A 288,358-nucleotide genomic window follows, 5' to 3' on the forward strand; every position below is an offset into this window, starting at 1 on the left:
TGAACACTGTAATGAGGTGACACACATATATGGTGATGATATCCAATGCATAATGGGTGTGACATGTGTGACACAACCACATCAGTCATGTCAGTGTCATGATGCTTTGCAAAGATAACTGTGCAGATGCAGTAGATGTCATAGAAATGTATGTGCAGCAGTATCTCTGTACATCTCTGAAACTGTGACCTGTCACCATCATTATGTTTTACAGATAATGCCCCGTATATGCCTCCCAGCATACACCCACCAGGAGGATGATGTCCTCATCCCACAGCTCCATGACAACTATGATTTGTTGTTCAGCCATGTGCCACAGCATGCCCAGCAGCGGGATGACCTGTGGCAGGATCTACGCAGGAGGGTGAATGATGTGGGTGGCCATAACCGCACCTACCAGCAGGTGCGCAGACACTGCATGGACCTGATACGACATGCAAAACAGCGTGCCACTGCAATCGCCAGGGAACAAGGTGGAACAGGTGGTGGGCCAGCAACTCAGCCCCCACTCACACACACCGAGGAGCTACTGGCCAGTCTGGGGACACCCAGGGAACAGCATCCAGAAACACTAGCTGCCATCGTGGAGGTGGGGGTCTCCCAACCAATGAGCCTGGAGTTGCCTGGTAAGTCAGTACTGCACATATGGCTATTATATCCCATGTAGTTGCATGTGTCACTGTACATTATGTAAAGTAACAACATATTCCAGGTATGTGGATACACATGCTGCATACTACAGTATGCTATGTTGTGTATGCACACATGTGCATACTATATGCTATTACACAGGTGAATGTGTTCACATGCACAGTGCAACCTGTGGCTGTCATACATTCATGGATAATGTTCATACTGGTGTGTCACCCCTATACAGGTACCTCTGGCGTGCCGCACAGACATGGGTTCATTGCAGGTGAGACTGTCATCAGTATCAGGCATGTTACAGTGTAGATCTATTTGCCATGTGGCCAGTTAACACTTGCACACCTGATGTTTGTTCCAGTCATGATATGGAGGTTGCACCGCCCTTCATTCACACACGCCACCCATGTGCAATATATACAATCGTAATGATACACAGATGTGATACCACAGTACTTGACATTGTGACATGTGTGGTCAGCTGTGCATACAACGGTGGAGGTGTTCTACAATGGAGGCATATGTAGTATGCATTGGAACAACATGTGTGTTACGCACACAGTACCACACAGTGAGCTGTGATATGGGCAGCCCACAAGTGTCACCATTGTGTCATATGCCCCTGCATTGGGTGCACACATTGTGATGTGCCACCTGACATGTCCCAGACATCTAGTGTTCTGTCTGCAATATTGTCACACTATCGCATGACCTATACCCCACATACCAAACATACAACCCGTTGTCTGCATAGCCCTGTGGATTGTGACATATCTGACATGTATGGGTGTATGTCATATGGGACAACACAGACATATGGAGAAGATGCCCATCACACACAATTGGCCAACACATGTGCACACATGGCCATGGGGGATGGCCAGAGACATGTAGCCACACAGTACTTGGGATGTGTATACACCCTGTTGCACATTGTCCACACATGGTCCAATAATAGCCTTAGTTGACCGATTATACAGTTGATGTGGTACACTGGACAACCTAAATGCCTGTGCACAGCTACTGGAGGTGTCACTGAAGTCTACCCTATACGATCTGTCGAACATCATGACTGTGTTGCAGTTATGGCTATGCAATGTGTACATATTATGCATTCTACAGCAACATACATGCCTCATGTTGCCATGCAATTCATGTTGCCATGCAATGGCACAGTGTCTGTACTTCACACTGTATAGCAATGTAGATGGCTCACACTACCCTCCCATGCTCATGCACATTTTCTAAACATGCATTCTATCTGCATGGCATACACACAACACTGCAATGTGAAGCCCATTATGATGCTGTACATGTGTCAGGACACCATTGTGTCAAACATGTATGCATGTTAATGCACATGTCAGCAGATTACATGTCAAGGTCACGTCAGCCATGTGTACTGTTATCCTGTTCTGAGCCACAAGGTGTATCACGGGGATGCATGCATACTACCATGATTGTGTGAACTGCATGGCTACTGATATGACACCTGCTTGCTGTAGTGTGCACCCCAGGGAGGTATGCTTACTAACACTATTAATGTCTGAGCTGCATGCCCTCTGCTGTATCGCAGGCATGCTGCATGCCATCTGACAAATCACATGCATGATGTGTCTGTGTGTGTCTGTGTGTGTCTGTGTCTGTGTGTGTCTGTGTGTGTCTGTGTCTATTGTACTTTCCAGTATTTCTTTGCATTCACAGGTGATGTATGTGCGTTACCCTCCTGCAGTCCATCTGATGTTAGTGTCCCCACAGATAATACTGGTGATGAACATATGCATGAGGTACAGGCAGGGTTGTCAGGGGCTGAATCTGTGCCAATGGTTACCATTCCAGCTATGTCCCCCTCTTCCCTGCACACAGTTCTGCTGCCAACACATACCGCATCACCGGTGGCCATAGAGGAAGGACAGTCAGCATCTGTTGGCGTGGAACAGGAACGTGTGGTGGCTACAGAGGGTGTGTCTACACACCATGGTGTCAGTGTAATGACTGCAGATGTGCCACACAGGCATGTGGCCAGTGCTGCTCGTAGGAGGACCTCTGGCAGACATGCACCTGCAGGACAGAGCGCAGCAGCTGGTATCACCAGACACATATTCCAGACTGTAATGGCGGCACAGGCACGTGCTGAACAGCAGAACAGAGAAGGGCAGAGGCTGCAGAGGGCTGCTATCCATACCCTAAATGACAACATCCGGGCATTGGCAAATGCTCAACAGCAGATTGCTAATGTTCTGGATAGGCGACTAGGTGAAATGGTCGGAATCCTTGACCGAGGCATGGCAATCCACGAGCGGGAGCTGTCTGTGCTGGAACACCTGGTAGGAGTGAGGCATAGGCCACGTGGACGTAGGCCAGCAACACCACCTAGTGTAGGTTGTCGTGAGCATGCCACCTCACATGCCCACTCCCATAGTGCCGGTAGCAGTAGCAGTGCAGCTGGTGCTGCACTGTCAACACCAGGACACAGCAGGCCACGTGGACGTGGCCCTGGATGGTCTCAGCGGGGACACGGTTCCAGCGGACATGTGACGTCGGACAGTAGCCACTCTGTACCTCCACCTGGTAGTGCCCGTGCAACCCCAGGCAGGCACAGGTCACGTGGCCGTGGACGGACACAGTGAGCTGTACAACCTGCGCTGTACAATCTGGGGCTGTCAATAATACCCCGTGTAGGCATCACAAATGGCAGAACTGTGTACACACATACACGCACACAGCAAACACAACTGTAGGGCTCCACAACATCCACATGCATTCTGCACAGACATGTCCAGTCAACTCACCGGCCCTTACACACACACATGATGTTATCCAATGGTGCAGCCTATGCCCCTGACAAACATATCACCCTGTGCATATGATGAAGCCTGTGCCACATCCCTGTCATCCACACCATTGGTGCAGGGTTATGCACAAATATTCTGATGCACAGGGTGAACAGCATAGTGAGAGGTGTATGTGAAACCTGTGTATGCATAGTGAGGGATGTGTATGTTGCAGTGGTTGTGTGTGAATACTGAGAGTTGTGTATGTGACATAGGTTGTGTACTGTCGACATGCACCAGTCATACCATGTAGTGCAGGTGCAGCATGCATTGTGATGTGTTCACGGTATGTGTCTCGGTTACATCTGTAGCACCATGTTGGATGTGATACCCTGGTTCCCTCCTATGGTGTACTTGCATGTGCCTACAGGTAGCAGTGTTTGCAGTCCGCCATGTGTAACTGGATTACACACAGGCACATCTGGCAATATCAGCATGCTACATGTACCCTCAACCTGACTGTTGGACACACCAACATGACACAGATGTCCGCACATATACTGCACCTGACGCATGTGGTCGGTGCCACAGGCTACACTGGACAGAGACGTGACATACATAGCAGGACACATTTCAGGTATGGTGACATGGTGCAGGGGTTGTACACAGCAGCCTGGCCAATGATGATGTGAGGTGTCACTTGGTAGCTGGAGGCCACACTGTGCAGCAGTAGGACCCTGTAACAGTACGGGAACATGGCCGCATTCACGGGGTGTACACCACTATAACGCACACCCCATAGTGTGCAGCTGGCGACCCTTGCCAGTGTGGTCATCACCCTCACAGTACTAGGCACCCACACGACGTGTCACAGTGAAGGGACATGCACAGGTAGCCAGTATGGCTGGGACCTATGGCATCAACAGGGTTGTGCAATGCATCACCATTACGGGTTAGTCACCACGTGGGGCTAGTGATCATTTCCCACCGTATATTAGCATACACCCTCACACCAAGCACCAGACATACATACAGACACACACACACTGTGGTGACCACATGTGTATACAGACAGCCGACGTGTGTGATGCACCACACCGCCCGACATCATGCATCCCACACTGACGTATGTACAGATCTCTACAATGGTGTACAGGGATGTGTAGCAACTGGGACATATTCCCCGCGATATGTGGCATCTCTGGTCACACATTCGGACACTCATGGCAGTGCTGGGAATGATACACCTGCCATATGATGACACGTTTGATAGACATGCTGCAGTATTGATTGCATTCTGTGTACCAATGCTATATCTGGCAGATGTGCTGCTATATGCACACGGGAGGTTGTAGGTGTTACAGGTGCCATGTGACATATAGTTGTTAACACCTGACCGCTGTGTATGCATTATGTCAGCACCGTCACATAACAGTGACATAGCATACTGTTTGCACATGGCATGTTAGGATGGTGCGTGACACATCTGTGAGCCACCCCCTGCACACATACATCTAGACAGGTGGTTCACCACGTTATGTACACACATCCCTCCATACGTGCTGTTTGTATGTCACCGTATACAGGTGTCAATTATGGGTCTGCATTGCGTCTGCATGTCGTAGGTAGGTGCAACTATGTTACGGACATCGGCCACTGCACATGCATGGTTGCTGCATGCACAGTACAGATGTCACATGTGTCTCCTGTTGCCATGGTTGTATGCATTGCTATTGTTGGACATGTGTGTTGACATACATAACACATGGACTGCGGTATGATATCACGGGTGTCACAGGCAACCAGTACAAGGGTATGCGTCCCGGTCAACACTGCTACCCCCTGTAGTGTGAGCATTCAACAGACATGGGCCCGCCTTCCATTCGTGTGTGTAGCATTGATTAGGCCAGTGTTATGCATGTGGTACATCAAAGGCTATGTATGTATGTGTTGTGTGTGCAGTCCAAGCACACATCCACACAATCACATGTATGACATATCCAGACGTGTGTTCATTGGTGTACAGCAACAGTCAGGTGTCACAGCTGTGTAAGGGCCGTGGTATGTGTTGAGCCAACCTGTTCATGTATACTGGTATCATTGCAATGCATAACACCTGTTGGATCCCTGTTGGTACATGTGTACTCTGCACAGCTGGTGTACACCGCTGTACAGCCCAGTGGTCATGTGTCACATGGTGTTGTGGGACTGTACGGCTGTGTAGTGCTGCACCGATGACATGGTGCTGACTTTACAGCTACAGTATACACTGCAGTGTGCACGTGTGTGACCTGCACCTGTGACAGCTGTGATGGCAGCTGTGTGTGTACAGGTCACTGCATGTGTGACCGCCCTGTGCCTGAGGACAGATTTACCTTACTGTGCCCGTCTGCACTGTGCCCTTCTGTGTGTACACTCCATCTGCATGCAGGACGGCCCTTTGCTACTGCTACGTGTGTGAGCATGCCCAGTATGCTGTTGTGTAGATGGACACACAGTACATTCCACACTGCGCCCTTCCGTAATTAGACTCCGTGTGCATGCAAGTTGGCCCTTTGCAACTGCTAAGTGTGTGAGCATGCCCAGTACGCCGTTGTGTAGATGGACACACAGTACATTCCACACTGCGCCCTTCACTGATTAGACTCCGTGTGCATGCAAGATGGCCCTTTGTAACTGCTAAGTGTGTGAGCATGCCCAGTACGCCATTGTGTAGATGGACACACAGTACATTCCACACTGTGCCCTTCCGTGATTAGACTCCGTGTGCATGCAAGATGGCCCTTTGCAACTGCTAAGTGTGTGAGCATGCCCAGTACGCCGTTGTGTAGATGGACACACAGTACATTCCACACTGTGCCCTTCTGTGATTAGACTCTGTGTGCATGCAAGATGGCCCTTTGCAACTGCTAAGTGTGTGAGCATGCCCAGTACGCCGTTGTGTAGATGGACACACAGTACATTCCAGACTGCGCCCTTCCGTGATTAGACTCCGTGTGCATGCAAGATGGCCCTTTGCAACTGGTAAGTGTGTGAGCATGCCCAGTATGCTGTTGTGTAAATGGATACACAGTACATTCCACACTGCGCCCTTCCGTGATTAGACTCCGTGTGCATGCAAGTTGGCCCTTTGCAACTGCTAAGTGTGTGAGCATGCCCAGTACGCCATTGTGTAGATGGACACACAGTACATTCCAAACAGACGTGTGATACTAAGCGTGTGGGCATGGCCATTGACATCCTGTATAGCCATGGTGGTCATCCAGGCAACCGATGTCCATTTTCAATGTCACAATGGATGCCTACATTGAACACACTGGTTGCTGTCTTGAGGGGTGTACTGTCTGTGGTGCATCCCGTATCTATTTAGTGTTGTAGTGCTCCGTAGATATTTAGTTGGCCCGATGACAGCACTGCTGTGTTTGTGTACGTCTACCTTGGGACAGTAAAATGCTTTCGGACTGATCACTCTCTAAACATTCCCTATCGGCATCTTTGCCTTTGCGGATGATGTCACCCACCTAGAAGTATGCCTCTGGGAGTGCTGTGTTTAGTAATCTCTGTAGCGCGTTCTGTAAATGCGTAATGCTATAGTGTGTTAAAGTAGTTAGGTGTATGTTCAACTCCCAGCCCTTCAAAGTGTGTGTGTGTGTGTGTGTGTGTTTCCAGCTGCCTGGGGACACAGTAATGCTTTTAGATGCCTCACAACACATACATTCCCTATCGGCGTCTTTGTCTTTGCGGATGATGTCACCCACATAGAAGTATGCCTCTGGGAGTGCTGTATTCAGTAATCTCGGTAGCGCATTCTGTAAATGCGGAATGCTATAGTGTGTTAAAGTAGTTAGGTGTATGTTCAACTCCCGGCCCTTCCAAGTGTGTGTTTCCAGCTGCTTGGGGACACAGTAATGCTTTTAGATGCCTCACAACACATACATTCCCTATCGGCGTCTTTGCCTTTGCGGATGATGTCACCCACCTAGAAGTATGCCTCTGGGAGTGCTGTGTTCAGTAATCTCGGTAGCGCGTTCTGTAAATGCGTAATGCTATAGTGTGTTAAAGTAGTTGGGTGTATGTTCTACTCCCAGCCCTTCCAAGTGTGTGTGTGTGTTTCCAGCTGCCTGGGGACACAGTAATGCTTTTAGATGCCTCACAACGCATACATTCCCTATCGGCGTCTTTGCCTTTGTGGATGATGTCACCCACCTAGAAGTATGCCCCTGGGAGTGCTGTGTTCAGTAATCTCGGTAGCGCGTTCTGTAAATGCGTCATGCTGTAGTGTGATAGGGTAGTTAGGTGTAAGTTCGATTCCCAGGCCTGTCAGATGTGTGTGTGTGCATGCTCCTGTCAGCCTGGGGACTCAGGTTATGCTTTTAGATGCTTCACAACACAGATGTATCCTGCTGACGTCTTTGTCTTTGCGGATGTTGACACGCACCTAGTAGAATGCCTGTGTGTCTGCTGTGTTTAGTAATCTCGGTAGCGTGTTCTGTAAATGCGTCATGCTGTAGTGTGATAGGGTAGTCATGTGTAGGTTCGATAACCAGCCCTGCCACATGTGTGTGTGTATGTCTGTATCTCTCTCTCTATATATATAATCTATTTTCTGCCCATAACTCTGCTCTTGCATGGACAGCTGACTGTTTCATGTATCGCATATTTGCATAGCTTTCACATACCAAAGGGGTATGTTGCAAATCCCAACATTGTCCATGCAACGTCCGTGTTACGGGCGGTGTTACACGCCCTTACAGGCATTTGCTGTATATCTTGGCAGACATCTATCCTTGCTGTACTCTCACTGTACTCGTACACGCCAGAGGCTTCATGTATCATGGCCTAGTTTTGATGTGTGTATGTCTATTTGTGCTGTGTGCATGGCTGTGGGTATGTCCCACTATCATCATTTGTAAAGGTGACAGCCCTATAGGTTCTTCATGTAGACTGCTGTGTCATTTGACATGTCAGCACATACCTGCGGACAGTACTGCATGTCCTACTGCAGCGCATTTCATACCTTCTGCGTTATCTTGCAGTCGATATTGCTGTTTCCTCACACATGTATCTGTTTCTGTTCATACCACTCCACCTCCTAGAGCAAATTTCTGGACAAGGCCTTATCTGATAGTGGGGCACATAGGGGCAGTATTGACATGTTGCTCTTACAAACGTAGATAGTTGACACAATAATAGGTTTTGCATTAGTATGGCTTTTGTGTCGGATTTGGTGTCTTAATCACATGTTTTTCATTATTTCATGTCTTCAGTTATCATGAAAGTGCCAGAATGTTACTGTTGTTACGTGGAACACACCAAGCATATGAGGCAGAACTCTGCACATTCTGCGTACATCTGTACAGTTGCGGAGTATGTGTCTGATACAAAATATCAACTTTCTGACACCAATACACACACTGTATGGCGGCATCACAGGCCACATGCCATTACATTTATATTGCAGGACACACCCACCCAGACAGTTGTATTCCTCACACAGGCCAACAGCTGCTTATCCACACTAATTGGTCTATCATGTACCGTATGTGTGCGCCGGTATATGTGCTTTCCGTTAGTGGCAGAGCTCACGTACATGTATGGGGGACTGGACATTGTTACGGTGACACTGCATGACACCCTGAGGGACACATTACTTTTGTGTCTATTAACCTTCCACATTGACATTCACAGGGCATACGTTGTCATTCACATTTGTCGGAGTACATGCGTATGACTTGTACATGTTTTCTCATTTGTCCTGATGTCTTTCTTCTCACCTGTCCACCTAGTATCACTAGTTCTGTACATGTATTTTGGACAGGTTACCTTCATACCCCTAACCTGTACACATTATGGGTAAACGCCCTGACGTTTGACCTTTGCCCTTGTTACATTTGTCATAGTGATGTGCCTTTCTGGTAAATTGCTTGCAAGGCATTATGAACTGTGCGGTAGATAATAGTGACTGACATTTCCATTACATGATTATTAACACTCATAACATCCGTATTCATGGCTACGCCAGTATTCACACAACGTTCTGACTTTGTCTGGGGTATATCTAATATAGTCCCTATTTGTATTTCATGTACTATGCCTTAGTGCAGCTGTGTTATTCTGACAGTTTGCCAGTTATGGGTACCATCTTGATCGTACGCATGTCCATCCATGATAATCGCCTACATGACATTGATATAGGGCCCTACATATTGCCAAAATGGTTTCCGCAATATCCAGTGGATGGTTTGCCCCATTATTGAGAATATAGGCGTGTGCTATACCCACATCACTCCCACAGGGCGGGCCTACGAAATCTCTGCCAAACAACACCTAGGCCCATTTCTGCATACCCATGATTCCCATACATGACAACCCTCTACAGTACCCATTACACATGTTTAATGTGTGCGGTACTGAAGTGTGGAGACACTTATATGCACTCCCCACTCTCAGGATATCAGTTCGTACGTCATACATTCTATCGACACATGTATCATCATCCTTGCACCTCATACTGTTGCATGTACAGCTATTTCGTATTTGCTGAGGTCACTTATTTTGCATCAATGTCAGTTGACACTACGTAAGGATCAATTTTTGGAGTCCTGTAATGGACACCTATCTGCATGTTTAAAGTGTAGAACTTGCTGGACTGTCACTTTCTGGCCAGTGGTTTGGAATGCAGCGGTTTATTCACCTTTCGTGCATGTCTGTTTGTCTACCCATATTAGCTATAACGTGGCCTATTTATGTACATATGTCATATCTACGGGACATAAGTCTGTTGTGTATACATATATACATGTACAATCCTCATTTCATAACTTGCTTTAGTTTACGTCTGTGGATTATGTGTATACACATATATCTATATCCATACCATACCTTTCCACTATACAGATTGTCGCAGAGTGTACAGCTGGTTGCACCTTTATCTTTGGTGTGTTTTACATAAACCTGTGTCTATCTGGCAATGTAGTGGCATTTCATTTGAGACTTACGGTGGGGAATTCTGGCAAGCAGTTCAGGTTATGACTGCATACCCATCAGAGAATCCATGCTACTGACACACCCGTTATTCTATCCACTTTCTATGTTTGTTCTGGCACATATCTGGGGTTTGTCCCTATTTGTACCGGTAGTTTGCATGGCTTTGTCCGGTTTCATACTTTACGAGGTCAACAGGTTTGAGCCATGTATAACTAACGTGGGGGAAACAGCATTCATTTACTATGCTGTGACCAGATCACACACGCACAGGCGCACTTGCATTTCCTTATTGTGGGTTACGCGCAGGCGCGCATGCATATCCTTATTGTGGGTTACATATGTTTACTAAGTCTTTGTGCTTACGTGGGCTTTATTACTTGTGACAGTACCAGTAATTATCTGTAATCCGGTTAACGGACGTATGCGAAACACACGTTCACCTTTGCATATTTAACTGTCTGTACAGCACAGACGCATTCATTACACTTTCACATTATATGTGCTGTAGTCGTAGTTCAACCGGGACTGCATTCACGTTGGCCGGATGCTGTAACCACTATACGTTTGGTGTTCTGACTCATTTATATGCATACCCATAGTACATAGCTACATTAACATATGCCTCACCGCTTCACTTACGTCACAGGCATCCATTCTCCTGCTGGGAAAAATGCGGTACTACATGTTACACATTCCCTATTCCCTACTGCTCTGGCCCAAGCTGCATATTTAATCACTGCAGGGATATTCAGAACCCAAAGGCTTATAGTCCTGACACATACAGGTCTTTAATTGTCAGAGTGTTCATGTGGTGATCTGGGTTTAGGCTTGTCCGCCTGGTGAACGGAACTGCCCTGACAATGTTCAAATGTCAGACAAAGCACATGGACAGGGATTGTCCATTTTAAACATTTAATCTGTGTTTACAGACACAGGTGTTTGGGCACCTGTCAGCAGCTTATGATGTTGGCAATACATAATGTGGGTGAGGGTGGTTACAATACATAATCCACGGTGAGTGGTGTTCCCATTCACATTTGACTATTTCCTTTATTCATTCTTACGAGGGTTATTATTTTGCACATGACTTAACTATGAATTAACTATGGGTATGCAGTAGTACAGTCAACATATGTGACGGTTTGTTACAGTATAAATGTATGGACCTCTGTAATACTGGGGACTACCCCACATCCTTCACAACATTTCCTGCTTATGTACATACTATTATTCAGTGAACTTTCGAAGCTTGTGAGAGCAGTAATTACATCTGTCCCTATTTGTCCACCCATCCTTTTAGGCTTTGTCCAGGTTTTGTTGCTGTAATAGGTTGAGAGGTGGTGTCGGTATGTGATTGAGTTGAATATATACTGTCGATAATTCAGTGGGGAGTAGGGTTACCACTTGTTCCTCTTTGTGAGGGGAGGTCCCACTTTGGACAGTTGTGTCCTGCGATGACACCTAAGACATGGCAAATGTCCTGTGATTTTAACACAATGATATATTTCTTATTTTCTTTACTAGTTGCATGATACAGGTATTTTGTATCTGGTACACATAACTATTATTTGGGATATCATAAGCTATTCAAATGCTATGGAATCATACCTCTCAACCTCTTAGAGCAAGAAATCTGGACAAAGCCATAAATAAAAGTGGGACAAAGGCCCAAAAATAGGGACAATTTTTAAATATTGCTCTTACAAACTTAGAAAGTTGATAGAATAACAGGTTTAGCATTTTCATGAACTTTCTGAATTGAATGAAATTTGAAACTCAGATGTCTGTCATTATTTTCTAACTTCAGTCTTTAATAATTTGCCACTACATTGCCAGAAAACTACAATTTTATTAAAAACAGACCGAAAAAATGAGGCAAAAATCTGGACGATCTGCGAAAATCTGTACGGTTGAGAGGTATGAGCTTTTATCTTGGCATACACGTGTAATTCTGTCCTTTGCACTGGCTGGGGGTATGTTTTATCCTGCAAATTCTCACATTTCTACAAGGGATGTCCCACCTTGGCCATCTGAACAGGTGGCAACCCTAGTGGGGTGACCTGCATGGTGGGCAGCTGTTCCATCCTGCGTAGTATGTTTGGCATGTCTGTGTAGAAACTGAACAGTACCGTGACTACACATACATGTTTTGTCCAGATGTGTACAGTAATGGACACTGTGGCGTGTAAACAACTCTGAGGTTTCAACAGGTTACTTATCCCACGCGGGATGTACACACATTTTGCCGAAACATTAACGCGCGGGCATTTGGATTTACGTACCTGTGATGGGATGTTTACAAACGTGGGATACATATTTGCAATCCTGACACTGCCTAGGACGATACTTCCTACTACATATGGGGAACACTCGCTATGTGTAGGTGTACGGATGCGCAAGGCTGGTAGCTGGATTTGGTGGTCATTCGGACATGGGTGCGGGTTATGTGCTATACAGGGGTTGTTGCGTATTGCATTTGCATGCATGGGTTCTGCTTTTGGATATCCCGGTTCCGCATATGGCATCCTATGTGTATGTGACAGTTACGTTCCTGTTCATGTGTATAGCACATTTTAATATACATATGTTTGTGTGTGTTTGGTATACAATTCAGACTGTCAGGTTTCTTTACAGTTGTTATATAGCCACAACTGCCCAGCTGTGTACTATCACTACCACTGTGACCATGCCCATGGGGCTAGACGTGTGTATTGGTGGTGCGCTGACATGATGCGCTTCACTTCCACTGGGTATAACTACTGACAGTGCAGTACATTACGGACACACGATTTTAAATATCATTTGTTCCATGGATGGAAACTCATACTGTGTTGCATGCATTTCTGTTTGGTTCTCCATTTTGTGTGGCCGGGAACTGTCTTGCATGCTTTGCATACGTTTCATTATCCACGGATACTGATAGGTGCGATTACTATTGCAGGCAGGCTATAATATTCAGCAGTTTAGGTTGCTCATCGCCAGCCGACCTTGACACACCTCCGGGCGCAGCTTAGTAACGCCCCATGCACCCGCGCACGTGTCCTATGCACGTGGATGTGGTAGCGGCGCACATTCATTAATATGCATATGGCGCTACTACACCATTTATATGCTGCACGGCTGGTGCAGGCCTTACACCGGCCTTGCGCCGAGCTTCATGAATCCGGGGGCATGTGTTTTTCTGTGATGTCAGAACTGTACTACTGTATTATTTTAAGTATTTCTCTGTGATCTCTGACCTCTTGACTAGCACTGTGTAGTAAAAAGTATTGTCTTGTGTTTTAAAATATTTATTATTAAATATTTTTAAACCTGTTTAACTGTGGCTGTTTTGTGTAGAGATAATTTAAGCTCTAGAGTACACTGCATGTATATAAGGTCCTGTAGCAAGTCACTCTAATAAGCCTTGACTGTTTAGTCACACTTCCCAGTTGGATAATAATATTGCACAGTAATAACTGGGCACCCTTTTAAAGGCCTTTGAGTAGCTGATAAATATTAGTGGGTGGTGGCAGCTGATACTACCGTATAGTCTAGGAAAAAGGGGCACAGCTGGAGAACCTGTGCCAGCCTTTCCCAGGAGTGTCTGTGTGGTTGTATAAACTCTTCTCAGAGTGTGTGTGTGTGTATGTGTGAGAGCTACTTGGGCAGGGACAGGAAGCACTGGTTGGACAGAGAGGGTGCTGGAGGTTTTAGCTTGCCCACCAGGCTGAGATCTGGACCCTGTAGCTGTGCCAATGGGGAGTCTTATTGGGGACCTGGAGAGCAAGAGAGCGACAAACCCTTGACTGACTGTGATCTCTGTGTGCTCTTAAGGGAAATTGCACTTTACTGTGTGCATTTGTTATCATTTCCTCCTATATGAGATGCCCCTCACTGGTGTTAGTGGTGAGGATTGAGTCTCCTTGATATCTGGGCCAGGGTACGGGCATCACATATTAATTGGTGGCAGTGGTGGGATATTCCCATGACATATTAATTGGTTGGCAAATGCTAATTGGCTTGTAGTGTTGTGGGTAGAGTTAATTCCTGTTACTTGTGTACAGTGAGCTTTGAAGGTGTTTTGTACTCTTAATCAGCCTCACAGTGAATACTCAGCATTCATATCACAATTATTTTCTTTTGTTAGCTTAGTTAGTCAGGGTGAGCAGATAGCATGTCAGCAGAAGAGTATGGAAAGCTGACAAGGAGCCAGCTGGCGGAAATGTGCCAGGCTAGGGGACTGGTGCATGGAAACCTGACTAAGGCAGACCTGATTGCAGTCTTGTTTACAGCTGCATCAGAAAACAGCAACCAGGAGGACAATTGGACTGGAAGTGGAGATATAATACCCTCGGAGAATGGACACCTCAACCTTTCTGCAGAGGACTTAAAAATCCATCTGGAGCTAAAGACACTTGAGTTGGAGGCCAAGCGTTTGGAGATAAAAGCCGAGGAAAAGGAGTGGCAGAGGAGGCATGAGAGAGAAATGCTGATTCTTCGCCAGAGTCATGGAGGTAATGGGGAAGGGAGTAACTGGACCCCAGAAGCACAAATGTTCAGTAAATTTCTTCCGCAATTTAAAGAGGGGGATAATTTTGATTGTTTCATTCATGTTTGAGAGGGTATTCAAACAGTATAGTGTTGACCAAAGGCTCTGGGTACGGTTCCTGACCCCCTTACTCCATGGTAAAGCTGTAACTGTTTTGTCAAAAATGTCTGATGTTGCATGTTTTGATTATACTGCTGTTAAAAATTACTTGTTAGAATTATTTAAGCTAACACCTGAAACATATAGGAAAACATTTTGTGAGCATAGACGCAAGGCAGATGAAAGTGTGTGTGAATATGTTGCTGAACTGAGCACTTATTTCCATAGGTGGGTGAATGGATATCAGGTTACCACTTCTGAAGGGCTGGCAGACCTTTTGGTGAGGGAACAAGCCCTTAGCACTTTGCCTGAGGACATGAGGATCTGGTTAGTTGATAGACAACGTGCTACTTCAGATGAGTTGGGGAGACAGGGAGACCTATACCTGGCAAGCAGGGCAGCCCTGCACAAGAATGGGACCCCCAGTACTGCTCATGGGTCTAAAGGAACCCTTGGTGTGTGAGCCTGTAAACCCATCTAAGCCTGTGTGCGTGCCTGTGTAAGCCTGTGTAAGGCTGTCTAAGCCTGTGTGCGTGAATGTAAACCCGCCTAAGCCTGTGTAAGCCTGTGTGCATGCATGTGCACTCGTGTGTGCATGTTTGCACGGTGCTGCCCCCTGTGAAACAGAAAGGGAAAAAGAAGGAAAAGTAGCAATAGGAAGTTAACCAAGGAGAACTAGCAGAGCTGCCAGGTGAAATCATTCAGAATCAGCCAATTACACAGGCAGTACACTAGCCCAGCCCAGCCCAGCACTTAAAACTCTGCAAACAACATTCCCCCATGTTTTTCTCAGAAACACTGCAATGCTGCAGGCTACAAAGAGAAGTGAAAACTTAAAATGCTTAACTGAGACAAAAAATGTTAAGGGCTGCCATTGCTATTATAAGGCAACATGTGCAAGATGCTGAGGGTGGTGCCATTGCAAATGCTGCTGAGCAACCCACAGTGAGGAGACAGAGAAGAGTGTACCAGGGGCTACATGAGCTGGAGATAGTGGAATGCTATAGAGTGGACAGAGACCTCCTGCAGCAAATTGTTGAGCTGTGCAGGCCACGCCTCACACACAGAACCAACAAAGGGGAACCCATCCCAGTGGAAACCAAGGTATGTGTTGGCCTAAGAATAGTAGCAACAGGTACCTTTCAGAGACCAACTGGTGATATGATGGGGATTTCACAGGCATCAGCATCCAGGGTACTACACCAGTTCCTGAATGCCATGTCAGCACATGTCGGTGATCATGTATATTTCCCCAATTCTCATGAGGTATTGGCCAGCAATATGCATCTCTTCCAGCAAATAGTGGAATACCCTGAGGTAGTGAGTGCAATTGACTGCATGCACGTACACATCAAAGCACCAGCCGGTGAGCGGGGTAGGGCCTACATCAACCGCAAGGGCTTCCACTCCATCACTGCCAGGTCATGTGCAATGCCCAGGGCATAATACTGAATATGTGTGCTGGCTGCCCTGGAAGCTACCACAATTCCCATATCTGGCATCTGATGCAGCTGTACCAGACATTTGCCAATGGGGACATCCCTGACGGTCACCTAGTGGGGGATGCTGGATATGCACTGGAGCCGTGGCTGATGACACCCATCAGAAATGCACACACACCTGAACAAGAACTATAATGAGGCACACGCACAAACATGAAATGTAATCGAGCATGTGTTTGGGATGCTCAAGTCATGGTTCCGGTGCCTGGACACATCTGGTGGAGCCTTGCAGTACTCACAAACTACATGTACCCAAATTGTCATGGTATGTGCCATGCTACACAATATGATCCTGCGAAAACAGCTGCAGCAGGAACAGCATGGGGCAGGGCCAAACAGCCCCACACCATTTTCAAGGCCTGCACAGGCACAGCATGACTTGGAGGAGGAACAACCTGAGCCTGCCCCAGTAGGCAGAAGGAGGCGTGCCCAGTATGCCTTAGCCTTGGCAAAGAGGCAACGCATAGCACATACACTGGCTCAGTAGGAGCCCTGGAAATGATACCTCTATCTGACTCGCACATAAAATAAAAGGGATGCCTAACTTGACACCACCTGTTTCCAAACATGTATAGGGAGTGTAGTATGTGCATCCAACATAGGCAGCCCTGCAGCATCACCTGAGGCATGATTGCCATGTTTTAAGCAATATAAAGCAGTGCTATGCAGCTTTTACCAATATTTAGTATATGTAAACATAGTTGCCCGTGCTGACTAGCACAACGTCTGGCAACGTTGAGCAATGTTGGGCAAGGTCGGGCAAAGTTGAGCAAAGTCAGGTAAACATGCTCATATTTGCTTTACTGTTCCTTAAGCAGTCTGGTCTGCCCAGCATGAAAATAAAAAGCAGTGACAGGGCTCAAACCCAGGATACTATGCACTATAGTCACAGTACTGAACCACTAAGTTATGATAACATTGCAGTGGCACAGACACAGCAGGGCAATTGTACACTAATGCAAACACAAAGAAATGCTGTATCATGCCCCTAAAGAGGCATATGGGTAACCTCCCCCACAGGCCTATGCAGACAGAGAACATCAGGCCAGGCGGTATGATGTGAGTTGTGTAGGCTATGAAGTCGCAATCTAATATACGTGACATTGGACGCTAGGATCTGTAGCACAGTAGTCTGCCTCAAGCCAGTATGATAGGCAACAGTACAGACTGAAATGGTGTACCGTACATAACAGTGCAGGCATAGTAAATGTGTATAAGTGTCAAGTGAAACCCTCATCCTGTGTACACCCACAGTAACAATCAGGTGTGCCCCTGGGTAGAAATGTACAAAGAATAGCTGCCCCCCCCCCGTGTAGAAATGTTGATAAGTCTATGCAAAGTGTCTCATGGAAGCCGTGCAGGCACAGCATGATCCCTGTTGATCTATGACACAAAGTGAGCCCTGCTGTAAAAATACAACTTGATTTTCCACACACATATAGTATAAATGTCTATACCGGGCATGATCACACACTCCAACAAATGTAGTGGATTTCATTCAGCATCACACTGAAAGGTCATACTGGGCATGCTCAAACACTTAAAGAAATGAAGCAAATGTCTGGCAACAACATACTGAAAGGTCATACTGGGCATGCTCACACACACAGGGTAAATACGGATGTGATAATAAGGGATCTATGGACAAATGTGGATAGTCATCTCTACTTCCAGAAACACATTTATAAAGTGGTCAGAAAATCATGCTATGTGTTCACACAAACTGCCAAGGTCTGTGCATGTAGGTCAAAGGAGGTTACCACTACTCAGCAGTCATCAGACCCGTCAGAGAGTACCACAACACACTTGCGATGAATCTGACTAGGCACATTCAGCAGCCAGAAAGACCACTGAAGTACCTTAACAAGAGGATTACTGGCCTCAAATAGTTGCCCTATGCAACAAGACTGAATGTAACCCAATCTGTACTCTGTTGCATACTGTCTACTCAGGAGATCTCTGCCCAACAGACATGTCCATGTCATGGTTACACTCAGATCTGTTCTGAGTTACAGTTCAATGGCACTAAATATACAGAGCCAACTGATATTGCCAACATCCTAGCAGATAGGATCAGTGTTAACTTTACCCCCCTCTCACCCATGAAAGAGCACATCTCTATAATGGAAGACTGCAAAGTTGCTGTCATCACGACTGCACAGGTAAAAAACACTCTCCATAGCCAGTATCACAGCAGCCATGGGACCAGATAACCTCCCAGGCTGTGTAGTATCTACTTCCCTGAAGTAAACATTAACATGGAAGGTCTGTGGCTGCTGAAGTTTCCAGAGGACTGCAAACTAGGAGCCATAATTGTAAACACTAATGATGTAGACATCCTACAAAAGGGCCTCACTGAGACAGATGGCTGTTGTCAAAGCCATGGGCTCTAGCTCGATGCCAAAATGTGCATTGTCATCTCCTTTGTTAAAAACTCTGTAGCCAAGAACTGTAACGTAGGTGGTAGTATACTTCACACTGAAAGTATGACAAGAGACCTTGGGTCACAGGAGGACAGTGGACACAACTGTGATAATCACATTCCCACAGTAGTCAAGAAACCCTCCTATGTGGCACACCTCATCACAAAATGTGTCTCATGCAGGATAGAAGAGGACATTGTTCCCCTCTTCTCATCACTCACTAGAACTATAATAGAGTACAACGCCACTTTTGCTATGTACCTCACAAGACAACTACAACAACTGGAAAGCCTGCAGCAATACCTCACAAAGAGCATTAGCTGCCTGAAATACATGCCATACACAGACCATCTCAAAATGCTTCATCCGTACTCCCTTGCATATCGCCTACTCAGAGGTGTTCACTGCCTAACATACAAAGCTATGTCAAACACAGAGCTGTTGGACATGCTCCATGTAAAACTCTCACAATCCCTCTGACCTTCGGACCCAAAACCATGAGTGAAATACAAAAGGAAGGGGTGTACCCATTTACCTTATGGATACCCACACCTTCAGGTTAGTGGCACAGCATGAGGCCTTGGGGACCATGCAAGTGCAACTAACATTAGGCAAAGCTGCTCATCAGATTGTAGCCTACTACAGATCATGTACCTTGTCTCAGGAACCTCACTCAGTATTCCGGAGAACAGTGGAAAATATAAAGGTCCTATCAAACACCATTATATGAGGAGATTACAACTACCCAAACATTGAGTGGGAGAATTACTTGTGTACAACATCCTTTGCCCAATGTTTCCTAGAGTTTAAAAGCTCTAACACCCTGGAACAGCTGGTCACCATGCCCACTAGAGGTGACAACATACTGGACATGATCATCACCAACATGGGGTACCAGTGTTCCACAACAGAAATAAACCCCTCGTTGGTAATATCAGATCATTGCGTAGTCACACTGGACATCCACATCCCACCCCCCCACCCAGTCAATGAAACCACCGTGAAGACATTTTCAAAAGCAAATTGCACACTTCCCAAGACCAAAGTGGAATGTTCAAAGACCTCTTGCTATAGGATAATGGTATACAATCTGCAGAATAATTTACAAGTGCATCCTATGAGCATCTACAGAGATGCATGGAATGGGACATCACAAATAAAACCAAGATGCACTCCTCCAAAAATAAGACAACAATCAGGTGGTTGTTGCCCATAAATAAGCTAGACAACAGAAGGAGGAAATGAACACATGATAGAGCCAACTTCACTAAAGGAAAGGCATCACTGATCATTATTAGGAAGAAACAATGATCGCTCATAAAATAATCCAAGGCCAGTTTCTAAAGACAAATAGCCAAGGAATGTAAGAATAACAACCACAAAGCCTTCGGTAGCTATACCAGACATGTAGGTGTCAACTTCCAAATACGCTGTCAGCTACTGAAAAATGGAAAGAAATACACTGAACCAACTTTCATTGCCCACATCCAGGGGGACAAGTTCAGTGTAAACTCCCCCCATCACCCTCAAAAGGGCCTGTGTCCATCACAGAAGGATGCAGAGCCCCAGATGTCATGGACATGCAGGTAAAGACAGCCCTCTCCAAAGCTAAGAACACAGCATCAATGGGACTGGATGGTGTCCCAGGCTGCGTCTTACACTAGGCCCAAAAGGAACTACACCCTCACCTACATTCACTGTCCAGACTCAAGCGTACCACAGGCTATGTACCCAAAGAATGGCATACACTAACAGTCATCCAGCTCCACAAAGAGGGTGCCACAACAGAACCTGGAAACCATTACCCAATATGTCTACACAGCCTGGTCTACAAAGCTATTGAGCAAATTGTCATGGAACCCATAAACTGAGACATTGGAGACCTCCAGACACTGGACTCTACACAACTTCGCCTTGTTAAAGGCAGATCCTGGCTCCTAAACCTAGTTGACTTATTTCAGTTACCAAGGACATAGATGGAGGTGAAAGTAGTCCACACAGCCCACCTGGACCTCACTAAGGACGTTCTACACCATTCCCCACTCTGTCATCATGGACAAGTGTACCAGCTTGAACATTAACAGCTATGTCACAGGATGGGTGGCCAAGTGGCTCACAGATCAAACACACATGTTCAGAGTTGCGGGTGCCATGTCCGACTCTAAGCCAATCACAAATGGCATCCCACAGGTCTTGGTCCTGGGACCTCACCTGTTCAGTAGATACTGTTCAGAGGTACAGGCAAGCACAGGAGGTGTATGGCTGAACAGGTTTTCAGATGACTGCAAACTGTGGTCCATAACTGACTCTACGGCTGACACAGACATCCTCCAGAAGTGTCTTACAGAGACAGATACCTGGTGTCAAAACAATGCCCTCAAGCTGAATGCCAAAGAATGCATAGTCATCACCTTTGGGTAAAACAAAGTGCACACAAATTACCACATAGGTGGTAATCCAGTATGTATGGAGAAAGTCATTATGGCCCTAGGGGCACAGGTAGATAGTAAACTCCCCTATGATGATCACATGGCCAAAGTGTTTAGACATTCCTTCTATGTAGCCCACCTAATATCACCTAATGTAACCCATTTTGTATAGTCTGATGATGTCACCATCCTACAAATATACCTGTGGAAAGAATAACTCACAGTAATGTGTATAGCGTGTCGTGTAAATGTGTACTGCTGTAATATCATAAAGTAGTTAGGTAGGGATTTGAATCCTGCACTTAACAACTGTGTGTGTTTGTGTGTAATTACCTTGGAAAGGAGCAACCTTTTTGTAGAGTAGTAGAACACCTTACAAGTGGTATACTTATCTTTGTCAAGTCTGATGATGTCACCATCCTACAAATATACCTGTGGAAAAAACACCATCTAGTAATGTGTATAGCGCATTGTGTTGATGTGTGTTCCCCAGTATCATGAAGTAGTTAGGTAGGCGTTTAAATCCTGCACTTGACAACTGTGTGTGTGTTTGTGTGCAATTGCCTTGGAGAGAGCAACCTTTTTGTAGAGTAGTAGAACACCTTACAAGTGGTATACTTATATTTGTCAAGTCTGATGATGTCACCATCCTACAAATATACCTGTGGAAAAAATACATCCCAGTAATGTGTGTAGTGTGTTGTGTTAATGCGTACTCCTCTAGTGTCAGGAAGTAGTTAGGTAAAGGTTTGAATCCTGCACTTGCCAAGTGTTTGTGTGTGGTCTCCTTGGGGAGGAGCAACCATTTTGGAGAGTAGTAAAACACCTTAAAATTGGTATACTAATCTTTGTCAAGTCTGATGATGTCACCATCCTACAAATATACCTGTGGAAAGAAGATCGCCCAGTAATGTGTATAGCGCGTCGTGTTAATATGTATTTCTCTAGTATCATGAAGTAGGTAGGTAGGGGTTTAAATCCTGCACTTGGAGAGTGTGTGTGCTCTATGTGTGTGAAACTGTTGGTCAATGTGTTGTGGGTTTTGCTTTTACTACTTTATGACATATCAGTATGCATTGCACATGTAAGGTAGCTGTGTGGCAAATACATATACGTACATGTTACCTCAATTATTGCATGTGTTGGAACCCTGCTTTCTCCAAGAACACAACTGTCATCTTTGCCAGACTGTGCTGCTGCTTCCCAGGCCTTAGGTCACATCTGTATGCTTGTGACAAGGCCAGCCACTGCAGTCATCCCTGGCCTAGGTCATCCATGTCACACACACTCTTTACGGTTTCTATTGATTTGCGGGAGTGAGGGTTTATGGCCGAGGTATATGTCAGACCTGTTCAAACGCAGCAAAGTCTGTCAATGATGACTATTCATTATAGGTGTACAACAACCTTTGTGGATATGCATGCAGACCCCTTATTGCTTATGTGATCCACCGAGGGATTTCAATATACCTTTGGAAATGTGATTATCAAAGGAGAGATGACATAACACTTGGTTGCATGTACACATCGTTACCTGTTCATCATGTTGGTGGCTACTACCTATGTGGTACTGTGGGGATACTATGTTCCGTAAAGGTGGATGACTATGCTTAGTTTGGCTTATAGCTTTACAGCATGGGTTTGACAACAGGTATCTATCTGTATGATACCCTTGTGGAGGATGTGTGTGTCATCTGAAGAATGCATTATAGGCCACAGTATGCATTACCAGACGTGGACGGACATATCCCTACTGTGATTGCTTGTACCTAAGAGAGCTATATGCCAAACAGGAGTGGTCTCAGTAATGGGTGCAGGTGAATACCATTGGTTACCGGCATAGTATATTACCTGAAGGATCCAAATGTTGCTGTGTGTCCTACATCTGTGTGTCAGTTGTCAAGACATCATCTAACGATTGGTTATGGTCAGGCTGTTGAAGTTATGTATACTACCAGAATGCAAAGCAATGACAGATAGAAACAGTATCACCCACAGCACAGTGTGAAACCATGTCATACACACGTGTAGTCAGGTTCCAAAATGTGTGTAGTACAATGCATACTGGCCACCCATAGAAACTATAGAGTGTTACTGTGTAATACAGGGCATGACACCCTGCCCATGTGTCCACTATGCACGTACTTGCAGACAGTGCACCTCCACCATGTTCACAAATGTACACCTGCAAATCTGTGCTACACACATCCCACACATACTGTCCACTCTCTAACACATGCTGCCAATACTACACACACATCAGCCAAGTGGCACATGGGTGGACAATACACTATTGGAATTAACCCTGGTGTAAACAATACTACATTGACAATCATAGCTTTAATGCATCATGCCTGCTCAGCTACACCTTCAAGCATATCATAACACTCTACTGCTGACAACATGCTAACATTGCTATACTGCTATAAAGTCACCCTGTGCATCAGCACCATGGTAGCCTGTTCCTGCATCAATGTTACAGAAGACAGGACATGGTGCAGGTTTCATCATATGCACAGGGTGTGTTGTTGGTTTGCCAGAGGCCTACAGTGAGCCATCCAGTTGAAATGTATGTGTGTGTGTGTGTGTGTGTGTGTGTGTGTGTGTGTGTGTGTGTGTGTGTGTGTGTGTGTGTGTGTGAGGGGCAAGAGTACTGCTATGGGTCAATGTTGATGTAATGTGTGCGGGTATGTGTTAGCCCTAGGTGTCAGGTTTATGTGTGTATGTGTCTGCATGCACACAGTTCCACCATGTGGCTGCCATATACGGGTATTTGTGGGACAGCTACAGACTGTACTTGCCAGGCTTTACAGATCACCATCTCTGGCCACGGATACGGTACCTGTGCCTGGCAGGGGTGCTACTGACACTATCAGGTACTAAGCCAGACTGGGTACTATCCCCAGAGGTAGATAGATGTACACTGGACCCAGGTCCCTGCTGGGACTGTCCAGAGCCATGTGCACGTGGTCTTCTAGGGCTTTCTATGGACAGCCCACCTCCGACATTTCTGGGGCTGCTACTGGCACTACAGGAGCGGCTGTGACTTGAGGGACATCCGCGGCGACTGCCCGCTGCTGATATTGCTGGCATACATCCACGTTGACGACTCAACCGTCCCGCACTGTCCTGACACATGGACATGACATTCCGGAGGACATCTAATGTCTCTCCCCAACGTCTATCAGTGACCTCAGTATAATTACGGATGGCACCTGCTAGGTCATGGATACTGTCAATTACAGCAGTGTTATGAGCTCTCTGTGCCCTTAGTCCCTGTCTGGTGTACCGTTCCATACGTGCCTGTGCCTCCATGACAGCCTGGAACATGCGTGAGGTTGTAAGACCTGCGGCACATCTGCCAGTGGCATGATGAGCAGCAGTGCTCCGACAAGAACCCCTGGACATCTGCCTATGTGGTACCCTTCCAGACATCTGGGTATGGCTGCTGTGTCAGGATGCATGTGCCATGGATACCACACTGTCCTGGCCAATGCCGGCTGTATGCTGTCCCTCAGCTAAGGGCATTGGTGATGGATGTATTGGCAGTATGAGTGTGTGCATGGATGGGGTGGACACTTGTGTACTGTTGATTGGTGGCCCAACGACAGACCCTGGCAAACATGCCTGTGCCTCAACACACCTATCATTATTATCACTATTTTGCTCAGTGACATCAGTTTCCCTGCTGCAATTAGCCAGCCCAAAGTCAGCACCTGTGAGAGGAAGACAGGAAGCACACTTTACGACCTGTACATGATGTCGGCACACATGCACACAAATACAATCCTCACTAAAACAGACACACACACACACACACACACACACACACACACACACACACACACCACCAGCAATCCAGGACATACTCAATAGCGGGTGATGGTGGGGTACAGTATCACAAGGCAAACAGTTATATCACATGTGTCAGCATGCAGGATGTGTGTGTCTCAACAGAATGCAGTGTGGGTGTAGACAGCCCTTGCTAATAACAGTATACATGGCTTTGATGCATGTGTGTTGTTGTTCAGTGATTGGCCTCACCCTGGAATGCAATGTGTGCATGGACACAACATTGCTGTGCAAGTATTAAAAGCTCTGCAATGCCCTGTGCACCATCACTCACAGGTATACATACCATGGCTGGATGTGTATCTGTGTGTCACATAGATATCCATTTCTGATTAGAGTGTCTGTGCTATGTATACACACAGGATGAGTGGTGCATGTATACTTGATGGAATACCATTGCTCAACATAGCCATTGTACTGTGGTTATGGTGAGTGTAGGACATATTGTGGACATGCCAGTGCCAGCCATGACATGACATGCTACAACACAACTGGAACGTTAAACATCACACATACACAGTGTGTGTCATGTGACCTATACACTCAATAGCATTACAAGACATATATGTGTCACTTTGTACAAATGGTGATTGCTATGCATATTGTGTATAGGTGCATATGTTTGCACACACACAACATTGAGGTGCATAGCAGTTAATGCTATGTGTAGTACTGTGGTCACTGTAACTGGATGGGGTGTAGTACCATGATTCATCATCATGCAGCATCATGTGGTCACTCAAGGCTACTAATGTGTGCCAGACCAGCACATACCATGCTGTACCAGAATTGCAGTATCATGGCTACATTCACCATTTCACAGCCAGTTGTTACATGGGTTTGTAAGGTGCCCAATAGGAGGCATTGCCTAATATGAATGTGTTATGTGTTGAAGAGTGTCATACAGCCACATGAGAGGCATCTACCCCTCAGGTATATTATGTGTGCTGTGTGGATGACATTTGGGATACTGTAGTGTGACCTTACAGCAGGTGTCTGAATACGCCATGTGTAGCATGTTAATGTGTAGTGCGTATGACAAAGTTGTTTATGTTGTGTGCATGTGTGTCGACTCTGCCTATCCAATGTCCACTACAGTATTGCCACAATTCTGTGTATTGTATGTGTTTTAGGCAGCTACCCACATTACTGGGATGTGCATAGTCTCACAGCAAACATGCACAGCATGCATTGTGCATAGGTGTGTTACGTGTACATGGCCTACACCTCACCTATGACATGCACATTTAATTAGCAATATTAAATGTAGAACACACTCACCAGCATGGGTCTGCTGCCTTGCTTTCACACTAGAGGGACCTACAAGGATATGAGACAGTTTGCCAGTGGCAACAACTGTGGCATTGCTACTGTGTGTTTGCAATCTTACAGTAGTACAACGGTTGACAGTCACAGGCCTACAGATTATATTCCTAATTATTAGTACTGCACAACACTAGGCACCACATCTTCTAACTACACAGTACACATCTCGCATAAGCATGCTCTACCAATAGAGGTAACAGTAGTCTACAGCTATGCCATGTTACCTGCACGCTCCGTGTCAACTTGCTGGGTGGCTCCGGCCTCCATGATGATACACGTTACTTGTTGTTGTTGGCCAGGAGTCACCTGGCTCAGGCGCAGCTCCTCCACCCTGGTGAGGAGGGGATGGATGGCTACCCCTCCACCTGTGGCAAGCTTTTGTCTGCAAATATCAGATGCACGCTGCCGGACATGTCTAATTAAATCGCTGCAGTGATGGCGTACCTGCTCATATGTCCGGTTATGCATGCCTATGTCATTTACCCTACGGACAAGATCTTGCCACAGCTCAGTCCGCTCATGCTGGTCCTGGCTGGTTCTGGAGAACAGCAGGGCATAGTGCTGCACCAAGCATGTCGTTATCTGTTCCTCCTCTGCCGGGCTATATGTGGGATTACGATGGTGGGCCATGACCCTGGAAGACAATGAAACAATATGTGTGAGCAAGTCATGTGGCACTCGTAACATTGTAAAGTACAGATATCAATTAACTGCCATATATAGCAACCTATTAGCTGTCAGAGGATACACACTTTTAATACCACATATCAGTTCTCAACCCACAACTGCCTGACAGTGCCTGGCACACTGTATATATCAAACCATGTTTTGCACAGCAACAAAGATAAACCAGTATGTAAGACTATACAACAGTACATGGCACACTGTATGTGACACAATGTACCACCTAGCCACAGGAGGTATATATCAAGCTAATGCATCAAGAAATATGTAATCCATTGCAATATTGTAAAGTCCAGTTACAATATTACCAGTATACCACACTAGTCGTTGATGGCAAACCCCTGCCTAACATATGTGCACATTCGTTAATATAGGTGTCATACTGCTGTACTAGACTATACATGTTGCTAGATACGCAGTTATATTCTGTAACACACACATGACCGAGGCCATGGTACAGGCATACCCACACACACATCAGCCATACATACCAGACACAAAGGTATGGCAACCCAGATGACCTTAACCTGTGTACCATACAGTACTGTGTGTCAGTAGTTACAAAACCTTATGCCTGAGGTATGTAATCTGTGAGGACTACAGGGAACACATGAAACAGTGGTTCCAAGAAATGTGGACATACACCATACTGTGCTGTTTAGGCATACAGCTTCAGGTAGTAATACAGTTCATACAGGAGTTGGATTTACCAGCAGTAACACTCAATAAGCATACATGTACTGCTTTAGCCTACAATGGGGCACCCCAGTTGACAACAAGGGACTACATCAGACCATATGGCATACTGCTTTTTCTGCCTAGCAATTGCATACACATCTTTTGCTGGGATCACAGCTAGGACACATAATACCATGACAGAAACAGTTTCCCACTAAGCTATCGCACATATGCAGAACTCTGACACATTCACCATCACACTCAGTCAACCTCACATAGCAATTATTGCAATAAGTACATGTGGGTGTTTATCGCTTCATTGGTAGGTAATAGGCTATTGGCCCTAGGGTCTATAGAAGTCTAGCCATACGCTACCCTGGCCTTTGACACACAGGTAATTACATTTCATGTGGCCCGGTCAAGCAGAGCCACAGAGGTGATTCCCTGAGTGTATTTCCTATCTCCCATACAATCTTCAGCATTATTTATGATGACTGCTAATTAGGAGCTTTGTTTGCTATGGATAGGTGGTTTGTTCCAGAATATGGGATGTTTCTGAGATAGGAATCTATCCCTCCAGCATGTGCTGTTTATTGTGGTTAAAAGGTTTAGGTCCCTAGAGCATGTAGCTTGTAGGGATTGTGATCTGTTTACATGGAGCATGTCCAACAGCTCTGGGTTTGACATAGCTTAGTATGTTAGGCAGAGGTCACCTCTGGGTAGGCGGTATGCGACACAGTCTAGTTGTGGGTTTGTGAGATGGTCTGCATAGGGTATCTGTTTGAGGCCAGTATTACTCTTTGTGAGGTATGTCTGTGTCCTTTCCAGTTGCTGTAGATGTCTTGTGAGGTACATACTACATGGGGCATTGTACTCTATAATGGGCTTTATGTGTGATGAGTAGAGGGGAACACTGACCTATATTTCCCTGGATGACACACCTTTTGTGATGACATGTGCCACGTAGACAGATGACATGACTAGTGTGGTACTGTGATCATCAGAGCGGAGACTACTGTCCACCTGTGTGCCATGGTCTCTTATCACACCTTCGGTGTTAAGGAGACTACAACCTATGTGGTAGTTAATGGGTACAGAGATTATGCAAGAAGGGATGCCAATGCAATGTCAACATTGAGCTTGAGTCCATGGCTTTGTCACCAGGCATCTGTTGCAGTAAATATGACCTTCTCTCTTACATATATATATATATATATATATATATATATATATATATACAGATATATATATATATATATATATATATATATATATATATATATATATATATATATATATACACACATATACATATAAACATCCATTGGTGTACGATACATATAGGTACATATACAGTCCACATTTCATGGTGCAGGGTGACTAAGGCACGTTTAAGCAGTTGTAAGCGGGTTTGCATGGGTTTGCGCAATGCTTAGCAATACTTAGCTAAGCGCACACATGCGCACACTCACGCAAACCCGCTAACTACTGCTTAAAAGTGCTTACTCCTGCTAATCCCCGCGCTAATTTCTTTGAAAGAAAAGAAATGGGGAGATAGGAAAGTGGTGAAAAAGGGGCACAAAGAGGGAAAGACAGTAGGGAAAACAGCTAGGGATGTGCAGGATGGATGTAGGAAAGGTCCATAGCTGACCATTTCTTTAACAGCAACAACTGTGTATATATTAGAAATGTGAAGGGAATTTTGAAACCTTCCACCCCTGAGAGAGGGGTGAGGACAACAAAGTATGTTGTACTGCCAATTAAATTTCAGTTTATGTGTGCAGCGGGCATGTGTGCAAAATGGGCAGCTATGTAGGGGGCGTAATTCTTTTGTGGGAGCAGATTGCCCTTTTTTTTCAGGTGCGAGTGGAATATGGGGTAGGGGAAGTAGGTATATTTGGGGAGGTAGGTTGGGGAGGTACACAGACAAGACAAACAAGAAGCATACAGGGGCAGAATATGACACATGGTGTGGCTGAACACCATTGACGGGGAAGGATGTTTGGAAATATCAAGCCCATGAGCCCACTGATGGCAACAGTGGAACTGAGATCCCCACCCATGGGCATTCACCACTGCACCTTCACAGCCCAGAGGGTGGCTGTGCTGGCAGCTGCATAGGAGGGACAGGCTCACCCGTGAGTCATGCCACTCTTGCCTCGAGCTGGCATAGAGGATCAGCGACTGAACGCTGGATCTCCCTATGCACCACAGCCCGGACCATTTGGAGGGTGATACGTGGCCCTCCTCCGACCATGTTTGCACGGCGGGATGAGCCCCATCCCCTGCAGTGCTTCCACCCGAAGGTGGCACAGAGCCAATGGAGGAGGAGGTCCCGGGCTGGGCACCGGACCTGCTGCTGCCAGGTGTCATTGCCAGCTGAGGTGGGATAGGTGGGTCCTCTGGGGCCAGCCTTCCCATACGTTCTATGTTTAGGAGGATTTAATGACGATATGGGTTGGTAACAGCCAACAGCATTCCAAATTAGTTGTAACAGCATGCAGTAATATTCCCATTAACCCAACACACCAGAGTTCCAACAGTTGAACAGCAAGCATAACACATGCATATATAGAACAACAGTGGACATTCCAACAGCATGCAAGATTGATTGGTGGCAACAGGCCACCAAGATTGTGGTGTTTGAACAGGGCACATGCATCAAAGTAAATGCAGATATTTATAAAACAATAGGACATATGTCCCAACAAATGTTTTGAGATTAGACATACCCATTGAGGTGTGGAATTGCATTGTTTATGCACATACAGTAGGGTGTAAAAAGATACCTCCATTAACATATTATATGTACTTATAGTTTACACTACATTCCTATTGACTGCAGGTGTATATCCCCTACATGTATTATTACACTAGGCAAAGTGCATTCAGTTGTGAAATGGGTTTGGCTAGTTCCTTATATACCTGACCTGTATCTGACATAAAATCTGTCCAGGATGCAGATGTTACTGCTATGTATTTATATATTTTATTTATATTTATATATCTACATATTTGGATGTGTTCAAGTGACATTATCAGTTATATTTCTACAGCCCCCTACATTTCTAGCAGCACACTGACATTTCTGGGGAACACATTAACAAGTTACTCATGTGCCAGATTTACCTATGCATGCCAGCCATTAACCAACAGTTGAGGACTGTATATATGCTTCACAGCTACTGGCACTCCTTTCATCCACTTTATATGGGCCTGGCCAAGTGTGGGTTGACAGTGCTTAATAAAACAGTACAATTTATATAATGCAAGAGTACAACAACATTTCGAAGTAAGTGACACAAACACACTCCAGGAATTATACCTTTATTAATTACATTACACACTTTTCTAGAGGCGCTCTCATTTATTTGATATTACAGTGCATGCAGAAGACTTATTCAAGACATGTTATACCTTTATTAATGGGTTACAACACTCTTTTTCAGGCTCTCTCACTTATTTTATATACCAGTACATGCAGAGAAATTATTCAGGACTTATTATGCCTTTATTATTGGGCTACAACACTTTTTTTCAGGCTCTCTCACTTATTTTATATAACAAAACATGCAGAATAATTACAAACCTGCCTGGCGGCACAGCCTATCTGTATAGGCTTGCTGATTCGCAGCTCGGACACCTGCAGCTGCGAAGTAAATGAAGGGATATTGAGAGATACCTGTCCATAATATAGACTAAATTAGCAATTCTTACATACTCCATTCCATGGCTACCTACTCAGTAATGGGGCATTTTCATTCCCATGGGTCTCCTGTATCCATTGGTTCAGTTAGTCCTGCTTCCATCTCTTCAGGTCTGCGTAGTGGTGTCTGACCTGCTCACCAGTCCAAGGGACACCTGTGGCACTGGTGAGATCATGTGCTAGACGGTTCCAGGCTTCCACTTTGTACTCAGTGCCTTGGAACTGGCCCTGCAAGAGTCTTGCATCATGATGATGGACAAGGAACCAAACCATCACTTTTGACTCCTCAATGCCCCACTGTTGCGCTCGAAAATGAGAGCCCTTTCCAACATCGGCCATTCTGACTGCAGATGGGAGCTACAACCAGTTATAGCAATTATTCCCACCTATGGAGATTAAATATGCCTAATTTCCCGCACTTATTTGTGATTGGCCGGTTTTGAAAAATCTCAGTTGAGTGCATACCTGCTTAGCACTGAGTAAACTTTGATTAATATGTATGGGTATGTTGACAGTGCATGAACAGCAAAAGCTGTCGTGGCTTAGTGGTTCAGTACTGTGATTATGGTGCACAGTATCCTGGGTTCGAGGCCTGTCATTGCTTTTTATTTTACTATTGGCCTGACCGGCAAGGAGGTTTGGCTGTGTTTAGCCGACTTTGCTCAACTTTGCCCAATGTTGCTCTACGTTGCCCGATGTTGCGCTAGTTAGTGCGGTGCGCAGCTCCGCGCAAACATGTTTTGTTTGCACGATGTCCAGCTATGCGCAAAGCCATTGCGCTAGTTAAAGCAGTGCTTAGCTATGGGCAATTATTCTTAAATGTGCTTAATACTGGTAAACGTTGCTTATCAGTGCTTCACATTGCTTAAGATAGGTTACTTATGCATTCATTAGTATGCATGACCGTTTCACCTTCTTATATATATTTAAAATATCGTTCACTACTACATAGGGCATTTCAATGCATTTTACTAAAATTTAAAAGATAAATGTCAGGAATTATTTTTATGCACAGATTTCCTACAGAAAATGGAAAGAGGAGTGGTGGGATTTGAACTGGGAATGCCTCCTCTTTGTGCGAAGGCTCTATCACTACGCTATTGCTATTTGGCTTAATTTGCATATAACTGGTTTATTATCCTCTTCAATGTCCAAACTGCTTACTGTAGCTAAGAAATGGGCATACTTGCACACACACGCGCAAATACGGGCAGCTATATCGGGAATAATAAAAAAAATTGTTTTGCATTTAATTTCATTTGTACAGGGGTTTTGAATGTGGGGGAGTGTAGTGTTGGAGATATACACATTTGAGCAGACTCGCTCATATCTGGTGACATTTGCAGATTTAGGCACTTGCAGGGGCATGGATATTTGGACTGCTCGGCAGTCTGACACGCCCCCTGCACTCGTGCATGCTCCGTGTTAGCCTTAGAGTCGACTCACTGCGCCCTCATGAATATGCATGGCGTGCTGACATCATACTCTTAGGCTGCCGTTTCCGTGTAAGACTTATTTAGTCTTACACAGAGGATTACTGAATCCCGGCCAAGGTAAGTGCTTTCATGGATCTTACTCCACTTCTTCAGACCAACATAAAGTATGCAGCAACAAGCAAAGTATTTAAATATACAGAAGCCAGTGAACATAAGGCTGTAATTAACTACTTTAAGTTTGCATTAATACATGGATCTAAGATGCACTAAGCCAATGCTCACCTGAAAAAATGTCTAAAGCATAACATATAAAATCAAGTTAAAAAATGACCATACAACATAGTGATGCTATATAAAACCTATAAAAATATATACGTATATAAAAACCTACATATATAAAAATGAGAAATATATAGAAAATACAGAGCACAACCTAGAGCTGTTTACTGAATTTCCTGTTTGCACTTAATTTTAAAATCGTTTTTTTCTCAAAACTTGCATTTTATCTGTCTTTGGCCTAGCACTCTTGTGTGGGGTAATTTACTGCACTGTTATAACTTGTTGATACTTGTGAACCTCTGCCATCTCTGAAAAAAACAAAAAAACAAAACAAATCTTGCTTTTTTCCCACTTTTCTGAGATTTAAAAAAGTTCAGTTACAGGCTTGCTGTTCTTGAACTGTTTGTAAGTTTCTGTGAGGCCATTTTTTGCTTGGGCTAAAGGGAAGTCTCTCTGTTGATCAGTGGCAGTGAAAAACATTGAGCAGCCTGCCTGCCCCTGTGGGAGTGGTTACTGACTTGAAACTGTAGTTTTATTGGCCATTTTGGGTCAATTCCAAAACTCCTTCATCTTCCTCTCCCTCTCTTAAAACCTGGTTGCCTCGTGGTTTTGGCATCTTTTCAGGCTTGTTGGCTGTTGGTGAAGCACCCACCAAGAGGAAAAAACGCTGAGAGAAGAAAGGAGCCACTTTTGAGATTTTAAGTATTTTTCCTCTCTTTATTTGCTAAGTTTTTCTGCATAGCTGCCTATTTTGAGCATTTTCTGGCTTGTTAAACTTGATTTCTGCATTAGTAACTGTATTTAGAGCACAACCTAGAGCTGTTTACTGAATTTCCTGTTTGCACTTATTTTTAAAATCGTTTTTTTCTCAAAACTTGCATTTTATCTGTCTTTGGCCTAGCACTCTTGTGTGGGGTCATTTACTGTACTCTTATAACTTGTTGATACTTGTGAACTTCTGCTATCTCTGAAAAAAACAAAAAAAATCTTGCTTTTTTCCCACTTTTCTGAGATTTAAAAAAGTTCAGTTACAGGCTTGCTGTTCTTGAACTGTTTGTAAGTTTCTCTGAGGCCATTTTTTGCTTGGGCTAAAGGGAAGTCTCTCTGTGATCAATGGCAGTGAAAAACATTGAGCAGCCTGCCTGCCCCTGTGGGCGTGGTTACTGACTTGAAACTGTAGTTTTATTGGCCATTTTGGGTCAATTCCAAAACTCCTTCATCTTCCTCTCTTAAAACCCTCTTTTGCACGGTTTTGCGCATGGCGCAACAGCGGGCAGCGCCGCCTAATTGGGTTTAAACTATTCATGGCTCCAGAAAGTCTGCTCTTCACTTTTTCCCTTAGAACTGATCTATCTCTCAATTTAAACACCATATTCTCATTCTAAGGCCCTTCACTGGTCCAATTAAGTAATCCTACAAGTTAGCACTATTAAACCATAAGCACTACTTACTTTTATACTCTCTACGATTACCCTGTCCTCTATTGGTCCGTCTTAAATTCAGTTTCCCTATATTACTCTAGCATGTCCAAAGGTCAGTCAATGGTTTCCTCTCCAGTCCAGCTGGTGAATCTGGGAAATTGAGGCAATGTTACAACTGTCTCATGTACACGGACAACACTCTCCTCCTCCAAACAGGTTCAAATATATGTGAGAGATGCAACTATTTAGCCAAACTGGAGGCTGAGCTTTCTCATCTCAAAACTGGTGTAAACAGTCAGGAGAAGAAGGTAACCTCACACAACACAATTCTAGTATGACATAGTCCCTCCACATCAGCGAACCAAACACATAAATACACAAAAACATACTCAGAGGCTCTAAATAAAAATCTACCTAAGCAACAGAGACCTCCAAAGCAGACATCCAAGCAAACGCTACCTCAAAACAAAACACGCACAACACATAGCGCACAAAGTCAGTGTGCCAAGCAGCCACAGCCCTTAAGGCTGAATAACACACCTGATACTCTTGTAATAGGTGACTCTATTGTCAGACACACTGACGTCCCGCTCACCAGGCTGAATAAAGAGAAGGTCATGGCGAGCTGCCTGTTGGGTGCTAGGATCTGCCACATAACGCAAGCACTCAGGTCACTCCAAAGCAAATACAAATATGACTCAGTCATTGTACATGCTGGTGTGTTGACCTGAGACGTACCTCCCTGGACTACATGAAAAGAGACATAGAGGAGCTCTCTGATCATGTAGCCCAGGCTGGTATGACCCTGACCTTGAGCAGCATCTTACCCTCACCTAGAATGATGCCACAGTACAAAGACAAAATGATTGATTTTAACAATTGGCTAAAATTTTTGTGTCATTCAAAGGGGATCCAGTGTCTGTCAGCTTGGGATGACATGCTCGACAAGCCACGTTGCTTCGCTAGGGACGGCTTGCACCTGTCACCACTGGGCTTTTGGATATTGGCAAAGGCTCTTGCCACCCCCATAGTGCCTTTTTTAGGCAAGGCTCAAAAGTCAAACCCACCCCCATAGACAGCACAAGGAAGAAGAAATTAATGGTAATGCTGCTAAATGCCATAAGTCTTAACCTCAAGATGCACGCACTCGAAGCTCTCCTCAGTATGGAGAACATCGATATCTGTGCAGTGATAGAAACTTGGTTCAAGGCTCTAGAGAGCATCCCAGCACTACCAGGCTATACCTCATATCATGCTTTTCGGCCCCAAAACCCGGACCGAACCACAAAAGGAGGGGGAGTTTCCATATTTATCAAGGATATCCACATCTCCAGGTTAGTGGCATTGCACGAAGTATCGGAGACCATCCATGTGCAACTAACAGTGGGCAAGGCTGCTTTTCAGTTTATAGCATCCTACAGACCACCCTCTCAAAGTCAGGAATCTCACTCGGCTTTCCTGACAGCATTGGAGAACATGAAGATCTCTCCGAACACTATTATATTGGGCGACTTCAACTACCCAAACATTGACTGGGAGCACTACTCAAGCCCCAGCACCTTAGCCCAAAGGTTCCTGGAAATTATAAACTCAAATGCTATGGAACAACTAGTCACCACTCCCACAAGAGGGGACAACATACTAGACCTGATCATTACCAACATGGGGACTCTATGCTCCACACCAGAAGTATATCCCTCATTGGTAAGATCAGACCATAAATTAATTTCACTGGATGTCCACATCCCGACCCCACCCCAGCCCAGAAAACCACAGTGAAAAACTTCTCAAAAGCGAACTTCTCACTTCTCAAAACCGAAGTGGAATCCTTCAAGGCCCCAGGGCCAGTGGAAACTACGGCCCAAACTGCATAATCCTATATAAACACATTCTACGGACATCTCCAGGAATGCATGGATCATGCTATCCCAAACAAAACCAAGACCAATCATCCAAAGGCAGGCGTCCAGTCTGGTGGACCCCTCCATAAATAAACTTTACAACAGAACGAGGAAGCTACTACATGACAGAGCAAAATCCCTAATAGGGAAGGCATCTCTGATCTGTACTAGCAAAAAATTACGATCCCTTATAAAATCCTCCAAGGCCAGCTTCGAGAGAAAAATTGCACTGGACACCAAAGACAATCATAAGGCTTTTTTCAGTTATGTTAGAAACCTGGGATGCAACTCCCAGACTTATTCTGAGTTGATTCTAAATGACAAAAAATACACTGAACCCACAGACATCGCCAATATCCTGGCAGACAGGTTCAGTGCAAACTTCTCCACCCCCTCCCCCCCAAAAAGAGCAAGTATCTATCCCAGCAGAGGGCTGCCTCCCAAACATCTCTGATGCTCAGGTGAAGGCTGCCCTCTCCAAAGCAAAAAACACTGCTTCCATGGGACCAGATGGCATCCCAGGTTGCGTCCTACATGAACTCCAAGAGGAACTAATCCCTCAAATAAAACAGCTATACAATCTCAGCCTCACTACAGGATATGTGCCCACAGAATGGCGTACAGCAACAGTGGTCCCACTCCACAAAGGTGGAGACTCTACGGACTCTGGAAACTATCGCCCCATAAGCCTGACTAGCTTAGTCTGCAAGGCTATGGAGAGGATCATCATGGAGCTCATAAACAAAGACATTGGGGACCTACAGACACTAGATCCTACCCAGTTCAGCTTTGTCAAGGGCAGATCCTGCCTTTTGAACCTGGTTGACTTCTTCGAAACAGTCACCAAAGCCAAAGATGAAGGGAAGGTAGTCCACACAGCCTATCTGGACCTTGCAAAGGCATTTGACACAATACCTCACTCGGGCATCATAGATAAGCTATCCAGCTTAAATATAAACCCTTATGTCACAAGATGGGTTGCAAACTGGCTCAAAGACATAACCCACAGAGTGAGAGTTGCTGGAGCCATGTCAGACTCGAAACCGGTCACAAGTGGCATCCCACAGGGTTCTGTCCTGGGACCACTCTTGTTCGGTATATACTTTTCCGAGGTACAGGCAAACATGGGAGGACTATGGCTCACTAAGTTCACAGATGACTGCAAACTGGGCGCCATAATCAACTCTCCAGCTGACACAAACATCCTTCAAAAAGGTCTCACAGAGACAGATAACTGGTGCCAGTGCCATGGTTTAAAGCTAAATGCCAAAAAATGTATAGTCATACCCTTTGGCAAAAACAATGTGCCCACAAATTACCACATAGGCGGAAACCCATTAAGTACAGAGAAAGTTATTAGGGACCTGGGGACCCAAGTTGATAGCAATCTCTCCTTTGAAAACCACATTACCAAAGTGGTTAGAAAGACCTTCTACATAGCCCACCTCATCACGAAGGGTTTCACATCTAGATCAAGAGAGGTAATCATGCCCCTTTATTCATTCCTCATCAGGCCCATCATAGAATACAATGCCCCTTTTGGGATGTACCTTACCCGACACCTGCAGCAATTAGAAAGACCCCAAAAGTATCTCACCAAGAGGATCAAGGGTCTCAAACAGATGCCATATGCTGCTCGGTTAAAAAAACTCCAGCTCTACTCAGTTGCATACCGCCTACTTCGAGGCGATCTATGCCTGACATACAAAGCTATGTCAAATCCAGAATTAATGGACATGCTCCACCTCAGTAAATCTAAATCTTTTAGAGACACACGCTCGAGGGACTTGAACCTCAGCACAGAAATAAATAGAACTTGCTGGAGGGACAGGTTCATAACCCAGAGGCTCCCTTCGCTCTGGAATAGAATTCCAGTTCATGTGAGGCAGAGCACCTCACTGAATCTCTTCAAGAAGAATATCGATAGGTGGATGGGGGATCGTAGGTTTGTCCCAGGGATTACTCCCGTGTCACTATTAGACAGAGGCACAGTAAACTAAACCTTAAAAAGGGCACAGTATACTCAAATCAAGGGGTGGCGTAAGCCATACAGAATCGGGCTAGGCTTATAATTGCCTCAGGGCAGATAGCCTAGTATGAACCTATGAACCTATGAACATGAAAAGTTATTAAATATCATGACTAAAAAGAACTTAGTGATGTTTCAGAGCTCTTGCTTTGAGGAAAGGTCTAAGACAGACCCTACTATTTAATCGCGGGAGCTTGTCAGCTTGCAGCTGTAAAATCCATTTCTGTTTTAATGCTTCTGTCTTATTTTTGAGGTCACCACCTCTAATACTAACATGCAAGAGTTCTAAAGCAAAGAGCTTAAACTTATGGTTATGGCCTTCATTCGCCACATGCATTGCCAAAGCATTGGTCTTTTTGGCATTTCTAATATCTCTGAGATGTTCCAAAATCCTGTCTTAGAAGGCTATATTGGTCTTGCCTATGTAGTATGAAAAACATACTGTACAGAAGCAAAGGTATACCAAGCTCTTGGTATGACAATCTGCATAGAAAATGGTATACTTGCAGCCAGGACTGGTGAAGTGGTTACTTCAGGGAGGGAGATACCCTATAGCAGTAAGACTAAAGGTGAGCCACAGCTGCTTGGGTGTACTGATGGTCACTTGGACAGAGTGACTGCAAAGGTAGAGGTGAGTAGGAGTACCCAAGTTGACAGTGAGGCACCACTGTTAGAGGATGCCAGATTTCCTGTTGAAGGAGAGCTGGGAAGGGTTACAAGGAGAGAGTTGAGACAGGCTCAGCTCTCAGACCCTACATTGCAAGGACTGAGGCAGGTAGCCAGGGAGGCACCTGACTCTCAAGGAAAGGTGGAATCTGTGTACTGGGACAAAGGGTTACTATACAAAGAGTGGACCCTGAGGAAGGGCTAGAAGGTGAGAGAGTACAGCAGTTGGTAGTGCCTAGAGCCTATCATCTGGCACTTCTAGCCAAAGCCCATGATATTCCCATTGCAGGTCATATGGGCATAAAACATACAAAGAGGTGTATTATGCAGAACTTCATTGGCCTGGAATTTCCAGAAATGTAACAGGATACTGCAGGTCCTGTGAGCAGTGTCAAAAGGTAGACAAGGCAGGAGACAAGGTTAGAGCTCCTTTGATTCCTTTGCCTGTGATTGAGGAGCCATTTCAGAGGGTATCTATGGATATTTTTGGTCCCCTGAGTGCCCCAAGTTCCACAGGGAAAAAGTTTATCCTAGTGGTAGTGGATTTTGCTACACGATACCCTGAGACAGTGGCTTTGTCCTCCGTTGAGGCAGAGAAGGTGGCAAATGCTTTGTTAGAGATTTTCAGCATTTTAGGTTTCCCAAAAGAAATACTGACTGACAGAGGTGCCAATTCCATGTCAGACTTGCTGGCTTGTCTGTGGAAGTTCTGTGGGTGAAACACATGAAGACCAGCCCCTACCATCCCCAAACTAATGGTCTTACTGAGAGGTTAAACTCTACAATCAAGTCCATGCTACAGGCACTTGCAGATCAGTTTAAGAGGGAGTGGGACAAATATTTGCCCCATCTGTTGTTTGCTTGCAGAGAGGTTCCCCAGGAATCCACAGGTTTTTCACCCTTTGAGTTGCTGTATGGGCATAGGGTGAGGGGACCTTTAGATTTAATTTGAAATGATTGGGAAGGTGAGTAAGAGTCTCACAAGGAGTCTGTTGTGGCATACGTCATAAACCTCAGGACAAGGCTCAGGGAACTCATGGGCTTGGCCCAGAAGAACCTGGCAGAAGCCTAACAACAGAAAAAGGTGTGGTATGACAGGAATGCTCGAGCTAGAGAGTATGCTGTGGGGCAGCAGGTAATGGTTCTCACTCCTGTCATACACAACAAGCTGCAAGCAGCTTGGCAGGTACCCTACAAGGTGATAAGAAAGGTAAGTGATGTTAATTACATGGTGGAACTGCTAGGCAGAAGGCAGGGGCACAAATTTTACCACGTTAACATGATGAAACCTTACCATGATAGGGAGGCCCTTGTGCTGAGCATTTGCAGTGGTTTGCAGGAGGAGTCTGGGGGAGATCTGGGGACTGATCTCCTCAGTGAGGCTCAGGCTGACACCTCCGTGGAAGGGGTAGCAATGTCCCAGCAGCTATCTCCTACCCAGGTTTGAGAAATCCTAGCACTGTTGCAGGAATCTGGGGACATGTTCACTGAGAAACCAGGGTGAAACCACCTGAGGCAGCACCACGGGGATACATGACCCCAAATGCCTATTAGGCAGGCCCTTATAGAATGCCTGAGAGAGTCAAACAGACTATGAGGGAGGAGGTACAGCAGATGTTGGAACTAGGGGTGATTCAAGAGTCCAACAGTCCCTGGGCCTCCCCAGTGGTGCTGGTGCCAAAGAAGGATGGCAGTACCAGGTTCTCTGTGGACTACAGGAAATTAAATAGTCACACCGAATAAGATGTTTACCCCATGCCTAGGACAGATTAGGCCCTAGAGCAGCTGAGTGGAGCTAAGTATCTTACAACCATTGATCTTACCAAGGGTTACTGGCAGGTGCCCTTGACTCCCAGTGCTAGAGAGAAGTCAGCCTTTGTAAATCCTTTTGGCTTGTATGAGTTCACAAAGATGCCCTTTGGGATGAAAATGCCCCAGCAACTTCCAGAAGTGGGTAGATCATATACTAGCAGGAGCAAGAGGGTTTTCCCTTGCTTACCTTGATGATATTGCTGTCTACAGCCATTCCTGGCCAGAGCACCTTCAGCATGTCTGGGAGGTGCTGGGCAGACTACAGAGGGCAGGGTTGACCATTAAGCTGAGCAAATGTCAGGTGGGTATGGCAGAGGTCTCCTACCTAGGACATAGAGTGGGGAGTGGTAAGATAAGGCCAGAACCTGCCAAAGTGGAAGCCATTCAAGTATGGCCTGCACCTGTTACTAAAACGCAGCTGAGGGCATTTGTAGGGACAGGAGGGTACTACAGAAAGTTCGTCCCCAGGTATAGTACCATAGCTGCTCCCCTCACAGATCTGACAAGGAAGAACAGGCCAGATAAAGTTGTGTGGACCCCAGCATGTGAGCAGGCATTCCAGAAGCTTAAAGAAGCTTTGGAGAACCCCCTGTGTTAGCCAGTCCAGATTACAGCAAATAATTTGTTGTGCAGGTGGATGCTTCGAACCATGGGGTGGGGGCTGTACTTAGCCAGATTTCTTCAGAGGGGAAGAGAACCCAGTGGTTTATCTCAGTCGTAGGCTCCAACCCAGGGAGGAATGCTATGCAGCTGTAGAAAAGGAATGTCTAGCCATAGTGTGGGAACTGCAGAAACTTCAGCCTTATCTGTATGGAAGGAAATTCACTATTATGACAGATCACAGCCCCCTAACTTGTTTAAACAGAGCCAGCCAGCAAAATGCCAAGTTGCTAAGATGGAGCCTAGGGTTACAAGCATATGATATGTCAGTACAACACCGCCATGGGATTAGCAATGCCAATGCAGATGGGGTCTCAAGACAGGGAATGGGGTAAGGTATACTCAGATAGACCTAACCTTCTCAAGCAGTGTTTTTCAAGGGTCACTTGAAAAAGTAGCTTGAGTTCTCCGGTGGGGGAGGGGGGATGTGAAGGCTGCCAGCCTAGCCAGATAGAATTTTATAGATAATTCTGTCGTCTGTAAATATTAATGTAAACCACAGGCTTGTTGCCTTAAATTGTAAAAATAGTGTTACATGTGGAACTGGAAAATAATATAACAACAGTGCATTCTGCTGTAAGGAAGCTGAGTCAAGCATTTTATGACTGTCTTTGATCTTTAAAGTTGGCTCCAGCCTGTCTAGGTGAAGGAATTCTTACTATAGTTTTAAGGCCTGAGTTAATGGCCAGAATTTGCATGCATAAATGTCCTTTATGGCTTTGCTTCCTCACCTCATGTGAGCTTAATAAAGAATGTAAATGCAGTTTCTGTTAGCCAGGGAACCCAGGGAAGTGTGAAGAATGATGTAATATGAACCAAGAACGTAATTTTAAAAACAGAGAGAATCATAGGTTCATAGGTTCATACTAGGCTATCTGCCCTGAGGCAATTATAAGCCTAGCCCGATTCTGTATGGCTTACGCCACCCCTTGATTTGAGTATACTGTGCCCTTTAAGGTTTAGTTTACTGTGCCTCTGTCTAATAGTGACACGGGAGTAATCCCTGGGACAGACCTACGATCCCCCATCCACCTATCGAGATTCTTCTTGAAGAGATTCAATGAGGTGCTCTGCCTCACATGAACTGGAATTCTATTCCAGAGCGAAGGGAGCCTCTGGGTTATGAACCTGTCCCTCCAGCAAGTTCTATTTATTTCTGTGCTGAGGTTCAAGTCCCTCGAGCGTGTATCTCTAAGGGATTTAGATTTACTGAGGTGGAGCATGTCCATTAATTCTGGATTTGACATAGCTTTGTATGTCAGGCATAGATCGCCTCGAAGTAGGCGGTATGCAACTGAGTAGAGCTGGAGTTTTTTTAACCGAGCAGCATATGGCATCTGTTTGAGACCCTTGATCCTCTTGGTGAGATACTTTTGGAGTCTTTCTAATTGCTGCAGGTGTCGGGTAAGGTACATCCCAAAAGGGGCATTGTATTCTATGATGGGCCTGATGAGGGAGGAATAAAGGGGCACGATTACCTCTCTTGATCTATATGTGAAACCCTTCGTGATGAGGTGGGCTATGTAGAAAGTCTTTCTAACCACTTTGGCAATGTGGTTTTCAAAGGAGAGATTGCTATCAACTTGGGTCCCCAGGTCCCTAATAACTTTCTCTGTACTTAATGGGTTTCCGCCTATGTGGTAATTTGTGGGCACATTATTTTTGCCAAAGGGTATGACTATACATTTTTTGGCATTTAGCTTTAGACCATGGCGCTGGCACCAGTTATTTGTCTCTGTGAGACCTTTTTGAAGGATGTTTTTGTCAGCTGGAGAGTTGATTATGGCGCCCAGTTTGCAGTCGTCTGCGAATTTGGTGAGCCATAGTCCTCCCATGTTTGCCTGTACCTCGGAAAAGTATATACCGAACAAGAGTGGTCCCAGGACAGAACCCTGTGGGATGCCACTTGTGACCGGTTTCGAGTCTGACATGGCTCCAGCAACTCTCACTCTGTGGGTTATGTCTTTGAGCCAGTTTGCAACCCATCTTGTGACATAAGGGTTTATATTTAAGCTGGATAGCTTATCTATGATGCCCGAGTGGGGTATTGTGTCAAATGCCTTTGCAAGGTCCAGATAGGCTGTGTGGACTACCTTCCCTTCATCTTTGGCTTTGGTGACTGTTTCGAAGAACTCAACCAGGTTCAAAAGGCAGGATCTGCCCTTGACAAAGCTGAACTGGGTAGGATCTAGTGTCTGTAGGTCCCCAATGTCTTTGTTTATGAGCTCCATGATGATCCTCTCCATAGCCTTGCAGACTAAGCTAGTCAGGCTTATGGGGCGATAGTTTCCAGAGTCCGTAGAGTCTCCACCTTTGTGGAGTGGGACCACTGTTGCTGTACGCCATTCTGTGGGCACATATCCTGTAGTGAGGCTGAGATTGTATAGCTGTTTTATTTGAGGGATTAGTTCCTCTTGGAGTTCATGTAGGATGCAACCTGGGATGCCATCTGGTCCCATGGAAGCAGTGTTTTTTGCTTTTGAGAGGGCAGCCTTCACCTGAGCATCAGAGATGTTTGGGAGGCAGCCCTCTGCTGGTATAGATACCTGCTCTTTTGGGGGGGAGGGGGTGGAGAAGTTTACACTGAACCTGTCTGCCAGGATATTGGCGATGTCTGTGGGTTCAGTGTATTTTTTGTCATTTAGAATCAACTCAGAACAAGTCTGGGAGTTGCATCCCAGGTTTCTATCATAACTGAAAAAAGCCTTATGATTGTCTTTGGTGTCCTGTGCAATTTTTCTCTCGAAGCTGGCCTTGGAGGATTTTATGAGGGATCGTAATTTTTTGCTAGTACTGATCAGAGATGCCTTCCCTATTATGGATTTTGCTCTATCATGTAGTAGCTTCCTCCTTCTGCTGTACAGTTTATTTATGGCAGGGGTCCACCAGACTGGACGCCTGCCTTTGGATGATTGGGTCTTGGTTTTGTTTGGGATAGCATGATCCATGCATTCGTGGAGATGTCTGTAGAATGCATTTATATAGGATTCTGCAGTTTAGGCCGTAGTTTCCACTGGCCCTGGGGCCTTGAAGGATTCCACTTCAGTTTTGAGAAGTGAGAAGTTCGCTTTTGAGAATTTTTCACTGTGGTTTTCTGGGCTGGGGGTGGGGTCGGGATGTGGACATCCAGTGAGATTAATTTATGGTCTGATCTTACCAATGAGGGATATACTTCTGGTGTGGAGCATAGAGTCCCCATGTTGGTAATGATCAGGTCTAGTATGTTGTCCCCTCTTGTGGGAGTGGTGACTAGTTGTTCCATAGCATTTGAATTTATAATTTCCAGGAACCTTTGGGCTAAGGTGCTGGGGCTTGATTAGTGCTCCCAGTCAATGTTTGGGTAGTTGAAGTCGCCCAATATAATGGTGTTCGGAGAGATCTTCATGTTCTCCAATGTTTTCAGGAAAGCTGAGTGGGATTCCTGAATTTGAGAGGGTGTTCTGTAGGATGCTATAAACTGAAAAGCAGTCTTGCCCACTGTTAGTTGCACATGGATGGTCTCCGATACTTCATGCAATGCCACTAACCTGGAGGTGTGGATATCCTTGATAAATATGGAAACTCCCCCTCCTTTTGTGGTTCGGTCCGGGTTTTGGGGCCGAAAAGCATGATATGAGGTATAGCCTGGTAGTGCTGGGGTGCTCTCTGGAGCCTTGAACCAGGTTTCTGTCACTGCACAGATATCGATGTTCTCCATACTGAGGAGAGCTTCGAGTGCATGCATCTTGAGGTTAAGACTTCTGGCGTTTAGCAGCATTACCCTTAGTTTCTTGTTCCTTGTGCTGTCTATGGGGGTGGGTTTGACTTTTGAGCCTTGCCTAAAAAGGCACTATGGGGGTGGCAAGAGCCTTTGCCAATATCCGAAAGCCCAGGGGTGACAGGTGCAAGCCGCCCTAGCGAAGCAACGTGGCTTGTCGAGCATGTCATCCCAGGCTGACAGACACTGGATCCCCTTTGAATGACACCAAAATTTTAGCCAATTGTTAAAATCGATCATTTTGTCTTTGTACTGTGGCATCATTCTAGGTGAGGGTAAGATGCTGCTCAAGGTCAGGGTCATACCAGCCTGGGCTACATGATCAGAGAGCTCCTCTATGTCTCTTTTCATGTAGTCCAGGGAGGTACGTCTCAGGTCATTCACACCAGCATGTACAATGACTGAGTCATATTTGTATTTGCTTTGGAGTGACCTGAGTGCTTGCGTTATGTGGCGGATCCTAGCACCCAACAGGCAGCTCACCGTGACCTTCTCTTTATTCAGCCTGGTGAGTGGACGTCAGTGTGTCTGACAATAGAGTTACCTATTACAAGAGTATCAGGTGTGTTATTCAGCCTTAAGGGCTGTGGCTGCTTGGCACACTGACTTTGTGGGCTATGTGTTGTGTGTGTTTTGTTTTGAGGTAGCGTTTGCTTGGATGTCTGCTTTGGAGGTCTCTGTTGCTTAGGTAGATTTTTATTTAGAGCCTCTGAGTATGTTTTTGTGTATTTATGTGTTTGGTTCGCTGATGTGGAGGGACTATGTGATACTGGAATTGTGTTGTGTGAGGTTACCTTCTCCTCCTGACGGGTTACACCAGTTTTGAGATGAGAGAGCTCAGCCTCCAGTTTGGCTAAATAGTTGCATCTCTCACATATATTTGAACCTGTTTGGAGGAGGAGAGGGTTGTCCGTGTACATGAGACAGTTGTAACATTGCCTCAAAATTCCCAGATTCACCAGCTGGACTGGAGAGGAAACCATTGACTGACCTTTGGACATGCTAGAGTAATATAGGGAAACTGAATTTAAGACGGACCAATAGGGGACAGGGTAATCGTAGAGAGTATAAGAGTAAGTAGTGCTTATGGTTTAATAGTGCTAACTTGTAGGATTACTTAATTGGACCAGTGAAGGACCTTAGAATGAGAATATGGTGTTTACATTGAGAGATAGAGCAGTTCTAAGGGAAAAAGTGAAGAGCATACTTTTTGGAGCCAGGAATAGTTTAAACCCAATTAGGCGGCGCTGCCCGATGTTGCGCTATGCACAAAAACGCGCAAAACCACGCAAAAGAGGGTTTTAATAGAGGAAGATGAAGGAGTTTTGGAATTGACCCAAAATGGCCAATAAAACTACAGTTTCAAGTCAGTAACCACTCCCACAGGGGCAGGCAGGCTGCTCAATGTTTTTCACTGCCACTGATCAACAGAGAGACTTCCCTTTAGCCCAAGCAAAAAATGGCCTCACAGAAACTTACAAACAGTTCAAGAACAGCAAGCCTGCAACTGAACTTTTTTAAATCTCAGAAAAGTGGGAAAAAAGCAATATTTTTTTGTTTTTTGTTTTTTCAGAGATAGCAGAGGTTCACAAGTATTAACAAGTTATAACAGTGCAGTAAATGACCCCACACAAGAGTGCTAGGCCAAAGACAGATAAAATGCAAGTTTTGAGAAAAAAACGATTTTAAAAATAAGTGCAAACAGGAAATTCAGTAAACAGCTTTAGGTTGTGCTCTAAATACAGTTACTAATGCAGAAATCAAGTTTAACACGCCAGAAAATGCTCAAAATAGGTGGCTATGCAGAAAAACTTAGCAAATAAACAGATGAAAAATACTTAAAATCTCAAAAGTGGCTCCTTTCTTCTCTCAACGTTTTCTCCTCTTGGTGGGTGCTACACCAACAGCCAGCAAGCCTGAAAAGACGCCAAAACCATGAGGCAACCAGGTTTTAAGAGAAGAAGATGAAGGAGTTTTGGAATTGACCCAAAATGGCCAATAAAACTACAGTTTCAAGTCAGTAACCACTCCCACAGGGTCAGGCAGGCTGCTCAATGTTTTTCACTGCCACTGATCAACAGAGAGACTTCCCTTTAGCCCAAGCAAAAAATGGCCTCACAGAAACTTACAAACAGTTCAAGAACAGCAAGCCTATAACTGAACTTTTTTATATCTCAGGAAAGTGGGAAAAAAGCAAGATTTTTTTTTGTTTTTTTGTTTTTTTCAGAGATAGCAGAGGTTCACAAGAAGTTCAGAGAGCATTAAGCATTTTTTGTCTTGACCATCCAACACCAGCACTGTCTTGCTCTATATGTAAGTTTATCTTAACCTTGTGTTTTCTCTCAGAAATAGCTAGAAACTAGAAATATTAAACTAAGTGTTTTGCTGTGATGTCAGAACTGTACTACTGAATTATTTTAAGTATTTCTCAGTGATCTCTGAACTCTTGACTAGCACTGTGTAGTAAAAAGTATTGTCTTGTGTTTTTAATTATTTATTATTAAATATTTTAAACCCTTTTAACTGTGGCTGCTTTGTGTAGAGATAATTTAAGCTCTAGAGTACATTGCATGTATATAGGGATCCTGTACCAAGTCACTCTAGTAAGCCTTGACTGTTTAGTCACACTTACCAGTTGGATAATAATATTGCACAGTAATAATTGGACACCCTTTTAAGGGCCTTTGAGTAGCTGATAAATATTAGTGGGTGGTGGCAGCTGATACTACCATATAGTCAGGGAAAAAGGGGCACAGTTGGAGAACTTGTGCCAGCCTTCCCCAGGAGTGTCTATGTGGTTGTATAAACTCTTCTCAAAGTGTGTGTGTGCATGTGTGTCAGCTACTTGGGCAGGGACATGAAGCACTGGTTGGACAGAGGGGGTGCTGTAGGTTTTAGCTTGCCCACTAGGCTAAGATCTGGGCCTTATAGCTGTGCCAATGGGGAGTCTTATTGGGGACCTGGAGAGCAAGAAAGCGACCAGCCCCAGACTGACTGTGATCTCTGTGTGCTCTTAAGTGAAATTGTACTTTACTTTGTGTATTTGTTATCCTTTCCTCCTATATGAGACGCCCCTCACTGGTGTTAGTGGTGAGGATTGAAGCTCCCTGATTGGTAGGCCAGGGCACGGGTGTCACAGATGCCTTGAATAGCAACCAGACCAATCAGGAATGTCAAGCACAGACACTCATTGCCCAACCAGAAACAGTCAGGAATCAACACACTCTGTTCCTTCTCTCACCAGGAGCAGCTGTCACCTATGAAGCATCTGTGAGTTGTTAATGCTACATTCATGTCTGTTATATCTGTTAGATGGCCTCAAAGAGGTCACTGAGGGCATGCATGATGACAACACTATCATCCTGTGGAACCAGGGCAAGGTACTTGACACAAATAAACCAAATAAGAAGCCTCCACAGCAAAACAATAAAGCCCCGAACAGCCTGGAATTCTTCTGAAGACTTTATTAAGCACAAAAGTCAACCATAAACTTTCTCAGTACATTTTCATTGAAAACACACCAACAGATGTGGGCTGGCATTAATCTGTAACTTATATATAGTTGACAACAAGAAGAGCAGCTTGCCATAAACACCTATATCACCAAGTGGGTAGATCACTGGATCACATACATGGTATCTAAACATGTTGAAATGTGTGAAGTGACCTATATCTTGAGTCCAGTGATCAGGTTGCTACATAAAGACGTCTGATAGGCTGTTTCCTGTCCATTAAGTCACAGTGGTCAAGATTGGCATACACAGCCTGTGTCCAAGCAACTGTCTGGAGAACTACAGATTGTGCGCAATCAGTGATTACAGCTGTGATATTAGTATAATACAGACAGTATCAAAGATCCAAAGATTACTGCCACAGCCATGACAACACATGAGATGAAACAAAAACATGGGGGGATTTATGTTATGAAAACAAATCCACAACCCAAATCATACCTCTCAACTGTACAGATTTTTGCAGAATGTCCAGATTTCTGCCTCATATTTTTAGTCTGTTCCTAATAAATTTGTGGTTTTCTGGCAAATGATTGAGGGTTGAAGTCACAAAATAATGACATGCAGTTGAGGTTCAGCCTTCTTGCCATTTAGAAAATTAATGCTAATGCAAAACCTGTTATTCTATCAACCTTCTAAGTTTGTGAAAGCAATATTTAAAAAGTGTCCCTATTTTTGGGACTCAGTCCCCTCATTATTTATGGCTTTGTCCAGATTTCTTGCTCTAAGAGGTTGAAAGGTGTGAACCCAATGATAATGTTGACATCAAACCCTTATAAGCAGACCAATGGATACATGACAATATGACATATGTCCTGGGGTAGATGGTATGTGGAACATTCACCAGCATGTGGCAACAGTGATGACTAATCCCTTGTATGTAATACAACTATTGAGTATGTGCAGGACTTCCACACCCAAGGCCATAATACCTCCATAGTTCACATTCTTCATCACACCAATAAGTGCGTACAATGCACCCTTCTTCATGTACAGCCTGCTACAGTGAACCCTGATACATTTTTTTTCTATAGCTAGTTATTCTTTTTGTTGCATAAATATTACTGCCTGATGGTGCAAAACTCTCATCAAGGTGTTACACTAGATGCACGTGTGATACCTGTTCTGGTGATGGACACAGTACATACATAGCTGTTTGACAGCATTGATGGCATGGGTTACATTCTTGACAGTGTGTATTATACTGAAGAGGTAGCAATTTTAAGGATTTATTTAAGAACAGACAGGTTCCCTTTCATGCAAATAAGCAAGGAACTTTTAGATGTGGAGCTTGCTCATGGTGACATATGGTAAAATTAACTGATAATATAACTGTTAGAAACATTAGACATCAGATAAAAGGGAAATATTCTTGTAATTCCAGAGCAATGGTTTATTTGGCCATGTACAATTCATGCTCTAGTTTATATATAGGAAAGACTGAGCGTAAGCTAAAGAATCTATGAGGATGACTGCACTATTAGGAAAAACAATCTGAATAATGCATTGGCCAAACATATTTCTGACAATATGAACCATAAATTTTCTTTTGTGGTAATTGATCAAAGTTACTATTGATGAAAACAAGCCTTGGGGTTTGCAGTTAAAAATAAATGAGCTAAAATGGCAAATCCACATTCAAGCAGATAGTTGGCCTGGCATCAATGATTGCACTTCTATCTCGGCCATATTGAAACTAAAAGCACTTGAAAGAAAAAAGATTTTAAATCAACAAAAATAAGGTTGTCTGACAACTAGCAACAACATAGAGTTGTATACATTAATTTATACATTTCCATACATTTTAAATATACATACATACTCTTTTTGAATATTTGTTGTATTAAATTGTTTTTAATGTAGTTTTGACAGCTTTACATTTATGTGAGGCAACAGCTTTATGTTCAGCTGTACATCATGATGACTGACATTGTTTTTAACCAATAGAAGTAAATGTTATGGTATTTAAAGTGAATGCATGTAGAATAGTTTGTCTGATGAAGTTTGAAACTTGTTCAAACGAAAGCGCTAACTGTTTTTTTGCTACTGGAATCATTAAATACTTGGTGTTTTTATATTTCTCAACTTGTGGTTCCTCTCATTTGAACTTTTGAACTTGTTCCAGAGGTGCTTGGACTTCAGCCTTGTGTGTTTTTGTATCAGTTTGGTGACTTTGTGTTTTATCAGTTATGGCTTCAGGCTGTGAACCGGAGACTGCCGCATCTTCTGCTTCACTTCCCATCCCACCTGGACAGAAAAATGAAGAGACTGAGGAGAGCAGTATAGGAAAATTGACTGCTTTAATTTTGCAACTTACGCATAGAGTTGATTCATTATATAATCGGATCAACAGCATTAAACCTTCAGATACCAATGAACATCTCAACTCACTAGAGGGTGCGGTTGCCTCAACAAATGACTTCCTTTCAACACCTGAATGCTTAGTTGTAGAGAATCAGCTTGTTCAACAGGATTTACCTCGACCTGCATCACAAAATGCTCAACAAGGCTTACTTTGTGGAAACTCAAGGTTGACAAGTGAAAATACTAGAAATAACATCAATGAGAGGCCTTTTCCAATGGGAAGGGATATTCCACAGCTAAGTGACTGGCTAGGGGCTGCATTTTCTTTTTCTTCAAACCAAACACAGGCCCGAGCCTCTGTGGAAGGTAAGATGACAGAGTATGATTCTAAACTTCTAAAATGTAAAATGTTCTATTTGGAAAATGCATACCTCAGAGAATACATTAAACTCAGAATTGTTCCTAAGGGCCTACGTCTATGGAAATTTCCATTAGGGCTCATCAACAATTCACCCATGCACAATGAACTGTTAAACATGTTTGACAAGTTTGGGTTCGAATTTTTGGAAGTGTTAATAAAATATAATGAGAGCTACTCACATTTTAAGTAAAGAGTTAGCAGCTCTGGACATTAGCATAAGAAACAATGTCTCTTTTGAACAGTTCAATTATGTATACCTGAGAATATATAACAGTATAGAGCAACATACAGAGACTTTAAAAATGGGGAAGAGTAGCAAATTAAAAAGAGACATCGGCGAGTATGCTAACGGCTTGGCCTACCCTAAACCCCCCTAGTGCACAACCCAAACGCAAGTTTTTTAACAACAAATTTTGGAATAATTGGGCTAATAACCACAATACTAATAGTGGGAAAGTGCCTAATGATGACAGAGATGAAAATGAAGTTATGGGCAGCTATGAAGAGGAATACCCTGTGCTGAGAAGATCTGAGAGAATCAGAAACAAAGCTGACTCAAGCTAGACCTATGGTACAGGGGGGGGGGGTATCAAGCAGCAGGTTTTCAAGGGGCCAAAGACCAGGAACTGGAGAATGTGAATTATACTAGCACTGATTGCTGCATCATTTTTTCCATGAAGCCCCATGCATGGGGGATATGTCTTTTGGGCAGTCTCTGCCTGTTGAAAATGTATTGAATGATTGTACTATCATAGAAAATGATGAGAAAGATTTTATGGTATACAATTACTCTAAAGTAAATATAGAAACAAATGTAGCTAATCTATTAGCAAAAGCATGACTTTTGTACCTGCTGGATCATTTGCTTTTACAAATAGAATAATAGATTTAAAGTTATACTTTAGAAAATTAAAATTTTCTCTTATAAATCATAGTAAGGTATATGACTCTCATCAAAATTTATGGAATATTAGTTCAACTTATAATCCATGACTCCACTCAAAGTTAGTCTTATATGAAATACTATGTGAACTTGACTAAAAAAAATTTACAAAAGAACAAGAACAAGTCTCACAATTTTAATTTGACAGAGACTGAAATAGAAGCTACGGAGCACTTGCAAGGTAACAACATTAGAGTAATTAAACCAGACAAGGAGGGTGGGGTAGTTATTATGGACATAGACAGTTACAATGAAAGGTTACAACTATTATTAGAGACTGATACATATAGTGAAGTGTCTCTAAATGAATTAAATGGGGCATACAGAAAGATTCATGCACAGTTAACTGATACATTTTTAGAGAGAAGAATTGACATTGATCTGTTTAACTATCTGAACATCATTACCCCACGATTACCAGTATTTCTTTGGGATTCCAAAAATACATAAGAGTATTCAAAATCCCCCTATGAGACCTCTAGTTGATGGAAGAGGCTCCATTACTTCTTCATGTGCTCAGTTCTTGGACCATGAGTTAAAGAAAATAATAGTGAAAGAAATTTATGTACGTAAAGACTCGTGGAGCTTCTTAGAAAAGATAAATAAAACAACTTATCATGTTAGTGACATTTTCATCACCATAGATGTAACTGACCTTTATACAGTCATTCCACAACTAACTGGGATAGAATGGGTAAATGCAATGCTTGTAGAATATAAGGTGCCACACAGTACATTAACTCTTATTTTACAATTGTTAGAGTTGGTGTTAACTAACAATTATGTCTCTTTTAACCATAAGTATTATTTCCAAGAGAAAGGAATAGCCATGGGATCACCGTGTGGTGGAGCCTATGCAAATCTAGTTATGGCATACTGGGAAAGAAAGTTTGTCTTCCAGTCAAGGTTTAACAATTATATTAAACTGTACCAAAGGTTTCAAGATGACATTTGTATTATTTGGAAAGGAACACAGACTGAGTTATGTGAATTTTTCTCATACATCAATGAAACTACTAGTTCTTAAAGTTCACATGGCAGTATGATTCAGTCAGCATTGATTAGATGTGAATTTGATGAAAGATGATGAGGGTGGCAGATATGTGTCTAAAATTAATAGAAAAGCTACATACTCTAACACTTTTTTACATTTCACAAGCTCACACCCATTTCATCAAAAAAAGTCTGTTATGAAAGGCCAATTGGTCAGGGCTGCTCACATGGTCACAACACATGAAGAGTTTTGGAAAGCATGTCAGTTTCTATGTGGTATGTTCCTGAAAAGAGGTTACCCGGCAAAACTAGTGGAAGAACTAAGTATGGAAGTATTTACCAAGAGACTAAATGGTCACTTTCAATCTATTTTAAGCACCATTCTACTTACATCAGATAATGGTGGGTATCAGGGAATATTAAGTACTATAGAATGTACTACTATGGTAGAACTATGTAATGACACTACACAACAACCTCCAGATTTCCAAAAACTCTTAACTATAACTTTTACCAGGATTCTAAGTTTTAAACTTCTATTTTTGAAAAAAAAAACTGGCCAATTCTGTTTGAGGATGCTAACATCAGGAAGCACTTAGGTGTTAAACCAGTTATTGTATACAGAAGAAGTAACAATTTTAAGGATTTATTTAAGAACAGACGGGTTCCCTTTCATGCAAATAAACAAGGAACATTTAGATGTGGAGCTTGCTCATGGTGTCATATATTAAAAGTAACTGATAATATAACTGTTAGAAACATTAGACATCAGATAAAAGGGAAATATTCTTGTAATTCCAGAGCAATGGTTTATTTGGCCATGTGCAATTCATGCTCTAGTTTTTACATAGGAAAGACTGAGCGTAAGCTAAGTTAAAGAATCTATGAGCATGACTGCGCTATTAGGAAAAACAATCTGAATAATGCATTGGCCAAACATATTTCTGACAATGTGAACCATACATTTTATTTTGTGGTAATTGATCAAGTTACTATTGATGAAAACAAGCCTTGGGGTTTGCAGTTAGAAATAAATGTGATAAAATGGCAAATCCGCTTTCAAGCAGATAGTTGGCCTGGCATCAATGATCACACTTCTTTCTCGGCCATATTGAAACTAAAAGCACTTGAAAGAAAAAAGATTTTAAAACAACAAAAATAAGGTTTTCTGACAACTGTCAACAACATAGAGTTTTATACATTAATTTATACATTCCCATACATTTTAAGTATACATACGTACATACTCTTTTTGAATATTTGTTGTATTAAATTGTTTTTAATGTAGTGTTGACAGCTTTAGGTTTATGTGAGGCAACAGCTTTATGTTCAGCTGTACATCATGATGACTGATATTGTTTTTAACCAATAGAAGTAAACATTATGGTATTTAAGGTGAATGCATGTAGAATAGTTTGTCTGATGAAGTTTGAAACTTGTTCAAATGAAAATGCTAACTGTTTTTTTGCTACTGGAATCATTAAATACTTGGTGTTTTTATATTTCTCAACTTGTGGTTCCTCTCATTTGAACTTTTGAACTTGTTCCAGAGGTGCTTGGACTTCAGCCTTGTGTGTTTTTGTAACAGTGTGAATTGTGCTATATATGTGCCATGCACACCAGTGAGCTAACCTGGACTTATAATATCACATACAGATATAGCAGTGACCCTCTTAAGAACTCCAAATGTTACAGTCAGACCAGTGAGCTTGTTTACCACATAGATTGCTGACATGTCATAATAGTTGTATAAGTATATTCATGGAAAGCCATCTATGATCACTAAGAATCACATATGTTATGGCAGAGACATGGGATTACTGTTGGCATTATTCTGATGTTGTCCATGATTGTGCATGCTTCTGTTAACTGCTATCCATGAGCCTGTAACTGTGTCCCACTTGTTGGAGACCCCTGCTGATATTGCTGTCATATTCAGGCAAATCAGTTTGCACAACTTCACAATACTCACCCAACCCTGAATGCATATAACATCCTTGATCAATGTCCTCTCCATTGTTCACACCATGATGCTTATATCACAAAGACATCTTCTCTATTGTTACGTTACCTTTTCTGATAGTCTCATAATATACATTTTCACTGTGCAGTCCATACTGTACCATGTTGATATGCGATTAGTGTTCCTGCTGCAACTGTCTTCCATTTACATAATCTCATCTGCTGTAGATTATGATGTTTCACCTCTCCTCTCTTCCTGTGTTCATTCCTACAGTTAATCTGTGTGTCCCCTGACTGTTTATTTTAAATGCAGTTCATGTACCATTACCGATCATTTACACAACTTTTGTTCGGAATGCCTGAAATGGTATTCCACAATACTCTGCACTGTATACACTGCCCTGTATTGTGTTTGAACCATATACATTGCTATATTATTAACCCTGGTAATCATTGTGGCATTCCACTCAATCCCACAGACCTAGTTTGCCCATAGGTAAACAGGTCTATCTGTCTGCTGATATTCGTGTTGCTTTACATGGTTTTCTGCCTGGCGACACTGCTTACAGCCATGAAACCATGCTTGTTACTTTTAAATGCAGTGAGCAGCATGAAAATATGTAACTAGCACTGCTGCTCACAGCACTAACATGTAAACTCCATGTAGGTTTTGCACAAAACCTACACAGAGTTTATTGAATCCCAGCTAGTGTCAAAACTGACAATTTCTAAATAATTGTTTCATGCTATTGCTTTTTGTTACTCTTACCATAACAAGATTCTTCCAGGCAAAGTTAAAGCCAATTGTGCCAAGGCACTTACTTCTGTGACTTTTTGGAAAGAAGTGGACTCTAGAAATATATTAGAGGCAGCCACTTTGTCACCTATATGCACCTTTTCAAGCACTACAAATTCAATTCACTCTCTAGTAGCAGAGCAGGTTTAGCTGGGGCTATTCTCCAGGGGCTCCATGACTCTGATCCCTTTTCCTCCTCTTTTTCATTCTATGGACTGGTAGTTATCCCATCTAGTTTAGACTGCAGTAACAGTGATCTAATATTGAACATAGTTCACTTGTGTAAGCAAACTTGCCATAACAGTAGATGTTCAAATAGATCCCTGTTGCAGTAGGAACATCCTCTTCCCACCCCCTTCTTTTTATTGTGTTTTATACCAGGATGTAGAGTTATTTCCTTTTAGTTTTCCTTTTCTCCTAGCATGTACCTTGATTGCAGGGCTCTAGCCTTCTTTACTCTGAGGCAAGAAAACTCTTTAGGTTTTGTGTCCTACTACTGACTTTATACCACCCTCCTAGAGCTGTACAGCAATTATCATTTCCCATACATGTCAAACATAGCACCTCACTGGCCTTCTTCAAGAGAAATTTTGATGAGTGGATGGGAAATAGAAAATTCACCCTGGAGATCACTCCAGTGGCTCTATTCGACAGATGCACTGGGAACTAAGGTTGGGTGGCATGATACCAGGGTAATCCTATGGGCTAGGCTTGTAAAGGCTCCAGAGTCATTAGCTTAGTACACACCTATGAACCTATGACATCTGGAAGGTGCCCTAAACCTTTGAAAGCTGGACAGTTGTCCAATCCTTTGCAGGAAATGCCCGATATAGCTTCAGCTATTGTAGCTATTCAAACGTACTGTTATGGTAGGTTTACTTACACAACTGCACTTTCTTTTAATAATTGAATCTCTAATTACTTCCGTCATTCTTTTCTTTCCTTTCTTTCTCCTACATGTTCTCTATCCTCAGGTTGCTGTAAACTTGTTTCCTGAATTCCAAAGTTTTCATCTGTAGTATCACGTTCATCAGGAGATGAGTGATCTCTACAAGGATAAGGTACTTCCTTTCTTGAATGTGTTCTATTTGCACTTTGTCTAATACTGTTTATCTCATTAGGCCAGGCATGAATATATATGACAATGGTTTAGTAAGCTGTGCCATTTGTGCAGGTACAATCAGTCTTAGTATGTATAGATTTACTATCAGAAATAGTGAGCAAATCATCTAACTTTTGACATAAGGGACACAGGTCTCTAACATTATCCTCTGTTAACCTTATATATAAACAGCATTTAGTACATTAATCAGGATATTTATGCTTCAGCAAATTGTTAATGACATCCTCATTTAAAGAATCCATTGTTAATAAAAATTAAATAATTTAAAAATAAACAAATATGATCTTAGTCAGAAATCACAGAATTCAAAACAACTAGAATTTAAGTCAAATTATATGAGAAAATCACACAGACATTAAACAAACCAATATTCAGTTAAGTACATGGAGCTTACCTTATACAAAGGGAAGTATTTCATATAGTTATTCTAACCTACTGTGTGATATGCTTTTTATGTTGAATACACCATAACTTGCGCTCACAATGACCCACAGTCACAGATCAAATTATAACTAGAAAAGCTCGTTGGTTGGTCTACAGTGTGCCTGTCTGTATTCTATAATCTCTTTCTTCCAATGAACTGTAAAGGTCAGAGGAAAAAATAAAATATAAAATAAAATAAAGCTTCTTATAATAATCAGCTAGACAGGGGAGCAGAAAAAAACATGAGATGGTGCAGGATAAGGTAATCACACCTAAAGGCAGACTTGAAGAAGACATAAGGTAAGCATTATATATTTTTTTATTTTTTTCCCTCTTCTCCAAGTCTGTGCCATCTCAGAACTGGTATGTATATGCATATACATACTGCAGTGCAACAAGGCTCCCTGTTTCAATATTTAGATGATTTCACTTTAATCTGCTCAACTCCAAGCATGCCATTAGTATTAACTATTACACAACAGTCCTATTCCTCCATTAAATCTTTTTTGAACCAATCTAATCTGCTCCAGAACTCAAACAAAACAAAAATTCTAAAATACTCCAAAAACGAAAACACCAAACTGTTACAAGAATGCCACAAGCGATGCCTTCCAAATAACACCATTTAATTAAAACTTTAAACGCAAAAATACACCACGTTTTTCATTCTGCTAAATTGCAGAACTTCTTCAGAAACAGTTCAACACACACATAGGCGCTTGTATTTATAATTTCTTAGATGCTCCATAGTGAAATGGCGCCAAAAATAAATCAATTAACCTATTTGTATTATTTAAAGGTATCTTAACCATAAATTTTATTGAACCATAAAATACGATGCTTTGAAGTTAGAAAATTAAACAGTTCTTTCTTTCTAACTTCTCAAATCAGTGACATTATTAGAAGTAATGAAATTTTTCATAAAACCTTCCAAAATCAAGTCGCAGCCACTTAAAATCTTATTTATGAATAACTTATTTAATTGAATCCCAGACATTCTGCCCACAAAATACGCTACATTTTGAAAATACGCTAAATTTAAAAGAAGAGTTCAAATATATGTACACTTATAGCAAAAATTCTATACTTCTCGAACTACGTTAGTCATGAAAAAGATACAACAATATCGGAAAATCTTTCATAAAACCAAATTTAAACATTTATAAACTTTAAATGCACACGCATACGCATATATACGCGCACATAATAGATATAATAAATACAATAAATATATGTGTACACATATAGCACACAATACACATAAAGAACCAAAAGTATTGGTACACATCTAAATATTTAGATGTCAAAATTATATTTGAAATCATGTGCATATACACATAATACATTTCCTAAATTATATTACAAATTGTATATGATATATTATATTAAGTATTCATACATGTTAGATATAAAAATATAAGACATATAATATAATTCAATATAATATAAAATATAAAATACAATATATAAAATAAAAATATCAGATAAATATATCATTATGTGTGTGTGAGTTCATGACTATTACATGTCCACATGTATATGTGTGTACTTACATTATATATACACACATCTGTGTGCGTGGAAAAACACTCAAAAAAACTAAAAAAAAAAACCCCACACACCCACACATACACACACACACACACACACACACACATACAAATTCATGAATAATATATTTAGTTACGCTAAATTCCTAAATAAATTAAATTAAATTAGATTAAAATTGAATAAGTCATAGACAAGTCATCATGAAATGCCTTCAAGTGATCAATTTATGTATATTATATAAATTAAAGCCTAGAATTATTCATTGAAGCCATGAATATGTTTACATTATTGTATGTGTATATATTATATATTATACACATCCATAAAAGGAAGAAAATTCCAAATTTATATTAAAATTATGTTAAAATTTATATTAAAATTGGTATTTGAAATTGTATTAGAAACTTTATCTCATTTGACTTTTTAATTTTAGGAGACACATTATATTACATTTATCATTTAAACCCGGATATACATGTGCATTTAATCTAATCTGCCATAACAGTTCAATCTTTTCAAGCAATAAAGATATAGGTCCACCTCTTTCATCTTGATTCACTTGTTGTATAATTTTAAACTTGAATTTATGGCCAGGGAACATCATTATATGTCTTGCTAATGCATTTTCTTCTTTAGATTGATTAATGCATCTTACATGCTCCAAAACTCTCTCTCTGAATTTCCTATCTGTCTTCCCGACATAAAAACATGGACAGGTCTGACATTGGGCCAAATATACAACCCCTTTTGTTAAACAATTAAATTTTCTTATAATATTAATTTTATATCCATTTACCTCTAGGCTTTTACCTATATCTATTATATGGCAAATTGAACAATTACCACATTGTGTCATTCCTACATTTTTTGTATAGGGATATTTTTGTTTCTGAAACATTTGTTTAAAACATTTGTTTAAAACTGATAGCCCTTCTCCACACTATTTTTGGCTTTGTTAAGAAATCGGGGCCCATAATATTATCTCCATTTAACAAAACCCAATTTTTAAAAATAATCTCTTTTAGCTGCATATAATCAGAGCAAAAATTAAAAATGCATGCCAAACCAAATTCATTACTTAAAACATTCTGCATATTATTTGGTGTTTGATAAAAAGGCACAGGATCATATTCATTTAATCCACTAGTGAATATTTCTGTTTTATCTTTTAAAATTGCAGTATAAAACCCATTCATTCTTTTTGATGACACTTCTGTTATTATTTTTTCTATTAAATCTTCCGGGTATGCTCTGTTCAGGAACATATGTTTTAAAACAATACATTCAGTTTGAAATTTTTGGTCTGTTGTTACCATTCTCGCTGTTCTAACAAATTGACCTTTTAACACTGAACGTTTTTGGTGTAAAGGGTGCGCGCTAGAAAAATGCAAAAACTTATTAGAATATGTTGGTTTTCTATAAATACTAGCTTCATACTGTTGTTTTATATAATTTTTTTGTCGACAGTACATCTAAATAAGAAATAGATGTCATATCAAAATTAGATGTAAAATTTAAAAATTCGGTCGTATCATTCATTTTATCGACCAAAACTGATGCCATTTCTGAACATCCTTCTATTATTAAAAACATATCATCAATAAACCTAACATAAAATTTCTCAACATTTTGAAACATATTATTGGGAAACAAAAATGTGTTTTCCCAAAATGACATTACTAAATTTGCATAACTAGCACCACATGGTGATCCCATTGCCACCCCTTTCATTTGAATATAAAATTGTTTTTCAAAAACTATGAAATTGTATGATAGAATTATATCTAATAGTTCTCGAATTAGAGATATTTCTGATTCAGGGGCATGATGTTGCCGCATTCTTTCTGTAACCCATTCAATACCTTGAGTGTGCGGAATACTAGAATATAACTCTTGTACGTCTACAGTCAAAAAATTATAATTTTCTTTAAATGTGACTGTATTCAATCTTCCTAAAAATGTCCAGGAGTCTTTTACAATCCATTTTTCCAATTGTACATATTTCTTCAATATGGAATCCACAAATTTAGCGCATGCATATGTGGAAGAATTTCTTCCATCTACTATTGGTCTAAATGGAGGGTTTTGTAGATTCTTATGGATCTTGGGCACTCCAAAAATACAGGGTGCCTTGGGTGCTATTATCATCAAATAATTGAACAAATGGGCATCAATTCTGGCCTCAATGAATAATTCATTAATTAAACGTTTAATAAATTGATTAGCTTTATTATATTCATTACATGATGCTAATTCATATATGTCTGTTGACAAAATATCCCTTATATGTTTAAAATAATCTGGCATATCCATAAAAACCAATCCCCCTCCCTTATCTGGATTCATTATGCGTATATTGGCTTTTAACAAACAATCAAGATTTTGTCTTTCATCTCTATTTAAATTATCTATAAATGGACTTTTTTTCTTTTCTAGTTCTCTAAGGTCTATTTCACACATTCTTTCGAAACTAGAAAGTATATTATGAAGGGGTGGGTTATAACAACTTGCGACCCTAAATTCATTATTAGTTCCATCTTGACTTCCAAAAATTGTTTTAAAATTCAATTTTCTAACAAAAAGTTTAAGGTCGCAGATGGTATTTGCCAAATTCATCCTACATGAGGGTACAAATGTTAAACCCTTAGACAGGGTATCGACCAGAGCTTGTGATACCTGAAAGGAGGAAAAAGTACATACAATAAAGTCATTTTGACTATTACTAATCATCTTTAGTCCTTCACATGAACTGATCTCCTCTGTTATCTTCTTCTGTTCTGATATCTTTTCTTGTTGTTCCATTGTCTCCTTTTCGGTGCATTCTGAAAACCCTGATTGTTGTTCCTTTTATTCATTTGTGTGTTATTTCCTGCAATTCCAGGATTATTGTTGTTATTATTGTGACCATCTCTTATACGTTCACTTCGCCTTAATTGAATATTCTCATTTTGGTTTTCCATCTGCTCCGGTAAGTCAACTTCTAGAGTTGAGCCAATAGTTAAATTATTAGCATGTTGCCAATAGTTAAATTATTAGCATGTTGTGTGTGTTGAACTGTTTCTGAAGAAGTTCTGCAATTTAGCGGAACGAAAAACGTGGTGTATTTTTGCGTTTAAAGTTTTAATTAAACGGTGTTATTTGGAAGGCATCGCTTGTGGCATTCTTAAAACAAAAATTCTACCTTTCATCCCAAAACAATACTCTGATCACAGAAAATACCTTTACTATATCATCTGGAAAGAAATACACTAGACTTAAAGTTGTCATACATACTAAATTATTTGTGGTCACCATAGATGATAATCTAAAATTTGACCTACACATCTGAAAGAGTATAAAAACATAAAAACAATGTCTCCTGTACAAAGCATCTCCATATCTCACCTTGCAAGAAAGACTACTGGCTTCTCAGTTCATTACCAACACTGTCCTATACCTTTCCCATCTAACACATTTTTAGGCCTCCCTTTAGAAAAATGGAACAATGCTATAATAAACTGCAACATTTGCAACCCACCTTCCAGTTAAAATCCATCATTGCTTAGCACTCAACCAACTAAACTGGTTGGAATTCCCCAACTTTCAAAAATTCACTCATCTTGAACTTGCCCAAAGTATACTTTATCATCCAAACAATTATCCAACATTAAGGACAGTAATGTTATGGTACTCCCTATCTAGGTCTTGCAAGTCCAAGGACACATGTCTTGCCCAAGTCTGTAGACCAAAAAAATAAGAACAAGATGTGCATGGATGGATGGATAGAGAAACAATAATCAGCTGTGTGGTTAGACAGGATGCAGAATGACTGCAGTAGATTTGTGCCAAGACAGTAAGAGAAGTAGACCTGGAATGGAAAGAATGGGAGTGAGGAAGGTTGTGGGGGGGGGGGTGCACAACCACATTCAAGAGGTATGCAGTAGTGATAAATACAGTGCAAGGACTGAGTCGTTTAGAGAATAAGAAGGTTAGTGAGGAAGGTTGTGGGGGATGGTGTACAATCACATTCAAGAGGTATGCAGTAGTGATAAATACAGTGCAAGGACTGAGTCGTTTAGAGAATAAGAAGGTTAGTGAGGAAGGTTGTGGGGGATGGTGTACAATCACATTCAAGAGGTATGCAGTAGTGATAAATACAGTGCAAGGACTGAGTCATTTAGAGAATAAGAAGGTTAGTGAGGAAGGTTGTGGGGACAGTGTACAGCCACATTCAGGAGGTATGCAGTAGTGATAAATACAGTGCAAGGACTGAGTCGTTTAGAGAATACGAAGGTTAGTGAGGAAGGTTGTGGGGGATGGTGTACAATCACATTCAAGAGGTATGCAGTAGTGATAAATACAGTGCAAGGACTGAGTCGTTTAGAGAATAAGAAGGTTAGTGAGGAAGGTTGTGGGGGATGGTGTAAAACCACATTCAAGAGGTATGCAGTAGTGATAAATACAGTACAAGGACTGAGTCATTTAGAGAATAAGAAGGTTAGTGAGGAAGGTTGTGGGGGATGGTGTACAATCACATTCAAGAGGTATGCAGTAGTGATAAATACAGTGCAAGGACTGAGTCGTTTAGAGAATAAGAAGGTTAGTGAGGAAGGTTGTGGGGGATGGTGTACAGCCACATTCAAGAGGTATGCAGTTGTGATAAATACAGTGTGAGCACTGAGTGGTTTAGGGAATAAGAAGGTTAGTGAGGAAGGTTGTAGGGGACAGTGTACAGCCACATTCAAGAGGTATGCAGTTGTGATAAATACAGTGCAAGGACTGAGTCATTTAGAGAATAAGAAGGTTAGTGAGGAAGGTTGTGGGGGATGGTGTACAACCACATTCAAGAGGTATGCAGTAGTGATAAATACAGTGCAAGGACTGAGTCGTTTAGAGAATAAGAAGGTTAGTGAGGAAGGTTGTGGGGGATGGTGTACAATCACATTCAAGAGGTATGCAGTAGTGATAAATACAGTGCGAGGACTGAGAGGTTTAGAGAATAAGGTTAGCAAGGAAGGTTGTAGGGGATGGTGTACAACCACATTCAAGAGGTATGCAGTAGTGATAAATACAGTGCAAGGACTGAGTCATTTAGAGAATAAGAAGGTTAGTGAGGAAGGTTGTGGGGGAATGGTGTACAACCACATTCAAGAGGTATGCAGTAGTGATAAATACAGTGCAAGGACTGAGTCGTTTAGAGAATAAGAAGGTTAGTGAGGAAGGTTGTGGGGGATGGTGTACAACCACATTCAAGAGGTATGCAGTAGTGATAAATACAGTGCAAGGACTGAGTCGTTTAGAGAATAAGAAGGTTAGTGAGGAAGGTTGTGGGGGATGGTGTACAATCACATTCAAGAGGTATGCAGTAGTAATAAATACAGTGCGAGGACTGAGAGGTTTAGAGAATAGGGTTAGCAAGGAAGGTTGTGAGAGAATGGTGTACAATCACATTTAAGGGTCTATATTACATCATCAGAAAGGCTAAACATTGAACCCCTTTTAATTGACCTGTAAACATCGAAATGCCATTTATGCGAATGGCCACTTCAGCAATTTTTTTCCTAGGGGAAAAGTCACTTGGCCAACTAGAATCAACACACCACTTCAAACATTTCAAAGTGGGGAGAGGCTTCACACCCACACCCCCTAATTAAATATACCAACTCTGACATCACACCACAGTGGGGAAAAGGGTAAATTCATGATGATGGCCAAGCAGTTTTTTTCCTAGGAAAAGAATTGCTGAACTGGCTATTCGCATAAATGGCATTTTGATGTTTACAGATCGATGATAAGGTGTTCTATGTTTAGCCTTATAGATCCCACATTCAAGAGGTATGCAGTAGTGATAAATACAGTGTGAGGAGTCAGTTGTTTAGAAAATAAGAAGGCTAGTGAGGAAGGTTGTGGGGGAATGGTGCATAGCCACATTCAAAAGGTATGCAGTAGTGATAAATGCAGTGCAAGGAATAAGTGGTTTAGACAATAAGAAGGTTAGATGAAAAGTGTAGGAAAAGAATGACAAGAAGAGGGGAAAGAATACATTTAGGTAGATAAAGACAGTAACATGTAGATTTGAAGATATTCATAGCTAAGAACACCACATGGGACTTGTGACAGATGGCAATAAGTATATTGTGGTTCATATTACGTTATCGAAAGATAACATAACCGAATGCTCAAAACGCCGAAACGGCCACATATCAAAGCTTTTATTGTGGGAGGCTGCACCCCCCTACTCCCCCTGCTAAATATATATTCCAACTCCGAGATTGCACTACAGTAAGGAAAGGGCAAAGATCCAAATCTATACTGTACTGCAATATCACAATGCGATCTTTGAAATGCGGCCATTTTGAAGTTTTGAGAGTTCGATTACATTATCTTCGATAAGTTATAGGAACCCGTATATTGGTAGGTGGTAAGAGAGTGGGAAGGAAAACGACTAAAATATTTGGATTAGTTGTAGGATGACTGAAATAAAGGACATTTTTTTGATTTTTGAACAAATGGGAGAGGCTTTTCATCTGAAGAAGGAGGACTGGCTGATGTACAGTGGAGTGGTTAGAAGGATAGTGGGACAAAAGAAAAGGGGAGTAGGAAGGAGAGTTCAAAAAAGGTAGGGAGAAAGCCATTTCAATGAGGCAGAGTAATGAAAGGAAGCATGGGGTGAATAGCGAAAGATTTTGGGGTAGAGAAAGAAAATATTTGTTTTTGTAAATATGAAGAAAAGGTGGACAACGAAGGTGTGATGTATGAGTGATGAGAAATGGAATGAAGCTTGGGATATAGTGAAGGACTTAAAAAGTCTCAGGACAGTAGGAAACCAGCAAATGAAAGGAGGGCAGATATAATGCTTATATGAGGAAAGAAGGCGGGAGAGAACTGTTATTAATGGTGACTTCGTTGAAAAAGGAAATTGTTAAGGCATGGAAGTCAGGGGACCTTAAAACTGATAACAAAGCAGGTGGTAGGAATTGATTAATTGCTGAGTCACAAGATTTAAACAGAAATAGGATGCACTTTAGAAAGGAAAACTACAAAGAGGAGGGAAAGAGAGAAGACAAAAAAAGCAATAGGGGTGAGTTTTAGAATATGAAAGGATGATAGCTATAGAGCAGAGGGGAGTAGACCTTATAATCTGGAGTGGATGGTGTAAGAAATCTTACCTCATTTTTCTGTGGTCACCATTGGTGCAGTAGTCTTATTGTCTCAATATCAAGCAGTATATAGATAGCAGTGAATTCCACTGGATAGTCCACCTTGGACATTTCACATTTTCTTTGGGCCCTTGTATGAACTTAGGAGGAAAACTTCTAGGTCATCCCCATTTTTGGAACATACCCACTGCAGTGAGGATGCCTGGAATTCATAGCCCAAGTGAGACCTATCCACCCAAGCCTTCTTCAAAACCAAATGCTGCAGCTCCCTTTTCTATCTTAACTATGTAGAGTTATAGATCCATGTCACAAATCTATGATGGCTGCATCCCTGCAATACCATCCCATCAGATTACATGTAAAAACACCCAGTACAGTACTACCATGTCAACCAAAGGTTACACCTCTAGCTATCTTATTGAATTATTACTTGCTTGGTGAGCTTTGGTTCCACAATGTGTGCAACTACTTATCAATATACAAATTGAGATTTTTTTTTCCATTGTACTGTTACCTTTTCATTACAAACCATTACAGTCCATATAATGTAATATAACACATTTTTCTCCATTTAAAACATAAGAAAAATTATAAGGCAAAAATACAAACTTATTAATTGCATCTCTAACAGCTCATAATCCCCTACTGTCTAGTGGCATTCAACAAAATCCTAGACCTCAAAATAAATGTGTATCCAGTGGACCTATAAACATTAAATTATCGAAAGCCTCATGTATCATAATTGCTTCCATTAATGCAGAAAAGCATAAACAATAGATCCATACCTCCCAAACTCTAAAAGCAAGAAATCTAGACAAAGCCATAAATAATGGAGGGACAAAGGCACAAAAATAGGGGCACTTTTTTAATATTGCTCTTACAAACTTAGAAAGTCGATAGAATATCATATTTTGCATTAGTATGAGTTTTCTTTTTTTAGTCATATTGTTTTTATTTTCAAATTTTCATAGTATATTGTGTATAATATTTTAAACAACTATATACACTATTTACAGTCAGCCTGACATCAATGATAATATCCGATATTCCCATTTCTGTACAGATGTAACAATATATAGTTACCGGAGTATATCTGTTGTTAGCTGCAGTGTCCATTAATGATACAACTTTTTCCATGAGTTGTTTACCAATGGCCTAGGATAAATCCTTAGTTCTTTAATTTTGATTTCTATCAAAATTGAACTCCTCAGTAGATCAAAAACATATTCCATAGTTGGTGATGTGTTTGAGTTCCATCTTCTAGTTATGCATTTCCTTGAGAGTGCAAGTATTGTCCATAATAAATACATATCTGTTTTGTTCAAATAAGGAACTTCATTTACATTCAACAAGATCAAAGCTTTAGATAAAATAAAAGATTCACTGAATAAGGCCTGTAAAAAATTATTGATTCCAGTCCAGTATGATTTAATTTTAATACAATCATAAAAAATATGATTCCAGTCAACTCTAGATTCCTGTTCACATCTCCAACATATTCCATTTCTAGAAGGACTGATTTTAGTGATTTTATCTGAGGTTAAAAATGCACTATGTAAATATCTCCAATTAAAGATTTTCCAATACTATGTACTAAATGTATGTTTTACTGATAGTAAAATGTTTTGATTTGAATTCTTCAGTTAGATGTAATGAATGACCTTTATATATATATATATATATATATATATATATATATATATATATATATATATATATATATATATATATATATATATACTCTGCCAATAAGATAGTTTAAGTATTGTTTTGTAAGTTATTAGTTCCTTATATAGATTTGAAATACTATTTTTCATGTTATCATCTTTGTATATAGTTTCATATAAGTAATTTATAAATTTTGGTGTATCGTTAAAGGAAGAATTATTAATTAATCTGCATAAATCCTGGGAGTACATTAAGATGCTTTGTAAAGTTAACCAGTGCTGAGATGGGATTTCATAAGTTGCCATTATCATTTGCATGTCTAGAAATTGTAGTTCTTTAATGCATTGCTGCCAACAAAGGAATTTCTTTTGTTCCCAAGAAGTAATTATTTCTCCATATATTTTTGTGAGGATGATGTTTTGTTATGATAAATGGGATTAAAAGATCAAACCAAAGTTTTAAGTTCATATTTGTGTTGATGAATTTCCTAAATGAGTTAAAGTAGTAATTAATCAAATATGATCTGGCAGGCTTTGTTATATTGTAGTGTATATTACTGTTTAGTAATTACCGAGGTTTACTGACTTTATTCAATATTGAATTTTTTTAATGAAGGAGATTAATTTGTTAATATAACAGTATGTAATTCTTTCCAATTGGCAGAATAATTAGGATTTATCCATTCCATAACAGATTTAAATATGGATGCCTTTATATATGATTCAATATCCAGGAAGTTTAGTCTTGCCTTTTCCCATGGTCTAATGAGATGAATTAAGGCCAATCTGTTTCTTTTAGGAAACTAGAGAAAGTTTAATAATCTTGTGTTTATCTCTTTAATAATATGCCTTTCAGGAAACAACTGAACTGCTAATGCTGCATACAAAATCTTAGTAAAACCATTTTTATTAACTGTAATCTATTTTCAAAGGTCAATAATATCTTATTCCATTTTTCAACAGAGGTTTTGATTGTGTTAATGATGTTGTTATAATTTGTTAATATTAACTCATTCAAATCCTTGTACAAGATGATTCCTAAATAATTTAGAGTATATACTTCTTTCCCTATAATACGATTCCATTTCACTTGTATTTCTCTCTTATTGTTTAGAAATAAAAATTTAGATTTTGATCTATTGAAGTGAAGACCTGAAGTTATATAACATTTCTCAGTTAATATATCTAGTTCCTCTAAAGTTTCTTTGGAATTAGATAATATTAGTAATATATCATCGGCAAATAGCATTATGTTGGAGTTATATTGGCCATAAATATCCACCCCTCTTATTTTTGAATTATTATGGATTGAAACTGTAAGAATTTCAATAGCCAATGCAAATAAAATAGATGAGAGGGGACAACCTTGTTTAATACCTTTTGTTATAGAAAGAGATTCTGAAGTGAAAGGTCCTAATTTGACATAAGCTAAATTATTTTTATATATATTCTTTAAGAGGTGGACAAAGGAAGGGGGAAATTCAAATAACATTAGAATTTTAAATAGATATTCTCAACTTAAGGAATCAAAGGCTTTTTCAATGTCTAATCTGAATATCAGTGCTTTTTGAGTTTCCCTGTTTAAATAACCAATAAGAGTGAGTATCCTTTTGATATTGTTGTGAGTATGTCTGTTGTGTATAAACCCAGTTTGATCATTATCTATTATTTCAAATACTAGTATTTTCATTCTCTTTGATAAATATTGACATGAATATCTTATAATCATTATTTAATAATGATATAGGCCTATATAAAGTACATGGATCCAAAGATTTATTTTCTTTTAGAATTGGTGTAATTAATGAATATTTCCAGGAAGGGGGTATTATTGCTTGTGATTGGATTACTAATGATGTTTTATGAAGAAGAGAGATTATAGTTGAGGGAAAGAGTTTATATATGTCTGTAATTATGCCATCTATTCCTGGAGCTTTGTTAGTTTTACTTTCATCTTATTAGTAATTTCTTTATTAAGAAACGGGCCTTTGTAAGTCTAATTTTAGTTCTTCAAGAATTTTTTTATATAGGTAGAAATTGTATCCAAATTTAATTGATCAATATGTAATTTCCCATTTTTTTAAATATTCTATATAATGATGTCTGAATGCTTTAGGAATATCTCCTATCTCTGACACTTTCTTCCCCACCTTTTCATGATAAATATTTTTTAATATTATTAGCTTTGGAATGTATTTTAACTCCTGTAGATAAATTATGTAAATGTTTAGGGGAAGTAGCCAAAGAATTTACTTTTAGTTTTTCTAGTGCTAAATTAGTTCTATGTGTTAAAAATATCATTATATTTCTTATTTAATTCCTCCTTTCCTATTAATTTCTGGAGAGTTTTGATGTTTTTTTCAGTTTTTGCTGACAAAAGTCTAGATTGTAAGTGTTGTAATTTAGAATCCCATTCTCTAACTTTGTTTTTGAACCAGCTGAGTGTTTTTCCAAATATATAGGCTTTTAATGAATCCCATATCATGACTATGTTGACTTATTGTGTATAATTGATATCTAGGGGAAAAAATGAAGTTCTGACAACAACCAATGTTTAAATTCTTTATTTTTTATAATGTGTGATGGAATTCTAGAAGAAAAAGTTAATGGTTTAAACTTACTTTGAAATTTCAAAAATAGAGAGTTATGATCTGAAAAGGGGCAGGGAATTATTGAGACATAAGTGAGTTTTCTGTGTAGATCCTGAACAACAGATATTTTATCTATTCTAGTTTGTGTACCAAATTTATAATTTTGGTGTGAGAACAATAAAGATTTATTTTCTTTCAATTTAAATCTGTTAAATGAAATGATTCAGCCCATTTTTTTTAAATATTTTGCTGTAGAGGATGAACCTAAAGGTCTCTTGTTAGTAGTTTCAGAAGTGTCTAAAATGCAGTTGAAATCCCCTTCCTATTATTAAATTTCCCTTATAATTATTAGTAATGAAGTCTAAGTGCTTTTTGACAGTTCCTACTTCAATACCAGGGAACCAATATAGATTTACCAAGGTCCATATTCTGTTGTTAAATTTAACTATAACAAAATATATAAGACCCATGTTATCTTCATATTTATGAATAACTTCAGGAATAATAATATGCTTTTTCCTTAGAATTGTTACTCCTCTTGTCTTTGACTTATAAAAAGATTGAGCTAAAATCATATATTCATTAGGATTCCATGTATATCGATTATTTGTTTTGAGAAGTGTTTCCTGGAAGAAAACTACTTGTGCTTTGTTAAATTTTAGATATTTCAGTAAATTAGATCTTTTTCTTGGATTATTTAAGCCATTAATATTTAAAGATAGCATTAAATCCATATCAAATTGTTCTTAGAAAATTACTTTTTTATGATTGTTGCTATTAAACAATTTCCTCTGATAACAGTAAAAAATATGTTGATATGTAATTCTTTAAATAGTAACGTCATGCTTATTTCTTTTATGAATATAGATAAGATATAAATTGAGTCAGGCTTAGAAGAAGACAATTTAAATAATAATACAATTAAAATAAGTATAAATTGAACAATATCCAACTCTAAACATGGAATGCAAAGCATTCCTAATCTAACAGATACACATAGATCTGCTAGATTATCCCTCATAGCTTTAGCAATTAGAAACATTGAGCTCCATAAGATAAACTGTTTTATGGACAGTAATTTATAAGAAAGAAATATAACATTCTAAAGAATATAACATACCAGGAAATAATATCTTGTAGAATATAATCAATAATCTTATTTAGTTATATTAATGTCTGATATGTAAATACCTAAGTGGAATTCTCGGTTTGTAAGAAATAAGTTTAGATATAGATTATATTTTAAATTGAGTCAGATTAAATTATCATTATATTTAATTTATTATTAATAATAACTAAATTGTGCTAAAGAATGTATCTATCAATTCTAGCTTTTTTAGGTAATTTTCATAGTTGTATGATGACTAACTTCCTATGATGGCCTTATTAATAGACTTTTAAATATGATCACATCTAATTAACAATTAATGTTCAAATATTGCAGACAAGTGAGACTCATTATAGTCGTGATAGTATTCAAAAACTGATGTAGATAAGTAAAATCATATTAACACATTATTACAAAAAATGTATAATTTATATTACTACACAGTACAACAGTTTCTTAAGTATGTGGTTTAGATGCTTAACAGTCTTCTTCACTTCTTGTTCTTATCCTTCCCATCTCTTTTCCATCTCTTTCTTTCTTTTCATTTTTTCCTTTCTCCTTCCTCTCCCTCCCCTTGCCTCCTCTCCTCTCTTCCTTTCTAGCCTTTGCATGTCAGTTTTATATTAATTTTCTTGATATAGCAACTGCAATAGTTCAAATGTAGTACATCAATTATCAATATAGCATGTAACTAAACATAGAAGTTTCAGAAGACTGCACAGCAAATCTAATACCTAGTAAACCCAACATGTATGTAATACATCACAATAAAATAAACATTTTCCCTTCTCCTTCTCCCTCTTCCCTCTCACTTCTATTTTTTAGATATAAAAAAAATAAAACAATACAGTAATAGACAATGTTCAGAAAGATAGTATCAATATTCCACTTAACTGAAAGGTTGAATAAACTAACTTTCCCTCACTGTTTTAATATTATTAAGATTGTGTGCAGATTCTAAATTTAGTATAGATGAAGGACTTTAATAAATTGCATTAAAATAATAATCACTTTAACTAAACAAAGTTCTTTATTGCCTCATCATATCTGTAAATATGTAATATGTGGTTTATCAATATCTCATGTATATATCTTTTTAAAAACAATGTGTCTTCTCTTTTTTCCAGATACCACAAATTCTTTAAGATAACCTTAGTTACTAATTAAAACTTCAGTTTCTTCCAAAACATATTAACTGACTCTCTTCCATTATATTTCATTGTCTTCATTATAATAAGAACTAGTCATTGACCATCTATGTGGTATAGTGTCATACTTTCTGGTAACACCTTTTACTTGCAAAGAGATGGTTTTGACTAAGCATCAGACAAAACATAAGCATGCATTTTATTTGTCATTTTTTAAGGGTCTGTATGTATCATGCCTTAAATGTGAAATTATTTATTCCCTGCCCATAGGGATTGATCTCTTTAATCCTCTTTGGTACCAATCATTTTATGAAACTAGTGTAAACAATTTCTATGCTTAACCAATACATCTAAGAGTGGCAACAAATTATTTAAAGCAATATGCTAACATACATCTAAAAGTGTTCATATAGTACTGCTGAGATCATAATGTAATGATTGCAAGGGAACCAAAATGTAAAAGTATTTGCTAGTTTTTATTCCCAAAACCATGTAATTTAAGTCACATTTACCTTGCAGTGTTACACTGAATTACAGAGCTTCCTGCCAATTTCTCCAAAGTGTAACAATTCTGCTTTTTAACTACATATTTGTACCTAAAGTTATTTGGATCAAGAATTAGGAATCCATAATATCTGTCTTTACTGTCTGTCTGTAATCCTCAGCAATTTGCCCAAAATCAGTAACTTATGAAATACAAGGCAGATTTTATGACTCAGGATTAGAAACAGTTAAGAAATATACTAGTCCTCTAGTGTTGAGTGTGTATAATTGTCTGCCAGCATTTCACTTTAAAGTATGAGATTAGACAAGAAGAGAAAAAAATCCTTTCCTTTCCCTTCTTCCTCTCTCACCCTAGAGAAAAAAAAAAACATCCAAATAACATACTGAGAAATTAGACTGGATATTTGAGCTCTTTGAGACAACATACAATAGATGTGTTCCTTCTTCCCTTTCTCCTTTTCTCTTCCATTTAGTAATACAATTCTGGCATCTTCAGTTTTATTGTATATTAATAAAGATTATTTCATTTATTGTAAAGTAAACATACTTAATAAAGTCTAGCATAGCAGGAAATAGATATTGTGGGTAAATTCTGCTCTGTTATTCACTGTTTTCACTACCTGTTATATTACTGTGTAAAGTAACTATTTAAGTTTTATAGTAATTTAAACAGATTAGTTAAATTACTAACCTGTTGGTGATATAGCCTTATTGAAAGGCTGTTTATTCTGCATCTTTTCCCACTGTTATTTCCAAGCTTCTATGTTAGATTATATGAATAGGTGTTCTGGATGCAAAGTGTTTAACGAGAAGGAGGTTCAGTTGTCTGGAAGGTAATAACCAGTCTATACAGTGCAAAGTGTTCAACGAGAAGGAGGTTCAATTGTCTGGAAGGTAATAACCAGTCTATACAGTTTAAAATAATGAGATGCAAACAGCTACAAACACAGATAAAATTCCAAACATCACTCCCAAAACTCAGAAATTTACTGGGACAATAGATCTTGTGCAAGCATGTATTTTGTGCAGAACGTAAAGTCTGAAACTGAATTGACCATCACCACCTACCAACTTCAATTCTTAGTAATTAGCCAAAAAAACACATTCCTCATAAAACAGTTTAAAAACACAAAGCAGAAATTCAGTCAGCTGAGAAGCATGTCTCTATATATTAACATTATATGGATCTAAGTTATGTAAACCTAAAAAAAGACTAATTGTCTCATTATCTCTTAAGCTTTCCAATAATATAAGTCAGTGACTCACTGACTAGCAAATCTAAGCATTTCTTAGTGCCTCTTACCAAACTTGCATTCTGTGTACCAACATTTTGCAATCCTCCCATCTTTAAAACATTTGTCGTAGTAAAATTTCTTTTTTTCTTATTTTCTTCCTCTCCCCCGTCCCACTCTCTGCCAGAGCTGTTATTCTTTAACACTGATAACATGCTAATTTAACTTCAATGATGAGAAGACTCTACTTGGCAGTGAATGTAATCTCAAGCAATTAACTCATGCACCATTTATATATACAAAAAATTGGGCTATTAGAAACAGTCTTTCTTTCATTTAATGTGAACCTTTAACCACTTGAACTCACTTCAGGCAGTCTCGCAAAGCCGTTAAGTGTGTCAGCATTGTTTCTCATTACCATGGCAACCCAGGCGATATTCAAGACCTGCAGAAAAATAAGTGAGATAAAACAATCTAGCTTCCTCATGAGACATTGCAGTTACTAAAAGCTTCACATCATACACCTACCAATGCCATCTTTACCTCCTTTTGAATGATGTGGGCAATAGTTAAAGAAAGGAAAAGCTAGAGAAAAATTAACAAAAGCAGTCACTAATAAGGCACAGACAGCTAACTCAAATCCTGTCCAACAAGGCATTAAACATGATGGAGAAACCAGAAACATCCAACAACTTAATAAGACCAAAATGTAACCATATTAATTAAATAAAACATTCAAATAAACCATATAAATAAACCAATCAGTATATTTAAAAATTTTTGTTTGAAAGTGAGACCATATATGTTTTTATACCATAGACGTGTAACATATTAATGGTACAAGGTCTTTATCTACTACCAGAAATTTATATTATCCCAGCTTGTTGTCCTACCTGTATTAATGTAGACTATTCACATGAGTCTTCAGTATTTCAAAAGTCAGATAATAGATGGTCTGATAATTAAATTAAAATAACTCTTTTGTTTAAGAAGTCACATAAAAATATACATTCCCATTTTGAACAGTTACTAGTAACAATTCATATCATAGTAGAAACTTTGAGAGGTTTAGCTGAAACAGCTATTTTAGAATCTGTCTTTTGTATTTTATTTTTAACATCAGTCCAGGAATTTGTTTCTTTTGTTCTTTTCCGGGAAGAAGATAGCCAATCCATATCTTCTGGGATAGAAATCACGTTGATGTTCTTAATAAATGAAGAAGCTTCTTTTAAGTCATTAAAAGTTCTCATTTCATTAGCATAAAAGATTTGTATCTGGGCAGGAAAGAGAAGTTGTGCCTTAATATTATTTTGTTTAAACAGCTTCATTATTGGCCAGCCCTTTTTCCTTTTCTCTATTACTCTGTTAGAATGTTGTGTCTTTCAGCTTTTCCCAGTTAGGGGTCGCCACAGCGGAACTCCAGTCCGTTAATGATTGGCAGTAGATTTTTACGTGCTGGCTTGCCGGGCCTAAAGCACAACCTTCAATGAAGGAATGCCCATTCATGCATGTCGCCACACAGAATACGCTCTAACTGAGAATCGAACGGGCAACTTCTAACTGTGAGGCGACAACGATACTGCAGCACCACCACTACAGCCTCATTGTCAAACCTTATTAGATTCTGATTCTATTGTAGAGGTGATTTCCTGCATGCAGTTTTTAAAACTAATTCTTTGTCCAGATATGCTAAAAAAATTATGACTATTGATCTGGGAGGAGTATTTGTTGATGTAGAAGCAGGTTTCCCTAGAGCTCTATGTACCCTTTTAATACCATAAGAGAAACCTTCTTTTAGGTCTAAGAGATCAGGAATCTGAGATGTCAAAAATGAAATAATGTCCTCACCTTCAGTATTTTCAGGTACTCCAAAGATCCTAATGTTAGTTCTCCTTTCTCTGTTTTCTAGATCATCCACCTTGTTAAGCAGACAAGTATTTTGTTTAAGAAATTATTTCTTTAAGCCTCTCTTCAATGTCATTTAGAGAGGTTTCTGTGTTTATTTTTGTCTGCTGTTGTTGTAGCTGTTCCTTAAAAGCATCAGTCTGCTTTTGACAGTTCTTTTTAAGATTTCCCAAGTTTTCTTTAATGCCATCCATCTTCAAAGACAGTTTTTGTAAGGTAGTTGTCATCAATTGTAGTTCTTTCTTTAAAGCTGTATCAGGGTGAGAATTCCTTGAGTTGCTCATTTCCAAAAGCTGAAAAAATCTCCCAAGTTTTCTGTCAGGAAAATGTTTATAGAAATCCAATAAAATTACTATTTATGTAGTTTAGTTGTTTATCTATATATTTTTGATATTTTTTTGAAAAAAATAATTTTCCTGTTTATTTTAATGCCTTTGGAAAACACCAATAAGTGCCAACGACTGCCAAAAATAATCCACAGTTTATTGTCACAAAGCACGAACACGAACTAAAACGACAAGCAAAGAAAACAGACAGACGAAATATGTAGCAAACAGAGTTAAGCGCTTTCAACCATAGTCACTGAAGACCAGATTATCTCTCATATCTACCAACAAGAAAAAAGAGAATTTGCCATTCTCTGAGCTCTAATTTAAATTTTCTGGAGATATGTTGGCTTCAAGTGAAAGTAGCAATGTTTAGTTTAGAGTAAAGTCACAAATTATCTAATGTTAAATATAACCAAAGTATGGAGTTTGTACATCTTCTCAAATGTAGTTATTAACTCTTTACAAGTGATGTACATTTTTGTTATATATCTTAAACATGGTTAAAAGCAAGTTTTATCATGCATGCAATCATTCTGTAAACAGATGATAATTCCTGAAGATACAATTACTAAAATGCATATTTGATAAACAAAATTGTGTAACAGTGTAACAGCTCTATGAATTTATTTGAAATTAATTTTTTGTACTAATGTTTCTTATATACCTTATGCTTGAAACATCATCAATCTTACTAACAATTGATATTTATATACAAGTATAATACATTCCACTTATTTCTGTTTTTAATACAGTAATAAACCAAGTTTTTTCAGTACAGCTTTCAATGAAGTATACTTTAAGATATGGGTTTTTTGTCTGCTTTTCCCCTTTTCTTCTCTTACCAAGTGTGAGATCATAGCAACTGTTGTTCATTTTTGAGTATATTTTTTACTCAATATGAATTCGTATTATTAAAACATTTATTTGAGTAGTACCATTGTCTAGAAATATTTCTTCAGTGACAAACTTCACCAACTTAAATATTTTATAATTTTACAGTGCTTACATCCATCTGGGGAATACTGTTCTTACTGCAGTTCTTTTGTCTAAGACCTTTTCCTCCTATGGGCTATGTGTGTTGTTAAAAAATTATTATTATAACATCAGTTTTATATTAGAGTGCTTTGACAAAGCATGTATTGTGTTTTCATTAATATCATATGAGTGCTATTCCTGGGTCATTCATAATGTTTGGCTGCTGTTCTGGATTCAGACTACTGAGTGTTAACATGTTCGGTACATATTTCTTGTTTACAGAAGTAGTTTCCAACTTCCCCCCTTAATTAAATGTCCATTAAGATTTGTGTGTTTTGCGAGTCATGAAAGGCTCATTACTATTGTTTCTATATTAAAATTAGATATTTTATGGCCTTGTACTATGCAACTTCCTTCTTATATCATCCTTATTTCCCAATTCACTTGATTATTGATGTAAGCAACGTGTCTCTGTATGTTCTTCACAATGCATGTTTCTGTTATATGATTTCTTTAATTTTCATTTTGTGACATCCAGTATTTGTTGTTGCTTTTTGCTTACAATCAATTCATGTTTAATGCAAGTAATTATTATTTTCTCATCTGGTTTGTTAACTTATGTGTTTAATTACTTTTACGTATAGGGGTTCATGAATTAGTAGGCTTCCTGTACATCTGATTTTATTTAATAGTGATATATACCACCTTAAAAAACCCTACTGTATTGAAAAAGTGAGGCAAAGAAGGGATTGCATGCGTGCGTAAGTACATGTTTCTTGCGCTTGAGTGTAATGGTCTTTACTTTCCTTACAGTGATTTCACATTTGCTTGCTCTTCTTTTATGAAGTTTTCAATATAAGCACAGTGCTATTTTCACTCATGTCCCCATTATGCTGTTTGTTAGTAGTCTCGCATATGCCAGAACAACTGATATCAAAGTGCAGGATATTCATAGCTTGCTCTTCCATCTCCTGACTCACTTTACTCCTTCTGGCAAGCTATGCACTCCGTACCATGCTAACCTGTGATAATATCAGTGGGAGTGTCCCTTCCTTCCCAGCTACAAGTGAGTTACTGTCAGCATAAACATGTGTACACTCCCATTCAAAAGTCATCAAAGCACGGATTTAACAAGCCTCACAATATCTACCATTTAAACATTTTTTTGAGCAGATAAGCCATGGGTCCCTATTGACTCAGGAGTCTAAATAAGAATCCACTGTTACCAAGTAAAACAGTTTCTATAGGGGAACCTTTCTGTAATGCTGTTTTCACTGTATAGTATAAACTTTAAACATACACAGTCACCAAGGGAATGCAGGCACGCAGAAGCGTCTCTCACACATTTTGAGAAAGAGAACTTTACAGTAGCCACTAACTTTCTATAATATGACTAATAATGATTTGTTGTTACTTTTACTATCTGTTCATATAATTGTATTTGGAGGTGGCGTGTACCATCTTAAAAACCCCTTCAAATAGTGAGGAAGTGAGAAAAAGGAAGGGAGAAGTACATGAGTGCATTAATACATATTTCTTATGTTTATCTGCATTAACTTTTATTTCCTCTACCAGCTGGTGTTTTATTTGTTGTCTTGTCTTGATTAGAAAGACATAAACAGGTAGAGTTTTATAACAGAATATGTTTCAGTTTCAGTAGTATCGTGAGTTAAACAGTTTTCTACTTAATAAGATAGTTCAAGTGTTACATAGGTTATTCGTGACTTTCGCCTCTTGTCCCAATATGAGCACTGCACTTCCTGAAATGCTATTTAATCAGCAGTAGAATATTTTGAATGAATTTGTGTGAAGTGCTCTTTTCTTTTTAACTGCTGAGAAAGTAACATTCTTGCAAGCTCGCGAATATTCATAGTAGAAAAGTTGTCAATGTACGGCTTCTCCGAATCTTTCAACGTTTAACTGAACACACTTTTTTTTAAACAGAGAAGCCATTAGTTTTAACCAATTCAAATGCATTTAGTATGCCAATATTCCAAGTAAAGCCACATTCAAGGTAATTCTTACTACATTATAATATTCTGTTTGGTCAGGCATACTGATCAACCATGGTTATTATATAAATGAATGCTCTTTCTCATTTATGTTTTATACATATTATTAGATGCTTTGTATTATAGCAGATAATGCTTTCTGTATGCTGCTTGTCATTAGTTTAATGTTATGTCAATTAACTGACATTTTGCTTAAAGTAGCATGACCTTATTTCATTTAGCATAAATAGAATTGTCTTATATTAAATATTCATTTAAAAGAACCAGTGGAAAGAAAAAAATAAAGAATTCTGTGGTATGTTATAGACAATAAAAATAAATTAAAAAATACATACTTTTTGTTTGCCTAGATATGAAGATTATATCTTAGTTGAATCTTTGAGAGTTTTGAAGGTTTCTGTGGTTTTAAGTTCAGTTCTTAGTTTCTTTTTCCTCAAATCAGTCCAAGTATTTTTTTCAGAAGATCTTTTCAAAGTGGTGGTTGTTGACCAGTCCATTGCTTCTGTAATTGTAATTATATTGTTTTTAATGAATGAAGATGCTTCCTCATAGTTGTTGAAGGTCCTCATGTCATTTGAGTAAAAAATTCTGATTTTTACAGGATAGACAAGTTGGGCTTTTGTTTTGTTTTGTTTGAGAAGTTTCACTAATGGCCAGATTTTTTCCTTAATTCTAATACTCTTGCAGAGTAGTCATTGTCAAATCTTATTTGATTTTGTTTATATGATAAGGGACTTTTTCTCCAACTGATTTTAGAATAAGTTCTTTGTCCATATATGACAAACATTTTACCACAATTGATCTTGGAGGAGTTTTGGGTGAAGAAGGTATAGGTTTTCTAATAGCTCTGTGCACTCTCTCTATACCATTTGATATTCCCTCCTTTAGGTCTAGTAGTTCAGGTAACCAGGAATTTAAGAAAGATATAACATCCTCACCTTCAGATTTTTCTTGGAAACCAAACATTCTTATATTTGTTCTCCTTTCCCTGTTCTCCAGATCATCCATTTTGTTGATTAACCAGTTATTTTGATGTAGTAGAAATTCAGTCTGATTTTCTTTTTCCTTGAGTCTCCCATCAATATCATTCAATGCAGTTTCCATGTCCAGTATTTTAGTTTGCTGTTGCTGCAAACTTTCCCTGAGAACATCAGTTTGTTTTTGAAAGTTTTCTTTGAGGTTTTCTAAATTGTCTGTAAACCTATCCATTCTCAAAGATAGTTCTTGTAGTGTGGATGACATCAGCTGGAATTCCTTCTTCAGTGTAGTTTCAGAGTGAGAATTCTTTGAACTAGCCATTTCCAAATAGTTAAAATAATCTCCAGATTGTTTTGATAGGAAAATCTCTTAAGAGTTTCTTCAAATTTGGTGAGATTGTAGATTGGAAGTTCCTTTATAATGTTATTCTATTTCTATTTGACAAAGTTGATTTTTTCCTGTCTTCTAGTATAATTTTGTGGAGTTCAAAAAAGATGCTGCTATCAGTTGGCCATCTAGCCCCCCCCCCCAATATTTTCTGATAGATATCGTGAGATAACGTTTTGGCAACTCTTCTGTACTCCTCTGTGAAGCAGCTTCCAACTGTGTTTTTCATTTGAAGCTTGGCAGGTTGGCCCATTCTGCAAATCTGCCAAGGGTTACTTCAAAAAATGAAAACCATGATGAAAACAAGAGATCACCTTTGATATATTTTCATGTCAACAAATTATAATTTGTTTCATGGCAAGTTCAGATGAGTCCATAATCAAGTCAGAAAAAAACTATCATTGTTGACAAAAAAGCTGTTCTTTCCAAGTTAATAGCACCTTCCTACCATCTGGGCCACCGCACTATGAAATCATGGTACCATCATCTCCGTGACTCTGATATTGCTAATATGCTTGAAACCCTTGTACAATCCCATCAAAGAATTAATTTCAGATATACTGAAAGCTTTAAACTCCTATCGATCAGTACTTCAGTTATATTTATTATTAACATAGCTTCAGTCAGCACTGACAGTGAGTAACTAAGAGAACTTAAGCATGATCACCATCAGGGGATAAATGACTTTCTGAATTTATAAAATTTGCTACTAGAACCATTTTGTATACTTACAGTCCTTGGGAACTGTCTCCATCAAAAGCTGTGAAATGCCTCACTGATTCTAATTTCTTATCCAGTAGTCATAGTGAGTATCAGCATAATATTGGTACCAATACTGTACTCCGACTCCTGTCTATAGCTGAATTCATTTGATCATACAGGGCAAGGGACAAGGCCAGCTGAGTAGGCCAAATATTTAATGACCTTTCTATGGCTTTTCACTTGGCCAGTCACTCAAACCTTTTACAGACCATACTGTGTTTATCTCTAACACATAAAGCATAATGGTCGTTATCTACTTCCTCATTCCATGTGATACAGGTATACTGCAGGGTTCTGTCCTAGCTCCTTTCATGTTCACAAATGTCATGAATGATAGGGTGAGTCACTGTGGTAACATCAGAGTTGTTTAGTATGTCGATAAATCTGCTATTGCTCTTCCAACTACATTACAGTTATCAAAGATAAACTGCATGCTGATTCTCATACGTTCCAAACCAGCTCATCAGTCTAGGACTACACCTTAGTGTTGATAAAACCAACTCAGCCTCTGCTATTCCTTCCAGTGCTTCTCATGTTCTATGATAATTATGTCAAGATATGAAGCCCAAACTGTGCCCCAGATTACCAAATGACCAGAGTTAAGTTAGTAACTCAGACAATGGAAAATCTGGTAGTGTAACAAAGTAGAATTGACTGGGTGGATGTCAGCCTACTCATTCAAGGGGGTTGGGGATTAGTGATTCCTCTCCATCTATTGCCACCAAGCAAATGAAGTATTGTCTGAGCATCAGAATCAACCCCCTTTTTACCATTTTGTACATATAGCTGGTGTGTTACATTACCAGTGAGTTTCACCTATAGCCAGTGTTCTCATCTCTGGGTAGCTATCCCTGCTGCCTGCCTAGTACCCAAAAGGAATGGACAATACCATTAGCAGTAATGCTCAGTGTGAATGTGTGTGTATGTGTGTGGGGCAGAATTGCAAACACACAGGAGAGGATGGTATGCCATAGCAGTGATGCAGGCACTTATATCAGCAACTGTGTGGTGGGCTTAGGGTCACTTACCAGAAAAGTCTGATACATACTTGAATGATAGGCACTGCACATAGCTTACAGAGGAATGACTAAAGCTAAAATCAGGATTTACTTTGTAAGAAATGAATGAGCCAATTAAGTAGCATGAGAGCTGATAGTAAGCAGACACTGGATATTCCCTCCAAAAACAAACATACTATTAATTACTAGTAGTACATGAGAACTGAGAGTCACTGTTAACTTTCATAGGTAGGTACTAGGTTATCGGCCCATGGGCCTAAGTAAGCCTAGCCAACAATGTTCCCTGGCTTACGCCACCCAAGAACATTATTTTCCTGTGCCACTGTCAAGCAGAGCCACAGAAGTGATCCCCGGGGTGTATTTCCTATTTCCCATCCACTCATCAAGACTTTTCTTGAAGAGTGCTAATGAGGAACTTTGCTTGACATAGATGGGTAGCTTGTTCCAGAGTATGGGAAGTCTCTGGGATAGGAATCTTTCCCTCCAGCATGTCCTGTTTATTGTGGTGACAAGGATTAAGTCCCTAGAGCGTGTAGCTCAGAGAGATTGGGATTTCTTTAAGTGTAGCATGTCCAACAGCTCTGGGTTGACATAGCTTTATATGCTAGGCAGAGATCACCTCAGAGTAGGCGATATGCTATGGAGTAAAGCTGGAGTTTTTTGAGACGGTCAGTGTAGGGCATCTGTTTGAGGCCAGTAAGCCTCTTTGTGAGGTACTTCTGTGGCCTTCCCAACTGCTGCAGATGTCTTGTGAGGTACATTCCAAAAAGGGCTTTGTACTTTATAATGGGTCTAATGAGTGGTGAGTAGAGGGGAACAATGACTTCCTTTTTCCTGGATGAGAACCCTTTTGTGATGAGGTGTGCCACATAGAAAGATTTCCTGACTACTGTGGCGATGTGATTATCAAAGGAGAGACTACTGCCCACCTGTGTCCCAAGGTCTCTTATTATACATTTGGCATTAAATAGACTGCCGCCAACAAAGTTTTTACCAAAGGGGGTGCCAATGCACTTTTTGGCATTGAGCTTGAGGCCATGGCTCTGACACCAAGCATCTGTCTCAGTGAGGCCCTTCTGTAGGATGTCCACATCATTTGGGGACTTGCTATGGCTCCTAGTTTGCAGTCATCTGCAAACTTCATTAGCCAAAGGCCTTCTGTGTTAGCCTGTACTTCAGAGGAGTAGATACCAAACAGGAGAGGTCCCAGGACTGAACCCTGTGGTACTCCACTTGTCACTGGTTTGAAGTCAGATTTGGAGTTTGCAACTTTTACAGTGTGGGTTCTGTCAGTGAGCCAGTTGGCAACCCATCTTGTAACATAGGGATTTATACCTAGTTTAGTGAGTTTAGCTATAATTCCAGAATGGGGAATGGTGTCAAAAGCTTTGGCGAGGTCAAGATAGGCTGTGTGAACCACCTTACCCTAGTCTATGACTTTGCCTCAAAGAAGTTGATCAGGTTCAGGAGTCATGACCTGCTTTTCACAAACCCGAACTGGGTGGGGTTCAGAGTTTGAAAGTTTCCAATGTCTTTGTTTATGAGTTTCATGATGATACGTTCCATGGCCTTACAGACCAGGCTCATCAGGCTAATAGGGTGATAGTTCCCAGGTTCAGTGGTGGCTCCCCCCTTTGTGGAGTGGGATAACAGTTTCTGTGCACCATTTAGTGAGCACAAAGCCTGATGTGAGGCTATGATTGAACATGGTGCTTAGGTGGGGAGCCAGTTCATTCTGAAATTCATGTAAAATGAAGCCTGGGATGTTGTCCGGTCCCATTGATGCTGTGTTTTTGGCTTTAGGGGGTGCAGCTTTTACCTGCGTAGTTGTGATTACAGGGACTCTGCATTCTTCCTGTATGGATATGAGCCCTTTAGGGAGTGAGGGGGTAAAGTTAGCACTGAATCTATCTGCCCAGATGTTGGCAGCATCAGTTGGTTTTGTAATTTTCATGCCACTGTGCTGTAACTCAGAGCAGATCTGGGTGTTGCCATTGAGATTCTTGACATAACTATAGAATGCTTTGTGGTTGTCTCTAGAATCAGTGGCGATTTTGTTTTCATAGCTAGCTTTGAAGGATCTTATAAGGGATCTCAGCTTCTTACTGAGGCTGACCAGGGAGCTCCTCTACTCGTGGGATTTTACTCTCTTTTGCAACAGTTTCTTCCTTCTGTTGTAGAGTTTGTTTATGGCAGGAGACCACCAGATTAGCTTCCTTTTTTTGGAAGATAGAGTCTTGGTTCTGTTTGGGATAGCATGATCCATGCACTCATGTAAGTGCTTATAGAGTGTAGTTGTGTAGGATTCAGCAGTTGTAACTGTATTGTCCATCTGCATGGGTGTCATGAAGTTTGCCACTTCTGTCTTAAGAAGTATGAAGTTGGCTTTGGAGAAATTTTTTACTGTGGTTTCCTTAATGGGGGGGGGTGGGGGTGGGATGTGGATATCTAGGGTGATTAGCTTATGGTCGGGTCTGACCAACGAGGAGTTGACTTCAGGTGTGGAACACCGGTCACTCATGTTGATAATGACTAGGTCTGGGATATTGTTGCCCTTGGTGGTGGTGTGGATATGTTGATCCAGGGTATTGGAATTTATGAATTCCAGGAAGCATTGAGCGAAGGAGTTGGTACATGAGTAGTTTTCCCAGTTAATGGTGGGGTAGTTGAAATCAGCCATTATTAGGGTGCTTAGTTGAACCCTAATAATTTCCAGTACATCAAGAAAAGAAGAGTGGAAATCCTGAGGCATGGTGGGGGATCTGTAGCAAGCTACAATTTGGATTGCAATTTTGCCCAGAGTTAGTTGCACTTGGATAACTTTGGATGCATTATGCTGAGCAACTAGCCTGGAGGTGTGGATATCCTTAATGAATAAACTAGTCTAACTCTCAACCTAAGCACTCAAAAAGCATCCTACAGTCCAGCACTTGCTCAGACCTAATAACAAGCACTAATATACCCTGACACTTGACTGCCCAGCAGGGCAAGGCTCTTTATCCACCCCTCACCAACCAAGCGACTAAGCAGCTCACCCTACTATTCAGGCATGACCAAAGGGCAACTTCAGGTGTACTCTCCAGTCCAGCTGGTGAATCTGGGTATCCTGAGGCAATGTTACAACTGTCTCATGTACACAGACAGCCCTCTCCTCCTACCACAAAACACTAACATATGTGAGAGACACAATTATATAGCCAGACTGGAGGCTAAGGTATCTCCACCCAAGACTGGAACAGACAGTCATGAGGAGATGGTTAACACTTGCACCACACTTCCAGCCTCACATAGACCTACTAAACCAGCACTGGAAAAAATACACATAAATACACAAAATCATACTCAGAGGCTCTAAATAAAAACCTGCAAAAGCATCAGAGATCTCCAAAGCAGACACTCACAAAACTTGCACCTACTGTCACAAACCAGACAACACATAAAACACAAAATCAATGTGCTGCACAATCACAGCCCTTAAGGCGAAATAACATACCTAACACACTAGTAATAGGTGACTCACTAGTCAGGCACACTGATGCCCCACTCACTAGGCTGGACAAGGATAGGTTACTGTTAACTGCCTGTCGGGAACCAGAATCCGTCACATAACACAAGCACTCAGGTCACTCCAGAACAAGTACAAATATGACTCTGTCATTGTTCATGTTGGTGTGAATGACCTGAGCCGTACCTCCCTGGACTACATGAAAAGAGACATGGAAGAGCTCTCTGATCATGTAGCCCAGGCAGGTATGACCCTGACCCTGAGTAACATCCTGCCCTCACCAAGAATGATACCTCAGTATAAAGAAAAAAATGATTAATTTCAACAATTGGCTAAGCTTCTGGTGTCATTCAAAGGGGATCCAGTGTCTGTCAGCCTGGGATGACATGCTCGACAAGCCACGTTGCTTCGCAAGAGACGGCTTGCACCTGTCACCCCTTGGCTTTCGAATACTGGCCAAGGCTCTTACTGTCCCCATAGTGCCTTTTTTAGGCAAGGCTAAAAATTCAAACCCACCTCCGTAAACAGCACAAGTAAAAACTTGAGGGTTATGCCACTCAACGCCAGGAGTTTAAAATCTCAAAATGCATGCGTTCAAAACACTCCTAAGCATGGAGAATGTTGACATCTGTGCAGTAACTGAAACCTGGTTCAAGGCTCCAGAGAGCACTCCAGCACTACTGGGCTACAACTCATACCACACATTTCGGCCACAGAACACAGACCGAAACACAAAAGGAGGGGGTGTATCCATATTCATCAAGGATACCCACACCTCCAGGTTAGTGGCGCAGCATGATACCTCTGAGATCATCCATGTGCAATGAACATTGGGCAAATCTGCAATGCAAATCGTGGCCTGCTACAGATCACCATCCATGACCCAGGACCACCACTCCGCCTTTCTGGAGACACTGGAAAACATGCAGGTCCTACCGAACACCCTGATCTTGGGAGATTTCAATTACCCTACCATTCACTGGGAAAACTACTTGAGTACAAACTCCCAGGCTCAGCGCTTCCTGGAATTTATCAATTGCCTTGGATCAGCTGGTAAACTCTCCTACCAGAGGCTGCAACATATTGGACCTGGTCTTCACCAACATGGGCGACAGGTGCTCCGTACCAGAGGTCAAACCATCACTGGTCAGATCAGACCATAAACTAATCACACTGGATGTCCACAGCCCACCACCACCCCCAACCAAGGAAACCACAGTGAAAAACTTTTCTAAAGCAAACTTCACCTTACTTAAGGTAGAGGTGGTAAGTTTCACAGCCCTCACACTAAAGGATAACACTGCCCAAGATGCAGAATCCTTTACAATTGCACTCTATGAGCACCTACAAGGTTGCATGGATCGTGCCATCCCTAGCAAAACCAAGACTCACTCCCCTATGAGAAGGAAACCAGTCTGGTGGACCCCTGCCATAAACAGGTTATACAACAAAAGGAGGTAGCTAGTTCAGAAAAAAAGCAAATCCCAAGAAGGAAAGACAGCCTTAATCTGTATCAGTAAGAAACTAAGGTCCCTCGTAAAATCATCCAAGGCTAACGTCGAAAGAAAAATAGCCAAGGATTCAAAAGATAACCACAAAGCCTTCTTTAGCTATGTCAAGAATCTAAGTGGCAACTCGCAGATATGCTCTGAGATAGTGCAAAATAGCACAAAATATACTGAACCTACTGATATTACCAACATACTGGCAGATAGATTCAGTGCAAACTTCACCTCCCTCTCACCTTCAAAAGGGCCCACAACAATACCGGAAAAGTGTAGTGTCCCAGAAATGACAGAAGCACAGGTGAAAACAGCCCTTTCAAAAGCCAAAAACACAGCATCAATGGGGCCAGATGGTGTCCCAGGCTGCGTCTTGCACGAACTACAGAACGAACTAACCCCCCACCTAAACACGCTGTTCAACCTCAGCCTCTCCACAGGCTACGTGCCCATAGACTGGTGCACAGCAATGGTAATTCCGCTCCACAAAGGAGGGGCCACAACTGACCCTGGTAACTATCGCCCCATAAGCCTGACTAGCCTGGTCTGCAAGGCTATGGAGCGCATCATCATGGAACTCATTAACAAAGACATTGGGAACCTCCAAACACTTGACCTGACCCAGTTCAGCTTTGTTAAGAGCAGATCATGCCTACAAAACCTGGTTGACTTCTTCGAGACAGTTACCAAGGCCATAGATGTGGGAAAGGTGGTACACACAGCCTACCTTGATCTCGCCAAGGCGTTCGACACCATTCTTCACTCAGAAACTCACCAGCCTGAACATAAACCCCTACGTCACAAGATGGGTTGCCAACTGGCTTACAGACAGAACTCACACGGTAAGAATAGCGGGCTCCAGGTCTGACTCTAAACCAGTCACAAGTGGTGTCCCACAAGGCTCAGTTCTGGGACCCCTACTGTTCAGCTTATATTTCTCAGAAGTACAGGCAAACACAGGAGGACTATGGCTAACCAAGTTCGCCGATGACTGCAAACTGGGAGCCATAATTGACTCTCTGGCTGACACAGACAGCCTCCAAAAAGGCCTTACTGAGACAGACACCTGGTGTCAAAGTCATGGCCTCAAGCTAAATGCCAAAAAATGCATAGTCATCCCGTTTGGGAAAAGCAAAACACCCACAAATTACCACATAGGCGGCAGCCCCCTTAACACAGAAGAGGTAAAAAGAGATCTGGGGACCCAGGTAGATAGTAATCTCTCCTTTGACAATCATATTTCCAAAGTAGTTAGGAAATCCTTCTATGTTACCCATCTAATTACTAAGGGGTTCACATCTAGAAATAAAAAGGTTATAGTGCCCCTCTACTCATCACTCATCAGACCCATCATAGAGTACAATGTCCCATTTGGGATGTACCTCACAAGACACTTCCAACAGCTTGAAGGACCACAAAACCACCTCACCAAGAGGATTACTGGCCTCAAACATATGTCGTATGCAGCCCGACTGAAAAAACTCTGGTTGTACTCAGTGGCATATCGCTTACTCAGAGGTGATCTCTGCCTGACTTACAAAGCCATGTCCAACTCAGAATTGATGGACATGCTCCACCTAAAGAAATCCAAGTCACTTCGAGTCACGCGCTCTAGTGAGCTAAACCTCACCACAACAATAAATAGAACATGCTGGAAGGATAGATTCCTGTCACAGAGACTCCCCATGCTTTGGAACAAAATTCCTAAATACATTAGGCAGAGCCCCTCACTAACACTCTTCAAGAGAAACCTTGATGAGTGGATGGGTAACAGAAAATACACCCCTGGGATCACTTCATTGGCTCTGCTTGACAGAGGCTCAGTTAATTAATCAATGGGGCGGTGAAAGCCGACACACTCTGGCTAGGCTTATAAATGCCCTCGGGCAGATAGCCTAGTACCTATCTATGAACATATGAACCTATGAATATGGACACACCTCCGGCTTTTGTTGTTCCAGTCCAGGTTAGATGGCCAAAATGTGTGGTATGTGTTATAGCCTGGTAATGCAGGGGTGCTCTCTGCAGCCTTGAACCAGGTCTCAGTCACTGCACAGCTATTGATGTTCTCTATTTTAAGGAGTGCCTATAAGGACTGCATTTTGAGATTTAGACTTCAAGCATTGAATAGCATTACCCTCGGTTTTTGCTTACCTGTTTCTGTTATGGTGGTGAATTTGTCATTTGAACCTTGCCTAAAAAAGGCACTATAGGGGCAACAAGAAACTTAGCCAGTATCCGGAAAGCCGGGGTGACAGGTGCAGGCCATCTCTGGTAAAGCATCGTGGTCTGTCGACCATGTCGACCCAGGCAGACAGATACTGGATCCCCTTAGAATGAGACCAGAAGCTTAGCCAATTGTTGAAGTCAATCATTTTGTCCTTGTACTGTGGTATCATTTTGGGTGATGGCAGGATGCTACTCAGGGCTAGAGTCATACCTGCCTGGGCTACAAGATCGGAGAGCTCTTCTATGTCTATTTTCATGTATATTTGTTACTCCCAGGTGAATTTAGTTCATCTAAGCTACTTGGTAGTATCACTGGCAACCAGATCAGGTTTATGTCACATTTAACTAGCATAGTGAGTTATATGAATCAAAAGCTATGAAGCTTTTTTCTAGGAATGACATATTTTTGTATGACTTTGCTAAAGTAACAGCTGCCATCTTTTTTTCTCCTCTCATTCTTATTACACTCAACTCACCTATGAACAGATTTATCACCATCCCTATATAAAACAGAACATGCTTGTGAAAAATACATTTTTCAGTTGGTCACCACAGCAAGACTCTTTTTTTTGGGGGGGGGGTCCATTTGCTTGTCCTAAGTCAGCTGGACTAGCTTGAGTTCTATCATTATCTTACATCTGTACATATTTGCATCACACACAACTTCTCCTTTCAAATGATAACCCCCTTCCTCTCTCAAATAATGAACTGAGGGCAAACTCAACAAGATCACGGCACATCCACCAGTATATGTCTGCAGATACCTATTACAAAAGTGAATTAACTCCATGTTCACTTTCTTTTACAGTACGTGCTTTGACAAACTCCCATTCAGCTTGAGGAATATGCCAGAAGAAAACATAATTCAAGAATGAAATAAAAAAAATAAATTCTTCTGACTACAGCTCAGGTGACCTAAGTTTGATCAGTAGCTCAGGTGCATGAAAGCTCTGCTGGGGTTGGATGGTGGTCTTGGCTGACTCAATCTGCTTCTGTACAGATACAACCTCTACTGGAGTGTGGGGCTGTGTCAGAATGTAGGGAACTGGTGCAGGAAGAACATGGATGTGACCACTCAAGTCAGTGACAGTAGTCCTTGTCAGTGCATGTGGAGTGAGAGACACATGTACAAACAAAAGGGTATCAGTTGACACAACCATCTTTATACTGATACAAGCATTCATATCACCACAGGAGAAGGGGTTGTCATTCACAGTAGAAACACCCTCATACCTGGGATGTTTATAAGAACTAGGAGACCCTAATGTTTGTCGTTTGTATGGCACACTCCCCAGTGGTTATTGCCCTAGTGGATCTGGGGATTTCCCACCACTGGGTAATGAATGGGCATCTGGTACAAGGACTAGATGGCAGGTAGAAGGGTGAAAATGTATACAAAAAATTTCCCAGTTAATCGGAAATTCTTAGTAGCTTAATGTAATCTGTTTTAGTTCCATTTTGATTTCCTCTGTCAGCTTACTACATGAGTTTTTTCACTCTTAACTTTGTAATGTTAGAGCTGTTTCTTCTTCCTGCACTATATTTTATACATGTTGCATGATATACATCATACTATGTGATACTTCTTACGTGTTATCTAGATCACCCTACTTATGACGTTCAACTATAATTTTTTTTTTAACTGTATTATAACTATGTTTCTGTTTACATCTGGAGATTGTCTTCCCTGGATTCTACTGCAAATGAAACTTCCATGCTAGACTGTCCCAGACAACAAATAAGTAAATAAATAAATATGTGAGGAACCCCAGGCTCTGTTTTTACTGATATACTGAGTGAGTACTACTGAACTGAAAGTAACCTACCGAAGAGAAAAGAGCTACTACGTTTATAGCAATTTTACACTGCATAAAGGTCATGACCTCTTCATGTAGAACACATGCCATTTGAATGCTATTATGGACTTAAGTATTTATGTGTGGTATCACTGTCTAACTGTGTTCAAGACCATGATGCTATTTCCTGTAGAGAAAACAGACCATCCTTGCATTTTGGGAGCAAGTACATCACAACTGCACTCCACATGCGATAATAGCAAGTTGGACAAATAAAAGGTTTAAATTTTGTATGCACCCACTTTGCATGTGAAATGTATAGGTGTACACCTGCATACTCATATGCCTGGCTTCAAAATATATATAGCAGTATATGTAATAGCTATGGTTTATCATTTCTTTAAGTTGTGTGCTTTTGGAGACCAACTTGCAGTTACAGCAGCGTTATTTTCATCAGAAAGAACTATAATAAGTGGTAAAATAATATTGTTTAGACAATATATTAAAAAGGTACCAGATTCAACACAATACATTGGCATCATAAGGCTGAAAGCCAAGACAATAAGCAGAAAGCTTTTCATTATGAACATGCCTATGGATAATATATTTAAAAATCACAGCTTTAAAACAGTAAATGTGTGCTGTAATGTCAGGTTAGTATTTCTGACTTATGTCATTGGTGAATATATTTGATTATTTGTTGTTGCTGCCTACAGTCCAAAGATACCACAGTAATATGATAAAACCAATTAACTACTTGTGTGTCTTTGTTATTTTTTCTTTTTTTTTTAACAAATTTGCCAATTTAACCAATGCAGTGTCACAGGTTGCTGTGTTTAATACCTCATTGTGGAAGAGCACCATGAGATGAATCCATTGCTATTTTTGCTTGTCTAGCTTTATACGTATAATGGATGTCAGCATGTGCCCAACTGTATCCTGACTAGGAGCATAATATGTTTGGGCAGAAAGATGTAATTGTGTTACAGTGTTGCGTTAGGTTACTGTCTTTGAATTTCATTAGCAGAGCTGTTCAGTTGCTATAGATCATTTGTGTAGCTTCTGCGCACACTGTAGGTAGAACCTGTTGACTCTGACCCCTAGTCCTGCTACACTGTTTTTTTGTTATTCAAGTTTGAACTTTTTCATTATAGTTAGTGAAGTACTAGCCCTAAAAACTGTTTAAAAACTTCTTATGTATTTCAACATACTTTGTTATTTGTTAAATAGGTAGGTGGAGTAGAACAAGAGATTTTCAGCCACAATTCAGGCTAATACCATAAAACAAATTAAATAGAGAAAATGATACAAAGACAGAGATATGACAGATAGAAAATGTAGCATGTTTGAAATTATTTTTTTCTCTCAAGAACATTTCATTATGCATTCTTTTCTTCCTCTGAACTCTGTGCTTATTTGCTTTCATAAATGAGTATAGCCATTAACAAAATCAAACAACAAATATTATTTTAGGAAAGATTTTGAAGAAAAAACACATGTTTAAATACATATGTTTATATGGTTCCTTTTTCAGTTATTGTTGCCCATTCTGTACCACATAATAGCAGTGATGTTGAAGAAAGGCTTACACTAAAAGCAGGAAATACTACAATGAATGTTACGAAGAAAACAGTCATTAATGGGACTGAACCAGGTAGGAATTTATCTTTTTTGTTTTCCTGATATTTGTATGACTCCTTCCTTACCTACATAATAAATAGAGGGCATAGGAGACATAAAGGTTAGTTTCATATATTTGACTATCATCATGTATTTTTAAGATACACCCCAAGATTCAATAAAATCCATGTAGGATCCATACAGAGCCTCCACAGAATGTATCCATATAACATGCCATGGTTACTCCTCAGCAGCGTGTCATACATATTAATTATGGCGTGCTGCCAAGGGAAATCACAGCAACATGGATATTGAATTTATGTAAGAGTGACTTTACAGGCTGTCCCTTAATTCTGAACTATCCAGAAACATTCTAGACAGTTGATAAGCATGGTGCAATACCTTTCGGCCCATTAACCTGGACAGAAAGGTGTACAAGAAGACATTTTATTTAATTAAATTGCAATTTTATTTATCTATTTAATTATTTATTTATTTTTATATTTATGTGCTTGTTTGTACTGTGTGGTGCGTTGCTTAGCTATGCTTAGGTTTGTGCAAATATGCATCTGACATCTGCTAGACATCTAAAAATAGAAACCAGATGCATTCAGTGTTAATAATTTTTAATTTTATGTGCCTGTTTGCACAACAGAACTGCATACTTAACCGGTAGACATCCTTTAGAAATCTAAAAATAGAAATTGGATGCATTCAATATTATTATTATTTTTTATGTGTACTTGTTTGCACAATGCAGTGTGTTGCTTAGATAGGTGTAGTGAGGCATACTTAATCAGGACACATTGACTAGACAGCTAAAAATAGAAACCAGATGAATTCAGTTGTTGTAAGTCTGCTATGCTTAGCAAAGTGCAAACCCACCCCGCAAAGCTGTGCTATGCTTACAGGCACCTTCCCAGTTTATCTGAAGATATTCAAGTTCCTTTCCCTATCACAGTGACTAGATAGGTTGAATCATGACCTATAGTGTAGTAGGTCCTGGGTAGTAATACTTTTTAGATATAGTGCTGTGAAACTGCGTCAGGTGACTAAAACATCTGTTGACTTTAAATGAAATAATTGTTATATTTAGAAATGGTTAGAAAAGCAGCATGTTGCTAAGCTTCACTTAAACATGGATTTGTGAGTCTGCACGATGCTAAGCGATATGGCGATTTTTTGAAAGTTACAGTATGACATGCAAGGGTGGGAATGCAGCCTATATAAAGGCCAATAGGCAGGAATTTCACATCATTCCTTGGAGCCTGACCTTGACTGTGGGTATGGCTGCTGCAGCTGGTGAGGGAGTGTGCTTTTGGGTGCAAAAGTAGGGTGTGCAGGAGTCCAAAGTTTTTATTGGACTCCTGGTAGAGAGATATGGACCCCAGCTGCTGCAGGGTGAGTATGAGGGCTCAGAGTGCAAGTCTGAGGCCTGGGATTATTTGACCAAGGACCTAACCAGTGCTACTAGTATCCCCCACACTGGTGAGTAGTGTCATCACCACTATGATGACCTGAAGTGTAGGAAGAGAGGAACCTTGGACACCTGGGTACAAGATGCTAGAGGTGGGTGCACTCCACAGGTATGTAAGTATGGTTTCCAGTAATTTATAAATATACAAGCTGAATGTATGCAAAACTGGTATGCATAATGGCTTGCTTCTCTTACCACAGCTGCAGAAGAGAGGGCTCGCAATGTGCAGTACCATGCTGGGTGTCTGACCAGGATGAGGCAAGCATATGGTAAGTAAGAAAACCATCAAAGTAATAACTTAATGCATAACTTAATAGTACAGTGCAGTAAATACAGATGTTGCAGTCCTAACAGTCAGGCATGAAATACATCTTTATTAATGTGGCAGTATATATCTGAAATGGTAAAGCAAGTAAGCATGCAGTACTGTGTAGCATAGCTTCATACCATCAGTCAATGTTGTGGTCTACCCAGATTAAGAGTCACTATTCTAGTCTGCTCATTGTCAGGAATATGATGTGGGTTGCACTCAATAAATGAACAGGGTATATGGGTAACTTAACAGAAGTCCTAGACAGCGATCCATGGTCTAAATGCCAGAGCTGAAGCAAAATTAATCAATACATTGTAAAAGATGATGGTGCTTTGATAAGTAATGTTTTCAAATGAAGTGCTCACTATACCTATATTCACTGCATGTGTGTTCTAATCTGACACCAGTCAACTTTTTCATGTGAATGAGTAAAGAATGTCCTAACAAATGTCAGAAAAAAATGTAGTGCAACACTCAGATTAAGGTTCAAGCCTGTGTTCTGCTCATTATGTCTAAAATATGGCTGCATATTGCACTCAGTAAATGAACTTGGTATATGAGTAAGTTAACAGAAGTCCTGAACATGGTATATGGATAAGTTAACAAAAGTCCTGGACAGCTATCCATGTGAATAAATGCCAGACTAAAAGTAACATTATCAATAAAATGTAAAAGGAGATGGTGCTTTGATAAGCAATGTTTTCAAAAAAGTGCTAATTATTCCTGTATTCCCTGTATATGCATTCTAATCCAACACCATTCAATTGCTGCATATGAATTAATAAACAATACACCAACAAATGTCAGAAATAAATGTAGTGCAATACCCAGATTAAGGGTCAAGCTTGTGTATAAATGCCAGATTTCAAGCAACATTAAAAAATAAAGTATAAAAGGAGATGATTCTTTGATAAGTAATGGTTTCAAATAAACTGTTCACTATTCCTGTATTCACTGCTTCCATGTTCTAATCCAACACCAGTCAATTACCTGTGAATAAATAAATACTGCACCAACAAATGTAAGAAATAAATGTAGTGCAATACCCAGATTAAGTGTCAAGCTTGAGTTCTGATAATTTTTTCTGAAATATGCTGTAGCTAGCACTCAGTAAATGAGCAGGGTATATGGGTATGGATAAGTTAACATAAGTCCTAGACAGACAATACATGTGTGTAAATGCCATATTTAAAGTGATATTAAGCAATAAAGTGTAAAAGGAGATGGTACTTTAATAAGTAATATTTTCAAATAATGTGCTCATTATTCTTCTGGTCACTGCATGTGAGTGCTAATCTGATACCAGACACAGCTATGCATGTGTGTAAATGTGCGATTTCACACGTCACAATAAAAGTTTTAAAGGAGACAGTGCTTTGATAATTCATTATATTCAAATAAAGCTGTAGGCAATGCTTGTGGGTTCTAATCCCATGGCAGTGGCAGCCAACTGAGAAATGTCCAGCTGTCTAGTGTAATTAGTGTACAAAAACATACCTCTCAACTGTCATGATTTTTGCAGAATGTAACGACTACTGCCCCATATGTCTGGTCCTTGATTTGCAGATATGTGAAATTACTCAGAATGCAATTTAATGGCAAATCTGTTATTAGAACACCTTGCTACTAATGTATGAGCATGCAATGTAAAAATATTCCCTGTAGTTGTGCCTTTCTGCCACCATTCGGTAGGGCTTGGCCAGTAATGTCCCATGCTAACAGTCTGAGAGCAATGTACATGCAACATCATCTATACAATATTAGCAGTCACTGTTCTCACAACTGAAATTTACATATGTAGACATATGTAGTAGTAGTCTGTGTAGTTATATTATCTGTAAAGTTACTAATGTTCTTTTTTTCTCTCTCACGCCTCCCCTTCTCTTCTGTATTAATTATATTTATTATTACGAGTTGATATTAATATATTATTTGTAATTACCTGCTACGTCGACCTTATGTACTATTTAATATTGCTTTGCTGTTAAAATACTTTCATTTACCTCATTTATTGTTGTGTTCCTCATTATATTCCTTTCTATTTCTTTCAGTACTCATTATTATTTTGTATTGTGTTATTAATTACATTTGTTTGGTTATGTTTATTTTTACTGTATGTTTATATTTAATTTCCTACAGCATAAGAAGGTAAGCCGGTTCCAGGTGATCCACATACCTTGGCTCCCCTGGCCGGGGCACGGGGCCCAGCAAGTCTGCACCTGAATCTGATGGCTCACCCTTTGCTGCACCTGCACTACCTGCTCCTTTGAGTAGTTCAGCACCACAGGCTGGGGGTAGTACTCCCTCTGGAAGTGGAAGTAGAGGGGATGCTTATGTCAACCATGGTGAACTGCCAGGCATGGTGCGTCAGCTGCTGCGTCAAACTGTGCATGACTACAACAGATGGAGAGCATGCTGTCCATCCTAGTGGGGCAGCCTTGTCCCAGGCACCAGCGTCAAGCACTGCCTCCAAAGGAGCAGCGAAGGTGCAGTGCTAACAGTCCCATGGGTGAGGACTTAAGTCACACTGCTAATGTGTCTGACATCCATGGGACTGGGATACCAGAACACCCTTCCCAATAAGGTGTTCATCACCCTCTTGTGTCACATGCCAACCCTGTCTGCTGTCTTGTCTGTCTGCAAAAGCTGCCTCACCTTCCCAACTTACCTCTCCTACACATACCTAGGTACCTTCCCCAACATTCCAATTTCAGCTTAATAAAATGGGTAACTGTTCCCCCCAAAAATTTGTCCCATATATAGCTCTCCATTTCACACATGTCCACTGGACACAATTAATTTGGTCCATTTGGCTTAACAATGCACTTATGTTGTCCTCACCCCTCTTTCTGGGGCTGACAGTCCAAATTCAGCTAAATAAATCTGTTAAAGTGCATAGTTGTTGCGGTACAAGAAATGGATAGCTATGGTTCTTTCCTACACCTTTCCTTCTCTTACCTACACTATGTCTTTCTCCCTGCTTGCACTCCATTTCACCACTGTCCTATCTCCCCATTTTTCATTTCTTTAAATATTTTTTGTGTGACACTGCACAAAATGCAGCATTGCTAAGCTATGCTAAGTGGCGCTATATTGATATATGTGTGTCAAAAGTATTAATCATGTTCAAAAAGTACACCCGTGCCCTATTTTGGGCCCAAGACCATTACACCTGCAGAACAGTGCATTAACCCGCCAAGCCACACAGCTGCTAATTAGCACATGTGTTTTAAGCAAAACAAAGTAATTGTCACATTTCCATCATTAAGCATGTTTAAGTGATGCTGCACTTCACACTACATCACACAAATCAGCTATAAGATTAATGGAAAAATAGGAGAGTAAGTGGGACTCTGGTAGATAAATAGATCATTATAAAGCCATACACATAAGAATAGATGTGAGGTATCTAACAGAAGGTAACTGTGCAATTATATCTACAACATGTAAAAATACACTTGCTACATGAGTAATGGAAAAATAAAAATGTAACTGTGTCACTGGTAGAGAAATACATTACTATAAAGCCATTTACATAAAAATAGTGCTAGTGTGGTATGTAACAGCAGGCAAGTGTGCAATTATATGTATAACATGTAAAAATACAGCTGCTCTAAAAGTGACTCAGTAGCTCAATCTGTTAAATGCTGTGAAAACAATTGTTGGCCCACAGGGTCCTGGGTTCAAATACAGCTATGTGCAGCATTTATAATGCATGTTTGTGTACATCACTAGTACAAATTCTGTACATATAATTGTCTCCTCACCTATTTATCCACCCAAGGCAGTATAGATGGAATGTCTGTTTCAAATAATGGCAGTCAAAGGCCTAAATATAGGACCACATTTAAATTATTCCTACTACAATACTAGAATGTGCATTGAATGTTAGGCCATGCAACAGTATGAATTCCCAGAGGATTTTGAAGTATGTGGTTCAAATGAGGCCCAGTCATAGCAGACTTCAACCCACAATGATTTGCTAATGAATTATATGTATAACATGTAAAAATACAGCTGCTCTAAAAGTGACTCAGTAGCTCAATCTGTTAAATGCTATGAAAACAATTGTTGGCCCACAGGGTCCTGGGTTCAAATACAGCTATGTGCAGCATTTAAAATGCATGTTTGTGTACATCACTAGTACAAATTCTGTACATATAATTGTCTCCTCACCTATTTATCCACCCAAGGCAGTATAGATGGAATGTCTGTTTCAAATAATGGCAGTCAAAGGCCTAAATATAGGACCACATTTAAATTATTCCTACTACAATACTAGAATGTGCATTGAATGTTAGGTCATGCAACAGTACGAATTCCCAGAGGATTTTGAAGTATGTGGTTCAAATGAGGCCCAGTCATAGCAGACTTCAACCCACAATGATTTGCTAATGAATTACAGAGAACCACAAAAGCACAAGTTACATACATATATAGAGCTCATGCTGCAAGCAATGGTTGCCAGCACACACGTTCCCGATTACTACCATGACATTACACATGACTTGGCAGTTATCTGACTAGTTGACATAATGATTAATGTACCCCCTACCTTGTTCTAGGATACAACAAGCTTGTTTCCCTTCACTCTGTTAATGATACCTTTGGCTAACATACTTACCTTAAACACGTATCTTACATTCCAGTAGGATGGGTTTCTTCAATCAAATTCTGGCTGTACACCAAGGCTGCCACAGGTCATACAATTACTCTTAAGTGTTGTTGCCCTGCCCATTCTGCAGCCTCTCTAATTATGCCTATTGCCTGCAGCAGCATCACCTTCAGCCTGTTGCACACAAATCTGTATGTAAAAAGTAGCTGCTACAAACATTCACTCTGTGCTCACATAATCCCTACCCCGGCAATTATCAACACAAATGTGAGAAAGGGGATGAAATCTACACTGAGGCCTTATATATCGTTGAGTATTTGCATGGGATTAGTTGATTATACAGCAAATCAGCTGTGTATGCCACATGTAGCATTCCTGGACCAAAGTTTGGTTCACAGGCATTCGGCTGCTAATGAGACCCATCTTAAAAAAGGCAAACACCTAGCTAAGGGAACCATTGTGTAGGAGAGTTATTTTGTATGCTTAACTTGTTTGAAAAGTACTCATATAGCTTTATCTTTCAACAGAGGAGTTTTGTACTCCATCAAGTTTGTAAACATTTTGGTTTCAACATGATGCATATGTTTGAATTTACTTAGGGGGGAATGGGGTTTACATTAGTAAGCCTTTCTTACAATTGTAATGATGATATGCCGGTGATCTCCAACTGTGTTACACCTACAGAGGAAGTAGAATACAGCAAGGGTTTAATGCTCTGTATTAACTAGGTACACAAGTCTCCTAGATATAGCATCACCCTGTTATTTGGTTGGCACTATTTATATACATATGTTATCGGTGGAGGTTTCCCTGCAATGGATCACACTGCAGTGGACTCCTGTGTTTGTTGTGTAATCATACGTGAGTATCTGTTATGTCATAAACAGCAGTGGGTCAGTATTGCTACTATCCTACTTGCTTCCACAACTTTTGTATGTTTGCACACTGTTGATTAAGAGAAGTGTAGTCAAGTAGGGCATATCAATAGGCTTCCTTTATTGCTGTATCTCTACATACTGTACTCCCATGTATGTGATCCTGACATGTGTTCTCATTTATTTGTATTTCAGGCAATATCATTCATGATAGATGATGTCCACTTTTCACTGTTGCAGAAAATGACCTCATTATTGAGGCCTTGAGACAACACCACCAAGTCCTGCTGTCCAGAATGAGGGCAAATAGGCAAGAGCATACAGCCTTGTGTGATGAACTGGCACACAACATTAATGCTGTAGGTCACTAGATTTGCACTCATGAGCAGGTATGATACCATGCAACAGATATGATCAATGTGGTGCTCAGATGTGCAACAGACATAGTCAGGGACTGTCAGGTCACTGGTGGTGGGCCTTCAGCAGAATGACCACTGTCAGCCACTGAGAAATTCCTGGTGAACCTTGCAACACAGGACAGCTCCCAGGCATCCATCACCCCATATGTCATGGATGTAGGTGCAAATGCGTCCCCTTAAGAGGAGCATCCGGGCATGCTTAGTTGGATCATCATTGGAATACTGTAGCAGTCAGCATGTCATGGTGCACATAGTGTTACACGGGTGTCAGGTGTTTTGGGGGGGAGGTTAGCTGCAGTTTTAAGCTCATGAAGTTTTAACTCTGTTATACTGTCACATGGACTGCTGTGTACATTACCACTCCCTCACATTTTTCCAGGACCAACAGGAATAGGAAGAGGCCATACTACTGCTGCTGGTAAGAACAAAACAGTTTTGTCAGAAATGTAGATTTAGTTCACTATATTTGCTCAAGTGTCATCACAGGCCTGCTGACTGGATTAATGTACTGTCTGCATGAATGCCAACTGTACAGATATTTTCACTCATACCTATGCATTTTAGGTGTGACCACAGTGATAGATTTGACAGTGTTTTCATACCATTACAGATTGCCGTAACTGTCAACTGTGCAGAGTTTTGCAAAATGTCAACAAAGTACATCATTTATGTTTTGCTCATGAGATTCCTGTTTAAAGAACATTTATTTCCAAATGATTACACGTGAGTTAAAAAATAATGTCCTCATGTCCTACTGTATGAGATTGTGGGTTATGCACATGTGTAATAGTGACATCATTAGTATGCAGCTTAACATATTGCAGTGTATTACTGCAGAGCATAGTAGTGCAGGTATTAATGTAATGCTTTTTCCTTTTCATCACAGGTGATCAGGGAGGTTGGTCTTTGTCCACTTCACAACCTGATGTCAGTGTCTCCTCAGACTCTGATGATGATGGTGGGCAAAGTGAGGCAGCGTTAGGGGTTAGAGGGGCTGAATTTGACACAAAGGTTGCATCCATCATCCACCCTTATTATCACCATACACAGCCAGTAGGTCTATGCAAACCCAGTCCCCTGTGGCCGAAGATATTGGACAGTTGGAGGGTGGGGACATTGAACAGGGTAGTGTGGCTACTGTGGCATCAGTGACTGTTGACACTGGCCATAGTTGAACAGTTGGCAAGGTTCCATACAGGCAGATTGATAGGGATGCTTGAAAGGAGGCCTACTGTCCATCCATCACCTGTTGCAGGTGTCTTATCTTGTGTCACTCTGTGTATGTTTAGGGCCATCATGGAGGCACAGGCATGTTCAGAAAGGAACTTCAGATGAATGCTCAGGGTTATGGATACAGCGCAGTCTGACATCTGTGACTGTCTCAACTGGATTGCTGATAGCCTGGATCAGTTCACTGATGCAGTGGAGAGATGATGGTCTTAGAGAGATTGCACACTATCTGTCTTAGAATATATGTTGTCTGTGATGGAATGTCTGGTTGGAGTTGAGGGTCGGCTTCATGAACATAGGTCAGCAACTACATCTGCTGAGAGTCAATGTGGCTGTGCACAATCACACTCCCATAGTGGAAGTACATCCAACACTCCAGAAGGGAGTGTGCTGTCCACGCCAAGATGTGGCAGGCCATGTGCTCATGGTTCTGGGTGGTCACATGAAGGACATGTTCTCAACAGACAGCAGTCACCCTCAGGTAGTAACACAGCATCTGACCCTGGGCGTGGAGGTGCTAGTGCAACTCCTGGCAGAGCCAATTCACATGTTCAGGGGCAGAGACGATGAACTGTCAGTTCTACCATGCATGGCTCACAGCTGTCCAACATACAGACATGTAGAGCTAGCACTGAGTTTGGTTGTGTACATTCAGACACTCACACACCAATGTCACCTTTAGGTCACCTACATATACACATGCCACATTACGCTGGTCCATTCTGCCTGCATCCCTTCCTGACACACAAGCTTGTCAAACTATTGGGTCATCTTAGGCCTCCTTCACCCCCACACAACACCCTATTCAAGTATTAATTCCTGTACCATATCCCTCTCATCTCTGTCATGGATGCAGGGAAAGAAAGCTATTTGTCTGATGCACAGGGTAACTATCTACATTAATATGAAACTGTTTCACCCAATCTTGCTTTTGACATGCTAAATGTATTGTTCACTTTCCGAATTTGTATGTTGCCATTTATAATGACTATACCATAATAGCGTGTGGACATAATGATAGAATCATGCCGTAATGGCTGCGTAGTCACACAATGACAGGTGTCACATGGCAATGAGTATATCTCATTTTCGTGATTGTGTAGGACATGCATTTGAGTACACATCTACAATCAACCCATCAATATGAGAACACAGAATTAAATGTCAGCACACAAGACAAATGTCATCAGAAAGGTAACACATATATTCTGGGGATTATAGGTTCATGTGTTTTATATGTAATGAACACAAGGGCTCCTTTAAGCCTAGCCATGCATCCCTATACACTGTCAATGTATGATACACTTGATAACTGTAAGCAGGGTTTTGGGAGCTGAAACATCGACAAGCTGAGTTGTGGGGGTGAACCATACACAGTTTTCCTGTGTCCATACCTATCGCTTGGCCATCATCATGAATTTGCCCATTTCCCAACTGTAGTGCAATCTCCGAGTTGGTATATTTGGTTAGGGTGGGGTGGTTACTACAGCCCCCCACACTCGGGATGTGGGGGTTGAATCCCCCCCACTCTGAATTATTTGAAGTAGTGTGTCATTTGTGGTTGGCCAAGCAATTTCTTTCCCTAGGAAAAAAAAAATCACTGAACTGGCTATTCGCATAAATGGCAGTTCAGTGTTTAGGGGTCAATGAAAAGGCTTTCAATGTTTAGCCTTTTCAATCAGGTAATATAGACCCTGGGATTCAATGACAGCTCCTTATTTGCATGAAGTCAGCAATAACTGGAATGTTGGCTTGTGTGTCAGCGTGACATATGGGCTTACAGGTTGTCCCCCCATGACATGTTGCTCTATGTGTTGATATGTGTGTTGTTTTCACAGTGTGCATATGGGGCTGCTGAAGGTATTTGTTATTTGGATTTTTTCTATATGGTTTATGTGATTTATGTCAACTACATGTCAGTGCCTCAGCTCATGTCTGCTTTGGATTTTGTGTGACGGCTGAGTGTGTACCACTGACTACCTTAATGACATTAATATATATATATATATATATATATAATTTATTTCTCACACACCATATCATTTTGTTTGTTAATGAAGTGGCTGTTGGTAAACATGTTGAAATTTCTACAGTGCCTCTTGATGCCCATATCCAACAGCATGTAAAGGTCACAGTGAGAATCCTCATATCCATGGCAACAGATCCTTTATTATTGATCACACAGTTGTATTGAGTATATCACTCAATGTCACAAGTATCTGTTCTGCAACTATGGGGATAATGGTTGACAGACCATGCTGGTTGTCCTGTGTGCAAGTCGGTATTGAAGTTAATGCCATCATGGTTTCTGAGAAAAATGCAATGTATCTGGTCTTGCACAGAACACTGCCAAACACTGGAGGGTAAAATAATACATACACCCTGTAAAGTTAAGGCTGGCGTATTTAGGCAGTTATTCTGAAGTTACACATTAATCAAGCAGTGCATACTAGGAAATTACATTTTCCTTATGAAGGATGCTGAAAAGAAGGGAGTCACCTGACTTGCTCCATGTTAGGTGACAATTTCACACCAATTCATGCAGCCTGGCCTTCAACAGTGTAATGGTGATGATCTCCGTGACATGGATGTGAGGCCTACTGCAGATGGATGGCCACCTTTGGGCAATATCTCTATCGCTCCCACATGTCCTAGGAATGCCATACTGTACATCTATGTTCCCAAAACACTAAACTGTGTTCCCACATCATTTCATATAACATACATTTGCTGTCTGGTAGTTTGACAGACATTGCAGACTTCCAAGGCGAATGTAATGACAGCAAAGGTGGACAAGTGTTTTGTGCCTGCACGGCCATACACATCTTCAATGCAGACAGTGCCTACAGAGAGAGTGTTTGAGGTTGTGAACCCCAAGGGTGTAGCAGCATGACCTTTACTTTGCTGGGGTTGGACATTATCACATTTGTAGATATGCTTTTGTGACCATGCATAATAACATGATTATGGTGCATTCAAGTGCAACAAGGCTGGCAAAACAGTATACTCAACCTACCATGCCATCCTACACTGTCAGATACTATTTTCCCTTAGGATGGCACCATAAATGTAATAAAATGTTACACATAAGCATGTGGCAGGCCACTGCCTAGACATACCTGCTGTGCAGTATGGACAAGCAATAATCTATTGCTAATGGCATTCTCCCTGACTCTTGCAGAGATGTGGACAGTGTCCCCAAACTTTTACTGCTACTCCACACAAACACGAGTGTGAGATGCATCTACATTAAAAAACTTGTATCCATGCTCTCTCACACACCTGACAATACATGTGACAATGAATGGGGTGCCAGCATGCCCATCTCACCTCCTACTCCTCCCCCAAACCCACATCACACATGCCTACATATGCAGAGGTCTGTACCAGAAACATACCTAATCACCAGACACCTCACAAACAGCAACACAAGCATGCTACACTTAACAGTTTCTCTGCAGAACACAGTACACATAATAGCAAATGGACCACTGTCTCACTGGTCAAACCCTTACTGCAAAACACAAATGCAAACATACTAATCATAGCTGATTACATCTTGAGTCACACTGATGTCCCCTCACCAGGCTAGACAAGGTAAGGGTCATGGTCAACTTTCTGTGAGGTGCTTGGATACAGCATATTTCACATACAATCAAATCTGTCAACAACAGGTTCTGTTATGACTACATCATAGTTCATGCTGTTGTGTAAGACTTGACAAGTACCGCTCCAGACTGTGTGACCACAGACATGACTGAGCTCTTGCACTGTGTGTCTCAGGCAGGTATGCCCCTAGCCATCAGCTGCATTTTATATTCAGCTAGGATGATGCCTCAGTACAAACAGAACATGACAGACTTCAATAACAGGTTTACCATCTGATGTCAGTCTAAGGGGATCCACTATCTGTCAGCCTGGGATGACATGTTCCACAGACTTTGGTTTACCACAGTTGTTGTTCATCTGTCACCCCTGAGATTTCAGACTGGCCAAGGCTATTGCCACCACCATAGTGCCCTTTTAGGTGGTGTTTCAAGGACAAATCTTCCAGTGTAAACACCTCATGTACAAACATCCTCAAGGTTATGCTGCTAAACGCTAAGAGTATCAAGAGGAAACTGCACTCGCTGAAAGATATCCTCATCTTGGAACACACAAACCTTTATGCAGTCACAGACACCTAGTTCAAGGCTATGATGAGTGCCACAGGCATACCAGCCTACACCTCCTTCCACACGTACAGACCTCAAACTGAAGGCATGCAGGCTAATGTTGGTGGTATAGAAATATTCATTAAGCATACACACACACACCCACATTGGTTACACAGTATGATTCCATGGATACACTTCAGGTACTAGTGACTATTTGTGGGGCACCTATTCAAGTCATTGCCAGCTACAGGAGCTCCATCCATGAATCAGGACACCCACTCTGCTTATTTGTATATACATGACTCTGTCAAGATACATCTGGACATCATGGTTTGGGGTGGCTTTTGCTACCCACCAACTGGGTAGATTACTCATGCTCAAACACACTTTCCCATAGGTTTCTCAACATCATTATCTCCAGTGGCCTGGACCAGCTGGTTGACACCCCCGCAATACTTGATTGGGTGCTTACTAATATGGGTGACCACTGTAGCATCCCCACTGTGAGGTCTTCCCTAGTGAGATTTGACCTCAAATCGGTCTTGCTCAAAGTAGGTATCACACCTGACACCCCCCTTTTAGCAAATCACTGAAGACATTCACCAATCATGCTTAAAATCCCCTATGGATTGGTATAAATAGCTTCACTGCACCACCTCTCTCAGTTGTAACTGGCAACTATGCTGACATCTACACCAATGCGTTATACAAACACCTGTATTACTGCACTGACTTGGCCATACCTGACATGAACACAACAAGCTCCTCATGTTGAAGCAAGCCTGCCTGATGGACAGCTGCCAGTAAAAGGCTTTACAATAATAGGAAGATAATGGGAAGGAGGGAGCACCACTAAACTGGAAACACTCCCTCCTCAGCTTAAACTAGCAAATTAGTGTTGTTGTGAAGTCCTCCAAAACAAACTATGGGTCCAAATTAGCCTCCTCCACAAAGGGCAACCACAAGGCTTTGATAGTTACATTTGTAACTCAAAAGGAATGGTCGACATGTTTGCTGAACTCATGGTTAATGATACCTCATATACAGAGCCTGTCAACATAGCTAACCTGTTGGCCAACAGGTTCTGTGAAACCATCAATCCCCTGTCCCCACTACACGTACCCCATGACATCCCTACCACCTAACCCCTACTTGTATCAGTAAAAAGCAGGTCATAAATGGCTTCTTTGTGGACAAAAGCACAGCATCTATGGGACATGATAACATCACAGGCTGAGTCCTACATGGGCTCCAACATGGAGTACTAACACCACTGGGAACTCTTTACAATCATAGTGTGACCACCGGTCTTGTCCCAGCTGAATGGAAACAGCCACCATTATCTGCTTGCATAGAGGTGGTGCATCCACTGACCCTGGAAACTGGGTCTATATCAAAATCATGAAAGATGGAAACCGCAAATACAAATACATCGACATGTAAAGTGTGAACTACCATAAGAGCTAACCACCTATTGAGTGAAAGGCAAAACATCGAACGGATTTGTTTGACCAGCAGTGTGATTCTGGGGATAAGGGAATATACCTTTTCCCCCACTGTAGTGCAATCTTGGAGTTTGTATATTTTAGTAGGGAAGGTGTGGTGGCCACAGCCCCCCACATAGGGGGTGCAGGGTGGCTTGCTTCCCTGCAAAAGTGTGTTATGTTACTTTTCTGTACTTAGTTTAGGTATACCTGCATGGTGCTGTTGGTTACAGAAATCCATTCGATGTTTTGGCTTTCGCTCACTTGGTGGATCGCTCTTCTGGTAGTTCACTCTTTACATGTTGATGTATTTGTATTCACATTTTCCGTCTTTTGTGATTTTGATATAGACCCCTGGAATCTATATACCTATTATCCTGACTAACCATATCTGCAAGGTCATGGGACAAATCATCTCAGACCTTATCAGCAAAGATATAGGTAATCTCCACTCAGTTGACCCTACACAGTTTGGATTTATCAAAGGGAGATCATGCCTGTTAAACCTGGTGAACATCTTTGAGACAGTCACCTAGGTCCTGGATGAGGGGAATACTGTGCATACAGCCTACCTGGACTCAGCCAAAACATTTGACATTATCCCCTACTCAGCCATCATTGACATATTCACCCAGTAGTCATTGACCCTTATATCATTAAAGGGGTCATTCACTGCCTCAGTGATAGAGGTCATATAGTCAAAATAGGGGAATCCACCTCCAGTATTCAAGATCTAACCAGTGGTGTCCCACAGGGTTTAGTCATGGGTCCTGTAATGTTTGTAATCCTTTTCCCCAAAGTACAGGTGCAAAGTATATGTCTGTGGCTAACAAGATTTGCTGATGCCTGCAAACTGGGAGCTGTCATAGAATCTCCAAAGTATATTAACATACTACACAGGGTCTTACTTGAACAAATGATTGTTGCCAAAGTAATGGTCTTAGAAGCAATGCAAATATATGTATTGTCATTGCTTTTGGTAACAATGATGTTCCTGCCAAGTACCACATCAGTAGCAAAACCTGACATACATACTCAGGGGTGGGAGACCTGGGTACACAGGTTGACAGCTAACTTTCCTTAGATCACCATGCATCTGCAGTGGTAAGAAGGGCATTCTAACATGCTCATGTAATAAGTGAAGGAATTATGTCCCGAAATAGTAGACATGATAACCTCCATGTCCTCTTCCCTCTCCAAACCAATAATTTAGTGCAAAGATCCTTTGGCATGTACCTTTCCAAGCACCTGCAGCAATTGGAAAGGCCACAAAGTTTCCTGATAAGGGGAAGCCAGGTCTTCAACATCAGTCCATGGTGATCATCTGATATCACTGTCACTTTAGTATGTGATAAACACAGTACTCAAATGTGATCTCTGGCTTGCATATGAGGCAATCTTTGACCCTGTTGTATTGGAAATGCTGCATATCCATAAGTCAAATGGTATATGGGTTACTTGCTGTATAGACCTTAACCTGGCATGTGACATTAATACAACCTGCTGGAGGAAGGTAATTGTCTACCACAATTTAACACACCTTTGGAACAGTCTCCCACATCATGTCAAAAAGAACACTTCATTGGCCCTCTGTAGATGCAATCAGTACAATTGGATAGTTGAACATAATTTCACCATGGCAGTTCCAACTGGGTCCCCCTTGGATAGGGGCAATAGGTGTTGATCGTATGCAAAAGGGCAACAACTTGACTTTGATTCTAAGGGCCCTAGGGCCATTTGCCAAGTACATTCTCAAAGACAGATGAAAATGATCTAACCTAAACACAAACTTGTGTGTAATGAGATTTGTGCCAATACCTATCCATTCATGCAGAACACTGCACAGCACACACACACACACACACACACACACACACACACACACACACACACACACACACACACGCACACACATTTTGCTGCCATGAGATTTGAGCCTGTACCTATCTAGTTTTACATACTACAGATTACAGTACATAACAAATGTGCCACAGATTAAGTCTGAATGTAGCATGGTTTTAGGTAGTCTTATGGTAGATCTCATCAGCAGGCCTGGTGGGGGCAACAGTTTGAGGGCCTGCGTCACCTGCTAGGCAACAAACAGTGCAAAACCATCAGTAGTGGATTCATATTTGTTTGGAGGAAGTTACACATACACACCCAAGCACAGCAAGTGGGCTGGAGTGAGATTAGAACCTCTACCTATCTAGTCTTGCACACTACAGATCACAGTACTCATCACAAATGCAACGGCGTAAGTCTGTAATTAATGTGGCTTGAGGTAATCTTATGGTAGATGACATCAGCAGGCATTGTGGAGGATGAGCTCTTAGAGGTCCACATCAACTGCATGAGCCAAAAAGTGCAAAACAATGTCATCTTTGAAGTTAGTGTGGTATGCACGCATGTTCTTTGGAGGATATATCTACACACACACACACACACACACACACACACACACACACACACACACACACACACACACACACACACACACACACACACACACACACACGCACAAATCCAGCAAGTATGACAGAGTGAGATTAGAACCCCTACCTACCTATTCTTTTACATTACAGATAACAGTACTTAACATATGTACCACAGCACAGGTCTGCTTTGTAAATGACTGCAGGTGAAGTAATCCTAAAGAACATAAACAAGCCATGTGCTGAACAGCTTGGAAGGCCTGCAGAGTCACATTGCTTCCTACTGTCATCTGCAGCTAGTAGCCTAACAGTCAGAAAACTGTTTTGTAACCTTGCTATGTGACAACAGCACCAGTAATGGGCATATGTGTCAGTTTGCATTTTAATGGGCAAGCCTGTGGAAAAGCTACTTTTGCCCTGTCAATGAGTGTGCACACAACATAATACAGTACATACCTTGTTCAGTTGTTGATGTATGTGTGTTGAAATCCAATAGATACAGGGGGCTGTAGTGAATGTGGGTGTTGCTGCTGCCATAAATACAAGCATATGACTTGACAATATATCTACATATTCATATATGATACCATACATTTTCAAGGTTTCCACATTCTGTAATAGGGAGATATGGGTATGACTCACTACTGTCCAGATGTTACAGCAAGTACACAGGTTTGACTCATACTTATGTGTGTTTCACACAATATTGTGGTTTGCTGTCAAATGTGGCATCATTTACAGATGACGTAAGAGAAGAATGGCAGAACTCTGAACTTCAGATATCCCAATAGTCCTCCAAGTGCAACACATGTTATTCTACACACTTCCACATATTTTTAAGTGCATTATCTAATGTTGAGCCCTTTCTTTTGGTCCGTTGTCCAATATTATAGGTGTCATATTGCAGCTTTAATCTCCCTGATCTAGGTATGTAGGACAATCCAGACATACACACACATACACACACACATATATATATATATATATATATATATATATATATATATATATATAATCTACCATATATATATATATATATATATATATATATAGATAGATAGATATAGATATAGATACATTTTTAAACATAATTGCAACAGATTTGCGCTCTCCTTAACTAAGTGTATGAGCATGTGCAGTTTCATTTTCGGTGTGTTTGCCTGCTGCTTAGGAGCTAGCAAATGGGAGGCATATTGCTTACATCAGAGACTTAATGGTCCCTAAACTGACTCTAGTCCACAGCTAGCTAACTAGCTGTACTCCATGCTGGGATTATAATATGATTACAAAACTTAAAGTTGGATCTACCCATATACTCAGGTCCGTAACTGAATATATAGTTTCAATCACTGTGTGTTGTAAGTAATATTCTCCTTTCTATTTATGTCTTCCAAATTTCATATGTTTAATTTGTGATACATTTAACAGCATATTATACTCCTTTGACCAAAAGGTTAATTTAGTCAAGTTATTTAGCAGACATGCCCCACCTGTAATACATGTAGTCAGTATACCCAGTTTCATGTCATCTACATATAGAGTGTAGAACAACCCAAATGAAATGATTAGGTCTAAAAAGAAATCTGAACATGTTTGGGCCAAGGACAGAGCCCTGTGGGACACTCTAGCTGTAACCAATTATTCCACTTGTCCAATTGCTGTGTGATACTTGTCATGTCCTATATGTAAGCCATGCAGCTATCCATCTTATCAAGAGTGCATCAATACCTAGTTGTTCTAGTTTATTGATTAGTGTTTTGTGTATGGCTCTGACAAACCTTTATAAATGACATCACAGCACAATGTTTCATTCAGTGCTGTTATTCTTGTGGTGCAGATACAATTGTGTCAGTGATATGTGGAATAGATTACTACTAGTATAACACACACACAGTTACAGTTTGTAAAATGATATACATTACTCCTTAACATGCCAAATATCTTGATATCTATGGATTAGAGCCCTGAACACCATCACACAAGCTACCTGCCTTAGTCCTTTGAACCACAGAGACTGCAGGATAGCCAGGGGATCATTCATCACACCATCACCCGGATAAAGATGCACTTTGCTCATCTCAGTTATCTGGCACATAATATGTAAGTTCACATTGTACATTACTGTTCTGATGCTGTGTGACATACTAACTGTGTGAAATGCTCATACAGCATAGATGATTTATTGTTATGGCTGTTACAAGGGATACTGCTGTTTTGAGGTACACGGTAACAAAAGCCCATGTTTTGATAGGGCACACACTAGTCTGTCTAACATTTGACCTCACTTTTTAACATGTCCTTTGAATAAAGTACAAGTACCCTGTTGCAGTAGGACTGCATAAGTATTCCAGGCATGAGGCCTACTGACTACAAATGGTGATATGTCAGTGGATGTAAATTCTGTCCAAATAGCCAGTACCGTTGCCTGTATAATTTATCAGGTCCATAGCTACAATGACATAACATAATAATCCACTATACTAGTGTGCAGGTTATAGACTTACATTGCAAGTGAGTGAGCAGTTGACTCACCTGTAGTTCAGGTTTGACTCTGACTGATGCAAGCAGAACACAGCTAATACATGGATAGTTAGAGGGTATGTGATTTGGCTGGCATCAATTTTCACATCTGTATGTGAGTAGGAGTAAGGTGTTAGTCCCTAGGTCCCAAGGTTGTCAGTGAATGTGCTACTCATTGTCTCTTAGCCAAAGCCAGGGAGTACTGAGCACACCTACGTCTGTCTGCTGGGACATGAGTAGGGGGTTCCTCCTCTGAGTCCTCCTGTGACTGTGGCTGTGGTCATCTAGGCGCTTTTTGGGGGGCTGTGTATCCCTTCCCTTTGCTTCTCCTGCTGCAGCTGTTTTGGCAGGATCAGATTGTGTAGCATAGCACATACTGTGTGCACATGTGGCTGGACTATACTGCAGGGGTCCACCAGATATATCAAGGCACCAGAACCATGACTTTCAGAAGCCCAAAAAATGCTCTATGATGTTCCTAGTTTGTGCATGTGCCTCATTATGGTGTTCTTCATTGGGTGTGTGCATATCTGATGGGTGTCATCATCCAAGGTTCCAGGGCATAGCCAGCATCTCCCAATAAATGTCCCTGTGGAATGTCCCCCCTAGCAAACATCTGGTACAGCTGTGATATGTGCCAGATAAGGGAGTTGTGATAACTGCTAGGGTTGCCAGCACACACATTAAAGATAATCCCCTGGGCATTGCACATGACTTGGCAGTTGATGGAGTGGTATCCTTTGCGGTTAACATAGATTATACTCTCCTCACCAGTTGGTGCTTTGATGTGTACATGAGTGTAATCTATAGCATCCAGTACTTCAGGGTAGTGTGTTACATGGTAGAAGTGTTGAATATTGGTGGCCCTCACCTCAGTATCTAGAGGAAAATATAAGTGCTCACTGGCATGTTAGAGCATAGCATCCAGAAATTGGTGGGGTATCCTGGATGCAGATGCCTGTGACACCTCCATCATGTCCCCAGTTGGTCTTTGAAAGGTACCTGTAGCTAGTATCCTAAGGGCTACACTTACCTTAGTTTCCACCAGGATGGGTTCTCCTCTGTTAGCTTTGGCTCTAAGTTGATGGCGGCAGAGCTCACTGAGCTCTTGTAATATGTCCCTGTCCATCCTGTAGTGGTCTACAATCTCCAGCTTATGTAGCTCCTGGAAGGTTACCCTGGGCCTGAACACTCTTCTCCTTTTCAGCATAGACTTATTGTCAGCAGCCCCAGCAGCACTGTCTTCGGCATCTAGCACATACAGCTGCAGCAGCCTCTAGCATTATCTCAGTTAAAATTTCCAAGCCTCTACACCAATGGTTCAGAGTACTGATGGAAAATCAGAATATGGGGTGTATGCATTCTTTATACAGTTTTGCTCTAGGTCCACCATATGGGATTGGCTAATCATGATGCAGTTCACCTGCCTAGGGTATAATTGATCTGATTTAAAGGCCCTACTTTAGCATGCAGTGCAGCACTGAGTCCAGCACAGCACAGCATAGCTTATACAAAAGTATATATTTTTAATTGAATATAGCCGGTCTTCCTTGACAATTGCTCATGTCATCACTGTCACGTGAGTAGTAAGCCCGTGAAAACCCAATAAGCTATGCAGCGCACTGCACAAACAGGCACGCTGAACACTAAAAAATCCTAAAAAAAGACATAGTGGGAATATCAAAACCATGTAGGAGCCTACACGAATGGGATATGAGGACATACTTGCTCCTTTCAGTGATTTAACAAAGGAACCTCATTAGCATACATATTCATGCTGACAGCCTGGAAAGTGCATGGTTCTTAGCCATGTAAGCTGGGTAATAGCACAGCTGCACCATTGTACAGACCCGATGCAGGGTCCTACAATACATATGTGTAAAGTACATTATATATGTTATTTTAATTTTTTTTCTGTTAAGCATGTATGCACAATACAGCACATAGTGCAAACTTGCCAACGGTATAAAATAAAAACTATTATTAATTTTAAATATCCCTTTCCTTTTACAAACTTCACATACATGTATGTATATGATCTACTATTTTCAGGGCAGTTATGTCCATATATGTGGACTTTTACATCCCCTTCTGTCCATGTTTTCCATGTACACTATGACCAAGTACATGTAAGTGTATGTGGATGCCTTTCACCTTGTTGGATCACTCCAGCTGCCTCATTTGCACATTATTCACCTGCTTAATGAGAAATTTGCATTGCACAGAAGTTTCCCTGTTTGTGTGTGCTTGCATGCCACTGAGTAATGTTTACAGAATCTAAAATTGCCTGTGCTCATGTCTACATCACAGTGTGATACGTACATAAAAAAAATCATGTTGGTTTCACTGAATTCTGCATATGGTCTTTGTTCCTTCAGATTCCTTCAGATAATATCCATTAATGCATAGTATATGTGAATCATATCAGTAGTGATATGACAGCAATGAATATGTTCTCACTCTCTCTCTTTCCCATTTATGGTATATTGGACATTGAGTAGCTTTCCGTGCTCATTGTTTCTGTAGCAGTTATGGGTTTTATGAGCTCTGGTTGCTAGCTCAAGGCCCAACTCTCCTTGGAGGGCGCACCACACATATTTGCATGCACAAACTCATACCTAAGGCCAATTTTAGAGTGGCCAATCCACCTATTGCATGCCTTTGAAATGCAGGAGGAAACTGGAGCATGTGGAGTCTATCATCTGTCAGTTAGTGTGCAATGTCAAAGGGATCATCTTCTGCATTGTGTGTGCAGATAACCCTGGCAGTTTTCATGACTCACACATATGGTACACCTGTGAATTGTATGCAAGGTTTTCTAGGGGTAACTTTCCATAAGGGTTTATAGTGGGGGATGCAAGTTATGCACTGGAAGATTGACTTGCAACATCCATAAGAAACCCACGCAACTCTAATGAGCAAGGATATGTCAATTCCCATGTTCAAAACATGAATATTGTGGACTACATGTTTGGCTTGCTCAAATCAAAGTTCCAGTGTCTAGACATTTCTGGTGGTGCCTGCAGTGCAACCCAGCCACCCCTGCAAAAATGCTCATAGTCTGTGCCATGTTGCACAAAATAATTGTCAGGAAACAGCTGCAAAATAGACAACAAACTCAAAGACTGCAGTTTCCCATCACCACAGCCAAGGCCAGCAGGGTAAGCAGACACAGATGAGGAGTCTGAGGGAGGGTCAGCAGGTGTAGATGATTCAGGCAGACATAGTCATACACAATATCCTATGGTTTTGGCAAAGAAGCAGAGGACAGCAAACACACATAATAACTAAGTGAAATCCTAAGAAGCTAATCACATACAAATAGTAACAGTGATGCATGCAAAATCAACAACCTTTACTTACCATGTAATGGCTGTGTTCTCTGAATAATCAGTCAACCCCAGAAGAGACAATGTGTATCAGCAGCACTCATCAAGATAAGTGATGAACCTTTAAAGAAGAAATAACTGATTATTCTGATACACAAGTAATGTCCTTTACTAAGCTAAAATATTGCTCAGCTCTACAGCAATGTCAGCAGTAATTCACAAATGATATTTGCAACATAAATATTAATCTGCTCACTTTAAAATTACATAATGCATACACTCCAATAGTGACCATGGCAATTTAGCATCATTTGCACAAGCTTATGAGTAAACAATAATTGCTAAGTTGCATGGTTGCATTACTAAGAATATCATACAAATATGAGGATTTAGAAATATGTAACAAAATCATTTTTGAAATTGATCATCATGGAAAAAAATTACAAGTACTAAGCAAGCATCTGCTTAAGCAAGCATTAGATACCCATTCTGAGCAGGGCTTAAGGAACCCTAAGTCACAAAGAAATGTGCAAAGACAGGGTACAATAATCACCAATGACACAGGGTGGGATTACAGGAGGACAAGCCTGCCACTAAAGAAGTGAGTGAGTGAGTGAGTGAGTGAGTGAGTGAGTGAGTGAGTGAGTAGATTGACAAATTAGATTAACAGCGAGTATCCTTTGTCATGTCCAGTATCAACACATGTAAATCATTCCTTATCTTTCTTTATTACTGTCTATCTCACTTTCTCTGACTTCCTGTCTCTCTATGTATATGTATATGTATCTCTATAATTTCATAAAAGATAATTGATGCCATAACTGGAGCTTCAGCAGAAGATACCCTTTAGCCATCCTCTACCTCTGCACCTATGTCAAGTACTTCACTTGGAACCGCTGATGAGCTGTGCAGACCCCTTACATTGGACAGGAACTCCTCCATCTCAATGAGTGGTGGTTCATTAGCAAGACCTTCACTACTAGCCCTCCAGTCCTGTGCTATAGCACTTGATCTTTATTTTGCTTTGTTGATCATATCACTGGCCACACACAGCACTGACATCATCAATCACCTGCTGCCAGTTATGGTCTTATCAGCTAGTACCTTTTATAACAGGTGTTATCCATGTTCATGTTGACCTTGATTGTCAGCAGTTGTGAATACACGATTATGTGGCCCAAATTTCTTTGGAGTCATATCACTGTATCAGCCCTAGGGCCTAAACAAGCCCAGCCATAACAATTCCCTGGCTATTTCTTCCCACACTATTTACTTCCCTGGACCTCTGTCTAGCAGGGCAACTAACCTGATCCCCAGGGTGAATTTCCTTTCTCCCATCCAATTGTCAAGGTTCCTTTTGAAGAGGGCCAAAGAGGTGCTCTGCTTGACATGTATGGGCAGTCTATTCCAGACTATAATGAGTCTCTGGGTCAGTTACCTATCCCTCCAGCATGCTTTCTTTATTGTGATGACAAGGATTAGATCCCTGTAGCATGTGGCTCTGAGGGATTGGAATTTCTTTAAGTGGAGCATGTCCAACAGCTCTGGGTTTCACATGGCCTTGTATGTTAAGCAGCGATTGCCTCTTTGTAGACAATATGCGACACAGTATAGCTTGAGGTTTTTAAGGTGGTCAGTGTAGGGCATCTGCTTTAGGCCTGTGATTCTTTTAGTGAGGTATTTCTGCGGCCTTTCCAGTTGTTGCAGATGTCTTGAGAGGCACATACCAAACGGGGAGTTGTATTCTATAATGGGTCTAATGAGGGATGAGTACAGTGGGACAATGACCTCTTTTATTCTGGATGAAAAGCCCTTAGTGATGAGGTGTGCCACATAGAAGGATTTCCTGACTGTTGTGGCAATGTGGTTATCGAAGGTGAGACCACTGTCCACCTGTGTCCCTAAGTCTCTTATCACACTTTCGGTGTTTAGTGTACTGCCACCTATGTGGTAATTCACGGGTACATGTTTTTTCCCAAAGGGGATAACTATACATTTCTTAGCATTGAGCTTGAGCCCATGGCTCTGGCACCAAGCATGTGTTTCTGTAAGGCCCTTTTGTAGAGTATACACATAATTTGGGGATTCAATAATGGCTCCCCGTTTGCAGTCATCTGCGAACTTTGTTAGCCAGAGTCCCTTAGTGTTGACCTGTACTTCAGAGAAGTAGATGCCAAGCAAGAGCAGTCCCAGGACTGAACTCTGAGGTACTCCACTTGTCACTTCTCTGTAGCTGAATTTGGAGTCAGCTACTTTTACAGTGTGGGTTCTGTCAGTAAGCCAGTTGGCAACCCATTGAGTGACGTAGGGATTAATGCCCAGCTTAGGAAGTCTATCTATGATTCAAGAGTAGTTGAAATCACCCAGTATTAGGGTGATTGGTTGTATCTTAATATTTTCCAGTATGTTTAGAAAGGTGTAGTGAGAATCTTGGGGCATGGTGGGGGATCTGTAGCAAGCTACAATTTGGATTGCAGTCTTTCCTAGTGTTAGTTGCACCTGGAGAATTTCAGATGCACTGTGTTGGGCAACTAAAGTGGTAGTGTGAATATCCTTGGTGAATACGGACACTCCTCCACCTTTAGTGTTTCGATCCTGGTTTGGTGGCCGGAAAGTGTGGTAAGAGTTGTAGCCTGGTATTGCAGGGATGCTCTCTGGAGCCTTGAACCAGGTCTCAGTCACTGCACAGATATCAATGTTCTCCATTTTTAGGAGTGCCTCGAGAGAGTGCATTTTGAGGTTTAGACTTCTAGCATTGAGTAGCATTACCTTCAGAATTTGCATGCTTGTACCTGTTATGGTGGTGGTTCTGTCCTTTGAACTTTGCCTAATAAAATGCACTATATGGGTGGCAAGAGCCTTAGCCAGTAACTGAATCCCATGGTCGACAGGTGCAGACCATCTCTAGCAAAGCATTGTGGTCTGTTGATCATGTCATCCCAGTCTCCCAGTCAGACAGATACTGGATCCCCTTTGAATGACACCAGAAGCTTAGCCAATTGTTGAAGTAAATCGTTTTGTCCTTATATTGCGGTATCATTTTGGATGAAGGCAAGATGCTACTCAGGGCTAGAGTCATACCTGCCTGGGCCACATGATCCAAGAGCTCTTCCATGTCTCTTTTCATGTAGTCCAGGGAAGTACGTCTCAAGTCATTCACTCCAGCATGGACAATGACAAAGTCATATTTGTACTTGTTGTGGCGTGACTTGAGTGCATGCATTATGTGGCAGATCCTGGCACCCGACAGGCAGCTGACTGTAATTTTCTCCTTGTTTAGCCTGGTGAGTGGGACATCAGTGTGCCTGACTATAGAGTCACCTATGACTAAAGTGTTAGGTATGTTGTCTTGCCTTAGGGGCTGTTGCTGGGTGGCACACTGGTGTTGTGAGCTATGTGACACTTTGGTTGTGATTGGTGTTTGTTTCCGTTTCAGCTTCGGAGGTTCTTGTTGCTTGGGCAGGTTACAGTTAAGGGCCTCCATATATGTGGATTTAATTTTGCTATGTGTGGGTGTTGGTGGTGTGGGTTTAGAAGGGCTATGTATTGCGTGAGGTGTAGTGTGGGTGTTAACCTTCTCCTCTTGACTGTCTAGCACAATCTTGGGTGGAGAGAGCTTTGCTTCTAGTTTGGCTATGTAAGTGCATCTCTCACAGGTTGTAGTGTTGGGTGGTAGGAGGAGAGGGTTGTCTGTGTACATGAGGAAATTGCTGCATTGCTCCAGTATGCCCAGATTCACAAGGTGGACAGGAGAAATCACTGGAAGCTGACCCTTGGGCATGCTTGGTTTGATGCTTTTTTTGTAATGTACAGGAGCTGTTTTCCCTTGCCTTAGCAAGGTACTTTGCAATTATAGGCTGTTTAGAGCCTACAATTAATTTCTCCTTATTAACAAGGATAGTTGAGTGCTTGTGTCAGTTTAAGGTTTCCTAGTGCGTTCCAGCAGGTATTAAAGCAAGTGCTAGTCACAGGGATGCTTAAAGTTAAGATTAAAAATGGTTTATCCTAAACACTGCAGTGTGTACTAGATAAGTTAGATGTGAATGTAGGTAACTAAAGTTTTACCTTTCTAAAAAGTTAAGTTTTAGTGGAGAGTCACTATTTTTAAAACAGCAAGACAGATTGAAAGGGGGTGGTCAGTTTTGTATTCTGGTACTATGGAATACAGTAGGATGCCCAATAAATGTAAATAGTTGAAGGGGAGTGATTTCACAAAATGATAATTTTGTGCTTACTCACACAAGCCAGTGAAAGCAGAGAGGAAAGGAGATATGTGGTCAAATTAACTTAAGAGGCAGGCAACTAGAAAGACAGTGGCATTTAAGAACATGACAGTAAATGAGTGGGAAGGTGGGGAAACAATTTGTGCCTGACTCACAAGAGACAGAGCTGTAGTCTCGTGAAGTTTTAATATGCAGTTAAAAGCAGAATACAAGTAAAACACAAGGTAAAGAAAACAAATCACAATATTCAAAATTTAAAAAGGCAATAAAGTAATACAAAATACAGCAAAGAAAAATCAAACTAACCTTTCCTTCACAGCAAAGTGTAGCTGAGTCTGGGTGAGCCTTTCTAGTAAAGCTCTGAAATATTTTATTTTACCCCTTAAATAGAAGGTTTAGTTCCTTGCTCTACCCCCTCAGTTCACAAATAATTAACCTTAAGTGACCAGAAATTAACTTAATACTTTATAGGAAAAAAAACAGTGAGAAGCCTGTTAAGGATGAAAACAAAGTTCTAACACCTGAACAGATAGCATCATTAACAATTAATCAAAGTATAGGGAATTTAAAATGTTATCATTTAGGATTACCTTTGTTGATGTCAGGCATATATAACAGGCTTAACACAATTGTTGTTATAAAATATAACCTTTGACATTGCTATAGTCATACATGATTGTTTGTCTCCCATGTTTCACTTTCTCAGAGAAATTTTGGTATAACGGCATGGAACATCAGATAAGGATTCTTCAAATAACAATATCCATACCTTCTCTATACCAAAACAAATGGATAAACTACAGCCATCAGACAATGTTATCTGAAAGATAAGCCAACACAATTGTTAAGTGGTAAAGACAGTTCATATATCTACAAAAGATTAGTATGAAAGTCAGAAAATGAATGCAGTTGCAGCAGTCAAAAAGTATTATCTGAAGTCAGTCAATCTGATTAGTCTCCTAAACTATGATACAAATGCATTACCACCAGCTTGCTCTTATATCATGCAGATTAACACCTCTGGATACTGTGACTGTGTAAATCAGTTTTCAATTCACTATCATTCTTGAATAACACAATCTGCTTGAAATGCTGGGCAAGTAAACATCTTATGAGGACCCGCACATTGCTCTAGCAGTGCAAGCAAGCAATAATGCTTGACAGGGTCCCCAGGATTCAATAAAGCCTACACAGATTGATTATGTGTGTCAGAATAGTGTATGCAGCTATTGCATAGAATATGGCTGCTTAGCAAACCAGTAAACAAGGCTGGGGGTGTTCATGAGCCTCCCAGCACTATTCTAACATGGACACCACTAAATAATGCTAATTACATCATTTTCTGGTGAACACAATGCAAATGAGGAGAATTAGCAATTTGGTAAACAGACAGGATCAGTTTCAGAGCAGTGCCCGCTGCAGAAATGTATTCACTTACTAACTGTGCACATTTCTGCAAAAATCAAAACGGGGGCATGACAGCTCAAAGTAAAGCATGTATTATGAACATTAGGCATGCCAATGGCTAAACATATGGTCATTGGCATGCAAAACCATTTCAAAATTATGAAAATCAGAGTTTATATTTTTTTGTCGATGTCAACCATTTAAGCATAGCACAGCAACACACAAATGAGAAAAATTAAAAAAAAATGCAAAAACACAATTTTGTGTGAATGCCATTATAGTGGGTAGCATGCAGAACCAAAACAATTCCAGGTAGCACTGGTTGATAAGGACATTGGTTCTGGTGTAGTGGTGTAACAAGGGACTAAGGCAGTGGGGTATGTAAATGAGCTAAATTTATTGAATTGCAAAAAGGGAGATACTTGTCTGGATGCACCTAACCATGTAGGAGCTATAATGTGATGGTATAAGCCGGAGAAGCAGCTAACATAAAAAGGGAGGGGTGTCATGCTTGGGGTAAGTATATTGGAGCTCTGCAGCTTCTATTTGTGCTCAGCTAAGCACAGGCTAAGCAAGGGGGTATGTATGAGGCTGCTTAGCTGTATTTAGCTCTTCCAAGAAATGAGAAGCATGTTTTCATCCAGGGGAGAGCCCTTTCTGCTCATTACTGTTTACTTTAGCTAAACAGGTTTGCGCAGCATGCCGTGGGTCTTAAACACAATGAAAAAAGAACAGGAAATAGCAGAAGTGTTTTCATTTGAGCAGTGGATTTGCACAGCATGCAGTGGGGCTTAAAAGGGGTGGAAATGGGAAGGGGAAAAAACAAACAAACGGGAAATCGCAGAATAAAGGCACTCAAGTACAAATAATATAGCTGGCAGGTGAAATGTATCATAATCAGCTAATCACACAGGCAGCATCTGCAGCACACCAGTATACACTATGCAAACACCTTTCACTCTGTTTTGTCCCACAAAACCTGCACCATTGGTGTACATATTTGAGAATTGTAATTGACAAAATGTTAGGGGCTGCTGTCATTTTCATACATCAGTATGTGCTAGAGGCTGAGGCTGAGGGTGCTGAAGAGGATATTGATGACAACCGCCCCAGACCGAGGAGGAGGAGAAGAGTGTTCAGACCCAGGGTAACCTACCAGCGTGCTACATGATCTGTTGATACTAAAGTGCTACAGGGTGGACAGGGACATACTTCAGCAACTCATCAAGCTGTGCCGGCCTCACCTCAGACCCAGAGCCAACAGAGGGGAACTCATCCCAGTGGATACCAAGGTATGTGTAGCCTTAAGGATACTAGCTACAGGTACTTTCCAAAGACCTACTGGGGACATCATGGGGGTCTCACAGGCATCTGCATCCAGGGTACTCCACCAGTTCCTGGATGCCATGCTACCACATGCCAGTGAGCACATGTACTTCCCCAGCACCCCTAATGAGAGGACCAGCAATATGCACCTCATCCAATATGCACCTCATCCACCATGTAGCAGACTACCTTGAGGTACTGGGTGCCATAGACTCCACACACATCAAAGCACCACCCAGTGAAGAGGGTAGAGTATATGACAACTGCAAGGGCTTTCACTCCATCAACTACCATGTCATGTGCAATGCCCAGGGCATAATCATCAATGTGTGTGCTGGCAACCCTGGAAGCTATCACAACTCCCACATCTGGCATGCCTTACAGCTGTACCAGTGATTTGTTAGGGTTGACATCCCATATGGTCATCTTGTGGGGGGTGCTGGCTATGCACAAGAAGCATGGATGATGACACCCTTCAGAAATGCACACACTCACAATGAAGAATGCCATAATGAAGCACATGCACAAACCAGGATCATTATAGAGTGTGTGTTTGGGATGCTCAAGTCATAGTTCTGTTGCCTTGACATATCTGGTGGAGCCTTGCAGAACTCTCCACCCACATGTGCACACGTGTTCATAGTATGTGCCATGCTACACAATATGATCCTGTGGAAACAGCTGCAGCAGAAACTGCATAGGGAAGGGCCACACCCTCCACCATTGCCAAGGTCCCCACAGGCACAGAGGGACTCAGAGGAAGAACCCCCTCAACCTGCTCCTGCAGGCAGACAGAGGCATGCCCAGTATTCCCAGGCCTTGGCAAAGAGGCAACACATAGCACACACACTGGCACTGTAGCTACCCAGGGACTGACACCTCTCTCTGACTCGCACACACAGTAAAATGGATGCCACACACACATCACATTACCTATAACTTACCATGTATAGGCTGTGTACTGCGTTCATTCAACATAGGCAGCCCTCAAGCACCATCCTAACAACTGCTGCAGGCAGAAGGTAAGTCAGTCTTCTTAACAATAAATGCATGTAGTAGTATGTTCTGGTAGCATATCTGTGGTATCGCTGCATGTATGCAAGGGAATGGGGTGGCCTACTGGGATAGCAGCAGACAACTGACAGCTATGTGGGACACCAGGAAATGTTTGCCCAGTACTGGCTTCCCCACACTATGCAGTAGTACCCAAGGTGACAAATCCCACTGCAGTAAATGTGGGGGGCCTACTAATTGGGGGTTATAGGTCACAAGCATGGATGTCAATGTGGGGGACCCTTACTCACCCCTCAGCCTAATCCAACAAGTCATCTATAGAAAACCATAAAGAAATGTCTGGCAAAGGCTCACAAATTGTGACAATGATGAAATACCCCCTACAGACTTACACAGTGATGTCACAGCAGGTCTTGCAGTTGCAATTAGGCTCTGAAGGGTAAGAGGTCTGAAACCCAAATGTATGCCATTATAGTCTGACCTGTGGTCTTAAGTGATATGCTTCTATTCTCCAAGACAGGGCACAATACTGTGCTAAATGGAACCAAAATGTAAAGCAAATATCAGCACAGTTTGTGCAAATGCATACATTTGACAGGTGTGCCCCCCCACAACACACCCATGTTCCCCTAGAAATGCAGTAACATCTATGTTTGTAGGGTAATAGCAGCAGAGCACATATTGCCAGGGCTGTCCCAATCAACATGATAACGTGTTGCATGTTCAAAATATGCAGCGGTCAATGAGCTATGTATATGTGTGGTTGATACTATCAGGATGTTAGTGGCCTAGGTACAGTACTGTGGTTGACAGGGCCATGTTCCAGGAACTGTAGTGCCAACTATTTTGCATGTCAGCTACACCTGTGGTAGGAGTTTTACACACTGTCCAGATGTCAATATCTGTTACTGCCCGAAAGCTGGACAGGTCATGGACAGGGGGCCACACATATGAACAGAACACAGCTTGGAGTAACCTACACAGTGCATAACATACCTCTCAACTGTACATACCTTTTGTAGAATGTCCAAAGGTAAGCATCACATTTGTGGTCTGCTTATCATGAAATAGTGGTTCTCTGGCAAACCAGTGGCAAATCACCAAAGACTAAAGTCAGAAAATAATGACAGATTGTAGTGTCAGACTTCATACCCTGTAGAAAACTGCATGTTAATGCAAATCCTGTTATTGTATCACCTTTCTACATTAGTAAGGCCAATAGTTACAAATGTTCCCTATATTTATGCCTTTGTCCCCCAATGACTTATGGCCTTGTCCAGATGTCTGGCTCTAAGAAGTTGAGAGGTATGGTGCCTGTTAGGACAGCAGGTACCTGTAGTTCAGTGTACTGACAGGTCATAAAAGGCTGCCCCCTTACTGTGTCAGGACTGACAACATGTCACTGGCCAACATACATACCCTTGGAATGACAGGTTGTCACAGAAGGAGCACAAGTATGCCTTGTATATCTGTCCTGCTTGTTCTAACATTGCATTTCCCTGCCAACTATTTACAAAACAAGAAAGGGTCATGTCAAAACAACAATAGCAGACAATGGAGAAGCAGACATCATACACATAAGAGAAACCAGGCAAATACTAAACTGGTTTCCCAACTGTCTATGTTTGGCAGAAATGTATTAACACCCTGTCCCCATGTGTGGGCCTTTGTCTGACTGTTAGATATGGGCCTGGCCAGATGTCAGTCTGTGATGGTTTGACAGCTAGACCAACATGGTAGTCTCATAATAACAGAGGAACACAAACTACCTGAGGACCACAGCAGATGTAGTGGTGCATTGATGGACAAGCTGCTAAATAGGTGCACTCCAAGGTGTGAAGCCCATAACCTAGTGTGCGATGCTACTGCATTTATCCTGCTCACACCAGAATTACAAATGCATAACAGCAGCCACTGTGGGCCAAGCCTGTGACTGGACTACAGAAGGACAAAGAGACACACATGAGGGTAAGGGGAATGACTGGCCAGACAAATGGGGAATGTGCACACCAGAACAAATTGTGCAGTGACATAGGTGCCCTGCAGTGTATGGACTCCGTAAACATCATCTGCAAATACACAATACACACCCACATATGTGGAGGTCCACAACCAACAAAAACCCAAACAAAGGACTCCTCAGAGGCAAAAACATGAGAACTCTACAAACCTACACACCACAGACCATGCATAGTCCATACACTGTGGTCTTGCAAACACTAAGACCTTACCATACACCCAATATATCACTCATAGAAGACTCCACTGTGAGACACACAGATGTGCCACTCACCAGGCAGGAAAATGAAAAAGTCACGGCTACTTGTTTGCCAGGTGCCATAATCTGCCATATCACACATGCACACAAGTCACCCCACAACAGGTACAGCTATCACTCTGGCCGGGTCCATGGTGGTATGTGTGAACAATGTCAGATGTACCTCCCTGGACTATAAGAAGACAGACATAATTCAGCTTGCTGAATATGTGTCCCATGCAGGTATGTTCCTAGCCTTAAGCAGCATTCTGCTGTCACCCAGAATGATGGCTCAAAACAAACAGAAAGTGATTGTCAGTAACACATTGTACACTTAATAGTGTCATCACAGGGAGATCCACTGCCTGGCAGCCTGAGAACATATGATCAACAGGCCATGCTGCTTTGCTACAGATGGCCTGCATCTGTCTCACATGGCTTACAGACCTCTGGCAAAGGCCCTTGTCTCACTCTTAGTATCTTTGTAGGGAAAGTCATGAGGTTCATACTACCAACATAAAACAACCAACAAACCCCAAATCAAAGGCAAGGCCGCTAAACGCTAGTAGCATACCTCTTACAGCAAGAATGCTGGATAAAGCCATAAATAATGGGGGGATAAAGCCACAAATATAGGGGCATACTTTAAATATTGCTCTTACAAACCTAGAAAATCGCTAGAATAACAAGGTTGCATTAACATGATGTGGCAGAAGGTTATGAAGTCTAAAACACAAATGTCTGTCATTATTTACCAACATCAGTCTTCAATTATTTGACACTAATTTGCCAGAAAACCACAAGTGTATGACAAATGGACAAAAAATAGACAAACATCTGGACAATCTGCAATAAATGAACAGTTGAGAAGTATGCCCACACCAGGATATGACCTTCCAGGTAAGAAGAATACCACCCAAGTAGGAGATCCGCAGCCATTATATCACCAAGGTGCTGGACTGTTTACACATTTTCATCATTCTGAAGCTGCACCTCTCAACTGGCTGTATTGTGCAAGAATGTCTATGGTTTGGCTTATAATAGTGGTCTGTGCATTATACATCTTGTAATCATCTGGTAAATCACTGTGATGATCTGAGTATTTCTATCAGTATGTAATAACACAATACATTCCAGTGTCAGAGTCATATACGTCAGAAAAGGTCTGCTGAAACAAATCCTGTTACACTAGCAAATAATCCACATTAATAACAGCAATATGTACAGTATTCCCCTATGTTTGGGCTGTTGTCCCCCCATTTTGGCAGGCTATTTTCAGATCTAGCACACAAAATTCTGAACCGGAGTACAATTATCTCTGTAATGGAGTCCAACCGTTACTACAGAAGGTCATACTGGGCATGCTGCTACACTTAGAGAATTACAGCCCATGTGTAAACCCCCATCAGGCTATATAACTATAATGCAAAATGTCCTTGCATACAGACAAGCTATGTACACTTTAACTGACTCTACACATACCCATCAAACAGGATTACCCTCAGTTAGCTGTAGGTGATCCATATGTGATATATCTGCATCTGTTGCATGTGATACACAGACATATATATATATATATATATATATATATATATATATATATAGGCAATGTATAACAATTTCATGTATACACACACAGACATGGGAGACGAGACAGACAGACAGTGATAGAGAGAGAAACACAGGGAGATGCACACAGAGTGTGAGGTATAGACAGGGATACCCTGAAAGGCATATAGTGATGTCCTGCTGTGGACAATTGCATACCATTTGTAAACAGATGCATTTTCCAGCATGAAAGTGAACTCCATCCTGTAATATTACTGTGGTAGGGGTAGTAATATCACATCACCTGCCTTTGTGTGTGTGTCTGTTTGTAGGTTGAACTATTATGAGGCTTTTCCCATTCAGTACACATCCCATTCCCCACTTTACAAGATCTGCTGATGTCATTCACCTTAGAAGTACCTTTGGACACTTGTTAGCTCTATAGTCTCTGTGGCATGGGCGATAACTACAAAACACTATAGTAGCAATAAGGAGATGAGTGGGGATTCTAATCTCAGTCCTGGTAAATGTCAGTGTATGTGTCTTTGTAGGCTAAACATTTTGAGGCCATTTACACCAAGTACACTTCCTATTGGCCTACTTTAGCTGTCCTGCTGATGTCATTCACCTTAAAAGTACGTTTGGACACTTGTCAGCACTATAAGCTCTGTGGTGCGTGCGATAACTGATGAGGACTATAGTACCAATAACTAAATAGGTAGGGGTTCTAATCTCAGTCCTGAGAAAAGTGTGTGTGTTTGTAGGGTTAAGATTTTGAGGCCAAGTACACTTCCCATTGGCCTATTTAGCTGGCCTGCTGATGTCAGTCACCTTAGAAATACCTTTGGACAACTCTCAGCCCTCTAAGCTCTGTGGCGCATGCAATCACTGTGCAACAGTATAAAACAAACAATTAAAGAGGCAGGGGTTCTAATCTCAGTTCTAATCAATGTGTGTGTGTGTATTCATGTTTATAAGTGTATATATTCATAGATTAAAGTATATTGAGGCCTTTCTCACCCAGTAAATCTCCCATTGCCTTACTTTAGAAGAGCTGGTGATGTTGTTCACCTTAAAAGTACCTTTGGGGCACTCTTCACCTTATAAGCTCAATGACATGTGCTAACTGCATAACACTGTACTACCAATAACTAGATAGGTAGGAGGTTCTAAACTCAATACTGCCAAGTGTGTGTGTGTGTGTGTGTGTGTGTGTGAACTGGTGGGTGGGTTTTACAAGTTTTAGGCATGTTTCACCGAGTACACATCCCATTGGCCATTTTACAAGGCCAGCTGATGTCATCCACTGTAGAAGTACCTGTAGATACTCATTAGGCCCATAAGCTCTGTAGTGCATGCAATAACTATGAAATAGTATGGAATAAATAACATGATAGGTAGGGGTTCTAATCTTATTTCTGGCAAATGTGTGTATTTGTGTTTGTACATGTGTATACTCATAGGTTAAAGTATTTTGCGGCCTTACCCACCCAGTACACCTCCCATTGCCATACTTTAAAAGGGCTGGTGAGGTTATTCACTTTACAGGTACTTTGGGCGCACTCTTCAGCTCTGTGGTGTGTGTGGTAACTGCATAACACTCTAGTATTAATAACAAGATAAGAGTTCCACTTTTTAATCTTGAAATACTGAAATCCTGAATTTCAGTATTTCGAGACCAAAACATTGAAAGCTCATAAACACGAAACTACATAATCATGAACACTCACAAAATCAAAACAAATAAAACAAAAAAAATCCAACCCTCCCCCTAAAACAAAACATAAACAACACATAACTACAATCGGAAACACCACCATATATTCCTGCAGGGTGCAAGCCCCCCTGCAACCCCTATTTGGGGGGCTGCACCCCCACACCCCCTACTTAACTTACATATATATATATATATATATATATATATATATATATATATATATATATATATATATATATATATATGCCAACTCTGAGATTGCACTAACTCAAAAAAATACAAAAACACAAACACACTCTTATTTGCCCTACACTCCCATTGCAGTCATATTTACACTCACTAATAACACCCACACACACTGCAATCAAACTAAAATCCCCACATACAGCACTCACACACATACAGTCTCAGCTGCATACCCCAATTTACCCCTAAAACTCCCCACAAAAACTAAAAACAAATGCATTTATACCCAAAACCCTTAAAAATTAAACACTTACCTGAATCTCAGTACATAAACGAACATCGGCCACCATAACACAATATCCTTAAAGAGAAAGTACACAATGACGTACATACCTTCACTACACCTATCGCACATTTGGCATACTAAGATTCGACATTTTGGAAAACTGCACTTTCGACATTATGGTCTCGAAATACTGAAATCTGAGATTTCAGTATTCCAAGATTAAAAAGTAGACCCCTAGATAAGTAGGGGTTTTAATCTCAGTCTGGCAAATGTGAGTGTGTATGCTTGTAAGTGTATATATTTGTAAGGTACAGTATTTTGAGGTCTTACCCTCCTAGTACAGTGCCCATTGCCATACTTTACAAGGGCTGGTGAAGTTATTCACCTTAGAAGAATCTTGGGACAATCTTCAATCCTATAAGCTCTGTGGTGCATGCAATAACTGCATAACACTGTAGTACCAATAACTAGATAGGTAGGTGTTCTAAACCTACTATTGGCAAGTGTGTGTGTCTGTGTGTGTGTGTGTGTGTGTGTGTGTGTGTGTGTGTGTGTGTGTGTGTGTGTGTGTGTGTGTGTGTGTGTGTTTGGGAAGCATATCCCCTATGGCTGTTGTGTGCATTGGTTATACCATTTTAAGGCCTGTTGACACCATGGCATTACTTTGCAGAGCCGGTTAATGGCATCTGCTGTACATGCAACATGTTAAACTGTACAGGCCATACCAGCCAACTGTACATATGTATATAGAATATCCATATACATATGTATATGCAATAGCCAGATGTTTGTAATCAATATGTTGTCTGTAACACCTAACAATGTGCATTTATGAGACATACTGCAAAACTGTCACAGTCACTGTAGTGACAGACATGGCAGCAGCAGACATCATATGTGTCTGAAACATAATGCTGATAGACAGTCTGTTACTCTATCACTGTATCACATCACCTTGCAACAGTCTACTTGTGTTACAGCCACCAACATACCTCCCAACCACTCACAGACAGACATCAGATGAATGCCATATGTCAAGCTGGGGCAAACAGCAAACATTGGGCACACACGTCCCATATTGCAGTGACACACATGGTAAATGGATAGCGGAACAGGTCATGCAACTGAATGCACTTTCCACAGGGTATGTGTTGTTACATGACAATAGCTGTCATTAATCTACAATGTCAGTCTATCGTGATTTTTACCAGATGTTGGCCAGAAAGCCACATATTCATGACCACTGTAAAGAAACCATGTGTCAGAGATCAGGACAATCTGCAGACAGTATGCAGAGGTCAGAGGTATGACCACCATCTGTACCCATACCTCCCAAGTTGTTGGAGCAAGGAAGGTTTACATAGCCATATATAATGGGGTGACAAAGGCCACATAATAGGAACACCTGTCAAATATTGCTCCTACAAACATATAAAGGTGATAGCATAACAGGGTTTGCATTAGCATAGATGGTTTGAATGGTATGAAGTGTGCAACTCATAATGTCTGCCATTATGTTATGACTTCAGCCCGCAATGGTTTGGAACGATCTGCCAGACAGACAAAGGTGTATAGGAAAATGGACTACTGATATGTGGCATACATCAGGACAGTCTGTGTAAACTGTACAGTTGAGAGGTATGTCTGAACCACCCTGTAGGTTGTTGTCCATGTTTGGCAAGGTGTAACCTGTGATGACAACTAAAACAGTTAAATGAGGTCCCAGAACTGTGGGACAAGAAACACGTCATAAAGTTCTGTACTGATTGCATAGAGAAGTGATTGCACATGAAAAGCACCTTAATGTCATGAGAAATACTGTAATGTCACACAAAGAAGGTGTCATACTAGCATACCAGAGGACATCCTATGTGTTGCACTTGCCCTAGGCATGCTATGTTCTGCCATCTGTCACATTACTACAACTTGTGTTCCACACTCCACAATTGATAATGTCACACACATGTTGCATATCGCCTATGTGTGCAATATGAAGACATGAGAAGGCCCTGTGACTACTGGGTGCCCGCAAAATAGGTGAATTTGTTGGGGTTGAGGTCATGGCTAGGCTTGTGAGGGACCTAGTGCCAGTACTCCAGTAACCTCCTCTGTATGTATGAGCCTGTGGTACTACAGAACACTGAGGTGACATGTATGAAGGTTAGCTGGCTGTGACAAGGGGTATGTATGCAAGGTCACACTGTCTGCAAACAGTGTCTCTCACACACTGTTGCGTGGATACACACCTTGTAAACATGTACATATACAGCTGTACCTTGGATATGAAATGGTCGATGTGTTTCCTCTCTGCCCTACTTGGTAATGTCTGCAGAGCCACAGCCTGCAGACACACATACACACCTGGACACAAACAGAATACAGCATGTCAGACTACATTCAGTCAGTGGTACTAACATCAATAATGCATCATGGCTAAACAGGTACATACACTTTGATGTGCACCCATAACAAATGCAAGCAGACAGCACCTTACACAGCATTACATAGCTACACTATACTATATTCACCCTGTGCATCAGACCCATATTAGCATATCCCTGAATCGATGATATGGATGACAGGGATGTGGGACAGGTATCATATGCACAGGGTGTGGTATGGGTTTTAACCACCCAACAACACAAACCAAATGGGGGACAATGCTTTTGCTGGATGACCCCTGGAAGAATGGTGGTATCCCAAAAGTTACCAGGGCTCCCTACCAGGGGATGTTTGGCACGTGGGCCAAAAATGGGATTACAGTCACCTCCTCCCGCAACAGACATAATTCCTCCGGGGTTATGGTAAGGCCCAAGGGCCCAATGCAGTACACTTATTGCTGTTCCTGGATAGCCCGACAATTGGAGGACTACTCCCATGGTTTCCCATTTTTGGCAGAATTTTAGATCTGGTTATATATTGGGGGGGGGGGGGGGGGGGGGGGGGGGGGGGGGGGGGGGGGGGGGGGGAAGGGGGCCGGGGGGGGGGGGGGGGGGGGGGGGGGGGGGGGGGGGGGGGGGGGGGGGTAGGGGGGGGGGGGGGGGGGGGTGGGGGGGGGGGGGGGGGGGGGGGGGGGGGGGGGGGGGGGGGGGGGGGGGGGGGGGGGGGGGGGGGGGGGGGGGGGGGGGGGGGGGGGGGGGGGGGGGGGGGGGGGGGGGGGGGGGGGGGGGGGGGGGGGGGGGGGGGGGGGGGGGGGGGGGGGGGGGGGGGGGGGGGGCCCCCCCCCCCCCCCCCCCCCCCCCCCCCCCCCCCCACCCCTCCCCCCCCCCCCCCCCCCCCCCCCCCCCCCCCCCCCCCCCCCCCCCCCCCCCCCCCCCCCTCCCCCCCCACCCCCCCCCCCCCCCCCCCCCCCCCCCCCCCCCCCCCCCCACCCCCCCCCCCCCCCCCCCCCCCCCCCCCCCCCCCCCCCCCCCCCCCCCCCCCCCCCCCCCCCCCCCCCCCCCCCCCCCCCCCCCCCCCCCCCCCCCCCCCCCCCCCCCCCCCCCCCCCCCCCCCCCCCCCCCCCCCCCCCCCCCCCCCCCCCCCCCCCCCCCCCCCTCCCCCCCCCCCCCCCCCCCCCCCCCCCCCCCCCCCCCCGTTTCCAAAAAAACACATAAATTTTTCCCCCCCCCCCCCCCCCCCCTTTGTTTTTTCCCCCCCGGAAAACAGTACTTTGGGGGAAAAAAAGAAACTTGAGGGTTTTGGAAAAAAAAATTTTTTACCCTTTTTTTTAAATTAATTACCCCTTAAAAATTTGAGTTTCAAAAAAAAACTTCCAAAAAACGTCATGGCTAGGCTTGTGAGGGACCTAGTGCCAGTACTCCAGTAACCTCCTCTGTATGTATGAGCCTGTGGTACTACAGAACACCGAGGTGACATGTATGAAGGTTAGCTGGCTGTGACAAGGGGTATGTATGCAAGGTCACACTGTCTGCAAACAGTGTCTCTCGCACACTGTTGCATGGATACACACCTTGTAAACATGTACATATACAGATGTACCTTGGATATGAAATGGTCGATGTGTTTCCTCTCTGCCCTACTCCCTGTTGGTAATGTCTGTAGGGCCACAGCCTGCAGACACACACACACCTGGACACAAACAGAATACAGCATGTCAGACTACATTCAGTCAGTGATATTAACATTAATAATGCATCATGGCTAAACATGTACATACACTTTGATGTGCACCCATAGCAAATGCAAGCAGACAGCACCTTACACAACATTACATAGCTACACTATACTATATTCACCCTGTGCATCAGACCCATATTAGCATGTCCCTGAATCGATGATATGGATGACAGGGATGTGGGACAGGTATCATCATATGCACAGGGTGTGGATGGGTTTGCTAGAGGCCTAGGCTGAGCCATACAGTTGACATCACGTGTGTGTGTTTGGAGGGGAGTTCTCTAAATGGGCTGAGCAGAGGTGCTGTGTGTGTCTGGAGGTGACCTCCCTGTGATAGAGATGTGTATGTGTTTGTATGCACACAGTTACACCATGTGACTGCCCTACACAGTGGTATGTTGGACAGCTGTGGACGGTACATGGCAGGGTGTACAGCTCACCTCCTCCAGCAACAGACATGGGAACTGGTCCTGCCAGGGGTCTCACTGGCATCACCAGGCCCAAGGCCAGATGCAGTACTACTCCCTGATGGTGACTGCTGTCTGCTGGATCCATGTCCCTGACAGGATTGGCCAGGACTACATACCCATGGTCTACTCCATTGTGGTGTGGACAGAACCCTCTCTTCAGTAGTGCTGGTGGTAGTGCCACTATTGAAGTGTGAATATGCATGACCCCGTGGACCCTCAGCTGATCTTGGTGCTGACCTACATCCCATCTCCCACCCCACACTCCAGCACAGACATTCCATGGTCAAGGAGTGCCAATGTCTCACTTCAAATCAGTCTCCAGAGCTGTGGACAAGGGTAAGGTGGTCCACACAGCCTATCTGGACCTCACCAAGGCCTTTGACACCATCCCCCACTCTGGAATCACAGATAAACTTACTAATCTGGGCATAAATCCCTACATCACACGATGGGTTACCAACTGGCTTACTGACAGAACCCAGACTGTAAAAGTAGCTGACTCTAAATCCAGCTCCAGACAAGTGACAAGTAGAGTACCTCAGGGTTCAGTCCTGGGACTGCTCTTGTTTGGCATCTACTTCTCTGAAACACAAGTAAAATAAATAAAATGTTGCAGACCACCACTGTGTTTTAAAATTTAATTTACACAACAGACATCCATAAAAACACAGAACCAATGGATAAAATCAACTAATAAAATTCCAAGAAGCTTCAGTAAAAACAATTGTCAAATCCTTAGCGCTTTCGGGTACTAACACTTCAGCTAATCCTACTCTACTCAGGGGAAAATATTTAAACTATCTTGTATCCAATCATCTCTAATAATGTACCTGCCTATTTTTTAAGGCAGTTCTCATAGGGACTGCCTCATTGAGCCCTTTGGTAAGGTCTCTACATTTTGTACTTTCTCTGTGAAATACAGGCCAACACTAAGGGACTCTGGCTAACAAAGTTTGCAGATGACTGCAAACTGGGAGCCATTATTGAATCACCAAATGATGTGGGTATTCTACAAAAGTGCCTTATAGAAACAGATGTTTGATGCCAGAGCCATGAGCTCAAGCTTAATGCCAAGAAATATATAATTATCCCCTTTGGGAAAAAACATATACCCATGAATTACCACATAGGTGGCAGTACTCTAAACACCAAAAGTGTGATGAGAGACTTAGGGATACAGGTGGACAGTGGTCTCACCTTCGATAACCACATCACCACAACAGTCAGGAAATCCTTCTATGTGGCACACCTTATCACTAAGGGCTTTTCATCCAGAAAAAAAGGAGGTCATTGTCCTACTGTACTCATCCCTCATTAGACCCATTATAGAGTACAATGTCCTGTTTGGTATGTACCTCACAAGACATCTGCAACAGCTGGAAAGGCAGCAGAAATACCTCACTAAAAGAATCACAGGCCTAAAGCAGATGCCCTATGTTGACCGTCTAAAAAAGTCCAGCTATACTCTGTGGCATACAAGGCCATGGCAAACCCTGAGCTGTTGGACATCCTCCACTTAAAGAAATCCCAATCCCTCAGAGCCACACACACCAGGGATCTAATCCTTGTCATCACAATGAGCAAAACATGCTGCAGAGGTAGGTGCCTGACCCAGAGACTCCCCATAGTCTGAAATAGACTGACCATACATGTCAAGCAGAGCACCTCCTTGGCCCTCTTCATGAGGAACCTTGACAGTTGGATGGGAGATAGGAAATTCACCCAGGGGATCACATCAGTCACCCTGCTTGACAGGGGTCCAGGGAGGTAAATATTGTGGGAAGAAATATCCAGGGAAGTGTTTGGCTAGGCTTGTATAGGCTTTAGGGCTGATAGCCTAGTACCAACCTATGAACCCCACCATCTAACCATGACCTCACTATTGTAACGTGTGGCCTCAGCAAGGGCATGTAGGTCATCAAGCATGGCAGGAAGTGTTGCATCCAAGGCCCTGAGTATCTGTCCAGTGTTGCATTCAGTACATGCCTGTACCTCCATGATGATCTGAATCATGCATCTGGTGACACCTGCTTTGGCACTTACGACAGGGGCTTGATGAGCAGTAGTCCTCCTTTGAGCACCCCTAACCATCCACTTGTGTGGGACCTTTCCTGCTCTCTGGCTATGGCTAGTGTCTATATTCACACTTGCCATAGTCACCACACTAGCCTGTTCTATGCCACCACCCACCAACTGTCCATTATATGTGGCTGCTGGGATCTGGGTATGTGTGAGCATTGTGACTGTGTGTGTGGACATTGTGGTTGACAGTGAGATTCCAACCAATGGCACAGATTCAGCCACTAACAACCCCACCTGTGCCTCACTATGACCACCATCATCATCAGAGTGCGGATAGAGATTGACATCAGGTTCTGAGTGGGAGGGACCATGACCCCCATGTCCACCTGTGAGGGGAAGACAACATTTGTAAATTAATAACTGCACTATAAAGTTTGCTGGTACTACACACACACACACACACACACACACACACACACACACACACACATGCACATATGCATACATGCATGCACATGCACACACCCACATGCACGCACACACACCGACACATACAGGTGAGGTATCAGAAAGGCATTACACAGACCTTACAATAACCGAATGGTGACATGCATGAGTCACAGTCAGACAACAACATATGCACTCTATACAAGCCCTCAACATCATGCAGTGCAGCCATTTTTACTTAATGTTACTACTAATATACACCTCTGGGATTGTATTAGTAGGTGAAGGGCCTTCACATAGCACACACTGCACCCATGTACACATTATTGCTGTTCACCTGTATAGCACAGAGGCAACTCTTAGAGAACGTAACTCTCAACTGTACAGATTTTTGCAGAATGTTTAGATTTCTGGCTTATATATTTGGCCTGTTCATCACATATTCTTTGTTTGTCTGACACAGTACTGGGATGATCTGAGGGTTGAAGTCACTAAATAATTACATATATTTGAGTTTCAGACTTCCAGACCTGCAGTAAATGTGTGTTAAAACACATCCTGTTACTCTAGCAACGTTCTAAACTTACAAGAGTAATATTTAAAATATGTCCCTATATTTGGGCCTTTGTCCCCCCATTTTGTCAGTGTTTGTCCAGATTTCTTGCACTGACAGGTTGTGATGTATGCTACAGAAATGTTACAACTCCTGCAAATTGGCCCCTGTGATTATCACTGTGATACAATGCAGTTAACCCCACCACAAGTGAACATGCACCTATCACAATGTGGCTATGAGTAACAGTTGTGTGCATGGTAACATGCATACCCTTAACATGCCTGGGGTATTGGTGAGGCACAACAGGACAATTCCATACTCACTGACTTCATGCTGCTGTTCCACATCCAGACCAGAGCAACCTATGTAGTTGTGGAAGAGAGGTTTTGTCAGCAGACTCACGTAGCATTGGTACAAGATGAAATCTGCATTTCTGCACATGTACAGGACAAGCTCTGATACTACACAATTTGTTGTCATTCACCATAGATGTACACTTCTATGCATTACAAAACCCCACCCACAACTGTGGTTTGACCTGACATATGCATCTAGATACTCTATGGATGCCAGCATGGCTGCTACAGTAGTCAATTGATGTCCACTGGGGCCTTACCTGGATGCTCCTCACCTGTTGTCTGGGTTACACCCACCTCCACAACGTGGGTGTGTTGCCTTGGCTGGTGTGCGATGACTGCCCCAAGGTTGGCAAGGAGATCCTCAGTAGGTGTCAGTGGGACCTGCATAGCAGGACCCCCACCTGTGGCTGAACAGTCCCTGGCCATGGTAGCAGCCCTTCACCAGGCATGGCAGATGAGGTCAGTCACACAGTGCCTGACCTGCTCATAGGTACATGCATGCTGACTCACGTTGTTCACCATGGTAATGAGGTTGTTCCACAGGGCGGTCTGCTCTTGCAGTTGCTGTTGGCTGTGGAACATGATCCTATGGTGCTGTATGATGGTGTCAATTATTTCTGTAGTCTTAGCATCACTGTAGGGTGGTTGACGACCACTCTGCATTCCATCTGGAAGACATAAACAGGGAAACACATCACAAGACATCATACATTGGTCAACATTATTTACAGAATCTGCACATCAACATTGACAAACACTAGCCACCACTTATGACCACATCATATCCCTGACATCTATCAGCACAGTATGAGCTTGCATTGCACTCCTGGTCCTGATGTGTCATGTTCCCCCCCAATGAGGGCCAGTAATTTGCATAATCCTCTATTCATCATTCACATTTGTGTAAAGGGATTACAGTAGCCATCTTTCATGCAGATGGGATGTTGCTGGTGCTCAGGCTGTGAGCACATGCCTAAGTTCATGTAGGATGCAGACAGGGATGTTAGCATGTCCCATGGAGACTTATTTTGTTGCCTTTAAGAAGGCGTTATGGACCTGCACCCTGATGATGAGGGGAGGAGTGTGGGTGCTGTCCATATCCTCTTATACTGATGGGGGATGGGGGTGATGTTTCCTTTTAACCTGTCTGCAGCAGGTTGGCTATAGCTATGGCATGTATGTGTATGTGGTGTGATTGTCCACTAGTACAGGGTGGGTTGTGTTGTTGCCTCTGAGATTGATGACATATGTGAAGAAGGCCTTATGACTGGCTTTGGTGGATGTGTCCTATTTGTACTCATGGTTAGCCTTACAGTGATTCACTTCTGACCTTATATGCTTGTGCAGACAAAGGTGGACTTGCTTCCAATTTGGTGCCTGCTCCTACTTGGCCCTGTACAGCCAATATAATGACCTATTATGTGGTTTGTGTATTGCTGCTGTCCACCAAAGGGGATTACTCTATCTTGGTGAAGGCGGGTTTTACAAGTCAGGTATTGCTGAGTCCATACAGCTATGTAGGTGTTCAAATAGTAAATGTTTGTAGTAGTCATGGACACAAACTCATAACACAGTTGGACACTTCTCCAATTTCAATCTGATAATCATGGTTATTCTAGTACTCATTTCTGTGTCAAGACAATGCAACAACCAGTAGCTGTAGACATTTGTGTCTTTTGGATGCACTGTAACTAAGATTACACACATGTACAACATGTACAGCTTATTTATCTGACATTTTGCAACTCATGTCTGTTGTTTTGAGGCTTCCAGCTACACCTACTAATACATACATGTGTACAGGTAATACCTGATATAAAGTTCAGTTCTATGTCAGTATGGCACACTGTATTTACACTCTTGCTGCTCAGTCATACCTCTCAACCTGTTAGAGCAGGACATCTGGATGATGGCACACATAAATGAGGGGCAATGTCCCAAATTAGTGACACTTTATTAATATTGCTATAATGCACTTAAGTCAGTTGATAGCACAGTAGGCTTTGCATTCACAGAAATACCCTGGAGGATATGACATCTGACATTCATATGTATGCTATTATGTTCTGATGTCAGTCTTCACAGATTTGCCAATGATTTGCCAGACATAACACAACTCTGTGAGAAAATGACTACAAATATGAGGCACACATGTGGTCAGTGTGCAGAACAATGGACAGTTGAATGGTATGAGCTCAGTATATCACATGCAGTTAAACATACACATCTGCAACAGTTGTTTACTATGCACATACCCTATATAGGTGTCTTAGCTTTGTAAGACAAACATATGTATCATAGTGGTATTCACAAGTAACTTATGGATATTTACAACATCCCAGTAGCTGGCCTGGCAGTGTCACAGTCAGTATTGTTCAACAGACACTCCAGTAGTAGTCATGTGTGAGTTGACCTTTCCTGGGGTGACTCAGGGGACGGAGCTGTGATCTATGTCACAGCAGACAGAGCTAGATGTGATGGCCATAGGTGCTGATCAGCAATATATCAGTATTGCAAGTCTTGTTGAGACATATTGTTTAACTTCCTGTTTCCCATTATTGCATACCCTGTTCTGCATTCCATTACATGCTTACTTGTTTGACATACCTGTTTTTCTTCCACATATTCTTGATTTTTCTCTCTCTCTCTCTCTCTCTCTCTCTCTCTCTCTGTCCCTCTGTGTCTCACCATATACAGGCAAAGACCTATTTTGCATAGACAGCAGCTTGCCTTTTTTAGGCAATGCTCATGAGCAGGTGATGGCCTGTGCACCACTTGGTGTGCCCCACTTGCTAATTGCATGCAAAACAGCTGTGTTGTTCTTCTAATAGCCAAAGCATGGCAACACACTCCTATAATTGAGTACTTCATGTTGGTGTTGCCCCTTTTCCTTGCCTGTGAGGAGGATATCATGGAGGTGTGTGAGCTACAGCATCACAGAGGGTCAGTGGAAATACCTCTTATAACAAGAAATGTGGAGACAGCCCAACAAAATGAGGGAGGAGGTTTCAGAATTAGGGACAGAATGTAAGTATTGCTATTATACAGGTGAAATAATGCTAGTTTAACAGGGTTTGTCTGGACATGTATTTTCTGTGTGATTTTAAGTCTGACAGTGTTATGTAGCTGATATAACTATCAACCGTACGGATCTCCATATCGCCTAGAGTTTTGCCTCTTATGTTTGCTCTGTTAATCAGACAGTTTTTGTCCTTGGCAAATCAGTAGGATACTCTGGGGATTGCAGTCAGTAAATTCTGACATTCATTTGTGTTTCTGACTTCATATCCCTCGGTAAAGTTATGTTACAATAAACCTTGTAACACCATCAACTGTTTCAGATTATAACAGCAATATTTTAAATATGCCCCTATTGTTGGGCCTCTGTCCCCCAATTATGCCAGGCTTTATCCAGATGTCATGCACTAAGAGATTGATAGGTATGGTATATCATTATTTAGTGCCTTCATTCCTGATATTGTCCCAGTGATGTAGCAGAATCCCAGACAAGTTATGGGGAAGAGGCCATATATATGAGGCCAAGCCTGGACATTCTGTGGAAATCTGTAGATTTTAGAGGTCTGTGGTATGTTTGGCCATTGTTAACAGACTATCAGGATTGTGTAGCGGTGTAGTGTGTAAATATTAGTTGGGCTGTGTAGGGAGGACAGATATGAGTGTCATGGGTTCTTTTTCTAACTAACTGTGCATGCTGCTCCAGTTTCTGGTGTTCTATCAGATGTATATGTTTGTAAGGGCAGACTGAGACATGTCTTGTACCACCACATGATTCCTACTACACTGTGACTTGAGGTAGTATATGTAGGGGTAGTGTGTGACTGGCAATTAGGATATTTTTGTTCACACAGTTGTTATACTCTAGTGTTCAATTGGCTTACCGGTATGTTGCTGTAACTTTGGTGTAATTGGTTGTGGGTATGCACTTTCACACCGGTGTCTGCTTTTCACTACTGTTACAACCCTGTAGTGCCTGATGTATTTGGAAATGCATGTGTAATTCCCCAGTGCTGATTTTGGGTAGTGTTGTGTCAGTCTGACTGTAGTTCAGAAGGTGCTTGGTAACATGTTTGGCAGCTCATTGTAGTTTGCCTAATGTTACATGACTGTACTCATAGCTCTCAACTATCCAGATATTCATAAGCTGTCCAGTTCTTTGGCTCATGTCTTTGGTCTGGTCTCCATAACTGTTGAGTATTTCTGACAAATCAGTGGGATGATGTGAGGATTGAAGTCACTAAATAATGAGAAGCAGTTGAGCCTCAGACTTAGAATATTTCAGTCAATATATGTTAGAACAGACAGCAACTTTCTCAGCTTATCTACTAAAGTATTTCAGATCTGTCCGTATTTTCATGCCTTTGTCCCCGCACTTTATCAGGCTTGGTCCAGATTCCTTGCAGTAAGGGGTTTTGAGGTACAACTGCACTGCATGTTATATATATATATATATATATATATATATATATATATATATATATATATATATATATATATATATATATATGTTATATATTTCATATATATGTATCTCTATACACACACACACACACACACACACACACACACACAGCACGAGGGATTCCACATAGATTCTTCCCTACTGTTGAATGATTGTACTGCATGATATGTTTGAAAAGGCATCAGAACTTCCTACAGATCATATGGGTACATTGCTCTGACTGTAGTGTACAAGGTCCTGGGTTCAAGACATGCCAAGGCCATTTATTTTGTAGCTGGGCAGAACAGGGGCTGATGGAGACAGAGTGATTAAAGCAGTTTAAAGCAACTTTAAACAGGTTTGCATGGGTCTGCACAATGCTAAGCGATGCCAAGAAATGGTTAGTCCATTTTGGCTTCACTTAATGCTATTTATTCCCACTTATACCCACGCTAATTTCTTTAAAAGAAAAGAAAAATGGGGGTGATAGGAAAGTGGTGAAATAGTGGTATGCAGAAGGAAATACAATATGAAAGGTAGCTAGGGATGTGCACGATGGATGTAGGGAAGGTCCATAACTATCTATTTCTTCTACAGCAACAGCTGTGCATTTGTACCAAATTTGGAGGTGAATTTGGACCCTCAAACCCCTGAAAGTGTGGTGAGGACAACAGAAAATTGTTGTCAAGCCAATTGGACCAGACTGCATGTGTCCAGTGGACATGTGTGTGAAATGGACAGCTATGTATGGGGAGATATTTTTTTTGGGACAGATGCCCTTTCTTTTTAAGGTGAGATTGGGATGTTGGAGAAGGATTATAGGTTCTTCTGGGGAGGTGGGTTGAGTAGGGAGGCAGACAAGACAGCAGACAGGGGCAGTATATGACAGATATTGCAGTAAACACCTTGGATGGGGAGGGTCATTGGGAATCAGAGGTCCATGAGCCCTCAAATGGATACAGTGGGACTGACAAACCCATCAAAGGGCAGTCACCACTGCACCTTCATGGCCCCAAAGGTGGCTGTGCTGGAGGCTGGACAACAGGGGCAGACTGCCCCTCCAGGTGTGCCAGGTAGCCCTCCATCTGGCTTAGCTGTCCATCCAACTCAGAGTGGATGACACTGTGCACAATATCATGAAAGTTGCGGCGGGTGATAGGCTCATCTCTTCACCCACATCCAGGGGGGATGGCCCCATCCCCTGAGGCAGTTCCACCCAAAGTTGGTGCAGGGCCTGCGGAAGTGGAGCTTCCAGGTTGGGTCCCAGACATGCTGGGACCCGGTGCCATGGCCAGAGGAGGTGGGACAGTTAGATCCACTGGGATCAACCTTCCCAAATGTGCTATGGTGTTGAGTTTTTCCATAATATATGGTTTACTCATGAACAAAACACTTCAAAATTAGTTTTAACAGCATGTGTGGGTGTTCCTATTAACCCAAAACAACAGAATTGAAACAGTTGCTTAGCAAACAGAACACATGCATAAATGGAACAACAGTAAACATTGTAACAGTATGCCAGTTACTTTAACAGCAACAGGCCGCCAACAATGGTATTTGAATAAGGTATGTTAATATGCAACCAATTAAATATATGAACAGTAATGGAACACATGTCACAACATTAGATTTTAAGAAAAAAACATACCCATAGTATATGAATAATAACTAGTGATGCAGATGAGGGGTGGGAAGAGAGAAAAATGTCCATTAACAACTGCATAGGCTTCTGTTTTTCACAACAGTACTGCTCATTACTCTACAGGTCTGCCCTCACTTTACATCTACCTATGGCCCATAGCTTCTTTAGCACATAGATACGTGTTAAACTGTCAACCAGTACTGGTATGGGGCAGACTGTGACAACGATGGGTACATTACTAGAGGGGGCTTGTACATGTCAGACTTACATATCTGACAAAGAAGTGGTAGCTTGCACTGCTGTTGTGTGAGTCTGCTACTGGCATACTTCCCTGGTTTCCTGTGTCCAAGGGGATTGGCAGCAATGTCCACTAGCCCTGATAGCATGACACTTGAGAGACATGTATTGGGGAGAGTGCATGGTGTATTTACCTATTCTGCTGTCATTTGCAGGCATATGGGGTTGAACAGTGGAACAGTTGTACACAGTGTATTAGTATAGCCTTCATACAGCTACTACACACATTTCCTTACCTATAAGACTTGTGGAGAAAATATCTGTTAACACTCTCTGACTATTTTGACAAAAATTCAAGATTTCTATAGTGTATATATGTACACATCTCAGTACCACTCCCTGGATTCGAACCATGTCTGGGTGTGGTAAAATGAACAACAAGGCTATTTTTCATCACACTGAGCTACTGGGAAATTGTTGTCTCTTGCTTGACTGATTTCTGCCTAATACTTTCTGGGTTGGACAGTCTGACCTTGTAAAACTGAAATTCATGCATGGTAGATAGTTATTGTACTGTGTATTAATCCTTTGAAATAATACAGTCTGGAAAGCAAAGGTTAACACAAGGCAATGCTGTAGGGGATACACTATAATACTTTGCATATTAATATTCAGGGTTCAGATCTTGGTGCATAAAACATTTCATATTTCATTTATGTCTTGTTTTACACCTCCACAATCTGCTGTTTTGCATAATAGCTGTTTCTCAGAAGAGCCTCAGTTAATTGATGCTGTCAAAGCCATATTTGCTGTGCAGAACATGTACACATTCTATTTCTGCAACATACCAAAGTAAACACAACAGTCTGTGGTATAAATCTTTATTACAGTGAAAGACACTTTTATTAATGGAGATCATGTATATCAATATTTGTCAGACAGACATTTATTCATTAGACTCAGGGCACACTATACTTACTGGCAGTAAACAATGTACTCCTTCTACTTTATGGCACAATATGCTGCAAGATAGATCTGTACTCACCAGCCTGTCAGCACATCCTTGTCAGTCTGACAGCATGGGCCTCAATGCTGCTAGCCCTCTCTGCTACAGCTGTAGGAGTGAGAAACAAACATTATGCATACCTGTCTATAACATACTCAGGCTAGTATTTGGTACAGCTATATCTGTGATGCTTAGACACTGCTGGAGCACGGTTGTCCCGAGTATCTTGGATCCATTGCACCAAGAGTGCCCACTTCCTCCACTTTAAGTCAGCATAGTGATACCATACCTGCTCACCAGTTTGGGGGATATCAGTGCCACTGGTGTGGTTGTATGCTAGATGGTCCCAGACCTCCGATTTATACTGTGAGCCCTGGTACTGGCCCTGCAGCATTCTGTCATCATGGTTAGCTACAAGGAGCCCAGCCATGACAATGGACTCCAAAATGCCCCAGTGCTGTGCCCAAAAGCTCAATCCCTCTCCAACACCTGACATTGCTCCTGCATGGATAACACTACAACAGGTTCTGGCTGTATTCCCACCTGTGAAGCTTAAATAAGGCCATATTCCTACCCCTTGCCATCATTGGACCATTTTGAAAATGCTGAGCTAAGCTGAGCACCATGCAAACCCACTAAGCTAAGGTGAGCAGTGCTTACCAATGTGAAATTCCACTTAGCTGAGCTGACTGCTGCATAGAAGTGGTTGCTAAGCAATGCTTACACAAGGTAAGAAGAGATAAGTACTGCTAAGCATTGCTCAGTCTTCATTTTACACAATATTTCAGAATTGCATTTTCATTATTCATTACTAACATATTATCGAGTGTATGTGCTGTAGTTTACATGATGTCCCCCTATGTTCTTTCATTACATTACCTTGGGGCGTGAATCTGCTGCATGGGACACTTGTGTTTACATGGGGTTTCATATGTTTCATACACTGACACTTCACTTTTGGACCTGCTACACTACCCTTGTTAACAAATATTAATTACTACCTCATTTAATAAATAAGTATAATTTTACTAATGCTTTCCCATGTAAAAGTGAAGGGACTGCCTCGGTACTTGAGCCGTGAACTGCTGCAAGCAAAGCGGTAGCTCTAATCACTACGCCATCTCATCAGTGTGGATTTTAGCTGTACATTTCTGTTTATCTCCTTTGAGATGTTTAAGCTATACTGAACAGAGCACCATGACAAGCTAGCCTGCTCAGTTATGCTTAAACATCCCTTATAACAGAAAAAATATATAATTATCCATGTGCCACTCAGACAATGCAGGGGCTGTGTGACAGTACCATGCATTGCCTCTTATTTAATTTTCTGCTTTCAGTGTCTGCAGACACTGAAAGCAGTTAGAAAGTGCCTTACAGCACTTTGACAGTTCAGGGGGTGTGTGACAGTACCTATCACACACCCCCTGCATTACTTTCTATTTAATTTCCTTCTTTCAGTATCCGCAGACGCTGAAAGCAGTTAGAAACTGCCATATGGCACTTTGACAATGCAGGGGGTGTATGACAGTACCTGTCACACACACCCTGCATTACTTCCTATTTAATTTCCTGCTTTATGTGTCGACAGACACTGAAAGCAGTTAGAAAGTGCCGTACAGCACTTTCAGATTGCAGGAGGCATGTTAGATGTGCAGGCATTACTTAAACATGCCCCCTGCACTCATTCACTGTTCTTGTCTGCAAAGCCATTATCAGTAGCACACCTTCATTAATATGCAAGGTGCACTGCTGTTACTGCTATGCAGAGGTGGATATGATTCACTCTGTGCAGGAATAACACTATTTCTGCATAGAGTTTATTGAATCCGGGGGGGGGGGGCGTTGTTACAGTGCAAATAATGCCAACCCAAGGGTGTTCTGAAGCCTGATGCCACAGGCAGATGATCTCTATACCCCTGGAAGGGCATTATTTACACAATAACACACACACTGGAGGTCATTATTGCACTTAAAGAATGGGCTGTCTGTAAAATTGTTGTGTTTTACTTACTTATTTATATTTTTTTACTATATTTTTATATATTTTTGATGTAAAATAATTCCTCTGCCTAATGTTTCAAAGTTGCTGTAGTATATGTGAATGCCAACCTCCCTTACTTCCTTACAGAAATCCTGTTATTTAACTTACTTTGTGATTTCTGACATTTAAAATCTGTTCACATTTTTAAGTCTTTGTTCCCCTTTTATTTTAGGCTTTACCCAGATTTCTTGAGCTAAAAGGTCAAGAGGTAGACAAACCTCTTATTTGCTTCTGCCACTGGTCCATTGATCTCACTGTCTCTCCCTCTTTGTCACACACACACACACACACACACACACACACACACACACACACACACACACACACGCACACACACACACACACACGTGTACACTTGCACTTCAGAAACTGCATGCTAACATGAGTCCAAATATTCAAGCAAGCTTGTGATTTTTTTAACAGGAATATGTTCATGTTTTAAGCCTTTGTCCCCCCTTTATTTTAGGTTTTATCAAGATAACTTGATCTGAGAGGTACTTAAACCTCCACAGTACTGCTGCTGCTAGTGCTCGATCACTCTCGCTCTGTACTCTCTCTCGTACACCTCACTTCCATGCACACAAGCACACATTCACAGACAGAGAGATAGAAACACACACACACACACACACACACACACACACACACACACACACACACACACACACACACACACTATTTTCTATTTAGTTTTTACTCTCACTAAACAGCAAAAGCACTGCTTAGCGAGTGTAAAATAACAGCTTGATCAATCTCGCTTTCACTCACATGCACCCATGCACTCACACACACAAACATAAACACACACACATACTTTTGTTTCTTTAAATGTATTTTACACTCACTAAACAACAGAAGTGCTGCTTAGTAAGCGTAAAATAATGGCAGTCATTAGGTTTTTCAGTCCGAGCTCCTTGATATGCTGCAGTGAATCATCAGACTCATTTTTAGTGGGCATTACTTGTATGCTAACACCCTGATGGAGAACGTTTGTTCTTCAATCAGGGTGCAATTTAGAGATTGCCCATTCTTTAAGAACAAGTAAATGACAGTGCAATGTAGAATTTATTTATTCATTTATTTATTTATTGTTTTACATGATAGGTGGAGACTACAGCATACTGTTGGTTACAAAATATAACTTTCTGGAATCCAGTCTAATGTGCAACACCTGCAGTATAGGTACCCACCCCGATACCTCTACATTTATAGTAATCACAGCCACATCCACAGCTCACCCTCACTTCACCTCCACCAATCACAGCTTCTCAAGTCAGATCACATTATATCACACCAACTTGGTCCACAAAAAAATACTCCCAATTACTCTTATTCCCATTAGGCATTTTTTACATCACCCACACTACTTACCCATCCACATATAGTGCAACCCTATAATTCCTATTCAGACCCCCACCTAGTACCATCTTAAACTTTATAACCATGACTATCACACAACTAAGTCTAGTCTGTCTTCTCATAATTCTTTATAACACCACAAGTTATCACTCTAGCACATTGGTTCCCAAACTGGGTGCCCTGGCACCCTGGGGTGCTGTGCAAAGATTCCAGGTGTGCCGCAAAAAAGGTGTAAAAAAAGTACCATCAAAAATGCTGAGAACTCGTCTTTTCATCCATTCTCATTATAAATGTTAATTGAATAAGATATACTATACTATACTATACTATTCAATTAACATTTATAATGAGAATGGATGAAAAGACGATTTCTCAGTGTTTTTAGTGCTTACTGGCATTACAAATTTTATGCTTGGTAGCTTTGGGATGCAATCCACTAGAATTGCTAGCAGGTATGCAAAGTCCGACCTAGGCATCCGAAAAGTCAAAGCAGTTTTCTAATATCAGACCCTAACTTTAAAAAAAAAGATACACATAATAACTTACAGACATTTTTTTTATAAGATGCCTAAAAAAAAGTTAGAAATGTACACTTTTGACTTTCCAGATGTCTTGATCGGACTTTGCATACCTGCTAGCAGTTTTAGTGGATTGCATCTTGGTCCATCTAGGAATTTTTGTTTCATATTTGTTTCGTGGACTTGCCTTTTAGCTAATATCAATAACAACTTCAGTAGTGCTTTTTGATGTTCTGACATATCCATGACCCAAACGTAGCTGAACAAAAGCAATTCTTTTAAATTCATCATTCCACTAAATATTCTTTAAGTAAAATTTGTAATTCCCGTTTAAAAGTCATTAACTCAGTGGTAGTCCAAAACTTGCCTCCCCTCCTGAACATTGCCAAACAAGGGAACATTTTTGTAATTGAGTTGTGAAAAAATACCTTTGTACTTCGACTCAAAAATCATGAAGCACACTGATTTACTGGCATGTATTTGACAGTGGTGGAATGGTGATAGAGCTGCATGTGCAAAGTACTTTAGTAAGACTGTTTCGCCCTCAACTTCTTTGGTTAAGACTCAGGGAGAAAGCGGAAAATAACGTGGAAAATTGCCCCAAATCAGGGCAATGTTACACGTCAATCTGCATATCGAAGCTACGTAGTATAAAGTTTGTCCTTCTGATATGACAGCCTTATCTGGATGATTATATTTACAGACTTTAAAACAAACATCCTTCAATCCATTTTGTGCAAGCTAGTGAATGTGATGACGAGTGTCACATATGATGAAATAACAGACTGCTACTACACGAGTCAAAACTGACTGTTACAAAATGCTCCCGAGAAGTATTTTCTTCTTTATAAGACACCTGCTTTACCATTCCTTTGCAAAATACTAACATTTACTTATGTAAAATGCAGAATTCAGTGCTATTAATTATAGAATTGAGCTAGAGCTAGACATTGAGCATTACACTGCAGCATGTTACCTGTTAACTTGGGCTATTATTCACATGCATACGGACTTCATTATTCAAACGGCTCACTTACATCTATAAAAACCCAACCTCTCCTTATGGAATTTTACACACACACACACACACACACACACACGCACGCACGCATGCACGCACACACACACACACACACACACACACACACACACACACACACACTCAAGGAATAATAAATATACTGGGAATAATTTTGTTCATAATTTTATAACCAGGAATTGCGTGATATGTGTTAGAAATCTGGCAACACTGTGCGTGACTACATCAACATCTTTGTTGTACGAGAGGTGAAGAGAGAAGAAGTGTTAAATAAAAGAAGTATTGTTTTTTTTGGTAACAATGGCCTCTACCTCAAAGCGTCAAGTGGATTACACTTCTGAAGATGATAGTAGTGATTGTAATGAGAGTACCAGCGAAAGTTGTATGACTGCTGACCAGCCAAAAGCCAAGGCTTCTGCTGTTAAGAAAACAAGGCTTTATTCAGATAATTATGTTAATTATGGTTTTACATTTGTTGAGAAACAGGGCATGCAACAGCCATGTTACATTATATGCCACAAACTTCTATCAAATTAAGCCATGGTTCCCAGTAAGCTGCAATGCCATTTAAAAACCAAACATCCTGCTGCTGCTAAGAGAGACCAACTTTATTTTAAACGCTTGCTACAATCTCAACAGAAACAGGTTCAGTTTTTTACAAAAGCAGTTACAGTTTCTGACAAAGTGCAACTTGCCAGCTTTCAAGTGGCAGAATTAGTTGCAAAAAACATGAAGCCACATACTGTTGTGGAGAGTTTGATAATGCCAGCATGTCAGCTGATGGTGAAAACAATGTTAGGTGATGAGGCAGAGAAAGTTATTGCAAAAATATCATCATCCAACAATACTGTTGCATGAAGAATTGAAAGGATGTCTGATGATATTAATTACAGTGTTTGCAACCAGCTCAAAATCTGCAAGAGATTCTCTCTCCAACTCGATGAATCTACAGACATCAGTGGTAACGCACAATTAATGGCATTTGTAAGATATCCAAATCAACAGTCACTTATTGAACAGTTCCTGTTTTACAGAGAGCTAATTCAGACACATGGAAAAGACATATTTAAGTGTATCTGCACATTTCTTGAGCAACATAGATTGTTATGGCAATGCTGCACCTCAGTTTGCACAGATGGAGTGCCTTCTATGACAGGATGCGTCCATGGATTCCTGAGTTTGGCAAAAGCAACTAATCCAAACATAACCACAACACACTGTTTCATTCACAGGGAAGCCCTTGTAAGTAAAAAATTGCCATCTGATCTACATACGGTCTTACGTGAAGTGGTGCAAATTGTTAATTACATCAAGTTGCATCCAGCCAAAAGCCGACTGTTTTCAGAACTATGTAAAGATATGAGTTCTGATTATATCACTGTTTTGCTACATAATGATATCAGATGGCTGTCCAGGGGAAAAGTTCTCGCACGTGTTTGCGAACTTCACCTTGAATTGAAAACATTTTTTCTTCAAAATCAACCACACAATGAATTTGCAACGTTACTGTTTGATTCCTCCTGGACCAGTAAAATTTCATACCTTGCTGACATATTTGAAGTCCTGAATTCAGTGAATTTAGGTATGCAAGGTGTTGATGCTAACATTCTTTCTGTCACTGACAAACTGGAAGCAGTTAAACGCAAAATTGATTTGTGGCAACAGGAAGTAGAAACAGCAACTTCAATTCACATGTTTCCAAATGCAGCACGAGCTGATCCTGGAGGAGTTGTATTACACAACCTGATTCTTGAACACTTAACTTTACTAAAACAACAGTTTCAGTACTACTTCCCATCTCTTGATACATCTGATAAACATTGGGTTAGGAACCCTTTTTATCAGCACAAGAACTTGGCTGGTCTTTCACTAATGCAGAAGGAACAGTTAATCGATATTGAAAAAGACAGATCGTTGCAGCTCAAACTTAACTCAGTTAATTTGGCACAATTTTGGCTTGAAGTTGAAGCAGAACATCCTGATATTGGAGCAAAAGCCATTGAGGTACTGTTGCCTTTCTGTACCACTTACCTGTGCGAAAACGCATTCTCCGTGATGACTTCCATAAAAAGTAAGCAGAGAGAGAGACTTCAAGATGTAGAAAACGATTTGAGAATGTGCTTGTAGAAAATTCCAGCCAGACTTGAGCATTTATCACGTAGTATGCAGAGTCATCAATCTCATTAATTGATATGTGATTTTAAATAAATGTATTGACTCAATACGTAATGTTAATCTAAAGTTGTGTTGCATTTTTGTGTTTACAGTGTTTCTATATAGTCCCATTATTAAAAAAATATTTATTCCAAAGAGTTTTCAAATGTTCTGATAGTGTTGTCTGACAAAAAAAAATATTGGGTGCCATGACTGGTCTAAAAAATTTTTAGGGTGCCCTGGGACAAAAAAGTTTGGGAACCACTATTCTAGTAATATCCCTAAACTTAGTAGCACAACACCACATTATGCACTCTCATATACAGTCACCACACATTATAATAATGGGTTCCGGCGTGTAGATCGCGAGACGGTTGCCCGCGAGCTACAACGCTGAAACAAGAAGGCCGCGGCACCGCTAGATCGTAGAGCGGTGTGGCCGAAATACAGATCAGCCGTCGGAACCCACGTTGGTAGAAAAAGACACATATAGCGACAACCCCTAAAGCAGCTACGCTGCAAAACTAAACAAGTCACAAGCGCGTAGTTCACACACACGGCAATCAATATATACATAGTACAGCATTCAAGCACAAATATCCCACACATACACAGTACACAAGCACATACACAACAATATAAACAGTAAGAACTTACCAGTAGATCAGCTGAACACCAGACAAACCCGAACAGTAAACAGCCACAGTAGACCAGAACTATAATCCACATTAAGTCAAAAGCACGTAATTCAAACACACGGCAAATGATTTTTAAATAATATAGCATTCAAGCACAAATATCCCACACATACACAGTACACAAGTAAATACACAACAGTATAAACAGTAAGAACTTACCAGTAGATCAGCTGGACTCCAGACAAACCCAAACAGTAAACAGCCACAGTAGACCAGAACTATAATCCACACTAAGTCAAAAGCGCGTAATTCAAACACACGGCAAATGATTTTTAAATAATATAGCATTCAAGCACAAATATCCCACACATACACAGTACACAAGTAAATACACAACAGTATAAACAGTAAGAATTTACCAGTAGATCAGCTGGACTCCAGACAAACCCGAACAGTAAACAGCCACAGTAGACCAGAAATATAATCCACACTAGCAGCAGCTGCAGCAGTGTCATTCTACATGCGCATTAACATTCAATATGTCCCTGTCTATTCAAAGCACCTTTACAGATCGGATATAGTAACCCTTGTACTGCAAATGGAATAGCACACATATGAAATGGAGTGCAACAGAAGGAGAAGTTTCAGACTTCATACCCCTTAGAAAGCACATGCTACTGTAGGAGCATGTAGGGTAACAACTACCAAACTATGCACAGCACTTGACACAGAATGTGCCAGTGGTTAACAGTATTGGGAATATGTCCATTCCAAGTCTCAGACATAGTGATGTATAGCCATAAGTGCAACACACAGCATCTGTTCAAGTACGGCCCCCCTAGTACAATGGCAGGTGGGAACTGTGAACGAAGAAACGCTTCCAGAAAGGAGTGTCAACCCCCACACCTAGTCTACAGCAGCAGGTGTGTTTAGTACGTTCTGGAAAACCCATCCGGTGTCTCCTGGAGCTGGTGTACAAAGGTATGTAGGCCCAGGCAGGCAAAGAAGGGTGCAACACTGAGCAACTTCCCTATGTAACCTCTGTCACTGAAACTGAGACAGGGCCCCATACCCTGATTGGCTAGCAGCTACAACTGGGAGTTAAAAGGGACATGTACACCACATGTAGAAACTGTGTTTGAATCAGGACAGATATATGCTTACCACAGTATATACATTTGTTAGCCCTATGGCTGTCTAAACTGCATATAGTGACTCCATAGCATGACAGGCAGTTAGACCAAGGAATAGTACTGACAACTGCACAGTGAGCTGTTGCAGGCAGCACTATAACACAGGGTCCAACACAGGGCGGTGTAAAGCAAGTATTGTTACATCTAATAGTGAATTGTAGCAGTGACGTCTGTGCATTCAGTTCCCAACTATACATGCTGTGATGGATAATGAGAGGCCATCTACAAGTGGTGTTACCATGATGGAAGTTATGTACAGGTATAGCCTTGGTCAGCTTGGCAACAAATACAGCACAGTGCCCAGCCAACGGGGCAAACCAATGCTGGTAGTGGAGGGATACCTCTACCATTTGGAGCGTGAACTACCACCCAAACGGTATTGGGCATGTATTGAGCGGAGACTACAGGCCTGTAGAGGTCGTGCCATCACTGTACATCAGGAAGAGGGTGAGGAACTGCTGAAATCACTGCCTCACCAGCACGGGCCATATGCAACAATAGCCCAGGTTGCTACACTGCAAGCAGAACTGCGGCAGAGGGCAGTAACTAGCAATGAGTTGCCAAGTTTGGTGATGCAGAGTGTCCTAGGCACAGCAGATGAGAATGTACTTCAGGAGATGCCTTGCCGTGCCACATTGCATCGTAGCATAACCAGGGTACGTCAGAGGGCACGGGCATCCATGACCACACCTCCAGTAACACTTGCAGATATTGATGTCAGCCACTATCCACTCCATAGTGGCAGCTTTATCCTCCGTAGAAGATCTGATATGGATGGGACTGATTCCTTGGTTCTACTTACAACAGCACAGAACCTAATTGATCTGTGTAGAGTTGAAATCATTCTTGGAGATGGCACCTTCCCTACACAGGCCGATATATGCCGTCAGCTGTATACATTACATGGCTGTATTGGGACCCACACCTCAACAAGGATTGTCCCCCTGGTGTACTGTCTCATGACAAGGAAGTCAGAGTCTGCATACTACAGTATGTGGGAGATACTGAAGAGTATGACTGCAGAACAGGACTGTACCCTGGCTCCACAGTATATACTGACTGATTTCGAGAAGGCAGCAATCCATGCCAGCCGTAAGGCATTCCCAAAGAGTATTCTGAAAGGGTGCCTTTTCCACTTTGCACAGATCATTTGGCGCCAGATCCAGCATAACCACCTTGTAGCCCTCTATGGTACAGACACCGCATTCTCTATTGCCATACGTAAGCTAATTGCATTGGCATTCCTACCAGTTGAAGATGTTGTCCCTGCATTTGTGGACATTGTGGCTACGTTACCTGAATGTGCACAGCCTATTGGCGTATTCCTGGATCATCATTATGTGCGAGGCCGACCACGCAAATATGCGTCCCGCTGCTCTTCACAGCAACGACTACCATTATCCTATCCTCTACGGTTCTGGAATGTTAGTGATGTGACCGGCATGGATTTCCCATGGACTAATAACCAGGTAGAGGCATGGCATCGTCGGCTCAAAGTGTTACTGGGACAACCTGCTGTGCAGCTATGTGATCTTTTGACTGTCCTGCAACAGGAACAGAACTTAACAGATACCCGACGAGAATCTCTGTTGCGGGGGATGCCTGTGACACCACGTAGGAAGGCAATTGTTGTAAGGGAGCGTCGTCTAAAACACATCTTGCAACATAAGTGTGACTATAGTGATGTGCAGGATTTTCTCCGTGCTGTGGCACATTTCTATAAGTTATGATTATGTCATGGTTTAGTATGCACCAAGCACTTCCCACATCACTTTACATTTTGCGTTAATAAAGGCTTTGCCCACAGCACACAGCTTTCACTCTACCACTTTGCTGCCCACTTGGCATCCTATTCTAGGCACATGTTACAGTGTTAGTTGCACATGGTGGTTTCTAGGGGGTGTAGAGTGTAGATCACATAGGGGGTTTGTATCTCACACCTGTGGTTAGGGTGCAGGGGGTTACCTTATTTTCACAGGGAATTGTCTGCAGGCATTTGTCACTGCAGCTAAACTGCCATACTGCCATCTGTCCACATCCAGTTGTCTCACAGTGGGTTGTCGCACCGCCTAGGTGCTGAACCCTATAATAATATCTGTCCACAATTGTTCAAGAACTACATAAAGGACCAATTCAGAACTAAACACACATGCTGTCATTCCTACTCCAAAAAAACACAATACTTTCTCACACTCATCACCAAACTCCAACATCTGTATCACCATTTTAACTACAGGCTCACCATAAGTGGGGATATCCACCCCAACCCAGGCCCAAATCCATCCTGTCGAACACAAACTGCTCCAACACAAATGTCAGAACATAACACCCCCACTATCTTGATCCCAGGGCAAATCAACAACAGCAACAAACCAACCATCTTTTAATGCTAAATATTAATATTAGAAGTATCAAAAATAAAATACCTGAATTCCAGGCCACAATAGCACACTACTCCCCAAACATAGTTGTTTTAAGAGAAACCTGGCTAAATAAAAACATAGCTAACTCAGAAGTTCTCCCTACCGGCTACAATATCATTAGACAAGACAGACCACTTTGTAAAGGGGGTGGAACTGCCTTACTGTATAATTCCAACTTAACTGTACGTCAGTTACCGAACTCCTACCCCTCCCCCAATAATTGGGACATACTTATCTCACAACTTCAACTTCACCCTAAAAAGGTCATCACCACAATTGTGATCTATATTCCACCTGGTAATACACCTGCTATCCTTGAAGACTTCTTATCCTGGTGTTCTTCCACATACTCACAAGAAACCCTTATTCTGGGAGTTTTCAACCTAGATTGGTTCGTCTGCATATCAGAACCACCAAGTAATCTAATAAATCTCCATGGATACCAGCAGCTAGTCCAAATTCCAACTAGATGTGATAAAAAAATCTAAAAAGGAATCCATCCTTGACTGGGTCCTAACTAACAAACCCACATTGTACACCCATGCAGGCAGTTTCCCAGACACCTTAAGTGACCACAACATAATATACTTTATACATAGTAGAACAAGCATATGCAAAACCACTAACTGTATATCCACTAGAAACAGAAACAAATTCTCTCCTGAGGTCCTCAGTACTTTACTCTGTAACTGTGACTGGACCCCCTTAAAAACCATCCTACTTGACCAGGCTGTAGCATATTTCAACAAAACATTTCTACAACACCTAGACACTGTCGCTCCATTGCGCAAAATCAAGGTTAGAACCTCTACAAACCCCTGGCTTAGTAATGAAACCAAACAAATCCTCAAGTCCAGAGATGCTGCCTGGCTTTACTATCAAAAAAACAAAGAAACACAAAGCCTAACTAACTACCAAGAACTGAGCGACTGTGCAAAAAATGCATTAGGCTGGACAAAAAAATTCCTACTACATGACATTACAAACTAAATACCAACACAACCCCCAAAAATTTTGGAAAAATGTAAACCAGCTAGTAAATCCCACCCAAAAGGCTACCCCTAAACCAACCACCTCTGACACTAAAGTTCCCATTGAAACACAATTCAACTCCTACTTTGTGAACTCAATTCTATCCTTAGTATCACAGGACAGTTCCTTCCTCACTAGCCCCCACCCCCCCAACACAAATAACACTAATACAAGCTTTACCCTCAAAACAGTTTCTACCACTTCAATCAAAAGCATGCTGTTCAAACCTCATCAACAGCAGCTGACCTACTCCCCAGCTATTTCTTGAAACTCACAGCAGATGCTATTGCTATCCCAATCTCCACTCTCATAAACAGATCAATTGTTGAAAACTATGTGCCCAAACTCTGGAAAATATCCTATGTTACACCCATTCATAAAGGTGGGACCTCCACTGAACTTAATAACTACAGACCCATTGCTTTACTCTCCTCCCTGTTCAAAATCCTATAAAAATACATCCATACCCAGATGCTAAAATATCTCCTAGACAGCAACATCCTGTCACCTACTCAGCATGGTTTCAGACCTGCCCATAGTACCACTACAGCCCTCCTCTGCTTCACAGACATAGTAAAACATCTCAAAAATGAAGGCCTGCAGGTGGCAACTCTCTTTTTGGATATGTCCAAGGCATTTGACACAGTCTCACACCAAATCCTGCTAAACAAACTAAACCAGTATCACCTATCAAATTCCACTCTTACCTGGTTCCAAAGCTACTTAACTGACAGGTACCAAGCTGTGAAATGGGAAAATTCTCTCTCTCCTCAGTTGCCCATAACTGTAGGAGTCCCACAAGGTTCTATCTTAGGACTACTACTATTCACAATCTTCACAAATGACCTCCATACCTCCACACAGCATGCATCTATCATTCAGTATGCAGGTGACACTATCTTAATCTGTGCTGCACAAAACATTCCCACCCTCCTGCAAACAACTCATCTAGCATTCTCTGATGTTGAAAACTACCTAACCAAAGCCCAACTTATCCTCAATCCAAAGAAAACTCAGCTTATGATTATAATCAGTTCTAACAAAAACACTGATAACAGTCAATTCACTATCTACGCCACAAATGTTACTCCAATCGCTCCAGTGGCACAGGCTAAGCTATTGGGAATAACCATAGACTCCCACCTAAAATTTGATAGTCATCTCAACTTAACTATTAAAAAAGTAAATGCCAAACTGGGATCACTCTACCATATCAAACCATTTCTTACCAACAACACAAGATCAGCCATTGCTCGCTCCGAACTTCTATCCACCCTACTCTATGCATCTCCCATTCTGACTAATCTCAACAAAACAAAACTAAGCAAAATGGAAGCCTGCTATAACAGAATTGCCCACTTTGCTGCAAATTGCTCATATAGAACTCATCACTGTACTGCTTTGAGACAGCTCCACTGGTTTGAACTGCCCAACCTCCTAACCTACAATCAGCTCTGCCTCTGTCATTCTATCTATTACCTCCCAATAAGTGTCCTGCCCTCAAAAACCTAGTACATCACTCAGCCAAAAGGCCTCTTAGATCATCAAGCAAGCTACTACTAGAAGTCGCCAACAGCTACAATAGCTTTGGAGATGCACTATATATTAGTTCAGTGGCTAAAAAATGGAACTCTGTCCCCACTAGCATTCAAAACACATCATCTGAGCCTCCTTTAAAGACCTCATCAGGCAACATGTCAAGCAAAGCTGGCAGTGCCATGATTGCTCCCCAAGCTAGTGAAAGCGGATAAGGCACACATACTAAACCTAGAGTACTTGATTAAGATTGAAAACTATTCTCACAAACACTGGCTAATCTGCAATGTATGTACTGTACCTGTGTACTATGTATGTATTCTACCTATGTTCCAAATTTCAGCTGTATACCACAAATCTATTAAGTACCTTTATTTTTAAATATTTTTTTGTTTGTTCTCTCCACTGTAACTGTTGATGTGCTGCATACCACTGTAAAAACATGTCTTTTGTAATTTGTGTGTATACTGATCATGTCTAAATGTATCTGTAATTTTTCTATGTGGAGCTTTTCTCCCCGGGCCTCTGCTGAAAAAGGGCCTTTTCAGCTCAGTCAGACACCCCCGGTTAACAAATATAAATTAAATTAAATTAAAATTAAATTAATATCCCCTAATGTATCTACTTTCCTTGCTAACCGTTATCTCAACTCAGCACTTTAAATACATTTCACATGTACTTCCCTTTGTTGCATTGTAGCTGTTTCCCTCTCACATCCTTTGACAGCGTCTCTTTTTTTTTTTTTTTTTGTTTTGATGCACATATCCCTAAGTGAACAGGATCACTGGTACAGCTCCAGATATATTTAATTACTGTTGTTTGCACACTACTATACTTAGATCTAACTACAATTCCCTTTTTAATTTTCCCCTGTGTTTTCATTACATCATTTAAGGTGCCCTTACCTTGTATTGTGCCGTACATTTGTTTTCTCTTACTGGGGTTGCATGTTTATGCAACCTGTTGTTTATATTGTGTACTTGTGCCTCCATGCACCTGTTTGTGGCTGCAAGGAGTTATGGCCATGGACAGGTGCTGCTGAATGACAAGGCTTGCTTAGCAACTTGAATATTCAGTGAACACCACTGCTTGTCTCACTAACATGAAAGGAGAGTGTAAGTTTAGAACAATGTGTACATGCAAGTTAATGAATCCCTGGGATTATATTCACCATAGATGATCTGAATGCTAGAGTTGGCAGAAAAAGTACCATTGTGATAACATGAAGGTTTGGCCTTGGATTATGAAGTGAAGTAGGGCAGAGTCTGCTATAATTCTACCCAGATAGTTCAGTGGTCATAGCAAGCATTCTCTTTCAACAGCCTAAGTGATAGTTTTATGTATGAATATCACTAGACAGTCACAAGCAAAATCAGACTGACTATATATTTTGCTGTCTGAGATAGAAGACCTGCATACAGACAGCTGAAATTAAGACTTGGAACTGACTGTAATTCAGACCATTTCATTTTATTACAAAGTTTAGAATTAAACTAAAGATAAAAAGAAAAACATCTAGGCAATCTAGATAAGAACTAAGCAATATTTCAAGTGAATAGATAGTGGAGGTGAAGACTAGATTTGAGAGATCAGATTTGATAGAGCATGTAAAGAACAATGGATATATTTTTTCAGTCAAGCTTATTGGAAGATATGTGAGATGAATAAAATAGAAATTGTGAATAGAAATTGTTGCTTTAAATCACAGAAACTGCATATGCTAGATTGTCTGCATTTTTATTATATAATACAATATAACTGTCTAGTGACAAAATTTAAAAAGCTTGATATTTTTTACAGATGATGAAAAATTCAAATATTTTTTCTATTTATCTGACTCTTTCTTATAAAAAAGGACAGAGCTTTGTGATTATTAGCTTCCTAGTAGCTATGAAGGAATTCCCTCCACAGTATCTCATCAATTAACACATTACAGTGTTATTATCCCCTACTACAGTTTTTTTTTCTCAGTACATTATTCCTGAAATAGGGATTATTAAAGGATAAACTCTGATACTATTTTGCATAAATCATAATAGGTCATTGCTGTAGTAGCCTTAGCTAGATGGGTTATATCCTGGTATGGGTATAACAGCCGGACAGTTTCCAAAGTTACAGAGCACCTTCCACTCTCCCACACCATTACCCAGCTCAAGCTCAGCTGACTAAAAATCAGGTTTGGGTGCCAAGCCCTTCAGAGCATTTCCATTATCAAAGAGCGCTTCTCTTGAGGGCTTTCAAGGATCAACAGTTGGCTAAAGTTGTTCCAGTGCTGAGCAGATAAATTCCCTTTGGGGGAAACAAAAGTTCTACGTTTTCTGTGAAAATTTAATTTTAAAGCTAGGAAAAGGTGTTTTTAGCATGTTACTTGACTATTAATTGCTTTTAAATTCTGGTGTCACTTTTTTCATTCTGTGGTTAAAAGTTGTTAAAACTAATTCAAAACTGCTTTTTCTGAAGTAAAGGTTTTATTATTTTAGTTTTGGGGAATGTAGTAGTTGTAAGTGTTTAAAGTGTTTTTATTGTTTTATTGGGTAAAAGTTACTTTTTACCACGTAACTGCTTTACTCACTACTGCTACCAGGCTTTCCTGGGAATCAGATATATTTTTTCTTCTTAGCCATGCAATAACCTACCAGTTCCTCTTTCTTTATTTTTCCAGCCACAAAAGGACGAAGAAAATTATTAAACAGTCCTTGCCACCATAGCAGGCTGATAAAAGTGCCTCAGCTGTAGATGAGTAACTCTGCTGTGGTCATTTCTTTTTTATCTGACTGAGCGTGTTTTTCATGGCTCACTTTGATGTAATGCCTACAGCCATCATGGACAATAGGTTAAACATGCCCTGTGCTGCTGTTGGAGTGCCCTTGGTGGGCAAGGGAGAACCACTATTATTGATCCTGGGAGGAGAGGCAGGAAATACCACTCTCCCTAGCCAGAATGCTACACCTGTCCTTAGGGAGGTCTTTCCTGTCAAAATTGGGTCTGCTTCTTAAATTTCTGTCAAAAACAAGCAAGAACTTAAGACATATTTCTGCTCCTGTCTCAGTGACTTTAGACAGGAGGAATGTATTAGGCTTAGCTAAGGGCTTAGATAAGGCTCTTGACCCTTCTAGCTCTGCTGTTTCTGGTAAAAGAAAAATAGATTCCTCTTTTTCTAAAGAAATTCAAGCTTATTGACCACAACTTGATCATGAAGGGACAGATGCTATTTTGTCTTCTCAGATTTCCATTCAGTTTCTCAGGAGAGTATGACTTTTGTCAGTCTCTTTAAAGTATTTTCTTTTTCTGAAACTATTTTTGGAATAAATCAATTCTTTATGATTTATTACAACTAGATTTTCTAAAGCCCCGTCCAATTCCCCCTGTTCTTTCTGCACTGGAAAATGTTTTTTTCACAACATAAGACTTGTCTGATAGACAGCCTCCTGCCCCAAGAAAGAAAAAAACAGACCCAGCAGCTATTGCTTTAGAAAACCCAGCTGCTGTTAAACATTAGTTTAATACCAATCCCTTTCTTGACAAGGCTGGAAAAGCTTTTGATAGATTTGTGGAAAAAGTGTATTTATCTGTAACACTTGATCTTAGAAGTTTCATCTGTCAAGCTCAGATGTTAAAGTTTATGTCTGCCTCTTTTCTAGATTATGACAAATACTTTAGCATATATTTACCCTTCTAAGGAGCAATCTGTCTTGTGTAATTTGGCTGCTTCTGTATCTTAAGTGGCTACTCTATTTGAAATGTGTTCATGGTTCTGCTAATGCCACTTACAGCTCTGCTGCCCCTGGAACTGTTAGGAGGTTTGCTTGGATGCATTCTCAAAACCTTCCAGAAGATATCAAAAATGAAATTTTTAACTCTTCCTTGGATAGAGACTTAGTTTTTGGGCTAGCTATTGCAGTGGTCCTTAAAAAGTGTGATAAGAGGGGTGAGCCAGTTCAAGGATTATTTATCATTTTTATAGCTTTCCTTTTCCAAGTTTACCAAGAGATTTAATGCTGTCATTGCAGCATTCTTTAAAAATCAAAATAAACAAACTCAGCAAGCTGATGATAAGTGAGCATTTAAAAAACAATTTCAGGGAGATTCTAAAAAGAAAAAAGCACTCCCCCTTCCAGAATAAAGGAGAGTCTAAGTCTGAATAACTGTATTTAAGATTGCCTTTCCTTTCCCCACCCCAACAATGCCTTAATCCCTCCAGAAAGTCTGAACTGCCATTTATCTCTTTGGCAGCACAGTTTCAGACAGATGTGTTCTGAAAGCAATCTGTCAAGGTTGCAGATGACAGTGGGCGTCTATCCTTCCTTTTCCAGGACTCCCACTCATTTGCTAGACAAAACTCTATTTTTTTCCTCCTATCATTTAGAGTCAGGTTTCTCATGGGGTGTAGAAGTGGTTCCTCCTCCTCAGGTAGGAGAAGGATTTTATTCAAGAGTGTTTATTTCTGGTGACATAGAAACAAGATTCTTTGCAACCAATTCTGGAGCTTTCCTTTCAGAACCTCGTTGTGATAGTGCCTAAGTTCAAAATGTTACCCCTTACTCCTCATTTAAGCTTTCTGGTGACCTTATATTTAGACGATGCACATCATCACATTCTTATAGATCCAGATTTCAGATGTTTCTTAAGGTTTTATATGCCTGGATCACATTATGACTTCTCTGCATTACCCTTTGGTCTATCCAGTGGCCCAGTGATATTCACAAAATGCCAAATTCCTTTGATAACCTAAAAAAGACAGCAAGAAGTTCACATTTTTCCTTATTTAGATGATTTACTTATCTTTACAGAGCCTTTTTCCAAGTGTCAGAATCTGTCACTTGGGTAAGGGATATCCTACACATACTGGGGTTCCAAAAGAACATACAAAAGTCTCATTTGATTCCTTCTCACAGGATTGTTTTTCTGAGGTGTTTCCTGGACCCTACAATTCAAAGAGATTTTCTTCCACAGGACAGGGTAGATCTGTATTCGGAGCACTTTCTGAATTTTTGTGCTCATACAACCATCTCAGTCAGGGAATGTCTCGGGATTCTGGGTTTGATGGCTTCTACAAGTCTCACGATCCCTCCTGCAAGCCTCCACATGAGAAAAATTCAGTGATAACTGAAACCTCTATGGCCCCCTCCATCAACATCCCTGACATTCCAGATTCATTTTGGATTTTGTGAAAAGGGAGAACTTTGGTGGAGACAGCATATTTCTCAGAATCCAGGTTTCCTATTCTCACTCCCAGATTCAGAACAGTTGGTCACATCAGACACATCAGACTTTGCTTGGGGAGCAGTATTAATGGGGATAAAAGTGCAGAAACTTTGGAACCAAAAACATCAAACAAAAAAACATAAAAAAGTGCAGGCACTTATAAATGCTTTCAACTCTCTCAATCATTTATAGGCCCCCAGGAACTCAAAAAGTGTTTACAGACAACATCACAGGGATGTGGTACATAAAGGGGAGAACCAGCTCTTACCCTGTTTGCAGACTAGCATGGCAGCCTGGTATATAACCTTTCAGCACAATCTCACATTTTTACATACCCACAAAACAAAATTATGCGGCAGACAAGCTCTGCAGCACCAGGAGAAACTCTTATGAATGGAAGTTGAATCAATGGGTCTTCCAAGAATTGATCCAGTTCTGTGAAACACTTAAAATGGATCTTTTGCCACTGCTCATAACTATCAGTTGGAAAGATTCTGCTCCAGGACTCCACATAAAAAGGCCTGAAAGAAATACACTTCTTCTTTCTTTTGCCTGGAATGTTTTTGTATACTTTTCCACTCTTTCCACTAATATCCAGGGTCTTCCTGAAAATTCAAAAGGACACTCCAAAGAGCATTGTGGTGACTCCTTTATGACCCAGGCATCACTGGTTCTTCCTTCTTTTGGAAATGGCCAGGACCAATTACCAGTAGCATCCTCATAGACTAGAGCTATTCACACAAGACCACTGGTATTTGATATATCCTGCACCCAACCAACTGCAACTGACTGTGTAGAAGATTAAATTTTAATACTTTTAGGTACCTTTTTTCCAGAGGATGTGCAGGAGGTGTTAAAGGTGGCAAGAAAACCTGCTACTAGAAAATCATATATCAGTAAATGGAAAATGTTTTCTAGCTGGTGCTAAGAAATGAACCAGCACCCATTTAGGGCTAGCATTTCTCTGGTTCTACATTATTTGTTTGAGATCTCTTGTCTTTTCCATCTAACTGAATAGATGGGTTGACAGATCTGACCAGATCTGACATTGTCACCTTTTTCTAGCTCTCAGATTCAAGTCTCAGGCTTCTTCTCTACCCATAAGACCTCACCATCCATTCAGTACCTCAGATCTTCCATCCATTCAGTACCTCAGATCTTGTTTGATGCCTATTCAGGTCTGACATGATCTGAGGGCTCACAACCTAACTTTGATATAAGTGCTTTTTTCAGCAGGTTTTTCTTCAGAGGTATTATAATTTTGCTCTTAGACCTAGATCTAATGTTTTCCTTATGTATTTAGTGTGTTTCTGTGAGTTTCTTTCCCACCCTATCTCCCCTCTAACTTTATATATTAAAAAAGAGTTTGTTGATATCTTTACAGTAATTTTTATCTTGATTAGTTAGCATGTGTTAAACTGTTTGTGGGATTTATAACTTCTTTCTTCTGTGTGGTGCTAGTGTGTAATTGACCATGAGTGATAAGGTCTCTAGTTTTAAAAAGTGCAGCACTTGTGGGCACAAGATGCCTCCCTAAGACACCCATGTTTTGTGCTTTTACTGTTTAGGATTAGATCACTTGGACACAGAATATGAACCCTGTTACTCCTTTTGGGTCCAGGTCTCTTAATGATTGCAGAAACACATTAGTCCTCCAGCGTCTTTTCCCTGACCCGGAATTGACCACTTTGGTGTCAGCATCTGCTCCCTGTTCAACCAAGAATCTAGGGGACAAGTGCAGATGTGTTAAAGAGAAAAGAAAAAGAGAGATACAGAGAGAGAGAGAGAGAGAAATAAAAGAAAAAAGAAAAGCAGAAAAAGAAAACAGATAGCAGAGAAAGAGCCTTGAAGAGATCCTGGGCCCATCTGGTTCCAAAAATGCCAAGATAATTAGATTCTGTGAAGTTTAAGATCCAAACTGGATCTTATCACTATCACCTCCATGCAGATTTTCACCAGAGCCAACCAGTCCTGGACTCCACTTTACATTTCTTCAGGAAGATTCAACTCACTGGTCTTCCAGGTCACCCTCTGTAGCCTCTTCTTTCAGGTCCTTTTGATCTTTGAACAGTCTGTCAGAAGCCAACATCAACAAGATAATGAGTAAGTTTTTGAGGACACAGATCCAGATGGGGATCTTCCCAGCACCACCCCCACTGGGGGCTCTGGCCCAGGACCTGGAGATCCCTCTAGGGATATCTCCTTCTCTGGTCCATACATCAAATCTATTGTCATTAGTTCTGAGAGATATTCATGGGATGACCTTGTTGAAGCTGTGAACTTGATCTGCTTCAACTCCAAAGGTTTCCCTTACCTGTTCAACTTCAACTGTCTCAGATTTTGAAGGTTCTTGGACTCGGGAGGTTGGGGTTAAAGTCTGGGGTTTGGGAATGTCTCTGAGGTTATCAAAGCCATTCTTGCATTTGGGTACTTAGCCTTAGGCAGGGTGTCTTCAATGTGAGCTTCCAAACAGGGTCAGATTTGGTTCCAGAAAATTCCTTTATTGGGATGTTTAGATCCTAAGGGTTCTCCCTCAGCTCCAGTTTAAACTTCAGTCTTCGATGCTTTTGAAAAGGTAAACTCCAGTTCAAGAGAGGAGGTTTCTCACATGAGCTCAGCACCAGCCTAATCCCCTCTGGATTCTGCAGCTCCTTCTTCCAGTCATCCTTTCAGAAGGGACAGTCAGCCTCAGTAAGTCTTGCGGGATCTCTCTCTGGGTGAGTTTCCCTTCAGGTTCTGAACCATCTCTGGAGCCTCCTACCAGAGAAGGACATAGGAAATGGGCTTGTAAAAGCAGAAATTTGGATTCCCCACAGGAGTCATACCTGGAAGATACCAACTTGAAGGTGGGGCTGGGTCCCCAAGAGCCCCCTTAAAAGAATTCTCATTTGCACACATTCTTGATTTGAAGAAACAGCTAGGGGGTTCTTCCACTGAAGCCCCCTCTGAAAAGGAGTCAGTATTCCTCAATGACTTCAGAACTGCCTCATCCACTTCCTGGATGATTCTCCCACTGATGAGCCTATTGTCTTGGTCTGTTAGTGAGCTTGGAAGGAGACAGGTGTGATGGAGCTGAGTCCAAGAAAATCTGACAAAATACCGGTATCCCTGAGGAACAGACTGCATTGGGGCAAGGGTCCTGCTGTAGATGCCGTAGTGGTTGCAGCAGTGGCTAAAAAGGAGCTCTTTGAAGGGAACACCTCTGTCATCCCCTATCAGGAAGTCCAGTGTGCTGCAAAGATTAAGAAAGTGGACATAAGTATAATGTTTGCTCTATGCACAGTGAATTACCAGACCCGTATGACTTGTTTTCAGAATGATTTGACCAATGAGCTTTGTAAATCACACTCAGGAAATTTGTCTGGTGATATAGCAGAAACTGTGGAATCACAGCTATCTACCCTTCATTCAATGACTAACATGTCCATGAGTCTGTTTTCCAATTCTGCTGATGGCATCATGAGTAGAAAGTGCTGGTATTGCTAATATCTGGATCTACCTCTGTGACTACATTCAGCTTCAAAACATCTTTTGTCAAAGCTCCCTTTGATGGTTCCACACTTTTCTGACTCAAGGTCAAAGAAAGCTCATCAGAAGACAGCAGGATGGCATCCATTTTTTCCATTCACCAAATTACTTTTTCCTGGAATGAAAAAGGTGAAAAGGAGTTATAATTCTGTAAATTCCAGAGTGTTGCCCTGGACTCTTCTGGTGACAGAATGTAGAGGGGGAATGATTTCAGTGAGCATTAACCCAGGGGGCAGAAAAAGACCACAAAATCAAGATATTCTTTTGCCAAGAATTCTGCCTGCCTACCCACTCTGGTTTTCCCACCATTCAGTGCTTAATTAACTGATCTGTTAACTGTTTAAATCTGTTTAAATCTTTCTTTAGAGCCTTCTGGTATATTTTCTTCTATTTTAAACATTTTTCAGTGTCTCACTGCTATTTTTCTGCTGTGTTAAATATGCTCTAGTGTTTCCTACTGGAACTAGGAAAGCTAGTAGCTATAGCATAGTCCACATCCAGGCCTGCTGCTCCTGGAACTGTTTGTAGTGGTTTGTTTGTTCTGAGCACATTTTCTAAATCATGTTGGATTGGAAGGGGTCTATCTGCACTTTTGTGAGAGAATTGTGTTTGACTGGCACCTGACTAGTAAAGAAAGGCCAGTCTAGGGCTTTGAATAAGCATTCGCATTGATCCTTTTGAATTTTGTTAGAGTTTTTTCAAGTTTTAGCTTTTGGTATTTAGGGCCTGTATCTGAGCAGGTTTCAGATTGTTTGCACATCACACAGCACCACACACTACTGCGCAATGGTGTGCCAAAGCCAGACAGTTAAATTCAACAAATTTTCCCTTAAATCCCAGGCAGACATATCCATTCGCTGTGCTCCTCCGTGATCATTTCTGAAAAACTACCCCTAGTGACAACAGTGTTCACCCTAGCATTATGGATAGTTAGACTACCCTTGTTTCTCCTGACAATCTTGTTGACTTGGGTCTCTTGAGTCAGTGTAGGAATTGCCTCATGTACACATACAACCTCCTACTAATAACACAATCTAGTATAGAGTGTGAGAGATGTATTTACACTAAGATTCTAGAATCCACGCTGTATCCCACTCAGAAGAGTAACATAGAGAACGTTGTCAACTCACCCACTACTACATAGTCACATAGTACCATTACTTATACATGTACCACTGCTCATAGTATGCATCAAACACGTAAATCCACATAAGCAGAGGTTCTCTCAAAAAATTTACTGAAACACCAGAGACCTCCAAAACACATCTGCTACAGCTAACACAGTCTCCACAGCACTCATGACACATAGCAACATCAGTGTCTAACCCACCAAGCCCATAAGACATAACACTCAAAAAACATTTTTTTTTTGTCAGTGGAGACTCAAAAGTCAGACACACAGATGTCTCACTCACCAGGTTGGACAAGGAGAAAGTCACGGTCAGCTGTCTGTCTGGTGCCAGGATTCACCAAGTCACACATGCACTCAGGTCTCTCAGCAACAAGTACCATTATGACCTGAGCTGCACCTCACTGGACTATATGAAGAGACACATGGTTGAGCTGTCTGAGTATATGTCCCAGACAGGTATGTCCCTAGTCTTGAGCAGCATAGTACCTTCACTTAGACTGTAAAAGGAATGTGTGAAAACCAAAGGAGACAGTGTTTTAATCTATATTAGAGATAAAGTCACCTCACATCTAGTTAGACTAGACAACTCCATGGAGTTACTCCAAGTCCAGGTTACAGTGGACAAGATGCCCATTCAAGTCCTAGCCAGTTATAGATCCCCCTCCATGGGTCACAATACTCATGAAGCCTACTTAACCAAACTGAGAGCAATCCAAATTTTACTGAACACACTGGTTATAGGGGAATTTCAATTATCCCACCATGAACTAGGAAACCTACTCTAGCCCAAACTCACTAGCACAAAAGTTCCTTGACTTTGTGAATTCAAATCCTGTGGAGTAAATTGTCCATACCCTGACAAGCAAAATAAATGTTCTAGATCTGGTCCTCACCAACATGTCAAACAGGTGCATTGCTTCAACTGTTGGACCCTCATTAGTTAAAACTGACTACATATCAGTTACCTTCAAACTGACACTAACATGAGAACTCACAAAATGTGAAATCAAAGATTTCACCAAGGCAACCTATACCCTCTTAGGTGAAGGTATAAATGCATTCCAAGCTCCACCCAAGCTGAAAATGTTAATTACACTGAAGCTTACACTAAAGCCCTGTACATTCACTTGCATCAGTGTATAAACTCAGCTGTACCAGACAAAATCAAAGCCGGATTCCCAAATAAATTCAAGCTGCCATGGTGGGCTTTGAGCATAAACAAACTCTACAATAAATGCAAAATGTTGGTGTCCAAGATTACAAAGATCCAACAATGGAAAAGCACAGTCCTCAGCCTTAATGGGCAGATCAGACAACTTGTCAAATTGTCCAAGATCTCCTTTGAGAGAAACCTGGCAAGTACTGCCAAGGATAACCATAAGGTGTTTTATAGCTATGTACATAACCTAAAGGGTAGGACTCAAACATGTGCAGAACTGGTGACCAGCTGTATCACACACACTGACACACTGGTATTTATGTATCAATAATAATTCTAGACAGTATGAAATGGTACACATCATTCCTATTTATCTTTACTTCATTAAAATAATAATGAAGGTTCTTTTTTAAACCTTTTTTCATAAACATGCATTCTCTGGCCAGATTCCAAAAGAATTGCTCTCACTGTAAGTCTGCCCTGATTCTGAAAGGCTTGCCCTCAGTATAACTGACACACTTCAGTGTAAGGCCGATCTATAAATAGGCTTAGTATAGGGACCAGGTTCCAAAACACCTGTTCTCAGCCTGCCCTCAGTATAAGTTAGAATTGGAGCATCTATCTTTCTCAAATATCAAATCATCTGAAATTAAATTTGACAAAAATATTTTATCATATTGTTTTTCATATGTGGTAGATGATTACTAGAACTTTGTAAATAATGGTTCATAAATATAGGTTTATGAAAAATTGTGGACAAAAATGTATTCTTAATGCAATTTTTACTAATCTGCAAGTCCAAAAATTCAGCATGAATATATGGCCATTTTACTTTAAACTTTAAAAAAATGGTAGTGTTGTTATAACAGTCTAATAAAAATCTTCCAAATCACTTTCTGAACCAGTTCACATAAAAAAATATCATCATTAAGACAGCCAAAAAAATCTAACAGTCTGCATATAATGAGTTACATACAAACTGACTTTCCCATTCTCCCAACCTTTGCTGGTTTATATAGCTGCTGCTACTACTTCTATGACCACCCCTGTCTTTTGCCCATAATGTTCATTATTAACTATAACAAATTTCTGTAGGTGCTGACTGGTCTTGCTATGCTCATCCTTGTCACAGTCTATTAAGAATCTTTCCCACTTGTTTAATATCTTCTTCAATACAGCATGGCCTCATGAAATCACTTCCCTTGAGCTGAGGAAGTACCAAAATGCACCTCAGTGCAGCCATACTTTAGCACCATTATTCACATTATTGCTTCCTTATCAGAAAATACTTCAAAGTTTTCTAACTCTTCAACACCTCAAACTCCCTACTTTTACTTCAAAAAGTCCAGATTATATAATTAAGATTCTTCTAAGGATCAGCTTTATCACAAGATCTTCATTTAAATGTTATCTCTGCTCAGATAAGCTCCTTAATCAGGACTCATATAGGTAAGTACATCCTCTGAATCCTAAGATGAAAGCTAAAGCTTTGAGTTTTATTTAATACATTTCATCCAAGTTCTTCTATTAGCCAAGAACTAATAAGGCTCATCAATATATATCTATTATTTTAATGCAGTACATGTTTTAAGTAGCAAATGAAGTTCTAATTTTTCTAAAGCCTTAGGTGAGAGCTAAAGTCTATTTACTCTACTATTTTCTTATAGTAAGTGCCTCAGTTTGTAGATAACACACCAGCTTCTCTAACCACTTCGTAGCAACTATGGCTTAGTTGGCTAGGTCTACCTTGGCAGTTAGTGTAGAGTCAGTTTTGGGTATAGTACTTCCCCCAGCAAATGCCATAAGAATGTACTAAGGCTCATTACTCAGTTTGAAAACAATACATCAAGAGCCTTAAGGGGCAGACAAGGTGCTTCTCTGAATGCACAGGGGGCACTGATATACTATAATCTCTTCTAGTATCCTCTTCTTCATAAGAAGTTATATTTAATTAAGATGCTACTCTAGGAATATGTTCCCCAGGTGACTGAGGTTATATGTAAGGTCTTCTCTTTTTTTTTTTTTACACTCTATTCACTTAATTCCATCTAACTATTCTTATTAAGACAACCTAGAGACAGTATCTAATATCCTTTATAAGTCAGGCACCTCCCCACCTTAAAACAGTTCCAACTAGCTGATTCCCTACCACCTGCCAGCCTTCTTCATACTTCTGCTCATACTCAGACTCCTCATTACTAACTATTATGCTACACTCTGGTACATATAGAAACATATACATTCTCCATTCATTACAGTTACTCTAACTGAGAACACTCTCAACAGAAGTAGGTTGAAAATGAAAACAAAGTCAATCATTTTTACCAGAACAGCTTGAGTGACAATAGTTAATCTCCTGGATTCATTAAACTCCATGCAGGAATAGTGCTATTCCTGCACAGAGAGATTAGTGTCCATGTAGAACAGCAGCTCATCTTGCATATTCATGAAGGCGCGCTGCTATATTTTCCACACAGACACGATCCATGTACAAGAACAAGGGGCATGCCTGAGCAGTGCTCGCAGAGTAAACATGCCCCCTGCACTCCAGAATTGCTGTACGGCAATTCTAAAGCATCTACAGTATCCGTGGACACTGTTATGTCAACATAACAGTGTCTGTGGACAAAACAAGTAATGAAACACAAAAGCAGAGCCCCCCACAATGGTCCAGCACAGATAATATGTCCAGAACGGTATGCCAGTGTACATGCTGGCATACCAAATAAGCAAGCATGTTCCTGAGAGGAACATTTAAACCAATTCCCCCATGTATGATATAGTTGTCTAGATGTCCTGCCCTAAGATGCAGAAAGCAATGTGCATACCCCAACAGTAAATAAAATAAAACACATATATATATTTTTTTCTATCCGCAATAAAGTTTAAGCATAGCAGACTGGGTGTGTGCATCGAGCAGCTATGCTCAGCTTAGCTTACACATCACAAGGAATATACAGCCAAAAGTTGCAGTGCATAATAGTGTAGTGGTTAGCATGTCCACTTTGCATGCAATCATTCATGGTTTGATTCCCAAAGAAGACATTTCACTTTTATATGTGAAAGCAGTACTATTTTGTTTTTTTTTTTAATTAGGTAGGAGGGCCAGTGTGAAGGAGTTTGGAGAATCTAAGTGGTGACTGGGGAAAGTGTAGTTAAGCAGCGTAGAATGGTGGTCTGTAGGATGATGTTGGTGATCAAGAAGCAAAGCAGGAGTGTGAAAGCAGTGCCAAGGATTAAATGGTAGAAGTTAAAAAAGGGTGATTGTGAGGTGGAGTTCAGGGAAAAGTAAAGACAGGCACTGGGAGGCAATGAAGAGTTACTGAATAGCTGGGTAACTACAGCAGAGCTAGTAAGGGAGACTGCTAGGAAGGTGATTGGTGTGACATCTGGACAGAGGAAGGAGGACAAGGAGACATGGTGGTGGAATGAAGAAGTACAGGAGAGTATACAGAGGAAGAGGCTGGCGAAGAAGAAGTGGGATTGTCAAAGAGATGAAGAAAGTAGACATGAGTATAAGGAGATGAGGCGCATGGCAAAGAGAGAGGTGGTGAAGGCTAAGGATAAGGCATATAGAGAGTTGTATGAGAGATTGGACATTAAAGAGGGAGAAAAGGACCTGTACCGATTGGCTAGACAGAGGGACAGAGCTGGGAAAGATGTGCAGCAGGTAAGGGTGATAAAGGACAGTGAGGGAAACGTACTCACAAGTGAGGAGAGTGTGTTGAGTAGATGGAAAGAGTACTTTGAAGGGCTGATGAATGAAGAGAATGAGAGAGAGAGAAGGTTGGATGATGTGGGGATAGTGAATCAGGAATTGAAGCAGATTAGCAAGGAGGAAGTAAGGACAGCTATGAAGAAGATGAAGAATGGAAAGGCTGTTGGCCCAGATGACATACCAGTGGAAGCATGGAGGTGCTTAGGAGAAATGGCAGTGGAATTTTTAACCAGATTGTTTAATGAAATTTTGGAACATCAGAGGATGCCTGAGGAGTGGAGAAAAAGTGTTTTGGTACCTATCTTTAAGAATAAGGGTGATGTGCAGAGCTGCAGTAACTACAGAGGGATAAAATTGATCAGTCACAGCTTGAAGTTATGGGAAAGAGTAGTGGAAGCTAGGTTAAGAAGGGAGGTGATGATTAGTGATCAGCAGTATGGTTTCATGCCAGGAAAGAGCACTACAGATGCAATATTTTCTCTGAAAGTGTTGGAGAAATACAGAGAAGGTCAGAAGGAGTTGCATTGTGTCTTTGTGGACTTAGAGAAAGCATATGACAGGGTGCCTAGAGAGGAGTTGTGGTATTGTATGAGGACGTCGGGAGTGGCGGAGAAGTATGTAAGAGGGGTACAGGATATGTACAAAGGCAGTGTGACATTGGTGAGGACTGTGGTGGGAGTGACAGATACATTTAAGGTGGAGGTGGGATTACATCAAGGATCAGCTCTGAGCCCTTTCTTATTTGCAGTGGTGATGGACAGGTTGACAGATGAGATTAGACAGGAGGCCCCGTGGACTATGATGTTTGCAGATGACATTGTGATATGTAGTGAGAGTAGGGACCAGGTTGAGGAGACCCTGGAGAGGTGGAGATATGCTTTAGAGAGAAGAGGAATGAAGGTCAGCAGGGCTAAAACAGAATATATGTGTGTAAATGAGAGGGAGGGTAGAGGAATGGTGAGGATGCAGGGAGTAGAGTTGGTAAAGGTGGATGAGTTTAAGTACTTGGGTCAACAGTTCAGAGTATTGGTGAGTGTGGAAGAGAGGTGAAGAAGAGAGTACAGGCAGGGTTGAATGGGTGGAGAAGAGTGTCAGGAGTGATTTGTGACAGACGAGTACCAATAAGAGTGAAAGGGAAGGTCTACAAGAGGGTAGTGAGACCAGCTATATTATATGGGTTGGAGACTGTAGCATTGACGAAAAGGCAGGAGTCAGAGCTGGATGTGGCAGAGTTAAAGATGTTAAGATTTGCACTGGGTGTGACTAGGATGGATAGGATTAGGAATCAGTATATTAGCGGGTCAGCTCAGGTTGGACAGTTTGGAGACAAAGCAAGAGAGGCGAGATTGCGTTGGTTTGGACATGTGCTGAGGAGGGATGCTGGGTATATTGGGAAAAGGATGCTAAGGATGGAGCTGCCAGGTAAAAGGAAAAGAGGAAGGCCTAAGATAAGGTTTATGGATGTGGTGAGAGAGGACATGCAGGCGGTTTGTGTGAAAGAGAATGATGCAGAGGACAGGAAGAAATGGAAACAGATGATCCGCTGTGGCAACCCCTAACGGGAACAGCCGAAAGAAGATGATGAGGTAGTAAATAATATATATTTGTCAACAAGAGTAGTGTAGTAGGTCCAAATGTGAGGTGTCAGTGTAATAAAGTTGTGAAACCCCCATATAAACACAAGTGTCCCATACAGTATAGTCACACAAAATGTAATGTCATGAAAGCACGTAGGGGGATGTTATGGAAGGTCAACATACATATCATAACATGTCATTAATGAGGAATGAACCCCACAATCCTGATAGTCCATAAAATGAAAGCTGAACAATGCTAAGTTGTGCTCAGCCCTACTTAGCCAGTGTAAGCATTGCTTAAACATAAATACTAAGCAAGAATTAGCGTAACTAAGCGGATTTTCGCATTAGTAAGCAGTGTTAAGCATGTATCCCTTTAAACAATGCTTACCTTAGTGAGTTTGCCCATAGCTTAGCTTTGCTCAGCATATACAAAACCATCCAATCATGGCAAAGGGTGGGAAATCAGCCCTATTTACACCTTGCAGGTGGGAATACAGCCCATAACCAGTTGTAGCTCAGCACTGCAGGCACTATGGCTAGCATTGGTGAGGGTGTGCGCTTTCGGGCACAGCGCTGGGGCATTCATGAGTCCAGGGTCATGGTTGGACTGCTAGTAAAAGACCATGAAGGGAGACTGCTGCAGGACCAGTACCAGGGCTCCCAATACAAAACTGAGTCCTGGGACCATCTCGCACATGATCTCACCAGTTCCACTGGCATCCCTTGGACTGGTGAGCAGGTCTGGTACCACTTTGCTGACTTGAAGCATAGGAAGAGTGAGCTCTTGGACCAGTGGGTGCAAGATGCACTGGTGAGGAATGTCCCATACGTGTATAAGTATCAGTATCAATAAGTGTTTTCCAAAGTCCAGCCTGTGTATGTGATGGATAGGTATGCACAAATGTTTCTCTATCTGCTGTACAGCTACAGATGAGAGGGCCGCGAACATGGACGCCCATGCCAGCAGGCTGCTAAGGCTGCGTCGCAAGGCTGGTGAGTACAAATCTAGCTTGTGGTATTCAGAGCAAATAAATAAAAAGGAGTAGAATGTCACCTGTCACTATTTGAAAATGGGTATGGTTTGTACAGAATAAATGAGACATTAGCAAAGTAATACTGATGTACACGTTTTTATATAAATAAAAGTGTCAGTACCTGTTAATAAAAGTCAAAACCCCGGACTGGTTGTGTTTACTTTGGTATGTGGCGGTATGAATTGAAATGTGTACAGTTTCTGCACAGCAACTATAGCTCTGAAAGCATTAAATAATCAAGGCTCATCTGACAAAGATTGTAGAGTTGGAAAACAGGAGAATAACTATATGAAATGTTCCATGCACCAAGATCTGACACCTGAATAGTAATGTTGTGTTAATCAGTGTTTTCCAGACTGTGCTATGTCAAAGTATGAATACTCAGTATAAGAACTATTTTCCATGCATAAATGTCAGAATGTACAACCAAGAATGTATTAGGTAAAAAACAGTCAAACAAGAGACAGCAGTTTCTCAAGAGCTCATTCTGATGAAAAACAAACTTTGTTGTATTTTTTGCACAAACAGGCATGGTTTGAATCCCAGAAGTGGTAGTAAGCTGTATGCATAATCTCACCCAGGAATATGTGAATATGTGTAGAAACAGTCAGGTAGTGTTAACAGAAATTTCCTCCACAGGACTGCCAGGTAAGAAAAGCTATATCTTAGCTGGAAGAAGGCTCTACTTATACACTGTGTACAACACCCACTGTCCAATCCCAAGGCTGCAAATGACAGCAAGATAAGTACATACACCAAGTAGTCTCCTCCAAGAAATGCCCCTCAAGTGTCACGCTGTCACAGCTAGTGGTTACTTCCGGCCACACCCAGGGTGACCGATAGAAATCAAGGCAGAGTATGGCAGTAGCACACACACACACACACACACACACACACACACACACACACACACACACACATATATGCACACACAGTATGAGTGCACATATGTAACCATGACTGTGTGAATATGGGTAGAAACAGTCAGGTAGTGTTAACAGAAATATCCTCCACAGGTCTTCCAGGTAAGAAAAGGTATCAATTAGCTGTAAATATATATATATATATATATATATATATATATATATATATATATATATATATATGCCCATAACATGTAGTGGCATCATTGGAGTCATAACCAGCACCATACCTCTACACCTCTTAGTGCAATAATTCTGGACAAAGGCTGTCAAAATGGGGGACAATGATCCAAGAACAGGAACATAATGTATGTATTGCAGTTATAAATGTAGACTGTTCCTACAGTAACAGGGTTTGTGTCAGCATGCATGCCCAGAAAGACGTGACTTCTGAAACTGAAATGTATGTCATCATTTACAGACAGAAATCCTCACATCATCACAGTGATTTACCACAGAATGAACATAATGATTCTGTGGAACAGAACATACATATGAGCAGTAATCATGGACAGTCTGAAACAATCTGGCCAGTCGAGAAGAATGCTCAGAACCCCTTAGTGTAACAAATTTGGACCAAGCCTGACAAGGGGGGCACTGTAAAGCCAAGAAACTGGGAACATATCCCAAATACTGGAGTAGATAAGTGACACAGTTGATGCAGTAACACCCTCCTGTCTATTGTACCATATATTGACTGGAATAGACCAAGTCCAAAACCAAATTACTCCCCACTACTCACTGACGTACATCTTCACATCATCCCACTGATGTGTCAGACATACACAACATGTATGGGGGCCGGGCAAGAGTACATCTTATAAATATTGGGACATAACATCACAGTAGGGAAACTACACTGAGCTGCTAGGCATGTCACCAAGTACTGTCTAAACTACAGACAAGACTGCCATAACACAAACCAATTTTGCTGTGGGGAATACACATGTAATTGCAAATATATCAGGCACTACAGGGGTGTAGCAGCACTGACCAACAGATACCAGACTGAAATTGCATACCCAGAACCAATCTCACCACATTAAAAGTGATATACTGGTAAGCCACAGGAACAGTAGAGTATATGGACTGTGTGAACAAAATCATCAGCATGTTTGCCACTCACACTTACCCCTTTATATACTGGCCCAATTCACAGTGTAGTCTGATGCCTGACTGTGGTATGGGAAATATCTCAGTCTGCCCCTACAAACATATACAGCTGATAGAGCACCAGAAGCTGGAGCAGCATGCAAAGTCAGATAGAAAAGGACCCTCAACACTTACATCTACCTCCCCCCTACACAGTCCAAATAACACATTCACAATACATTGCTACAAAATCCTGACAGTCTGTCAACAATTTCCTGAAATACACAGTCCTCTCAACTGTATAGAGTCCCACAGAATATCCAGGCTTTGTCCTCATACACAAGGCCTTCTACACGTAACATGTCTGGCAGTCTGATACATCACTGGGATGATATCTGAAATGATGTCACTATATAATGATATGCTACACCTATACACCTCTTACAGCATGACATCTGGACAAAGCCTGACATATTTTACTGTATGTCAATAATGCCCCTGTGTTTGGGGCAGAGGCCAAACACAGGGGCATTATTGAGAATACAGTATTGCTGTCATAAACTGAGAAAGTTGCTGGTGTAACAGGGTTGTTGTAACATATCTGTTCTGAGGGATATGAAGTCAGAAACACACATGGATGTTACCATTTACTGACTGCAATCCTCAGAGTATGCTACTGTATTTCCAAGCACAAAAAATGTGTGAGTAACACACCAAATATGAGTCCAAACTCTGGCTAGTCTGTGGATAGCCTTACATTTGGAAGTTATGTCAGCCATATGACACTACCAGACTTAAAATCATGCAGAGCAGCCATATCCACACAAACCCTGTCAAACTAGCTTTAGTTCAACTGTATAACAGCAATACATACATTCTGTCCCTATGTCTGGAACACTCTCCCCTAGTTTGTTGGGCTGTCTCCACAGTGTTTGTTGTAAGAAGTATTCCCAGCTATACTCTGTGATGCTGTTCGTCACCTTCATGAAGTACTTCTCCCAGGTAAGGAAAAGGGGCAATGCCCACATGAAGTACTCAGTTATAGGAGTGTGTTTCCATGCTATTGAGTATGGGAATGATACCACAGCTGTTCCACATGCAATTAGCAAGTGGGGGACTCCAACTGGTGTACAGGCCATCAGCTGCTCATGAGCATTACCTACTAAAGGCAAGATGCTGCCTATACAAAACAGATGCATATCCTACATCTGTCTCAGAAAGTGAGAGAGAGAGGAACACACACACACACACACACACACACACACACACACACACACACACGCACACACAACCACAGAAACAAATAGACAGATACACACACACACACTGAGAATGATGGAGTATACAGACTAAACTGAAAACAAATAAACACAGCTACGTCAAACAATCAAGCATGTAATGGAATGCAGTAGCGGGCATGTAAACATGGAAAATAGGAAGTTCAAACAATATTATGTCTCAACAACACATGCTGTACTGATATATTGCTGAGCAGAACCTATGGCCATAGACATTGTGTTTGTTTGCAGTGATGTAGAGCACAGCTCAGGGCCCTGAGTCACCTCAGGAAAGGATGGCTCACATAGGACCACTACTGGAGTGTGTGTTGCACAATACCAACTGTGACACTGCTAGGCCACACCCAGTGCAAATAAAACCATCAGTAACTCTGCTATGTCCAGCTCTGACTTGTGCCTCTTTTTTCAATGTCAATGTCTCCAACCATATAACATAGCTGGTCTCACTACCCTCTTGTAGACCTTCCCTGTCACTCTCAATGGTACTTGTCTGTCACAAATCACACATGACACTATTCCCCACCACCCACATCCTGCCCGTACTCACTTCGTCACCTCTCCCCCACACTTGCCATTACTCTGCTCTGAACTGTTGTTCCCAAGCATTTACACCTATCACCTTTTGCAAACTCTACTCCCTGCATCCTCACCATTCCTCCATCCTCCCTCCCATTCACACACATATATTCCATCTGAGTCCTGCTGGCCATCATTCCTCCCCCTCTAGACCATACTTCCACCTCTCCAGGGTCTCCTGAAACTGTTCCCTACTCTCACTACAGGCCACAATGTCATCTGCAAAAAGCACAATCTAGGGGGACTCCTGTCTGATCATGTCTGTCAACCTGTCCATCGCCACTGCAAATAAGAAAGGGCTCATAGCTGATCCCTGATGTACTCCAACCTCCACCTTAACACACCTGTCACTCCCAATGCAAAACCCACTGCTGCCACACTAGCCATGTACATATCTTGCAGCATTCTTATGGATTCCTCCGCCACTTCTGACCACCTTAAACAATACCATAACTCGTCTCTAGGTATCCTGTCATATGCTGTCTGTAAGTTCACAAAGACACAACACAGCTACATCCGACCTTCTCTGTATGTCCCCATCCACACTCTCAGAGCAAACATCACATCTGTACTGCTCTATCCTGGCATGAAACCATGCTGCTGATCAGTAATTCTCACCTCCCTTCTTAGCCTAGCTTCCATCACCTTTTACCATTACCTCATGCTGTGACTGATCAATGTTATCCCTCTGCAATTACTACAGCTCTGCACACCACCCTTATTCTCATAATCAGTACCTAAACACATTTCATCCACTCTGCAGACATCCTCTCACCTCCCTAGATTACTGTAAACAATCCGGTTAAAAAGACCACTGCCATTTGTCCTAAACACATCCATGCTTCCACAGGTATGTCATCTGGAGCAATAGCCTTTCCATTCTTAAACTTTTTTATAGATATCCTTATGCCCCCCCCTTAATAATCTGTTGCACATTGTGATTCACCATACCCACATCATCCAACCTTCTCACTCTCTCATTCTCTTCATTCAACAGCCCATCAAAGTACTGTTTCCACCTGCTAGACACACTCTCGTTGCTAGTGAGTGCAGTTCCATCATTATCCTTTCTCAGCCTTATCTGCTGCACATCCTTCCTAGCTACATGCCTCTGTCAAGCCAATTGATAAGGTCCTATTTCCATCCTTGGTGTCCAACCTTACATGCAACTCTTCAGACGCCCCATCCTCAGCCTTTGCCACCACTGTCTTTGCCACACATCCCATCTCCCTATACATCTATGTACTTTCTGCATCTGTCTGACAATCCCACTTCTCCTTGGCCAACCTCTTTTTCTGTATACTTCCCTGTACTTCCTCATGCCACCACCTGGTCTCCTTGTCCTCCTTCCTCTGTGCAGTTGTCACACCAATCCCTGTTCTATTCATCTCCCTTACTAGCTCGGATCTCACCAATCAGATATTTGCTAACTCTTCACTGCCACCCACTGCCTGTCTTAACTCTTCCCTGAACTCACCCTCACAATTATCCTTTCTCAGTATCCACCATTTGATTCATGGTGCTGCCCTCACACCCCCCCCCCTTCATGATCACCAACGTCATCCCACAGACCAACCTTCCATGCTGCCTAACTACACTTTCCCCTGTCAGCACTTTACAGTTACCAATCCCCTTCAAACAGGCCCACCTGCATAGGAGATAGTCCACCTGTGTGCATCTTCCTCCGCTCTTGTATGTCACCCTATGCTAATCAGTCTTGTAATACTATATATTCACCACACCCATGCCCAACCTCTGTTGCAAACTCCACCACCATCTCATCTTCTGCATTCCTTTGTTTAGCACCATACCTACACATCACTTCTGCATCCCCTCTGTTCTCTTCAACAACATGCCCATTGAAATCTGCTCCAATCACCACTCACTCACCCTTGGGTACATGCATCACCACTTCATTCAACCACACCAAAGTACATCTGTCTCATCCATCACACGCACAATTAGTGGAGTATATGCACTAACTTTCAACATTGCACCATCAATTCACAGCCTCCTGAACATCACGCTACCTGACACTCTTATCACTTCCAGAAACACTCTTGGCATAATGTTCCTTCAGGTTAACCCCCGAACCATTTACCCTCTCATACACACCATGTTAGAACAATTTGTACCCAACTCTGATACACACAGCTGTACATCCCTTCCATCTGGTCTCTGACACCCACAATATATCCACCTTTCCTCTCTCCAGCATACCAGCTAGCTCTGTCCCCATACCAGTCATACTCACAACATTAACAGTTTCTACCCTCACTACCACACACCTAGTCTTTCACTTCTCTGCCTGCCATATGAGCATCAGACATCCTTCAGGGTATGTCTGTGAATGCAAAGGCTACTGCACTATCAAATGACATATGTGTGTTACAGCGATATGAAGAAAGTGTCACTAATTATGGCCCATAGGCCACCATGTATGTGCGGTATCCTACAGATGTCCTGCCCTAACAGGTTGGCATGACTGACTGAGCAGTAAGACTGTCATTACAGTGCGCCATACTGACATAGCAGGTATTACCTGCGCATATGTATGTATGGGTAGGTGTACCTGGCTGCCTCATAACTACTGACATGGGATGCAAAACATCAGGTGAATAAGCTGTACATGTTGTACATGTATGTAACCTTAGTTTCTGTGCATCCAAAAGAGTTGCACCTCTAGAGCTACTGGTGGTTTCATTGCCCTGACACAGACATGGGTAGTATAATAAGCATGACTATCACATTGAAATTGTAGAGGTGGCCAACAGATATATGACCACCCACATAGCTGTATGGCTTCAGCAATACCTTACTTGTAAAACCTGTTTAAATCAAAGAAGAGAAAACCCCTTTGCTGGAGAGCAGCAATGCACAAAGCACATAATGTGATGCTATATTGGTTGTACAGGGCAAAGTAGGCACCAACTGGGTGTCATGTCAATCTTTGTCTGAATGAGCCTAATAGGTCACAGGTGGATTACTGTAAAACTAACTATGTGTACAAATTGGACACATCCACTATGGGCAATCACAAGGCCATCTTCACATATGTCTGCAGTCTCAGAGGCACCATCCCAACCCACTCTGTAATGTTGGTCAGTCACAGCACACACACCATAGCTACAGCTAACCTGCTGCAGACAAGTTTAGGACAGACATCACCACCCTGGATCACCATCAGTATAGGTGGATATGCACAGCACATGCACCCCCCCCCCTCATCATCATTGATCAGGTCCAAACTGCCTAATCAAAGTTGACAAAAGCAAGTTTCCTTGGGGCCTGATAACATTCCTGTCTGCAGTCCTACATGAATCCAGGCATATGCTTCCAGCTCCATTACACACTGTATGCAAGCATAGCTTGTGCACCATTGACATCCCATCTGCAAGGTACATGGCCACTGTCATTCCTCTACACAAACATGAATGATGAATGGTGGTTTATGCAATGTACTGGCCTTCATTGGGGGGAACATAACACATCAGGACCAGGAGTACAATGCATGTTCATACAGTGCTGCCAGGTACAGGGGTATGATGTGTTTGTAAGTGGTGGCTAATGATAGTTTATATGCATGTGCTGGCTCTGTAAAGACCTCTGGGCAATGTCTGAGGTCCTGAGATGTGTATGTCCTCCAGGTGCCATGCAGTGCCAAATGCCTTATACCTATGTGGAGACAGCAGCCATCACAGAAGTTGTAATCTTAAACTATGGCATCCTTTCTGGTCATATCCAGCAACATCTGCAGGAGCAGACTGCCTTTTCAGATGAGATCCTCCACAGAGTGAATATGTTGGGCCCCCATGGATGCACATAGGATCAGGTCAAGCATACAGCAACTGATCTGATACGTTGTGCCCGGCAAAGGGCTGCTGCTGTAGCGAGGAACTGTACTGCTACCAGTTGGGGGCCAGCCACACAGGCCCAACTTACAGTGACAGAGGAGCTCCTTGCCAACCTTGGGGTAGCCCCCACACAAACTCAAATACGGGAAACAGCAGTTATGTAGGAGGGTGGCACCCATGCAACAGGTGAGGAGCATCCAGGTAAAGCCAAAGTGCACATCAATGTAATGAGGTAACATTTAAACGGTCTTCTACAGAGTCATTAGATGCATATATCAGTGCAAAATGGATTAGTGGGTGGGGTGTAGTAATGCACACAAGTGCACATCTACGGTGAAGGACAGAAAATTTTGTAATATCATAGTGTGTACTGTACCTGTGCAGAAACGTAGTGCTAATCTTGTAACAATGCCTAATGTGAATCTGCTGACAATACTTCTCCTTCACAACTACATAGGTCTCTCTGGTCTGCACATGGGACAGAAGCCAGAACCCAGTAAGTATGGGGTTTCCCTGTTGTGGCTCACCAGTACCTCAGAAATGCTAAAGTTAATGCATGTGCCCATGCACACAACTGTTACACTCAGTCATTTGGCAATATCTGCATGTTCACCTGTGGTGGTGTTTACTGCATTGCATCATGGTGGTCATGACAGGGTCCTATTTACAGGTGATGCCACATATCTGTAGCATACATCACAACCTGTCATTGCAAGACACCTGGACAAAGATCGACAAAATGGGGAGGGGGGGCAAAGGCCCCAAACTAGGGTCATATTGTAGAAATCAATGGTATACAGTGCATATAAATGGTGTACATACCTATTAGAATGCCAGGTATGTGTGATATACAAAAATGACAGCACAATAGACAAGTTCAGAATACTGCCAACCTTTCATGTGACCTATAACCTGTACAAGTCAATTGTAAAGCAAATAAATCTGTCATGAAAACAATAATGACACGTAACAATTGTACAACCTAGATGCATATGTGTGCACAGACTGAAGCTAGTACTGTGTTGAGGCAGCTTTTGATATGACTACAGCAGTACATTTTATTGGGTACGTACCTGACATCAATTACAGAGACCATTTGATCAACAGGAAATAACAGTCAGCTGTCCTACCAGAATTATTGTAAAATATACCCAGTTGCCTGCTACAGCAACAGCCATAATTCATACAGAGCTGACGAAGCTGCTAAGAGACCACATGTTTGAGATGTATCAGTCTGGAGAAGGGTACCCAAACATTTCCACAGCATTGGACATACCATGGAACACAGGGCAGACAGTCATCAAAAGGTGTTGAAAATATGGGGCTACAGTAACATTGCAAAGGAGTGGATATCCCACCAAAGTCTATGAGAATACAAGACCAAAACTGGCCAGGAAGGCTGCCTGGAACCCTACAGCAACAGTGAAGGAGTAGCAGGAATCTCCACCAAGTACTGGATGTGTACTACATGTCACAACAACCTTTCATGGTTTCCACATATCCTGTCTATAGGGTAGGGATGGAAGATGGTAGAATTTACACCAAACAATGTCCAGGCCTGGTAAAAGTCTAAAAATAATACATCAGGTCTCCAAAAAGTAAGTGGGAAAATTTGTTATGGTAATATGGGATGGCTGTACTCATTGGCCACAATTCTGATTGGTGTGTTTGGCACAATATCACCACTGCACATCACCACAACAACACCACCCCCACGGTGACACATGGGGATATCCGTGTCCTACTTTGGGGCTGCTGTTTACAAGCTGGAACTGGGACTGTAGCCAAGTTAGAGGGGATTATGAACAGTCCCAAACACTGGTCCCTTGTGGCTCCAAAATGTTCTCGTGTCTGCCACATAGCTGTAGATGGTGAAGAATTCCACCTTTCCACACAACAATGGCCCAAACCATACATCCATATCAAGAAAAGGATGGCATCACTAGAATACATGCAACATTCTGCACTGGCTGAGTCAGAGCCCACACCTATGTCCAATAGGATACATGCAGGGTGACATGAAGATGGCAGTACACAGGGGATGCCCTTGCAATCTGACATAGTTGGAGGTGTTTTGCAAGGGAGAGTGTGCAAACATTGGCAAGTCAAGATGTGCCATGCTGATAGACACCTTCCCAAGAGGACTGCATGCTATGATTAAATCAAAAGTTGCTTTAACAGAGTATTACTTTAAGGGTGTGCACACTCGTGCAACCAGACTATTGTACCTATTTCAGTTACCAGATGTTACCTATAACTGATGTGTATGTTGTTCAGTTGGATTGCACAGGTTATATGTCATATGAAATTATGGCAATGTTATGACCTGATTTCTGAGGTCTCATGTGATATATCATGAGAACCTGGCATGTTAACAGGAGTGTGTACACTTACTATATCCACTGTAAGCTTGAGAAGTTGTTTGAGTAACTGGCTTTGTTTTAAAATACATGTACTGCAGGTTATGCAGTCTGCATCTACAATTAGGACATTGTTTAGTAGCACCATTCCACAGGCCAACCTAGTAATGTATCAGACAGGAGTTATGAGGAACAGACCAAACATATGAGCCACACATGTAGACATTCAGCAAAACCCTGTGCATTTGGGGGGTATGTTCTGTAGGAGTTGCCACAGTGCTATACAGTTGAACAGCAATAATTTACATAGGATGCAGAGTGTGCTAGGTGAAGGGCCATCACAAACTAACACCACTCACGTATCCCAGAGGTGCATATTAGTAGTAACAGTAATTGTAAAGGGCTGCACTTCATGATGCTGAGGGTCCATCCATAGTGTGTATGTTATTGTCTGTGTGTCATTAATGCCCCTGGTCAGCTAATGTGAGGTCTGTGTAATGCCTTTGAGGCACCTCACCTGTGTGTGTGTGTGTACCAGCAAACCTTATGGTGCAGTAATGATTTACATATGTTGTTTTTCCCTCACAGGTGGACATGGTGGCAGCGGTCCCTCCCACTCTGGTACTGATGTCAGTGTCTCTGCAGAATCTGACCATGATGATACTCATAGAGGCACAGGTGGGGTTGTCAGGGGCTGATACTGTGCCATCAGTTAGCATCTCACTATTGTCAACCCCATCCCTGCACACAGTCATAATGTCCACACATACCCCATTACCAGTGACCACAGATAATGGATAGTTGGTGGGTGGTGGCATGGAACAGGCTACTGCGGTGGCTATGGCAAGTGAGGCTGCAGGCACTAGCCATAGCCAAAGTGCTGGTGAAATCCCACACAGGCAGATGGACATGGGTGGTCAGAAGAATATTGCAGCCAGTCATGCGCCTGTTGCAAGTGCCATGGCAGCAGTCACCAGACACATGTTTCAGGCTGTCAAGGGGGCACAGGCACATAATGAACATAATACCAGACATATACGCAGGGTCATGGATGAGCACGTGCCTGGTCTCCATGGCAGTATGAACTCACTGGAACCATCTGTGAGCATACTGGGGTCATGGATGGATGGTGGGGGGAGACCTTGGCACTCCTCAACAGTGGGAATATCTGTGCTTGAGCATTTGGCGGACACTGGCCAGCAGCCATATGGCTGTAGGGCAGCACCATGATCAGCTGGGGGTCTATGTGTCCATGCACCATCACATTCCCATGCTGGCAGTACCACGAGCACTACTGAAGGGGGTGTGCTGTCCATGCCATGATGCAGCAGGCCATGGGCACGTGATCCTGGCCGGTCCCAACAGGGACATGGATCCAGCAGGCAGCAGTCACCAGCAGGGAGTAGTACTGCATCTGGACTCTGCCCTGGTGGTGCCAGTGATACCCTCGGCAGGCCCAGTTCCTGTGTCCATGGCCAGAGATGGTGAACTGTACACTCTGCCATGTACGGCCCACAGCTGTCCAAAATACTCCTGTGTAGGGTACCCACATGGAGTGACTGTGTGCATACAGACATACACACATCGCCATCAGAGAAGTCACCTCCACACACACACACACACACACACACACACACACACACACACACACACCACCCCTGCACTGCCCATTTAATGAACAACCTCCAAACACACACACACACATGATGTCAACCATGTCACCCACCCTAGGCTTCTGGCAAACCCACACAACACCCTGTGCATATGATGATACCTGTGCCACATCCATGCCATCCATACCATCAATACAGGGACATGCTTTTATAGGTCTGATGCACAGGGTGACTGTAGTAGAGTGTAGCTATTTCATGCTGTGTAAGGTGGTGACATCTGGCATTTGTAATGGGTACACATAAGAGTGTGTGTGTACTTTTTCAGCCACGATGCATTACTGGTGTTAGTAAAACTAAGCAAATGTGTTTTCACATGCTGTACTCTGTGTTCTGGGTGTCTGTGTGTCAGCATGATGTGGTCCTGCAGACATCACCAACAAGGGGGTGGCAGTGTAGTAACACATTGACCATGTCAATGTTGGGGTACAGCTATACTTGCACACATTTTGCAGGTCTGTGTAACAGTTCTTGCATGTGCCTCTCAGCTTGTAGGGCTGAAGGGTTGTATCTCAGTCTATGGTGGTTGACATCAGCTCTAGTATAGTGGACAATGGTAAGTGTGGTGGGTGGAACACACCACAGATAGCTAACAATCTCAATCCCAGAGGATATTGTGTCAACCATACACACAGATAATACTGTTCACACACACACACACACACACACACACACACACACACACACACACACACACACACACACACACACACACACACACACACAGATGCGCATGCACAGGATCACAGTTACCAGTGTTGTGTTTGGAACCCCCTACCCATCAAGTTGTGGTACCACACTATTATGCGGTTATTTCAGGTGGCACAGGACTAGTAGTGTGATGACTGTTACACGGTACCTATAAAGTAAATAACATCACGTGGCCTTGTGGTGTATGGCAATGGTGGCTGTACTGGGTGAGAGAGTACTCATAATAGTGTCACAAACAAGTCTACACACACACAACCACGGCTATCCACACCAATGTGAGTGTGTACACACACACACACACACTTGCTAGTACTGATATTAGCAGACCAACCTATCTTGTTATTCATACATTTCTATTCCATACTGTTGCACGGGGGTTATAGGGCTGACGAGTGTCTACAGATACCACTGTGATTGATGTGAGCAGTGGACCTCAAACAGTAGACTTAGGAATATGTACTGTGTGTACCATGGCATAAAATATGAATCAATGCCATCCAATTGATGTCATTTGCACACAAGCACACAAGATACTCTTCTCTCACACACATTTGCCAGGACTGAGAGTAGAACCCCTACCTCTGTATTTCATGTTATTACATTGTTACGCATTTATGGCATGCACCACGGAGATTATGAGATGACACTTGTCCAAAGGTACTTCTAAGGTGAGGGACATCAGCAGGCCTTGCAAATTATGACAATGGGTGATGTACTGGATGAGAGAGGTCTCAAAATGTTGTAACTACACATATGCACACTTACACACAATAATACACACACACACACACACACACACACACACACACACACACACACACACACACACACACACACACACATTTGCCAGGATCCATATTAGAACCCCTAGCTATGTGGTTATTGGTATTACAGTGTTATGCAGTTATCGCACACACCACAGAGCTTATAGGCCCAAGGTACCTATATAGTGAATGAAATCTACAGCACTTGTAAGGTATGGTAATGGTAGTTGTACTGGGTGAGGCGAGCCACCAACTATTTTCACCCACATGTTTACACACTCACAAACACTTTTAGACACACTAATGCAAACACACACATTTTACAGTACTGAAATCCATGGCTTTCATAGAGGCATAGGTGTGTACGTGGCAAATGGCCAAGGAGGCTTTACAAGGCTAGCCCATAGGAATACACTGGCATCGTGCCACCTGACGATACTCCTGGAGTGATCCCCAGGGTGGGTATTCTTTTCCCCATCCATTCCTCCTGATTTCTCTTGAACAGGGCCAATGATGTGCTCAGCTTGACATGTATGTGGCATCTATTCCATAGTGTGGCCAGTCTATGGGTTGTGAACCTGTCCCTCCAGCTTGTCCTTTTGTTTATGAGGATGGGGTTGAGGTATTTGGGGCATGTTGTGTGGACAGATTGGTTTCCTCAGATGTAAGAATCCTGAAAGGGTTGGGTCAGACATGGCTTTGTATGTCAGGCAGAGATCACACCTAAATAGCCAATATGAGACAAAGATTAATTGCAGTTGTTGGAGTCTGTCCATATGGGGCAAGTGTGTAGTACCTAAGATCCTCTTTGTGAGATATACTTGCAGCCTCTCCTGTTGTTGCAGGTGTCCAGTGGGCTACACAGCAAATGGGTCAAAGTACACATTGATTGGCCTACTGAGTGGAGTGTACAGGGAAACAATGTCCTGTTACATCCCAGATTCAACACACTGAGTCTGGAGAAGTGACACAATGAAGGACTTTCTGAAGATAGTGGCACTGTGGTGGTCACCATTGAGCTCACTGTCAACCTGTGTTCCCAGTTCCATTATGCCAACATCAGTATTCAGTGGACTACCTTCAATGTATTACTTTATGGGAGCCATGTTGTACCCAAAAGGTATGGCGGCACATCATCTGCCATTGAGTTTATGTCCAGGTTTCTGACCACAGTCATAGGTCTCAGAGAGGTCTTTGTGAAGGAAGTCAACCTCACGTGGGGGGGGGGGTAATAATAGCACCCACCATGTAGTCATCTGCAAACATTGTCAGCCAGGGCACCTTTGTATTGGGTTGGTCCTCAGATGTGTGGATCCCAAACATGAGGGAACCCAGGTCCATAGCCTGTGGGACTCCACTTGTGACTGTTCGGCAGTCTGACATGGAGTCCACTGCTTTCACACTGTGGATTCTATTTGTGAGCCGGTTTGCAGGCCACCTTCTGATATAGGTGTGGCTGCCTAGCTGAGTGTGTTTGTGTATGATTCCTGAGTGGGGAGTGCTATCCAAGGACTAGATGGGCAGCTCGTGTTGCTATCTATTCCATACTGTCACATAGTTATTGAACATGGCACGATGCTTATAGGCCTGCAGAGTGTCTACAGGTCCTTCTACAGTGGATGACAACTGTGGGCCTTGGAATGTGGACACTGGGACATGTACTGTGTGGGCAAGAGCAGAAAGTAGCAAAACCCACCCCCCAATGGATATGGTTCTCACACAAACACAATACCCCCTCCCCACAGACAGGATGCTGTTCACCCCCCCACCCACACACACACACACACACACACACACTTGTCTGGACTCAGATTAGAACCCCTGCCTATCTATTTATTGCTACTACAGTATTACACATTTATTACATGCACCATGGAGCTTATAGGGTGAAGGTTGTCCAAAGGTACTTCTAAGGTGAGGAACATCACCAGCCTTTGTAAAGTATGGCAATGGGTGATGTATTTGGAGAGAGAGGCCACAAAATACTTTAAACTAAACATATATCCATACACATTTGCCAGAAAAAACTCGGTCCTAACTAATCACTTGTATGATAGTGTTACACAGTTATCGCATGTGCCACAGAGATTATGAGACTAAGGCCTGATGAAAGGGACTCCTAAGGTGACTGAAATCTACAAGACTGCTAAAGTAGGGAAAGGGGAAGTGTACTGGGATTGAATGGACCCAAAAGTTTTAACTTGTAAACACACACAGACTTTGACATTTGCTAGGATTGAGATTAGAACTCCTACCTAACTAGTTATTTGTACTATAGTGTTACACACTTATCGCACAACCACAGAGCATATGGGGCTGAGCTCTGACAAAGTGACTTCTAAGGTGACTGGTATCCGCAGAACTGCTAAAGTAGGGAAAGGGGAAGTGTACTGGGTTTGAATGGACCCCAAACCTTTAACTTGTAAACACACACACACACACATCACACACATACACACACATAGATATATGCCAGGACTAAGATTAGAACTTCTACCTAACTAGTTATTTGTACTATAGTGATACGCAGTTCTCACATGCACCACAAAGGTTATGGGGTTGAGGTCTGGCGAAAGGGACTTCTAAGGTGACTGATATCTGCAGGACTGCTAAAGTGGGAAAGGGGAAGTATACTGGGTTTGAATGGACCCCAAAGCATTAACTTGTAAATGCGCACACACGCACACACACACACAGACACACACACTTTGACATTTGCCAGGACTGTGATTAGAACTCCGACCTAATTAGTTATTTCCACTAGAGTATTACACAGTTATCGCATGCACCACAGACCTTATGGGGCTGAAGCCTGATGAAAGGGACTTCTAAGATGACTGATATCTGCAGGACTACTAAAGTAGAAAAAGGGGAAGTGTACTAGGTTAGAATGGACCCAAAAGCTTTAACTTGTAAACACACGCACACATACCAACACACTTTGGCATTTGTCAGGACTGAGATTAGAACTCCTACATAACTAGTTATTTATACTAGATTGTTACACAATTATACGTGCCACAGAGCTTATATGGCTGAGACCTGACAAAAGGGACTTCTATGGTGACAGAGATCTTCAGGACTGCTAAAGTAGGGCAATGGGAAGTGCACTGGGTGGGGAAGGCCTGTTCATTCCTAGATCCTACTGACATTTCTCTAAGTGTATGAGCATGCCCATTGTGATCTTCTATAGTACATGTGGGACTCCATTTCAGGGATTGTTGTACTCCAGTCCAGTTTGTTTTGTGCTACAGCCATACCTCTCAACCTTTTGATGCAAGATATCTGGATATAGCCTATCAAAATGTGGGGGCAATGGCCCATACAGTGATTGTGACTATTTCCTCAGTAATGTATGGGTTTCTAGGGTTACAGGGCTTATTTTAGAAGACATCTAACATATATGCTGTTTGACACTGTCATGTATTGTTTCAGTACCTCGTGACATACCTTCTTAGATCATCACAGTGCTTTACCAGAGGAATACAGGATGGAAGATGCACACAACAAAATTATGGACCAAATCCTATGCATTCTTGCACAATCCAGCCAGTTGAGAGGTGTGCCTATGAGCAATTGAATGCTGGAGCTGTAGACATGGTCCAGCACCTTGGTGATATATTACAATGGTGGAATCTCTGTGCATTTTTGTTCTGGCTTGGTCTGATTTCCAGTCCACAGCTGGGTAATATAAGTCAGACAGTATCAGCATGACAGGCAGAATTCAGATAGATTTGTAGGGGATATGATATGGGAGGGGTCCTGTGTCAGATATGTTTGCCTATAGCTACCAGTGTTTTGCATAGGGGTCTGCTCAAAGGTTGACTGCACTTGGAGGGTCTTGTGTGTGTCAGACTGTTTGAGCAGTCTGGAGGTGTGTGTTTGTCTGACATATATGTATGGCCCACCTCATTTTGCTTGGCTGGACACATTTTGTGGTCAGGATGTTGCATAGGATGAGTGATTAGGGAAGGGTGTGTTACTCCCCATGGCTGTGGGCCAGGGTTCTGTGGGTGCAGACATGTCACCATCTTCCAGGGTTAGGACTGCCTGCAATGAGTGCATTCACATTTTTAGACTCCTTGCCCTGCCTGTTGACTGTACAGAGTATCACAGAATGTCCACATTCATGATTGGTATATCTTGCTGGGTATGCAAGCGAGTGTGGTTTTCAAGGAAAAGTGTTTTGCAAGTCACTCAGGGTTGAAGTCAGATATTACTGACAGTTGACATTGCAGTTTCTGACTTTATATCCATCAGACATTCCATGCTACTGCAATCATTCCATCAATTGTATTACATTATTAGAGCAGTATTTCAAAGGTGTCCTTCTCTTTGGACCTTTTTCACCCCATTATTCATGGATTTGGCCAGATTCCTGGCTCTCTGACACTGGCAGGTTTTCTCCTAGCAGTTAGCAGCATGGTCTTTCTTTTCATGTTGTAGACTGTGTTATGTTGGTGTTATGAATCCCATGACATTCTCTAACAGGGCACTGTGGGTGAGGCATGGGCATTTGCCACAGGCGTGTTGGCCAGGTGTGACAGATGTATTAAAAAAGGAAGTTGCTGTTCAATAGGTAGATGTATCAATCCTTTCTTGGGTATGGCTCCTGCCTGTATAGTGGGCATAGAGGATGATTCATTTGTACAAGTAGGATTAGGAACATTTATTGTATTGTTAACTTGCTCCATGGGAACTTCAAGGGTTCCTTCAGTCAAACATTCTATATCATCATTTTGAGCACACACACTCCCATTGGTTACATTTATATAAGTATGGGCTCCATTCACTTGATGAACCTCAGCTCTAACTGTCACTTCATGGTGCGTTTCATCTCGCCTCTTATGCATCTGGTTGGCTGCAGTGACCTCATTCTCACTCTTCTTGTTACTCTGCCTAGATGCTCTAGGCCATTCAAAAATGTGGTCCTGTATGCCCACTATACAAGCAGGAGCTGTACCCAAGAAAGGATCGATACATCTACCTATTGAACAGCAACTTCCTTTTTTAATACATGTGAAGGAGCCACATGTAGGCAGACCTGCAAGCAGGGAAAGGAAGAGAAGGAAAGTTATGTGATGAACTCCTTAGTTGTTAATATTTCGAATAGTATTCTGAAAAAAGAGTTTGTTACTCTACTTGAGAAAGGATTAAGTCTTATACCAGCTTTACGTTCACTGCTGCATGAGTTTGTGACTGATATAAAGAGTTTTGGACGTAATGTGACATTAAAACATATTTTTGGGTCCAGTGTTAGATCAGACCATGACTCTGAAAGACCACCTAGAAAGCCTAGCATGTTTGCTCCAGTAAGCCATCCTACGGTTGAGATTTTTATGCACTTATGTGAGCAAGAACTAGCCAAAATTAGAACAGATGGCAAAGGTAAATACTATTAGAATTTGACCAAAGAAGAATTGGATGCTTTAAAAGAACTACAAACTAGAGAGGATTTAACCATTAGACCAGGTGGTCATGAGTACGGATGATTATAATGAAAGTATGTTGGACATGCTCAGTGATCGAGCAACATACTTAAGAATTGTGAAAAAAGAAGCCGATGTGATGAAAAGTAGGATAGAAGATGTACTTTATCAGATGCTTATGAATAGGAGTATAACAAAAGAACTATATGAATTTTTCGTAGTCGAACATCCTGTCATACTGATCATCAATGGACTGCCAAAAATCCATAAAAGCAGCTATAAACTACCCATGCATCCCAAAGTGGCAGGCCGAGGATGGTCAATGGAACCCCTCTCAGTCTTTTTGGAAAATGAGCTGAAAAAGCTATTGAGTGATTACAAGAACATAGTGAAAGATGCGGCACAGTTCCTACAGCATTTATAGGAAGCCGCTATTAGCATCTATGACTTCTCCCATTTGATATTAGTCAGTATGGATGTTCATAGTTTGTTTACATCAGTTCCTAACTCATGTGGTATTGAAGCCATAAGAGATTTGTATAGAGAAAGGAAATTAGACTCTTATGTTGTCTGTAGCCTATTGGAACTGGTGCTAGAGAACAATTTATTTGTTTATGGAGATAGCTACCGTTGGCAGAAGTGGGAGGTAGCTATGGGTGCCCCCTGCACGAATAGCTATGCTAATCTCATGTTGGCCCAGTGGGGAGAGCTATGGGCACTGAATGTAAACTTCTAATGGAAAGGGAATGTGCTCCTCTATAATAGATTTGTGGATGACATTATGATTCTATGGGCTGGAAGTGAGGAAGAAGTCCAAAATGTTGTGGATTTTTTAACACAGACTACTTTGTTTCTAAAATTCAATGTTAAGATGTCCAGAACAGATATTGAATTTCAGGATATCAAGATCCTATTGGATCCTATTGAAGGGATAAATACTATGCTGTATCAGAAACCTATGTGGAGAAATCATATGGTGCATTTTTCCAGTATGCACCCGAGACATATTTTCCACAATGTGATTAACAACCAAGTCACTCGAGTGTCCAGGCTTTGTACTCAGGAACTTTTCTCATGGAAAGCAATAAACTGTTACTAGCTTTTAAGGATAGTGGTTATAGGCCAGCCATAGAAGGAATAACAATAGATTGTGCAAAAGATCTGAGAATGAATAAGGGTAGGCCCTACTACTCTCAACAGTATTTTAATGGAATGACAAGTGAAGTGATGAAAGACAATAGAATATGTCTTAATGTAGGGCAGGGGACCATGAGGGTCAGCCTTACTTACAGTAGTGATGATTCTACAATATGTGAAATAATCAAAAAATACTGGCCTGTGTTAACATCAGACAATAGATTGAAAGAAATGGTAGGGACCACACCTCATTTTAGTTTTAAGAACAAGAAAAATCTAAAGAGGTTGCTTTGCAATAAAAACTGCAAAGTCAAAAGGAATGAACATACACATTCTGGCACACGGAAATCTAGCAGTTGTAAAGCCTGCACTGTTATCAATACGAGTAATGTTTTTACACATCCAGTTACAAGAAGGACATACCATTTTTTTTGGAAATGCCAACTGTAATAGTAAGAACGTGGTATATGTTGCTACCTGTACTTTTTGCCCATGTTTCTATGTGGGCAAAACGAATAGGATGCTAAGAGAAAGAATCTTTAAGCACCAATCTGATGTATGTATTAAAGTTGTTATCAATGTGTTGTATTCTCATATTCGAGATAATGCCACCCATACATTTAGATTACTGGTCCTTGCAATGGTTCGTCCAACTATAAGAGAAGGGGATGTAGCAAATCAAATGGAAATGGAAGAATCTAAATATATAATGGACTTAAGGGCTAATTGTTTCCCAGGGCTTAATGGTGTTATTCCACTCAAACCGTTCCTGAAGGAATGAAGACTGACTTTTTGCCATTAAGGGAGCTCATTATATATTTATTATTTTTTACTTTCTATCCATCTTTGTTATAGATGTCAGCTCTGTAATATTCCTTCTGTATACTTTCTATAGAATAGGTGTTTATGCATGCTTTCATTTCTTTCAGAGATGTGAACATGACATATTTTAAGTTTGTAGTTATACTGTATTCTGCTATTAATGGGTGAGTTTTGTGTTTATTTTGGTCATAATATGAATTCTGAGTGTTCACTAGACTTCTATGCGATGACAATAGCTATTTGTTTGTTGTATATCAGGCTGTGACTGTTGCTTCTTTAATATTATGGTTGTGAACCTGCTATGTTAACATTATGAGCTCTGAGCTTTTAACAGATTTACAAGCTTTGTAATGGTTATGACAGCAGTGTTTTATTTATTTACTATAAGTTTTAATATTCTATGCTGATTGTCTTTAACAAAATGTAGTTTTGTTTTAAGCTTGGATCTAAGTTATTTTAAAACATGTTTTTGTTACAAGTGCACTATGCAAATGGAGAGTAAGTGTTGCTATGTTTCATTGCCTCATTTTTTAATTGCTTAATTGCTTAATTGCCTTTTAACTAAATTGGTTAGCTGGTTCTTAAATAGTTGTGTGTAGGAATTGTTTTCAGGATCTGAGGAAGGCACATGCCGAAAGTGCTTATCCTGTTCTTGTTTTTGTTGTGTTAAAGTTCCAGTTTTATGTCTATGGTATTATGCTCCTTTTTTGTTTTCTTCATATTAGTGACATTCTCATAGAAGGCTTGCATTAGGTGTCAACCTAATGTTGTGGTGCCTACATACAAAGACCATGAAGCTCACACAAACATACTATGTCTATACTACTAGTATGCCTGCATTGTGATTAACAACATGCATCATGGCCAGGCTCTGTGATGTGCAGGTATATCAGCAAGTCATATAAGAATGCAGCAATATCAGAAAGACAGGGTACAGGGGACCATGGCTTTAGCCATGTGTGATGGAGGCCCTACATGTGATGTTGTTGGGCCATGGCAAGCAGCTCATGTCATAACGCAGAGATCTTTTACTGCAACAGCATGTTTCACGGGTATGTACTACTCTGCGGTGTGTTAAATGTGCATCTACAACTGGCAAATGAGTGCTGCAATGTGTCAGACATGTTTACAGGTGGACTATGCCTCTTTATGGGTTAGTTTTTACACTTCATGATAAATGTGAACTGTGTGGTAGGTATTGTGATGTGGGTTGCAAAAAGGTTAATACATGTCTATTCTCACATTTACTGAGCAGAATGGAACAAAAGCATTTTGAAGAGGATGGAAAATTACCCCAGGCAGAGAATGACCATGCCACAGGCCCTATGTTAACATTGGTGGACCCTCCTTACAGACAGCAGTGATCTGGCTTTACATCAGTGTGCTTGATAGGTACTTGTTGCACAGTTGAATGGTATTGGTGGCCATAGACAGACAGAAAAGCAAGTATGATGTATGATCCCATATACATGGCAACCCACCTTGCAGAGGAGCAAAGGGCCACAGGTGAGGGTCTTACCAGATCTATAGCTGCCTCAACCAGTGTCCAGTGCCAGTACCACAGACTAGTGCCCACCCCTCAGCTCGCACAATAAGCAAAACTGTAGGATACAATGCCAGTTGGCTGGCTTCCTACAAACAGTACCCAATCCAAACCACAACTCCCATCCCACCAGCTTTTCAAGTGAGAAAAGTCCTCTTCTTCTCCTGGCAAACCAACCAGGTAGCCAGATTCCCAACCCTCCCCCCACCCCCTCATGCCCCAGCCAATCATGCCCCATTTCTTCACCATCCCACACCCCCTCCTCTCATTTTAGTAAAAAAAAAAAAAATATATATATATATATATATATATATATATATATATATATATATATATATTTCTTTTAAACTGTAGCAAACTGCTTTCTACGAATGTAGCAAACATGCTACAGTTTATACGCCAGACAGAGAGCTACAGTGCTCAGGCTTTAGCTTAAACATCTTCTCTTTTAGACTCTAGTAAACTGCTTGCTAAATATATAGCAAGCTATTGCTACAGTTTATATCCCACAAAGAACATAGACTTCAGCTAAAGAAAAAAAAATCTTTCATATGTTTAAACTGTAGCAAACAGTTGCCACAGTTTTAGACCAGACACAGAACTTTACAGTGCTTAGGTTTGACCACAAATTCAGTATGCATTAAACATCAGTTTGGATTGACAAATTACCCCCAACAACCCTTTGTGCCTGGGACAGTTGCCTCTTTCACCCCATTCTAGCTATGCTACTGGGTCTTCCTAAGCAGTCATCACTAACAGACTTGGAGGAGTTCCTAGTATCTCTGTCTTGGAGCACAAAACGTTCATTCATAGTGGAGGATTGGACATTGGTGTAGTACTTTACAGACCACCCCATGTATCAGTGGGAGATGCCCCAAATAGATATTCCCATACATATGCATATGTGTGTGTGTGTGTGTGTGTGTGTGTGTGTGTGTGTGTGTGTGTGTGTGTGTGTGTGTGTGTGTGTGTAGGGGGTATATATGTATATATGTATATTTATACATCTATTCTCACATTTACTGAGCAAAATGGATCAGAAGCATTTTGAAGAGGATGGAAAAGTTCCTTCAGGCATATATATATATATATATATATATATATATATATATATATATATCTGTGTGTGTATGTGCGCGAGCCCGCGTGCGCATGCATGTGTGTGTGTGTGTGTGTGTGTGTGTGTGTCTGTGTGTGTGTGTGTGTGTGTGTGTGTGTGTGTGTGTGTGTGTGTGTGTGTGTGTGTGTGTGTGTGTATGTTTGTGTAAAATGGAGTACAACATGCTGAAGGCAAACTTTATTCTTACTGAGTGGGGTCACTTTTTTCTTACAGCATGTCAGGTCATGGCTTCAACTGCAACATCAGTCTATAAACAATACGTGGCCTGCATATTTTGCATACCGTTCTTTTTATAGCTGTAGCCGCACTATGATCTAGGTTACAAAGTCGCACCAATACACTTGGATGTGTTTGTTTTCACAGGTGCTTTGGTATATGGGTCCTCCACTCTGGGTGTTATAACTGATGTCAGGGAAATGTCTGAGTCTGACATTGATGGCTTCCAGAGCCTAGTGGATGCAGTCATGGATTGGCTACACATGCTGAACCTGTCCATGACGCATACTGCCTGTTCATGATTGTAGAGCACAACATTCACTGCTCTAGTTGTGGATGATGCCAGTTATATTCACTGGAGGGGTCATGCATGGCTGGCATACATACCTCTGGATAGTGCACTGGACCTGTCAGACATATCCATGCACAATACAGTGACATGCAGGATCTGTATCCATCCATATGCTGCACACACACACACACACACACACACACACACACACACACACACACACACACACACACACACACACACATATATCCGCATTACCACCACCCATCTCTGCCCAAATACACAACAATGGACACACCACCATCTTCATGAACATTGTACTCACCATGCCATGACACATACACTTGCCAACATCAGTAACAATTCACAAAACCTCTCTCAAACACCTATCACTATGTCCCTCCATACCTCCACATATGATGACAGTTCTGCCTGGCCTTTAGCACTGTGTTACCAGGACAACCTGTATCGAATACATAGCATGACCAGTCCATGCTTGGTACAGCATATCCTGGTATTAGAACTGGATGATTGTTGTTAATCTTAATTGGATTTAACCTGCTCCATAATTGTAAAGCATATGTTGCCTCTTAACCATTGATATGGTGTGCAGTGCTGGAATTCACCCTCACACTGTCATCGCCTATAGCAGGGTCCATCAGAAACTCCCTAAGAGATACCTCTTCCTCTGCTGATTCTGGAAAATTCTATGTCCTGATGAGAGTCTCCTGATGTATTTGGTTGTATGCCAACATGTTGTATAACGTGCTCATACAGCAAATATGTTGTTGAAAGTTTCTGGATTATACAGCAGGGTGTCAACATGACATCTAAATTGTAGAAGCTGGCCTTCATGTGAAAATATTTGATGAGTTTCATGTCTGTGACAGGGTGGTGTTGCATGTGTTTTCTGTAGATTTCTTTCAGGTATCATAAGCCATGGCTCCAGGGCATAGCCAGCTTTACCAATAAAGTAACCCTTTGGGAAATTACAGCACAAAAATCACTGATATGTCAGCTGTATGCCAGATGTGTAAATCATGAAAACTGCCTAAGTGGTGCACTGACACATTGCCTAGTACACCCTGAAAATTGCAGACTATCTAACAGCTGATAGAGTGAAATCCCTTGCAGTTGTTTTACTATCTTCCTTGTTCCCCAGGTGAGGTATTGATGGCAATGTGAGTGTAGACAACAGCATCCACTACCTCAAAAAATCAGTCTATTTCACCAAATACCCAGATGATGTTGCTCTCCTCTTGGGTGTGTGGGAAACACATAAGATCCTCCATTTGCTGTAGCATGACATCAATAAACTAGTGTGGTATTTGAGGCAAAAGCCTGGGATGCACCCACTGTTTCCCTTATTGGTGACTGGATGGTTCCTGTAGCCTAATTTCTCAGTGCTGTACATACCTTGGTGTCCAAAAGAATTGCTGTTCCACACATTCCACAAACCTGCAAGTGAGGGCAAAACATGGTAACAGTCCACTATTTCTGTGTCTTGAAGAGAATTAAATGTTAGGCATGATCCGCTACTTCTGAGATCTGGCGGGTGATGACATGCACCTGCATGGCTACTGGCTGCGAAGACAGTCTTGTGCATGTACATTTGTGCTAAATCTGCTGCTTCCCTTAATGTGATATTGTGTTGTAGTCTTTGTCTCAGTTCACCAGAACTTTATGGTGTACAGTTACACTGGCAGTTCTGACTCATCATGCAGTTTCATATTTTATTTATTTATTTATTTTATTTTATTTTACATTTGTTGACTGGGCTAGTCTAACTGAATATATGTCCGTTTTCAGTAGAGGCCCGGGGAGAAAAGCTCCACATAAGCAAAACTTACAACTTCAGGTACAAATAAATATGCAACAACTTAAGGTACAGTACTATTTTAAGCTGAAGAATACATGTGTTATATAGACAAATATTATTGTTAAAGTAGCAGAAGATAAGAAACAGATAGAGCAACAAACAATTTTAAAGTGGCACACAATAAGAAAGAGAGGTGAAGAAAAAAATACACAAATAAATGTAACAGCTCAAGGAGCAGTATTTAGCAGAGAGTTATACCGTTTATCCTATAGTAGCATAGCAACTTAAGGGAAGCATGTAGTAGGAAGTATAAAGAAAGTTTATATGGATGTTTTTATGTGATAAACAGTTACTGCTGCTAGCTATGCAAGTACATAATTAGAAAAATATTACACAAATGAAAATGTTATAAATACTAAAAAAGTAAAGGTGTGTCTACTGTCTGAGGCATGGAGAGAGTTGGAATCAAGTTGCAAATGGTAATGTAGGGAGGCTACAGAGAAAGTGCTGGTAAGATTAGTCTGGGTTACTACATGGGCATAACCAGTGGTTACAAAGGTCTTCTCTGAGTTGTTTTTTGAACAGTTTCACTGAGGAGAGAGAGATGAGAGTTCATTGGGAAGGAGGTTCCAGGATTTGCCAACAGTGTTGACGAACAGAGAGTCACCGGCCTTATTTTTGGATTTGACTGTGGATACCAGTACTTTATTGGCTGAGCGAAGGGTTGTCAAATTACTGTAGGGAGTAAGAAGGCTAGTAAGTATAGGAGAATTTTATAGAAGATAGAGGATCTTATGGGCGATAGTAAGTTGTTTAATTTGAAGTTGATCCTGAAGTTCTAGCCATCCTAGTTGCTTTAGGTTTTGACAGTGGTGAGTTCTAAATGAGGAACCAGTAGCAAATCTGGCAATATTGTTGTAGGAGGTAGCTAGTTTGTTAAGGTTGTTTTTTGATAGGTTATTATAGATGAAACAGGCATAGAGGAGGGTGGAAATTAGATGGGTGAGGGCAATAGTTGTTCTAGCTGTTGGAGTAAGGAAGGGTTTAATCCTATAGAGGGAGCCTAATTTTCTGTTTACTGTTTTTATTGTTGTGTCAATATGTATGTCAAAGCTATGATTATGGTTTATTGTAACCCCTAAGAGTTTGATAGTTGGGTCAGGAGATATAATGATGCCATCATTGGATATAACTATGAAGTCAATTGGGGGGACATTTGTGTGGGAGTGAAGAGTAGTAGTTTTGTTTTTTTATGATTCAGGAGGAGGCTATGCTGTAAGAACCATCTTTCTGTGCTGTTAAGCACTGTTTGGGTAATGGCCTGAAGCTGAGGTGTAGAGGTAGTTGAGCACATTAGTGTGGAGTCATCAGCATATTGGATACATATAGCTTGAGGAATGATCAGATTGAGATCATTTATGAAAATTGAGAAAAGGAGAGGGCCTAAGATAGAACCTTTAGGGACTCCTAGGGTAATAGGAAGGTGAGAGGATAGATTATTTTCCCAGAACACAGCCTGTTGCCTATTCTCAAGGTAGGATTTAAACCATTGTAAAGCCTGTGTATCTAGTGAGAGAGAACCAAGTATATTCAAGAGAAGTTGATGGTTGACCATATCAAAGGCTTTTGATAGGTCAATAAAGAGTGCTGAGGATAGAGTATTGTTGTTTCGGTTATTATTAATACAGTCAGAAAAGGATAGGAGGGCTGTGGTGGTACTGTGGTGAGGCCTGAAGCCATGCTGGCAGTTAGCTAGTAAGTTCTTTTTCAGTAGGTGGTATAGTACTTGGTGGTGGATACATTTTTCCATAATTTTAGCTAAAGGGGAGAGTAAAGCTATTGGGCGGTAGTTTGAGAGTTCAGTTGAGTTGCCTCCTTTGTGGAATGGGATAATGTGGGAGACTTTCCAGATAGATGGGATGGTTCCTTCAGTAATGGTTCTATTTATAAGGATGGAAATAGGAAAGGATATTGCTGCTGCAGCTATCTGTAGATATTCTGCTTGTAGATGGTCAACTGAGGGGGTGCAAGCTTTTAGTTTATGAAGAAGAGTGCAGATGAGGGACGTTGGGACTGGTTGTTAATTAAATGAGGGGGTTAAAGTCATCAAGGAGGATGATAGACATGTGCTAACAGGAGGTAGTGAGTTGGCGAGAGTTTGGACTGCTTCAGTAAAGAAGGTATTAAAGGCATTAGCAATATGCTTAGGAGTTTCATAGGTGGATCCTGTTGGGGTGGGAGTTTTGGTCTGTCCTGGGTGGAGGAGTCTGTTAATGCCTGCCCAGAACTTTTGAGGTTTATATTGATGGGTTTGCTGGTTGTTATGATAGAAATTTCTTTTATCTAGTTGTATAGACTTTTTGGTGGCATTTCTCAACTGTCTAAATGTTAGATGATCAGCTGTGTTTTTAGTTGCTCGCCATTTGGCCCAGATTTTATTTTGTTGTATAATTTTGTGCCTTGTCTCTTTTGTTAGCCATGGAGTGGTTTTTGTCCAGTTTCTCAATGAGCGGGATGGGCATGATGGTCCAGGATTTCTAAGAATTTGGCATTAAAGTAGGATACAGCTTCGTCTAATTGGAGGTATTTTAGGGGTAACCATTCACATGCTTTCAGTTCAGTTTGGAAGTCAATAGGGTTAAAGTTTTTGTTGGACTGAAGGGTTTTATATAAGGTTAGTTTATGAGCATTAATCTTTTGCCTGGTTATGTAGGTCAGTGAGTGGTCACTGATATCATCAGGAAGGATTCCTGCATCATACGAAAGGGGCTGACTGTTTATTAGTATCCAGTCTAGAGTTGTTTCTTTGTTGTTGGGTTTATGGATCCTGGTGGGGGAGGTGATAGTTTGAGAAAAAACATAAAGGTTTATGTGGGTAGTCTGTCTGAGATGCAGGTATTCCAGTCAGTATTAAAGTCACCCAGGATAATGGTTTCTTGTGGGTAGTTGGTTGACAGCCAGGAAATAATATTTTCAAGGATGATTATGTTGTTACCAGGAGGGAGGTAGGCATATATTATATAGATTGATTTGTAGGTGTTGATTTGGAGTTTAGAAATAAGGATTTCCGTTGTACTAATAGAAGGTGGTTGCACATTTATTGGTGTTAATTGCAAGTCTGCTTTGTATAGTATTGCTACACCCTCACCCCTTTTAGTTGTTCGATCTAATCTCATGATATTGTATCCTGGTGGGATGATTTCATTGTCCAGTGTTGCAGGTTTTAACCAGGTCTCTGTTAGGCAAAGGATGTCGAAGGAGTGGATATCTAAGAGGGCATGGAGGTGGGCAACTTTATTGTTTAGGCTCTGTATATTGAGGTGAGCTATGAGGAGGAAGTTTGATGCTTTAGTGACGGTTTGAGAAGTAGAGGGATTTTGTTTAGGAGGGTTAGTGGTGGTTGTAGTGTTAGGGCCAGAGTTTGGATGGATGTCACCATCTAAAAGTTTAGCATTTTTAATCCTGTGTATGATATTTAGGAATTTACAGGGTGTATATTTTGTTTTTTTGGGTTGGTTATAGTTGATGTCGACTAAACAATGAAACTTTGGCACTAAATAGGTGGGTGTAGAGGTAATATTAATATAGTTATGGTAAGGTAGTAGGTCTGTCAGGGTTGCTTGTTTAAGGGACTGGCTGAAGTTAGTCAAGGTCAGATGTTCATATTTAGTTAGTACATAGGTTATAGATAGTAAAGGTAAGATGGCAATTAAGAGGAATAGTAGTGGGTATTTGAATCTGGGTATAGTGGTCATGGTGATCGGTTAGGTAAATTAAATTGGTGTAAGGTATCTGTAAGAGGATGAGAGAGGAGAGGTACTGCAAGGTTTTGTAGTAAGTTGGGATATAGAGTTTGTAAATTGATTAAGTACTACTAGAAGTAATGAGTATCTATAAGTGGTGAGTTTGGGTAGTTAGCATGTAATGAGTAGGAGGATGAGATTGGTTGAGTAGGAGTGGGGGTGTGGCCACAGGAGGTTTATGGTTAGGACCCCTGGGGGTGGGTGAGAATTGGGGGTAGGGTAGAGGAGCGGAGTTCAGACAGGTAAGCGAGCAAGTCAGCAAAAACCTATCATGAAGCAGCTAACTACTGGGTACCATAGCTGAGAAGGAATAGGTCTAGGGAGATAGGTAATAGTGGTTGTGAAGGTAAGTGGTAGCAGGGAGCAGTGCTAGCAGAAAGTAGCAAGTATAGTGTAGAGATAGGGCAGGAAGACAGTTCTGAATCCTAGGACAGAACTTTAAATTCTTTGGAGATCAGGGAAGGATAGATGATTTAGGTGCTATCCTAGTTTAGAATGCCATCTAATTGTTAGATAGTGTTATTACAACAGGGGCAAGTGAGCAGAGAGAGATGTTTCAAGGTTTGCGAAGGCTCCTATGGATAGTTGCAGGAGACAGCACAGGAGTGATAAAACATTTAAATGCTAAGGGATAGAGAGGGGAGTATGGCTGCTGGGTATCCTGGCTAAGGTAGCATATAATACATACACCAGATATTAAGCAAGTGTTTAAATATTACCACTTTATTGGATAACACATACTTTTTTGCCTCCTAGTGAACAGGGTTCATTAAGCAGGATGGCAAGTCTTTATGCTATAGAGGAGTTGAATGGATTTGGTTTGCAGGGAGTCCTTTCACCAGGTAGGTATGTTCAAAGGTATTCGTGTAGGATAGAAGTTTCAAACCTAGGAACAGTGGGGACAAGAAAAAAACAGTGAAGGGGTAAGAAAGACATTTAAATGATAGGGTAGTACACATAGCATGCAGTTCAAACAAGCTAACAGGTATTTAAAAATACAGTTGGGGTAGTACTTAGAGGAGTTGAGTTCATAAAAACAATTGAAAAACATTCATTGCAAAGTTTACAGATACAAAGCAAGGCATCCCGGCACCTATTCAAGCAAACAATTGAAAAACATTAATTGCAAAGTTAACAGATACAAAGCAAGGCATCCCAGCACCTATTCAAATTAACAAAAGGTACAGAGTACTCAAACAAATAGGGGAAAGGTCTAAGCAGTGTGCAACAGTCTAGCTAGGAAATACTTAATAAACGCTACAGTATGGAGCTAGGTTCAGAGTAGTATAAGCAGTGAGCTAAGGTAGTTAATTACAAGAGAAGTTAGTGAGAAAAAAACACCTTATGTTAAAATATTCGGACTAGTTCCTCAACGTCCACCACATTAACATATGTTTCTGAAATCTAGGTTCTTAGTTTCATTTCATTCATTCCCTAGCCCCACTTCTTAAATTAAGGGCAGCTAGGCTATAACAATTAGATGTTAATAATAGATTTTATATATATATATATATATATATATATATATATATATATATATATATATATATATATATATATAGACAGATAGATAAAAAATCAATAATAATGGTTTAACAGTATTTTAATTTGTTTGCATTAATTATAGTTTTTTTATCTAGTTATTAATACTTAACACTAGAGGGAGCTATAATAAAGAAAGATTTATTAACATTTCATTTATTCATTTATATATTTTAGAATTAAATTATTTAAAGATTTTAATACCCTGTATTTATGAACATGATTTTGAGGTTAAAATGTATTAATATATTAAAGTATATATGAAATGAATTTTGTTTTAAAGCACAGGTTTTTAATATATGCAGCAGCTTTTTATTGGTTGATTTAAAATAAGGAAGGGTATTTAAACAAGATTGATGCATTGTGATAACATCTGATGAAGTAAAAGACGAAAACGTATTAAGTGTTTTGTGTTTTGGATTACCTTTATTGCTGCAATAAAGTATTCCGCGAAGATTTTGCCTGCTGGTGCTTTATGGTGACATTGTAGTGCTGATGAACTGAGTTTTGGCTTTATACAGCACTATTTTCTCCTTTTTGTGTTTATTAGTTTCATAGGATGTTACTAGGCTATTGACCCAAGGGTCTTTACAAGCCTAGCCATTAAATCCCAATATAATACTAGATGAGAAATATCATCTATGCCCAAGGTTTTTCTAGCAAATACTACCCATGTCCAGGAAAGACATCAGGGCATTCCCCAGCAAAAAATTACGGTTTACCATCCAGTCATCCAGGTTGCACTTAAACAGGGTCATTGGATGCTCTACTTGATAAGGATTGGAAGCCTGTTCCACAGGAGTGGCAACCTCTGAGAGATGTATCTGTCTCTCCAGCAGGTCCTTTTCATGTCACATGCTAGATTGAGGTCCCTGGAATGGAGCACTCTAGTCCATTTTGACTTATGCATGTACAGCATTTCCATTAGATTTGTTTCAGAAATAGCCCTGTAAACCAAACAAAAGAAGCCTCTAAATAGTCTATACACTACTGAGTACAGTGACAGTGACTTCAGTCTGTCTGTATAAGACATGTACTGGAGACTCTAAATTTTGTTAGAAGTCTCTGAGGTCTTTCAAGTTGCTGCAGGTCTCTGGTATGGCAAATACCAAAGGGAGCATTGTATTCACTATTAGACCTGATGAGAAATTAGTACAGGGGAGTTATAACCTCTTTTGTTCTTGAGGCAATGACTTTGCTAATCAGATGAGTGACATAGAATGCCTTCTTCACCACAGTAGACACATGGCGGTCAAAACTGAGGTCACAGTCAACTTCTGTTCCCAGGTCTCTCACTACTGAACTGGTACTTAGGGTATTATTGTTTATTTTATAATCAGCAGGGGCATTATTTTTACCAATGGAAATGATAATGCATTTTTTAGCATTTAGTTTAGGTCAAGACCATGGCATTGGCACCAATCATTTGTCTGTCTAAGCCCCTAAAGAGGTATGTTAACATTGCTATTTGATTCAATGATAGTACCTAATTTTCAGTCATCTGTAAACTTGGTCAGGCACAGCCCTTCTGTTTTGGCCTATACGTTTGAGAAGTATATGCCAAACAAGAGGGGGACCAGCAATGATTCTTGTGGGACCCCACTGGTGACAGGTCTGCTGGTAGAGGTAAAGTCACCCACTTTGACTGAGTGTTGTCAATCTCTGAGCCAGCTTGTAACCCACCTGACAACACAGGGGTTGATATTCAACTGGGTTAGTTTGTTGATGATGCCTGAATGTGGGATATTGTTGAAACCTTGGCAAAGTCAAGATAGGATGTGTGCATGACTTTGTCCTTGTCTATGGCCCTGGTCACATTCTTGAAGAAGTCCACCAGGTTTAGCTGGCATAACATGGTTGGATTTAACCTGTGCTGGCCCTACACTTAAGGGAAAATATCATCTTAGAACTCAAAAAAAAACAAACATTTTTTTCATTGTATCTTTGTTTTTGAGCTATTTTTATGCCTCAAAATCACAACATGTGCTTCTTTTACAATCTTAATGTGTTTCTCTTAAAATGGCGGATGATGGGTCCTGCCTTGGTAATGTGATCTTGTTTTCTTGTTTCCATTCCTTCTTCCCAGAATACATTACAAGTCTTTTGTATATGACTCATGCTAGACATAAGGAAGTGGTGCTGTTTTATCATGCCATTAAGATTGAATGGCAGGACTGTGAAGCACTATCATCTAAATACACTTTCTGTAACAGAGCTGCTTCTGTGTTTACCTGAGTCTCATCTATGTGTCTGTCAGAGCTTGTTCAATGCTATGAATATCTGTTAGCTACTTGCAGCAAAAGAAAGTAGGTAAAGACCAGGTTTTAAGAGCAGCCTTTTGTAGTCCTTATAGATTTGACAAACCCTCCCCCACACTCTCATGCTGAGGTGTGAAAACTCTCGCTGCAGTAAATAATCCTTGCTGTACATTTACAAGTGACAAGTAGTAGGACTCTAAACTTAGTCTGTCTGCTACTTCCCAGTGCCTTAAGTGGGAGGATTTTTCTCTCTCATGAATGATGCAGACTTAAAATGTGCTTTATTAGTTCCTCAGTTATTTCTGTCATCTTCACCCTCCTTTTTCCTATTTCATATTTATTTATACTTTGGTAACCGGGAAAGTGAACTGGTCCCTGGACCCTTTTCAGCCACAACTTAGGCTACATTGACAAAGATAATAACAATTATTAAATGCACTTAACAATACAAAGAAAAAAATACTGACATAAAAACAATGACCTAGATTGCATGTGCAACACATAGCCAATGTGTGACAGTGACCAAGTAATTCATTGAGCAACATTTAGTTGAAAGTAAACATTAATAATGCTTAACTATACTATGTTGTTTATTATAAATAATTCACTGTATGCACACACACACACACACACACACACACACACACACACACACACACGCACGTGTATGTGTTTCTGTATTTGTGTGTATGTAAAGTACGTGTGTACAAAAGCATGTGTGTGTGTGTGTGTGTGTGTGTGTGTGTGTGTGTGTGTGTGTGTGTGTGTGTGTGTGCACATTTAAACATGGTTAAGTACTCCTGATTTATTTTCTTAGTGTTTTTAATGCAAGGGCACATAGTAAATGTATGTTAAAGAAAATTCAGCAGTATACTGTTGTTGCACTCTAACAATGTAAGGACTGACTCAGAGTCAGTGGGAATCTCTTAGAATGGATGTGCATTTACCAGGTATGCACCCCCTCTGGAATGATGTCACAAAAAAGCATAAAAGACCTATTTATGAACAGTATCAGTGCACCTAGTTGATAGGATTGCCAACTGACTCTTTCTGTAGTTCTGGCCTGTGTATGGGGAGGGGGGTTGGGGTGGGTGAGCTTGAAAATGGTAAATGCATTGATGTTTTACAAGAACAAAAATATTTTCTGACTTTTCTCTAAATGTCACAGAAATCTTTGATACTACATTTGTTATCTTAACATATAAACTATTATAAATAACATTTAAAGCTTAACATTTCAATACTGTGTTGCTGCTTATGTAAATTTGTCAGAAAAGTTGACAATTGCCTTTAAACCCATGACTGATCTAATTGCTTTGTTTTGCTATGAAAGGAGAGTGTTAAGTTCTCCTCCCTTCTGCAATAAAAACAGTGTGAAACAGTTCCACAGCTTTCTGTCTTTTTTTATATCAGCTGCTGTGTTCCTGACATTAGCAGGATTAATTCCCATCTAAGATTGACACCAGTACCTGACAGGGTAAACGCGTTGTCGCCTTACAGTCAGACGCTGTCCGGTTCGATTCTCAGCTAGAGCATCTTCTGCGTGGTGGCATGCGTGAATGGGCGTACCTTCATTGAAGGTTGTGCGTCAGGGCTGGTAACTCGGCACATAAAAATCAACTACCAATTATTAGCAGACCAGAGTTCCGCTGTGGCGACCCGTAACCGGGAAAAGCCGAAAGACACAACAACAACCTGACAGGGTAAACTAGAGATTTAACTGTGTCTATGATATGTCATGCAGGTGGAAAAGAATTTCTCTGCAAAGTATGTGAGAAGTTGAGTTAAAAAGACATAGGTGGGCTTTCCCTTCCTTTAACTCCAATTCAAGGAAATAAAAGGTTTAAAAAGTACAGGCAGGTTTCTGGTACCTACACAATGCTGGAACCATATTGTAGGGAGAAGAAACCTAGTGATTGAGTTAAACTGTATGAGAGGGTGGAGTTTTCCTTTAAGGTATTGCATCAGTCACTCATATTGGTGAGGACCAGGTCTATAATACTGAGCCCCTTGTGGAGTGGTGCATTATTTGTTCTGGGATATTTGAGTTAACAAAGTCCAGGAACTTTTGTGTGAGTGAGTTTAGGCTGCTACAAGTTTCCCAATTAATGGAAGGATAGTTGAAGTCACCCATGACTAGGGTGTTAGGCTGTACCTTAATTGTCCCAAGTATGTCTAAATATGCTGTGTGGACATCTTGCTTCATGGAAGGGGACCTGTAACTGATGATGACATGAAGGGGGATCTTACCCGTGGTAATTTGGACTTTTAGTACCTCCATAGAGTTTTCTTGTCTAACCAGTTCAGAGGTGTAATTATCTTTAATGAAAATAGATACTCCACCTCCTTTGGTTCTCACACCTTCAATTTGCAGTCTGAAAGTGTGGAAGGCATTGTAGCCTTGCAAGGCTGGTGTACTTTCTGCAGCCTTGAGACAAGTTTCTCTGACTGCATAGATGTCAACATCTTCCAGGAAGAGGAGTGCTCCCAGAGTGTGTAGTTTCTCATTTAAACTCCTAGCATTTAGCAGCACGACCCTTAGTTTCGTTGTGTTTGATACTTTCATGTTGGGAATTTTGTTGTTGTGACCTTGCCTAAAAAGGCATTGTGGTGGAGCCAAGTGCCTTAGCCAGCAACCGAAAGCATAGAGGAGCAGGGTGAAGATCATCTCTGGTAAACCAGCATGGCCTATCCACCATGTCATCCCAGACTGACAGCAACTGAATTCCCTTAGAATGACACCAGAAACTACGCCAATTATTGAAGTCAATCATTTGCTGTTTATATTGTGGTATCATCCTAGGTGAAGGTAAAATGCTACTCAAAGCTAGAGACGTACCCACCTGGGACACATATTCAAAGAGCTGAATCATGTCTGTCTTCATATAGTCCAAAGAGGTACATCTCAAGTCACTCACACTAACATGAACTATGATGGAGTCATAACAGTACTTGTTGTTGAGTGACATGAGTGCATGTGTGATCTGGTGAATCCTGTAGGTCTCACTATAAAGTCACCTATAACTAAAACATTTGGAATAGTTGTTTATTGCCTTAAGGTCTTATTTAGTGAGACACAGGGGCTGGTGTTTTTATGTGTATTGTTTGCTTTGGGTGTTGTGTTAGATGTAACATGTTTGTGTTTTGGAGGTCTCTGGTCTTTAGAAAGGCTGCTAGAGAGTACCTTTGCATGTGAACGATTATGTGTTGGGTGCATATTATGAATAGGAGTCATGGTGCTTGAGCTGACAACCTGTTTATTGTTGCTGCTCTGGGGACGAGAGAGTAATTATTCCAAATTCTTAGTGTAGGAGCATCTCTCACAAATTGTACTTGAGAAATTTAAGAGGAGGTTGTCAGTGTACATGCGGTAGTTGCTACACTGCCTCAAAAAACACATGTCCACCAGACTGGGAGGAGAAACAGAGGGAAACTGACAGTCAATAATGCAAGGTTTGAACCTAGTATTTCAGAGCAGAGTGTTACTTCTCACTTTCCGACACCATTGCAAAACTAAGCTAAAAACAAATAAGGCAAGACAAAAAACTATGCTACACAACAATTCAACAAAACACCAAAACAATCCCCAGAAATTTTGGGGAAGCATTAAACAACTGCTAAAACCCAGAGAGAACACAACCTCAACTCCAACAACTAATTCCATAGAGTATTGCCTCACAATTCAATACTTACTTCATCAACTTTATACTTGCGCTTGCAAAAAAATGACAGCAGCACCCCTCTATCATTTCCTACAACATCAGAAGACACCCTTAACTCCTTTTCTCTCAAAATGACAGCAGCACCCCTCTATCATTTCCTACAACATCAGAAGACACCCTTAACTCCTTTTCTCTCAAACCAGTCCAAACTAACATGAACTACAATATGAATTGGCACCTCACCTAAGTGTCATGTTTAATCATAGCCTCACCTCAGGTTTCATGCCCACTGAGTGGCGCAGAGCTACAGTTATCCCAATCCACAAGGGGGGATCCACCATGGATCCCAGAAACTACCGTCCCATCAGTCTGACAAGCCTTATCTGCAAGGCCATGGAGCGTATTAACATGGAACTTATAAACAAAGACATTGGCAACCTTCAAACACTGGACCCCACCCAGTTTGGGTTTGTGAAGGGCCGATCTTGTCTCCTGAACCTGATTAACTTCTTTGAATCAGTCTCCAGAGCCATGGACAAGAGTAAGGTGGTCCACACAGCCTATCTAGACCTTGCCAAGGCCTTTGACACCATCCCCCACTCTGGAATCATAGATAAACTTACTAAGTTGGGCATTAATCCCTATGTCACCCAATGGGTTGCTAAATGGCTTACTGATAGAACCCACACTATAAAAGTAGCTGACTCCAAATCCAGCTCCAGACAAGTGACAAGTGGAGTACCTCAGGGTTCAGTCCTGGGGCCACTCTTGTTTGGCATCTACTTCTCTGAAGTACAGGTCAACACTAAGGGACTCTGGCTAACAAATTTTGCAGATGACTGCAAACTGGGAGCCATTATTGAATCCCCAAATGAATTGGATACTCTACAAAAGGGCCTTACAGAAACAGATGCTTGGTGCCAGAGCCATGGGCTCAAGCTCAATGCCAAGAAATGTATTGTTATCCCCTTTGGGAAAAAACATGTATCCATGAATTACCATATAGGTGGCAGTACACTAAACACAGAAAGTGTGATAAGAGACTTAGGGCACAGGTGGACAGTGGTCTCACCTTCGATAACCACATCGCCACAACAGTCAGGAAATCCTTCTATGTGGCACACCTCATCAAGAAGGGCTTTTCATCCAGAAAAAGGAGGTCATTGTCCCACTGTACTCATCCCTCATTAGACCCATTATAGAATACAACGCCCCATTTGGTATGTACCTCTCAAGACATCTGCAACAACTGGAAAGGCCTCAGAAATACCTCACTAAAAGAATCACAGGCCTAAAGCAGATGCCCTACGCTGACCGCCTTAAAAAACTCCAGCTATACTCTGTCACATATCGTCTACTCAGAGGCGATCTCTGCTTAACATACAAGGCCATGTCAAACCCAGAGCTGTTGGACATGCTACACTTAAAGAAATCCCAATCCGTCAGAGCTACACGCTCCAGGGATCTAAACCTTGTCATCACAATAAACAAAACATGCTGGAGGGATAGGTTCCTGACCCAGAGACTCCCCAGACTCTGGAATAGATTGCCCATACATATCAAGCAGAGTGCCTCTTTGGACCTCTTCAAAAGGAACCTTGACGACTGGATGGGAGAAAGGAAATTCACCCCAGGGATCACGTCAGTCGCCCTGCTAGACAGGGGTCCAGGAAAGTAAATAATGTGGGAAGAAATAGCCAGGGAATTGTTATGGCTAGGCTTGTATAGGCCCTAGGGCTGATAGCCTAGTACCAACCTATGAACCTATGAACCTATGAATCAAAAAACTTATTTTCAAACATAAGCGCTTACCCCTATCAGCTGACCAACTTCCTAATAAATTTCTTAGATTAGCAGCAGAAACCATCTCCTACCCAATATTCCTACTAGTGAACTGATCAATTACTGAGCAATATATTCCCAGACTTTGGAAAATCTCTTATATCATTCCACTGCATAGAGGTGGAACCTCTACTGAGTTCTCAAATTTCATGCCCGTCACTATACTTCCACCCATAGCCAAGAGTTTGGAAAAATATATGCACAACTCCTCACCTACCTACTAGATAACAGTCTCATATCTGCTTCACAATATAGTTTTAGGCCAAAACACAGTACCACTACTGCATATATTAGTTTCATAGACTCTATCAACCAGCTGAAAAATTATCACCAGCTACTGTCTTCTATCTTTTGAGATATGTCAAAGATCTTCAATGCAGTATCCCACCAAAAACTACTCACCAAGCTAACTTCATTAAACCTTACCCAGTCAGCCCCCTCTTGGTCTCTAACCTACTTAACTGCCTGCCAACAGGCAGTTAAGTGGCAAATGAAGTCTCTTCCCTATTACTTTTCTCAGGAGGTGTACCCCAAGGCTCAACTCCTGGTCCACTGCTCTTAACCATATTCACTAACAAACTCAGTAGAGCCACCCAACATGCAACCATCATACAGTATGCAGACGACTCCTCCCTCATATGTTCAGCCCCCTCAAAACTGTAACTACGTCAAAAAAAACAACAATCTTTCCTTGATAATGAGCACTACCTTGCACACTCCCAACTGGTACTCAACCCCAGCAAAACAAAGCTCATTCTCTTCACTAACAGCAAAATACCTGATCATTCTCCTCCTTTAACAATCTACTCTGCAAACAAAACTAAAATGGAACCTGTTCATCACACCAAACTCCTCGGACTCACAATTGACAGCAGTCTTAAGTGTGACAACACAACTTTAACTATCAAAAAGGTCCACATTAAACTTGGTGGACTCTACCGAGTCAAACCATTCTTAACCAATTCCACCAGGCATTCTATAGCCAAGACAGATCTCATCTCCCCCTTTTATACACCTCAGCAATATTCACTAATCTCAGAAAAACAGACAGCTCATTACAGCTGAGTGCTTCTCCTGGCATTTCTGCACTTACCTCCTACTGTGCCTCTAGGCATCAAATATTGCTCATTTATATTTGCATAAATAATTCCAAAACCATGCTACATACAAGGTATCAGAATATTTTATCTTTAAACATACATGATGGCAATCACAGTTGTATTGATATTTGACCTCTATCAATGAGTATTTGTTAGAACTATAAAGTGATAACTTCATTTTTTTAAAGGCTCAAGCCAAACCCACTGGTAGTTAAAGATGCACATGCAAAAGAACTGTACTGGATGGAATGAGTTAAGCAAACCTGAGACCTTTTATAATAAAATCACCAGAGTCACTGCTAACCTCTCCTACAGAGCATGCCACTGCACTGCACTACACCAACTAAAATGGCTTTAATCTCCAAATCTCCTGTCCCTTAACCAATTAACTTTTACCCATTCCATCTTTCACCATCCTGACTACTGCCCAGCACTCATGAAACTAGTGATGCCCTATGCCAACTCCAGACCCCTGAGATCCTCCAACAAACTACTACTTAAGGTAACTAACTCCAATAATAGTCATGGTGATTCTCTTTTCTCCAGATAAATATTTAAGGCCTGAAATTCCATGCTGCAGACAATACTAAACACCTCCAAGACATCAAAATTCAAACTACTACTACTCAAGGAGCATCTGCAAACAACTGTCTCTGCTACTGTACTTTGCCATGCTAAGCACACCTGCTACCTTTTTTCACACAACAATTCTATTCCTTCACTCACTAAATTATAATTATATTTATTAGTTTCTTAGAATTGTTACCATTGTCTGCCATGGTATTAATATTGTGTTTTGTTCTTTGTATATTGTATATTGTTGTTGCATGTTGAATATCATTATTTTATATTTCTTCCTCTCCATTCCTATAGACATGTTGTACTGTCCTTGTCTCCTATGTATTTCTGTTTTGCTCTAATGTTTACCTTTCTATTTGAAACCTTATATATATTACATCATGTTAGTTAATAATTTTCACTGTAAACTGTTTTATTATAATGGAGCTTTTCTCCCCAGGCCTCCACTGAAAATGGGCTATTGGCCAGACAGACATTCCCAGTAAACAAATAAATAAATAAAGTGTCTCATTCCAATTCACATGCATTTTATTTAATAATGTACAATAAACAAAACAGACAATAGCCATGCTATAAGAAAAAGTGCAATTAACATTAATGGGCAGTATAAAAGCTAAACACAGTTTCTTGACTGAAAAGATTTGTAATTTTTAGTAACAGATGATTTCCTGCAACATTCTGCTCTTGATGTTGTTGCTTTGTACATTAGTAATCTACATGGTTTAAACATGTCAGCAGTATTAAGCAGTCTGCGTATTGTTTGGTTGCATGACATCTCATTGGGGGGAATTTAATAAACCCTACACTTTTTTCTGTGTAGGCATCACGCCACACTGCTTACACAGATGCAAACATTTTTAGATTCAGTAACGCACTACTGAGCGGTGAGCACACAGGCGCCAACTTCCATGGCATGAAAATTGCTTCATAAGCAGGTGAATCTTGTGCCAATGAGGCAGGTAGAGTGATCCAGCAAGTGGGTAGGCATTTGTTCAGACCCCGTGCCAGTGTCCACGCTGTATGTGGAAAGATTCCATGTACAGGAGTGTAGATAGACAAAAGGGGTTGTAAAAATGTAGATCTCTGGACAGAAATCCCCTGAAAATATAATACCACATACACATATGAGTGAAACTATTATCCTGTATGTCAGAAAAATGAAAGGAAATAAGTTAAAATCTTTTTTTTATAATCTCGGCATGTTTGTGCAGAGCACCGCAGTGTGCAAACATGCTTTATAGAAAAAAAAAATTGGAATAATATTATGTGACAGAAATGTATTACAGGACCTTGTGTGGAGTCCCTACAATGGTGCATTTATGCTGTTGCTAATGTGGTAGGGCTATAAAGTGTGTAGTTTCCATGAGCATGGATACTTATGCAAATCAGGTGGAGCTACTGAATAGCAGAAAGGAGTAATTGTGTCCACATATCCCCTTCTTGTAGGCTTAGACCCATGTTGCTGTTTATAAAGGATGTAGCTGATATCAGGGAGGGTGTGTTCACTGACTTCTGAGCTCATTTCAGCTTAGGTGCACATGTTTTCGTGGCGCACCACCTGCCTGAGTGTATCCTTTCAGGGGGGTGTGTCCACTAACTTCTAAGCTCTATTTAGCTTCCATGTACATGTTTGCGCACAGTGCCACCATGCTGAGCATGTCTGAAAAACCAAATGTATTCATTAGTTTTGACCCTTGTTTAAGCTAAAATAGGGCCTTTAAATAATGTAAATTATATTGTAGGCAGGTGGAATGCATTATAGTTAGCCAATCAAACATTCTGCACTTACAGAAGAGCTCTATGAAATATGTATGCATCCTACATTTTGATTTTTCCCCAGTACTCTGGACCATTGGAGTATAGGCTTGGGAATTTTAACTGAAGGAATGCGAGGGACTGCTGCAAGTCTGCTACATCTGTATGTGCTAGATGCTGAGGTCACTGTTGCTGCTGCTGCTGCTGACAATAGGCCTACACAGAGAAGGAGAAGAGTGTTTAGGCCCAAGGTCACCTTTAAGGAGCTACATGAGCTGGAGATTGTAGAGCACAACAGGATGGACAGGGACATACTACAAGAACTCACTGAGCTGTGCAGCCCCAACTCAAGCCCAGAGCCAACAGAAGGGAACACATCCAAGTGGAAATAAAGATATGCGTATCTCTTAGGATACTAGCTACAGGTACTTTCCAAAGACAAACTGGGGTCTTACAGGCATCAGCATCCAGGGTAATCCACCAGTTTCTGGATGCCATGCTACCACATGCCAGTAACCACATTTCTTTTCCCCTCACCACTGAGGAGAGGGTCAGCAATATGCAACACTACTACTGTGTAGCACACTACCCTGAAGTACTGGGTGTCATAGATTTCACTCATGTACACATCAAGGCACCACCTGGTGAGAAGGGAAGAATCTACATAAACAGCAAGGGCTACCACTCCATCAACTGCCAAGTCGTGTGCAATATCCAGGTGATTATCATGAATGTGTGTTATGGCAGCCTTGGTAGTTATCATGACTCCCATATCTGGCACACATCACAGCTGTACCAGATGTTTTTTATGGGAGATATCCCACATGGACATTTATTGGGGGATGCTGGCTATGCAAAGGAACCATGGATGATAACACCCATCAGAAATGCACACACACCCATGGAAGAATGCCATAATGAGGCACACGCACAAACTAAGAACATCATAGAGTGTGTATTTGGGCTTCTGAAGTCACAGTTCCAGTACCTCAATATATCTGATGAAGCCCTGCAGTACTCTCCAGCCACATGTGCACATATGTTTACAGTATGTGCTATGCTATATAGTATGATCCTGTGGAAACAGCTGCAGTAGGATCAGCAAAGGGGAGGGATATACATCCCTCAACCAGTGCCTAGGTCACCACAGCTACAGTCACAGGAAGACTCAGAGGAGGAACTTCCTGATGTCCCTGTAGGCAGACACAGGCATACCCAGTATGCCCTGACTTTGGCTAAGAGACAACGCATAGCACATTCGCTGACAACCTAGGACCCTAGAGACTAACACCTTACTCCTACTCACATACATATATTAAAATTGATGCCAGGCAACCCACACAACCTGTATCTACCCATATACTGGCTGTGTACTGCTTGCATCAGAGAGAGTCAGCCCTGAACTACAATTCTGTCAACTGCTGCATTCACAACGTGAGTGTCTAACCTACACACTACTTGTAAGGATTACTATACTATGGTAGTGTATGGATGTATCTGTTTCATTTATGCAAGGAAATATAGTGGGATATTTGGACAAAATTAATATCCACATGGGATTGCATATACCCAGTCCACTAGTATGTGTTCCTTAATATTCACTAGGCCTCATGGATGGATTATTCACTACATCAGTCAAAGGAGATGTTAAACAGTGGGGTCATATGATATTTGGACTACTGTGTACCCTAGCAGAACATTTGGTCTTCCCATATAACTACTTTAATAGTAAGTCATCAGTGGTATATCAGCAGTCCAGTCAATCTCAGGGCAGTAACACAGAAATCGATCACACATTGTATGTTTCACTTAACACAGGAATAGCAATGTACATATATATGATGTTGATTGTGTGGTGAATGACTTCTCTCTATCTGGCAGCTTGTGTGGCTCAGTGGACTAGGAAAATTAGCATGGGTGATGGTGCTGATAGTCCAATCCACATGTTTTGCATGTGAGGTATTATTATGTTGGTGTTTTCACAGACTGTCAGTCTGTGCGTGGTGTAACATTATGAACCTCTGTCACATATTAATTACATCAGATAGGTGGAGAATGCTATGGACATTTTGAGTGAAGTGCAGTACTGCAGAAACAGGGACAGATGTCATTGTCTGTAACACACAAAATATTGGACTGGAGTACAGGTAGGTGTGGGCTGGAGTCAGTTTATTAGTACTGACAGTGCTACTGGGCATGGCCATACACTTAGTTAAAATGAATGCAGTTCTGCTGCCCCTTCATCCATCAAAATTACCTGTTACATGTAGGTATGTGTATATATACATACATACATACATGTATGTATACATATCCATCTGTTATTATCTCTCTCACATACATAGTATATCTATTTCTATGTATTTTCAAATATATATATATATATATATATATATATATATATATATATATATATATATGAATCTCTCCCCATATATCTACATAATACATGTACATCTCATACACACACCCAGCTACATTTATATACACATCCCTGTTATATACATAAATATGTGTGCGGATGTCTGTATTGTCCTACATACCCCAATAATGGTGAGTAAAGCTGCTCTATCACACATCTATAATGTTGTTCAAAGCATCAAAAGTAAGGGCTCAACAGTCCATAATGCAATTACATACAGACCCCTGTGCCTGTTGGATGTCACCACATAGACAGCAACAGGTGAGCAGGTGGTGTAATGTAAAATGTTGTCTACACATGCATGAACAGGGCACATTGCTCCTGTCAACAGGCTTTCAACAGGCTTGCCTATCCAAGTGCAAACAACCACATATGGCCATACTGGTAACTGTAGATGCATAGCTAGGATAATAACAGTTATCTCACTGCTAGGATATTAGATGCATGTAACAGTATGAAGCAATATCACTCTACAAGCCACAGATGCTGTACACAAGCCTAGTTTGTGTAATCCACAAGTAGTTTGCCTGCAACTGCATATAAAACAGACGTCAGCTGTGGTGTGTGTGATAAGTGTTGTGAACTGTAGTGTATAGAACTAAATAGGTAGGGGTTCTAATCTCACACCACGCCACTTAGTGCATGTGTGTATATCCCCATGTAAAACAACTGAGGATCTCTCATTGGCTATCAAACTGCAATGGTTATGCACATTTTGGCCCTGTAATTTGCTGCTGCCTTTCAAACTGCCCTCATCTGCAAGGCCTGATGATGTCATCTACGTTAAGACTACCAGCTGCCATTATAGTATCAGATTTAAACTGTGGAAAATGCAATTAAGTATTGTGATCTACAGTGTGTAAGACTAGATAGGTAGTGGTTCTAATCTCACTCTGTGCCATTTGGTGTGTGTATGTCTGTATTGCATAAATATGATCACCTCAGTAACTTAGAAAAGTTATGGTTTGCAGTATTTTATTTGTAGCAGATGATGTGGCCCTCCAAATGCCTGATCACAACTAGGCCTGCTGATGTCATCAAGCATAATATGTTCTAAACCAATAGTACTAGCAGACATGAGGTGTGAATACTGTGATCTGTAGTGTGTACCATTACAGAGGTAAGTGTTCTAATCTACATACAGTCAACTTCCACTTTGTGTGTACCATGCCATGTACTGTAAACAGTAATTGGAAGTGGTGCTATCCTCAATGTAGCCATGTGTGTGTATGTGTGGCTGTTAGAGCATTTTACACCAGCTTATGGAACCACAGGATGTTTGAATTTCAGTAGTATAATGACCATACAGCCTTCACAATGCTAGACAATTTTATACCCTTATTTACATGATCAGCACATATTGCCCCAGTCCAAGAGGGAGACAGACAGAAGCCCTGTGATGAAATGATGGTTGCCCAGCCAATCATACAGATGACATGTGCTGAGGTACACTGAGGTGCTCTGTTTGCCATTAGAGAGGGTTCTGTTTCAAAGGTGTGTTAAAGTCTGCTAGACAAATCTCTCCCACCAGCATGTATTACTAACATTACATACTAAGTTAATATCATTAGACTGGTTAATCTACTATGCCACCTACAGATATGCAGCATTTACAATTAAGCAGGGTCACACTTTGCCCTGTATGAAAGGCAGAGATCACTTTTGAGTAGTCTATATGCCACAGGCTACAATGACACTCATTTCAGACTATCCCCAATGAACACATAATAAAGACGTGAAATTCCTTTGTGAGGGACCATACTGTTGTGTGCAATTGCCAGTAGTGTTTGTTACGGTACATCACCAAATGGCCATTGCACTCAGACATTGGCATGCTGAGGGAAGAGTACATGGAGGTTATGAGTATGTCATTTACTGGTGACTGTGCCCTCAGCTATGACATATGATTCCCTTCATACCACTGGGGAGACATGGTGATCTCAGGCTCATTAGGTATAAGCCTGTGTGGCCAGTTCTTTCACCCCTGAGTATGTACAGCACATTTTGCGACTGATGTGCTACTTACCAGATATATAGGTATTAGTGACGGAAGTGATACTACATATATATTTGCATTGAGTTTATGGTCATTAGTATGTCAACAGGCATTTCTTCATCAATACTGTCTTGTAGGATATTGACATAACTCACAGACTCTATGAGTGCTCACAGTTTGCAGGCATCAGCCAACATTGCTAGCCAAAGATATTCATTATTCACTTGTATTGCGGATAAATGGATTCCAAGCAGTAGAGGACCCAGGACTGAGCCCTGTTAAACACTGCTGCTTACAGATCAGCTATTGGAGGCAGATGTCACTGTGTTGAGTATGTGTGCTATCAGTGGGTCACTTAGTGACCCTTACAATGATAGTAACATGGATGCCTAAGTGAGTGCTTTGTAAACTATGCCTGAGTGAGGGATATAGTCAGACAGCTTGGCTCAGTCCACGGGGTTGTATATCCTGATGCCCCCTCACCCAGATCCTTGGTGACTGCCTCGGAAATTACCACAATATTTTACAGTCATGTTCCCACTGTCAGATATCCAAATTGTACAGGTATGGATACTCAGGCAAAGGGTTTTATAGTTCTGGTTGTAAGTGGATGCAGCAACTCTGTGCAAGGGTATAACAGTTGCCATTGTCCAGTCAGCAGGATTGCAGCCAGTGGTTTCAGCATGATTGCAAGGTGTTCCCAATGGTGTTAATAATCCTTGTCAGATCCCATGTGGGATGCAGCCTAGTAAGTTAGCATGCCCAGTAGATGCTGTGTATCCTTCATAGGTCACTCATGACCTGCTCTGTAGATATGGAAGTTATGGGACAGGGTGTAGGAATGTCATGTGTCACATGTGGAGTGAAGTTGACACAGAACCTGTGGGACTTCTAGTTAGCTATGAGTACAGGCACATTATATGTGGCATCATTATGTATGAGTTCACCAACAATCTGGGCCTGTCCTTTGAGGTTACACATGTAACCACACTGTATGTTGTGGTTCTGCTTTGTGTAGGTGGCTAATTGTGTCACTTACTGTGTCTACACATCACAACAACACTATGTGTTTGTTTTAGCTGTGGAGGTTGGGCCTCCATTTTAGGGAGGGCCATCACCCCTACTGTCACACAGCAATGTCCACCTCTTATTGTACAGCCTGCTAATGGCAGTTGTCCACCAGGCAGGTTTGCTGTGCCATGAGGAGCCTGTGTTTCTCCTGGCAGGTACAGCTGTGTTCATGCAGTTGTAATGCTGCTGGTATAATGCATGGGTGTAGAGATCTGCATACTTGCCTTTCCCATCTGAGGGGGAGGTGCAGTCAAGCTATGTAAACTATCCAACAGTAAGTAATAAATGGCTTTGTTGAAATATATGTCTGTATTGTCTGCAAGGGATGGGTAAGTGCTGGTAGTTTTAATGAGACTGATTTGTGATCAGATCCCATCAGGGAAGACCTCAGAATGGGGGGCTGCAGTGGTCACCCATATTGGTAAACACATGATGCAATATGTTGGTTCCCCTTGTGAGGATGTCACAGCACTGCTCCATGGCATTGTAGTTAAGGACATGGACTAACCTCTGGGCAAGTGAGGTGCAGCATGACTAAGCAACACAGCTGGTGGTCACTTAATGCCACCCCAAACCATGGTGTAATGCTATATCTTGACAGACAGATGTACATGCAAATATGCACACTTGGTGTCTGAACTCATGGAGCTGCTCCTGTGGCCAGGTATTGCTTGATTATGTGCCCTTCCAGTACTGAATTGCACCTGCAATGTCTCCGGTAAATCAGAATGTTTCACAAAATCTGGATGTGTATCTATCCTTAACTCATTCACTCTGGAGCAGCTCAGAAAAAGCTGCCTGCTTAATTCCACCATAGGAACAACAGTGAAGCCTGAGCTCATTTTCAGAAAATCCATTTGTAACACCATACAGAAAACAAATGTTCATAACTCTTTAACTATAAGAGCTATAGTAAAAATGTAAATGCGAAAGTTGTTTAGGAGACACTGACCTTTCCAACAGTATAAATGTTGATAGTGCGTATCAAAGTCTTTATTAAATATTTGGGAAGGAATGCTGGTATTGTGCATATGTTTTACCTTTTTGGAAAAAAAGCACAATATCTTGATCAATGTACCATGTAGACCCATACAATTTGCATTTAATTTGTTTGTATGAATGTCAGCTTTAAAATGATACCTTAACCACTACTGTGTGGTGCTCCTTTACAGAGATATTCACAGAAATATGATTAATATAATATTTCTCATAATTGATAAACAAAGCATAATAGCTCTTCACCTGTAATAGACAGATGGTACATATCAGTGTAGAAGTTGTGTGTCTCAATGTCACTTTCAAAATGAATCATCATGTGTGTCATCACCATGCTCCCTTGCAAAGATATGGGCATAAAAATGAGAAGTATTGGAAATGTATAATTTTCATAATCATACAAGACTAAACAAACTGTGATATCTGTACATGTGTACAGTTGACAGACACAGTTCTTTTACCATATTGCAAGGAGTAGCACTGTCTTCAAAATGAGGTACTACTTGGCACACTGACATGTTCCCTTGCAAAGTTATTTACCAAAATATGAAAAAAATCATAATTTCCATAATCTAAGTCCTAAACAAACTTTGATATCTATACATGTATACAACATACAGGCACAGTTCTTTTACCATGTTGCAACTATCAATACTGTCTTTAAAAGGAGGTATTACTTAGCTCATTCTGAAGTTCCCTTGCAAAGTTATTTACCAAAATGTGAAAACAAAATCATAATTTCCATAACCTAAGCCTGAAACAAATTTTGATATCTGTACATGTGTACAGCATAAGAGCACAGTTCTTTTACCATGTTGGAATTGTCAGTACTGCCTTCAAAATGAGGTATTGCTTACCACATTCCATATTGCAAAGTTATTTACCAAAATATGAAAAAAAATCATAATTTCCATAAACTAACTCCTAGACAAACTGACATCTGTACCTGTGTACAGTATTCAGACTCAGTTGTTTTACCATGTAGATAGATATCATTGTAAATATACACATTCTTAGTGTAGCCAACATACTGCTGAATGGGTACATGTAAAGAGAAAAAGCAAGGTAAGGATCGCCACTTCACTAATGAATCCAGGACAGGCATAGGAGTTCATTGGCATGCAAGGCCATCTGATCTGTCCGATACCTGTGCTGGCTACCCACTCAGACAGCTGATACCACTACAGACACACAACATCCTTCAGTGTCAGCAGTCTGCCTTACCTATGCCTTTTCTCTTTACATGTGTCCATTCAGTAATGGAGCTAAGGGATCAAATTCTGTATTACTAAGCCCTTCCTGTCCTCTAAACTCTACACATGCCTGATAAAAGAAGAATAAAAAAGATGTATTGCAGGATGGTTACTGACATATTCGATTGCACATGGTAGCACTCTCCTGAAACATTTCTTTCTCAGCATCTTCACCAGCTCCTTACCACAGTTATTTGCCAAACTCAGAAAAATATATTTTACAACACACAATTCATAATAGAGTTTTACTTACCATACTGGTCATCTTGGGTATGGGTGTTTTCCATTCTGCTCACAATCTGCATGTTACCAATCCTGCATAGCTCTCCTCAGGCCATTGTGGAGGTCCATCAAGAACAACGCAATGCCCTCCTCAGTTAGGTGAATGCCATCCCTTCTGAACAGGTGAACATCATCTGTGATGATGCTGTCATGGCAGATTGTAGATCCACCAACCCTGTGCATAAAGCCATGCATGAACCCATTCTGTAAACATCTGGCCTTGTTCACTGCCCGCTGACTGTTTGCTGTTTTCCATATCTGGTGAGGATTTATGTCAGACTACACAAAATGACAGCATAGCCACTGTGACTGCAGGTGTTCAAAAATTGCTCTGATTTGAAACCGAAGGCTTCCGAGTGGTTGTCTCATGACATCATTCCTTCCAGTGTGCAGCACAAGGATGTTGGGCTTAGGGTAGATGAAACACTTCTCTTCCAACAACTGCAGTACTCGGAGGAGCGGCCTTAGGTCAACTGGTGCCCTAGGCAAAATGGCTCCATGGCGCCCCCTCCCTCACACCACCTGGTGCCCCCATCCTGGTCTACCTACACCAAATAAATACTGGAAAAGCGCCCCTGCTAGAGCAGTACCCTAGGCGGCCACCTAGTTGGCCTATGCCTAAGGCCGGCTAACTCCGCTCCAATGCATACCTCTTCTTGCAATCCAGGACACCTTCACACTGGATGTGGGTAAGCTCAAGTTGTAGTGGTTTTCAGTTATGGATGCATGGCTGACAGCCCAGTGAATGTAGGAATGGCCACATACCCACACTCTCACTTGTCATTCTCCTGCTCGTGAAGCCATGTCCGTGTCAGGAGGAGGAAGAACCTGCACAGGAAAGAAAATGTAAAAAAATTACTACTGATGTTTGACAGATGTATTGGAAGACTACATATATATGTATATCATATGCATTACCTGCTTAGACCATCCAAATCTTCACTCCTATCCACAGGGGCATTATTCTTTTCATAAGGTACATAAGTGGTGCTGATGATGCAGAGGTACATACCTACCACCCTTGACAACACTAAATGACACACAATGAGTGATGCTGCAGAGGTATATACCTACCATCCCCGAAAACAAAAAATTGCACATAGTGATTGACAAGGGGGCACACCTGAACAACACAACAGTATACAACTTTCTGATGTTGTATACCTGCAGAGGCACTAGAAAAACAACACACCAGAAAACTATATAGTGACTGTGTGATACAGAAACTTTATACATGATCCGATATTCAGTTGCAGTAGTTCACAAGAATATGAAGCACATAACCACTGTGGGGACTTTACTGTGTCTAAAATTGTTAAAATACAGCAAAGAAACTGTTGTGGGTGGGGGCTGGCTTGAATGACTCCAGCAGGCAATGACTCATATCTGGCTTATGCATTCATAAATGTGTTAACGACTTCTACTTATGTGAATAACAGTGACAGCTCCTGACAGTTTTACCAGAAAAGTGGTAATGACTCAATGCTATTCTGTAAGTGCTCTTATTGTTAATGTGATAATGACCTGCATTTCATTACTGCAAAGGTATACATGCTCAGACACAGGTGATAATTGCTGCACATAATCTGTTCAGTATGCATTCATTATATTACCTTGTGCAGCTGTTATGTAACACAGACTCATCATCTGTATATATTACTGAGCCCTTCCCCCCACCTGAATTCCACACATGACTGACAAAGCCAGGAAAAATAAACAAAATATGCGGTAGCTCCATGCTGGTAGTAGTCAACAAGTAATAACCTTTATCTCACTCAGGCAACAACTGAGTATAATCATAAATTGAACAATACAAGCAGAAGTGATTTCTTGCCTGCTTACTTTACATTATAATATTAATTAGTCACTGGTGTATCTGATGTCTTATATCCTGACATATTACATTGTAATTACATTCCTGTGTTCATAGGTTCATAGGTTGGAACTAGGCTATCGGCCCTAAGGCCTATACAAGCCTAGCCATAACAACTCCCTGGCTATTTCTTCCCACACTATTTACTTCCCTGGATCCCTGTCTAGCAGGGCGACTGATGTGATCCCTGGGGTGAATTTCCTATCTCCCATCCAATCGTCAAGGTTCCTCTTGAAGAGGGCCAAAGAGGCGCTCTGCTTGACATGTATGGACAGTCTATTCCAGAGTCTGGGGAGTCTCTGGTTCAGGAAACTATCCCTCCAGCATGTTTTGTTCATTGTGATGACAACGTTTAGATCCCTGGAGCATGTGGCTCTGAGGGATTGGAATTTCTTAGCATGTCCAACAGCTCTGGGTTTGACATGGCCTTGTATGTTTATACTCAGCAGCTGCCTGAGTAGATGATATGTGACAGAGTATAGCTGGAGTTTTTTTAGACGGCCAGCATAGGGCATATGCTTTTAGGCCTGTGATTCTTTTACTGGGGTATTTCTGTGGCCTTTCCAGTTGTTGCAGATGTCTTGAGAGGTGCATACCAAACAGGGCATTGTATTCTATAATGGGTCAAATGAAGGATGAGTACAGTGGGACAATGACCTTCTTTTTTTGCAACAACCAGGGGCTCCAATATCCTAGACCTGGTCATTACCAACATGGTAAATCAATGCTCCATACCTATGGTCACCCCCTCGTTAGTCAGGTCTGACCATAAGCTAATCACCCTTAACATCCACATCCCACCCCCACGCCCCAGTAAAGAAACCACCATAAAAAACTTCTCCAAAGCCAACTTCATGCTACTCAAGTCAGAAGTGACAAACTTCATGACACCCATGCAGACGGGAACTGAAAGTTCAACTGCTGAATCCTACACTATGACACTGTACGAGCACATCCACTCATGCATGAATCGTGCCATCCCAAATAGAACCAAAATGCTCTCATCCAAAAAAAGGAAGCCAATCTGGTGGTCCCCTGCCATAAACAAACTTTACAACAAAAGGAAGAAACTTTTGCAGAAAAGAGGAAAATCCCAGGATGCAAAAAACTCCCTTACTAGCCTCAGTAAGAAACTGAGATGCCTCATAAAATCCTCCAAAGCTAGTTACGAAAATAAAATTGCCAAAGATTCCAAAGACAACCACAAAGCATTCCATAATTATGTCAAGAATCTAAATGGCAATGCTCAGATCTGCTCTGAGCTAAAACAGAATGGCATTAAATATACTGATCCGAAGGATATTGCCAATATCCTGGCAGATCGATTCAGTGCCAACTTCACCCCACTCTCACCCCCTAAATGGCCCATCTCAATACCGGAAGATTGCCAAATTCCAGTAATAACGGCCACACAGGTACAAAACGCACTCTCTAAAGCCAAGAATACAGCATCCATGGGACCAGATGACATCCCGGACTGTGTACTACATGAACTGCAATATGAACTGGCACCTCACCTAAGTGTCATGTTTAATCATAGCCTCACCTCAGGTTTCGTGCCCACTGAGTGGCGCAGAGCTACAGTTATCCCAATCCACAAGGGGGGATCCACCTTGGATCCCGGAAACTACCGTCCCATCAGTCTGACAAGCCTTATCTGCAAGGCCATGGAGCGTATTATCATGGAACTTATAAACAAAGACATTGGCAACCTTCAAACACTGGACCCCACCCAGTTTGGGTTTGTGAAGGGCCGATCTTGTCTCCTGAACCTGATTGACTTCTTTGAATCAGTCTCCAGAGCCATGGACAAGGGTAAGGTGGTCCACTCAGGCTATCTAGACCTTGCCAAGGCCTTTGACACCATCCCCCACTCTGGAATCATAGATACACTTACTAAGTTGGGCATAAATCCCTGTGTCACCCAATGGGTTACTAAATGGCTTACTGATAGAACCCACACTGTAAAAGTAAAAAACAAAAAACAAAGCCACAGAACCTTGCTCCAGCAAATGAACCACTCGAAATGGATCCAAAAAAGCTGAACGCTAATTTTATTAGTAAACGTTTTCGCCTTGCTACAATTGCTTGGCTTCGTCAGAGATCAAACAGAGCATAATCAATAAAACAAGCTTAAATACCAAAAGGAAGTGATGTCACAAAGTAACCATCTTAAAAAGCATTTTTTTAAAAACGTTTTTTTAAAAAAACCCGTCACTAAATCATATACTTATATTTACCAAAAAATACATTAATTGCCTAAAAATGTGTTACATCCAAATCATAAATTTGACAACAGTCAGTAGTAAAAAGCATCCCCATGTAAACTGATAACATATGTCCAAACCTATAATTAAGACCTATCAAATAAATAGGTATAAACACTTTATAAATGTATAATAAAAAGACTTTTAATTCATGACGAGAAAAAGTCAGCTTAAATAACTTTTTAGCTTTAAAACAGGTAGAATATTACAATTGTCATTTAACCCGGGGGCGTGAAAGGCATCAGTTCTGAACTGCCACTCTAATTCTCTCAGTTCTAACAGTAATGGAAAAGGGCCCCCTCTAATTGATGGAATAATCTGATCTATCGCCATGAAAGAAAAACTATGTCCTGGAAAGTCAATCAAATGCTTAGATAGGGCATTGTTAGAATTTTCCGTTCTCATGGCGTAAAGGTGCTCGTACATACGATCACGTAATCTGCGGTCCGTCTTCCCTATATAGTAAGACGGACAGCAGTTACAAAAGGCAGCATACACTACTGCTTTACTTTCACAATTAAGGGGCATTCTAATAGTATATTTCTTGTCCCTTATTGTGAAAGTCTGACCCACCTTGACAAGGTTACATCTGTTACAAAAGCCACATTGATACATCCCCAACCTTTTATTAAACCGTGTACCGGAATTATTCATCTGTAGTAATTCCTTTATATTTTTACTCCTCTTAAAAACAAATTTAGGACAACTACCAAATTTTTTAACTAGCAAGGGGTTACTCAAGATGAAGTCCCAATTCTTCTGAATGATTGACACAATATCACTAGAGTCAAAGCTAAATGTGGTGATATAACAAAGCGTGGGGTCAAAGCTTTTTCTTTTAGCTCTGTTATTGGTGGAAATGGGGGCCCCAAATGATGAGATTGATGTAATAACTGCAGTGTTGGACATAGTGTTGTCCTCAAACTACTTTATTTTTGATAAAAAATTCTTTTTACAAAAAAAAGGCGTTGCCATGGGCTCCCCATGTGGAGCAGTGGTAGCGAACTTTTTTATGAGCTACTGGGAGAAAAACATCCTTTTTAATTTAAAGGACCTAATAAAACCCATCAAATATTATACGAGATATCTAGATGATATTTTTATTTTATTTGATGGGGATATAACAGTAGCTGATAATTTTGTGGCAAAAATTAACACCACAACAGAGTTTTTGAAATGGTTGGGGATGTATCAATGTGGCTTTTGTAACAGATGTAACCTTGTCAAGGTGGGTCAGACTTTCACAATAAGGGACAAGAAATATACTATTAGAATGCCCCTTAATTGTGAAAGTAAAGCAGTAGTGTATGCTGCCTTTTGTAACTGCTGTCCGTCTTACTATATAGGGAAGACGGACCGCAGATTACGTGATCGTATGTACGAGCACCTTTACGCCATGAGAACGGAAAATTCTAACAATGCCCTATCTAAGCATTTGATTGACTTTCCAGGACATAGTTTTTCTTTCATGGCGATAGATCAGATTATTCCATCAATTAGAGGGGGCCCTTTTCCATTACTGTTAGAACTGAGAGAATTAGAGTGGCAGTTCAGAACTGATGCCTTTCACGCCCCCGGGTTAAATGACAATTGTAATATTCTACCTGTTTTAAAGCTAAAAAGTTATTTAAGCTGACTTTTTCTCGTCATGAATTAAAAGTCTTTTTATTATACATTTATAAAGTGTTTATACCGATTTATTTGATAGGTCTTAATTATAGGTTTGGACATATGTTATCAGTTTACATGGGGATGCTTTTTACTACTGACTGTTGTCAAATTTATGATTTGGATGTAACACATTTTTAGGCAATTAATGTATTTTTTGGTAAATATAAGTATATGATTTAGTGACGGGTTTTTTTAAAAAAACGTTTTTAAAAAAATGCTTTTTAAGATGGTTACTTTGTGACATCACTTCCTTTTGGTATTTAAGCTTGTTTTATTGATTATGCTCTGTTTGATCTCTGACGAAGCCAAGCAATTGTAGCAAGGCGAAAACGTTTACTAATAAAATTAGCGTTCAGCTTTTTCGGATCCATTTCGAGTGGTTCATTTGCTGGAGCAAGGTTCTGTGGCTTTGTTTTTTGTTTTTCACCAGTTTATTTTCATTTTCTTGTTTACGCCACACTGTAAAAGTAGCCAACTCCAAATCCAGCTCCAGACAAGTGACAAGTGGAGTACCTCAGGGTTCAGTCCTGGGGCCGCTCTTGTTTGGCATCTACTTCTCTGAAGTACAGGTCAACACTAAGGGACTCTGGCTAACAAAGTTTGCAGATGACTGCAAACTGGGAGCCATTATTGAATCCCCAAATGATGTGGATACTCTACAAAAGGGCCTTACAGAAACAGATGCTTGGTGCCAGAGCCATGGGCTCAAGCTCAATGCCAAGAAATGTATTGTTATCCCCTTTGGGAAAAAACATGTATCCATGAATTACCATATAGGTGGCAGTACACTAAACACAGAAAGTGTGATAAGAGACTTAGGGACACAGGTGGACAGTGGTCTCACCTTCGATAACCACATCGCCACAACAGTCAGGAAATCCTTCTATGTAGCACACCTCATCACGAAGGGCTTTTCATCCAGAAAAAGGAGGTCATTGTCCCACTGTACTCATCCCTCATTAGACCCATTATAGAATACAACGCCCCATTTGGTATGCACCTCTCAAGACATCTGCAACAACTGGAAAGGCCTCAGAAATACCTCACTAAAAGAATCACAGGCCTAAAGCAGATGCCCCACGCTGTCCGCCTTAAAAACTCCAGCTATACTCTGTCGCATATCGTCTACTCAGAGGCGATCTCTGCTTAACATACAAGGCCATGTCAAACCCAGAGCTGTTGGACATGCTACACTTAAAGAAATCCCAATCCCTCAGAGCTACACGCTCCAGGGATCTAAACCTTGTCATCACAATAAACAAAACATGTTGGAGGGATAGGTTCCTAACCCAGAGACTCCCCAGACTCTGGAATAGATTGCCCATACATGTCAAGCAGAGTGCCTCTTTGGACCTCTTCAAGAGGAACCTTGACGATTGGATGGGCGAAAGGAAATTCACCCCAGGGATCATGTCAGTCGCCCTGCTAGACAGGGGTCCAGGAAAGTAAATAATGTGGGAAGAAATAGCCAGGGAATTGTTATGGCTAGGCTTGTATAGGCCCTAGGGCTGATAGCCTAGTACCAACCTATGAACCTATGAACTAGAAAGGCCTCAAAAATACCTCACAAAGAGGATTTCAGGACTCAAACAATTACCCTACACAGACCGCCTCAAAAAACTGCAGCTCTACTCAGTAGAATATCGCCTACTTCGAGGTGACCTCTGCCTGACATACCAAGCTATGTCTAACCCAGAACTGTTAAACATGCTACACCAAAAGAAATCCCATTCCCTCAGAGCCACTTGCTCTAGAGATCTAAACCTCATCACCACAATTAACAGAACATGCTGGAGGGATAGATTCCTGTCCCAGAGACATCCAGTGCTCTGGAACAGGCTACCTATCTATGTCAAGCAGAGCTCTTCACTGGCACTCTTCAAGAAGAACCTTGATGAGTGGATGGATAATAGGAAATTCACCCTGTGAATTACTTCAGTGACCCTGCTCGACAGAGGAGCAGGTAAATAGCATCCTTAGGTGGCAAAAGCCAGGGAACCTTGTTGGCTAGGCTTACATAAGCCCAAGGGCCGATAGCTTAGTACCTACCTATGAACCTATAAGTAATGTAACCATATGTAATTTGCAGACTTGATTTCTATGTTTCCTCAGTAACCCCTCCAGTTGTTTGCATTGTGTATGCACAAGCACCAAAATGACACAATAAACTATTTTGCCCAGTGGTCACTTCAGCAGTCAGACCATGTATGCACTAGCACTTCCCTGATACACAATGAATTATTTCCCCAAGCAACATCCTCATTAGTATGCCCAGGTATACGTGCGTCTAAATGAAATGTTTCCCCAAACAACCCTTCAGTAACATTTCCTAGTATGTGCAACCAGCAGCATGAACACTTCACGCAAGCAACCCCTTCAGTAGAATGCTGAGGTATGCACAATCACCAACATTAAACACTTCCCCAAACAAAACTTCAGTAACATTTCTAAGTATGTGCAACCACCAAAATGAAGCATTCACCCAAGTGACTCCTTCAATATAGTGTATGCACAAGCACCACTTTTCATTGTAAATCACATGCTGAGCACAGTGAGCTGAAAAAATAAAAAATTACAAAAAAAAAATTTTTGCAAGTGGGACCACCCCCCCCCCACCACCAAAAAAAAAAAAAAAACATATAAGGACAATGTCCACAGCTACAAGCCTGTGGCCCAGAGCATCCCTGGTCCAAAATTCTTACAGGTGTCTACAAGGTTGATGGGATTGGGTAAGAGTTTTCTCTGTCACTAATGAAAAAAAGGCAACATTATCTACAGCACTGTCACTGGCACAAGTATGCACATGCTCTACAACTCTGAAAATGGAAACACCTGGGATAGTCGGAACATCAGAGAGATGTGGGTAAGAGTTCTCTCTGTTACTAATGAAAAAAGGCAACATTATCTACAGCACTATCACAAGTATGCACATGCTCTATAACTCCACATCACTACTGAGAATCAAACCAGAGAACCTCTTGCTAGGAAATAACAACACTAACCACTGCACCAACGAGTCGCACAAGTAATAATATGTCAAGAAAGGCAGACAAGAACCCATCCCACACATCACTTCACAACTGGCAGCAAAACATGTAACAACATAGACTTAATTTCCACACATGACTGACAAAGCCAGGAAAAATGCCCAAAATATATTGCAGCTGCATGCTGGTAGTAGTCAGCAAGTAATGACCTTTACCTTGCTCAGGCAGCTGCTGAGTATAAACAGAAATACAACAATACAACCAGAAATGTCAAACATATCTGGTTCATCCATGTAAGAATTAGTCCAAAAAGGTAGTAATTCAAGTTCTCACCTAACCATCCCTCTGGTTACAGTAGTATGTCCAAGTATGCACAACAACCAAAATGAAACATTCCCCACAATGACCCCTTCAGTAGTATGTCCGAGTATACATTTTCCATGTGACCCCTTCAGTACATACCTCTCAGACTCTTAGACCAATAAATCTGGACAAAGCCATAAATAACAGTGGGACAGAGGAACAAAAATATAGATAATGTTTAAATATTGCTCTTACTTATAACAGTTATTAGAATAACAGGTTTTGCATTACCATGACTTTTATGAAGGTTATGAAGTCTGAAGCGTAAATGCCTGCCATTATTTTCTAACTTAAGACTCTAATTTGCCAGAAAACCACTATTTTATGACAGGACGGATGAAAAGCATGAAGCAAAAATCAAGACTTTCTGTGAAAATCAGTACAGTTCAGAGGTATGCTTCATTAGTATGTCCACGTTTGTACAAGAACCACATGAAACATTCTCCACAATGATCCCTTCAGTAGTATGCATTATACTAAGGTCCAGTCAAACACAGCACAGTTACATTTCTGTCCACATTCATACACAAACAGTAGTTAGAACCTGCTCACAAAGACTGACAAACAAAAGAAATGTAGTATTGCCATGGATGTAATGTTACTAATAAGACTTGCTTGCATTCACTGAAACACTGACAAGTAAAATCTATTGATAGCAAAAGTACCTCTTCAGATCTCAACATCTACAGGAGTAATAGTCTGCAGGAGTACATTTATTTATTTATGTTTACCAGGTAGAGCACTGATCGGTATGGAATATGGGGAAGGGGCTCTGAGAATGCAGAATGCTTATATATGTTGATGCTTAATTGTTCATGCTTTTGGACTCAATAATGTGGGTTTTGTTCATGAGACAGTCTGTGTGCGATAGGGATCCATGAAAATATGCACCCCCCCCTAGACAGATAATCCAGTATCCCACCTCCTCTCCTCTGTGTCCCCAGTACCCCCAAAACAGCTTTATTTTTTTTTCTTTAAATCTTTTCTTAAGTGGAGACTAACATTTATTAAGAATTTGGGGTTCCAAAAAAACTAAATCTGTACAACGAAGGAAGAGATAAGTTCTTTGTGGTTTATGAATGACTGTGATAGAAGCTTCCACCCATGAAAGAATTCGAGCGACTAAGTGAGGAATACTACCTATTACCTAACATCTTAAATCTGAAGTACTTATTGTCTGTGCATTAGGAACACATACAGAAGAGCAGGCTAGCATGTACGGTTGATGCACGGATAAACCAATCTTGAGTACAAAAAACAAAATCCAGCACCCCGAGTAGGTGTAGCAAAAAACTGATTTATTGTTAACCAAACCGGTTTCAGCAATTAGCTTTCTTCAGTGGTATGGTCAAAATGATTAAACAGTCCTTATTTATACATGATTCAAACGAAGCATATGACATCATTTCCTGTTTAGATAAATTATAAATAAGACATTAATCTAATTCATGACCACATAATGTAAGTAAGATAGAACAGTGGAAAAAAGAGAAATATAGCCCACAAAAAACATCATAATTAAAAACTGAGATGTATTCCAAAATTCTACTACTGAAAACATATTATTAAATAGTAATAATAGACATATCAGACCAGTGAAAACTATGTCAAGATAGAAGCTATGAATAAGAATGTTTATAACCATATTATAATAGTAATAACAAATGATTTATAACTTGTCATTAAGGCCTGGTGGAAACAAACCACCCAATTTGATTATCCATTTAGTTTCCTTGCTGTTTAACAGTTTATGCCATCCAGTTTTAAATGCTCTATGCCCAACAATCTTGTCATTACAGATGAAAGAGAATTGAGCCGTTTTGTGTAAAATAGTATGTTTGTACAGAGCATTAGTAGCCCTAGCATTTCTAATGTCTCCCAAATGCTCAGAGATACGAATACGCAACTGTCTGGAAGTTTGACCAATATAAAATGCCCGACATGTACATGTGGCCAAATAGATCACCCATCCGTGCTGCAATTGGCAAAATGATTAATGTTGAATATCCTGCCTGTATTCTTTCTAGTGAATTCCTTTGTTGTGAATATATATTTACAAAAAGAACAGTGACCACAAGGATGACAACCAATTAATCTATCTCCTAATAGAGTAGTCTGGGTCATGCAGACATCCTGAGATGTAATTCTTTTGTAATGTGAGAAATGTGATCCTAAAGTTTTGCCTTTGCGGTAGGAGTAAAGACATCTGTCGTCTAACCACTTAGCAAGATGTGTGTTGGTTCGCAGTATATTCCAATGATTACTGATAATGTCTTGTAATTGGTAGATATTTCTGCCAAAAGTAGTTACTAATCCAAGTAGCTGACCTGAGGACTGAGCAGTCCTGTCTTTATAGCCCAATAAACTGTCCCTGGATAAATTGTTGGTCATGCTAGCTGCAGATTGGACATCCATTTTGTTATACCCACACTGTATGAATCTGTTCGAAAGATCATTCTGACAATGCTGAAGGTCTACATGAGATGAACATATTCTCTTAATTCTGATAAATTGAGATTTGGGAATATTTCTTATGATGTGTTTAGGGTGGAGACTAGAGGCATGTAGAAGACTGTTATATTGTGGATATTTTCTATGCACGGTGGTAGGAAGAGTGTTATCCACTTCCTTACTTAAGTGGACATCCAAAAAATCAATTTGGTGTGTGTCATGGTTTATTGTGAATCTAACACCCCATTTATTGCTATTCAAATATTCCACAAATTCCATAAGATACTCAATTCCCCCTTTCCAAACCAACCAACAGTCGTCCAGGTACCGTCTCCAAATATCCATTTCAGGCAAATATCGATTGTGTGTTTCATTATATATAATCTGATCTTCCACATATCCCATAAAGAGATCTGCATAGATAGGTGCAAAAGAAGCACCCATCGCCGTGCCCTGAATTTGTCAATAACATTGGTCTTGAAAATAGAAAATTGTTCTTGGTTAGAACGTGTTCAGCCATACAGATAAGTAAGGTATTAAATTCCGGACTATATAGGTTGGCCCTAAGCAGCCAATATTCCAATGCCATTAGACCTGCCCAGTGTGGTATACTGGTATATAATGATGTGACATCTAGAGTACACATAATCCAATTAGCTTCCAGTTGTGATTCTGAGACAATCTGAAGGAATTCAGTAGTATCCTATAGTCTCGCCCGTACATGTGACAACAGGGGCTTTAAATATTGAGTCAGGAAAACTGATAAAGGTTCCGTCAGTGATCCAGTGCCTGAAACAATAGGTCTACCAGGAGGTGTAGAAAGGTATTTATGAATTTTGGGCAAAAGATACAAATATTGTTTGACTGGATCCTGAACACTAAGATGAAATTTTGTTTTTACACTGATAATGCCCTCTTCAACAGCAAGCTCTAAAAAGTTATCTATTTCCTGTTTGAATTTGGGCGTAGGGTCAATGGGCATATGTAGATAATGCTGAGTATTTGACACTTGTCTTTTACCTTCAGCACAGTAATAACTGGAATTCATAACCACAATGGCCCCACCCTTGTCAGCAGGAAGAATAGTGATGTCTGTATTATTTCTAAGATTGGTAAGTGCCTGTTGTTCCTGAGCATTTAGATTGTTTCTGATGGTGTTTCCTGTGCCCAACTGGTGGTGTAGATCTTTGAGAACAGCATTCTGGAATATGGCTACGTGTTTGTCCATTGGAGGACAAAACTTGGTGGGTAAGAATCAAAATTCAGTGGATCTTTGAGTTAAATCCTGTTGATCAAAAAATGTTTTTAAGTTCAGTCTTCTACAAAAATCTATAACATCTGATGCAAATGTGCTTTCATCAACAAAGAAACCAGGAATAAAACCTAGACATTTATTCAGCAAAAGCTCTTCCATGGGTGTTAATACATAATCAGAAATGTTATGCACATTTGAACAGTCTATGTTCATTTCACAATTGACAAAAACAGTTCCTCTAGCGTTCTTTTGCTTCCGTCCCCCCCTGTGTCTATGCCTAAAGGGTGATCAGCACTGCGTACCCTTTTGGGAGTGGGAGAATCCGACATATTAGTGGATTCAGTATCAGTAATAGATGATTCTTCCCCCGAACTTCTGTTGGGTGATGTACCCCTTTTAAGTATTGATCTGGGCCGCTTTTGTCGTGTGTGTGTGTAAAATTTTTGGTACCCTCTGCAAACCGTACCGCTTTATATAGTTCAAAGGGTTTCCCCCTTCTATAATCCTCAATATCTCTGGTAAATTTCTTTAATTTCTTTTCTTTAAGAGTTTTTTCACAGGCTGAAAGATCTTTGGATAACTTGCTAAGTAATTCTTGAAAGCTCGGTTGATTTTCATATAGCTTTAATTTTTTACACATTTCCTGCACATCACAAATATTGATTTGAATGGTCCTGTCATAAAATGAAGACAGAATGTTGACAAACATCATGGCTGAATCTTGTTGTGCAACATTCCACTCCTTGATCAATAGGTCATCCGGTTGACCAACCAAAGGCTGTAATTTAGTTCTAAGACCCCTCGGGGCTATATTCTGATGTTTGTATGCCTTAAATAATCTGGAGTGCCAGATGTTGGAACGTAATGTTTTAATTTTTTTACCAAATTGAGTAAATAACATACTACAATCGTCAACTGGATCTGACATACCACTGGCAGCAGATACGTTATTCGAATCAATCCCAAATACATGAATATCATCTTTATCTGCGCATAATCCATGTACCATATCATTAAGATCCATGACAATAGATTGTACGTATGTCCAGACCAAATGTGATGTGTTGATGTCAAATTAGTATTAGTATTAGGATAATCAATTATAGTACAACCCAACCAACCTCCAAAAAAAGACTCAAGGAAAAGTGTCTTAACCAATCCAATATTAATACTGGGTAGTGAGATGCAGAGAGACCAAATAATAACACATAACCAAGTTGTGAAATCCAAATGGTTACACACTTTGATCAATACTAAAAACAGAAGGTTCTTACCAAAATGCAAATGCCTCTATGGTAAAACGGCAGAGACTAGTGTGTAACACCTAACCATGGTGCTATGCAAAAGATATGAATAAACATGATCTAGTGAGAATGTGCTTCAAATAGACCTGTGCCTAATGAGAATCAAACAATCATCTGTCTTGCAATATTGTGATAAAAATCACCAAGCAAACGCTATTATGTTGATATACTCAACTGACTTCCAGAAGATGTTAAACACATAAAGAGAGAAAAGGGCTAAATATCAGCAAATAATATGGTATTGCATGATATATATGTATATCTTGTCCAAAAGGAGATGTTTAACTTGTTATACAGGCATTTGCTATAGTTGTACTGTGTCCGTCTGAGCACAAGCAAATAATTAAAAAAAACTTTTAAAACAGTAGCCTACAATTATTAAACATCCTAGCCCTTAGCTGTACTATATTAACAAAACCAATATAAATATATTGGATCAAAATACCAAAGGCTTCCACAGTAAACTCTGAGTATGGTACTGAAAATCAACAGAATGCAAGTCTATAAAACAACAGAATTTGTACAGAGATAAAGCAGGATACACGATGACTATAAATTATTCATTGAATACATCTGATAAGCTAGTCCAATATCAGACCCAAGCACATGTAAAAATGGTTAAATGTCAAATGAAAGTACTTGTATCCTAGGACTCAATGTACTTGTTCAGACAAGGACCAATTATAAGAAGTGGTGGTATTTCCAGTCACAAAAGACAGAAAGCAATATCCTACTGGCTTAATTTACAAAATTGCGTTCAAATGTTTTGCTCAATACCTAGACAATGAGCTGGAAACAATAACTTGTTTTGCAAAAGATAGTCACAATTACACAAATAGTGAACCGCTAATGTTCAGATAGAAAACACTGTCTGTAACTGCCCAGTCCAATCCAACAAAGGCCTAAGCTATGGTATTCCCTATGTAACACAGTTCTGATGTATAGATATTACCATCAGTATACACAATACTAGTGCAACAACCATAGACCAAATGATTGAAAAGTATGAATCACATTCCCTCCATATAATAAGATGTCATGAAAATTGTCCTACAAATTGTTTCATATATTGAATTTACAAAAAAAGGATGAATAAAGTAAAAAAAACAGTACTTGTATCCTTCGAAATAATGTGGACATCAGGTAGATGATGTTGCGACAAATATGTCCCAAACAAATCCCAAACAAATAATCCAAAGGGTATTATTGGTTGATAAACTGGATGCGCGTTGTGAAATAATAGTCACATTCCCTCCAGATAATTAGATGCCATGAAAATTGTCCTACGAGATGTTACATTTACAAAAAGATACTAAATAAAAACAAAAAACAGTACTTATATCCTTCGAAGTGATGTGGACATCAGTTGAATGATGTTGCGACAAATATGTCCAAAATAGATCCCAACCAAATAATCCTAAAGGTACTCTTAGTTCAAAAACAGGATGAGCATTGTAAAAAGATGAAGGTTGAAACAACGACCGAAATGAACCCAAAATGGCGTCCGACTACTGTATATGCATTAATAACGAAAGACCAAAACACAATGAGGCAAAAAAATGTTAAATAGACAAGAAAAATAAAAACTTCGTAAGATATAAAAAAACGAACGAAAGATAGTCTCCACTGGTCCAAGAAATCACAGATGGTTACGCTGGTATAACTCCACAAGTCAGGGGGAAAGAATCCACCAAAAATACTAAATCCACTGTCAAAGCGCTTCACCCTCAGATACCAACAGCTAGCAACAAGGAACACGTACAGAAGAGCAGGCTAGCACGTATGGTTGATGCACGGATAAACCAATCTTGAGTACAAAAAACAAAATCCAGCACCCCGAGTAGGTGTAGCAAAAAACTGATTTATTGTTAACCAAACCGGTATCATCAATTAGCTTTCTTCAGTGGTATGGTCAAAATGATTAAACAGTCCGTATTAATTTATCAGAATTAAGAGAATATGTTCATCTCATGTAGACCTTCAGCATTGTCAGAATGATCTTTCGAACAGATTCATACAGCGTGGGTATAACAAAATGGATGTCCAATCTGCAGCTAGCATGACCAACAATTTATCCAGGGACAGTTTATTGGGCTATAAAGATAGGACTGCTCAGTCCTCAGGTCAGCTACTTAGATTAGTAACTACTTTTGGCAGAAATACCTACCAATTACAAGACATTATCAGTAATCATTGGAATATACTGCGAACCAACACACATCTTGCTAATTGCGTATTCGTATCTCTGAGCATTTGGGAGACATTAGAAATGCTAGGGCTACTAATGCTCTGTACAAACATACTATTTTACACAAAACGGCACAATTCTCTTTCATCTGAATTGACAAGATTGTTGGGCATAGAGCATTTAAAACTGGATGGCATAAACTGTTAAACAGCAAGGAAACTAAATGGATAATCAAATTGGGTGGTTTGTTTCCACCAGGCCTTAATGACAAGTTATAAATCATTTGTTATTACTATTCTAATATGGTTATAAACATTCTTATTCATAGCTTCTATCTTGACATAGTTTTCACTGGTCTGTTATGTCTATTATTACTATTTAATAATATGTTTTCAGTAGTAGAATTTTGGAATACATCTCAGTTTTTAATTATGATGGTTTTTGTGGGCTATATTTCTCTTTTTTCCACTGTTCTATCTTACTTACATTATGTGGTCATGAATTAGATTAATGTCTTATTTATAATTTATCTAAACAGGAAATAATGTCATATGCTTCGTTTGAATCTTGTATAAATAAGGACTGTTTAATCATTTTGACCATACCACTGAAGAAAGCTAATTGCTGAAACCGGTTTGGTTAACAATAAATCAGTTTTTTGCTACACCTACTCGGGGTGCTGGATTTTGTTTTTTGTACTGTGCATTAGGAACCCAGTGTCTTGTCCTTTATTTTCACAATGGTTTCTGAAAGAATATTTTTATTGTATTTTATTTTGATTTACAGATAAATACAAGTACATTTTATCTGTTCAGACAATGCCTTGATCATACACGATTATAAACAAGCTGAAAATTAATATACATGAGTGGATAAAAATATACAAGCATTGTGGTAATTAAAATTCAAAATATGTACTGTATAGTTTGTAAACCAATAAATAATAGTTTAGAAGGCAAAATATGAAATATTCATTATCCATACCCTCATCAGCACAGCAAATTAGAACTGACACACAATATAATCAGAGGAGGGATTATATTATGGTTTTTAATGTAACAAGATCCAGAAATATTTGCAGAATTTTGAGATAGGTTAAAAGCTATGAATTTCAATTATAAAGATGAATGTACTCCAAAGACAACATCAGATTTGTTAATTCAGAATGCTTATATGCTAAAATGCAGTGGTTTAGGTTTTAAATTCAAATATTTTTCAAGGTTAAAAGCTAATCCGTGATTATAAATTCAAATAGAATTTATGGTTAAACAGCATTACTCTTGTTCAAAAAAAGTAATTTCAAGCTGCAAGTTAGGCAGACAAACTGCTCTTCAAACAACCCAGAATAGGGAGATTTCTATTTCTGTGTTGTAGAGTGCTTCAAACTGCTGTAGTAGTCATTAAAAATGGTCAGCCAGGGAAGTAAGCGCAAGAGGAGTTCACATGTAGTGCCTGTATGACACACCTTTGTGAAATGAAAATATAATGATTCTTGGTTAGAGGTAAGCATAAGTCTTGCCTTGGTAATTTGCTAATCATTGCGCAGAGCAATAATGTGACCCTTGCAATTCCTGGAAGATGACTTGTATCACACTTGCACATAGAAAAGCACACACGCGCACACACACGCACACACACACACACACACACACACACACACACACACACACACACACACGATTGTATTCATATGTAAACATTACTTTATTCTACTGTTTCCTAGCTTATACAGTGTGTTTCTATTTTTGAATGCTACTTGCCATTTGCCTCAGGAGTGCAAGAACTCAGGACTCAGAACTCAGGATTAGAAGTGTAAGAAAAATCCTGAAATCTGTCAGTAGTAAGCACACATACTTGTTTGAGTTTTTCAGAATAGCGACAGTTCCTGGAAATAACAGTGCAGCGAGTGATGGGACTCGATCATGGACAAATGTTAAATATTGCTCTTAATGCTAGAATAACAGGATTTATGTTAACATGCACTTTCTGGAACTCAAACGGCATTATTTCTGACTTAAGTATTAATAATTTGCCAGATATTGCTAACATTGACTGCAAACTGGACTACTGCAGCACCGCTTTAACAAATACAACTGAGAAAGTACATTACCCAGCTTTGTTTGCAAAGTCTGTAGATCAGTTCAGCAAAATAGAAGAAGAAAAAAAACATTCATGACAGCATAGCATGCTTTTGTGAATTACATGCATATCACTGGTCCTGATAGGCACACAGCAAGATTACCAGGGCTCTGTAAGATAATGCGTAGCATACAGCAATACATAACCAATAAACAGAATTTATTATTCATGGTTACGTTGTCTCCTGCCCATCCCTTCTTGTCAATCCAAGGTGTTTCTTAGTCCATCTTACTTTATGCTTGACCTCAGCAGACTTAAATGGTCTTTTGGTGAGCCACAATATTCCCCCCCCCCAAAAAAAATCTCCGTTGCAGCTGTTTGGCGTTCAGCTTCTTCCAAAACTTCCTTGTCTCATGAACCAATCAGTGCAGAAAATAAACAGGGAATAGCTACTGCTGGACCCTCTATTTGGGCAGTACAGGGGAAACTTAGGGCTAGATGTGGAGGTGGTATGCAGGGGTAGCTTGGACTGCCAGAATCCCATTGGCTGCCTCCACCTGTTTCATGAAATGCATACAGAATTGGCTTGCTGTAATGAGAAGAAAATAGTGCACGGCAAGGCGATTTTCTCAGAAAATCCCATCACCTAACTCCACGTTGAAATCTAAGTTGAGAAGGTAACTGACAAAGTTCAGTTACTTTTTCAACTTATCTTTCACCTGTGGAGGTAAAATAGGATTGCAAAGTTACTTGTGCTTGTGGAAGGCACTCAGGTGTAACATCCTGCATTTCCTATTGTCTCATAGCGTGCTCAGATTTAAGTACAAAAGCACCATGAGATGATACTCAGGGTTAATGAGTTAATGAATATGTGTACTCAAACTGCATTACCTTGCACACTGTCATTTTGAGGTCTGAAGATGTGGATGGACATGTAGTATGTAGTGCTGTCCACAGCCTTGAACCAGATGTCCTTGACTGCACACATGTCTGCACATTCCAGAGTGGGGACACCTTCCACAGAGTGAGGTTCAGTATTGCCATACCCAGTGTGTAGCAGCATAACCATGATGTTGCATGAAGATGGTGTTCTCATTGCCAACTTTTCCCTCAACAGTGCATCCAAGATGTATTGTGGGGTGTCATCAGCCTTGGCTGGTACTCCAGATCTCGGGGGTGAGAGATGAAGACCATCACTGTAGAAGCATTGATGTCTGTTGAGCAAGACATCCCAGGCTGACTTGTAATAGATCCTCTTACAGTGACACCACACGCTAAGGCAATTATTGACTCATCAATTTCTGAATGTATGGAGCCATCATCCTAGGTGAGGATCAACTGCAGCTGAAAGCTATGCACATACACATGACAGACACAGCCTGGCTAAGCTCATTTATGTGTCTTCATACAGTCTGGTGACATATGTCCCTAGTTGTACACATCTGCAGGACATGATGTCAACATTATGTTAACTGATATTCTTTGATTTGTGCAATGTATGGTAAGGCCTATTGTGTCAGCCCACAGACAACTATCTGTGATCTTTCCCATATGTAGCCACTTGACACAGACATCAGTGTGTCTCACGATGTAATCACCTATGACTAACAGGTGTGATTTTGTGTTTTGCCTCGGGTGTTTGACCACTGAGAGAATGGTGCTTGCAGTATTATGTGTACTGTGCTCTCCAGAAGCAGGATTCTCTGAGATGTCTGTTGTTTAGCAATGTGTCTGGTAAGGAGTTGCGCACATGCAGTGTGTGTGATGTGGGTGTAGGTGATGCAGGATGTGAGCTGTGCACGTTGGCATAATGTTCATTGCCATATGTAATGACTGCTGTTGGAGACACCATGGTAGCATGGTTTAAAATGCAGTCACATCTGTCACTCATTTTGTTTGTGTGTCATAGGAGTAGAAGTGTGTGGACACTCCCAAGATCTCATCAGCAGGTCCTGCAAAATATGGGTCATGCTGCCATACCCTTGGGGTTGACAGCCTGATATACAGTGTTAGTAGTCACGTCTTGCAGTGATGATGTGGATGCTCATGTACACATAGAGAACTTGTTTATCTCTGCTGATATTGTGTTGGCCTTGCAAGCATGCAATGCCTGTCAAGCAAACAGGCAGCACACTGGTTGTTGTGTGACATGATGCAGGAATGCACACATGTGTTTTGTGTACATAACTGTACAGTATGACATGTCTAGGACATGTGACAGGTGGACACACATTGACCAGAGGTGGCCAGTCTGCTGCAGTTGGCCTCACAACCATGTCATGCAGGTATCCACCATTAATCTGTTGAATGGCAGGATACATATCTAGCTGTGAAATTGTCACCTACAATGGCTCACCTCCAGTGCAGTGATTGTTTCAGCAAGACTTGACATCTATGTCTCTATACATTGCACATTATATTGTGGCATTACAGCAGTGCTCCTTATCACCATCTTGTCAGTTCCCTAGTGACATACCACCAACCCTGGAACAGAAGGCATAATACTTGCAAAAGCCAACTGAGTGCCCAGGTTGCTAATCAACGCATCTACTTGAAGAAGGGTATGTGAAGTCTACAGAGCCTTTCATGATGTGGGACAGATATGTGGATGAACAAACAGGCTGTGTCCTGCCTCTCATTATGGGCTTTGTAGTAATGTTTTGTGTGTGATGACAGAAGACATATCAGAGCATGGTATCCTATGTGAGAGTGGTGTTGGTGAGACCAGCATTAGTAGTTGCCAGGCACCAGAAATTCTATGGACTTCCATGCTTAACACAGCCTTCACAAGGTAATTGTGTCCTTCAAGTACACACTGCTTGGGTAGTGTCCAGATGCAGAATACACGTGTAAAACCCCCACCTTAATTTCACAGGGTATACATATTACACCTCCCTAACTTTTTTGTCTGTGCTCTGTACAGGCACCTTGGATGACTCTCTTCTTGGAACATACTGGAAGTAACTACAATACTTAGTTGCACAAAGGACATCTAGCATGTAGTACCAAGCAGTGTCCCCAGATCTCTGAGTCATGTGACATTAAACACCATGAAAGGAGTTAGCATGGATATGAACAGTAACACTGTTGTACACCTAGTGAAAATGGACCAAACACAGTCTGTTTTGCTCAAGACCAGATCATGCCTACAGACTGTGGACTCCATTAAGTGTTACACTATGCAATGGATGACAGGAATATGACTCACTCTACCTACCATGGTCTGACAAGGTGTTTGACAATATTAGGCCAGCAGGCCTTGCTGGAAACTGTGTAGGTTATCTACAGAGTGTTATGTCAGCTGGTGGATAGGCAAGTTTCTGACAATCATAATCTGGGAAGATAGCATTGGGATACGTATGCTACAATGACACCAGTCACCAGTGGATTTATCCAGACATCATTAATGGCGTACCCCTTCTAGCCATTACCTTCTCTGTAGCCACAGCAACTGTCAGTGACCTCTGACTGACTACATTAATAGGTGATTGCTTATTAGGAGCTGTCACTGAATCCCACACAGAACCAACAGTTAGCCAGGATGGCCTGAGACACACATTCAGTTGTTGTCTGAGCCACTGACAAATACTAAATGCCAACGACTGCACAATACTATCCTTTGGGAAGTCATCCTCGCCTGGAAAATATAGTAGTGTCCACACACCACACACAGTTGAGCCATTACTCATGGACTTGTGGACAAAGAGAGTAATGTAGCCTTTGACTTTTACCGGTTGGTAAGATGTGGGGATGCATTCAATTTTGCACAACCTGTACAGAATGGTATGGGATGTAAATCCCAGACTGTCATTCATATACTGCATTTGGTCATCATCACACCTATCATTGGGTGCAATAGTACCCTTGGTATTTCACTACACAGGCATATCTTACAAATGTAGCAGCCACACACTTTCCATGGTAAACCAATACATATTGTAGGTAACATGTCCTATGGAGTCTGTGTCAAGACCATACATGTGTAGTCTGTCTCCTAAATGCTTTGGAGGGGATATGTATGACTGCCATACATGAAGGTGTTAGATCCCACTGTGTACCTCCCGCATATCCATGACAGGACTAACACGTCTTACCTGTTCTACACATCTACACCATCACTGTGGTATAAATAGTCAATGCTGTTGAGACAGGTATGTAACACAGACAGTGCATCCTATATGTAACAGCACCCCCCCCCATGCATGTGAAACACACATCTGCTGTGACATACATCATGTTAAAGTTACACAATGGGATGCAGAACAAGACAATCATAACTGGTGTCAGGACACAGGAAATTTGTAGATGGGTCATTTCCATCACCACAGCCTGTAGATGTGTTAGGTCCCAAAACCTTGGTGACACTCATCAAGGGTATCAGACCATTTCATAGATTAGAGATGCATGAGTATGCTGAATGATGCCATTGTCCTAGTTAGCCTGTTATACACATATGAACCTATGGAGCCATGAACCTATAGTGCTGTACCTTTCTGAAGACATAAGTCTTCCGTCCTGACACTCCATCCTGTGCTGTGACATCTATGGCTTTATTGCTGCTGTGTATCCATAGGTGTCCCCAACAGAATCCTTAAGCAGAATCATAAACAGGTCCATGACACACCTTTAATTGTGTAAGTATACAGCCATTACAACTTCATACAACATAAAGTATACAAAATGATGTGGCTTACTCATTACAAATGTCAGCATACAGAATCTGTCAGTAACTAATACAAGTGGCATGGCAAAACAACACTGCATTACACAAGTACATTTTAATTTATATAGTCACCCTGTGCATCTGACACATAGCTTCATTCCCCTGCATCGATGATGAGGATGACAGGGATGTAGCACAGGTATCATCACTTGCACAGGGAGTTGTGTGGGGGTGCAGGAGACTAGGCTGACCCAAAAGGTTGACAACATTTGTGTGAGTCAGCAAGGGAAGCAGGCAAGATGTACTATGGAAATGTGCCGTGTGGGTCTGTAGGTGACCTTCATTTAACAGTGGTCTGTAAGTGTACACAGTCAAGATCACTGCTAGCCCTATTTGTGTGTATGTTGGTCAGCTTTAAACCCTGCATGGTAGAGCTGACAGTTCACCTTCTCTGGTCCCAAACATGGGAAATGGCTTTGCCAGGAGTTGCACTGGCACCTACATGCTAAAAGTCAGAAGTAGCGGTAGTACCTGATGGTGACAGCTGTCTGCTGGGAGAGTGTCCTCCAGGGGAATGCCCAGAACCACAAGCCCATGGCCTGCCATGTCTTGGTGTGGACAGCACCCCCCCCCGTAGCACTGCATGTACTGCCACTAAGGGACTGTAATTATGCATGGTAATGTGGACTCTCAGCAGATGGGGTTGCTGACCTACATCCACGAGTCCGATGCTTGATTCCAGTCAGATGTTCCAGCTCTGACACTGTGCATTCCAAGACAAATAGTTTGTGATCTGTCTCAGCCCACCTTCTTTCCACTGCATCAGTGAATCAATCCAGGGTGTCAGCAATGTGTTGGAGGCAGTCATGGATGTCAGACTGTTCTGTATCCATAAACCTAAGCATACATCTGGAGTTCCTTTTAGAATGTGCCTCTACCTCCATGGCAGCCCAAAACATGTGCTGAGTGACCCATGATGTGACACCTGCAACAGGTGGTGAATGGACAGCAGGTATCCTAAAAGCACCCCTATCAATTCATCTGTGTGGGACCTCACCAGATCTTTAGCTCTGGCCAGTGTCTGCACTCACTGGAGCCATAGTTGTGACACTTTTCTGTTCAATGTCCCCGCCCTCTGACTGTCTAATATCTGTGGAATCTGGGGAATGGGTATGTGTAGGCATACTGACTTTGTGCAGTGACAATGAGGGCAGCAGAGGGATGTCAACCTCTGGGACAGATTCGGACCCAGAAACCCTTACCTGTGTCTCACTCTAGCCACCATCATCATCAGAGTCTTAAGAGACACTGACATCAGGTTGTGTAGGGAACAGAGACCAGCCCCTCCCCGGTCACCTGTGATAAGAAAGGAAAAAGCAGTACATTACTACCTGCACTGTTATGCTCTGCAATACTATGTTGCAATATATGTAAAGCTCTATCCACTGTTGCCACTTTTGCAGACCTTCTGAATACCCAACCTCCTATATAGTAGGACAAGAGGACATTAGTTTTCCCACAAACAGCTATAGTTGTAAATAAAAGCTCTTTGCACAGCAATCCCATCAGCAACAAAGATGTACATTTGTGAAGATTCTGCACAGTTGGCACATATGACAATCTGTAATGTCTTGACAATACTGTCACATCTATCAGTGTGGTCACATCTACAAGGGATAGGTATGACTCTAACATGTTTACAGTCAGGAAATATCTGTGCAGTTGGCAATCATGCTGACACATACAGCAATCCAGGGAGCAGGCCTGGGATAACACTTTAGGGTTTATATTTCTTTAAACCTACATCTATAACAAAACAGAGTCATGCTTACCAGGAGCAGGACCACGGCCTTGTCAAATACCTGACAGACCTGTGAAAAGTTGAGGGAGAGGTAATGTCACTACCACCGCATGTTACACTACAACAAGGTAATACATCCATATGTCTCACATTTATAGTAGCTAATGGGGTAATTGTTATTTTGGTCAAGATCTGAGCATAGAAGTCAAACTGCAGTTAAACCCTTCCCTCCAAAGAACAAAGACCTGACACCCATGTAAACGTATGTGCACCCAGACACACTGAATGCTACCATATTGCAATGCTGGTCAAACTAAGCTTACCTGCATGCTCCTCTGCACTGGAAACTGTGGCACCCACATCCACGATGTATGGTATGATGGATGCCTAGTAGCTGTCATGTGTGCCTAGGTTTGCCAGGAATTCCTCAGTGGTTAACAGTGGATCTGAAGTAGGATATTCATTTGTCTGCAACCTGTGGGTTATGGATCCGATATCGGATCCGAACCGGCATGGTTTTCCAGCTATGGATCCAAGCTCTCAGCTCCTCCCCTCACCCATAATGCCCTGCTCTACCCTCATGACCCCAGATCTCGTTTGCCGCGCTGGTGACTGGATTTGGGTTCTTTGCTCTCAGCTAAGTGCTTGTATTTTTACCTGTTAAAACAGAAAGTTTTAAATTTTTTGGGTATTTTTGTGTGAAAGATTAGGTTTCCCTCATTAATAGTTGTAGTTTGAGTTAAATTAAGTAATTTTTTCCCTCCCTCGCTGTTCCGTGAGTGTGTGTGTAGGCCTGTGTGTCTTTTAAGTTACTTTTAAGTTACTTTAGTAGCTTGTAGATTATGGCTGATCAGCCAAAATCTATCTTTTCTAATGCTCGAGTGTGGCCATAAGCTCTCACTGGCTGATGGCCACACTCGGTGTTAAATGTCTCGGGTTGAACACCTCACATCTGGCTGTTCCATATGTGCAGGGTTCAACCCCAGGCACTGAGGAGCGGAGGTCCAAGCTTGTCTTGGCGGGTCTTTACCGCCAGACTCGGCTCCGCCTCCGCTCCTTCGGGACTACTGTGGCTACAGTTGTTCCCCTGTGGCACCCTCCTGCTCCTGGGACTCAACCTCCCGCTTCTGGAGAGGAGGGATGCTGCTAAAGGACCGGAGGGAGAAGCACCAAGCGGCGGGCCGAGACCTCTGTTTCGGCCCCGCCAGCCAAGCGGCTTCTCCCGGCTCGTTGTCGGTTCGGTCTCCTCCTTCTCGGCTCCGGTCCCCTGTGTGTTTTTCACGGGTCCTGAGGAGGAGGAGACCCGATCTCCGAGGCTATCGAGGAGGCACTCCAGGCCTACCTCGGTAGCCTCGCCGAGATCTACCCATAGCCTTTCTGATGCTGATCTGGACCGGATGATGAGAAGGTTCATCCAGGCCCAGATGCAGATGGGAGTGCTCTTGCCTCCCCCGGGGAGCTCAACACCCTTTTAAGCCTATTGCTCCTTCTCCGACCCGCTATCCGGGTTCGAGCAGCTGGAGCCGAGCAGCCGAGCCGGGTGGGTCGGCGCCGATAGTACTTGGTACCGGATCTGACCCTGCCCTCCAGTGCGCGGACCCGACCTCGAGCCTGGATCCGAGCCGGATCCGGGGATCAGTGCTCCTTGGCGCCGCTGTGTCGGAGCGTACTGTCCCTCGGATCCGAGTGCTTCGCCGGCCCGGTCCACTCTTCGGATCCGAGGGAGCCGATTGTCGGATCCTTTGGTCGAGGTCGGCTCCTTCGGCTTTGATGTAGTGGAGAGGGCTCTGTTGAGGGTCTCCGGACCCCGGCACTTGTTCGGCTCCGTCCAGCTCCCTCTGCACTGGGCCAGGCTTCCACCATCCGGCCCCTGGGACAGCCCGTTTCTGTGCCCCAAGTTGCTCCTATGGAGCAAATTGCTGCGAGGACTCCTCTGACAGCCCCCAGAGGAGGTCCTCGCAAGCATACGTGCAAAGGAGGCACATTGACTCCCCGAGTCTCTCACTGAAGACACGGACTTGGAGGAAGGGAAGGCTCCCACGGTCACCCCGAGGATGTCTCCTTTGGAGACATCATGGAAATGCTCCGTATAAGGGGTGGTCTGCCCCAAGTCTTCCTCGGACGAGTCCGTGTTCTTGGAGGCATTTGAAACGGGCCCGTCTACCTCTTGGGTGTCCCCTGCCGACCCCTGGTGGACCTTATTACCACCAGGGCGTGGAAGGAACCGGACACCGTGGAGCCAATTCCCAAAAGACCGGATAGGATCCTTAGTCCGCCATCCGACCGGACCCATTGGAGTAAGGGGCCTCCGGTAGATGCCATGTTGACGGCGGCCACAAAGAGGGAACTGGCTCAGGAGAGTCCTCAGTCCACCCACCGAGCAAGGAGTCTCGGATGATGGACCGCTTGGGGAAGCGGATGTTCAGTTCGGCGACCTTCTCGGTAAGGGCGCTGAACTATTTGGCACATGTTATTCGGATGCAGCGAGATCTTATTAAGGAATACGCTGCATCCCCTGAGTCCATTTCGGAGGAGGACAGAGTTCTGCACTCCACCCGTATGGCCACTCTTAGGTCAGTTACAAATACTTCTATGCGGCTACTCTCCCATGCAACGGAGGGCGCCGCTAGAGCTGCGGGGACAGGACTGGTCACTAGACGCCAGGCCTGGCTCCGTCACTGCGATTTTTCTGAGCCCTTCAAAGCGTCGTTTGCGAACGCCTTTGATGGTTCTGCTCTGTTTGGCAAGACCGTTCGAGACGTTGACCCAGAGCGAAAAGGACGGGAAGACGCTGTCTGCCGTCGGGATCCGCTTCTCTGCACCCCAGAGGCCCTATTCTAGGAACCAAAAGGGTCAGAAGAAGATGTGGTTCTGGAAGTCGCAGCAGTCCCAGCCTGCTCCGGACAACCAGTCCTTCTGTGGCAGAGGAGGACAGGGAGGACGCCGCCCTAGAGGCAGAGGGGCTCCCAGAAACTTCGGGTCCAGGGAACCTTTCTCTGAACGGCCCGCGCAGCAACCCTGAGGGGTTGCCCGACTGCTCTACTCTGGAGGCAGTTGGGGGACGTTTTTCGGGGCACCTAGCGGCATGGGAGTCCATAACATCGGACCGCTGGGTCCTCCAAATCATATCCAGGGGATATCGCATTCCTTTCCTTCACCTTCCAAAGTTGAAGTCCCTCCCAGACGTCCCACCCGGTCAACGGGAGGCCGCTTTGGCAGAAATTGGCCATCTGCTAAAGAAAAGAGCCATCCAGCCCGTTCCCCCAGACCAGATCGGATCAGGGTTCTACTCCAGATTCTTTTTAGTGCCAAAAAGACGGGGGAACTAAGACCAATCCTAGACCTCTCTCTCTTGAATCTGGCAGTCCCCAAAGAAAAATTCCGAATGGTCACTCTGCAATCTATTCTCCCCCTTCTGGGAGAAAATCACTGGATGTGCTCGATAGACCTCAAGGACGCGTACTACCACATCCTGATGGACAGGCGCTCCAGGAGGTTTCTCCGCTTCCGGCTGGGAGCCAGTCACTACCAGTTCGGGTCCTTCCCTTTGGTCTCACCACAGCCCCAGGGTGTTCACCAAAGTATTAGCAGTGGTAGCGGCCCACCTGAGGCTTCAGGGGTGCAGGTCTTTCCCTACCTGGACGACTGGCTTCTTACCCCAACAAGGCATCTACTTCTATTGGCTGAGACTCCTTTCTCCATCTTGCTCCCTTTCTGGGCATCACAATAAATACAAAAGTCCAACCTGGCCCACACAGCTCTTAGATTTTATAGGGGCCAGGCTAGACACAAGGAGTTTACGAGCCTTCCTCACTGCGGACAGAGTTCTAAATCTGCAGCTCCAGGTGCGGGCCATTCTCCATTCAAGTTCTGTTCCAGCGGAGTTGGTCCTGAGGGCTCTAGGGTCCATGGCATCGGCTATAGCACTTCTTCCTCTTGCCAGGCTCAATATGCGCATTCTACAGTGGACGCTCTTAGTACAGTGGTCATACCTTGCTCTCCCCATGCATCATCCCATAGCGATCAGCAAGGCTTGCAAGCGGTCCCTCTTGTGGTGGCTCCACTTCCCGGATCTCCACAAAGGCCGCCCATTTTGTGCTTCTCCCCCTCTCACCACAGTGACCACGGACGCCTCCCGCCTCGGGTGGGGGGGGCACTTTGCGGGCCGGACCGTCCAAGGCACGTGGAACGATTCAGAGACCTTACTGCATATCAATGTTCTAGAGATGAGAGCAGTGCTCTTAGCGTTGCTAGCACTTCAGGACTTTCTTCCCTTGGGAACAATTGCGATTCAATCGGACAACATGTCGGTTGTCTGGTACATCAACAAGCAAGGGGGAACAAGGTCTTACCCTCTTTGTCGAGAGGCCATGAGAGTTTGGGAATGGGGAATCTCCACCAATCGCTTTCTAATAGCAACGCACATTCCGGGTCGGTCCAACATCCTAGCGGACAAGCTCAGTCGCACCATTCTGACCCCTTACGAGTGGTCTCTCAATTGTCAAGTAGCGGAACGCATATTCGCACGGTGGGGAACCCCTTCATGCGATCTTTTTGCTTCTCCCTCAAACACCAAGTGCGACAGTTTTTTCGCTCTAATACCTCCTCCCGGAGGTACCCCAAGAGATGCTCTGGTGCATGCTTGGCCACCCGGTCTTCTGTATGCCTATCCACCCTTGCCTCTGATGCTGCAAGTTCTTCAGAAAGCCTCTCGGGTGGGTTGCAGAATGATTCTCATTGCTCCATTCTGGCCTCGACAGATCTGGTTCCCCTTCCTAAGGTCTCACTCGGTGAATCCTCCTTGGATTCTAGATCCCATCCCGGATCTGATATCCCATCCATCCTGCATTCCTCCTCCGAACCTGGACAACCTGAAGCTGACCGCTTGGCTGCTCCAGTTCCACTCTTGATAAGGACTCCCGGTATTTCTTCACCTGTAAAGGCTATTTTGGTGGCGGCTCATAAACCATCCACTAGAAAGGTTTACCGAAGCAAATGGAAACGTTCTCTTTGTGGGCGGAGCGGCAAGGCCTGAATCCCTTCACGGTTCCTCTCCCTTTAGTGCTTGACTTTCTAACCACTCTCTTTAACGATGGTGCCAGCAGTTCCACAGTCAAAGTTCAACTGGCGGCAATTTCTCACTATCACATTGGCCATGACTCTAATCCTCTTATGTCAGCCAAATTGTGTAAAATATTTCTTAAAGGTACTTTTCTTCTCAGGCCCCCTATAAAACAAGCAGTTCCTCCTTGGGACCTTTCTTTGGTCCTACAGGCCTTGACCGCTCCTCCTTTCGAGCCAGCGGCTACGGTGGATCTCATATTCTTGTCCTACAAGACAGCCTTTTGGTAGCCATTACATCAGCCAAGAGAGTTTCTGAACTTCAAGCTTTATCAGCTAAACCTCCTTACTTGGTATTTCATCCGGACCGTGTCTCCCTCAGGACCAACCCGTCCTTTCTTCCTAAAATCGCTTCTGAAGCAAACATCAATCAATCCATTAACCTCCTGTTTTCTTCCTAAATATGAAAACAAAGGTGAATATAAGCTACATTCACTAGATGTTCACAGGCAACTTAGATTTTATCTGAACAGGACAGCTGGTCATAGGCAATCCGACCAGCTGTTTATTTCCTTTGCAAAATTCAATTTGGGCAAGCCAATCTCTAAAGTTTCTCTGTCCCGCTGGATTTCACAGTGCATTTTATTGGCTTATCAAGCTTCAGGAAGGCCACCGGAGGGTGTTCATGCCCATTCAACCCGGTCAGTATCTACCTCGGCAGCCTTCAAGGCTAGGATTCCTCTAGATGATATTTGTGCAGCAGCCACGTGGGCTTCATCTCATACGTTTATTTCCCACTATAAGTTGGATCTTGCATCTAGGGGTAGAGCATCCTTTGGCTCAGGTGCTCCGGAATATCCTTCCATGATGGCGCCCAAGATTCAGGTAGCTGGGGACTCTGTCCCACAGGTTGCAGACAAATGAATATCCTACTTCAGATTTAGAAGTTATGTACTCACCATAACGTTCCATCTGAGTAGGTGTATTCATTTGTCTGCAACCATCCCGCCCTCCTATCCCCCTGGCCTTTCAGTTTCCTGCATATTCTTTGTTACCCTTTTTTGGCAAACTCGATCTGAGGTCATGAGGGTAGAGCAGGGCATTATGGGTGAGGGGAGGAGCTGAGAGCTTGGATCCATAGCTGGAAAACCATGCCGGTTCGGATCCGATATCGGATCCATAACCCACAGGTTGCAGACAAATGAATACACCTACTCAGATGGAACGTTATGGTGAGTACATAACTTCTAATTGTCCCACTGCAGGCCCTCCACCAGTGATGCCACTATTCCTGCCTACATCTGATGCTTTTCTGCATGCAGCATGGATCATGTCCATTGTGGGGTGTCAAACCTGGTCATATGTCCTGCTCTAATGACCTGTGGCATTCACATCACATACAAGGTTAGCCCACAGTGCTGCCCGCTATTCCCTGTTTTGCCTCCCTCTAGACAGTAGGAGTTCATGGTGTTGCCAGAGGCCTTCCAGCATGATATCATTCTCTGCATCCATAAAGGTACACAGTGTCTTGGATACATGTTTCCTGAAAGACAACAAAATGGGAACACATGTCAGGATCACATACGTAGAAGTACACTATGTAGAGATACAGCAAGAACAGAGTGACTGGCAGTATCCACTGCTTGATCACACATGTCAAATTCCACAGTGTACAAACATACTAAGTATGTGATTATAATTAAGATACTAGCAATAGTCAGCTATTCCCGTATGTGCTATGACAGATACTGCTGTATGATCATACACCCAACACTGGAGTCTATTGTAGTGTGAACCTGGGGCAATCCCCCTGATAATATGTCAAAACAACAGTGCCAAATAAATAGCAGTCTGCTATTACAGCCACTATAAAGGGATAGTCCCACCAGACCAGTGTGCCTCAATGACAAAAAACATTCCACCCTTGATCTATTGTACGTCCTCTGTAGATGTAACAAATCTGGAGATTATTGACATGTCATTATCACAGTTCTAAGAAAGGAGTAATGCTGTATTCCCTATTCCCCATAAGTATATTCACATATCTGCATTCTGTTGTAAACAAAAAGTTTATATACCTAATGGAGTGCAAAACTCCTTTGTTAATATGTGGTGATATTTAAGTTTTTGGAAACTCATGCTCTGTGTGAAGAAAGTCTCATACAGAATGATTCCCCATAGCCAGCTGTTTGCCTTTTTAACATGGTTCTTATTACCAGGTGGTTGCCTCAACCAATCTGTGGTTCTGATATACTAATTGCAGCCAACACAGCTGATTTGCACTACCATTGGCCAATAACATGCAACAACTGTACAATATATAAGTACTTCATGTAGATTACAAGCCCTTTCTGATATGTTGTGCTGGACATTACAGGGGTGAGGAGACTAAGTCATTGCAGAGGGTTGGTTGGTAGCAGCTATATTTACACAGAGATGTGTGTGCTAGAAGCTACAGCTGCTGCAGGTAATAGGCACAGGCAGAGAGTGTGAACACTTTGGAGGACAACAAGCTGTAATAGTAACTGTGGGAACTGTCAGCCTTGTTGTAGAGGCAGAGCCAGAGTGAGGGTACTCATTCCACTCCAATTAAGGCATATGTTTAAGGTAAGTATGTTAGGCAATGGTACCACTAACAGTGTACTAGGCAACATGTTTGTTGTGTCCTTGAGCAACATAGGGTTATGTATAACATTATGTCCACTATTTGGACAACTGAGAAGCCATGTGTTACAGTCTGGTACTTATTTGGAATGTGTATGCTGGCAGTCCTTGTTACTAGCAGGACCTCCATATGTGTATGTTAGTTGTGCAGCTCTGCTAATCTGCACTGTGAATATGAAAGGATTGTGTGCTGCACTCTGATATTAGTGGGCCTCATTTGCATTACCTGAGTTAAAATCTTCGGTGAATGCATATTAATGCATGACCTGAAAACTTATGCACTTATAGTTTTGCTGTAGGGATATGTGAAGTGTTTGCAGGCCTGTGACTTACATCAGTGAAAAACAGACATTTCATTTGAAATGCATTGTGTGGATAAGGACTGCATGGCTCAGTCATTAATGGCTGGCTTCACAATAATGTAATTTAAATGCTACACACCACTGTATTTGAACACATGACTCTGTGTGGCAACATGTACTGTTTGCAAGGCATTTAACAGACTCAGCTACTAAGTCACTGTTATAGCAGCTGTAAATACAAGACAAAAGTGCACACATACAGGCTTTGACATACTTTTTTTACATCCATCATTATGAGCATGGCTTTATATGGATGTATTTCTGCACCTGAGTCCCAGTAGAACATGTATTTTGCCATTAATGCCTTAGAAACTGTATTTCTAAATGTTACTGATAAAAGGGCAGACTTACCTGCTATTAGAGACGTCACTTAAATCCATTATTCCATGTTTGGCTTTCTAGTGGTGTACTCTTTCACCAGACTCCAAGGTACACTCCAATTTTTTCCATTACTCTTTAAGCAAGTTTGCCAGATGTGGCGCAATGTGCAACCCCAGTTAAAAACGCTTAATGACTGTAACTGGCAATTACTGTATTTTGCTTAAACCACCTTTTTAATTAACAACTGTGTGGCATGGCAGGTTAATGCAGTGGTCTGCAGTTATAATGGTCGTGGGTTCAAAAGAAGGGACAGGTGTTTATTTTGTACGTGTTTATTATCACTTAAAATGCATATATCAATATAGCTCCATTTAGCTGAGCTTAACAAAGCTGCAATACATGTCTTGTCATGCAGCGTCATGCAAAAAATATATATAAAGAAAAGAAAAATGGGGAGATATGAAAGTGTTGAAATGTGGTACAAGCAGGGGGGGAAACATAGTGAAAGGCAGGTAGGTATGTGCAGGAAGTGTGTAGGAAAGAACCATAGCTATCCAGTTTTTGTACAGCAACAACTGTGCACTTTGACAGAATTTGCAGATGACTTTTGACTCTCACCCCCAGAGACAGGGATAAGGACAACATAACTGCATTGTTAAGCCAATTGGACCAAATTATGTGTGTTCAGTGGACATGTTTGCAAAAAGTACAGCTATTTCTGGGACAATATTTTTTGGAGGGACAGGTGCCCATTTTTTTTATTTTTAACATGTGACTGGAATGTTGGGGAAGGGACATAGGTACTTGTGGGGGAGTTAAGTTGGGTAGGTGAGGAAGCTTTGCAGACAGACAAGACAGCAGACAGGATGGTGTGTGACACAAGAGGAGGATGAACACCTTGGATGGAGAGGGTGTTGTGGAATTGCAGTCCAATGTGCCTCCGCAAGGTAGCAGTATGACTCACATCCCCACACAGGGGGCTGTCGGCACTACTCCATCACTGCCCCTAGGGGGCAGTGGTGGAGGCCAGGCTCCAGGGCGAGCCTGCCCCACCAGGGTGGCCAGCATGTTCTCCATCTGGCACGGGGGTTTTCCAAAGCCATGGAAGATGGTCCCATGCAATAAACCCAGCAGTTTATCATAGGTGAAAGCTATCCCTTCATCACCACTCTCAGAGGGGGGGCTCCACCCCATCCCAAGAGATGGTAATAACTGAAGCCACAGGTAGTGCAGGGGCAGCAGAGGGGACACTACCAGGCTGGGTTCCAAACATGCTCAGACCAGCTGTCATGGCTGGAGGAGGCAAGGTAGATGGATCACGAGAAACTGGCTGACCTTGACATGCTGTAATAAAGTAGTTATAACAATAAATTATGGTTAGTAATCATCAAACCAGTGTTAGTATTAACAGAATGGAACATAATATTGATAAATCCAAATACATATTAAGGTATATTATGTGCAAGACAACATTAAGTAACATAGCAGTAAGTATGTTAACAGCAAGCCAGTATTAAATAACCCAAAAGGCCAACAAAACAGTTAGTTTAACAAAACATGTTAATATTAAATCATAATAATAAACAACAGTAATAAATTAAAGAAGATATGGGTGGGGAGAGAGAGAAAAACATATCATTAGTGACATTGCAGATGATATCCCTAAAAAGACTGCTAATACATACTTCTATAGGTGTGCAGTGTCAGCTGTGAGTACAGTGACTGCTATTCTTCAGTAGCTGATGTAGCACATACATACCTCTCAAGCTGTTAGCATGGGACAGTATGGGCCAAGCACTAACAAATGCAAGTACACAACTACACAGAACAGTTTCACATAATGCACACGTACATGACTACCAAGGTGTTCTGTAAATGGATTTGAAAATAAATTGCAATCCAGGTAATCATTTATCTGGTAATCATGGACCAGACAGATTAGGTGGTTGTAATTACATTACAAAAAATTGTGACAGTTGAGAAGTATGTTTGTGTACATTAAGTAGACTAGACTGTCATCATACCATAGTTGGCAGGCATGGGAGTAGAACTCAAAAGTTGTGATTGCAAGGGACATCTGTAAATAATGTAACAATTGACTGCAGCAACTTATAACAGACATGAAATGAATACAGCCCTACTGCAAATATTAAGACAGATTTAATTAGAATAATACAATCCTGCTTAACACTTTTTTGGTATTGGTGTTAATTATCTGTGAAGTCTACACAGGATATCTGCCCATACAGATGGCTACCTCAACCATATACCTTTAGTTCATGGAGTGGGAGGAAAAGAGAGCATTATGTGACTGAAATTGACCTTGAAACAGCCTTGAACTGTACTATGAGTTGTGTAATACATTTTTCAGGCCATTACTTTTGCATTCCACAGTTATTACAGTTTTACAGTTGACTGCAGCAACCTTACAATAGACATGCAATGTATATAGCTCCACTGAAATTATGTTATGACATCATAATCCTGCTTTACACCTTTTTGCTTACTGTTATTGGTATTGTTTATTGTTTATTGCACTACAGTTTTTATTGTTCAGTTATCGCACTACAGTTCTGATTGCCCATTTATTGCACTACAGCTTTTATTGTTTATTCTTTATTGCAGTACAGTTTTTATTGTTTGTTTATTGCACTACAGTTAGCATAATACAGCCATACTTACCACACTTATGGTGCAACTTGGCCAGTTGCCCGACATGGAACTGTATATTGTGAAGCCTCTCAGCTACTGCTATTGGGAGAAAAGCACACCATTATGCATGCCCAGTTTTGCACAGATTCAGCTTGCATTTTAGTAAAATAGTGGAAGAAATACTTACATATGTCTGGGGCATGCCCAGCCCTGACGTCTTGGATTCAGGTGTCCAATGTTCCCCTCTTTCTATGTATATATATATATATATATATATATATATATATATATATATATATTCATAAAGAAATATACATGATATACAAAGCACAAAAGAAAAATTAGTTTCAAGCCCAGGCTACCAACACAAATGCTTCAAACATCTGACTCATCAAATAAATGGTCACCATAGTAAGCATGTGTTGTTAGCAGAGGGGCAAGCCCATTGTATCCTCTATGTGTGAGACTGTGGTACCTCATCCCCCCCTAATATAAATATTCAAGCTATAAGACAGCACAACACTGGGAAATAGAAAAAGTCACTACACCCTGTTTTTACTTGATCTCGCACAATCATACATTCCTGTTCAATATGAATGTTGTTCAGTAAACTTACTTCACCTACCATGCATTTAAAAGGACTGCACTTCCATCGGGTCTATGTTAAATCATCAAATGCTTAAAAAAGCTAACAATGATTTATCGACCTCATGTAAGCAAAAGCTTACAACAGCGATTTTTTCCAAGGGAAAAAAATCGCTGTACTACAAAAAAAAAAAAAAAAAGAAAAAAAAAACATTAAAACATTACATAAAGTGGGGGGCTTCTCCCCCACACTCCCCTACTTAAATATACCAACTCTGAGATCGCTCTACAGTGATGAAATGGCAAAGTAATGGAAGCAGCCAAACAATTTCTTTCCCAAGGAAAGAATTTGCTTAAATGTCATTTCACTATTTTGCTTTTTCGTGCTTTCAGTTTTGATCAAGACGGATTCCAAAGAATGCATATTCGATCATTTGATAGGAAACCCTTCCATCCTATCTGCTATATACATGTCTATCTTATCTGTCTATCTCTATACATATGTTAGATATTTCTTGTATACAAGTGCTTTTCAGTGCATTTTGAGAAATTCTTTACTGGACTGGACTGAATTACATACATATGCCATGCCTCATACTAATTCTCAGTCTGTATTTGTTCTGCCTTTTTTGCTTCACCTCCTGGATTTTTGTTTTAGTTGATTATTCATTGCGCTTTCTAATCCAGTATCTAAACCTAGATGTTTCTTATATTACCTACAGCACTCATCCGGTGATTGCTAATGTTAATGTCTGCTGCACATGATTTGCAAAATTATGACTAATGATATTGCGTGTGGTTCTTGTCTAGAAGACAATATTATACTGAGTCTGCAACTTCAGCACCTAAATTATAAACTGGTATATCCTTTAAAGACAATTTTGTATTTAGTGGAATGCCATAAATAATTATAAAACAATTTATATGTTGCAAATAACGATGCTTTTGATAGCCATAATTAACATTTCTTTCCTTTATTGCAGTACCCATTAAAAAAGGCAAAAGCAAAATATTTTTTCAGTACCATATAAATTCTGCACCACTGTAGTACATTGTACGTATTTTACTAGTTTCACTTAACAAGATAAAGTCATTGGAAACAAAATTTTTAGTAGTATTTCAACATTACTTATTTATTTTATAACTTGCTCACATGAGCACCAATGAGCAAACGGAATTAAAAGGAATCAAGCCTTGTTCTTTTTTTTTGTGTGTGTGTTATGATACAGTAGCATTTTAGAGCAATTAATAATTTGCAATATCTGTCAGTATAAATGCTTTTCCTTTAAAATGAAAAATGTAAAATAATAAGCCTTTTTCTGGAATCCTGAATTTATAACAGATGAAAGTTATGAAAAAGCACTGGTATAATCACATTCTAAAATATTAATTTGTACTAATATAATGCACCATATGTATAAAGCAAGATTAATTACTGTATACACTTTAGATATTTAAATGCTACCAGAATACAAAATACACACAGTTCAGTATTACACACAAGGAAGACATTTTAATTAGAATTTGTAAATCACCTGGCAAGTAAAAAGCATAGTAATGCATTTGGAATTATGAGATTATAAACAAAAGAGTTTGAAACATTTAAAATAAAATTATTTATAGTCCACATGTCCCTGCTACATCATGGGAACCTGTGAAAATAAACTTGTGTTAATTTTGTTCACTTATCCCTCCACTCCCAAGCTTTCCTTTTTTACAATAAATCAAAAATAAGAAAGAAAATATATAAGCCAGAGTCTCTCCCTGTGTAAACAGATATCATGGATGGTTTTCACTCTTTGCTGAGCAAAGCAATCATACAGCGGAAATGTCTTTGAAGATCAGAAAGCCTGGTGTTGCAAAAACATGGAACTTGTAGAAATAAAACATATTTGGATGACCCAGACTTGTGTAGCAAATTACTATAATAATAATTTAATATCTTGTATAGCTACTTCACTAGTATTTGTATTTCTTAAAAGTTCCTGTCTATGCAGAAAGACAGATAAAACTTGATCAGCATTGTGTAGCAAATTATTCATGCTCTCTTTTCCCTTCTTCTGAGAAAATAAACATAACCATAAACAGTTGGTGCTCATTACTAATACTGTATAAATTATTGGAGCTATATAGTGTCCAAAGGAAAAGGCTTTACTGAATCATTCTTATCACATAAAACACATATGTGGTTTGGGTGTATATTACATTATCAGAAAGCTATAATATTGAAAGTCTTTTCATCGACCCATAAAAGTCAAACTGTCATAATAGCAAAAACCCAAATGAGCGAATTCTTTCCCTGGGAAAGAAATTGTTTGCCCTACCATGAACTACACACTACTCTAAAAATAACAAAGTGGAGGGCTTTGCCCCACACCCCCCAATGTGGGGGGCTGTGGCCCCCCACACCCCCTTACTAAATATACCAACTCTGAGCTTTTTCTACAGTGGAGAAAAGGGCAAACTCACAAGGATGGCCAAGCGGTTTCTTTCCCAGGGAAAGAATTCGCTCATTTGGCTGTTTGCTATTATGACAGTTTGACTTTTATGGGTCGATGAAAAGCTGTTCGATATTACGGATTTTTGGTAACATAATATACACCCATGTGGTTTTGAAGTTTGGATAACAAGCTGCCAACAGATATCTATTGCTCATTAATTCAGGGATGTCATTGTACTGTAGAAATTATGTGCCTCTTTAAGTTTTTTTTGTAATATAGACTATAGCAAAATTTATCTGGTATATGTTAATTCTTTGTTTGCAGTTTTCTTGTATCCCAGGTGTGAAAAAAAATCTATATACCACCTGTCCGGGGTAAAGTATGCCCTGTTCAGTTCATGGACTTTTTTCACATACATATGCTGAATGGCATGTGTAGTACTAAATATTCATGCCTCTCAGACAGTAAACTCTTTTCCACGAAAACAGTACCATATGACATACTCCAAATTCCTGGATCATAGTTTGAAACATCATGCATATTTATGCACTCACTTTCATCATTGCTTCAAGACTTTAACCATGCATATGCTGACAAAAATATTAGGTGTGGCAGTTTCGTTGTTGCTGGTTACTCTTTCATAATTATTGCAGAACATTCTCAGAAAGAATTTTAGTATCTTGTATAGCTACTTCACTAAGTATTTGTATTTCTTAAAAGTTCCTGTCTATGCAGAAAGACAGATAAAACTTTATACAACAGCTAAGAAGATGTACTTGATGCATGGTGGAAACATATACGTACTTCGGGTCACTTTACATACACTCATTTATGAAAACGAAAATTTCTTATGCTACACAAGTCATATGAAATTTAAATTGTAGTCTCTCACTTTTTCTTTGTTTATGCCCAGTTCCTACAGGTTATGGACTGCTGTTAAGAGTGATTTCTCACAAACTTATTATCTTCCTCCTGCCACACCTCCTGCTATATGGATCTTTGTCACCATTTTCATTACAAGCTTAATTTCAGCATTATCCATCTATGTATCCGTTTTGCTGGATTTGGAAGAAATGCAATTCGTTATACATTTTTTGTACACAAGTGTGAATGACACATTGAAGCATTCATATATTGTAAGTTTTGTAGATACAAACTATTTTCTATGATGTACTTTTAATTACAAGGCAGATATAGGAAACGAGATGGCACAATTACAAACTCAAAGCAGGAATGCAGTGCATTATATAGTAGCATCCAACTCCATGATGTATTTCAAAAAGACAGGCAAATCTTACTTTTCAAATGAAAATATTTAGACTTTCAATATATCCTTGCAACATCTCTCTCTCTCTCTCTCTCTCTCTCTATATATATATATATATATATGTGTGTGTGTGTGTGTGTGTGTATGGCAGAAGACCAAAAGTTCAAAATACTGAAAAATCAAAATATCTAAAACTCAAAATATCAAAAATATTTTTCATGCAGGGGGCAAGCTCCCATGCACCTCTCGTATGGGAGGGCTGCACCCCCCACACCGCCTGCTAATTATATATACCAACTCCAAGATTGCTCAGTACTGGAGAAAGGGCAAATTCCATTTTTGATATTTTGAGTTTTAGATATTTTGATTTTTCAATCTTCTGAAGGGGATCCATATACATACTGATTTCAATGAAAACACCCAAAGTTAAAAGCAAAAATATTAATCACAAAAAGGTCAAAAGCATGGAAGTCAACTCCACACAATTCATCAAGAAACAGCCTTAGTGAATGCTATTTCAAACAATAAAAAAAAAAAATAAGGCATCATTTTTGGCATGGGAGCAACACTGACAAAACGCAGTTTGATTTTGTCAGATTTTTCAGTGTTTTTTATTTGGTTAGATGTGACATTTTTCAATGTTTTTGCAGAAGGGCAAGCCACCCTGCACCCCATGCCACCTGCTAATTATATATATATACTAACTCTGAGATTACACAATCCACGATTAAAGGGAATATTCCCCTTCCAAGGACTGTCAATCTTGCATATTTGTTGAGCAACTGACTAGCTGGCCATTTGCAGCTGAGTACGCAACCTTTGACATTACACACATTCGAGATTTTTACTGACACACACACACACACACACACACACACATATATATATATATATATATATATATATATATATATGTACATATACTCAAAAACATCTGTATGTACATATAATCAAAAACACCCACTGTCAACTACAGTAATATTGACCGCAAAAGGTTGAAAACAATGTAACCAACACAGTACTACCCATGCATTGAGAAACACCCTTAGTGCTGCAAAATCTAACATTCAAGAAACAAAACAAAAACATATTTTTTTTTCAAGTGTAAGCTCCCTGCACCCCAGTGCTGGGGAATGTGTCCTCTAGACCTGTTAATCACACAAACATGGGGTAAGGTCAACATTTCCCAATCCCTGGATATCTGCGGTCATACACACACCTGTTGCTCAACTGCTTAGTTGACCATATGCTGTCAAAAGGCAGTTGTTGACCCCACACACACACACACACACACACACACACACACACACACACACACACACACACACAATATATTCACTCATCTATATATAGATACATATAGGTATATACAGATATATAACTATATATACATATCCATAAGTGCACCTAAAATGTAAACAGTGTAAGATCAACAGCAAAAGTATCCAAACTGAAAAATATCCAAAGACAAAATATTGACAAAACCGTACTTATACTAGGGAAGGGTGTATGGCCTTTCCCACTGTCATGTAACCTCAGAGTTGGCATATATAATTAGCAGGAGTTGTAAGTGTGCAGGAGTACTTGCCACACACATACACACACACACACACACACACACGCATATACATATACATATATATATATATATATATATATATATATATATGTATACACATATATGGTATAATTACATAGTTTTTCATGCTATGTTATCTTGGTCTGCTGAAGGTTTGGTGCCATTTTACATATTCTGGATTTACCTGCATATTGAGTAACTATTTGCATGTACTCTTGTCAACATTAACAAATGTGAATGTATTCAGCATATATTCATGAGGTACTTTTTGATATCAAAATGTTAAGATATAAAAAGTGCCTCATATTGTTGAATTTGTCTTTCGTCTACTGTCCTATTGTAAAGGGCAATTTTACTAATGCCTTTAGACATTTTCAAAAAGAAAAAAGAAAACTAGACTTTCAGCATCTGTTTAACAATGATCACTGTATGCAAAATAATAATATTTTGTTACACATCAAAAGGAATTCTTCATAGCTGAGATTAAAAATGTTTCAATGTAGGGTAGCTAGCTATGGTATAAACATCAGAGGTACTTGATTGTCAGCAAACTTTGTAGAGTTTAAGGTAAAATTTGAAAATTATAATGGAATCTCTAAATTTATTCCGCATCTTGCCAGTTGCAGACCCACAATGACCCCTATGGTTTCTGAGTCTGATTTTGAGGATGATGAACATTTTGAAGACATGATCTTTAAATTAAAGAACTTTGAATACCCTGATATAATTTCTGATGTCTAGAAAATTGTTAGACAATAATTGTTCAAAGATTAGGATAATGCAAAATGACTAACAAGCTTCATGAGAAATGCTACAGACATATTTTAAAACATCCCCTTAGATTTTGCTGTCAAAATAAGTTAAGAGTATATATTCTCTTCAAAAATGCATGCATCTTGGTCTCAGATTTTTTTTCCTGGTATCAGTAGTTTGAAACCATTAAACAATTAACTTCACTATATTTCCAAGATGCCGTCTTGACTATTTACTTGCTTGGGACAAAAGCCTTTCAAAGTTATAGATAGTGTACTAAAGGTAGATCATACAGGCACTACTATTATCCATAGACTTCATAGTAGTGAAGACTATGCAGGAGAATGTGTTGATGAATGCATTTTATGAAACAACCCCGAAACAGTATGGTAAATTAAACAAATCCTTAGTCTGCAAGATTATAAGTAAATCTTAAAATATTTTGCTAATTTCCTGAAGCATATGTTTTATTATACCATGACCCCCCATTAATATTCCAAAACGTGCACGCTGATTGGCCAGCGTGCACGTTGTAAATCGACTTATACTAATGGAATAAGGTCCGGTCGCCCGGACTTTTTCCATTAGTATAAGTCTCTTTTAAAACACTGTCTCACTAAGTTAAAAGAGTTTAACATAGCAACACAGGTTTAAAAAAAAGCAATGGAGATCTCCGTTGCTTTTTTTAAAGCTGTCTCGCTATGTTAAACTCCTTTAACATAGCAACACAGTGTGTAAAAAGCAACGGAGATCTTGCTTTCTCCATTGCTTTTTTTTTTAAACCTGTCTCGCTATGTTAAATGGGTTTAACATAGCGAGACAGCTTTAAAATAAGCAACGGAGATCTCCGTTGCTTATTTTAAAGCTGTCTCGCTATGTTAAGCCCATTTAACATAGCGAAACAGTAAAAAGCAATGGAGATCTTGCTTTCTCCGTTGCTTTTGGCCACAGCTCTGATGTACTGAGTAGGCATGCGCAGTACATCAGAACTGCCACGGATACCAGACAGCTGCGGAAGGGCAGCAAAGAGGCATTATACAATGCCATTATTTAAGAAAAGTAATTATTTCTTTTCTTAAATAATGTCATAGTATAATAGCAATAACCCACTTCTGGGTGTGGGTAATGCGGGATTTACCCACGGTTGTCTTTGTTTGGTCCCTCGGGCTTCGCCTTCGGGACCAAACCACGCCAACCATGGGTAAATCCCGCATTACCCACACCCAGGCATGGGTTATTGCAATATTATTAACTTAATTTCAATAATAACAAGAAAAAAGGCTCAAAAACAACAGAATAAAATGAATTAGCTCTTTCATTCATAAGTAACAGAATTTTCTCAGAATATAAATTACACACCCCAGTCAGCCTTAAATATCCAACATATTCATGACCTGTAATCCACACTTAAACAATTGTATACATTATAGATTAATAAAAATTCAATTCAGCATAACAGTGAATAGTAAAAACATGAAATTCACTCCATATTCTTTTCTTTTAAATGTGATATTTATAGAAACATTCAAACCAAGAATTTTGTCTACTTGCACATTCAGTTGCACAGGATCTCCCTCTGTTCATAGGTTCACATGTTTATCAATATGTATTAGGCTAGCTGCCCTTGTGGACCATTTAAGCATAGCTAATTTCCCTTTTTATACTTTAAATAACCTATCCCATTTGATTATAGACTGGCCTTGCCCAACCCATGGACAATAATTGTATATTACACCTAATGAGAATAACTGCAATCATACCATAGATAGTTTGAGGGGATCCATGTATGAGATAAAGCATTTAAGTGCTGCCTCTGTCAGTGGGCAGTTCTGAGGAAAATATTCTGTTTCCCATCCCTAGCTCTAAGTTGCTTTTGAATATGAACAGGACAAACTTTGTTTTATGTGGATGAGGAATCTGTCATACAGCCGCAGTATCCTCTGCAAGATGTACCTTTCCTTCCAAATTGTTCTGTTGATGTAGTAAAAGAGGTTTTGACCCTAGAACAATTATTTCTTATGCCATTTGACTTACCAATGTGCACTCCATCATTAATTGGTTATTGTTTGCCTTGTTTGCCAGACACAGGTCACCTTTTAGCAGTCTGTAGGATACTGAGTGTAGTGACAATAGTTAATATAATGGTCAGTCATGTTTATAAAGTCATCCCCCATCATATCAGTGGGGACATAGTCCAATAGAAAAAAATTAAACTGCTTATGATCAGAGCAGTTTTACTGATGCTTAAATAATGCATTATTGACGTTTCAACTCTTCCTATCATTTGCAAGTTCAATAATACAGGTTTAAAACACCTGAAAGTCATGTCAATGAAAATGTTTCAGAATAATCACATATTGCAATATTTGTGATACCCTTAGAGTTAGATGTTTATTGTTGACTAGCATAAATAGTCTAATTGTTATGTGGCAATACAATACATTTACCCTGTATAATGAAGCAACATGCTTTACAGGAGCCACAACAATGAGTATCCACATCTTTGTTACTCATAATGGGCTAAATAATGGTGTTATCATGCTAAAAAATAATTTAATGGGACTAGTTTTCCTATATATAATGACAGGTTAATCTTCTGACATAGTATACAGTTCTAAATTGCCACCAATAATTTTCTTATTATCTTTAAGGACATTGGAAATACATGCTGCATCAACAATCATGTCTAAATAAAAGGGTTTAGTAACTTTTTTCTTTGAACATTGACCTTTAGTATTTGCCTTGCTTTGTCCATCCTTTTAATAAAATAGGGGGATATACCTCTGTTCTATTTTTGATAAAATTAGCTGCTTCGGATAATAACTGTCATTATAATCCCTTTGGCTGAATAAATATATCATTATAGCAACATCTTGCTCAAAAATATTATCATTGTAGTCAACCTTGACAGTTGGATAAACTATCCCTAGTGTAAATTCCTTTTAATAAACAACTGAAGATTTCTGCTATATAACAAATAATTAGTAGCTGTTTCCCTTCTAAAACATCTGCTAGAAAACATACAATTTGTTGCATTCATCCAAGAAACTAAACATAATGCCAACATCACCCACAATTAAATTCAAAAAGGAAGTGGTGTTCTTGACAGAGTCACTGAAAGCTAAATATTCTTCAGGTGTTTCCCTCCATATGAAAAACAAATCTTCAGTGAATCTAACATAGTAATTTCACCTTATGAAAAGAGAGGACTATAACTAGAAAGTGGCAATCCCACCAACTCAAAACCAGATTCACAATAGAGGGAACTACTGAACCCCCTTTGCCTCCCCTTTTATTTAATGATAAAAAAGAATCAAAACTAAAATAAGTATGCTCCATAACCAGTTCCAGTAATAAACAAAAAGTATTTATATTAATATTGGACCAGTCAGTATACTGTGTCAACAACAACAGTAACAACTCCTTTCCATCTATTTTAGGACTGGAGGTATACAAAGATTTGACATCCACAGTAAATAACATAATCTCTGTTCCATCAAGATTATATAATCACAATTTGTTTAAACAATTCCATGAGTCCTGAATATAAGTATCCAACTTCTGTACTTCTGGGTTAAAATTTGTCCATATATATAGAAATGTTATCAATAACAGACCCATGTGCTGATACAATGGCCATGAACTGTTGCCTATGACTATTTTTATGACTCTTGGAAAGTCCAAACAAAATTCCAGTTTTGAAATCTATTACACTTACAAAAGAAATCTCATGAGAGGATGAATAATCCTGTGGAAAAAAATCAACAAAATATTACTGATATATTTATAACCATTGTGAATATCAAACACAGTCACTTTCCAATATTCATTAGAATTATTAAGTATTTACATAAAGCAGAAATATAATCTGCCTGATACATAAATACTACGGCTCCTGCTTTATCTGCCTCCATAAAGCTAAGGTTCATAATTTTAATCAAAGGATTTAAAGCCCCTTTTTGTTGTAGGTAAACTTTATATGGAATGACTAACCATAGAACTTAATTTACTACATAAATCCTTTTCACAGACACCTTGGAATGTTTATAGGGTTGTATTTAAATGTGGATTAAAAGGTTTAGGCAGATGGTTTGTATCTAGATCAATACTGTGTAAAAGATAATCCAGATTAAGCTCTCTAACAAAGCCAGAGTTCCAATAAAGTAGAACAATGTCAGCATATTTAGAGGGGATAACAGAAAAACCTTCACTTTATATACATATCTAAGCAGTTGTAAATGTACTGTCAGTCAAATTTAAAAATCATACTGTCCGGAGAAGTAGACATTTTTTTTATCTGCTGTGCATCCCTCTGTGTCTCTTCCCCTTTCTGTCCCTGTTATTTTTTACATTTCCATTGGGCCATCACTGGAAGCTGATGGATGGTTGAGGTTATTTTGGCTGATGATTGTCGACTATGACCCTTTCTGTGCTCAGTTGGTGGTGTTTGTTTCTCAAGTAACTGTGTCAAGCATCTTAAAAGTGAAAACTGATTCTCATCTTCAAAAAAAACATCACTACCAGACACAGCTGAACTATATGTCTTCACACAAGCTGGATCAGTACCATTTAAAGCAGGAGGGGCTAGGCCATATCATTTTGGTATGCCAGCATATCTCTTTGAATTTTCTTTTGCTTATAACAAATAATAGTTTTAGTTTCACACTCTGTAGAAATAAAAGCATCTTCATAATCTTTGACTTTTATCCATGAAAGTGCTGATATCATGAACATGTTTGTCAAGCTCACTTAATTGTTCACATTTATTTAACATTTGTTTACTGGTAAAGTCCGACTTGGAACAAGTCAATTTTCAGTGGAGGCCTGGGGAGAAATGCTTTAGACGCATGTCTTTGTGATGTGGGAGGAAACTGGAGCATCCGGAGGAAACCCACACAAACACAGGGATAAGATTCACATTAATTGAATATCATATTGGTTAAATAATTATTTTAATTCACCAAACACCAAATCCTCAATGGTAATGCCATCTGAATACTTAAAAAGCCTTAACCCTTTTAGTATGATGTTTATCTTAATGCAATTCTCCAAATATAAATTGTCATATGACAAAGTCTTGTACCTCTTTAACTTTTTCTCAGATTCAGCCAATAAGTCCCAATATTTTTCTTGAAAATGATTACCAGTGGAAACTGGCTGGTTGAAACCCAGTAATACTTCTCATCTTAAAATGTGAGGGAGTGAAAAAGTGATTATAGTTCATTGTTAGAGATTTAACTATCACTGCATGCTCAGTTTTATTCTTTAACTACACCTGAAGATGATGTAATGGTAGATATTGAGCAATGATTTACAAATGCATGCAAAACAACTGATGTCTTCTTATTTACATTGTATTTTCACCGCTACATCATCATCTATGCCAATTTTCAGTATAAGGTGTTCCACCTACAAGGCCTAGTTGACAACTTGCACTGCTAAAAAGTAAGAAACTACTAATGATGATTTTGGTATGCAATTATAGTGGCATATATACCATAATTTCAGTAGTAAGGTATTGTAGGTTAATCAATAAAATAAAATGCAAAAACAATACCATTTTCCATTAGACAATATGGTATTATATATGGTAAGGAGGTTATTTTGAATTTCTGTTATTTGTTACTTACACTTGCTCCAGAATGAGTGTAATATATTTTCCATAATTTTAAACATCCCATAGTATCTGAAAAAAAAATGCTATAATGTTCTCTAACACCATGTTTTTCTTTCAAAATCAAAAAACTTATTTTCAGTACAAAAGTTAAGAAATCTGGCTGTGATTACTTTATCATTCTACAGACTATTTCTAGATTATATTCTTATTTTATGTATACCATATCAACATATGCAATATAATAGGTTTACTTATATATATTAAAACCAGTCAAAACATTTTATATGTCCATTTCAAACATGCTTATAGATGTTTCTTACCAAAGTAGGGGAAAGAAGACATTATTTGAAAATATTGAATAGCTCAGTATATGTACTTTTATGGAAACCTTGCAAAACTATTCTTGGAGATTCTGAAAAGTTGTCCTAATTTCCATCTTAACATTTTTTCACATATAAGTTTAAGCATTCTACAGACAGTTGTTGGAGTCTGTTGGTAGATGTGAAGACATATAAAGTTTCTTGACAAATAAAAATTAAAGCTAAAGTTCAGAATGTTTATAATACAAAGCTGAGGAGCTCTCATTATGGTCTGTCAGTCAGGATGAGGAGTGACATAAACTCTGATGTCTGAAAGTAATATACATTTTATGCAGAAATAGCATAGTACGTTTATTGTAAATATGCATACAGACTTCTGCACATGCTTATACACAATGTATGCAGAACTTACATGTCTTGCACAGAGCTGACTTAGTAACATTTTTACTTGTTTGCATAACAACAATATATTAGAAAAGCTTTTATATATGTACGGAAAAACAACTGAGACACTACACAGACTGCCCATGAATATCAGCATGTGCAGACACAGTTACTCATATGCACACACAGGCACTCCCATATGCCCAGACAGATACACACACACACACACACACACACACACACACACACACACACACACACACACACACACACACACACACACACACACACACACACACACACACATTCTTAGATATTGCAGTTATCAGGGACATGTGCAGGTTCAGCTAAATGTCAAAATAGCCAGTGGTACATATTTAAAACACCTATATAGGCTCAGTCTTTCTAATCATACATGATCTTTCTTCTCCCCTTTTCTGGCCATCAGTTATCTTCTCTGGGTACCCATTTAGTTCCTCATCAGGTCCTAGGGTGAAGCTTGGATTTTCAGGGAGAGCCATATCCCCTTAGTGGTGGTTCCCAGTTGACTTTATTGGTATCTAGACCCAGTGATGTAAAAATCTGACATCTGGGATGACACACCTATCCACTGTCCCACCCTTGAAAGGCATATACAGTGGGAAACCTGTAGCTGTAGTCTGCTTGGATTTTGTATAATCTGTAATCCTACCCCTCTACTTTCTGGTGAACACTATGACATACTCTGATTTACACTGAAAGCAATGCAAAGCAGCTACATGGCTCCACAGAACTCATCTATTATTCATCCTATCTGAGACAGATTGAATAAGCACATCTCCTATAATCCTGTCTCTCCCCTTATCAGCTACTCTAATACTGGTTCCAGTAATCAGACCTAGTTCACCTGATTCATAGTCAGGGTAGCTTCCATCTACACCATGAATCTGGTGATGGCTAAGTACCACTCTGAGGTAATCATTGCTGAAAAATGTAGGAAAATTGTGTTCTTTTATTTTAATTTTGTTTATTTATTTATTTCATAATGATTGGATACATTTTTTGGCCCAAACTGCCAAAGCAGTAGGGAAATAAAAGTTCCATACCTCTCAACTGTCCAGATTTTTGCAGAAAGTCCAGATTTTTGCCTCAAAATGTTGGTCTGTTCCTCATAAAATTTTTGGTTTTCTGGCAAATCACTAGGATGATCTGAGGAATGAAATTAGTGAATAATGTCATACTTTTCAGTTTCAGACTTCATATCCTATAGAAAATGCATTTTAATACATACCACATTATTCTAGCACCTTTCTAAGTTTATAAGGGCAATGTTTAAAATATGTCCTTATTTTTGGGCCTTTGGACCAACATTATGTCAAGCTTTGTCCAGATTTATTGGGCCAGAGGTTGAGAACTATGAAAATTACTATAAATAGATAGGTTCGCTGGAAGAAGCGCCACAACATTTATATGTAAGGTCCATATCTGTCAACCTCTAAGCAAAGGAAATCTGGAAAAATCCATAAATAATGGGGGCAGGCATAGGCCAAAAAAATCATGGAAAATTGTAAATATTACTCTTATAAATTTAGAAATTTGCTAGAATAAAAGGGTTTGCATTAATATCTATTTTCTGAAGGACATGAAGTCTGAAACATCAATATCTGTCATTATTTAGTGACTTGAATCCTCAGTGATTTGGCAGAAAACCTAAAGTTCATGAGGAACAGACCTAAAATACAGGGCAGAATCTGGACATCCTGTGACAATTTGGACAGTTGAGAGTTATGATAAGGTCTAAGAATCTAGTTTCCAAAAAGACACATTGAGTAGGTGTCTATCACTTAGTGGTTCTTAAAGGTTAGTCTGTGAATAAACTAGTAATGAAATATGATCATAACAGTAAGTACATGATCACCAAGTATTATAGAAGATGTAAATTATTGTTTAAATAATAGTTTGAATTTTTGTATGGGAGTGGCTTTCTTAATAGATTCATAAGTTCATAGGAGGTTACTAGGCTAAAGACCCTAGAGCCCTTACAATCCTAGCCATGTCAATCTTGAGTTGCCTCAATTGTCCTTGGTTAGATGGACATAATTCTCAGAGTGAGCCTATGATAAACACCAAATACCCCTGTCCATGAGGGAGATGGATGCCACCCCTGGGTGAATTTGCAGTCTCCCTTCCATTTGTCCAGGTTGCACTTGAATAGGGTCAATGAGGAGCCCTGCTTCATGTGATTTGGAAGTTTATTCCAGAGTAGCATCAATCTCCGGGAGATACATCTGTCTCTACACCATGTTCTGTTAATGTCACAGGCTAGGTCAACCTTTGGTTGAGACAACGGGTCAGTTTTCAAAAGACTTCCTCTTAGTATAAACCTGTTTACATATAGGTCTTATTCTGAAGTAAGTCACTTACAATAAGAGCAAGGGGGGAATTTAATGAAGTCTACACTGACCTTTTTTCTGTGTAGGCATAGTGGCATGGTGCTTACATGAAAGTAAGCAGATGTGTGACTTAGTAAACAGAGCTGAGGGGCATGCACAAACATGCCAACACAGAAGTGTCTGTAGCATCCATATCACCTCATAAGCAAGTGAATTGCATGCAAATGGTGTTAGAGCAATCCAGCAAGCAGATAGGCAGTCCTGCAGCCCCTGTGTTGGTGTCCGTAATGTACACAGAAACATTCTATGCACAGGATGTAAAACTGACACCAGGGGCTGTAAAAGTGCACTTAGAGTGGCAGAAATAGCATAGCAGACACAGATATGTGCAAAACTATCCACTGTGTGTCCAAAACCGTATGGAAAATAATTTAAATTAAATTTTTTTTTAATAATCTGGGTATGTTTGTGTGGTGTGCTGCAGTGCGCAAATATTCTTTTATGAAAAAAATAAATAAATAAAAAGAGTGTAAAACAACAGATTTATTAGTATTTATTAGTATGTGACAGTAAAGCAATATAGGAGCCATGCTTGGGAGTATGTACAATGGTAGACTGCTGCGGTTGCTAATGAGACACGGTGTGGAACCATGTAGTTTCTAGGTTCTGTGCATGGATCTCTATGCAAATGAGCTGGGGTTACTGAATAGCACAAATGGGTATCTGTGTCCACAGATCCCATCAGTATAGGCACAGAACTATGTTGGTGTCAACAGAAGAGGTTGCGGACATCAAAATAGGGTTTGTCCACATTCTTTCAGGCTCATTGGAGCTCAGAAGTAGCTATTTGCAAGGTGTGGCACTCTGCTCAGTAGGGGAGTGTGTCCAATGATTGCTAATTTTTCTTTACCTTCAGGGTGCATGTTTCAGCATGCTGCATGTGTTTGCATGGCGCGCCACCATGCTGAGTGTAACTGTCCATGGGGGGGGGGGGGTGTCTACTAACTCCTGAGCATTGTTTATCTGTGAGGCACTGGTTTGAGCTGTGCACTGCAGTGCTGAGCAGGGAAAGCTGTCAACAAAAAAAGTGGCTGAGAAAGCCAATGATATATTAATTACTGATGATCCCTGTTTACTTAAACTGTGACCATTAAAACCCCCTAATGATGTACTTGGCAGGTGGAATGCATCATAGATAGCCAACCACACAGTCTCCACCTACAACAGAGCACTATAAAGTTTGCATATACCCTACAATCTGATTTCACCCCCATACCCTGCACCAGTGGAGTACAAACTTGGGATTTTTAACTGAGACAATGCTAGGGGCTGCTACAGGTCTGATGTATCTGAATGTGCTAGAGACTGAGGTCAGTGCTGATGCTGCTGGCAATAGGCCCAGACTGAGAAGGAGAAGAGTGTTCAGGCCCAGGGTAACCTTCCAAGAGCTACATGAGCTGGAGATTATAGAGTGCTACAGGATGGATAGGGACATACTACAAGAGCTCACCGAGCTCTGCCACCCTCAACTCAGACCCAGAGCCAACAGACGGAACCCATCCCAGTGGAAACAAAGGTATGTGTGGCCCTTAGGATACAGGCACTTTCCAAAGACTGACTGGAGACATGATGGGAGTGTGACAGGCATCATCATCCAGGGTACCCCATCAGTTCGTGGATGCCATGCTACCACATGCCAGCGAGCACATTTATTTACCCCACACCCCTGAGGAAAGGGCCAGCAGTATGTGACTCCTCTACAAGGTAGCACACTACCCTGAAGTGCTGGCTGCCATAGACTGTATTCATGTACACATCAAGGCACAGCCCAGTGAGGAGGGTAAAATCTATGTCAGCTGCAAGGGGTATCACTCCATCAACTGCCAGATTGTGTACAATGCCCAGAGCATTATCATGAATGAGTGTGTTGGCAGCCCTGGCAGTTATCACAACTCCCATATCTGGCGTGCATCACAGCTGTACCAGATGTTTGCTAGGGGGGACATCCCATATGGCCATTTACTGGGGGATGTTGGCTGTGCACTGGAACTGTGGACGATGACACCCATCAGAAACACACACACACACCTACAGAAGAATGCCATGATGAGGTACATGCACAAACTAGGAACATCATAGAGTGTGTGTTTGGGTTTCTGACATCGTGGTTCTGGTGCCTCAATATATCTGGTGAAGCCCTGCAGTACTCTCCAGCCACATGTGCACAGATGTTCACAGTATGTGCCATGCTGCACAGTATTATCATGTGGAAACAGCTGCATCCCTCCACCAGTGTCTAGGTCCCACAGCTACATCCACAGGGGGACTCGGAAGATGAAACCCCTGAGGTTGTCCCTGTAGGCAGATGTAGGCATGCCTAATATGCCCTGGTCTTGGCCAAGAGACAATGCACAGCACATGCACTGACATTATAGAGCCCTTACCTTATTCCAACTCGCATACGTATACTAAAAATTATGCCAGCCAGCCCACACAACCTGTACCTAACTATGTATTGTCTGTGTACTGCATGCATCAGACAGATCCAGCCATGAGCTACAGGTCTGTCAACTGCTGCAATCCCAAGGTAAGTCACTGTCCTATAGACCACTTGTACAGGGTACTAGACTATGGTAACATATGTATGGACCTGCCAAATGTATGAAAGGGAATATAGTGGGCTACTTGCAGAGATCTAACAGTCACTTGGGACAACAGGTACATTGTCCAATAGTATGTACCCCATAATATTCACTAGGCCACATGCCTGGAAACTCTACTACATTATACAAGGGAGATGCCAAACAATGGGATCACGGGACAGTCGCATGACTGTCTATGCCAGCACAGCATGGGCTGGTCATCCCACACCCCCAACACATCAGTGTTCCCATACAACTGCTGTAACAGTAAGTCTATAATGATATATCAGCAGACCAGACAATCCCTGGGCTGTGACATAGAACCTGGCCATGCATTGTATATCCTACATAATGCAGGGGTGACACTGTATATGTCTGTATGTTGTTGCTAATGTGATGAATAAAACCTCTCTGTCTGGCAGTTGGTGTGACTCACTGGGCTAGGGACATTAGTAGGAGTGATGATGTTGATGGTTCGAATCTGGCAGCATCTATATCGGTTGCATGTGCGGTACTCGCATGGTGGTATTCCCACAGACTGTCATAACCCCTCAAGCTCTTACTGCAAGAAAGCTGGAGAAAGCCAGAGGGAGAATGGGGGGACAAAGGGACAAACCTACAAACAGACATATATGCTCTGAGTAATCTAGAAGGTGGCTAATATAACAGCAGGTTGCAACAGGTCAGATTAGCTGCAGGATATAAAGGCCATCATTTAAATATGTCAGTAGTTACAACAATTCAGTGACTGCATTTTACAGTATTTTACCATAAAACCACAAATGTATGAGGAACAGACAAGACATATATATATATATATGGGTCTACCTGACAACACCGACACATCACAACACCGACAACGAAATCACCGACACCACATAACCGACAGTTCACAAACACGAAACCTCACATGCCCAACACACCATAATACCGACAATCAACAAACAAAACAAATCCCCTGTCCAAAAAGCACACGCACAACACAAGCACACCAAAATCCTTACAAACCCACACTAAACCTCACATACACAACTATCTACAACCTTAACCCAAACCCTAACCCTAAGGTCCGTCACTATCGCACACTCACCTAACCCGCGCCCTAACCCTAACTCACTTAACCCGCCCCTAACCCAAAGACTATCACAACCACACACTTACCTAACCTGCACCCTAACCCTAACTCACTTAACCCACCCCTAACCCAAAGACTGTCACTATCACACACTCACCTAACCCGCGCCATAACCCTAACTCACTTAACCTGCCCCTAACCCAAAGACTATCACTACCGCACACTTACCTAACCCGCGACCTAACCCTAACTCACTTAACCCACCCCTATCCCTACAGACTGTCAATATCGCACACTTACCTTACTCGCACCCTAACGTCCGTCACTACCGCATACTTACACAGCCTTTTCCCATGTCGGTGTTCTCAGCGTCGGGTTTTCATCCGTCGGTCTTCTCAGTTGTCGATCTTCTGGCATCGGTGTTCTCACTGTCGGCGTTCTAAGCTGTCGATGTTGTCAGGTAGACCCATATATATATATATATATATATATATATATATATATATATATATATATATATATATATATATATATATATATATATATATATATATATGTATATATATGTATATGTATATATATATATGTAGGTTCATAGGCAGGTACTAGGCTATTGGCCCTAGGGCATAATTAAGCCTAGCCATAAATTTTGTGCTATAGCACTCTCTCCCAAGTGGTTTAGTTACCTGCACCCCTGTCTAGCAGGTAACTAGAAGTGATTCCCGGAGAGAATTTCCTGTTTCCCATCAACTCATCAAGGTTTCTCTTGAAGAGTGCCAACGAGGAACTCTGCCTCACATATATGGGGACACTGTACCAGAGCAAGGGGAGTCTCTGGGACACGAATCTGTCCCTCCAACACGTCCTGTTTATTGATGATGTCAGATTTATGTCCCTTGAGGGTGTTGCTCTGGTGGATTGCGTTTTCCTTAGGTGAAGCATTTCTAGTAGTTCAGGGTTTGACATAGCCTTGTATGTCAGGCAGAGATCTCCTCTGAGTAGCCAGTATGTGACCGAGTACAGTCTGAGTTTTTTTAACCTCATGGCATAGAGCATCTGCTTAAGGCCCTTTATCCTCTTTGTGAGGTATTTTTGAGGCCTCTCCAGCTGCTGCAGATGTTTTCCTAGAATATATATATATATATATATATATATATATATATATATATATATATATACATATATATATATATATATATATATATATATATATATATAAATATATATATTTATTTATGTGTGTGTGTGTGTTTGTCTGATAGGAACAGGCCAAGGCTGCAACAGTACATAGTCCACTCACTCACAAACCCCTATGCCTGCAGTTTGTCACCCTGTAGACAGGCACAGTTGAGACGGTGTTGTAATGTACACTGGTTGCAACGCATGCCTTGGGCAAGCCATATTGTCGCTAGCCACATGTCTGTCTATCTAATTGCAACCAGCCACATATGGCCATACTAGTAACTGTACACACATAGCAGGGATATTAACATTTATCCCACTCCTAGGACACTAGATACAATAACAGTACCAACCAATATCACTCTACAGGCCACCCATGCTGTCTAACACAAGGCTACTTTGTGTATTCCTCAAGTACTATGCTTGCATTCACATAAATAACAGATATATAACCTGTGGCATGTGTGGTAAATTCTACAAGCTGTAGTGTATATTACTATGTAGGTAGGGTTTCTAATCCCACATCAGCCAACTGTGTGTCTGTTTGTGTGTGTGTATGTAAAACTATCCCCTTGTAGCACTACAGACATGCTCATATGGGCTAGCTCTGTGCAATAGTTATGCATTTTTTAGCTCTGTGACTAGCTGCTGCCCCTATATTGCCCTCATCTTTGTAAGCATAACTGATGTTCACCACCATCTAGACTTGTATGTTCAGAAAACCCAGGTGACACATATCAAGGGCAGCAAACCTTATCACAATCTATGAAAGCATGATTACACTGACTCTCCCAATTGTCCTGATGCACTGTTCTACACATAGGAACCTAGGAACCCATGCACATATACTGCCATACCTTGCATACATCATATTTCTGCTGTACTGCTATGCCATCCTGTGCCTCTGTATTACCGCCATGTGTTCATAGTTGAACGCTCAGACTCCGGGAACAGAAGCATACACAGGTCTGTGACACACCTGTCACTCTGTAACACTATCATCAGTCTAACACCATGCAACAAAGATGCACAAAGTGTGATGTGTATTCATGACACATGCCAACATACAGTGCCTGTCATGGCCCACAACAACTGCCATGGCATAACAATACTGCACCACACAACTACATGTAAAGTGATATAGTCACCCTGTGCATCAAACACATATTTGCATGTCCCTGCATCAATGGCATGGATGGCAGAGATGTGGTACATGTATCATTACATGCACAGGGTGTGGTGTGGGGGTGCCAGAACCCTAGTCTGTGCTAAACAGTTGGCAGCATGTGTGTGTGAATCAGAAATGGGTGCTAGTTAGAAGGGCCATGGAGAGGTTCCATGTGTGTCTGATGGTGACAGCATGTGACAGTGGTGTTTGAGTGTGTGCTTGTACACAATCAAGCCCAGTGCTAGCCCTACACATGTATATGTTGGACAGGTGTGGACCGTACATGGTAGAGTGGACAGTTCATTGTCTCTAGCCATAAACATGGGAACTGGTTCTACCAGGAGTAGCACTGGCACCATCATGCCCAAGGTCAGATGCGGTGCTAGTAGCTGATCGTGACTGCTGTCTGCTGGGCTCATGTCCCCCATGTCAGGCCTGTCATGTGGTGGTGTGGATAGCACACTTTGTTCTCTAGCACTGGAGGTACTGCCATTACAGGAGAGTAGGTTTGCACAGTCATGTGGACTCTTAGCAGATGGTGTTGCTGACCTACATCCATGTGTCCAATGCCCAGCTCCAACCAGATGTTCCACAGACAATGTGCGGTCAAAGACATACACTGTCTCAGCCCACCGTCTGTCCACTAAATCAGTGAACCAATCCAGGGTCTCACCAATGGATGTCAGACTGTGCTGCATCCATAACCCTATGCATCCAGCTGGTGGTGTGTGCAGAACATGCCTGTACCTCCATGATGGCACAAAACATGTGGCAAGTGACCCGTGATGTGACACCTGTGACAGGTGTCACATGGGCAGCAGTCCTCCTTCAAGATGGATGCCTGGGAGCTGTTGGTTGATCCTAGGTTCACAAAGAAGTCCTCTGTGGCCGGGGGTGGATGTTAGATTGCAGGCCCTCCACCAGTGGCAGCATGATCTCTGTCAACAGCAGCTGCCCATTGCCGTGCTGCATTCACCATATCTGTGTCCCGGTGTTGGACCTGCTCATATGTCTGACCTTGTTGGCCAATCTGATTAATAGCCCACACAAGGTCTGCCCACAATTCTGCCCACTGTTTACAATTGTGCTGACCTCTGGAATGCAAGATGCGATGGTGGTGTCTGAGGCCATCTAGTATAGTGTCATTCTCCACAGTTGTGAATGGTGGCTCTCTCCTGCAGTTCATGGTTCCTGAAAGACAACAAGAGGGGAACACATGACAGGACCAAATACATGCACATCCACTATGTACAGATCCTGCATGCCCATAATGGCCTGCACTATCTGCCAAAAACTCCCTTACCGGCCTCAGTAAGAAGCTGAGATCCCTCATAAAATCCTTCAAAACTAGTTATGAAAATAAAATTGCCAAAGATTCCAAAGACAACTACAAGGCATTCTATAGCTATGTCAAGAATCTAAATGGCAATCCTCAGATCTGCTCTGAGCTATAACAGAATGGCATTAAATATACTGATACCAAGGATATTACCAATATCCTGGCAGATCGATTCAGTGCCAACTTCACCCCCCCTCACACCCCCTAAAAGGCCCATCTCAATACCGAAAGATTGCCAAATTCTGGTAATAATGGCCACACAAGTAAAAAACACACTCTCCAAAGCTAAGAATATAGCATCCATGGGACCAGACAACATCCTGGACTGTGTACTACATGAACTAGAAAATTAACTTGCATCTCACCTAAGTGTCATGTCTAATCATAGCCTCACATCAGGCTTCGTGCCCACAGAGTGGCAATCAGCTACAGTTATCCCACTCCACAAGGGGGGATCCACCTTGGATCCTGGGAACTACTGCCCCATCAGTCTGATGAGTCTAATCTGCAAGGTCATGGAACGTATTATCATGGAACTAATAAACAAGGACATAGGCAACCTTCAAACACTGCACCTCACCCAGTTTGGGTTTGTGAAGGGCTGATCTTGTCTCCTGAACCTGATTGACTTCTTTGAATCAGTCTCCAGAGCTGTGGATGAGGGTAAGGTGGCCCACACAGCCTATATGGACCACAACAAGGCCTTAGACACCATCCTCCACTCTGGAATCATAGATAAACTTACTAAGCTGGGCATTAATCCCTACATTACTCGACGGGTTGCCAACTGGCGTACTGACAGAACCCACACTGTAAAAGTAGCTGACTCCAAATCCAGCTCCAGACAAGTGACAAGTGGAGTACCTCAGGGTTCAGTCCTGGGACCGCTCTTGTTTGGCATCTACTTATCTGAAGTACAGGCCAGCACTAAGGGACTCTGGCTAACAAAGTTTGCAGATGACTGCAAACTGGGAGCCATTATTGAATCCCCAAATGATGTGGATTTTCTACAAAAGGGCCTTACAGAAACAGATGCTTGGTGCCAGAGCCATGGGCTCGAGCTCAATGCCAAGAAATGTATAGTTATCCCCTTTGGGAAAAAACATGTAATCATGAATTACTACATAGGTGGCAGTACACTAAACACCTAAAGTGTGATAAGAGACTTAGGGACACAGCTGGACAGTGGTCTCACCTTCGACAACCACATTGCCACAGCAGTCAGGAAATCCTTCTATGTGGCACACCTCATCACTAAGGGCTTTTCATCCAGAAAAAAGGAGGTCATTGTCCCGCTGTACTAATCCCTCATTAGACCTATTATAGAATACAATGCCCCGTTTGGTATGTACCTCTCAAGACATCTGCAACAACTGGAAAGGCTGCAGAAATACCTCACTAAAAGAATCACAGGTTTAAAGCAGATACCCTATGCTGACCATCTAAAAAACTCCAGCTATACCCTGTTGCATATCATCTACTCAGAGGTGATCTCTGCTTAACATACAAAGCCATGTCAAACCCAGAGCTGTTGGACATGCTACACTTAAAGAAATCCCAATCCCTCAGAGCGACATGCTCCAGTGATCTAAACCTTTTCATCACAATGAACAAAACATGCTGGAGGGATAGGTTCCTGACCCAGAGACTCCCCAGACTCTGGAATAGACTGTCCATACTTGTCAAGCAGAGCGCCTCTTTGGCCCTCTTCAAAAGGAACCGTGACAATTGGATGGGAGATAGGAAATTAATCCCGGGGATCACATCAGTCGCCCTGCCAGGCAGGGAACCAGGGAAGTAAATTTTGTGGGAAGAAATAGCCAGGGAATTATTATGGCTAGGCTTGTATAGGCCCTAGGGCCGGTTGCCTAGTATGAACCTATGAATGTATGAACCTATCCATTGCTCCCTCACACCTCATACCCCACAGTCTGGGAACCCACTACATGTGTGGATATCACCAAGATGGTCACAATACTGGGTTATGTCCCTGTTTGCTGTGACAGCTTCTGCTGTATGTCTCTACACCCAT

This window comes from Protopterus annectens, chromosome 9.part0 (assembly GCF_019279795.1).
Source record: "Protopterus annectens isolate FY-2018-M chromosome 9.part0, PAN1.0, whole genome shotgun sequence".
Taxonomy (NCBI): domain Eukaryota; kingdom Metazoa; phylum Chordata; order Ceratodontiformes; family Protopteridae; genus Protopterus; species Protopterus annectens.